The 288,358-nt window shown below is 37.4% G+C and overlaps 10 protein-coding genes across 33 annotated transcripts; 7 read left to right on the plus strand and 3 right to left on the minus strand.

Moving 5' to 3' along the window:
* The first annotated feature begins 7,290 nt into the window (after positions 1-7,290).
* Positions 7,291-14,536, plus strand: LOC115918037 (adenylate cyclase type 9-like). Its single transcript, XM_030980990.1, has 4 exons — positions 7,291-7,640; positions 8,594-8,814; positions 10,220-11,773; positions 12,129-14,536. Exons 1-3 carry the CDS (start codon positions 7,323-7,325, stop codon positions 11,769-11,771), a joined length of 2,091 nt encoding a protein of 696 aa, XP_030836850.1. The 5' UTR covers positions 7,291-7,322; the 3' UTR covers positions 11,772-11,773; positions 12,129-14,536.
* Positions 14,537-30,215: 15,679 nt separating this feature from the next.
* On the plus strand, positions 30,216-82,124 carry LOC577224 (CREB-binding protein). 20 transcript variants are annotated; one of them, XM_030981002.1, is made up of 28 exons: positions 30,216-30,751; positions 34,921-35,765; positions 36,892-37,431; positions 37,817-38,099; positions 38,368-38,481; positions 39,503-39,613; positions 39,823-40,501; positions 40,733-40,871; positions 41,203-41,458; positions 43,481-43,881; positions 44,195-44,305; positions 44,742-45,168; positions 45,630-45,748; positions 46,281-46,559; positions 48,825-48,913; positions 49,652-49,756; positions 50,459-50,542; positions 51,340-51,485; positions 52,110-52,263; positions 53,049-53,189; positions 53,646-53,759; positions 54,108-54,273; positions 54,853-55,050; positions 55,621-55,788; positions 56,445-56,714; positions 57,079-58,087; positions 68,913-69,211; positions 81,997-82,124. In XM_030981002.1, exons 1-28 carry the CDS (start codon positions 30,664-30,666, stop codon positions 82,048-82,050), a joined length of 7,389 nt encoding a protein of 2,462 aa, XP_030836862.1. In that variant the 5' UTR covers positions 30,216-30,663; the 3' UTR covers positions 82,051-82,124. The 20 variants fall into 20 exon arrangements, with proteins under 20 accessions (XP_030836862.1, XP_030836861.1, XP_030836851.1 ...); XM_030981001.1 differs by lacking the exon at positions 81,997-82,124 and adding an exon at positions 69,624-70,545; XM_030980991.1 differs by lacking the exons at positions 68,913-69,211; positions 81,997-82,124 and adding an exon at positions 59,205-61,609 and having other exon boundaries at positions 30,217-30,751; positions 57,079-58,386.
* A 5,535-nt stretch (positions 82,125-87,659) lies between these two features.
* Positions 87,660-128,315, minus strand: LOC577477 (serine/threonine-protein kinase Nek1). 5 transcript variants are annotated; one of them, XM_030981008.1, is made up of 38 exons: positions 128,192-128,315; positions 126,516-126,665; positions 125,763-125,859; positions 124,910-125,091; positions 123,595-123,662; positions 123,096-123,182; positions 122,655-122,709; positions 122,048-122,172; positions 121,127-121,202; positions 120,369-120,483; positions 119,782-119,878; positions 118,967-119,003; positions 118,398-118,454; positions 116,690-116,737; positions 116,283-116,405; positions 114,571-114,839; positions 113,888-114,002; positions 112,564-112,650; positions 111,992-112,069; positions 111,261-111,314; positions 110,584-110,679; positions 106,395-106,461; positions 105,006-105,064; positions 104,565-104,593; positions 103,961-104,091; positions 103,141-103,311; positions 100,655-100,819; positions 99,364-99,486; positions 98,523-98,816; positions 98,203-98,260; positions 97,534-97,594; positions 95,883-96,184; positions 95,265-95,341; positions 94,579-94,767; positions 93,705-93,844; positions 90,925-91,057; positions 89,464-89,515; positions 87,660-87,950 (listed from the first exon to the last, which is right to left on the minus strand). In XM_030981008.1, the coding sequence occupies exons 2-37, from the start codon at positions 126,630-126,632 to the stop codon at positions 89,505-89,507; spliced, it is 3,993 nt and encodes a 1,330-aa protein (XP_030836868.1). In that variant the 5' UTR covers positions 126,633-126,665; positions 128,192-128,315; the 3' UTR covers positions 87,660-87,950; positions 89,464-89,504. The 5 variants fall into 5 exon arrangements, with proteins under 5 accessions (XP_030836868.1, XP_030836867.1, XP_030836866.1 ...); XM_030981007.1 differs by lacking the exon at positions 89,464-89,515; XM_030981006.1 differs by lacking the exons at positions 87,660-87,950; positions 89,464-89,515 and adding an exon at positions 89,223-89,333 and having other exon boundaries at positions 119,782-119,875.
* A 182-nt stretch (positions 128,316-128,497) lies between these two features.
* On the plus strand, positions 128,498-132,906 carry LOC115922311 (NADH dehydrogenase [ubiquinone] 1 alpha subcomplex subunit 2-like). The gene is made up of 3 exons (XM_030981009.1): positions 128,498-128,661; positions 131,292-131,398; positions 132,069-132,906. The coding sequence occupies exons 1-3, from the start codon at positions 128,573-128,575 to the stop codon at positions 132,161-132,163; spliced, it is 291 nt and encodes a 96-aa protein (XP_030836869.1). The 5' UTR covers positions 128,498-128,572; the 3' UTR covers positions 132,164-132,906.
* Positions 132,907-139,374: 6,468 nt separating this feature from the next.
* LOC100887974 (tumor necrosis factor receptor superfamily member 16) lies at positions 139,375-158,254 on the plus strand. Its single transcript, XM_011679521.2, has 5 exons — positions 139,375-139,723; positions 153,605-153,758; positions 154,347-154,472; positions 155,815-156,012; positions 156,419-158,254. The coding sequence occupies exons 1-5, from the start codon at positions 139,655-139,657 to the stop codon at positions 156,928-156,930; spliced, it is 1,059 nt and encodes a 352-aa protein (XP_011677823.2). The 5' UTR covers positions 139,375-139,654; the 3' UTR covers positions 156,931-158,254.
* Positions 158,255-161,118: 2,864 nt separating this feature from the next.
* On the minus strand, positions 161,119-168,184 carry LOC582931 (cholecystokinin receptor type A). Its single transcript, XM_003723912.3, has one exon. It carries the CDS (start codon positions 165,772-165,774, stop codon positions 164,488-164,490), a length of 1,287 nt encoding a protein of 428 aa, XP_003723960.1. The 5' UTR covers positions 165,775-168,184; the 3' UTR covers positions 161,119-164,487.
* Positions 168,185-179,392: 11,208 nt separating this feature from the next.
* On the plus strand, positions 179,393-199,911 carry LOC105444816 (kynurenine/alpha-aminoadipate aminotransferase, mitochondrial-like). The gene is made up of 12 exons (XM_030981010.1): positions 179,393-179,790; positions 184,420-184,519; positions 186,271-186,339; positions 187,092-187,221; positions 188,022-188,096; positions 193,223-193,338; positions 195,141-195,300; positions 195,989-196,071; positions 196,637-196,733; positions 197,407-197,533; positions 198,522-198,730; positions 199,341-199,911. Exons 1-12 carry the CDS (start codon positions 179,514-179,516, stop codon positions 199,410-199,412), a joined length of 1,515 nt encoding a protein of 504 aa, XP_030836870.1. The 5' UTR covers positions 179,393-179,513; the 3' UTR covers positions 199,413-199,911.
* A 4,465-nt stretch (positions 199,912-204,376) lies between these two features.
* On the minus strand, positions 204,377-215,555 carry LOC589589 (caltractin). The gene is made up of 5 exons (XM_030981011.1): positions 215,423-215,555; positions 209,686-209,841; positions 209,132-209,260; positions 207,089-207,226; positions 204,377-206,276 (listed from the first exon to the last, which is right to left on the minus strand). The coding sequence occupies exons 1-5, from the start codon at positions 215,423-215,425 to the stop codon at positions 206,187-206,189; spliced, it is 516 nt and encodes a 171-aa protein (XP_030836871.1). The 5' UTR covers positions 215,426-215,555; the 3' UTR covers positions 204,377-206,186.
* Positions 215,556-233,575: 18,020 nt separating this feature from the next.
* LOC753416 (ubiquitin-like protein 3) lies at positions 233,576-248,537 on the plus strand. Its single transcript, XM_001177227.3, has 5 exons — positions 233,576-234,194; positions 241,221-241,332; positions 242,696-242,782; positions 244,442-244,519; positions 247,812-248,537. The coding sequence occupies exons 1-5, from the start codon at positions 234,168-234,170 to the stop codon at positions 247,862-247,864; spliced, it is 357 nt and encodes a 118-aa protein (XP_001177227.1). The 5' UTR covers positions 233,576-234,167; the 3' UTR covers positions 247,865-248,537.
* Positions 248,538-263,186: 14,649 nt separating this feature from the next.
* On the plus strand, positions 263,187-265,621 carry LOC115918171. The gene is made up of 4 exons (XM_030981341.1): positions 263,187-263,486; positions 263,738-263,862; positions 264,436-264,706; positions 265,413-265,621. Exons 1-3 carry the CDS (start codon positions 263,365-263,367, stop codon positions 264,693-264,695), a joined length of 507 nt encoding a protein of 168 aa, XP_030837201.1. The 5' UTR covers positions 263,187-263,364; the 3' UTR covers positions 264,696-264,706; positions 265,413-265,621.
* Positions 265,622-288,358: the final 22,737 nt, after the last annotated feature.

The raw sequence follows: 288,358 nt of genomic DNA on the forward strand, positions 1-288,358 counted from the left end.
AAGATTTATGTAAGGAGACTCTTCAGGCATCAAGGTTTGGCCTGCAAGTGGTCTGAGCCGGGCTGCATGCGCTGAAATGTCGGGCATTGCCAGACGTGTCGAATGACAGAGACCCTGGAAATTATGATGACATTTCCATCCTCTCGCCCACTCCCATCTTCTCCTGCTTGCACAACACCCATCAACTTTGTGATGATGAATACAACGCCTATCTGGCTCTCTTCCCTGGTCAGAAAACAATTGTTTCTGAGTAGAATCGTTAGGTCACAGAGATATGGCCTATGCAGCTCAGACTGAATTAGTTTTTTTTGTTGTGGGAAAAGCGAGCTTCAATTTCTGCAGAGCTTGAAGAAGGTACATAGCCACGCCTTCAGTGCTTACCTTGATCAAAAACGTAGTGCAGATTGTTATGGTATGAGAATGCAGATACAGACTTTAATAAAGGATCTGTTCAGAGCTATTATGAGGGCAAAAAAAATCTTTATTCTTCAAATTGTCTGCTAAAAGCCAGAAGGAAATAACTTCTATAACTGCATGTCCATAAGGTTAACGCCCTTCTGGCTTCCAGGAGATGAAATTCTCCATTTCTCTAATTGACACCAAAAGAGATGCATCCTCCTGCTTCCCCTTTTACCATCAACCAAGTTACTTCTTGCATCAACCAAACAGAGGATGAATTGTATTCAGCATTCACAAAAGTCGACATGTTACAGACTTAAAGGAACTATGTCCCATTTTCAAGCCAAAAAAATGAAAAGGTTAAATTCCAATGGCATTTGAAAGATAATACTAATTTAGAACTTCCCTAACAAAAAGGGGGCTTGAAAATGTCTTTAAGTGGGAAAATAACGACTATTAGTTGTAGAATCGACTTAAGAGCTATAGAGCTAGTAAGTAATAGTCAGACCATTGTACCACATGGTTGTACGTTTTATGCTGCACAAAGATTCAATCAGTTTAACTTTGGCCATTACAAAGAAGTGAGTTATTGATGTAGACAAATGCTCATGTACCCTTTACAGCTCATTTTATGTATGTTAAATTACCACGGAAGAAAAAAAGCCAGTCAGTCACTCAATAGTGTCTGACAGTGAAGTCTAGCAAGTAAACGGGTTTCCTTGCATAATTTGAATATTAGGACACTGCTAATGTTTAAATTCACAGATAGGACATGCATGACATATTCATAATTCCTGCAAAGTTCTACAGAATTTGATGTTGGCTGCAAAAGGGACATAGTATCTTTAAGTGATTTAACTCTTTACGATTGGTCTAATGTGACATCTCTGATCGCCCCTTTCCTCGCAGATGTACAGCAGCAGGGAAAGTGTTACAGTATTATGCATGGTGCACACAATGCAGATGGTCATTACGCACATTTTACCGGAGCTCATGGTTCATGAATTAAGATCCCGTTACAGGATTCACGTTTCAGCCAGAACAGGCAACTCTCGCTCTCGAAAGCAAACCAAAACTAGGTGAAACGTGATGTGCAGAGGAAGTGGCACATTGTGACAGGGACGGCCAGCTGTGTTAGCCACATTCTCATTATTTAAAGAAAAACAGAAGAATATTTTGCACGGTGATAGATGGATTTGCATCTTTGTGTATCTTTGTATCTAGGCAGGAAGATGTGGATGGTTTTGTAGGACATTCTCCAAAGGCATAAGCTCCGCCATCTCCCAGTCAAAATAATTTGCCTGATATTTTCACAGTCAGATGAGCATTATTTAGAGGACGAGGTTGAGTTCTGGTAAATAGATGTATTTCAATTTGGAAGAATATTGTGGCAGGAAATGGCTTCTGAAAAGGATTACCCTTCATATGCCTTCATACTCATATGACAAGAAAAATTATGGTCCAAACTTGTCATGCACTATGTTTACATAGTCCAATATGCTCATTTCTGTGTGCATTATTTTTTTTAAAGGATAGAGTCAAGTTATAATTATTTTGATTATTTTAAGACCTTATTGCATGTACATAATAGTTCTTATGTAGTACATTATCAACCTTTTAAAATTGCTTTTAGACTCTTTTTTTCTTCTTCAAATTAACCACTTGACAAGAACTCCACCCTCTCTTTAAAGATGAAGTTGAGTTCTGGCCATGCGGTTGCATTGTGAAAGAAACGGTGTGGAATTGACCAGAAAAGGTTGATCATCTAGCATATAAGAATTTGTGTGTATTGCAAGGTTCTGTAATCTTCAAAATGATAAGAAATTTGGCCAAGTCTTGGTAAAGTTACAAACACTGTACACAGAAAGATGTATATGGGACTACACGAACACATGGCGTAAAAATCCTACCCTGGATTTTTACGATTCTACATGACATATTTAGAATATCAAGGCATTTGAAGAGCCATGCTTTTCAGGGAACATTTACTATCTGATGTTCTTCCACACTTGCATAATAAGAATGATAAAACTCATAAATTATTTTTCACCTCTTCCCAGAACTCAAACTTCTCTTTAAGAAAGACAGGATCAGTCGATCCGTTGCTCAGTGGTACAGGTAGAGCACTAGGATGCTGTTCACCTTAATTCCTGTTGGCCGCTGTGAAGCACGTCCTCGGCCCAGGTTCATTTTTGCTACATTAGGTTTTCAGAAAGGAATGCTAATGACATTGACATTCATGTGGCTGAAATAACCCTCTCCATTATCTCGTGCTTTAAAGATACAATGTCCCTTTTGCAGCCAACCTCAAATTCTGTAGAACTTTGCAGGAATTATGAATATGTCATGTATGCCCTATCTGTGAAATTTAAACGTTAGCAGTGTCCTAATATTTAAATTATGCAAGGAAACCCGTTTACTTGCTAGACTTCACTGTCAGACACTATTGAGTGACTAACTGGCTTTTTTTCTTCTTTGGTAATAACATACATGAAAAGAGTTGTAAAGGGTACATGAGCATTTGTCTACATCAATAACCCACTTCTTGTGATGGCCAAGATTAAACTGATTGAATCTTTGCCCAGCATAAAACGTATGACCATTCGGTACAATTGACTGAAAATCAAGACTATTACTTTTGGGCTCTATAGCCCTAAACTTCGATTTGACAACTAATAGCCATTATTTTCCCACTTGAAGACATTTTCAAGCCCCACCTTTTTTAGGGAAGTTCTAAATAAGTATTATCTTTCAAATGCAGTTGGAATTTAACTTTTTCATTTTTTTGGACTGCAAATGGGACATAGTATCTTTAAAGGATGATACTGCCTCAAGATGAATTGCTTTCAAGAAGCTGAATAATTCAAAAAATGATCGTTCAATGTTTGATAAGAACCCTGCACACTATTCATAGGGGCTAAGTTATAAATGATTTAATATTAATAGATTTGTATTGTATTCTTTAGAGATTTTTGGCATTTGAGACATCATCCTTCTTCTGTATGTGATCCAAGACCCTTGTTGGACTGGCCTATTTAGTACATGTATGTGTATACATGAGCACAGTTTGCCTACCGTGTGAGCTTCAGGCGTGTGTTTTACAGGCCAGGGTTCATGGCTTCATATCAGCCTTGCACACCGATTTACTTCTAAATTACCCAAATCGTTATTACTATTATTTACCCAAAACTAGGAGTGTCATGGTCAAGTGGATATGTCATCGGACTGTCGATCACAAGGTCGGCGGTTCGAGTCCTGCCGCAGCACTAATGTCCTTTGGCAAGACATTGATCTACATTTGCCACACTCAACCCAGGTGATTTTAATGGGCACCTGGCAGGAATTAATTCCTTGAAATGCTAGAGCGCCGTAATGGCAGCCATGCTAAAACCAGGGTAATAATCGGGAGCGCCAGGAGTGTTAAGTCTGACAGACATGAGTGAGAGCCTAGTATTATTATTATTATTAAAACCGTTACCAGGATCACATCTGACCTGTACCCTATATTATGTAAAATGCATCGCATCGAATTGCATTGCATTGCATGTGCAATCGTCACAAATACATACACTGTATGATACCAGCGGTTATCAGTTCTAAATGTCACATTACCATAAATTCTACTTAGAAGATTATTCAAACTACCAAATTATGAATGCCACAAGCATTTTTGGAAAGAGCTCAGCAATATGATTTTTACGCTTGTGTCTCTACTGATGTCTCCCTTTCCTCATTTTATCGGTTTTCAGAATTCAGGACATGACTTGTTTTGCATTATTTAGCCTGTTCTAAATTATAAGCAGCCATGTTTTATTCTCATTGATATAAAAACGTGAGCATTCAATAAATATTGCGCTCAATCAGGGCATTATTAGCCTGCTTTTTCTCATCTAATTTTTGCTCCTTGCTCTTTGAAACTGGGAAAACAAATGGGAGGCCTGAAGGGGAGTGACATAAAAATGGCAGCTTTGCCTGAAAGATGCTTTAGAAATCTAATAAATTGTCTTTCATAAACAAAGATAAATTAGAATTCTAATATTATTAGCTCCACATCCCTGGTAGCGACTCTGGTATAATAGGGAATGAAAAGGTCACCGGGAAGAGCTGGGGTCTGAGAGAGAGAGAGAGAGAGAGAGAGAGAGAGAGCAAATTGGAAAGAAAATTAAAAATTGACTAAGAGAGAAAGAGAGGGGGAGGATGAGAGAGAGAGAGAGAGAGAGAGAGAGAGAGAAGGAAAAAATGAGTGAGTACAAGAGAACACCCAATACCAGAGGGAGAGCTGGTTGAGTAAGAGAAGAGAGAAAGGTGGAGATAAAAAAGACTGTTGGCGATAAATGTTGAGAAATAGAAAATAAGACATAAATGAAAGAACATTATTAAGGGATTGAGATAGGGGAAAGGAACAGTGTGTAGTAGGAAATCTACATAATTGCAATTAATGAGGAAAAGGAGAGATAATTGACCAGTTGCATAAGAAAATGTAAAGGGAATGAAGAAAAATATTGGATATAAAAAGGAGGGAAACAGAGGGAGAGAGGGAGAGACTCTGATTTGAAGGGGGAAGTGAGATGCAATTTGAAAGACAGAGAAATAAAGAGAAGATGATTGAGACTCAGAGAGACAGAGAGAGAGAGAGAGAGAGAAGATTAATGAATGATGCTGGAGAGGGGCAGGAGAGACAATGAATAAAAGGAGAAAGAGAGAGACAGCTCTGGAGAAAGAGAGAGACCACTCTAGAGAGAGGGAGAGAGGTTGAGATGATGCTGGGGGAGAGGGAGAAAGAGACAATAAGAGGAAGGTGCAAGGAAGTGACAATATCTCTGCCTCAAATTAAGTTACGTTCACCTCTGCAGCCATATAGAAGGCTCCCCTCAAGTCATTGCCCGCCAATAAAGGTGCTGCCTTTAATTTAGAAAAGCATTATTATTTTCCCTGTCGCACATCCTTGGGTGTCAGATTTTAAAATAGCTTTTGAGAGAAGTGTTTATTGAGATATGGAATAAGCGAAGGCTGAACGGAGCTGGCTAAATGTTCTCCCAAATATGCCTGTGTTACCGGAGGTTCCGTCTTCAGACCTAAAGATGATATTTATTTTCAACATATGCATTGATGAAACTTAAATGTGCCTTTCTTTCTCAATTTCAAGAAATCATCTCTTTTTTTTCTACTTATGGGATTGTCTGCTAAAATTTCAAACAAGATTTGCTCAAAATTTCACTGACCTGCTCTTATTCTGCTTCTATTAAAACCAAGTTAATATCGGGATGGACTTCCCCTTTAAAGAGTACCAAGTTTGTTTATACCAAACTCTGAGTGAGAATGGGGTCTTAGACACATATTGAAGTCTTACATTGCAACTGAACCATTAAGTCATTGACCTATGAAGGGATTTCAAATTTAAGAGCTGGCAGCAATTCAACAGGATTTCTTGATTTACAACTTCTCTGAAGTTTACAAGTGCAGGGTTTTCCCCTGACTCAACATTGATCTGCCTCTCCCTCGCTTCCCCTCCCCTCTCTCTCTCTCTCTCTCTCTCTCTCTCTCTCTCTCTCTCTCTCTCTGGCATAGGTCCATACCATAATTAACACAGGCAATGACACAAGAGAAATTAACAGGTCTCCTCAACTGAGTATTATGGTTTTGATTTCTGATGACACATTTCTCATATATATACAAACTTCTGTGAAAATCTCAGGGGTTTATTTTTATTCTGTCAGGCTGAAGCTCTGTATTTGATTCAAAAAATTGGTTAGTTTGGATTTGAAGTGTGGCTCGTCAATCTTCACCAGATATTACTTTTTATTAGCATTGAGGATTTTTTTTTCCTGGTAGGATTCTCTGCTTTTGCATCACAAGTCGACTATGATTGAGGGTCATTGCCTTCAGTCACTTTCTTTCATTTTGTTGGATGTAATATTATCAAGACAGCTTTTTGTTTGCGTCTGTTTTGATAATAAATTGTTGTTTTTTCCCATTTAATTTTGAAAGTATAGATATTTATTGTGTACTTCTCTTGAAAGCTGTAGGTTAGTAAGAAAGATTTTGAAAAATTAATTCTGTTACCAAATGAACCAGTCATAACTTGAAGTTTCATGAGGTATCTTCAGCAGTTTAATTATCAATCATGTAAAAGTAACAAAATATAGACAAATTTGTAAAAATTACAAAGCTCTTAGTTTAGTTGTAGAAGTTCCATGATTGTTATTAAAACACAAATCCCTTTGTTCAAAACTTATAGCTAAATTGTTTTTATAAAAACATTGTTAGCTCTGATTACACAAACATGTCAAAATCCATGTGACATTGATAAAGAGATAGGGAGAGAGACAGATAGAGAGAGAGAGAGAGAGAGAGAGAGAGAGAGAGAGAGAGAGAGATGTGTGTCAGTGACTCAGTACATACATTGAAGACCATAGACCCAAAGTTTACCGTACAATAATCATATTCAGTCAATGTAGTGGAGACAGACATCTCTTTCAGTCGATGTTGACTGAGGGTCAATTGAGCTGTAGAGGGCAGTAGACCTGATTGACATTGGATACTAGTTAGCTGTGTTATTGGATGCAGATCATGCAGAGTTCATTATATTCCGTGATAACTTGAATATACACTTAAGCCAAGTGTTGTTGTTTTTTTTAATGCAAACAGCCATTTGCAGCATGAAGAAATCTAAGAAAATCAGTTATTGGAAAGATCGTCATGTACAAAGAGTTCCAATTTTTTTTAAAATTATGTATAATTGTGTAAATTAATCCATCTGTTGCCTTAGTATTTTTTAAATATATTTTTGGTTGATATTGTAAATTTCTTCATATTTCATTCTCTTTTTTACAGGATTTTACCAACTTGAATTTCCTTCTCCTATTAATATAAATTATGAATCAATCATTCTATTACATTATTTTGTCTACTCTTTTACAGGTATGAAGACATATTTCATCGCTGGTCGCAACGCATCCGCCAGCCCTGCAACCAAATATCATGGCAACATGTCGTCTGTAGCATCACTGGATGGGGCTTCAGGGAGCGCGGCCAATGCGATGGAAGACACTGACAGCGAGCGGGGCGAAGGGAGCGAGGCAGCAAAGCAGGACTTACAGAGCAGGAAACCATTGCTCGCCTCCAACACCACCAATGGCGCTAGTGGCAGCGGGGGTAGTCCAGAGAAGTCTGTTGAGGAGGTCCCAGAGGCAGCTGAGGAAGGCAAGGATGCTGTCCTCAACCATGCTGAAAACCAAGCGGTAAGGGCTCTACCATCCATGACGAATCTTTATTGATTGATGGTTTAAAGACCGTATCCGAACTGAAAATGAAATGGACGAATTATATATCAACGGAAAGCTTAGAAGCCATAGATTACAATAATATCAATTATATGCCATTTTAGTGCCTGTCAGAGGAGTGTCAGCTCTCTGAAATCTCAAAATCCAAAGCTTTGAAAATCGGAAGTTGTCGAACTAAAAACTTGCTATTGACTTGATGACATAATCTTATGTGCAGTACGCATATTTGCAATTACTTTGGATTAATTAAGCATGGCTCATGGCCTCAGCTATATAGGTGAACCAATGAGGTCTACATGTTATGTCGTCACTGTAACTTCGGCAGAATTGACCCCTGTTGAACCGTAATTTGGAGGGGTGCATAAAATGAGGTTTTAATTTGCTTTTTTGCAATAATGAAAGGGTTAAATACTTTTTATTCCTTTATATTTGTATTCTACATTCATTCAGTTTTCCATTTATATTGAGTGGTTTTTTCATCCGATAGGGTGTCATTTAACACACTAATTTCAATTTGTAGAACAACAGTATAGATTTTCACATTGAATAACAGTTGCAATAAAGGTTGCGATGGTGTACATGACAATGTTAGAAACAAAAAAAGTCACAAATTCAATACTTTGAAAGCAGATTGGATATTTAGACACAGGAGTCGATCAACATAATTTTTTTAAAAGGATATTAAGATCTTTATTGGAGAATGGATTATAGCATGAAATTTCACCCAATGTAAAAAATTCTAGCCATCTTTTTCCGACCTGCACAGGCTAGGTTTTATGTACATACCAAACACTGCTTTCCCACAGATTTATTGGGGCATCGGACTACGATCAGTTCAAGACCATTGGGCTCTGGATTTTAAAAACTGTTTTATGATTTGAGTCTACTTTGTATTTGTTTATCTTTGATAGGGAGGAGACGCCAAGCCTGAGAATGGAGGGGTCGTAGGTCAGCCAAGTCCAAAAGCCGAAACCCCGCAGGATGGTCAAGCGAGCCCCCTCACTCTCAACGCATCCATCATCATGCACCACAACGAAGAACCAAACACCGAGAACCAGCTCACTAAATTCCTGAAGGAGGATGGCGAGATGGACTACTTTGAGAAGCCACCCATCAGTCAGTTATCACTTAGGTAAGTCTTAAAGGCATCATTTAACAATGTTAAATCTGAGATGCACGGCCCTACGTGTTATCAGTGTCTGTGATATGGTGTAATATTGAAGCCCTAAAGAAATCACGCTTCAAAATGATCATGAAATGCCTCAAAAAGTAAAAATCTTTGAGTGACCTGTTTTACCATACTCGTTTTCCCCAATAGACTGTAGTGTTATGAAAACCTGTAGAAAAACGCAAAATTTGGTTTTGCTTTCCAATCATAAATATCTTCATAATCAGACAGGCGATCTGCTTGTAAAAGTCATGGGGTTCCTGACTGACCTAAAGGTTTATAATTATCATTGCAGCATTAGCTAAATCCAGGATTTTGTTTCAGAATCTGAGACAAAGTTACGGGATCTCTTTAAGATAGTGTCAACCTCAATGCCCAAATGCAAACCATGATTTCAAGAGAAACGATCAAGTTCCATTGATACCATCCCCCTGCAGGCAGCACGCACACCAGGGAATGCCTGTATTTTTAGTCATAAATTTGCTCTAATGACATGAGCTCTTGGCATTATTTTGTTAAAGATGCAAGGGTTTAGGGCTTGGGTTACAATTGGGTTTTAGGTTAGGATTAGGGTAAGGGTTATGAATAGTATGTAAGTCCTGGGCACCGTCTTACAAAGAGTTCATATCAATCGCAACTATGTACATTAGAGATAGGAGACTGCAAACTTGCAACTGATTGGAGGCCTTGCGATTGATTTGGACCAATCGTAACTCTTTGTAAGATGGGACCCAGGGTTTAAGTGTGGAAATGTGAAAGCCTAATTTTTCTAAATTTAGTCAGCCATATCTGGGCTAATCGCATAAAAAGTGACTTGCTTCCATTCCATTTAGAAAATAGTCCTTGGTGGCTGCAGGCCCCTGAATCATATCATGTAGACTGCAGCCCCCTATGGATATGGTTATCTGTAGCCCCCCATGGGATATGGTAATCTGTAGGTTCTGCAGGCTGATTTCATACCTTATGGTTCCTTGACAATGCTTGTAGGGCAAGCGATGTCAGTGGTTTAGTATTCACTAATTCCTTCATGCAAAGCCCAGCTTAACTGTGGTCGCTAAAAGTTTGTTGATTGCTCCTCAGTTACCCAGCTTTATTTTTTCAAATCCAAAGAAAAAGATGACATTAATAAGGGACTGGTGCACATGAGCCTCCAAATTTTATCTCTAGACCCCCAAAATGTGAAATTTTAGTAGAAGCCCCAGGCAAACTGACCCTAACAATCTAAATCCAAGTACCTTATGAAGAAAAAATGTGTGGAGCCTAGCATAGTAAATTGTTTAGTAGAGTGGTCTATATGGAAAATATCTGTTATTTTGCTGTTGTATTGACTGAAATATTGATTTTTCTCCTTTTTTGTGTATTTTCTCAGGTTCAATAACAGTGAGGTTGAGGACAAGTACCACTCCCAGTTCACTCCGGACTACATGCAACCTGACCGACAACAAGATGCAAACGATGATAAGCGCAACGAACGGCGTCATTCTTCAGAAACCATCTCCACCACTCGCTACAATACCCTCCTTGATGTATGCATCGCTTTTGCCACTTTCATCTTGGTTGGCATCTCTTGTTTCCTGGTGCTCGACATCTCTATCCCCTGGGCTGTCTTATTCCCTGTCATCTCCATCCTGCAGGTGATCATCCTCCTGGCCATGATCCGGGAAGCATTCTGCAGGAATCTAGGCATCATCCTGGCTGAGTACATTGCTGCATTGTTCCACAACTGGTACCGTCGTCACATCCTGGGGGCGCTCCTCCTTTGCTGTCCCGTCATCGCCGTCTTTACCAACTACACGTGCAACGACGATGGCTGCTTTGGTGAGAACCGGCTCTTCTTCTGTTTCCTGATCGTGGTGTCCCTCCTGCACTTCTGTAACTTTGTCCAGCTCAACATGTGGATGAAGCTTCTCCTGGCATTGGTGAGCGGTACCATTCTGATGGTCCTGCTCTTTATATGCAGGAGTTGTCCTGTGATGGTGGACACCGAGTTCTTTGATGGTACTGCACCCACACCTTATGACCTGGTTGATGCTACACCCACCATGATGAGTGACCTGTGTGAAATGAATTCCCATCATTACGTCAACCCGGAGGAAGTCATCCTGGTCATCCTCCTCCTGCTCATCCTCATCTTCGTCTTAAATCGGGAATACGAGATCGGATTCCGTCTCAACTACTACTCCAACTACCAGGCTCTGGTCGATCACGAGAAGATGAAGAGTCTCCAGGAGGAAGCAGAGAAACTGCTGCACCACATTGTGCCACAGTTTGTCACCGAGCAGCTCCGAACCACCTCCAAGTTCTCCCAGAACCACGACAATGTCGCCGTCATCTTCTGCAGCATCGTCAACTTCAATGACTTCTACGAGGAGGCGTACGAGGGTGGCAAGGAATGCATTCGTGTTTTACATGAACTTATCAGTGACTTTGACAATCTGCTCAACGATCCTAAATACAAGGAGGTGGAGAAGATCAAGACGATAGGTTCTACCTACATGGCTGCCTGCGGTCTTCGTCCCAGCGAGAAACCAAACAATGTACAGACATTAATCACTCTCATGGACTTTTCTGATGAGATGATGATGCAATTACAGAAATTTAATGATGATGTTCTCAGCATGACGATTGGTGCGTTCAACTTCATCTTGAGGATAGGGTACAATCACGGGAAGTTAACCTCTGGTGTGATCGGCACCACCAAGCTCCTCTACGACATCTGGGGTGATACTGTCAATGTAGCCAGCCGTATGGACTCTACGGGTATGCCCGGGCATGTCCAGGTTACAGAACACTCTATGACAGTGCTAGAACCGTATTATGAATTTGAGAAGCGAGGGGAAGTGAAAGTCAGGGGCAAAGGGGATATGACAACCTATCTATTAGTGAAGAAGAGACCTGTTCCTCTGACGGAGACTCAATAAAGGTACAAATAGCTGCAAGGGATTCTATATTTCAAGTCGTTATATTGTGTGGCTTAATGTGAATGGGGATAGCAGGTCTATGATGTTGGGAAAAGGGTTTTGGAGCTGATTGGCTTCTAAGGTTTCAGCAATCCGAAATCGGTTTAATGAATAGTAAAACTTGAATGTAAATGAAAGAAAGAAAAAATTTAATGTAATTTTCATAATATTATCAAGAGGAACTTTTATATGAGAACACCATTTTACACTGAGATGACAAATTATGAATTTATATCATTTTATATCATTTTATATCTTTTTTTTTCCAATCGTTTTTACTGCATTTTCATACATTGTTTCTTTTCTTTCTCCTTTCAGTTTTGGTGTTTCAGAAAAATCAGTCATGTGAGTCTCAACCTGTGATGAACTCCAGCTCCATCCCAACCGCAACGAAACGTACAGAGCGACGATTGAATTCCTGCACTGCTGAACAGAGCATCTCACTTACACATCAACAGTGTAGCACATGAATGCTGAGTTCACACACCTTCAGAATCATGATGGAATCATTTAAACAGGGTTTAGCTGTATTCATATTGCCATGTGTCCTCTCTATTTTGTTTTTACCTGATAAATACATTTGTATAATTACTGAAAGCACAGGTGGGAGGAGATTTAAATTTCCATTTTGCTTTCATGCAGTGATGAAAGGAAAATGGTTGACAGAGCCGAAGACGAGTGCAGAATTAGAGCTGAGTGATATTTGTCCACTTCTGCTGGATACAAGATGGTGGTTTTGTTTCGACTGGAATACCGCAGTCACACACTAGACCGACAACAGACTGAACTCAAAATACATTACCTTGAATGGAACAGGGGCCCGTTTCATAAAACCTGTTATCTGTAACAACTGCTAAATTTCTATGACAAATTTGCTCTCAGCCAATCAGATGCCATGATTTCAGTAGCTTATAACAGTAGCTTGTAACTTGTTATTGATAACAAGTTTTATGAAACGGCCCAGATTTGGTTGGTTTGGAGACCGTGTAGAGTCGGTTTTTGACATTGTGACTGAGGTAGGAAAGAAGTATGTCCTTTGTACAATACTCATGGCTATGCACGCTCATTTTCTTGATAACGTGACATTATAAATACTAGGTACAGTTTGCAATAGCAAAGTAAAGAGAGTAGTGGTCTCTAAAAGGGATATGGTAGGTGCACTGTTTTTGCACCAAACCTCTCCACACAAACGCATGGTGGACACTGTATCGTCTGTTTGAAACCAAAAGGGCATTAACGCTGTGTTTAGGTATGTGAGTTAACGCCGTCTGATTCTTAAGTGCTGATATTGTCATGCAAGATGATGATACATCACCAGTCAACAAATATATTGATCATAGTTTGGAAATGGTAGTGGGAGATAGAAAACATGTATTTGTTTCAAACTGTTTTCTGAAATATTTGTCCATGCACAAAGCAAAAAAAAACATCGAATTATCTAAATGTAGATGAATTGTACATGTTTTATTTTTAATCAAAATTCTCTTGTTTTATACAAATCTTAGTTTTCAAGTGCTTTTGCTTTCATGTAATAGTATAGCTTTTATTAAAGACCCTCTCCAATGAAAATACAACTTTATATATTAATGGAAAGCTGAATGAACGTAGAATACGAGTGTAAAGGAAAACAAAGTATTTCTTCTTTCGGTATTGTACAAGAGCAAATTAAAACCTCATTTTCCACACCCTTTCAAATTACGCATGAACAGGGGTCAAACTTGCAGTACCATAGTGAAGGTGAGGACATACGGTAATATTTTGACCCGATCGGCTTGCCTATATAGCTGAGGTGAAGAGCCCCCATGGTCCCCTCTTTCTTATGTTAATTGACAACTGATTTGATGAGATAACCACCTGCCAGTGGCCACGCAGGGAGGTCTAATCCCTCCTGGCCAAACTAGTGCAGCTAGGCTTTAAGAGCACTCTTCTTTGAGTGTAGTAACACAACTGCATAATACAGCATTCTAGCACCAGACTTGTAATTTAATATATTGTCCTGTTTGTGCTTATCTATGATGCTGTCTATCATCGTTTGTGATCTCCAGTAAATGTGCAACAATTGGGCCTACCTCCTTCTGATCTAAACAAAAACTCAAACTCAAATGTGTGTGTTTACCACATACCTATGACATTTGTCTCAACATATAGTTTATTTCTTGTAGTTTTGAATAATCTTTGATAACTTTCCACATTTCATTTAACTCTACTGAACTATTGGAAATAGATGGTAAATTGGACAAGTATGCAGCAAAATTCACAGATGTTTATTTTTGTATATGATTTTGAAAAATTGAAATAGCATAATGAATTATGGAATAGTTTTCATTCATCAGGAAATATTTGTGTTTAAGCAATGCACAATGAAACTGAAATTACAACAGTGTTATCAATTTGTGTGATGCATGTAGTTATAAGATTATCTTTTATAAGTAATAGTATACTTTTATATGAACTGTTAACCAATGCCATATTATGTGACATTTTTAATAATCATAGGCCTGTATCATAATATTAAAGTGAAAAAATGAATTGACTTTTTCCATTGAATTAGAAGAAAAGATGATGAAACGGAATAAAATGATGGCAGCAGAAAGTCTATATCTAATCTTTGATTGTAGGAGTTAAATGAAGGGGCTGAGTAAGATCATGAATCAAAATTTATTCCTGGAATTTGCTAGGATTTGGAATATAGATTTATCATAAAAATATGCAGGCTGTTTAAAAAAGGAAGAAATCATCTGTTTTGATTCAGAAGGGCATTAACTCCTGTACTTTAACACACAAGTTAGAGCCCTTCTGGCACTGAACAGACAATATAAAAGAAATCGGGCTCATTACTAGTTGGAAGTGAAATCTGGAAGATCTAGAGGCAGCATCGCTAATGCATATAATAATAATAATAATAGTGTAAACTTATAGAGCGCACACACCGTCCAGGGACGCTCATGGCGCTAGCTCAGCAACAGTTCTCTTTGATACAAGTAAAGTAAATATCCCCTGCAAATCTTTTAGGCTGTCTGTGTGGATGTGTTTTACATGTTCAAAGCGACTAAGAAGCTCTTTCCAGTTTATACAAGTGTTAAGTCCAAGGTGATATGGTGCCTCGTACACTATACGTATTGTGGCGTTACAAAGATGAAATGACATCAAATTGATTATTTTTACTTAATATTTGATATTAAATGCACCTGCGTTTGGACGGAGCCAAGATTTAGTGTGGCTGGCTATCATCTTTACATAATCACCAGACATTCTACAATCTTAGAGGTGGTTTGTAAAATAAAGATCATATACCTTGGACTTGCCCCCCTCCCCCCCCCCCCCCCCTAGAGATATATTATGTTTGCTAATTGCCCCCCCCCCCCCCCCCCCCCCCACTCGGTGTTATTTAGGGTACGCATATGCATGTTCCCTCCTTTTGAAAACAGTCCGGTGTGTAAAGTCAATACGAACCAGATTTGTGTTTACTACGAGCCAGACTTTGGTGCGTGAAAAGTACCCCTTTACCGGACATTTTGGGAACACGCATGGTATCCCTCCGTTCACGGAGTGGGGGGCTGGTGCTAATTGTACTCATGCTGTAATACAGAGGTACAAGATGCCATCTAGTCCAATGGTTTGATCATGGCATGTGAGAGAGGGCCGCTAGGGTAGGATGCACTCTCCAGTATGAACAAAGAGAGTGACATGTGATGAGGATGGTTCATGTGCTAACCTATATGAAATCGTTATTGCAGAGGGGTGTTTCACAAAGATCTTAAGTTGAACTTATCTCTAATTCGGACTTAACAATTATGGAAAGCCGTTAGCATCTTTGAAAATATTTTGTAAAAGTTATTTTAAAAGGCATTAAATGTTGATTCAAATCATTCATATTTTCTATTATCAAGGATATTTCATGTTCTTGATGTAAAATTTATGAAAAGTCTAAAATACTTGAATTTTTGCTTTTGAATAAATTTAATTGTAAGCCTACAAATGGCTCTCCATAAAACTTAAGTTCAACTAAGAGTTAAGTTCGACTTAGAATCTTTGTGAAACACCCCCCAGGTCATGCAACGAGTGTACATAAAAGGTCATATTTTAAGGGGAAATGTGGTTTGAACCCTTACCTCAAATTTCCTGAGATTTCTCTCTCGTTGAGGCAATTTTTGAAAGGGTTAGTGTTGAGGACTTAGTTCACGATGCTGCCCCAGTTGAACACGCAGGGCGCGACAAACCCGCTTGCCCGACGTCCCGGGGCAACCAAATTGAGCCGTCGGGCAAGTAAATCAAATTATCACTTGCCCGATTCGGGCAAGTGATACTTTTACAGTAATTTCCTAGTGTCCAAGAACTCTACCATTCACCCGTCAACTTCTTACCCGTCGTCAAAATCCAGAAGCAAAAAAGCGATCGTTCCGATTTCGAAAAAACTTCACAGACAGCTAGCCAGCTCAGCTAGCTCAGCGCGCATGCAACAGTGACACTTCAAGCCATGAATGCCGCTCCGCCTCCACGCACGGCCGGTGTCATAGGCGATTTGTTCCGTGCAGGCGATCGGTTCCTCCGGAACCGATCGCCTGGATATGTACCCGCCGATTTGTTCCGGATTCGTAGATTCGTTCCGCTAGTCACAGGCGATCGGTTCCGGCCAGGCGATCCGTTCCGAATCTCATCGGAGAGCGTGCGTGCTCACGTATTATTGAATACACGCCATGGTACACCCCTAAAGCAAAATGAACTATTCTGGTCGGCCTTTGCAACCAATCAAACTTCTCCAAATTAGCTACACCAACGATTGCCAATTTGAGAACTTTGTATAGAAATGCAGATTCCCGTTGTTCAAATATGTTGATAATTGCGGCCAATGATTGACCACAAACAGCGCCGTCGCGAAGCGACGGGGACTGGGTGGTCTAGCAAAAAGGGCAGTTGTTGCCATAGGCTTAGTTTGCCTGTAAAAGCAGATGTCGGGGTGTTTTCTAATCAGGCCTTCTAATTTGGTTTGAATGCTGCTTTATATGATATCGTGTTACGTCAACCACCTATTACCGGGCATCGATCATCACAGAATCTAATTATGCATGTGGGCTGCATGCATGATGTACATGTAGACTCTAGTTTAAATGAAAGAGATGCGGGGTGGGGTGGGGGGGGGGGGGGGGGCCGGGGTCAACACAAAAATATTTCAAAAAAAATAATATTGGTTTTCATTGCAACAATAAATACAAAAGTATCAAGATAAAGCTAAAATTTATTTTTACCATGTTTATTCGACACAAGTAATAAAAATATACGCGATTATATAAGCAGAAACGTTCGGCCAATGTCGGATAAGAACGGCGGCTTTCGAACGTATCTGCGAACGAGTCGATCCAGTAGATTCGTTCCGAGGAACAAATCGGCGCGCCGATTTGTTCCGCGGAACCCGGAACAAATCGCCTACCACACCGGCCGTGAGCTAGCTAGAGACAGCTAGCGCGATCGTACCAGCTGCGAGCTTATTCGCGCTCTCTCTCTCTAGCTCTGCAGGCCGCACCGACAGGCCTTTGCTATTCTCTGATTGCCGATTGGTTGAATCACGCCAAATATGACGTCATTATTCTAGGGAAATGAACACGTGCGAATCGGAATGGAATAAACAACAGGGATTTTCTAGTAAGTACAAAAAGTCAAATGTTTGATATTTATTCATAATGACTGTTAATGATTGTGAACATATTATTTAAAACTCGCTGCTCATATAAATCAGATGAATGTGAATCTGATTATTTATGGAGAATCAATAAAATGCGTTTTTTAAACCTTCAACCATCCTTTGTTGACCATTTTCTTTGACATATTAGGTTATTATTCAGTACAGTTACACTGTACATGTATGTGCATTAATTTGCTATCTAAAACACTAACTTATCATTACGAGATAATAAATGCTTTAACCTCGAGTCCTTTTTCGCTTTAAAGTTTTGGGCAAGTGGAAATATTGTTTGGGCAAGTAAATTGAAAACCCACTTGCCCGACAGGGCAAGTGGTGAAAAAAATTCTTGTAGCACCCTGACACGGTTGTAATTCTTGTTATAATTCTTGTTAATGATGCTATGATTTGTGGTAGTCTCGTTTTTTATACACGTATTAAAATTGAAATGGAATTGTGTAAATGTTATATCGAAATATTTCCATTTAACCATCACATGTTCCCTGTAATATTTGTACACTGCAGATCCCTATCTTATATATCTATACGTAAATTATGTAGACATTTTTTCTCTTGTATATGTTGAAAAGTTTTTAACAAGGGATGGCCTGATCCTGAATTTGGCCTAGGATGGTAGAAAAATGTGATGCTTTTCTTAGTAGTATAAATATAGTCATTTTGAAAGCATAAACTATGCTTCAATTATCAAGCCATGTTTGTGAAAAGGAGTGAGAGAGAGAGAGAGAGAGGTGGAAGATGGAGGAGGGAGTGCACATGTGTGTGTGTTGTGTACAGCTATGATTTGTTATATGATAGGCTCATGTAAGTGAGGAATAGTGATATGTTTTTCTGTCTGAAAAATGAAGAAAAAGACTGAATTTTGTCATTGTTTTGTAACGTAGAGTATCATGTAAATGGTGCCTACAGTCAAATGGAAAATATAATTATCTCTTGCTAATGATCGATTCCTACTACAATTAGCATGAAGTCATAGTGTTTGGCTTAGTTCGGAGTCCAGTGTGTTTGGCTTAGTACAGAGTCCCGTGTGTTTGGCTTAGTATGGTGTCCAGTGCTGGCATGCATAGGCACATTCACTTGGAATGTGTGCACTTACAGGAGACTTTCAGTTACATTATTTGGTAGATGTAAAAAATGAAAATAAAAATCTAGCCATCGTGACATGTATCAGGCCAGAAGACAGTGTCATGAAGTGTGTTTAAAGTACATGTAAACAGTACATATATAATACTTTATGCTATCGATATAATGTTGTACGAAAAGTGCAGTTTGTAATATAGATATAAATACTACTAAATGGCAGATCATATTGCATATGTGCTTTTAATTGGAATGTAAATGTAGATCATGGGTGTATAAACTTTTTTTATTATTTTGGTTTGAAGTTTGCTGATCTTGACTGATTTTTTGTTTGTCATTGCTGTGAAATATGAATTTTTATTTGCCGAGTATCCATACTAACCAATGGTAGATCGATATTGACTATTACATGATAAGATACAAATAAAGAATGCAATATAATTGCAGCTCTGTTTTCTAGTCTCTTTTGTTTGTGCGTTTAGGTTAACCTGTGGGAAATGTGGCTCATTGTACATGAATATACAAGTTCAAATATGTATTTAAACTTATGGATGCTTCTCTTAAAGGTAATACAAAGTTTTGGGAAATTTTGAAAATTGGGTGGATAGTGATTCTTTATAATTTTGATATATTTGTATGCCCATGTGGATGTATTATAAGCACTGGAAAATTTAGCCCCTAAAACACTTCTGCTTTGGAGAAAAATTGGATGTAAAAATTTACCGGTGCTCCAGGTAAATTTTGATGAATTTCAAATAGCGCCTACGGCCGTACAATGGTAGAATGGTACCATGAAAATCTCAGAATATGTAGTTGTGATATATAATTTCCAAACGGGAATAGCTAATCTGTTGATTTTAGTCAAGAAGCATTGCTTTAATTATAGCTTTAATTAATATCTTGACCTTGACTTTGAGAGGTAGCTATACAACATAAAGGGTTTATTATTTACAATTTTATAACTTAAGACTTGATTTTAACCGCGACAACGATCACTGAATATTGTAGGATTGCATATGCTTCCAATATGTGCAATTGATCCAAATTCATGACCCCATACCAAAACTTTGTGTCACCTTTAAAGGTACTATGTCCCATTTGCAGGCCAAGAAAAATGAAAAGTTTACTTCCAACGGCGTTTGAAAGATAATTCTGATTTAGAACTTGAAAATGTCTTTAATTGGGAAAATAACGACTATTAGTTGTTGGATCGACTTAAGAGCTATAGAGCCAGTAAGGAATAGTCTGATTTTCAGACCATTGTACCAATTGGTCGTTTGTTTATGCTGCGCAACGATTCAATCAGTTTAATTCTGGCCATTACAAGAAGTAGGTATTGGGTGTAGACAAATGCTCATGTACCCTTTACAGTTCATTTTATGTATGGTATTACCAAAGAAAAAAAAATCCAGTCAGTCACTCATCATATTCATAATTCCTGCAAAGTTCTACAGAATTTGATGTTGGCTGCAAAAGGAACATAGTATCTTTAAAGCCCTGATAGACTACAACTTCCTCCTCCCTTCTCCTTCTCCTTCTCCCTTCTTCTCCTCCTCCTTCTTCTCCTCCTTCTCCTCCTCCTCCTCCTCCTCGTTATTATTATCACCGCTACTATCATCATTATCATTAAATCATTATTTTTATTATTTTTATTATTTTTATTATTTTTCAAAATTTCGATTATTGTCATCGCCACCACCAACATCAGAAGTCAGTGGCAGGTCGAGGTGGGGGCCGCAGCTCCACCCCTCCCCCTTTGGATGCTTTAAGCAAACATGAAAAGAGAGAGAGAGAGATCAACAGAAGAAAAAGGAGAAATATATGAAATTGGGTATAAGAGAAGAATAGGGGGCAATAGAGAGAAGAAAATGCTACCGTAATATAATAGGGGCTGTGTAGATATCAAGGAGAAAATTAAAATTTCTAACGCTCGAGACGGCTATCCTGAAGGTTCTACATTGCTTTTTAAAAACTCTAGTACTTCCGGGGCTCCGCCAACTAGACCCCCGGCAAAGGCTCTGCCTCTGCACCCCGCAAGAGGTCCCCTGCATGGAACCCAATCGTAAAGAAGTCGTTCAGAAGACAACCGTTTTTTCTATTAATTAAATTATCTTTAGGAGAGAGCGTGTGAGAAAGAGCCAGAGAATTGATTTCCAACGAAATAAACCGATACAGGCAGTACAAATTTCAAGGAATATAATTATTAGAGTTTCTATCGCTCAAGACGGTTCTCTTGAAGGTTCTGAATTGCTAAATCTCGAGAGTGTTCTGAGGCTGGACCTCCAGCAGGGGCTCTACACCAGCCTTCATCTCGTCAGGGGCCCTAAGGCAAGCCCCTTTACCCCAATCGGAAAGGGTTCTCACTGCGCTTAACGCACAAATCCTGGATCCACCGTTGGTAGTAGTATTAATTCAACTCAATTCAATGTATTTCCACTTTAAAAACAATTTACAAATCAATAACATATGCATATGAATACTAGTGGCGGGATCATGAAAAGCACTTAATGGCTCATTGCAAATGACCCCTTACAAGTATACACATTATACATTGTAAGAAAATATCAACAATTATAACGGGAAAAACAGGATAGTAATAGTACTGGTGTAGTTATTATTATTTTTATCATTCTGGACTACACACCTTAATAAAGAATAAATGATAAAATGCGGGGATTATCTGTCACTAAGAAAAATTCTCTATGATAAAGTGTACACCTGAATTCCATGTTTTGTCTTAAGCAAAATTATGAATAATATAGTCAATAGAGTTTTCAAAATTATTGAAACATGGAAGTGGGTCAAACTTACAAATTCACCCTTTTCACAACCAGGAATCCTTTGGTGTTCTTTCATGGATTACATACAACATAATCTTCATCTGTGGAAAAAAAAACATATATTTTTTCTTTTAACCTTAATGTATCACTCCAAAAAGATCGTACTTTTTCACAATTAAGACATAAATGAACTTACGTCTGTTCATGATTTTCACAAAAAGTACACATTGTAGAAGTACTTGCACTTATTTTATAAAGAAAACGTTTCCTCATTGTATTATCTACTGATGACCTTTATAGTAACGTAAAACGGGATATATCCAAATTAGTGAATCGTTTATATTGTATTATTTTGTAAATCACTTTGCCATTTATCCTGGTGATTTATTTCTGAGATTTTTACTAACAAAAATGTCCACTTTCTTTTTCAAAATGTCCATGTTACAGAATATTTGTCCAACTAGTAAGAACTGAATAGAATAACAAAAATTAATGTCACAGAAAGTTAAATCGACTTTTGATTTAATCAAAAGACACAATTGAACCATCAATGTGGAAAAAATTCTTAACATATACCCGGGGGCGGCGGAGCGACTGCCATAACTGAGGGGGGGGGGTCACTAACAGAAAGGGCACTTTCTGGAGAGAGAAAAGGGTCACCTACAAAGGGAAATCTAAAAGCGAAAATACACAATTTTGTAGACATTGGTTTATACCCCTACATTGTGATTACATTATCTAGGATGCTTTTAATATTTGTTTCTCTTTATACATCATACAAGATTATGCATCATACTTTGCAGTTGGGTGTGATGATCAGAATTTTCATTAGCGAGTGAGCGAGGAAAAATTCAAAGATTTGTGAGGTCGTAGTGCGAAAAATTACATCTTATAAAGAGGGGAAAACCCAATCCTGATGGGATTATAAGCAAATTCTCATAACGGAAGATTGAAAAGACCTTTGATATAAGTAACATAATGATATCATCTACACATGCGAGTGAGTGTAGCGAGCGAGCTTCGGGGGGGGGGGGGGTCGCTTTAAATTAGGCCCGGTACGTTTAATGATGAGAGGAAAAGGGGACACTTATCGAAAGGGATAAGATGATGATGATGATTCACAACATTTGTATGGCGCCATATCTGTTTCAAAACACATTCATAACACACATATTAGAAAAGAAAAAGAGCACATGTCAAAGTACAAAGGGTAATTATCAGACGTGAAAATGGGGCACTTTTTATACCGGCTGAAAAGAGGCACTCACCACGGATGAAAAAAGGCACTTTCAAGAATGGTAAATAGTCATTTGTCGACGGAAATGGGGCACCCATTATATTTTGATAGGAGCATTTATAAGAGGTGAAAAGGGGGCATTTATGAAAAGGGGGCATTTATGAAAAGGGGATAGGTCCCTTATTAGAAAGGAAAAGGGGCACTTCTTACAAAAGTAAAAGGGGCACTTGTCAAAGTGAAAGGGGCACCTCTCAAATTTTAATAGGGTAATTATCAGAGGTGAAGGGGCACTTATCAAAAGTGAAAAGGGGCACTTCTCGTACCTGAAAAGGGGCACTTATACTAGAGATTAAAAAGAGCACTTATGAGAATGGGAAATGGACATTTATTGCAAAGGAAAATGAAAACTTGTCTAAGGGAAAGGGGCACTTATCATAGGTGAAAAGTAATAGGGGCACTTCTCAAACTAAAAGGGGCACTTTTGAAATACTGTGTCATATGCCCCCCCCCCCCCACCCCGGAGCGCCGCCTCTGCAGATATCATATCAGAATTAAAATGTCTTATATTGAGCGGTTTTTCGTCTACCAGTATATGATAATTCAGGCAAAGTGGTTCTTAAATTTAATTGGGTTGTATAGTATTTAGTAACTCCATGCAATCAATATAACATTCCAGAAAGATCTGCATATTCATTGAACATTAAATGATCAGAGCGGAGATTGCCGCTGAAGAAAAAAAAATCACCTCCCATATGTCTCAGAGAATGTGCAAAAATGTTTTTTCCATTTATTTTTGTTTCCTTCAACAAAGTACATGTATCTCTTTATCCAAGTAACTTTCATTGCACGGTTAAAAAATAATAGATGGACATTTTAAGTCCTCCTTCTTTACATTCATTGGTATTTGACATTTAATGCACCTTTGTTTGGACGGATCCAAGATTACGTAATGAATATAAAGGAGGATTACTTCTTGCTCACGATTCAACATGAGTAATTCAAATTAAAAAAATAAAAATAACGTCAAGCTACATGAAAGCGAATGGTTAAGTTATATCATGTAATAATTAGGTAGATTCTTTTATCATTATCCATTAATTCGATATTTTTATAATCCCCCGCTCTCTCTCTCTCTCTCTCTCTCTCTCTCTCTCTCTTTCTATTTTTCTCTCCCTCTCTCTCTCTCTCTCTCTCTAGTGATGTAACGTGGGTACAGAAATAATGGGGGTGTTACCAAGGGAGGGGGCATCAATCTTCATAAATTAATAAAATACGAACTTAAAGGTATTACAAAGTTTTGGTATGGGGTCATGAATTTGATTCAAATAAGCATATTGGAAGCATATGCATTCCTACAATATACATTAATCGTTGTCCCGGTTGAAATCGAGTCTAAAGTTATGAAATTATAAATAATAAACTCTTTATGTTGTATAGCTCCCTCTCAAGGTCAAGATATTAATTTAGCTATGAAACAATGTTTCTTGACTAAAATCGACCGATTAGCTATTCCCGTTTGGAAATTATATATCCCAACTACGTCATATTCTGAGATTTTCATGGTCGCAGCTACCATTGTACGGCCATAGGCGCTATTTGAAATTTATCAGAATTTACCGGGAGCACCGGTAAATTTTTATATTCAATTTTTCTCGAAAACACAAATGATTCAGGGGCTATTTTTTTAGTGCTTATAATACATCCACAGGGGCATCCAAATATATCAAATTGTAAAGATTCACTATCCACCCAATTTTCAAAATTTCCCAAAACTTTGTATTACCTTTAACGGGCCCCTGAATAGAGGATATTTTAGAGGGTCCTATATCATATTTTTTATATTCCATCTCTCTCTCTCTCACTATATTTCCCCCGTGTTTTTTCGTTTTTTAATTATTATTTCGCCATGCGATCGGCGGCACGTGCCCCACCCCGCATCGAACCACCTATTTTTGCACCTCATGCAGAGAAATCCAAAACAAGTAAAATATTGTTCTTAACCATTAAAAATGACTGTGCAATCACAGAACGCAATCTTTAAATTTTGTGCAAGGTCAAGTTTACAATGATTCTACAATCATTGTCAACTGAGTAAATCACTAATAATATATAGGCCTACTTGTTAGTAACGATTATTTTGAATATTTGAAGCAGAGTTTTATTTTTTGGGTGGAGTATTTTGTTTGCAACTACATGTAGTATTTTCACGGCATGAAACACTCACGGCGGTGATTTACATTCACATTATTTTGCTATTGGCTTATTCTACGTTTACGTGCAACTATTATGAGAGCAGAATGTTACCCTAGCCCTCTGAAAAGCATGGGCGGATCTAGCCGGCGGCACTGAGGAGGGGGCCAAAGACGGGGGCCCAATTCGTGAGAAAATATTTAGTGGCGAAACAGCCAGCCGGTGAATAAGCGGGAGGGGGTGGTAAGGAGCACTATTTTTTCTTTTTTGGGGCCCTCGAAAATTTGAAAATTCGCACCCCCCCCCCCCCTTTGAGCGCCAGGAGAGGGGCCCATCTATTTAAAAAAAATAACGTGTTTTTACCTGTTTTTTCCCCCGGGATCACCCACTGCTGAAAAGTACCCCTTATTTCCTCCTCCAGATAATTGTTTAGTCAAACCAAAAAAGAGACCAAACATAAAACAAACGGGAAGTTTGTAATGGCTTTTTCTGAAAAGAAACAAAATCAGATATTGAACTTGTTTAGTTTGCAACTACTTATCTTACACGATCGAGATATAATGTTGGTCCTTTTCTTCTAGAAGTACATAATCCACTCAGACTATATTACCAGTGAGAACATTTACGAAATTCCCCCTCCCCTTTTTGAAATTCTCAATAGCACTTAGCAGGTGAAGGCGGTCGCTTTCGGCCCCTGGATCCCGCCCTGGATTCGACATTGTTGACACCACATAGCACTTAATTTCTGCTGATTTCAGTGACATCATGTCCATGGATTTTAATGTCACAAGAATAATGTTAATCCTTAACATAGCCGAATAATCATGGTAATATATGCAGGAGTATCGAGCCACTAAACGAATGAGGAAATTCAAAATAATAACCCCGTGTGCTCTTTTATGCATTATCACCCTGGCATGCATTGCCCCGGAAAGGGGTGTGGCCAATTGTGTCCATGCGCAATGAAACGGGGGAACCCCGGCGCAATGTAGACCCGAAATACGATAGGCTCCGCCCACTCTCATGGATCTCGTGCAGCTATCTCGTTGAGACAGCGTCAACAAGGAAATGTGAGAGGGCTATGGCGAGACAAAATTATGTGGGACGGATCCACTGAGCGATACACTGCGTAAAGTTCCGCGGACGGATCTGAGCGATAAGAAGAGAGGACACGGGCTGCATTGGATGATCATGTCAGGCAATGAAATATATATTTTATAATTCATTGCATGACGGACCTGACATCATTATTCAATTCGAGTCAATTTCATTTTTTCAGAAATTCTATAAAAATCACAATAAAAACACACAAAAAGAAGCTATCAGAGTCATGATAATTATATTCAAGTTATTAGCTAACAACAATCAGATAAAATATTCGCTGCCATTATAACGATCAGTTCCACTTTCAAGTTTTTGTTTGTTAGTTGTTTCTTGTTTTTGCTAGAATATTATTTTTCTATTATTTTTCATTTTTGTTTATCAGAGTGGGTCCTACATGTACCACCACTGTTGTCACTTTACCATTCATCCGCATTTTCTTCACTGGAGCTAACAAGTTTCTGTAAGTACTGTAAAAAACAAATTCCTGTAATGTAAAAAAACAAATTCCTGTACTGTAAAAAAGTACACGGATGTTTTATTTCATAGAAGTTTCTGTACTGTAAAAAACACATTCCTGTAATGTAAAAAACAAGTTCCTGTACTGTAATAAAGTACACGGATGTTTTTATTTCATATAAAAACACGTTTTTGTACTGTAAAAAACAAGTTCCTGTACTGTAAAAAAAAATACACGGATGTTTTATTTCATAAAAAAACAAGTTTCTGTACTGTAAAAAAAAATCCTGTAATGTATAAAACAAGTTCCTGCACTGTAAAAAAGTACACGGATGTATTATTTCATATTTTTGTTTATTCGCAACTTTTTACGCACCTCCCCCGGCTCCCCTATATTTTCCTTGTCCGCAGGTGTCACCCATATTGAGACCGCCACCACTATTACCAACCAACACAGAGTGAGTCTTACATGAACCACCACCGTCAGTATACTGTTAATTTTATCATTCATCCGCTTTTTCTTCGCTGGAGCTAACCGAAGTACACGGATGTTTTGTTTCATATAAAAACAAGTTCATGTACTGCAAAAAAAAAAATTCCTGTTCACTCTATATTCACTACATTTTCACTCTCCAGAGGAGTGACGTCCGTGATCACTCGATTTTTTTTAGAGAGTAACACAAAGGTTCCTGTACTGTTAAAAAAAGGTACACGGATGTTTTATTTCATGTTTTATTTTATCAGCAACTTTTCACACCCCCCCCCCCCCCGATATTTTCCTTGCCAACAGGTAGTCTGCAGCATATTGAGACCACCACCACTGTTACCAACCAATACCACCACCATCACTATACTGTTGTCATTGTTATATACGCACTTTCGTCACTCGAGCTAACACGCCCACAGCTCAGTGGGGTCATTAATTTTCTGCCGGGTATATCAACATCACCCGTATCACCATCAACATCTTCATTGTCAACCACATTAAACAAAAACAAAAAATCCTCGTCCTCATCCTCCGTCCGTTTTTGTCTCCTCCTCGTTCCCCTTTGCTATTTCCTGCCTCCTCCTTCCCCGTCCTTACAGCGGCGTCGCCAGGGAGCCGCTGGGAAACACGGGGCACATGCATTCCCAATGCCTAACACCAGGCACGTAGCCACGGGGGGGGGGGGGGGGGGGGGGGGGGGGGGGCACGTGCCCCCCCCCCCCAAAAAAAAAAAAATCGGTTGAACTTTTTTAGACCCCTTTTTTTATTTTTACCTCGATCGATTACATACTAAACATCAAACTCTGACTACGTGCCTGCCTAACACACCACGCTTAAACAAAAACCAAAGAGTATAGTAACGAGCTCTCAATATACTACTATCCACTCGCTTCAAAATGCATAAACCCACTCAATCCATATGCTCTATCGCCATGAATTAAGACTATTTAGTGTCTCTTTTGACTCGGGCTCCACCGCAAATATTTCGTCGCCCCCTCCCCTACTTAAACTAGAGAAAGCAGAGAAAAGGATGCTTGGTCCATGAGGGGGGGGGGGGGGGGGGTGTACGCAGATAATAAACGTTACATTTTCGAAGCTATACATTTGTCAAAAAAAAATCTTTTCAAGAGCTTCTATGGAGGCCTATTCTATATCGCGCTGTTGATTTTTTTACAACTGTATACAAACTTCCTGTGTGCATAAATACGCACACACCAGTGTTGCATAAATAGATAAATGAATACAGATATAAATTATGGGGATATAACGTGTGTGCTGCATATTGTTACCCCTTCCACCACATTGGGGACCTGTCCACTCCTTCCACCACCTCCTCCTCTCCTACTTTTCTCTCGAACACCACTCGATTACAGTTTAGGGAGCCGCTCAAAATAGTGAAATGTAAATTATGTTACTGTGAACTTTTCTGAAGGTTAATATCAATGTCAAATTAAAATTATTATAAAACCTGAGCAAGGCCTGTTCGAGATAAGTGCATTGATAAGCAAGACATATACGATGTGAGCATACATTCTAGGCGTGATCTTTTTATTATCATACCACATATTTTCAGATAAACTGGATCTAACCCCTCCCACCCCCGTCCACCAGACCCATCTCAACCTTGCTCAAACAATAAACTCTTCACAAAAGATACTCCAGACCATTGACGTGCCTGATCAGGCAGCAACGATGGCGCGCATGTGCACGTGCGCTAAACATTTTGAATCGGATTTCGGGGAGTCCCCCACCTCCCAGCTTGGTTTACCCTCTCGGCGCAGGCTTCGCGAAAGTTGTTTTCTTTTTTGTTGCCAGTCACTTCTTTTATAGGATATATCGAAGTGCAGTGAATGAGTCTTGGTGACTTTCATAGTGTGATGCTATTCATTGACAGGAACAGCGAATAAATAGGTTGGAAATCCTATATAGGCCCAAAGGTTTTGACATTGTCGGATATCTTTGTAATTTTCCTCAAATAACGTTCACTTTAGGCCTTTCCGTGGTTTCGACTTGGATCCTTGATAATAATATTTGTACTGTGCATTGTTGTTTTATTTTAGGTATTATTTTACAATAACGCTAGGCAGAGCGTGGGCCCCTCACATTGAGGAAAGTATAATCTACTATCGTTTTTTTAATTCACACATTGTTTTCACAATTATTTTACATTCTTTAAAAGAAAAAAGAAGAAAAACTATAAGAAAGAGTTGAGGGAGGGAGGGAGAGAGAGAGAGAGAGATAGAGAGAGGGAGAGAGAGAAGAGAGACAGAGCCGACAGAGAGACAGCGAGACAGAGAGAGAGAGGGGGGGGGGGGCGGTCGGACTGGGAGGCACGTTTGCTATTGCATGTTCCCGGGGTGGGGGCTTGAGGTCAAACGACTATACAAAGAAAGAGAAAAAAGTGGGGAGGGGGGGGGGGGAAGAGAGAATGGGGATGTGAGAGAGGGCGGCGGCGGCGGCGGAGGAGGACCCTGATCAGTTCTATCGAACTAATTATAGGCCTATACTTGGTCTTATTATACTGAACGCAACACTAATTACAAAAATATAGGACAAACTTAGACTTTGTTATAAAGTAAAACAAACATTCTCTCTTGCCATTTTTGACTTCACATGCATCACCGAGTATCTTTTTTTCATGCCATTGAAGAGCCCCAAAAAGGCATTTGGACGATTATGCATAAACTAATCTAAATCATAATTATATTGGTCCTGCATTACAAGTCCCCAGAAGAGTTTGGTGATAATGATAATAATAATAATACTATGAGTATTTTACTCAGGGTAGCTAGCCTCTTTAGTATTAATACTGTTCTCCCCGAGGGTCCTACACTGTTCATATCACATCATTACTTGATATTGCATGCAAGTATATGTTTAAACAAATAATATATAATTATATATAGGCCCTATACGTGTATATAAACTATATCTCACTCTCTTTGATACACTTAAAAATTGCATTGATGGTTGGATCTAACCACTAAAACAAACATTTAAAAAACGTTATTTTATTGCTATCTTTCAATAAAAAGTTCGAACCGGTTTGTGTTTGTGCCGTCAACGTTTTTTTTTTTCTCTTACCGAAGATCATACACACACACACTGATATGATCGCGACAAGCGCGCTAAGACTACTGGGTATTTAAAGAATCTTACACTCCGTCCACTGAATTCGTCACCTGAATTACGAAACCGTCCGAAATATCCCGTTACTTACCGATTCATTTGCACATGTCAATCATAACGACGTCAGCTGAAGATCGACCAATCGCAAGCTAGATTCGACGCACTCTTCTGATATGCTAACGAGAAGAACGTGACTAAATTATCTTTCGGATTCGGATTTTTCCGGAAGCTTCCCTTGTTCGGTTTTCTGACAAGCGTAAAAAGGTTTTCATCAACAGCCGCCATTTTGTGAATGTCCTACCGGGCGAAAACAGCATTTTTTCTCGGATTTTTACGCCTCATATCGGAAACCTTTTTCCACTAGGTGATCTAAGGAGTTTAGCTAGGATTTTGATTTTCCATAGAAGTTGGTTAGACTGTCTGAAATTGTGGCATAATGTGACTGTGGGACTCGCAATTTGACGGAGTTTTGTCGGAGATCAAGCTTTGTACGCCCGCATCATACTGTGCAAAGATGTGCGCTGTAAAGATTCATCAGCAGAGACATGTCGATGCCCTGGTTGAACTCTGCGTCCAAGATGCGATTGTTATTAGCGAGTAGATGGGCCCATAGGAACATATTTTTAGAAGATTTGTTATAATTGAGCATCTAAATATAGGATTCGAACATCGAATTTCTACATTAATATTTCAGTATGGCGGACCAAATTGTCGACGGGCCGCCATCGAAAAGGCAAAAATTAGCGTCACCAGCGAACGCTTCCAACGAACGTGGTGAATCAGGTAAAATCAAAATTACAACATCCTGACCCCTCTCAGCAATTTCTTTGTTTTCGTTTGCCGTGTAGCATTAACAAAAAATCTTATTGCATTTTGATCGAGGGAGATATGTTATAGTAATCTGTTCATGAAATTCTGATGGTCAGATTTTTGCTATATTATCCATCTTCAGGAAAAAAAAAGATTGAGATTGTGTTGGAGTGAATACAAATTCAGAAGTTATGCAGTGAGTGGTGTTACAATGTAACGATCATGGCTTTCATGTTACACATTTCACTCTAGGCTGCATACCTTTTGATTGTGTATGTTGTTCAGGGCTGGGGACAGTTTTCTGAGCACAGTTTTATCTCTAAAATATTGTATTTTATCATTTTAGAATTCTGAGACCACTTTTCATCTCAGATTTTATCTTTCAGTTTTATTTTATCTCAATCTTTTTTTACTTTTCACATGCTCATTACATTTACAATCATGTCACATGTGCATGTTATACGCGGCTTTTAATTAAATATAGGTGATGTAAACTAAACCTAAAATGCGTTCATAATCACTCATTCCCCAAACCTTGGCTTTGTGGTTTGCTTGTGGACTCTTCTTTCTTCTCGAGGAAAGCACTTTGAAATCAGTCAAAAATTTAACAACAAATGTGTATTCGTTTCCTGAGTCAGGCTGAGTGTGAGTGCTTTGCTTACCGGTACCTTCCATGTGTTCCTTACGGTAAAGAGCTAACAAGCCTAACATGCCATTTACACTACAAAAGCGCTTGAGAGTTTGCAATATTGGTTCTGTCGCAAACACAAATTCATGTGGTGTACGCGAAAATGCGCAATGCCTGATTTCGCATTGCCAATTTTGATGTTACCTTGCAATAATAGTACTGATTAGTTTAGTGATCCAAGGGGCATGCACGTGGTTTGCTGAATTTAGTGAACTCCTTGCATGCGCTTTTTTACACTACTAACACCAAGCCCTGAGGCTAGTGTTTTCCAGTGAAGCCTCGGTCACAAATGCCACTACGAATTGCTACGAACGCCGTACGAACGATTTTCAGACAATGGAAATTCGGGAAGACTATGGAAAAACAAGGAGATTCGTACAAAATTATCGTTCGTACGAACCTTTGTGACCGTAGCTTGAATGGAAAACTCATGTTGAAGAGAGTTAACAATTTGCATTGAGTTTTACATGTAGGCCTACATGTAGGCTCTAATGAAGATTTTTACATCTGTTTTATAGGAGTTTGTTCCCAAAATCTTTGTTATCAAATGTGTTGATGTGCAGCCCTAGACTTTCTTGTCTCTGAATTTAATGACTAGTATTTCCTTAGTATTTTAGATGTAAATGTAATATATATGTGTTATTAAGTTAGCGGGCAGAGATCTATTGGACATGCATTGACTCTACACAGTTACTTGTCTATTAATGAATGGACACAATTGGACAGGTCCGAAAACTGAATCCCTCTGCATTTTTCATTTTTTAACTATTGATTTATTGCAGTTAAATATACATGTATTGTCAGAAAGAGACAGACTAAAATTGTTTCATACATGTACATGTAGCTAAGTCCACAAAGTACATGTACTTACCAGTGGAAATGGGAAAGATTTTAAATTTTACTGCAAAGGTTTTTTGTGGGTCTTTGGGCAGTGGATTTTATAGAAGCAGAAAAAAGTAAAAGTTTGAGCAAAAACCAATTAAAAATAGGAGATGTGAACATTTGAAGGTCTGCATAATCAAACACAACACAACTCTGTTATTAATGTATCTTGGGAGCAAGCCTTTCCTTAAGTCAAAACATCCCGGTCCTTAAATTTTTAGAGAACCTGGAGCCGTTTTTTCAGGACCAGGAGCCATTTCCAAAATTAATGAACAGACTGTTTCTTTTAAATTATCTGTTAACCATTACTTTTTATTTATTCATTAGTCTCTCAGTACACTATAAAGTACACACTGCACAGCAGTGGTAGCAGATTGAGATGTAAACAAACCACAGACAGAGACATAAACATTATAGGCAAATTCATACCAAAAACGTATTCACTAAATTGACTTCAAAACACATCAGACATCAGTCTGAACCACGTCAGGAGCAAATTTGAAGAAATTTTCTTTTTAGGTGCTGTAAAACCAAAGAAATAAGAGCAAAACTGACAAGATATTTGTACAAAAAATTATACATGTAAAATTGTCCACATTGTCAATTTTCATTCGACAGCTGATAGGTGACAAGCACGGGTGCGTAATGAGCATTCTCGAAACCAATATGTACCTCGCAAACACATCTTTCGCCGCACTCTCTGCGGAACACGGATGGTCTCAGTTGGGAAGCAGGTCGGCTGGCTGTTTGCCAAAGAGGCGATACTGCACCAGCGGCAGATCCGCAGTGCCCAAAATTACCGGGACTCTACAGGTTCATGGTGGGAAGCTGGCCGGCCAGCTTTTTGCCAAAACAATGCTACATGTAGATCAGCTGCTTGCAAAATGAAAGTAATAACAATACTTGTCAGTGTGAGAATTCCGAATTCTATTCAAGATTATATAAGAAATTAGACCAACAAATTGCAACAAACGAACCTCGGTAGATCTCTAATGACTAATACAAATGCTTGTTTATATCTCCATTTGACATTTTGTTTTCTCGATCCTTCGAGCCATTTGTTCATGTGGGAGTTAATGCAATCTACATGTTCATGTACTGCATGTATGACCTGACTTTCAACATGCAAGAAATTGGGAGCGCTCGCGGACCTCGTATTGAATTCGCTGCAAAAAAAATTGCAAAGATGATTTTAAAGCAATGAAGAATTTGCAGCTTATCATGAAAAGATTTTAGGATTCTAAGGTTTTTTTGTCAGACTTGTGAACATTTAGTGCCGGCCATGTGAAAGTTTCCGAAACAGAAAATGTTAATTCTTCCAGACCAGGCGCCAAGAATAAAAAAAGAGCGGCACCTGGTACTCATTTTTTCTGTCTTACCGGGAGCCAAAAGTAAGGGACCGTTGTGTAAAAAATTGCTCGGCGCAATCTTACGGAAAGGCTTGCTTGCGAGGTCCCCTCCCATTTGCCTTGTACTAAATTGCAAATATGCTTTTATACAACCCTGTATGAAACAAGTCTTTTCCGTCATCAAGAACTAAGAAAGTTCAAGTTTATGAAATTTTCTGTACAGAGCAAATCAGAGTCATAATGAGCTGCTTTGTATTACGTACTTACTGTTTGTACATTAATTAGCAGTTTTTTACCCTCTGTGTGTTTCTATTTTTTTTAAATGTACATGTACCAAATACATGTTCCATGTTTTAAAAATCTGTACAGTATGTTTATATTATAAACAAAAAAGCCAAAAATGGAACAATAATGTACACAAGTTCCTTTACAACCAAGCAAAATAGCCCCCCCCCCCCCCCCTCTCCACCTAAGATAAACCTGCGCCCTGTTTCATAAAACTTTTTATCAATAACAAATGTTAAATTCCTATGACAAATTTGCTCTCAGCCAATCAAATGCCATGATTTCAGTAGCTTATAACAGTTATCGTAACTTGTTATTGATGACAAATTTTATGAAACAGGGCCCAGATCTTTGTTTCCTGAGCTTCCCCTGTTGAGTTTGGAGATGATTTTTTGCTGTACAGTTTCTATAAACTTGTAAGAATCCATCTCCTCCAAGGGATTCTTTGCCCTAAGATTGGTAACAATTATTATGGTCCTTAACATATTTATTGGGTGTTAAGAAGAAATTACTTGGAATTATGTTGAATTAGCAAGATGATCGCTTCCATTGAGGGAGAATCTAAATGCTCATGCAGCTAGAAAATTGTTCAAACATTTGGGAGTACTACTGAAGTGTTTTTACAAGTACATGTACAGTACATGTGCATGTACCGGTATGCTTCATAAAGCGTGAAAGTGGGAAAAATGTAGCTAGAGATATTTCGTAAATGTACAATGGATGCAGTCATTTGTGCCTCTTCAGACATTTCTTCAGTCTGTTCAAGGTTTGTCTTGTCTGTAGAAAGTTGCTTTTTATTTTGGCTTCCGTTTAATACCAAAATGCATTGGGAAAAGTTATAAATGTTCAGTTTTTGTTGATTTCAGGCATGGGTGTTAGACATTTCCTTTTTTGTGTGCAAAATGACATTTCTCTATTTCTCTTTTCTTCTTTGACAGAATTGACCAAGCTTCTTGATATTGATGTTCCACCTCTGTCCGATGACCTTCATGTGATAAGCCACAGTACCAATGAGACTCCAGTGTCATTCTCATCAGCCAGTGTCAGTCTGTCCAGTATCGGAGGAGCGAGCGGTGGCAGTGCTTCAGTTACCGTTGCATCATCAATGCCAGTTGCAACTGACACACATAATGACCCCCTTAAAAAGAACACACAGCTAACCAAGTTGCTGCAGTCTCCTCCCCGCACGGGAGTGAGTGCACAAGTCAGTCAGCCTGGGAGCGTGATGGGAAAAGCTGTTGCAGTGTCATCGGGAATGCAGCAGAATCAACTGCAGGGTGGAGTCACCAACTCAAGCCTTGCCAACATCTCCCGTTCTTTTACCAATAGCCCTGTGCCAAATAGCATTGCAAAGCAGGCTGGAGGGCAAGGTTTAGCCCCTTCCCCAACTATGAACCAGACTGTTGGTGTAACTTCGGGAATCGCCAATGCACGGACAAATAACACTAGTGGAGCTAACACTATGGGTCAATTCAATCCCAGTACTGGGGCAATGCCCATAAACAGTATGGGTAATGCAAATGTTGCCTCAAACATGGGACCTGGTCATGGGATGATAGGCAATAGGCCGAATATGATGAACGGACCTTTTCAAGGTGGAGATGGAATGGCCATGGGCATGACCAATTCCATGGTTAGGAATAACAATCCTGTGGCCAATTCGATAGCACTGCAGCAAATGGCCAACAACAATGCAATGGGCAATAGTGCTGTGGTCAATGTAGGACAACCCAATATGATAAGCGGAATGGATCCAGCGATGGCGAAAGCAAGGGCTGCAAAGGTTAGTATTCAAAAAATAAAAATCAATTCAATGAGATGAATGTTTCAAGGAATTCTTTATTTCTGAGATCTTGAAATTTATTTCACCAGCTGTGAATGATCTAAATTGATAATGAAGTAGAATTGATTCTTCATTACATGCAGATGGCATGTAATTTATTATAATTGTATGAGTTATGGCACTTTTAATATGTAATCTCCATTTAACTGATATTGCTGATGTTTGGTGAAGGGTTTTATGTACACAGTGTGGCTTTTATCATCTTTGTAACCCTCTTCCCTTTCAATTATTTTATACTCGGGTCTAGCTGGATGTACATTGTACATGTGTAGGTGCATGTTGTTGTGTTTGAACATATGTCATTAGCCATATTTATTTCTGGGGTTGGCACAATTTTATGATGGGAATTTCAAATCGTTTCAATCTGTTTTCTGCAGGAATTGATCACAGGGCTCCTTCTTTTTCTTCATTATTATTACTAGTCATGTCCACACTATCTTTGTACTTCTTTGTTTGCCTAATATAAATTAATTTTTAAAGTTTGTTTACTGGGGATCGGACTTGAAAAACACATGTCTTGTGTGTTTGTGTGTGGCCTATCTCACCCGCTTCTATCTAGTCCTTGTAAGATTAGTGGTAAACATCACAGTCAGTGACTTTGCCCCTTTCATTCTTTGAAATGTGTCTTCATATACACTAACAATTTTTACAGTTGCTCTGGGTCCTTGGATAGTGGTTTCAAGCGCTGTGATAATTTTACTTTGTATCTGATAATATACAATTTGACTGAATCTCAACCACTTTTATTTGTTAGTGCAGTGATTTCTTGCTGTATGAGGAAATAAGAAATTGTTTTCTTGGAATTAGCTTCTTCTTTTTTTTATTCATACTTTCCATTTGGAAATTTTATTTTATCATCAACTTGTAACTTTTTAGGGGAATGTTGCATGATTTAATGGTTTTCAAGATTCTTTCAAAGCATAACCTTTGCTGAACAGAATTGTGTATTCTCTTATTAATCTTTGTAGTTTATTGCCATTGTCTTTAATCTTCTGTAAACTCCTTTACATCTTATTCTTGGTGGAAGTTGTAACTCTTGATTTAATGCTTGCTTGCTTGCCTGCAGGTGGGTGGTATGGCAAATGTACAGCACATGACCCAGTCAAACACCAACAACCCTTTCCATGGATTCTCCTCTTCCATGAACACTATGCCTACACCCACATCCAACATGAATGCATTATCCTCCTTCGTGCCCACCACGACCAGCACTTATGCATTAGGGAACATGGTGGATGGACTCAATATGCCTGGCAATATGAACATCAATCCCAACAACATGGGCTCACCTGCCGCAAATATGAACCCTAATATCGCTGGAGGTGCTCCAAACATGGTCAGGAATGTGATCACTAACTTGCCTGGAAATATGGGTGGGAACACGAACATGATGCACCCGAACATGATTGCTGGTGGCAATTTTAGGGGAAGTATGAATGTGCAAGGAACGTTACAGCGGGCCATATCATCAGGAAATGTGAACATTGCAGCAAACAATGCTGGGGCTAGTATTCAAGATGCAAATAGAAGTGACAATATTGCTGGGAATCATGGTGTTGGTGCTGTAAGCAATGTTAACATGAATGCTCAAGCTGGAGTGAATGTGGTAAGCTGCTTTGTTGCAATTGTAGCCTTCCTAACCTTCTCATAGTCTATACTTCGTCATATGCACTATCCTGCATGTTATACATTTTATACTTTGAATAGTATTTACACAATTAGAATTTCTTCTGTATACGACTCTCTTAGTACCTCAATTTTGGAATTTTTTTTCTCGCTCTACCTCTCTTTTTCAAAGTTGCATTTAATGATCAAATGGTGGTGGTAAACGTTTAATAAATATATTCACATGGGCTTTGTCTTGTTTTGAAATGTTTGACTTTTAGGTTTTAGGAAGAGTAAATTCTCAGATAAGAATGATCTGGGTTTTTTATTGGTCTGTGTTTGTTTTTGGTGGTTGTTGACATTTTATGTGTATTCCACATTTCTAGCAGCAACAGCAACAGCAGCAGCAACCAATCAGTGCTCAACAGTCACTTGCAGGAGTTGGCGTAGGTACAGCAGGAGCGGGTGGGTCCCAGGCTTCGGCAGCAGATCCGGGCAAGCGTAAACTCATTCAAAGGCAACTGGTACTACTCTTACATGCGCACAAGTGCCAAAGACGAGAAACTGCAGCAAATGGAGAGGTGAAGCCCTGCGCTCTCCCACACTGCCGAACCATGAAGAATGTTCTCAATCACATTACCAACTGCCAAGCTGGGAAGTCTTGCCAAGGTATGCAGAGCCTTGTCACTATTCTTTTATTGTAAAATTTCCATTGCATTTGATAAGAACAATTCAGGTTATGCAAAGTGTTCCATCTGCTTACAATCTGCTTTACTTAAACAGTGTATTTGTTGAATTTGTTTTTTGTTAGCATGTATAATATACTTTTCATCAAGTTTGAAAGTGAAGCATAATTGAAAAAGATTTTGGAATGTTATGAAACCATTCATCTACGCACATTTTTTGACACCGTTGTTGAATTGTTTGTCTTTTTCAGTGGCCCACTGTGCTTCATCAAGGCAGATTATTTCCCATTGGAAAAACTGCACAAGGAACGACTGTCCTGTGTGTCTCCCACTGAAGAATGCTTCAGATCGTAAACAGCAAAATTGTAAGTATACTTTCCAGGGAGGAGAGATGTTATCTTACAAAAGGAAAATCAATAGCATTTGTTGAGGGCTAGAAGGGCATCAACTCCCTGTTTTTGTACAATTAGTTCACATCCTTCTGGCTCTCAGCCGACAATATTGAGGGGTCAGTGACACTAAGACGTAACTCCATTTTGGCTATTTTGAGAAAAAGGGGTTTATGTGTCACTGAGCACTTGGGCCTTGAGGTGTTAAGTCTATGTTTCACTAGCCATTGACTTCAATAGGGTGTTGGGTGGAGTTAAGTCTTTCTGTTTCTTGGAAAGCCCACATTTTTCTGAACATTTTGATGTCAAATACTCATTTTAGCAAAATGTGGATTTACGTTTTTGTGTCACTGAATCTTTGATATGTAATATAGAACTTAAAGATTACTACCATTTTTCTGATGGCCTTTGGATTGATCAAAAGAACTAGAGTATGAGCCATGTAAAAGTATTTTGTGCTTAACCATATTGCAGTTTTCTATTGACAAAAGCAAAAGGTATCCAATATTAGATTAAACAACAAAAGAGAACTTATACAGTATGCTTGTGGTTGCACCAAGTGAGAGAGAGGGAGGATTGAGGAGTCCTGAAAAGAACTCTCAGTAATCTTTCTTGAGGGTGTGTAGTCTCAAAAGAGAACTTGTGGCTCGAGTCAAAATTAATTTTTACATACTCCTGTAAATTATTTAAAAGAATAGTGATGATAGAGTTTGTTTCAAAGTTCATGTTCCAATCTTGTCATTCAAGCTCTGTTATTTTTAAGCGGATCCTGGCAATAGTATTTTTATGTGCTCAAATATACTGTTAATGGCAGTTCATTTAATCTCCCCAATTACTTTGATTTAAAATGATTCATCATGAACCCCTTTTTTAGTCCATTGCATCATCACCAAGAGACCACATAAACTCTTCTGATACTGCAGTTGCAAGGTGATAGAGCTCTACAAGTAATAATATTTTCCTTTCATTTCTCACATTGTTACTTTTACTCCCACAGCTACAGCAAGTCAATTTCTGCAGAATCTTGCACCGGTCTCTGTTGATCACAACTCTATGGCACGTGCATTTGAAAGTCTTGGTATCCCCATCAAAACTCCAAGAATGTCAGGTAATTTATGTTTATGCTAATAGCCTGTGCAACAGTGTATGGTGGTTAAATGAAAGACTAGGACTTCGTGATGAAAAGAGGACATGTAGTTTTCTCAGTTTTGCAAACACTTAAATGGTCAGTTTGGATATATGGTCTTCAATGTGGATTATATTTGGTGTTTGATTAAACATTGAAATATCACTACACATCTTTTCTTTGATTTTTAGGGGAATCTGGAGGTAATCTGCTGAACCAGCAGACTATTCCGCAAGCATCAGGCACGCCAGGAAATCTTCCACGTCCTGTCTTGAATCAGCCTCTTACTAGTGCAGGATTAGAACAACAGCAACAACAACAACAACAACAGCAGCAACAACAACAGCAGCAACAGCAACAGCAGTTGCCAACACAGCAGCAGCAGCAGCAGCAACAAGGACAGCAGCAGGTACCCCCACAGGTAGCACAGCAGGTTGTACAGCAGCAGCAGCAAGGGCAAGCTCAGCAGCCTCAACCAACCACACAGCCTGGTCAGGCACAGCAGCAGCGGCCACCGCAGCAGCAGTCATCACAACAGACTGCACTCTCTACAAACAGCAATGTGCCGCCAGCCAGCAGTTTCCAAGGCATGAACTCGCTGAGCAACACCCTGACCAATGCAGGACCTGCCAACACAATGTGTGTGCCAAGCAGCATTGCTGCAGCAGCTGTATCAACCTTAGCAGCCATGGATTCCAATGCAACCTTCTCTTCAAGTTTGAACACCTCCAACATCATCAAGAGCATCAGGAGTCAGGAGATCAACGTGTCTTCTGCGTCTGGGCTCCCAGCTGCAATACAATCCCAAGCCAACCAGCCATGGCATGCATTCGTCACTCAGGATCTCAGGGCCCACCTTGTCCATAAATTGTAAGCATACTTTTTAGGGATTGTAGGTTTTTGTCACTGAATTTCATCGTCATTTGAGGCTTAATATTCTCTTGTTCTATTAAATGTATGATTATCATGAAACAACTTATATTTATCATTTCAAATTGTTATGTCCTTTTTTTTTTAATCTATCAATTTTCCTTGTTTCTATCATGATGTGGATAAAGTTGTAAAGAAGAATTTCCCAAGAAATGATGCTTAGAATAGTAGTTCTCGTTTCCTGTTTTTCAGGGTGCAAGCAATATTTCCCTCCCCTGATCAAGCAGCCTTGCGGGACAAGCGCATGGGAAACCTGGTTGCTTATGCCCGCAAAGTGGAGAAAGACATGTACGAACAAGCAGGCAGTCGGGTAAGTTGACTTGAAGCTTTCTTCTTCTGAGATATAGTGAGGTTGTTGTTTGAAAAGGTAGCAGCATTCCTTTCAAATGTGAAATATTATTCAAGATTTTATTTATGTTTTCCCAAAATTTCACAATGACTTTGTTTGTTTTCTAGGACACATTACTGAGAAATGAATTACTTGTATATCAGAATATTGAAAAGTACTTAAAAGCTGATTTAAATTGAAGAATGATGAAATTTCTGTTAAAGTTCTAATTTTGTCATCGGTGTGGAGCGATTGAACCTTTAATAAACTACTTCCTCTATTTTCATCCTCCTTCCATTTTGAAATGCAACAGGAGGAGTATTACCATCTCCTGGCTGAGAAGATCTACAAGATCCAGAAGGAACTGGAGGAGAAGCGGCAGAAGAGGGTAGCTGAGCAGCACGGCAATCGCTTACCTGGCACCGTGGGTCCAGGAGGCCAGTTGATACCGGGTCAGCTTCCGGGTCAGGGAGCCAGCCGGGGTGGCCTCACTGGTCTTTCACAGAGTGAGTACATCTCTACTGTGCTGCAAGATTTGAGTGGAGTGACTCCAAATGGCCCCAAACGTGGTGAGAATATTACTTGTCCCTTTGGGGAACATTTTCTTTCTGTATTTTGCATGTGGATAGTTCTATTCGTTTTCTGGCATGTCCTAACCTAAAAATACCAGATAGGTTGACTAAATTGTTTTGCATGGGGATGCAAACAACTTCATTGTTTTGTTGGAAATTGTGCTTTATTCGTAGTTATTTAAATTTCAGTTTTTCTCCCCATTTGCGTATTCCTAACATGTAATTTTATGAATGCAACTCCTACACCACCCACTCTCATCAAGTTTTTTTATCTTCCTCATTAGTGCCTACACCTTTACGGTTACAGTAATTAAATTTGCTATTTATCCCTGGCCGCCATCTTTTGCACTCAGAATATTGCTACAAAAATTTGTATTTGCTCATTTTTTGTCATTCCAATTTTGTATTTACCATGTTTATATTGTTTCATTGTTATATTTTTTGAAAGTGCCGAATAAATAATACAATACAATACAATACTCATTAATTGTACTTTATTAATTTACTCATTGGAAAAAAAATAATTGCATACTAAAAGTGTATTGGATTAACAAACTGCTTTCAGTACAAACTCAAACAAGGGAATATTAAAATTGCAAAGATCATTTAACTTTGCAAGAATGTGAAAGTGGTTGGATGGTGCAGGGAGTAATAGGAATGAATTCATAGGAATAAATTATAATGAAGCAGTTCCTAACTAATTGGAGAGCAATATCAGAGTTGTGTATAGAATTCCTGTTAATGAACATATTTCATTACAATCCATCTCTAGTGCAATGAAATAGTCTTTATGTTTATTGTTTTATAATCCTGCATGTTTTTTTTTGTTCATTTGGTAAATTACCTTTCAATCATATGCTTCTATTAGTTTTTTTTCAGTGTTCTGTTTCTGGTATTTGTTTCCAAGTGCCCTGCTTTGTTTCTGGCTTTCTTGTACAGAGCATATACGGTTCCACTGTCTCTTTGACTTTATTTCAAGCTTTTAAAGTAAAACTAATTGGATTGAAAGCTAAAGAAAAAGCCAATTAAAAGATGATATGTGATATCTGGTTTGAAGAATCATTCCAGCATTTTTTTTTTATTTATTTTTTTTTTTTAGGGGGGGGGGCAGAGGTGAAATGCACATGTATGTTCAATACAAGAAAGGCATGAAAACTGTTTTAGTATATAATGTGACAAAATTTAGTACATATTTCTAACCCTGCTTCTTATTACTAACGCTGTAGTTTATTTTGAGATGCTCCATAATGGAATTTAGTGAGTAAGTTTGAATATATTGACTAATTTTGTTTGACAAAACAGAATGAAATCTTGATTCTTAAAATATTTTATAACCTGAATTCTAATCCAGGTAAGTATATGATTATTATGGTATATATTCACTTGAAGTAGTGCACAGATATGTATATTGGATAAATATGTGACAAACCACTCATTACTTCCATTTCAATTTAATTTGATGTCTTTTAATGAATATGACTTTTAGGATGATTATGTCTGTGCATCAGAGCACCCCAGTCAAAATGTAATTTGTGTATGTGTGTGTAGCTATGGGCACTGCTGTGTGTTCATACAATTCAAATCTGATCAATAACCTCATCAGATACTTAAAGATTAAAGGCCATTCTCTTTTTCTTAATCTTAATAGTTTTTACATATTTTTTCTGTGTTTAGATTAGTATGTTTGAAAAGGAATTCCTGATGATAGATGTACACCTGTAAATTGTTTTAGAATACCTGTTATGATTTTTGTGTGACCTTTCGTTGCTTCCATTCTCTTGTGTGTCATATCTGGATTTGAAATGACATTGTTTTAATATACGGTAGCAATTCCAATGTTGGTTATCTGATTTTCTTCCTTGGGATGGAATGGGGGATGTGGGAAGGGTAAATTGTTCTATTTCTTGAATGTTGAGAGACCTTAATTGAGATATTGAAAATGAGAATGTTTTATATTCCTTTGAAAAGGTAATAAAAAATTAATATAATCAAATGAAATCTTTTTATTGTCATATCTAGATCTTACAATGAATTCCACTGTACCTGAGCAGTTTGTAAATATGGCGAATAGTATTGTACAAGTGCCAACTACTGTCAACACTCAGCAAAAACCTGGCCAACAATCAACGATGCAGGTACCACTGCACCCTGGCCAGCAGCCACAGCAACCACCACAACAACAACAGCAGCAGCAACTTGCCAACCAACAACAACAGCAGCAGCCACAACCCAACCAGAATCCGTTCCGGAACTTCCCTCCCATCCCGGTTACATCGCAGTCCATGGCAAACGCTGTAGGCAAGGCCCCTGCCAGTGTGGGCATGGCAAAGCCGCAAAGTGTTGGTGCCATATCGTCCCAGGCACAGCAACCCACCCAGCAGCAACAAATTGCAACTCAGAACAACACGTCACCTCTTGCTGTAAGTCCCTTTCTTTGCAACCGATCTATCTGATTAGATTTAAGGTCCTAGGAACATTTAATTTGAGATATGTCAATTGGGTTTTCTAAAAAAAAATTGCACAGAAAAATCACTACCTAATTGTGTAAAAGAGGTACCTGTATGCACACAAAGGTTGCTTGTGGCTTGGGATATTAGTTGGTCAAAAGATCTTGTTAACTAAATTTTAGTTGTTCTTTTATGTGCATCTCATATTTGTAGTTGTAGATAACCCCCCTTTTATGGTGACATTTATCTTCCATTTACGTTTTTTGTTTGTTTTTGTTTCTCACAGTCTTCATTGCCATCAGTTAGTTCTGTGTCTTCAAGTCAGCCAACTCCGCAGGCAAGCCTATCTGGTCCACTCTCAAACCATACTGATCATGGTGAAGACGTGAAGCCTCAGGTACAGTCAGCATCTTAAATTTTGTGTTGATAAATTATAAAAAAATTATTAAAAATAAAAAATAGTATTTGTGCTCTCTTTGTCCAAAGACACATAAATAAAACTCTTAAATTGGCATGCATACATGTATATGCGCTTTATTATTTGCTTTCAGAAAAATAACATCTGAATTGTAAAAAATCACATGTCGATATGCACTGATATGCATACAAATTCATGAAAGGCAGGCATGTCTAATACAATTTCATCCATTTTTTGATGTATTCTTTGTATTTTCTTGTTCAAATAGTCATTGCTTGTTAATTTCAGGAAAATCTTTGATGGCTTCAGAGTTAGACGTAGATTTCAATATATATATATTCAAACTATATACAGGCTTACATTTATCAATGTATGTGTTTCACTGATGATTAATTTTTTTTAATTGTTCTTTTAGATGGGAGGAAAACAACTTCCCAGCAATAACCCAGCATCGGTGGCAGAGAAGATCATCAAGCAAGAGCCCCCGGAGACACCCGGATTAAAGAGTAAACCGTCCATGGGTAAGGGTTATATCAAGCAAGAATCATCATCCACATCAGCCCCTGGGAAACCCTGTAGCTACGGTGACAAACCCAGCAATGCTAGTATCAAGTCTGAGCCATTCATCAAGTCAGAGCCGATGGAACACGATGGCAACGGCAAGCACGAGGTCTCTGCAACCAAGATGACCTTCTCCAAAACACCCAAAGCAAGCAACAGTACAACCACAAGTAATGGTTCATCACTTAACAGTACAAGGGCCACCACGTCCGGCAACAAGGATGGTGCTATGTCAACGCAAATGGTTAAGAATGAATCCAAGAAACCAAAGGCAATGAAGAGTAAGTCATCTTACTGTCTTTTCCTGTGATTGGCATTATATGTTTTAATATACTGCACTTACAGGAGTGATTTATGTATAATTGTTGGCAGCGATAAAACAAAATTAAAATTCTCCTTCGGACTTCTAAAGAAGTTTATGTAGAAAAGTTTTTTTTTCTATTTTACCATTTTACGAGAGCTCTTTTGGAGTTTACCAGAGTTGTATCGTTCTTTCCATTCTCTTGGTATTTGTATTATGAAATGAAGGATTTTAGAAATCTATTTTATTTCATTGTCCATCGACCCTTTTAATGCAATAGCCATTGCTTTCTAATGTGTTTTGATCACAATGATATCATTTTAATGAGAGATCAGTAAGTTCAACCAGAGCTCATAATACAGTGTATGGCCGATGTTCTACAGTTGCCTCTATTCTAAGTTATGTGTTTGTAACAAATATGAATAAATTCTCTCTTTACAGCATTTAAACCTGATGAATTGAGGCAGGCCCTCATGCCAACTCTTGAGAAGTTATATCGCCAAAACCCAGAATCGTTACCCTTCCAACAGCCAGTAGATCCTCACAAGCTGCAGATTCCGGTAAGTATTGGCCCCTTTTCATGACACTCTATTCTCCAATGGTGTCCACATATCAATGGTTGTAATTCACTAGTAATACACACAGATGAAGGAAGGGGTGGTATGTCTTACCGTACAAGAATATGAGATGAGTTGATACGTAATTTCTGTTGAAAAGATAACAATTTATGGTATTCAAACCATTCAGAAAGCTGAACATGGAAGCGTCAGGTGCCATTACTGGGGTCATCGAGAATGCTAAATAAACGGCAAATATTCTCACTTTGGTTGATTGATGGCCAAACACCTGTCGTGATTACATAAGACAGTGAATCACCTCTTGTTATGCTCTTGGCTGCCCGCCCCCCCCCCCCAGCTATAGTAGATAAAAAATGGGAGTCCAATTGGTCCATATAGAAATGAAGGCTGTATGACACATGATCCTGCAACAATTGCTCAAACTCAAGACTATGAAATAAGCTAGCATTGATAATATTACCAAACAGCTTCTTTTTATCGGAAATCTATATGTATGTGTGTGCATATTTTTAAGTTGGGTAATTGCATGCGGCAAAACAAATCCCACTTACAGGATTACTTCGACATCGTGAAGACGCCAATGGACCTGCAGACCATCAAGAACAAGCTGGACACAGGCCAGTACATTGACCCGTGGCAGTTTGTAGATGATGTGTGGCTCATGTTTGACAATGCGTGGCTCTACAACCGCAAGACTTCAAGGGTCTACAAGTACTGTACCAAACTGGCCGAAGTCTTTGAGCAGGAGATTGATCCAGTCATGCAGGAGCTGGGCTACTGCTGTGGTAGAAAGGTAATGTTGTCTGCCAGTCCAAATCACTTTTGGACTTTTACATAAAAGCCTCCTTTTTTTAGTAGAAGATCGCTTGTTTGTAAAGACAATTTTTTGTGTCCCACTAGCAATGTTTTATGCCTCCACAACGAAGAAGTTGGAGGCATTATGTTTTTATGGTTGTCCGTCCATACTTTCCGTTCTCGTGATCACGTTATCTCAAGAACCGATTGATGGATTCTCTCCAAACTTGGGTCATATATGTATCTTGCAGAGATTTTTGGGGTCGAAGGTCATGGGGCTCATTATGAATGCAAAAATAGCTTGCGATGGCATTATCATTAGAACCGATGGACGGATTACCATCAACCTCAGGACATGTAGGTATCTTGCAGAGCCAATGAACGGATTAGATTTTAGGGTCATGCAGAGCTGCCAACCATTCCGTTTTTGCCAGAATTACTCCATTTTTTTCATCCAAATTACGGTATTACGTTTTTTCTTCATAAAATACTTTTCTTTTTTTTTTTTACATAACACATTTCAAACAACTGCTCTAAAATGGTGATTTGATCACAAATTCAATAGAAACTAATTTTAAAACATACTTGAAGAGAAAAATATTTTCAAAAAGAATGAAATGCCGATAATACCAAAATAACCAAAACAAAAAAAACTGCTTGTATGGAAAAAAACAGCACGAGGAATGAACATTTCTGCATTGGAAGTGTGTCGCGCGTGGTTGTAAGTCTCGTTTTTATGAATTCCTTTTTTTGCCATCATGATTCCCTTTTTTGGTCGCACAAGGTTGGCAGCTCTGGTCATGAGGTCAAAGATTAAAAGGTCATACATGGAAATTATAAGGAATAGCTTGTAATCACGATATTCTGAGAACCTGATAATGGATTTTAAAAACTTGAATTTTAAAATTGCTTCTGTTCTGGTTTTATTATTATTATTATTATTCATTATAGTACAATCAGTTGCGAAGCTTGGCATTATGGGGCCCTGGTTTGATACTACTTGATAGACTTCATTCTGTCAGTGCTATCCCATCTACAGTTGATTATTTTATTTCCTTGGTCACATGATATGGCTTTTTTTATGCCTCCGTTACGAAGTAGCCGGAGGCATTATGTTTTCGGGTTGTCCGTCCGTCCGTCCGTCCGTCCGTCCGTCCGTACGTCTGTACGTACGTCTGTACGTACGTCCCGTTCTCGTGATCACGTTATCTGAAGAACGGATCGATGGATTCCTACCAAACTTTGGTCATATATGTATCTAGCAAAGTCGATGAACTGATTAGATTTTGGGGTCACGAGGTCAAAGGTCAAAGGTCACAGGGCTCATTATGTATGCAAAAACAGCTCGTGATCGCGTTATCTGAAGAACCGATTGATAGATTCCTGCCAAACTTTGGTCATGTATGTATCTTGTAGAGTCGATGAACTGATTAGATTTTGGGGTCACGAGGTCAAAGGTCAAAGGTCACAGGGCTCATTATGTATGCAAAACGGCTCGTGATCGCGTTATCTGAAGAACCGATAGATGGATTCCTGCCAAACTTTGGTCATGTATGTATCTTGCAGAGCCAATGAACTGATTAGATTTTGGGGTCACGAGGTCAAAGGTCACAGGGCTCATTATGTATGCAAAAACAGCTTGTGATCGCATTATCTCAAGAACCGATTGATGGATTCCTGCCAAACTTAGGTCATGTATGTTACTTGCAGAGCCGATGAACTTATTAGATTTTGGGTAACGAGGTCAAAGGTCAAAGGTCACAGCGCCCATTATGTATGCAAAAACAGCTTGTGATCGCGTTATCATTAGAACAGATTGATGGATTCCTGCCAAACTTAGATCATTTATGTATCTTGCAGAGCCAATGAACTGTGTAGATTCTTGGTTCATAAGGTCCAAGGTCATGGGCTCATTATGTATGCAAAAATAGCTTGTGAACGCATTCTCATTAGAACTGACAGATGGATTACTATTTAACTCTGGATATCTTGCAGAGCCAATGAGCTGAGTAGATATTAGGATCATGTCAAAGTTCAAAGGGTCACATATGTATATGAGAAATTGTTTGTAATCACGATATTCTGAGAACCTCTTAATAGATTACAATTGAACTTGAATTTGAAAAATTTCTTCTGTTTTGGTTTGTAAAATTGCTCTATGACGGAGGCATCATTTTCGACTGCGCGCAGTCGAATTCCATCTAGTTTTCTCTTTGCTCACCTATATCATGCTGACTTCATTATGTTTTGGGTTTTTCCACAGCATGTGTTCCATCCTCAAGTGTTATGTTGTTATGGAAAACAGCTATGTACTATTCCAAGAGATGCCCATTACTGGACATACCAGAACAGGTAAGGATAATATCAAGTTAGAATGTTGTTTTTTTGAGCTGTGTCGTCTTGGAATTTAGGTCCGAGAGGGTGGGCTGTAAATGAAACAATTCCATTTAGATTTTATATGATTTGACTAAATGGCTAAACATTGTGAGTTGTGTTAATTAATATTAGCAATTACATGTTTACATTTACTGGTGTTTCTCAAATGATTTGTGCTTGTAGATATAATCACCAATATAATTTCAAGGGAAGGGTTTGGTGTCTGAAAAAAAATGCAAGGAAAACTTATTCTGTAATTTACTATGTGTAATGAAATAGTTCTTTACACCGCATATTTTATGGGCTGTATAATGCTGTAAAAGCATCTGATGATATTAAACATATGTACATGTAGTTAGACTATTAGAATACATAAAATTGTAATATAACCGGTTCTGTCATCTCTACCTAGTCATCTCACTCTCTCTTTTCTCTCTTTCTACTGTTCATTTTCCTTGTCTTTTTAAAAAGTCAAGCTTAGTTGTGATATTTCATGATAGGTTTGTTTCAATATTCCTTCAGTTTATCAAATTCCTTTCACTCTAGCTGTTTTTCTCTCTCTAATACTGCAATCCAAGCACATATTGCTAACATTCATCTCATACATCACTAACATCTCACACATCTTACTCCATCCATCTTTCATGTCCTACTGCTATCCCTATTGTGTCTTTGTGTCGGTGTACTCGGTCTAACATAACTTCAATTTGACAGAAGTGTTGGCCTTGTTTCCAACAGGTATCATTTCTGTGAGAAGTGCTTCAATGACATCCAGGGTGAGACAGTCGTCCTGGGAGAGGACCCTACCCAGTCACAAACGTAAGCATCTTTGGAAAAACTTTCTCATAAACGTACTATCAATGTAAAGAGAGATTTTAATGTTGAAAATAGAAGTATTGCCCTCTAATAGAATGCTGCAAACCGTAACAATTTCAACATTTCAAGTTTGACTTATTTATATATTATGTATTGTATTGTTTTTAATCAATTATTATTATTACTATTGTGAATTTTAATAGATTTTAAAAATGTAAATGATACATAGTGAACGATTTTAAATAGCTAGACAGTAATGTTAAGTATTACCAATGCTGTTTGAATGATTGTAACAAATGAAATATGATTTTTATGTAATGGAGCTAATTTATATGTAAACTGCACAATTCAGCATTTTGGCTTTAAATTTTTTTTATAATAATTGAATTGAACTCCCTCCTTCAGCAGTCACTACTACTGCAGAGTGTATTATCTATGTAGTGAAAAGTATGGTCTCGTGACATTTCGATATATATTATAATAAGATAATTTAACTCTGTATTATTTGTATTTGTATCAGAATTACGATGTACACAATCAGCAGATAGTTCATAGTAGAGTCTTATTATATAGAAATGTTGTTACTGGAATTCAGTATTATTGAAATTTTGCTTGCAACAATATTTATGTTAGCTATTCATGTCATTTCATGTTTTATGATATATGCATCAATATAAATCAACTATTTGTTTACCTTTACAAAAGGCCTTATTTTCCTTCTCAACAATCCAGGACGATAGAAAAGAAGACATTTTGCAGGAAGAAGAATGATATTCTTGAACCTGAACCGTAAGTATTTACCTTTCTTTATTTTAAAGCAAGGTGTACTTGGAGTGAGTGTCATAGCAAAGATCCAGCACACATTTGTACATGAATGAAGTTTTAATCCTAAAAAAGCCTTGAATGTCTTTTACATGGAATTACAGTCTAAATATCTGACATAGATTGTGAGAGTAATGGAGTGCAAAAATAGAATATTATGGTAGCCTATCATCTCAGCCATCATTATCATTGTTGGTTTTAGCTCTTGGGGAGAAAGAAATTTTACAGCCATTTGGAATCATGAATGTGATGACAGTTAGCTACTAAAATCAAAACCTACTATTTCGAAAGCTTGTAGAACATGTTACCCCGCCATCCAAATTAATATTTTCCAAACCAGATGTGAGGTTGTCTTTTGAACTGTAAACAGAAGTAGAGTATGAAGACCAACTTGTTTATTTAGCTCAATCTAAGTATTAAGGGAATACATCTTAACAATTTCAAGACCACACCTCTAATACTAAATACTTATCTTTTTTATTCCCTTTTTTCCTCTTCCAAGTATATCTTATTATTACTTATGCTCTGCGCCTGGTGCAATGAACTGTCAAGCCTTATTGGCTTTTATAGATGCACCATTTTCCGTTTGTACTATGGTTTATACTTTCATATTTCTTTATATTTTGAATGCTGTTATGTCAACTTATATTTAATTTTGATATTGTTATCTGTTATGAAATTCCATATTTTTATCTTTGTATATATTGTCATGATGATGATGATGGAAATAAATGTCAATTCAAATTCAAATTCAAAATTTTCAGGATGTACAACTGCCTTGAGTGTGGTCGTAAGTTACATCAAATCTGCGTTCTTCATGTGGATGTGATCTGGACCGACGGCTTCATCTGTGATGGATGTCGGAAACAGAAGAATATCAAGAAGAAAGAGAACAAGTTCACGGCGAAGAGTAAGTGGCCAACAATTAACCAGTTCGTATCTATATTCTCAACATGAACAAATGAGTTTAGTTGGACTTCATTTGTTTTTTTTTTAAAGAGTTCAAATTGGATATGTTTTGTGTAAGATATGAAATCATTATTTATATACTTGTTAGTGTTCCTTTTATATTTATAGACTGAAGTAGTCTTTTTCAAAAAGTATTAATGTCAAAGATCCATCTCGTTGAGAGCAGTTATCCCAAAACATCCAGTATAACCCATCCATGCTTCCAAAATCATTTGAGAAGTATTGTGAAGTAACAGAATTGCAAACTGATTGATTCATCTTATTTTATCTCATAAAAGAGGTTTCTGTACTGCAGTATAATAATAGGAAATGAAAAAACTTGTTGATACAGTTCACTCATCACAGGGCATACTTGCCCCAGGGACGTTTGTGAGATATCAGAGACACCATACCTGATGAAATGAATTGAAACTGGAATAGTAGAAACTTCTGATTACGGAAGTTCTTTCTAAATTGTCTTTAGTAAATGTGAGTCCTATTGTGACAATTCTTAGATATGTTTGTAACCAGAGCTGAAGTAACCATTGCTCCTTTAACTCCTGATGATAAATTTGTCTTCTTGCAGAACTGCAACCTTCCAAGCTAGGAACTCACCTTGAGAACAGGGTCAACAAGTTTCTCAGAGACCGCAACGCCGGTGCTGGTGAAGTGGTCATCAGGGTCATGTCCTGTACAGAGAAGATCGTCGAGATCAAGTCAGGCATGAAGTCGAGATATTTGTACGTATAATTCAGATTTTTTTTTTCTCAAAAAAAAGACAGATAGGTACTGACTTGAACAAATTTAGTCACTATCTATATCTTTAACAATTTTTTTTAGTGTGTGTACATCAAATCCAAACTTTGTCATGATGTATATTTGCTAGAGAGCTGCAAAAAGTAGGTGTATTGATGAAAAGTATCATATGGCAGGGATCCTATTAAAAGCCAGGTGCTAGGTAATTTACCCATCTACGCATCTGATTGTTGGTTTATTGTTAGTAGAGTGTAGATGCTATTTTAAACATTAATTAGGTTTTGTCCCTTTGATGTACTGTGTAGTCAGAATAATATCATTGATAGTGACGTCATGATTTGGGGAAGTACCTGTAACCGCTTATAATAGGTATAAAATTGTCCATATACCGATCTTGAAATTGACATATCAGTGGAGTTTATCACTTTGTATGGGATTGTAATAAAGAACTTTTATAAGCCATGTATTTTTCTCCTTATTTCCTTCTTGTTGATAAACTTTAAAAATAGATAACCTGAAGACTGTTGTATATTTCCCCCAGAGCTTGCATTTTCTGACAAATACTTCAAACCCAATAGTTTAAAATTGTAATCCCAAGAATACATTAAAACACCCAGAATTTAAAATATGCTACCATTAATGAACTTTTCCTTCCCCAAATCATTATGAACACGGCAACGGTAAAGTCTAGGTTTTGAAATCCTTTTTTTTTTCCTTCTTCATTTGAATATGAATTAACCTGTGTTTTCATCTGTTCTTTTCCCCCTAGATACGGAGATGATCTTCCTGATACCTTTCCATACAGGTCGAAAGCACTCTTTGCCTTTGAGGAGATTGATGGGGTAGAGGTGTGCTTCTTTGGGATGCATGTGCAAGAATACGGCTCAGATAGCCCCAAGCCAAACCAGGGGTAGGTCTTCCTAACCATTTTGGCTTTCATGTTTTATCATGTCAGAACTGCCATGGTCATGCAGTTACAGTCATTTCTAGTGTCTTGCTTTAGCTTTAACTATGTGATAATCTCATGCATTATACTGCTCATTGTGGCTTTTTCTTAAAAAGCCAATTCAAGATTTTACCCCCCCCCCCCCCCCCCCCATCACTTGGGGTTTTGGTGATACAAGTCAAACCTGTGTAGTAAGGTCACCCAAGGGAAACAAAAAAAGTGGCCATTGTAGACGGTTGGCCTTTCTAGAGAGGTGGTCTTTATGACAGGTTTGACTGGAAATGACTGGTTGCCCACAGTTCTGATATTTATCCAAAATGAATATGATTACACTACCTTTCTTCCTCATTGTGAGGCTTGACATTTCTGTTTGTTCGCATTAACTAACATTTTGTTCTGTTATCCTTTTTTCCCTTCCAGGCGAGTGTATATATCCTACCTGGACAGTGTCCATTTCTTCCAACCTAGGGCTTTCAGGACCGCTGTCTATCATGAAATACTTATTGGTTACCTTGAATACACCGGATGTCTTGGGTAAGACAAGTTCCAATCATCTTCATTAAAATGAGCTAATATTACAAGTTGAGTTAATTATACATGGATCCTGGTTTTTCTGTGGGGAGCAAAATAGATGACTTCTAGAATATCATAAAATGTTCAGATCGCCAAGGATAACAAATCCAAGATTATTTTTGGTATGCAGGTATTTCAGGTGATTTCCTGATTTTAATTCCTGACACCTCCTGGTTTCACACTTAAAATGTACACAATGTAGTGGGCTCCAAAATAGGGGGCCCTTTTTCTTTTTAGTGGCCATTTGGATCAAACCAGCTGGTTTCATGCACTAATTCTATTGCCCTTGTGCAACTCTTGACTCTCCAGGTACGAGTTTGCCCACATCTGGGCTTGTCCACCGAGTGAAGGGGACGACTACATCTTCCACTGTCATCCTGTCGAGCAGAAGATCCCCAAGCCAAAGAGACTGCAGGACTGGTACAGGAGGATGCTGGACAAGGCCCTGGGGGATGGTGTCATTAATATCTACAATGTAAGTCTTGGGACCGGGTCCCCTTCCCATTCCTATCCCCAAGTATCTGGTTACAAAATAGATGGTAAAGAGTTGTCACGTTTTTGGGGGTATTTACAGGGTCAGAAACAAAAGCTATTTGTTTCTATGACGCTTGTGACAATTGTCTTGAGAATCAAAAATTCAAATTGAAATAAATTACAGGTGTTTGTGATATTTGTGTAGTTTTTACAAAAATTAAGTAATGATGATAATGGTTGACTTCATTTTACACATCGAGCCAAACAATAGGCTTGGTTTTTGGCAATTTACGTATTGGCAAGGATTTCTGAGCATTATGCCTACAATGGGTTAGTATTAAATTCAATGTTGTTTTGTTGTGAGTTTGAATGTCTTCTGTATTTTGTGTGTTGTATATTCACTGAATGGAAACACTATCATTACCAAAGGCAGATGCACTATGAATGACATCTTCAAGTGCTTTGTCTTAAGATAAAAAAACAATTTAATTCAGTTATGAGGAATGCTGTCCTTTTGTGCCACAAATGAGAGTGATGATATCGGTAGTGATCGCGAGTTTGAACTTGGTTCTTTATTCAGGACATCATGAATGCAGCTCTCGAGGATGGGTTGACCTGTGCCACTGAGCTTCCCTACTTTGAGGGTGACTTCTGGCCCAACGTCCTAGAGGAGAGCATCAAGGAGCTGGACCAGGAGGAAGAGGAAAGGCTCAAGGCTGCTGAGAAGGCTGCTGCTGCCCAGAGTGCAACTGAAGAGGTAAATGCTTCATTCAAAAAGGTAGATTCCCAACCTTCTTGACTATGCTTCACCTTAACTTTCTATATGGAGAGACTATGTCAATATGTCTGTAAAGGCTGCATTCTTTTGTTTCCTTCTAGTTTCTCACTTGAACCTCTGCATAAGAACCTATACTTACATTACCATGACCTGTACTTGTACATTGTATTTTTATTTATTTATTATTTTGTTCTTTTTTCTTTTTTCTTTCAAGATGTTAAGTTCTCCTTTTGTGTTGTTGCTCAGTATTTTAAGTAAGCCTATCCTCAACTAACATAAGAAAAAGAGGACCGTCAACACTACTGGGCCAGAGGGGATCAGGACACCCAGCGAGGTCACTGACAGGTGGCTATCTCATTAACTCAGCTCTCAACTAAGATAAGAAAAAGAGGATCATGGGGGACCAACAGGCATCGATTGGGGAAGTTTTCTATATAGAAGGAGCAAGTAGCTACAATTAGGACAGTGGGGCTTTAATACAATACGATAAAAATACCAACATTTTACGATGTGCACAGTCTCAATAGGCGAGTACTTACTGACAGCTTTACCTTCTTGTCTATTTCATAGCAACCACAGGGTGGTCCAAATGGTAGCAAGAAGACGCAGAAAAAGTGCAAAAAGACGAACAAGAGCAAAAGCAGCAGTACCCGCAAGAACAACAAGAAGACCAACTTTCCACAGCAGGGCAACGATCTTACTCAAAAGTTGTATGCCACCATGGAGAAACACAGAGAGGTAGGTGGAACTCTCGATCTTTCCCTTTGAACAGTTTTCAAAAGAAGGAAGGAAGAAAAAAAGGATTGGAAATTGCATTGAGATAGTACTTGTATTGTATTGAATACATTCGTATTCCATCTATTGCTACATGTAATTTATGACAAACAGACCTTGTGAAGAAATTTGTTGCATTAATAGACAGGTATCTCATGAAATGGAACAAGGTGTTATTTGTAAAGCAAGCTTACTTTTTAAACTGGAGTAAGTCTTTTTATAGAAGCTCGTGCTTTAAAAAGACTTTAATAAATAAAATCAGTCTATTGTGATGCTTATCACATGGTCATTACTCATTCACGCTACTAGAAAGACAATGATGAATATTTTGATTATTTTCATGGCATGGGGAGGGGGCTCCCCCATGGAGTGGAGGGTGCTTCCCTTGATCAAGCTGTGGTCCTTGAACTGAAAACCAAAATGAAACGCTGGTACTTGTCAGCAATCATAAATTTGCATGTGTCTTGGATTTGGAATCGAAATGGAGATCCCTTGGTAGCTTATCAATAAGCACAAATATTTTATCAGTCATGTTAAAATGAACAATGAAAGAGTATGCCAGAGTTAAGAAGAATAAATTTTAATGCTTGATTGTCCTCTTGTGATCTATCCCTCTACAGGTCTTCTTTGTCATCAAGCTCAAGCGAGCACACAACGAGAAGATCCACGATCCTGACCCACTGATCACCTGTGACCTGATGGACGGACGTGATGCCTTCCTCACCATGGCCAGGGAGAGGCATTATGAGTTCTCCTCCCTGCGTAGGGCCAAGTTCTCTTCTCTCTGCATGCTGTGTGAGCTTCACAACCAGGGTCAGGATAGGTTTGTCTATACCTGTAACGAGTGCAAGCATCATGTGGAGACCAGATATCATTGTACTGTGTGTGAGGTATGTTACAAGACTTGGCTTTTTTTTCTAAAACATATTTTAAATTTTTTTTTAGTATCAGCACAGGCAAAGATTACAAAAATAAAGCATTTATAAACTGTGCATGTTTTATTATTATTTTCTCTGTGTGAGGAACCTCATATTTATTTTATTTAGTGATAACAAATACTTGATATTCATCCACTTTAAAAAAAGGCTCTGCTATTGTGAATGAAATCTAATGAATAGAATTTATTAACATTTGGGAACTTGTGTGAATTAATTGGTGCCCTCTTTATATTTGGAATTTAACAGATAAATACATGTTGTTTCAGCCTCAACCCCTGTTCTAATGTTGTTGTTCTTGTTTGATCCATTCATGCAGGATTACGACTTATGTGCTGTTTGCTATGAGAAGATCAAGCACGAGCACAAAATGGAGAAATGGGGACTAGAACTGGATGTGGAGCCTGGCTCCAATGCAGTGAGGAACCCACAAGAGGCTCGTCATCTCTCCATCCAGCGTTGCATTCAGTCACTGGTCCATGCCAACCAGTGCAGAGATGCCAACTGCTGCTTGCCCAGCTGCCAGAAGATGAAGAGGGTCATCCAGCATACGAGAGGCTGCAAGAAAAAGACCAATGGAGAATGTCCCATCTGCAAGCAGCTCATCACTCTGTGTTGTTTGCATGCCAAGCACTGTCAGGAACAGAAGTGTACTGTGCCGTTCTGCATCAACATCAAGCACAAGCTACGACAGCAGCAGCTTCAGCAAAGGCTACAGCAGGCCCAGCTCCTGCGGCGTAGGATATCGGCTATGACACGGGGAGCACCGGCTCCGTCTCAGCCTGCCGTGCAAGTGCAAGCAAAACAAACAGCGGCGATACAACAACAGCAACAACAAGCGGCCTTACCACCTGGGCAGCAGCAGGCGGCAATAGCTGCTCCTCCACAACAACCCAACATTCCTGCAGTGCCACCACCTCCTCAAGGTGCTCTTGATGCTGTGAAAATAGTGCAACAACAAGTGGATGCCACTAGGAATCCAATCAATCAAATTGCACAACCAATCAGGACTATTTCACCAACGCCAACCGCTGCGCAGCGAGGCAACCCTAATATGAAAACTGTCATTAGTCAGCCAATGATGCAACAACAACAACAACAACAACAGCAGCCGCAGCAACAGCATGGTGGAAAGTTACAGAAATCTGTTTCAATGCCTCCTGGTGGTGTAGCATCAATGAACCAACTTGGTCAGTGGAGAGGGCCTATGGATCAGACAGGACACATTCAGGGCCAAGTGCCTGTCATGCAGCAACATGCACAAGGCATGGTCATTCACAATACAGCTCAACCGCAGCAAAACCACATGACTCAGGTACCTCAACCAGGTCAGCAGCAGATACCTCCGCAGCGGAACAACGCGCCACAACAGGCGCTGCAGCAGTTGTTGCAGACGCTGAAGTCGCCACACTCGCCTCAGCAACAGAAGCAGGTGCTGACCATTCTGAAGTCCAACCCCCAACTGATGGCTGCCTTCATCAAGCAAAGGTCGGAGCATCAGCAGCGGATGCAACAGCAGCAGCAGCAACACGGGCAGCTGCAGCAAGGCAACATGCAGGCTGCTGGTCAGCCTGTACCACAGCAGCAGATGGCTCAGCCAAACATGCAGCAGCAACCTGCACAGCAGGTAGGCCTAATCAAAACATTATTCTCTAATCAATAAATGGTCTTTTTCACAGCATAAGGGCAATATTGAAGAAAAAAATTGTGTCATATAACGTGAAGTCCACTATCCATTTATTTGATTAAAAGATGAAAAATATACAATTGACCAATGGTTAAATGGTCCGTCTTGTACATGAATGTGCACTTTGACTTTCACAGTATAAAGCAATAATATTGTAATAAATAAAACATACAAATATTATTATGGTATATGCATACTAAAAGCCCATGATACAACTTACCAGATCCAGTGAAGTGTTCTATAAATCTTTGTATACTTTTGTTGCAAAGGAAATCAATGTATTAAACTGTAGTTTTTAGTACAAATTGAAGTATAACACATTTTTTTCTTTTGCAGCAGAAGTATAACATAGATTCATAGAAAACTACACTGGATCTAGTACATTGTATAATGGTCTATGGTCTCATTGTATGCATACGCCACAAATATAATGTATTATATTGTGTTATTCTATTATGCCATGAAGTTTTCCTCTTCTCAAATAGTTTCATGAATCTTTCACAGTAGATTAATTACTTTCTTTATTATCTTTGTAAAGCGCATAGAAACATCCATGTATGTTTAATGCTCTATATAGGCACAATTTATTATTATTTTGTGAAAAACATTAACAAACAACCACTTCTTCATTTTGACTTTCCACTTTATTGTACATATTTAATGAATGCCCCTCCAGTCTAGTATCGTAAATGATTTGATTATGCAACTTTGAAGGGAATCAAATGATGACCTGTTTTCTTTCACTTTGATATCTTCAGATAATGAATCAAACATGGATGCAGCCACAGCAGCAACGACAAAGACCAAGGTTTCAGCAGGGTTACATTCAACAGCAGATACAGCCTCAGAACCCTGGCAAGCCCTTCCAACAAATGGCCACTGGCCACCCAGCACAGTACAGTCAACACCCTTCAGCCATGCAGCAACGTCGTAACATGATGCCGCAGGCCATGCAGCAACTCCAGCAGCAGCAACAACAGCAGCAGCAGCAACAACAACAACAGCAGCAACAGCAGCAGCAGCAACAACAAGGCATGACACAGGGTGACCCTGCCATGCAGTACATGCTTCAAGGACAGGTTCAACAGCAAGGTATCATGTCCAACCGCTCGCCGCAGCAGGTTCTGTCGCAGGTCCGATCACCCCAGACCACCAACAACCCCCTTGCCCAGGTCCGGTCCCCACAGACCAATGCCAATAATCCCTTAGCCCAGGTCAGGTCTCCACAGACCAATTCCAACGCCCTGGTACAGGTCCGGTCGCCCAATCCCAACCAATCGCCAAGACCTCAGTCGCAACCCGCCCCCTCACCAAGAACTCATTCAGCTCAGCCTTCTCCAAGGTCGGTAGGAGCAATAAACTCCCCTCACCCTGTGGGTGGAACGGACATTCAAATGGATCAGACCCCTGTGTTGTCACAAAACCCAACGCCCATGGGCCATAGCAATAAGAACTCGCTGCAGAGTCCCGCTACGGTGGGTGGAGCAGCACCAGGTCTACAGGAGGAAAACGATATGACACCGCTTGATCCTCAGGACCAACTCTCAAAGTTTGTAGAGATGTTGTGATTGTCATGGTGGTGTATTCGTTGTGTGTGTTACTATTTAAATCACAAGGCCAAATATGAAATGAACAATCTGTGTACAAAGGAGATGAATATAAAACGTAGCAAAGCAGAGACTTTTTTTTTTACAAAGATTGCCCATCTACGGTTTACAAGCAGTCGATGAATAGCTTCATCGGATGGGGGAATAAACTGTAGATTTGGTGCAGAATAAGTATTGTTTTCCAAAGTGTAAGTTTTATGATAATTTTATTTTATATTTCAATTTCATTCCTTGCAGTTTCTTATGAAATCTAAAGACAAGTCTTGTATCATTGCTATAAAGAAAGAGAAAATAAGGGAATTGCTATTTGTACAGCTCTATATTATTGTAAGAAAGAGAGGAATAATGCTACTCACTTGAATATGAAAACTGTCTTGTCTTATTTTTCATTGTTTCATAGTCATTTTGTATACAGTAAAATTTAATATAAACTGGTGCATTTCAGTACCAGTGACATGAATGACTATAGATGTATAAGAATTTCCTTGACTCGATCTATCCACTATGTCGGTGTCGTATCTATGTGCTGTACAATTTTAGTATAAATAGGTGTAGGTACTGTGAATGATGTTTATTTTTCCTCCCATTTTTAAAAGAAATGGTGTCCATTGAAAGCATTTACTGTGTCATAGTGGAATTTTCTGTCCTGTTTTTGTATAAAAATGTTTAAAAAAAGAAGAGAATCATGCTGAATGTTGTATTTGAAGGTTGTATCTAATTTGAAGAACCCCACGATATCAAATGTTTGTACAAAAGAATGACACCTAAAGTGTATTTCCTACTTATATATCATATGCGTAATATTCTAAATAAATGTCTGCACTTTTCAAATTTGAAAGGAAGCTCTTCTTTTGTCAGTGACGTCTTTCATTTGGGTTCATTATGTTTATGTTGTATTCATGGTCATGGTAATTCTAGGGCAATGTTTTGTTTCCCCCTTGGCTGGATTCCTCATGCATAGACTCCTTTTAGACATTTTCCATTGGTAATTCTGGACTTGATTTTGTACTATTAACCTTTGCTGTGGGAATCCTTCAATATCAGATTTCTTGTTTTATTGTCAAAGCTTTAGCACTTTCTTTTCATGAAAACTGAAATGTACTTCAAAAATAGGACTCTGAAAGAAATCTCACGTCTTTATATGTAAATGAGAAATTATGTGAGGTCTGTTTCATTCTGAAGTCCAGCTATGCAAGACCGTTTATTGACAAAGACCATTTCATGCTCTAACCATACATTTATTCTGAACACAAACTTGTGGCAGATTATGTGTCTGAGCCCTTGTATATACAAGTGCTTCAGACTTGAACTTCTGAAATGTTTTCTCCTTTTTATTACTAAAATGTCCTTGATTTTCACAAAATATACATTCAGATTTATATTCTGATGGTTATCAACTGCAGAGAATGGAAATGTATCTTCGCAAATGTGGAAGTAAATGTCAATAGTGATTTTAATTAAAGAAAGAAGGCAATTATAAGGCATTATTTTGATAGCAAGATGGTTGAATCTTCTTTAAAACAATGAATAAACATGTTTTTAAGACAGACAAACAAGTACCTGTGTGAAAAGGTGTGTATTATTCAGATAAATAATCTGCAGCAATGTTTTTCTTCCAGCAAACAAAAGTGTGTTATAAACTCAGTAACGGCAAACTAATTTTTGTCCTTCTTTTAATCAGCTTTTCTTCTAGTTTTCTAAGTCCACGTCCCTCTTCACCCCCATTCCATCCCATCCCCCAATCATGACCGTCCCTTGACAAGAAAATGGTTTCTTACAAATTCTATGGTTAAGATTTTACATTTTCCTTACTCTTACTTTTTGTAACAATCAAAATGTAAAATGATAGGTGGAAATGTTAAAAAGGGTTAAAATGTATTAAAAAACATGAAATACAAAAGAAAAAACACCACATAAGAAACAAAAAGAATGATTCAGAGTATTTGCAGACAAGTTAGGTATCAGCCTGTTAACTTGTGGATGTCATCCATGCAAGATAGCTTCAAGACTTTTCTGTGTGTTCTCTTCATTATTCCAACCTTACAGTAGACATTCTTTGAAAATCACAAGCATGGCCAATAATGTATCGCTAGAAACCAAAAAGCTTGCAGATGACAAAGTTATAGGTGAACTGCCGATCAGACGATACAAAATTGATGCAATAGAAGCACCTCTCAGGATCTAGGATATACGAGCACTTTACCAGAAAAAAACCCGTTTGATGGTTTGATAACGTCACATCAGGGCCCAATCATGTGTAAGCAGACAAAGTCCTTTAACTACGAAGGAACAGGCACTCAAAATGTGTGCATTGTTAGGGGACATTGTCTGCTTAGGCTAATTTGGTCCCTTGATTGACATCACAAATCTCGGCAGTGTTCGAAGAGCTCTTCAAGTTCAAGTGATAAACTTGTTTAATCTTGTCTTCCTGTACATGCAATGATAAAAGTTACATGTACATCAATATTCAAAATCAAGACACAAGAGAGTGACACAGAGACAGGGATAAATAGTAGAAGACAGCAAAAGATAAAAGGATAATATAATAATGATAATAATAATTAACCGTTCTTGTATAGCGCATAACACATAGTATTAAAACATGTCCCTAAGCGCTCTAGAGAAAAACATAAAAGAATACAAAGACAAGACGTACTAATATAAAGGACTAATGAAAAAGAAAAGGAAGGAAGAGAGAAAATTAGAAAGAGGGGGTAAGATTGAAATCGGTGATAGAGAGTGAAAGATAGAAGGGGGGGGGGGGGGTCAAAATTGATTAATAAGGTGATAAGTGGAGGTCATCTCACCGATTTCATTTTTTTTCTGAACTGATATCCCCCTTTACTTTCTTTTCTTCTTCCTCTTTTTTCCCCTTCCCTTTATCTCCTGGCGGCCGCCAGATAATTCTTTCATTCCTGATGTTATGTTGTAGATAAAAAGAGGAAATGAAAGAAGAATAATAACAAAGAATAGCCTCACAAAAGATAAATATCCATATTATTATTTTATTATTATTATTAAACAAAGAATAAGGAAATGAAGATAGAAAGAGGAAATGATAGAAGAATAGCAACAAAGAATAACAAAAGGAAAGATAGAATTTTCCGGCGGCCGCATAATTCACTGGTTCTTATTCAGTAATAATTTTCTTTTCCCTTTTATCTCTCTCCCTTCTTTTGGACCATTGATATAGAGAGGATGGGGGGGGGGGGGGCTGCTCAGTCGTTTCGGTCCTCCCCTCCCTCGTTATGTACCCTTTTTCGTTTTTGGAATCATGAACCCTATATCATTTTCGGAATTATGAACCCTTTTTCATTTTCGGAATTATGAACCTTCAGAAATACGAACCTTCTGAAAACGAGTGCCCCCCCCCCCCCCGTTCAAGTACGCCATCCAAATACATGCTATTTACACTACCTGTATATGAAATTTTGAAATGACAAGACAGACAAGTTCATCTATTGTAAAATTTATTGTTGAAGTACAACCACACCAAGTTCCAGATAAATCGACAAACTTGATTCACAGCTTCATTCACATTTTCCACGTTCCTATTGATAAGATAGTCTCGATGACCTTCCTCAAGGTTTGCCTGAAATAGCAACAATTAAAGCATGTACGGTGCAAAGTCCATGAAAAGGTAAAGCTGCTATTAACACATTCACAAAGTAAAAGTAAATGACGTGCCCCTCCCCAATTTCCAAGATCGGTAGAACTTTTTAGACCCCTCCCCAGGACGTCGATCAATTACATGTATGTGCCCCCCCCCCCCCCAAAAAAAAAACAAAAAAAACGGCTACGGCCCTGCAGGTGGTTAACATACTGTAAGAAAAAGGGATCACGGTGGACCAACAGGCACCGATTAGACATTGTTTGCAATAGCCTATAGAGGGCGCAAGTAGCTATAAGTCAGCTATAAGTAGTGCAGTGGGGCTTTAAGAACAAGTTCAACGGCATCCCATTTAAACGCATGTTAAAGGGATGTTGGTAAACTTGTACTTATGACGGTTTGGTGAAATGCTGCCTTGGTTCTCGTTGGTGTGACGGGGGCTTCTGATTCTGACTCACTCATTTACACGTACTAAATATTCCTACTTTCAGATACAAATGACAGAATGGGAGACTATTTCCACTAAAATGTATACAAATTTAATGAATACATAATTATGTTTGAATACAGGGTGAGGCCTTTCTCCTAATTTTTCTAAAACCATCTAGTATGATTTCTCTTAAGTACTGTTTATTACATACTTCATTAGGGTCATTACACAAGTACGGTTTCAATACTTTTACAAGAGTACAGGCAAACAACAACAACAACATTACTGGTTAAATTATCATATTTCTTTAGCTACATAATTATCATGAATACATACCCCCCCCCCCTTCCCCTCAAGACTTAACAAGTTAAGCCCTATATCTTGCACCAATAATCAATTTCATTTAGGCCATTTATGACGAATACATTTAAAATCCAAGATAAATATCTTAAAATATTAAAGAATGCAGTTAAAATAAAAAGTGATTTAGTGTCGTTCTGAAGAAGAGAGAGAAAGAAAAAAAAAATCAAATTTATTGTACAAGGCTAACTATCGGCAAAAGTTGGGAGTGTCAAACATGACAAATAAAATCTAAGATATAACACAAAATACTGTCAGTAGTACAATATCTTCACTAACAATAGAATGAACAAGTAACGAAAATCCATCTGTGGGGAACCTTATAGAATGGGGGTAGGGGTGGTGACAAATAAAGCTGTGATAAACATGAAAACACCATATCTTTAACCAGGGAATTAAGAGAGCGCTTGTATTTTCTCTATTTTGTTCTCTATAGAGGGCATATTTGTATGAAAGCAGAAAAATAACAGTAACCGAATGGCAAAAGTGTGAAATAAATCGGACCAATAGAAAGAAAATGTTGTGAATGTTTGAAATGTGAGATCACTAATGCCTACAGTCACATTTGCCGCGGCGGCCGTGCGTTCTAAAATATCTACAGCCAATAGCAATTGTAGGGCCAGACTTTTGCTGTAGGGGGGGGGGGGGGTGCTGAAAAAGGCTCGTATAACAAAAGAAAAAGGTCGACCCGCATTGACTTTACACACCGGACTTTTGCAGAAAAAAAGGGGGGTCGCTGGGAACACGCATATGCGTATACCTAAATAACATTGAGTGGGGGCCGGGGTAGGTCTACTGGGTAAGCTCCCGCGGCCCCCTCGTACATATATATATTTTATACTTTTTACAGAATTGTCGTAGTCGACCCCCCCCCCCCACCAGCAGAGAATGTTGGATCTACTTATCACTGAAATGATTTTGTTGTTGTTACTTCTTTTTTTCTTTCTGTGTTTGTTTGTTACTCGTTAGTATGTTCTTCTTTTTAGAACTCTTAAGTGTTGTGTGTTGTTTGTTATTATAACAAGAGGTATAATTACGATGATTATAATTTCCAAATGATCTTTGTGTAAGTTAACCTCTATACATTACTGACATTTTTTAAGATCATTTTGGGGTTGCCGGAAATGTTCGAAAATCTGTAAGAGGTGCAAATTGACCCACCCCCGCACATTTTGTAATTTTCCCGCCGCCTGGATTCTAGTGATTGCGCAATAATCATCGGGGCAGCGTCTCACGAAACATTCATAAATACAAGTTCACCGACATCCCATTGAAATGCGTGTATTAAGTTTAACACGCGTTTCAATGGGATGTCGGTGAACTTGTACGTTATGACGGTTTCATGAAACGCCCCCAGTGAGTGTCACTGTCATCCGTGTTCGACATCACATTGTACGTGTTTACGATGTACAATATGGTTGGGATTCCCCGGTCACCATAGTCTTACCTAGGAGACCTTAAATGATATGAGAAGGTTTCTTGTTGAACATTCTTTCAACAAATCTTACGCGTAAATTGAGGGTGAGGGGGGAAGTTTGACTGAAAAATGTTGTACTTCTTTTAATGAGTAAAGTGAAGATCAGGCGAATTGTTTTCGAAAAAGCCCAGCCATTTATTTGAAGCTGCATCTTTAGTAAACAAAAATAAAACAGGCATAGTTTGATAATTTGTTGCAGATATGTAAGTCAGGTTATCCAAATTATATTTTCAATATATTCACTGAACAGTTCAATGAAAACAACAATTAATAGGCCTTATATGATGATGATGATGATAATGATTATAAAATTAAGTTAATAATACAGTTAATAATAACGATAATGATAATAATAATAAAAATAAGGATTTGCATATTCATAATCATCATGATGTTAATCTGAAATGCATATCGCACACTCAACTGCACTTGACCAATACCCATAACACAACACAATCAGAAACAACATTAGAAATAACACATATATCCAGTCATCTAAGTCAAATGATAATACAATCTTCAATCCCAATTATGTGCTTAAATACATTGTGCATGGACATGATAACGAATGGATTCTCATATCCAGCATACAAAATATTCAAAGATTCTAGTAGGAGAGACTACAAGAACAACTAAATTTTATGGAGGGTGGAAATCCCCACTATACATAAAATATAGTGGGGATTTCCATCAACTCTGCCATCAATTTTGATTGGCGGTTGAGCCACTGATGGCAAAGCCACAACCAATAGTAAGTGCTAATATATTTCCTTGTTCGTCATTTTGTCCTGTGCTGAATCATTCTACGCTCATCCAGTTCGGTTGAAGCAGCAGAAAAACGGTGAAGCAGATTTCAAATTTTGGCAAACTTTTGACTAAGGAGGCACCACGGTAAGGCCATATTCTGTCCTGCTTTATTTTCATATTACATTCTTTATTATTAACTTTGTGAGTGTGAGGAAACAGAGATTGAGCATAATAGGATTTCACCTTCTACATGAATATAATACTCTTACATTGTTAGAATTATGTTTTTGTTACTCTGTATAAGCTATACAATGTCTTCTCTAAAAGGAGTATTTTATAAAATTACCCAAAAGTCATGAAATTATGATTTGATAAGGTTAAGTACCCCCCCCCCCCCCCGCAGAAATTGCCACACTATTCCTATAAAAGCCTCCCAAGGAGTTACCTTCATGAATGTGTAATAGCTAAGCTCGATAGTGAAAAGGTCTTTAATTTAAGTTTATCTAAATAGAGGGTTATACCTGGCAACCATACTGTGATTGATGTGTAATGTTGTATTCTGTTCTATCGTAGGTTCTAAATGAAACACAACTCAAAATAGAGACACAGAAAATAAGGGTATGGTTGCTGTGAAGGTAATTGTATATCAGTCTATTTTGTGTGTATAGCGCTTAGAGACTTCGGTGGTAAGCGCTTTATAAGTAACGTTTTATTATTATTATTTATTATTATAAGGTTTAAAGGGATAGTTGAGTTCTCGTTTAAGACCGCAAATCCCTTTAAAGTGCATGGTTATTGCTCTTATCCTTATTTATGGCATTCCTAGTTCTTTTTGTTCCTGTTCTGTAATCTGTATGGAGCTTTCCAAACTATTATTGCTTACAACCTTGTCTAAAATCCTTGAAAAGTTGGTCCACATACGGAAAAGCTTAACATCCTCTCTGATACTCAATTAGACTTCCGAGAAAAGAATAGTACTACCAACGCAACACTTTCTTTAGTTCAAACAGTTGTCAAAGCTATTGATCAGTCTTCTAATACGGTTGGTTTGTTTATAGATTTTTCTAAAGCGTTTGATACTGTTGACCATGATCAGGCACGTCCTCTTACCCCCCTCGTTCATATCAAGTCTGATCAATCACAACTTTAAGAGATGCCCCCCCCCATTAAACCATGTGGATTCTTTTCCATAGGGTACCGGTTATACCACCAGCAGAAGAAAACCAGGTCCCTGCTGCTGCAACTAACATGGAAGGTATGTAAACCTCTAAATATCAGGGTTTCTCAAACATTTTCCTTGATGGTCCATCCATGAAAGCTTAAAGGTTCGTAACTTGGGATGCAATTCACACATACAATTCTAATGAGGCAGAACAACGTATCATTAATTGCTGGAAAGTAGGGCGCAATTACTCAAACATTATCATGGTTGTTCAATTTTGTTTCAGACACGTACCATTTACAGGAATGAAAATTGTAATACTGTAGAAAACAAGTATTGTTTTTGGTCTATATCTAATCTAAGGGGAATTATTGTTACAATAAAAATTAAAAAAAATTGAAGCAGAGCCTCCCATGCAGTCGGTCCGGATTAACATGCCCTGCGGTCCAGACTTTGAGAAGTCGTGCTTTCATTACTATCCCTATAATGTCCAGAGACAATTATTAAGCGTACTATTCTCCCGAGGTCTGAAATTTATTGGATGAGAATCAGACAGTACGCAACTGAAGAATTCACTTCAAATTGCATGATATTCGTAAGGGACAATTTGAGATAGAACCTGATGACGTATGTCCTTTCTTTCCTTCTTCTCTTTAAAAATTGAGGGTGATTTGTGCTTGTTTGTGGATAAACTATTTCACGATGAGGCGGGATGGCTCAGTAGTAGAGCAGTGGTCTCATAAGCCAATTTGATGTGCTAGTGTCCTTTGGCATTCATCATCATTATCAAGTCCCTTGGAGAGGACTTAAAGCCGTCGGTCCCCTGGTCACTTACTTACAAGCATACTGTGTATGCTTTCTTAGCTGTCAGGTAAAATAATTAAACCAACCAACTGGAAACCAACCGATATTCATCAAACCAGTCTACTTAGAAAGAATAGAAAAGTTCTGGGGATCATGCAAGGAATCACAATCGGACTAAATTCATTCATTCAGCTGCTCTTGAAACCATTGAACAGATGCAGAGAGCAAGGAAGGTGTGGCCCAAACTGGGGCAAAACCACTTGAATCAGGTCAGCAGCAGATACCTCCGCAGCGGAACAACGCGCCACAGCAGGCGCTGCAGCAGTTGTTGCAGACACTGAAGTCGCCACACTCGCCTCAGCAACAAAAGCAGGTGCTTACCATTCTAAAGTCCAACCCATTACTGATGGCTGCCTTCATCAAGCAAAGGTCGGAGCATCAGCAGCGGATGCAACAGCAGCAGCAACACGGGCAGCTGCAGCAAGGCAACATGCAGGCTGCTGGTCAGCCTGTACCACTGCATCAGCAGATGGCTCAGCTAAACATGCAGCAGCAACCTGCACAGCAGGTAGGCCTAATCAGAACTTTATTCTCTAATTAATGAAGAGTCTTTTTCACAGCACAAGGGCAATTCTGAAGCATAAAATCGTGCAATATGACAAGTCCACTATCCATTTATTTGATTAAAAGATGAAAATATACTATTGACCGATGGTTGAATTGTCTGTCTTGTTCGTGATATGTGTACTTTGACTTTCACAGCATGAACTTATAATATAGTAATACATAACACATACTAAATATTATTTGTGGCATATGCATACAATAAACCCATGATACAATGTATTAGATCCAGTGTAGTCTTCTATGAACTTTGTTATACTTCTGCTGCAAAGGAAATCAATGTATACTTTAATTTGTACTACAATTAAAGTATAATACATTTTATAATAAGTATTACATGCAATACTTTAATACAGACGGTGGGTGGAGCAGCAGCAGGTCTACAGGAGGAAACCGACATGACATCGCTCGATCCTCAGAACTAACTCTCAAAGTTTGTAGAGATGCTGTGATTGTCATGGTGGTGTATTCGTTGTGTGTGTTACTATTTAAATCACAAGGCCAAACATTTTTTTTTTTACAAAGATTGCCCATCTACGGTTAACAAGCAGTCGATGAATAGCTTCATCAGATGGGGGAATAAACTGTAGATTTGGTGCAGAATAAGTATTGTTTTCCAAAGTGTAAGTTTTATGATAATTTTATTATATATTTTCAATTTCATTCCTTGCAGTTTCTTATGAAATCTAAAGAAAAGTCTTGTATCATTGCTATAAAGAAAGAGAAAATAAGGGAATTGCTATTTGTACAGCTCTATATTATTGTAAGAAAGAGAGGAATAATGCTACTCACTTGAATATGAAAACTATCTTGTCTTATTTTTCATTGTTTCATAGTTTTTTTGTATATAGTACAATTTAATATAAACTGGTGCATTTCAGTACCAGTGACATGAATGACTATAGATGTATAAGAATTTCCTTGACTCGATCTATCCACTATGTCGGTGTCGTATCTATGTGCTGTACAATTTTAGTATAAATAGGTGTAGGTACTGTGAATGATGTTTATTTTTCCTCCCATTTTTAAAAGAAATGGTGTCCATTGAAAGCATTTACTGTGTCATAGTGGAATTTTCTGTCCTGTTTTTGTATAAAAATGTTTAAAAAAAGAAGAGAATCATGCTGAATGTTGTATTTGAAGGTTGTATCTAATTTGAAGAACCCCACGATATCAAATGTTTGTACAAAAGAATGACACCTAAAGTGTATTTCCTACTTATATATCATATGCGTAATATTCTAAATAAATGTCTGCACTTTTCAAATTTGAAAGGAAGCTCTTCTTTTGTCAGTGACGTCTTTCATTTGGGTTCATTATGTTTATGTTGTATTCATGGTCATGGTAATTCTAGGGCAATGTTTTGTTTCCCCCTTGGCTGGATTCCTCATGCATAGACTCCTCTTAGACATTTTCCATTGGTAATTCTGGACTTGATTTTGTACTATTAATCTTTGCTGTGGGAATCCTTCAATATCAGATTTCTTGTTTTATTGTCAAAGCTTTAACTCTTTATGCGCCACTTAAAAAACCCCCCTGTGCCACATTCTTTTAGGGTCACACATTTCGAGGGAATCTTTATTGACTCTGCTGAATCAAGAGGCTATAACTCTTCACTGGATGATCATGATGAAAAATATTGTGCAGCAAAGTTGTAGACCGGAAAACGTGCTTTTCGATGAACCGTCATTTGTTATATTTTGAATTATCATTTTTATAATAATCATAATTATATAATGTTTAATTTTTCTTATTTACGGCAGTTTTTTTATCCCTCTAGAATTTCTTATTTAGCAATGATAAGACATCTTCAAATCGAATCTATTAGAAAGGTGGACTTCTTACCTTTCTTTACATACCTTGCTCAAGTATTCTAACAATTCAGAAGGTTAGTATTTAGGTTGTTGAAGAAAAGAAGTTCAATAGGGAGAGACTTGAAAGTACCCCGCTCAGCCACCCTTGACAATGGGCTAATCTGCCCATTGAAATCCCTATTACCCCAGGTTATTGTCAATGTCCGGTTTAGCGGGGCATAAAAAGGGACGTCGTGGGGATGTTTTTCTTTGTTGTGCCATGATAAGTCAATAAGAAATAAGAGAATGTTATTGATTTTGCCCACTGGTATGAGCATGTAAAAATGGTATAGGCATAATATATTATATGTGATATACATGACATAATCAGCATCTTATTGAAATGTCTCATTATGAATGTTCACCGCATCTGTTCTCTCACCTTCTTTACCCCTCAATAAAATTGATTTCAAGTACATTTATCACAGCCATAGATATACAAAGAAAGAATGAATCAATCTTAAAATATAAACTATATTGCATTGTTTTCCATTTACTTTATTGTGAGAGAGCTTATTATCAGAAATGATTGACGAGTGGAGTATGCAATGAATAAAATATGGAGAACGGACGTGAGAGACATTATGAGAGAGAAATAGTGATATGAAATGAAAGGACTTTACTGTGAATAAAGATTATAAGAGAAAGAGATAAAGATGACGGCAAGACAGGATACATATTGATACGAAAATAACAATAATAATGAGATAGAGATGACGGAAAGAAAGAGAGTAAACACTGATAGCATAAGAATGAATAAAGATAATAAGAGAAAGATATAGAGATGACGGCAAGACATAGGGTACATATAGATAGGAAAATGATAATAATAATAAGATAGAGATGACGGAAAGAAAGAGAGTAAACACTGATAGCATAAGAATGAATAAAGATAATAAGAGAAAGATATAGAGATGACGGCAAGACATAGGGTACATATAGATAGGAAAATGATAATAATAAAAAGATAGAGATGACGGAAAGAAAGAGAGTAAACACTGATAGCACAAGAATGAATAAAGATAATAAGAGAAATATATAGAGATGACGGCAAGACATAGGATACATATTGATAGGAAAATAATAATAATAATAAGATAGAGATGACGGCAAGAAAGAGAGTAAACACTGATAGCATAAGAATGAATAAAGATAATAAGAGAAAGATATACAGATGACGGCAAGACATAGGGTACATATAGATAGGAAAATGATAATAATAATAAGATAGAGATGACGGCAAGAAAGAGAGTAAACACTGATAGCATAAGAATGAATAAAGATAATAAGAGAAAGATATAGAGATGACGGCAAGACATAGGGTACATAATTATAGATAGGAAAATGATAATAATAATAAGATAGAGATGACGGAAAGAAAGAGAGTAAACACTGATAGCATAAGAATGAATAAAGATAATAAGAGAAAGATATAGAGATGACGGCAAGACATAGGGTACATATAGATAGGAAAATGATAATAATAATGAGATAGAGATGACGGCAAGAAAGAGAGTATTACACTCATAGCATAATAATGAATAAAGATAATAAGAAAAAGATATACAGATGACGGCAAGACATAGGGTACATATAGATAGGAAAATGATAATAATAATAAGATAGAGATGACGGAAAGAAAGAGAGTAAACACTGATAGCATAAGAATGAATAAAGATAATAAAAGAAAGATATAAAGATGACGGCAAGACAGGATACATCTTTCTTTCATTAGTTTTATTCATTCTTATTCTATCACTGTCTACTCTCTTTCTTGCTGTCATCTCTAGCTCTTTCATTAATTTTTATTCATTCTTATTCTATCAGTCTACTCTCTTTCTTGCTGTCATCTCTATCTCTTTCTTTCATTATTTTTATTCATTCTTATTCTATCACTGTCTACTCTCTTTCTTGCTGTCATCTCTATCTCCTTCTTTCATTTTTTTTTATTCATTCTTATTCTATCAGTCTACTCTCTTTCTTGCTGTCATCTCTAGCTCTTTCATTAATTTTTATTCATTCTTATTCTATCAGTCTACTCTCAGGGAACACTTTTATCACTAGAGTCTTCGTCACTGCTCGATTCGTCGGAATCAGAGTCCATGCTCCATGCTTCCATAGTAACAAGATCTCGAGCCTCCTCTACACTAAACACACGTTGACGTTTTCCAGCAGGTGCCATCGTAACATCAGTAAAAAAAATCCAAAGAAAACCGCTAAATACACGGTAATTTCGAATGTAACACTATGAAGAAAAACAGTTTACCGGAAAGTGTGCGATGTATACAATGTAAACAATAGTAAACGCAACGCGTGGCTACACACTGCGAGCGGTATTATGAATGTCTAATTGACTCGTATACATCTGTGCAAAAATGCGAAGTTGGCACGCCTACGTCCGTGCAAATCGGCGAACAAAGCAAACAAAGAGTTAATAATAATTACAGTGCTTATATAGCGCCTAACACTTACTTTGTCAGAAGTCTCTAAGCGCTCTACAATAATGCAGCATAATTACCCTTTAGCACTTTCTTTTCATGAAAACTGAAATCTACTTCAAAAATAGGACTCTGAAAGAAATCTCACGTCTTTATATGTAAATGAGAAATTATGTGAGGTCTGTTTCATTCTGAAGTCCAGCTATGCAAGACCATTTATTGACAAAGACCATTTCATGCTCTAACCATACATTTATTCTGAACACAAACTTGTGGCAGATTATGTGTCTGAGCCCTTGTATATACAAGTGCTTCAGACTTGAACTTCTGAAATGTTTTCTCCTTTTTATTACTAAAATGTCCTTGATTTTCACAAAATATACATTCAGATTTATATTCTGATGGTTATCAACTGCAGAGAAAGGAAATGTATCTTCGCAAATGTGGAAGTAAATGATGTCAATAGTGATTTTAATTAAAGAAAGAAGGCAATTATAAGGCATTATTTTGATAGCAAGATGGTTGAATCTTCTTTAAAACAATGAATAAACATGTTTTTAAGACAGACAAACAAGTACCTGTGTGAAAAGGTGTGTATTATTCAGATAAATAATCTGCAGCAATGTTTTTCTTCCAGCAAACAAAAGTGTGTTATAATCTCAGTAACGGCAAACTAATTTTTGTCCTTCTTTTAATCAGCTTTTCTTCTAGTTTTCTAAGTCCACGTCCCTCTTCACCCCCTTTCCATCCCATCCCCCAATCATTCCCGTCCCTTGACAAGAAAATGATTTCTTACACATTCAATCGTTAAGATTTTACATTTTCCTTACTTATTTTAACGATCAAAATGTAAAATGATAGGTGGAAGTATTGAGGCATCTACTTTGAATTAAGTATTAAAAAACATGAAGTACAAAAGAAGAAACACCACATAAGAAACAGAAAGAATGATTCAGAGTATTTGCAGAAAAGTTTGGTATCAGCCTGTTAGCTTGTGGATGTCATCCACGCAAGACAGCTTCAAGGCTTTTCTGTGTGCCAATAACGTATCGCTAGAAACCAGAAAGTTTGCAAATGACAATAGTACAAGTTTTAGGTGAACTGCCGATCAGATCTTTTTCAGACGATACAAAATTGATGCAAATTAAAGCACCTCTCAGGATCTGGGATATACAAGCACTTCACCAGAAAAAAACCCGGCGATGGATTGAAAACGTCACAACAGGGACCAATCGTGTGAAGGCAAACAAAACAGTGAGCACTACAAAAAAAAAAAAAAAATCGTTTTGCCCCCGACATTATTATTATTATTATTTTTTTATTATTTTTATTTATTTATTATTATTATTATTATTATTATTTTTTTTTTGGGGGGGGGGGGGTGGGGTCAGCCCAAGGGGGGGGGGGGAAGAGGGGTTAAACCCCCTACCCCCCTCTAGTTCCGCCCTGGGTGAGGTGTGACTTTAAATTGGTCCGCTAGCTCTCGGAGAAAAGGCCCCGAAAACGACTCCCGTTTTCCTTCCCCTTATGTATAATGCGTGAAGTATGGAAAGTTCCCGTCTTGAAGAGACTAGTCCGCAATGGTTGTGGCCATCTTACTTTTTATGAAATATCAGGTTTTCGATAGATTGGCCCTTACTCTTCAACCTTCAATTAGTCGTTTTTCGAGGGTATCTTCTCAGAGGTCTAGCGGACCGAGTCAAAGTCGCCCTGCCACACCCCCCCCCTTCCTCGGTCCCTTAGGGTGGTATTCTCGAAAGCGGACTAACTTTAGTCAGGAGTTTAATCCATGGATCAGTTAGTCCACCTTTCGAGAATTGAAATTGACTTAGTCCATGGACTAAAGTTAAGCCTGGCCTAAGAAATCCACGTACTAAGGCCAAATAAAAATAAAAACATGTTTTAGCGTCCTGTTTTTCGAAAAATAGGAAGGAGGAGGCCCGTTTTTTTAATTTTTTTTTCTATCAAAACGGCCGCTTAGAGTTTGATGTTTGGGGAGGGGGGGGGGGGCACATACATATAATTGATCAACGTCCTGGGGGAGGGGTCTAAAAATTTCAACCGATCTTGGAAATTGTGGGGGGGGGGCACGTGCCCCCTTGGTTATGGGCCCGTAAGTTAGGCCAGGTTTAACTTGGTCCGCTTTTGAGAATACCACCCTTAGCCTTGGGTTTTAGGCGTAAGAGTCGCAAAGTGACTGTCTGCAAGAAGACTAGTCCGCTATCGAGGAACCATCTAACTTATGATGAAATATTTTGTGTGTGGAAAGATTAGATCTTGTTCTTCAACCTCCACCTAGTTGTTTTCGAGGGTCTTTTCTTTAAACACTAGCGGACCCATTCAAAGTCACCCCTCCCCTCTCAAATATTCCCATATGTATAAAACGTAGAGCATGGAAAGACTAGTCCACTATAGTCGTAGCCATATTAATTTTATATGAAATATCAGTTTTTCGATAGATTTGACCTTGCTCTTCAACCTCGACCTACTTATCATCGAGGGTACTTTCTCCGCGGTAGCGGACAGATTAAAAGTACCCCTCCTCTCAAATAACCCATTATGTATCGCACTTACTAGAGTGTTGAAAGTTACCGTCTGCAAAGAGAAATTGTTCGCCATTTAGCTTTAAATGAACATGAACTTATTAAGCGAATCACATGACAACTTTTGTATTCAATGATTTTATTTCTCAAACTCCAATTCTTTTTCGTACCAAACTGCAACATAATTATAACAAAGCTTTTTTATCATATGATAAGCGAACATAAATACAACATAATTTATCGGTTATAATTTCACAATGTATAGGACTAAAATATATCACAATCGCATAATAGGAAAATATTACCGCAATACACAGTTATTTCATCAAAAAAATAGAAGCATTATTTTTTTCCTGAGAATAAGACTGAATAGTTTTTCTTTCATTAAAACATGATCTATCCTAAAACCCTCTCCCTTCTTTTCTTCCTCTTTAATCCCTTGGACATATCCCCTTCTTTTCCCCTCTCCCCTATCCATTCCCTTTCCCTCTCCTTCGGGGGTTAAATCCCCCCTTTAATTTTTAATGGGTGTATTAAGTGTGTAATTTTTAGCAACCCCCCCCCCCCTTTTGTGATTTTTTTTTTTTTTTTTTTATTAAAAAAGAAAAAGAAAAAAAAAATTATGCCAATGGCTGACCTTAAAAAAAGGGACCTTACCCCCCCCCCTTACGGAGCAAAATGTCAAATTTGCAAATTTCGAGACAAAAAAGAAAGAAAAAAGTGTCCTCTTACCCCGCCCCCCCCCCCCTCGCTTATTCAGCGGCTGGCTGCGTCTTGCGAAATTTTTTGCCCGATTTCAAAATGTTAAACCCCCCCCCCCCCCCCCTTGAAAAAATCCTGCGTACGCCACTGTGTTAAACCGTATCACTGTCTTCAGGGCTGTCAACTCTGGGAAACTGCTTGGAGGGAGAAACAAAATTTGGAGAAAATATTAAGTGCCAAATCCAGCCAGCCGCCGAATAAGCGGGAAAATTTCGCAACGGCTCAGCCAGCCGCTGAATAAGCGGGGGGGGGGGGGGGGGGGGGGGGGGGAGCACATTTTTTGTTGTTTTTGGTATACGGTACGGTTTGGCGGGAGGTTTTTTCATAAACCGGGAGATTCTACATCGTTGGCGGGAGAGCGGGAGGAAGGCGTGGTGGCGGGAGTCTCCCGCTACGAGCTTTTGGGGCGGCGGGAGAACTCGGAGCGTGGTGGCGTGAGACTCCCTCCAAATGCGGGAGGGTTGACAGCTCTGTCTTTTTTCATATTCATTACCAGCTAAGCGGAAGTGTTTCATAAATTACCTGTATTATTTTTAAGTCATTTATATTTAATCCCAGCTGTTGGAAATGTGCAAAAGATCCACTTTGGTCTATATTATTTTTTATTTTATATATATTTTCATCGAATAGGTTTTTGTAAAATATGCACTTCCTTTTTACTCGTATGAATTTGTTATTAAAAATCATCTCATTTCCTTTATGGTTCATATTTCATCTGAAAATCCCTCGTATCCATCCAAACTTCCAATAGATTAATATAAAATTGTGGCAAAGTTATCTTTAACAGTCCAAGGAAATTAATAGTAACATGAAAATATGAATTTCCCGCCAAAGTGTTTTGTCACATACTGCTTCCATTTCATTTCATTTTCTAAGTTTTTTAAAACCCAAATAGCCCTTTGTGCTTTAATCAACAGTTTCAGACCTCCAAACTGGTAATTTAAATAATAATAGTAATAATAATATGAATTTATAACGCGCACATATTCGAAACTTTTGATCAAGGCGCGACAAAAAATGAATATGCAGATTACACAAAACAGTTCAACAATTTTTTACATAAACATGCAGGAATTCAAATATTATATAAACAGATATTCAAATATGGGATAAACAGATACCGACGTAGACATAAAACAGTTCGACATATTATAGTTCTTTGGGTAATGAAACCTAAACATCAGATAAATATATACGCTTTCAACTGTGATTTAAATTGTTCTGTTGAGTCTAGTTGTCTAAGATGAGAAGGAAGAGTGTTCCAGAGAACGGGTGCAGCTTTGGCGAAGGACCTGTCTCCATACCAGTGGCGGATCCAGGGAGGGGGGGGGCCGCCCCTTGGGAAAAAAACGTATAAGAACACGTTAATATTACCTTTTTTTGGAGATGGGGGCGCGATTTTTCAAATTTTCGAGAGCCCCCTCAAACAAAATTGTGCTCACTACCCCCCCCCCCCACTGAGCCCGGCGCGATTTTCAAATTTTCGGGAGCAAAATAAAAAAATTAGTGCTCACTACCCACCCCCCCCCCCACACACACACACTGGCGTACTGGTGCCCCCCGGGCCCCCATTGAAATTGAACCATGACTTATTTTCAATTCCATACACGTGATTTATAAATGTTCTTGAATAGTGATATCACATGATTTTCAACAAAATCCGAGTTTCTCAATTTCTGTTGCAAACTGACACATTCCCAAATAGCGAAGGAAGAGCATATATTTTTTTTTTTATAGTCACTAATGGGCCTTAGTGCTGGCCACTAACAGTAACAATAGTAGAAAATTCCTTTCCAGAAGCCAATGCGACAAGCACTGCCGGGAGAAAACATGCTACCCACTACTCGGGCTGTGCATGCAAAGATTTGCAAACGAACGTTCCATACGTACATTTATTAATTAATTTATTTATTTCACAGGACCCATTTGTACAGGGTATCTCATTCAGATTAAAAAACTCATCAATAAAATGCAAATCATGTCACACTGCACGTGTACCGTTAAGGGGCCCTGTGGGGAAACTGAATTTAGACAAGGATTAAGAGTAGAGAACGGTACAACGAATCGTCTTCTTTCTTTAATACTTATATGAAACGGCAAAGCTTCCACGCTTCGCGGGGGGGGGGGGCAACTGAATTCAGACTAGGAATAAAGTCAAGAACGGTATCCAAAGAATTGTCTTCTTTCTATAATAATTTAATGAAATATGAAAGCTTCCGCGCTTCGCGCGGGATGGGCGAAAATGAATTCAGACAAGGATTAAGAGTAATAATTTATTGAAACGTCAAAAGCTTCCGCGCTTCGTGCGGGTGGGGGGGGGGGGGCGACTGAATTCAGACAAGGATTATGAGTGGAGAACGGTACAATGAATCGTCTTCTTTCTCTAATAAGTTAATGAAACGTCATAGCTTCTGCGCTTCGCGCGGGAGGGGCGAAACAAGAATTAAGAATCGGGAACGGTACAACGGATCGTCTTCTTTCTCTAATAATTTAATGAAATGTCAAAGCTCCCGCGCGTTGCGCGGAAGCAGGCGCGGATCTACGGGGGGGGGTTTAGGGGGTTCAAACCCCCCCCCCCCCTTGGGCGGCCCCCCCAAAAAAAAAAAAAAAAAAAAAAAAAAAAGAAAGAAAAAAAAAAGAAAAAAAAGAACGCACGCTGGAGAGAAACCCTTTCAAGTGCAAATATTGTGAGAAGATATTCAACTCATCTGGTAACTTAACCAAACACATGATAAAAAGGCTGGATATAACTGTGTATTAAGCTGTTACTTGATTTAAAAAGACGTTATCATGCACTGCTTTTTATGGTCTCCATTGTGTTAATAGATGCCAGGAAAACATCACTTACGGGGTTCAAATAAACACCCCCAAAAAAATCGGCTCGCCGCTACGCGGCTCGTGGACGATGCTCTGCATCGTCATTATTTTGGTCAAACCCCCCCCCCTTAGCAAAAAGCTAGATCCGCCCCTGGGAAGGGGAAAACTGAAACTTAGTTCCTGACCCCGGGTTTACATAGGGTTGAATTTGTAGACATTGGGGCATTGGCATTAATTTATTTGTCGGTAATTGGTGGCTAGTTTTGTCGTAATCAGTGGCCTCTACACCCCCCCCCCCTTCCCCGCTCCCCTCCCCCCACTGAAAAACTCTTGGAGGGGATAGGAGAAAGCAATTTTACGTCATATTACTCCAGGAAGTGCCTGAAAATGTGTCTAAAATGGATCTAAAATTGCAAATGCTTCCTACTCTGGGAAGAGGTCAGAAACCCCTCCCAGACCCACCCTCGCTTGGTCGCTCCGTGCCCTCGCCGCTAAAGCCTCACTCTGTCGTAAGAAATTCCTGGATCAACCACCGATGTCCCATCCCCTGAATCATTCAAAACCCTTCTCGAAACCCTACTTTGTGTCCGCTTACCCCCCCCCCCCCCGCGCGATTTTCAAATTTTCGGGAGCAAAATATTTTAAAACCCCCCCCCTCCCCCCTTGAAAAAATCCTGCGTACGCCCCTGGGCGCACACAAGTAGTTAATTCCATTCAACTCAATTGTATTGTATTTTATTGTATTAGTAATAGTTTGTTTTATTTTGTTGCTTTTAAAGCTCTACTTGCTCCCTCTATATAGAAAACTTCCCCCATCATGATCATCTTTTTCTTATGTTAGTTCACTGCAAAAACCAGAGTGTTCAAATTAACACCAAGGGTGTTCAATTTAACACTTTCTTGGTATCTATATCGGACAACTCCTCTGGTGTTACTTGACACCATTTTCTGGAATTAGATACTTTCAATTCCACTTTTGGTGATTTGACAACTCCTACTGGTGTAGATTAACACCAATATCTGGAATCATTTCTCGAAAGGGATGCGTTGAAGTTTCAACGCACCACCGCGCCGCATCCTTTCGATATAGCGCCATAGCAGATCTAGTGCACTTCAATCTGGCCTTTCTCTCTCGATCTCCTCAGCGGACATCGGGATCCCACTCTCTTCTCCTTCACTTCCTTCACCTCCTTCACCTAGCTAGATCAATATCTGATATAGCTTTGGATCAGAAACCAAGAAAATATTAAACCCGTAAGTAAGCTCCGTTAAGACACAACATAGCTAATTAGCTATAGACTTTTCTAGGTCTAGGTCTAGCTAGATCTAGTAATCAACTAAAAAAAAATCCACAGAAAAATATAACCATTTTACATGAACTTTAAACAAGAGGAAAGTGGGCGTGAAAAAAGTAGCTCTCCGCAAGCATGGCAAGAAGGCCTAGATCTAGATTCACATAGATATGTGTGTGTATATAGACCCAGCCTACTTTAAAATATTGGCATCCAAACTTGGATGCTGGTGTAAATAAATAAGATTCTTAGGGAGAAAGTAGGACATTTATATTATCAATATAAAGAAAATAATTTCTAGGTCTAATGGATAGAGTCTAGTGAGACAAAGACGTCACAGACTCATGAGTGAGTTGCTAATATGTCTTGTGATTTTCAAAGTTGTTCATGTCATCAAAAATTCATAACTTTCTTACTAGTTATCCGATTTTACTCTAACTTTTTTTTGATTGGTTTGTCTGATTTTCTGCTTCTATTGAAAGTAGAGGCCTATGTTATTATTGGAGTGGACTTGCCATTTAAGATACCTTATTTGTGACACTGGCAGGTCAATAATTAGTGTGGGGTCCACAGGGCCGAGCCCCATATGAAGCTCAGGGGTTTTAGGCGTTTAAAAACTGTCAGCATCCAGGGGCCGCCTTAGGGCCCTTGGTGGGGTCCAGAGGGCAGGGCCATTGGAAGCTCAGGGGTTTTAGGTATTATATGGTCAAATGAGCATCAAACCCTCAAGCCCTGCTGTTCTGCAGGCCTTGACATGAAGGATTAAATAAGCAATATTTTTTGCCTGACCGTACATTTGGGAATTTGTAATTTCCCAATGAAGGCATAGAAAATATAATTTATAGAAAAAATAGAGAAAAAAATCCGGAAAATCATGTTATTTCAGCAACATTTGTAAATTACTGGTATCGAATTAGAGGAAAAAAAACATGTTTGAATTTTATGTGGGAGAGACTTTCGTAGACAACACATATAGCTGTACATGTAATCATCTACCTTTTTCCAAATTGCACAACCAATGCAGGACTGTTTCAGCTACACCTGCCGCCAACCGCTCAGCGAGGAAACCCTAATCTGAAAAACTGTCACTGGCACCAAATTAAGATGCAGCAACAACAGCAACAGCATGGTGGACAGTTGCAGGAATCCATTTCAATGCCTCCTGGAGTTTGTGTAACATCTATGAACCAACTGGGTCAGTGCAGAGGACCTATGCATCGGGAGCTTCAGGACCAAGTGCCTGTCATGCAGCAACATGTACAAGGCATGATCATTCACAATGCGGCCCAACCGCAGCAAAACCACATAAATCAGGTGCCTCAACTTACATCCATAAACCAACTGGGTCAGTGCAGAGGGCCTATGCATCAGGATCAAGTGCCTGTCATGCAGCAAGGCTTGGTCATTCACAATGCGGCCCAACCGCAGCCAAACCACATGACTCAGGTGCCTCAACCAGGTCAGCAGCAGATACCTCCGCAGCGGAACACCGTGCCACAGCAGGCGCTGCAGCAGTTGTTGCAGACGCTGAAGTCTCCACACTCGCCTCAGCAACAGACGCAGGTGCTGACCATTCTGAACTCCAACCCACAACTGATGGCTGCCTTCGACAGGCAAAGGTTAGCGCATCAGCAGCAGATGCAACAGCAGCAGCAACACTGGCAGCTGCAGCAAGGCAACATGCAGGTTGCTGGTCAGTCTGTACCACAGCAGCAGATGGCCGGGCATCAGCAGCCATAGGCGGAGATCCAGGGAAGGGGGGGGGGGGGGGGATTGACCAAGGGGGATGGTCTATGTAAACATCCCCCCAATGTTTATAGGCTTTCATAGTGCATAAATCCCAGCTATATAAGTCTATACTCTTATTAGGCACATTCCCAAATGTTATTATAATCAATAAACAGAAATCGATAAAAGACGACCCCTCCCCCAAAATTGTACATTCTCAAAGTTTGATCTTGCCTGACAGGTTGTCACTTGACCTCATCTTATTTGCCCTATAGATGCATACTTAAAATGGATGCCTAATTGGCGAAGGCTCAGTTTTATAAATGATTGCTCGATTTGGGCTGTACATATTTCTTGTGTATTTATCTGCACCATTAACTTTTCTTAAAATCGTGCCGTTACTTAGATTAAGATGCTTCGGTGTGTTGTACTTATTGTTTTACACCTTGTTTTTAATGAAGTCATACCTCTCTTAGTTATGCTGTCATTGAGATTTGAGACCTTTTTTTAACTCGCGATAGCAGTGCAAGGGGTGTACGTGCCAGAAAGAAGAGGCGGGATATCCATAATACTACTACAAAACGGGTAAAATTGCATTATACCTTGGTTTAGTAGTTTATTTCTAAGGACTTTTGCACTTTACAAAGCTATTTAAAGCAATACAAAATACTAATAAATGTTGTAGTAGATAACTGTTTTAAAATGTTGAAGCAAACATAATTGTTTTGAAAACTGTGTTTCAGTAATCATTAATTTTAATTAAAGAAAGAAGGTAATTATAAGACATTATTTTGTTTGCAAGACGGTTGAATCTTCTTTGAAACAACGAATAAACATGTTTTTAAGACAAACAACTACATTGTATACCTGTATGAAAAGATGTGTAATCTGCAGCAGTGTTTCTCTTCAAGCAAATGAAAGTGTGTTATAATCTCCGTAACGGCAAACTATTTTCTTCTTTCTTTTAATCAGCTTTCATTCTTGTTTTCCAGTCCATGTCCCTCCTGTCCCATTTAAAAAACACCCCCACTTTAAAAACATTTTTTAAAGTTTTGGAATACGTGACATGTACCTTTTTTATTGCCAGGCTGAAGAAAAAAAGGGAAAAAATAAATAAATACACCAATGGCATACACACTGACTGAATTAAAGCATGCTTCAACAAATATTTTGCTTTTATGGATACATGTATTCATTTATTGAAGAATGTCTAATTAACAGATGCATAGAAAGAGATGGGGAACATTGAACATGCTGAAGATTGTAAGTACACTTTCCAATGGAACACTTCATCACCCTTCAACATAGACACAGATGACTGGAATAATCAGTCCCACGGCTCAGTCAAAATGACATTAGGAACTTTTAGATTTGCACAACGACAACGTGGATTGCTACCATCGACGTCCTTCTAATGCACTGCCTTGAATGGACGTCACACGTATTGGTCCACGCAAATCTTAAAGTCCCTATTACTGAGGAAAAATGTCTATCAACTTAAGTTCACAATTATCACAATACTGGGCAGTTATAATATCTACATGTACAGTCAGACCTGCTTTAGTGACCACCTGTCTACAAAGACCACATTTCTTGTTTCCCTTGAAAATGGTTTCTCATTGAAACATGTACTAAAGGAACCTATCTATAAAGACCACTTTTCGATGTTTCCCTTGGGCGGTCTCTATAGACGGGTTTGACTGTATTAGTTATAGTTCACAATTATCACAATTAACAATTAACACTGGGCCTCGAGAGATATATCTTTGGCTATAAAAATGGACAATTTTCAATGGACTAGGAGGTTGATGCAGTACGTAGGGCTTGAGGACTACACAGTACAGACTAAGTACATCTAATGAAATGAAATATAATCTCTCTATGGAATGATTTATGTAACATAATGAACATACAACTTTGTATCTGGTAATGCACAGATAGGTATACCTGTGGTTAGGGGTACCGGTATTTTGTGGCAATCGACCCCTTCAAGACGATCATTGCAGATTTTGAGGTTTGGCTCAATAACTTGATTAAGAGCCCTAAAAAATATACCACATGCAAGGGAAGAAAGGGCAGACATTTCTGCACACACACAGCATACATTCTTGGTCCATGACTACCGTGTTTAATACTAGGACTTTCAAAAAGAACATTAAGCTTTATAATCCTTAAATTGCTTAAAACGTTGAGATATTCAAAGTCATTGTTTTTCTATCAAAATTGATAATTTTTTTCTTCCAACTTCTCGACATATTCTCGTCCATGTTATTTGTTCTTGGAGATATCAAATGTAGCAATAAAACACAAATATCAGTGTTGCCCATTTGAAGAAAAATATGCGATCAATTTAGCCTTAAATATAAATCCTGTCCTGAAAGCGTTTTAACCTTGATCATGTATGAACAAGGCTCATTACATGACCGGTCAACAATGCTCAATGTGAAAGCAATCAAGGGTGATTGTTGACGCTAACAAAACGTTAGAATCTGTATACCGTACATATACCTTCATGAAGCTGCCATATTTATCAGCACATTCCCAAGGAGTGGGAGAGTTCTGCATTGGTCAATTTTTGTTTGTACATGTATACAGTTGACCAGCATGTTATACCCTACATGAATCCTAACCTACAAAGTTTGACAGTGTTATCTAGAATACAATTCTATCTGAATACAAGTATGCAATGTAGGAATACATTTACTGAACTATAAACTTTACAGCAGCATTATCCAAACAGTATATTCAAGTATGCTATCCAAATACATGCTATACGTATTTACACTATATGAAGTTACGAATACCTTAAAAAACTATACAGATGAGTTCATCCAAATAATTAAATCAAATTCACCACTTTATTCATATTTTACATTTACCTATTGATACGATAGTCTTGATGGCCTTCCCCAAGGCTTGCCTGACACAGCAACAATTAATGCATGCAGGGTGTAAGGTCCATGAAAGAGTAAAGCTGCTATTTAAAATTAACAAAGTAAAGCAAATTAAATTGTCAAGGGAATACTCCTTACACTTTCAGATACAAATGACAGAATGGGAGACTATTTCCACTAAAATGAATAAAATTCTAATGAATACATATATATTTGAATACAGGGTGAGGCTTCTCTCCTAATCTTTTTAAAACCATCTAGTGTGTTACAGGTTTGACGTCTTTTAAGTACTGTTTATTACCTAGGTCATTACAAGTACTGTTTTACTCTACATTCACATCAGTACAGCAAGAAAAAAACAATTGGTGCACTACTGGTTTAATAAACGATCATATAACTTTAGCTACATATCATATGTACTATTTTTTTTTCTAGACATGACAGGTTAAATCCAAATCAAGCAAATCTTGTATGTATCACATTTAGTAGTACTTTGATTTACAAGCAACATTCTTCACTGGTCAAACCTTAATCAATATCATTACTTTATTGGAATGCAAAAGATACAAATACTATTGATAAATGTAAAGAGAGGACGGAGGAATTACATTTGCACAATATACACAAAAAAGATACTTTAAAAGAAATATTATGTAATGGACCAGCACACGTCCGAAATGTACATGCGAGATGACGATAATTGAGCACATTCTTCCTAGCTCCAGCATTATGCAAGCATACTAAATAAATTCACACACACATATATTACAACAATTTCTAAATAATCCATTCATAATCAATATAATGCTTTGCAAAATGAAGTTTGCAATAGATGCCATATCGTGAAGAGGAGAGAATTGCTATACTCTAAACAATATGGTGAGGTTTTGTGTCTAGTATTCTAGACTTTTGGAGAGCTTGATTATCGCAACACATGAGGGTTTCTAATAGTTTGAAAAGGACAAGTATATTTGACATTCATGTAATTCAGTGGTATACCCTAGTGCAAGAACTTTGAAACAGGACTATTAGTATTACCGCAAACTTACTATGTTCCTCAACCCAACTCTAGACTCAACATAGGATCACAATATTCAAGAGCAAAACCTATCTGCTCTGTACATCATTAACAATATTTTCATGTATACTGTTGATCCTATCGCAGGGCAAGATAAAATCCATCTACAAAATATGGGTATTGCTACTACTGTTGTGTTATTTGTTGCAGTAATTTTATGTTACAAATGCGACTGCTAATCCCGCCCCCCCCCCCTCTCAGTGTTATTTAGGGTACGCATATGCGTGTTCCCTCCTTGTGAAAACACCCTCTAAGTCCGGTGTGTAAAGTCAATTTTGTATATGTACGAGCCGGACTTTGATGCGTGAAAAGTACCCCTTTACCGGACATTTTGGTAACACGCATGCGGTGATTTCGACTCCAGAGCAGGGGGGGGGGGGGGGGCTGCTAATACTCACAAACTCCATTTCCAATCACCACCCAAGTAAACACTGGCAAATAAACCTAACATACATAAAGAAAGCCCTCTGAAATTATTAACTCTTCTATGTATGCACACATTCCACAACAATCGTTTTTTTTTACTACACCTGTACAAGGCAAACATATACAAATGATCCTAATTATTCATACATATGTACTATCCGCAAATTATGAATTGAATATTCTTCATCACTTGACTTGAGATAAAAACATTTCCACAAGATGCTATCATAATTACTCTCCTACCACAAAATCTCAATGAACATGTTCCAAGGGCGAGACGTACATTCTTTAAATAATAAAAATGCTGTATACCTTGAGATAAAAGGCTTTTCCTTGGTTTACCTGATATATCTCTCTTTCATCTTTGACTGTTTACGGTGCACAACATGTTCTTTTTCTATGCTAGTGACACCATAAGAACACAGGCATGAATATTTAACAGAGTTTCCAATTACTCTTTTAAAAATCTACAGAATGACATTTTTATAGGAAGGCTGACTACACTCTACAGCATATTGCGTAATATATATTTTTCATCAATCAATTTCTTTTCTTCCTTCGGCATGATCAAATGAACCAACTTCAATATGGAACCTTACATGTGCATCACCTGACAATTAGTACAAAGTCACCTGACACTCACTCCCTTTACATGGTAACTTGACATCGGCACAATGTCACCTGACATCCATTCCCTGTACATGGTCACCTGACAATGGTATCATGTCACCTGACAGTTTTGTCCATTAACAAGATTTACAAGGTCACCTGATAGTGGTTTCCTTTACAATTTCTTTCCAGGAGTCTTTTTCTCTGCTATTTTCTTGCTTTCTCATCTTCATTCATCATTATCTGTTGGGAAAGAGAGACGGGTGATACATTGATCATTGAGATGTGTTGACAAATGGTGATTTACATATGATTTGCGACCTAGCAAAAACTTTGATATCTGCATATATCTACAAGCGATTTTACAAAGCTCATTATATAACTTTTCAATATAATGTTACATAAAGGTTTCTACATGATCATAGACATACTATGCTGTAATTTGTATTACTACTCATATGACAATATAATAGGCATGATTAAACATTTTGAGAATATTTCATTAGATCAAATAAAACCATGATTTCACCTGTATATACACATACATGTCCAGAGTACAATTTACACTTTTTCTATTAGTGACACATAACAAGGTTAGTACCCAACGAACCAAAGTAAGCATTAGTATGTCGCTTGAACCATAAATGAATGCTCCATACTGACAAAATAAAACAAACATAATTATCTATTCTTAATCATTAACCACACACAACAAAATTGCCCCAGACATTTCCATTACCTGGTAAACAAGTGCTCCATGTGCAGCTACATGTACCTAGTGATCTCAAATATCACCATATAATATAATCCCAACAACATTTTAGGCATAGTAAACAAGCCGAGATGAGATGTGATTACCTATGAGCAAATTAGTCTTTTCCCATATAACCATTCTCTTTTAACATTTCCACAAGATGCTATTATAATACTCTCCTAATATACCACTACTTAATGAAACTGTTACCATGTGTGAGACGTGCATTCTTTAATACAACAATAATAATGCCTTACTAAAAGTATAGACTAAACTAGAATACAGACAACCTTGCTTAATTCGACCTTTACGGGACTGAGCGAAATGTGTAGACTTAGGCAAACTTCGACTTGTGCGTAAGTCGTAAATGAAATTTTCTGTACAGAGCAAATTGGAGAGGGGCTCGCATGGTACGTCACGGTGTTGCCAATTTGTAACTTTCCTGATTTTAAACGGATATTGCTCAAACTTTCATCCATTTGTTTCTCTTGCTTTTCTGATTTTGATAATACCAGCCAATTATCAGGATGGACTTTTCCTTTAATTGGATCTCTTTCCAAATTCATCTTAAAATAAGTGCTGTCTTACATCATCAATTTCATTGGCTGTCATGATTTCATAGTTTTGCATGCTGTAATCCAATTTTATGCAATATCAATATGTACATTTTAACAAGTCTCCAAAAGAGTCAGTTGAATGGATAATTCTTTTAAGTGAAGGATCGATGAGGTACATGTAGGATTTATTGGTATACAGATGAAAGGGTGCAGGATAGCGGGATGATGATGATGATGGTGTTGATGATCGTCGTGATGTTGATGATGATTACAGTCACATGCAGTGGATTGTTTAGTTTTTCTGGTTCTTTAACGCTATTTTTCATGCCGTACGAAAGAACAACAAAAAGAGCAAAATGGAGAATTATGTAATCATATCATGATTAGATGCCCCTAAAAAAAAAAAATATTGTATTATTAAAAAAAATGCAAATCAAATATTTACATGCACTTATTTTGGAGTAGTTGCATCTCAATCGTGAGGAGTTAATCATGATCTATAAACATAAACAAGAATAAATACAGGCAGTTAGTTCAACAGTGTCTTACAGTATTGTGTAAAATATGAGAAAAAGCTTCTTTTTCGGTCAATAAAATGAAATAAGGCAAAATATTTTCAAAAATTCTTTATAAGTTTATTTGGAAGATTACGTGAAGTAACTGTAAAAACAACTCTTGTATTAAATCATATTTTCTGCATGCATTCCAAAAGGGAAATAAAATATGTATTTTAATATCATAAGACAGCGACATCTTTTCACCCAAGAGTATAATAATGATTTTAACTGTGAATTTCCAAAGCTTTTTTTTTCTCAAACTATTAGTAACAGATTAACGCACACATCAACTCCTAACTGTTTTGGGAAATGTAAACTAGCCTTTTGAAAACACTTTTATAATGTTCAAAAAAAAAATTAATGCCATGCTAATGAAATAACTCTAAAAGAAATTTCATAATAACAGAGTGATTTATAAAAAACAGATGTAACTGTATAATCCAAACATTGCAGAATATCAGACATAATAATGTATAATTATTCTACATTACTATTGAAATTATGATCTTACATAAGCATTTCGAATTCAATAACATCATTGAATGCTGAACACCGACACAATGACACTGAAACTAAGTTACATCAAACTAATAATACTCAAATCACACTGGGGAACTCTTCATTTTATTCATTTTCAATAAATCCTCAAATTCACATTTTCCTAAAGAAATATAAGTTGAACATCTGGTAAAATATCAGTAACAAACAGAGGGTTTATTGTGGATAGAGGCTATGTTTGAAATCATTTTGATAATTATGTTAACTATCCTTTTTTAAACACTTTTATAATGTTCAACTAAGAATAACGCCATGCAAATGAGATCAGACCAAGAGATTAAATGTGACAGCAATTCGGGGGTCAGACGACAATGTGTTGTTTTGTTATCACAATGCAGGTGAACTTCTCACTGCACAAAACTAGCACAATACCAGGTGCTGGAAAATACAACGACAGGAACAACAAAATAAATGCCTGTATTACGTGCAGCAGATGTCTGAAAAAAAGAGAGATTCAGGAATAGAAAAATCTAGAACAAGGTGTACTAATCAGGAGTACAATAAATAAAGAGAGAGAGAGAGAGAGAGAGAGAGAGAGGGGGGGAGGAATGGAGTGAGGAAGGGAGAAAGTGAGGAATGGAGGAAGGGAGGGAGGAGGGATAGAGACACTAGGTATCAAATGCAAGAAGTCAAAGTATGGAAGGGGTGAATTTGAACAAGACAACAAAGAATTACAAGTTACAAAAAAGGGGGAACCCATATTAGGAAAACAACTCACTAAAACTGTATACCTATAATCTTTAAGTGTTAATCCTAACACCCAAAGTGAGCCCTCTATTGTTGGTTCTTACCTTCAGTGTATGCTCCGTCAGCCATGACAAGCTGGAGGATCTTGGTATATACTTGACCTTTGCCCTCTCCGAGGATGGTGCTCACACGCTTAGTTCCTTCCTCAATGTTCTCATCTTCATCTTCATGCATTGCCTAAACAGTAAAGGTAGACAAAGGAAGGAAACATTACAGTCAAACCTGCTTTTAACTCTTTATCATGCCACAGGGCTAATCCCCATTGTGCCAAGCCCCCCCCCCCCCCCCCCCCCCCCCCCCCCGTGCCAGTTTGTTTTGGAGATAATCTGATTAACGCGATGATTCTATGAATAGCAAGTGTGAAACACACAGCCCAGTCCAATAAGCATGAACAATAATTGCTATTACGAATGCGCCTTTGGAGGCACACGGCAGCATAGCAATGGTTTGCTCGCATGTACAAAGCACTTTAACGGTAGCATGCATGCAGCCTCATGGCATTCTATGGGTTAATAGAGACCATCTGTCTACAAAGACTACCTGTTTACAAGGACCACATTTTTTTTTTGTTTCCCTTGAAAATGGTTTCTCATTGAAACATGTACTAAAGGAATCTGTCTACAAAGACCACTTTTTGTGTTTCCCTTGGGCAGTCACTGTAGACAGGTTTTGATTGTATTACCATCACCTGTACCTGGGAAGGGAAAAGCGATATTAAAATGTTAAATGGGTAACTTTGCCTCAGATTCTAAAAAAAATCCTGGATTTAGCTCATGCTGCAATCATAACTATAAACCTTTAGGTCTGTCAGGAATCCCATGACTTTTACAAGCCGATCGCCTGTCTGATTATCAAGATATTTATGATTGGAAATCAAAATTTCAAAAAAAGTTTTCACAACGGTTTTTATAACACTACGGTCTATTGGGGAAAATGAGTATGGTAAAACCGGTCACTCAAAGATCATGATCAATTTGAAGCGCAATTTGTTTAGGGCTTCAATATTACACCATATCACAGACACTGATAACCCGTAGGGCCATGCATCTCAGATTTGTAAAACTGGAAAAATTGTTTAACGATGCCCTTAACCCTTGCTTCAAGGTACCGGGTTGCCCACGTGTTAAGCCTATGGCAATAAATGAATTCAGTAGTCAATGGGTTGATCACTATAACCCTGAGGTCTCTCCTGACATAACTCATACCTGCCAACCTGAGACAAGAGAAATTAGGAGTAAATTTTTCTGGATGGACTACGAGGTCGCGAACCACCGAAGGATTGGGGTACACAGGACTTTAGGGTCTATTTTTTTTCTCTCCATTTTAATGGTGCAAATGGGCCTTTTCCTTCAACCTTTTCGCCCCACATATAAACAATTTTTGAAATATCAAAATGTGAACACTCACAAAACTACATGTTTCACTACCCACCTCAGTTAGGAGCCCTATTTTGCAAAGGTATATAGTAGTGTTAATCCAAAATAAATCCGAGGAAGTCCGGTAAATAACAAGCTTCCACGATCGCAGTCATCGCACAAGCATTGAAGAAAACACGCCAATGTATACAGTGTTTATGCACGGTGTATTAACTGCACATGTAATATAAATACACGTGGGTTATACGCATGCAGTTACTATGCAACAACGCTGCATGTAGTGTACGTGTATGTATTAGTACAACGTCCGCACACACTTTATCGATATAGCTTGCACACGTGGATAGTGACTGCAGTACACGGAACTAACGATCACGTTCGGGCTGCGCTGTGTATATCTTATATGAGCGCGAGCGCGAGCGCGGATGTCGGCGTGATCTGGTTATCATGTGCTGTGTTATGCTTTAGTCTTATGCAACAGTCGTTGTTTTAAAAATATTTTAAAATTTAAAAAAATCGGAGTTTTGAGGCATGCACTCGGAATTCGGAGTTGGTATGAAAAATGCGGAGGAACTCCGCCTAAATCGGGGTGGTTGGCAGGTATGATAACTGATTGGAATGTCTAAAGCAGGGCTCCCACTTGGCAGAGTTGGAGCCACGAGTTGTGGCAAGCTGGCTAGATCTTATGGCAAGCAGACTTATCATTAAAACATATTTCTTGATATCACAAAATTGAATTCTTGTTATCACGAATTACCATTGCTTTACAACGTAAAATAGTTTTTTGATATCAAGAATTGATTTCTTGATGTCAAGAAATATGTTTTAATGATAAAACGGCTTGCCATAAGATCAAGCCAGCTTGCCACAACTCGAGGCTCCAACTCGGCTAAGTGGGAGCCCTGCTTAAGCGTAACAGGACACCAAAGTTACTCTTTCACATACAGTGCTGTGGGTTGAGAACATGCACAGGCAGTGCCTTTCCTACCTAATCCAAACCATTGTGTGGCCAATTTGACACAATCTCATAACTGATAGTGATCAGAATGTTTGCAAAATTAGCTCAACTTCTTTGCACATAGTCTGCAAGGTCCAATGTGTACTTTTAAGTATTGTCAACTTTCAACACGTGGCTAATGCTGAGATTTCCAAGACAGACATGAAATAGACCAAAAATAAATGTCTGACGACTTTGTCTTGTATAGTCTTGTAGATACTGCACTCAAATAATGGTGAAGTGACTATCAATGTGCAAAGCATCTGCAAAGAAAAATAGATCTTCAACCCCAAATTTCGAAACCAAGAATTGTACCAAAATATTTACAATTATTTTTCTTATATAGCCAGGCCTTGTCTTTTTTAAAACGAATACACATAAAAAAGAATGAGCAAGTTGTATAAACTAAGGAGAATAGTAAAAGACCATACACACAAGACTAGAGACTGACCTGTATTGACTTGTATGCTTTGAGGAATGTGTCGCATCCAAGCTCCTTCTCTAGCTGTAGTCTAGACTCTTCTAAACGACTGTAGACGCTTTCTCTCTCCTCAGCGGACATCCCGCTCTCTTCACCTTCACTTCCTTCACCTACGATCAGAAACCAAGAAAAGAATTGTTAAGTAAGCTCCGTTAAGACACAACATAGTTAACCAATTTTTTTTAAATGCCTCGGCAAAATATAACCATTTTACATTTAAAAAAGAGGAAAGTGAGGTAAAAAAAATAGCTCTCAACGAGGCCTATAAGAGTATTCATTCACATGGCTATGTGTGTGTATTTTAAAATACGGCTGTAGGACATAAATTATTGGACAGAATTGCATGTGAATATCAGAGTTTTAGGGATCCCAATATCCGTCGAATTTGCAAGTATCTAGACCAGAGGTTATTCATTATCCATGCCTTCATCACCAGCCGCTTAGATTACTGCAATGGTCTACTCTATGATGCCACTGCAACCCATCTTGAGAAATTATAGCTATTCAAAAAAAAAGGTTCACCCAAGTCAATTGAACTGGCTACCCATTGGGTTCTAAATTCATTACAAAACAATTCTTCTCAAATTCAATTGCATCAATGGTCTGGCTCCTCCCTACTGTACCTATCAGAACTCGTAATTATCAAGATGCTACTTACGATTGGTGACAGAGCATTCACAACTGCTGCTCCAAAACTGTGGAATAACCTACACATAATTCTTTGCAACCAGTAATCGCTCAATTCTTTTAAGAAATGTCTGAAAACTCACCTCTTCTGTTAATAACATAATTGTAAAACCTATTTGAACATATTTATGGAAAATAAATACATTATTATTATTACCTGAGTCCCAGTCCTCATTAATTGGCTTGCTCTGGCCAGAATTCTCCTTATCATCCTCATCCTCCTCCTCATCTTCATCGTCTTTGCTCCCTGATGGTGATGATGGGGAGGATCCATTAGATGCTCCTCCAGGACTCTTCTCTTCTTCTTCATCTTTCTTCCGTCTCATCTTAGGTGAGTCTGAAGCATCTGGGAAGAGAGAAGGAGAAAAAAAAAAAATACTGCATCACATCAACATGTATATGTATGTCTTACATAGATCTAGAACCATCAAAAATATTACATGTACATGTATGTACATACTTTCTCAAAATATTGTTTTGGAAGAGATTATTTATGACCACTTTAATATTTGTTTGAAGGTAATATTTAACATTTTAAAGGGAAGTTTCACAATTCAATTGATGTATCTATCCCTAAGTGTTTGCTCAATCATAGAAGACAATTTCAAGAAAAATCATCAATATGGATTGTAAATGGTAAATTTGTTTCTGTTTACTGGTACATGTTTTAAACTGTTATAAGACTTCTGTAAACAACAAAAAGCTGTTATCATCCACCTTTTTCCGCTCAAAGATTGTTGTCTTGATTTGTTTGATTTTTCCCTGCTTTGTTTGTTTGTCTGCTTATTATTTTCCCTTTTTGGATTGATTTTACTACAAGTAAAATGAAAGATGTCTTCTTACCTCTTGCTTCCAGTACACTTCTCATCGACTCAACAAGACTCTGGTATTCTTCCTCATCTTCATCTACATCTTCTTCCCTGTAAAGGAGAAATCATAAACCGAGTCTCATTCTGTTCTTCCTGTAACGCAGCGACAGCATCTCAATATCTATTTATCTATCCATTTTGTAACTTTCAAAATATTTAAGGGTGAACCTAACCTCGCTACAAAAGACCTTAGTCACCAAAAGCTGACAGATTCTTCCAAAATCAATGTCACAATTCGTAGAAATAATCTACCATTATCTATTTCACATATAATTTTAGTCCAGTTTGAAAATTGAGTCACTGCAATATAGGTCATAGATATCTATAAAAAGTACTTTTCAAATTATTTACAATACTATTTGAGCAATGAATGATAGCAAGCTACAATCAAATACAGTTTCTATGAACACAACTGGATAAATGCAATTCATATTAAAGCATATGAAGTTTTCTCAAATCAAATATCATTGTATTTTTAACAGGTTGAGAGCTGTGTAATGGAAATCAAACTTAGAAAAATCATTTGCTTTTTATATCAATTTAATTAATTTTTTTAAAACGTTAGTGTAATACTAAATTGTAAAGTACATACACTCCATCTTCTTCATTTTCGTCGTCCTCCTCCTTCTCTTCCTCCTCCTCTTCATCCTCCTCATTCTTAGCTGTCAGGTTCTGGAGTTGTCGAATAAGCTCATCACTCTCTTCATCATCATCATCATCCTCGTCATCATCGATCGCCAAATCATCGTCATCATCGTCGTCATCATGCTGGTCATTGAGGGCAGTGTCAACACTCTGAGCGACACGTTTCTGATCCGCCTCAAAGAATGGATTGAGGGCAAGGGTAGTACGGAACAGCTGTCTAAGGTCCGGATCAGAACACGTCCTCAACAGCTAACAATGACAATTCAAAGAGATATGATAGTGAAACCTGTATATAAAGACCACTCGAGGGAAACATGAATTGGCCTATATAGGCAGGTGGTTTTACGTACAGGTTCCTTTAATACAGGTTTCAATGAGAAACTCTAATCCAGGGAAATGAAACTAGATCGAAAATGATGCCTCCGCCGTAGAGCAATATTACAAACCAAAACAGAACCAATTTTAAAAATTCAAGTTTGATTGTAATTCATCCGTCGGTTTTAATGATAATGCATGCACAAGTTATTTATAGGCATACATAATGAGCCATGTGACCTTTGACCTTCGACCTGGTGACCCCAAAATTTAATCAGTTCATTGGCTCTGCAAGATACATACATGACTTGAGTTTGATAGTAATCGTCTATTGGTTCTCATGATAATGCGATCACACGCTATTTGTGGATACATAAAGAGCCCTGTGACCTTTGACCTGGTGACCCCAAAATCTAATTAGTTCATTGGCTCTGCAAGATACATACATGACCTGAGTTTGGCAGGAATCCATCGATCAGTTCTTGAGATAATGCGATCACAAGCTATTTTTGCATACATAATGAGCCCTGTGACCTTTGACCTCGTGACCCCAAAATATAATCAATTCATTGGCTGTATAAGATACATACATGACTTAAGTTTGGCAGGAATTCATTAATCGGTACTTGAGATACCGCGATCACAAGCCATTTTCGCATATATAATAAGCCCTGTGACCCCAAAATCTAATCAGTTCATTGGCTCTGCGAGATACATACATGACTTAAGTTTGGCGGGAATTAACCAATCGATTCTTGAGATAACGCAATCACGAGAATGGGACGTACGGACGGAAGGACAACCCGAAAACATAATGCCTCCGGCTACTTTGTAGCGGAGGCATAAAAATTTAGTCTTTACAATGTATATACAGGTGGTCTTTCTATAACAGTTGGTCGCAACAACTGTACATTCAAACCAGCAACCAACTGTATAGAAAGTGTACCTGCCTATAAAGACCTATTTTTGTCCATCGACCATGGTTGCTCTTTGAAGCATTGATTAAGGAGCCTGTACATGAAATCCATCTGAATATAAATCTAAAGAATTATTAAATATTATTGTTTTAAGGATCATAGACTGTTACATAGTCAAGCATTCTCTGCAAGGCATGGGAATCTCTTCAATTTTGATTAGTGTGACAAATATTTCAACAAGAGGTTATTTCCATGTTTGTCATGTTTCCCATACCAATTAAGGACTCATTTTGATCAACTACCTCTCATATCCCTTGCAAATGTCTGACTCTAATTTCAAAATGCATGTACCAGGAGATCACTTACCTTTGGTGCTGTATCAAAGAAACCCGTTGACAGGCCGGCAATCATTTTCTTCTTGGCAGACCTAGAAGATATCAATCAAACATACAGAATGATTCATATCTAAAGCTGCCCTCAAGTCAAGGGACAATATTCTGATAATGATATTATCTTTTATGTTGCAGAAAAGAGGGTTGATTATTGAAAGAGATCAAAACTGTGGGGTGGTTAGCTGGTTCTTTAACAGGATGAGGCATGAATGGCCTCTACCTTCCATAGCTCACTTTCCACCTTTTTATTCTTCTAATCTTCTGAAACATCCAGCTAGGGTCTAGCATGTACTGATTAGGAATACACTGATTAAAAGGTTCTATCTTCTTCTTTCTCTCCTCTCTTTCTTTTCTCCTCTTTTTCCAGGTGATTTAAATTCTATTTTAAGTTTGCATATGTATACACATAATATTGTACTATACTGTGTATTAGACGTACCCAACAGATGCACGTGCTTTCAGGAATCCTTTCCTATTTCTCTCTCTCTCTCTCTCAAAAAAAAGGCATCTGAGTTTTGTCATATTTTGTGGTGTGTGTCCGTTTTGAAGTATGAATCACATTTGCATTCTTGTGCTAAATTTAATTTTAAAAAATACTTGATGTAGAAGTACGCTACATTCTGCAGTAAAAATGCAAACTTACTTTTCTTTAATGTCTTGGTTATCCTCATCTTCTTCATCTAGTTGAACAGCATCAGCATCTAAAGATAAGATGACAAATTATATTCACTATTAATAAATAAAAGTATAACAATATTATACAATCATATTCCCAGGATTCACACATTAATCAAAGTTTTCAAAAGAGGACTTGTTTGTAAACAATTCCAGTCAAGGTTTTTTGTCCAAAAAAAAACTTGATAAGAAATGTTGCATTTCACTGAAATGAATATCAATGAATTAAAGACAGATTTCCATAATTTAATTTTCATATGATTTCACATGAGATATACATGTACCTACCTTTCTTTTCCTGGGAGATTTTCTCTTCTTCCTTCTCCTCATCAGTCTTTGCTGGGCTCTTTGCTAGCGGTGACGATGATGGTGAGTTGGCTGAAGGAGGGGAGGTTTTCACTGACGGGGGTGAGGTACTGGGCCTTGGACTCTTGGGAGGCGTGGCTTTGTCAGTTGTAGGAGGGGCCTCAGCATCAGGGGTGGGCCTTGGAGGGGTAGAGTTTGATTTAGGGCTGTCCTTTGTAGTTGAAGTAGGCAGTTGATCCTTCTGGTTAGGAGAGCCTTGCATTTTGGGTGCAGAGTCTGAATTGGACAAGTTTCAGCCAATTATCATGAGGAATGTACACCCCGTTTTCATTTCACGTGCATGATTTTGATTAAGAGAGGCAACCACGTCATTACATAAACAAAACTTTGTGCAATAACAAAATTTTGCACCAGCTTGAATTAATTTAAGTGATTAATTCTGGTTTTAAACCCATACATTTCTTATTATTAAGGCTAAATTCTTATCAATTTTTTCTCGAGAATACGACTGTGCATCAAATTTCGATTTGACACATTTTGTTCACTGGAATGTTGGTAAACCAAAAGTACATGATATGCTTTTGCAGCTGGGTAAAGCTCGTGATCGAGATGCTGAATATATCTTCACTGTAAGCTTCATAAGCATACATGCTGCGGTCTGGCCATTATGTTTTCTAAAGAAAATATAATACATGCAACATTTACCAAGACTATGGTCCCATTCTGGAATCATGGCAGGTCATATGGTCCTTACAGAACAATACAATGGACAAAACTTTTCATTTTTATTATATACTCTCAAGAGAAAAAGAGATTTGTTTACCTATTTGTGTTTGGTTGCTAGGTGATGATGATGATGCTGCTTTCCAAGCTGGTCTAGAGGGAGAGGGAGGAGTCTGTTTGGCGGCATCTTCCTTATTCTCGGCATCAATGGTTTCAAGATCAGCTGAATGGACAAAATTAGTTTGAGAGTTATTCCTTGCTCACCGGAACATTTCTGTTCTTTCTAAGTAAACTGGTTTGTGAATATTGGTTGGTTTTTGGTCGGCGGGTTTGTTTATTTTACCTGAATGCTAAGAAAGCATGTGTATGCTTAAACGAAAGCAACCAGGGGACCAACGGATTGGTTACAAAATTGAAAATGAAGTGAAACGTATTGAATATGGTATCGTGTAGTTCCCTGCGTATCACAAGATATAGGTGCGACATATAGCTTGATGCAACTATGATTTAAAGGTTATTACTTTTGAAAACATATCAGTACAGCTTCATTCCATAGACAAATTTCCCTTTCACTTCATTTTATGTTTGCAAAAGTGTCATTCTGGGTTGTCTTTGTGTGATGAATGGATGAATGAATGAATGGTGGTGGTTATTTTACCCGACTGCTAAGAAGCATAAATGTTTGTAAGTAAGCAACCAGACGGCCGACGGCTTTTAGTCCTCTCCGAGGGACTTGATAATGAGAATGAATGCCTTACCAAAGGGCACTATAGGACATCAAATTGGTTTAGAACCCAGCTCTCCCGGTTATGAGACCTCTGCTCTACCACTGAGCCATCACGCCTCACTGTGAAACAGTTTATCCACAAACAAGCAAAAATCAAAATATTTAAAGAGAAGTGTTGATGGTGCTCCTTCAGCTCATATTTGGTATTAGTTACAAAATTGAAATTAAAGTAAAAAGTGTTGAATATGGTATCGTGCTGTTCCCTGTGTATCACAAGGTATATGTGCGATAGCTCAGTCGGTAGAGCAGTGGTCTCGTAATCCGGTGACTCGTAATCCGGTGACCCGGGTTCGAAGCCAAGGCGATGTGCTAGTGCCCTTTGGTAAGGCATTAATCCTTATTACCAAGTCCCTCGGAGAGGAGCTAAAGCCGTTGGCCACCTGGTTGCTTACTTTACAAGCATTTATGCTTTCTTAGCAGTCAGGTAAAATAACAACCACCACATATAGCTCAATACCACTATGAATTTGTATTTTTAGGTCATCACCTTTTGAAAACATATCAGTACAGCATTATTCCACGGACAAATTTCCCTTTCACTTCACTTTGTATTTGCAAAAGTGTCAATCTGGGTTGTCTTTGTATGATCACATGACCTCCTTACCTGCTTCTTTGCTGTCACCTGACTGCTTCCCATCTACGACACACATGTTGTCCTTGACGATGGGGATCTTTTCCCTAGGGCTCATTGGTTGTTCCTTGATGACTGTCACGCCCATTGGGCTGCCTCTGTCGTACATTGCAGGCCCTTTCAATAGCTGGGTTTCTCCTGGATGAACAGGAAGCGGGAAGATTCAAGTGAAAAGAAAACTTAAAGATACTATGTCCCTTTTGCAGCCAACATCAAATTCTGTAGAACTTTGCAGGAATTATGAATATGTCATGTATGTAGAAGAAGAAGAAGAAGAAGAAGAAGAAGAAGAAAGAGTATTTAAATGTATATTCATCATGACCATGTATATTATATCAAATGTATACTAAAACAGGGCCCTATGAATGTCAATTATATGTTGTTCCTATGTTCATTTATATGTTGAAGCAAGATTGTTCATGTGCATATAAACAATTATCCTATATGGACTCAATAAAGAAATGAAATGAAATGAAATGAAATGTCCTATCTGTGAAATTTAAACGTTAGCAGTGTCCTAATATTCAAATTATGCAAGGAAACCCGTTTACTGACTAGACTTCACGTCAGACACTATTGAGTGACTGACTGGCTTTTTTTCATCTTTGGTAATAACATACAGAAAAAATGAGCTGTAAAGGCTACATGAGCATTTGTCTACATCAATAACCCACTTCTGGTAATGGCCAAAATTAAACTGATTGAATCTTTGCGCAGCATAAAACGTACCACCATTCGGTACTATGGTTTGAAAAATCAGACTATTACTTACTGGCTCTATAGCTCCTAAGTCGATTCGACAACTAATAGTCATTATTTTTCCACTTAAAGACATTTTCAAGTGCCCTTTTTTAGGGAAGTTCTAAATTAGTATTTTCTTTCAAATGCCGTTGGTATTTAACCTTTTCATTTTTTTGCCTGCAAATGGGACAAGGTACCTTTAAATCTTAAAATTTGCTGAATTTCCCTCTTCCCCATAGTACTGAATGATTAATGGTCCATCGTAAAGGGGCCCAACCAAAAAAAAAAAAAAAAAAAAAAAAAAAAAAAATTTACACGACATTTATCATCCAAACCAAACAGACATTAAAAAAAGCTAAGGATTAAAAAGCATAAGTGGGAGGGGTAAGCCTGTATGGAAGTTAAGTTCTGAAGAATTGGTTCCTTACATTTCCTCAACATGAAACTTTCAGAATCAATCTGTACAAAATTCTCATAGAAAAATCTTGGGATGTTTACATCATCTTGGAAAGTAGGCTATCATAAATGACTTTCATATGCCCTTTACAGAGATAATTTCGAGAAAAGGTACGAAAGGAAAAAATTGAATTTACAAAGTGAGATTTGAGTCATTGCTCATGGCATGTTTTATAACCTTAAAGGGAGAGGGTCGTCAATTCCATGTGCAGAGGTCATAATTCGCTGACACTAGACTTGGTGGAAAAACAATTAAAGGGATCCGGTAACTTTGTCTCAGATTCTGAAACAAAATTCTGGATTTAGCTCATGATGCAATGATAATTATAAACCTTTAGGTCAGTCAGGAACCCCATGCCTTTTACAAGCCGATCGCCCGTCTGATTATCAAGATATTTATGATTGGAATTACAAATTTTGAAAACCGTTCGCCTGACGGTTTTCATAACACTACAGTTTATTGGGGAAAACGAGTATGGTAAAACCGGTCACTCAAAGATATTTACTTTTTTGAGGCACTTCTTGATCATTTTCAAGCGCAATTTTTTTAGGGCTTCAATATTACACCATATCACAGACACCGATAACACGTAGGGCCGTGTATCTCAGATTTAACATTGTTAAACGATCCCTTTAATGGATGTACAAGTCAGGACACAGCAAACCCGTAGTCCAATCAAGAAATATCCCCTTGTCTCTTGCAGAGTCTTCGGATGACGCAGATGTCAGATAATGACTTTACCATATGGGGAAAACGCAGAGCATTACCTAAGGCCTGTTCATCATACAACTGAAGCCCAATCCTGATGATTGACAACACCTGTTATTGGGTAAAAACCCAAATGGTGTCAAAATTCCCCATGAGAGCCGACTTCTATAGGCATGTTTTCATCAGCTCGAGATTGTCAAATAGCCCACTATTTCTGATTTGGGAAATAATCCCAAAGTTACAAATCATGTCTTCATCAGCTCGAAATTCGACCTTGAAACTTGAAACTCGACCTTGAGAAATTAGCTCAAGATATTTTGCTAAGCATTCGCGCATAGTGCGAGTCTTCGGGCTGGTGAAGACACACCGGACAAATAGCGGGATATTTTGCAAACTATCCCAAGATATCTTGGGATGATTATCCTGACCAAATATCCCACTAATTGCAACTTCGGGCTGATGAAGACGTATGAAATAGCTGGATATTTGGCAATCTCGAGCTGATGAAGATCGGCGTTATGTGTCCTTAATTGTGGCCTCTGCCTCTTCCTACCTTTAGCATCCACTGCACCTGCTGCTATGGTCATGGTTCCTGCTTTGATCTCTGCCATCTGCAGAGCGTTGACTACGGTATTACCCGGAGCACCCCACTTCTTTCTGTTGGCTTCTACACTCGGTGCGGCAACGGATGACTTGGGCATTAACATGTCACCTGCATTGGTGGCTATCGTGTAGAAAAGTGAAGGAAGGAAAGAAGAGATTTAAAAAAAAAAAGAAGATAAATGAGATCTATCTCCAATTGTCCCTTATGGATGCCATGCAATTTGAAGTGAAATTCTTGAGTTGCATGCTGTCTGATCTCATACAATGAATTTCGACCTTTTCCGAAAAGTATACTTGTCTCAGGACATAGAGATAGTAGCATTTTAGAGCAGGGCGATGTCAATCTGGACTGCCGGGGAACCTCAATTTGTTTTCATTTACTAAATATTGTAACAATAATTCCCCTTTAGATTTATAGATATATAGACCAACATAAGACTTTTTTTTCAGTATTACAAGAGTCATTACTGTAAAATTACTGTAAATTTACTGTCATTACTGTAAATTGTATGCGTCTGAAACGTCCAAATTGTATGCGTAATCGTCCAACCTCCACCACCTCCAGTCAAAACTCTTCTTCGGAGTATTTAGGAGGAAAAGAATCCAAGATCCAAGAAACAAAAATTGAATAATCGTGATAATGTTTGAGTTGCGTCCTGCTTTCCAGCAATTAATAATACGTTGTTCTGCTTCACTAGGCATATACAAAAGACTAAGAATTTGTCTTGCAAATGGCATCCCATGTTTGAGATATAGAGGTTACTACATACCTTCCATGTTGGATGCTGTGACTTCTAGAGGCATGTTAGCCAAGACTGCTGCCTTGGTAGCTCCACCTCCCCAATGCTTACGGGGGGCAGCAGGGCCCTGGTTTTCTTCTGCTGGCGGTATAACCGGTACCCTGTGGAAAAGAACCCACATTGTTTCATTGGGGGCGGCCATGTCTTCGAGTTGAGATTGATCAGACTTATTATCAAAATTCTCTTATTTACAGAGATGCCATTACCAATCTAAAGTTAAATTGGAAAAAAAGAGACAGGGTCTTGATAAAAAAGAATGCTCTTAACCCATTGATTAGTGAATATTCAAATTCCCTATGGTTTGATACAGAAAGCGAACAGGTTAATTGATTAAAGAAAAAGAAATGGAGAAGAGGGAATTTAGAGATACTTTCACCCGTTAGAAAGCAATCACCTATGCACTTGTGAGCAAAATTAGGATTCAGTGCCAAAGTCGAAACAGCAATATTTATCTGTTCATACAAGAAATCATTTTGGTAGATGCATAGGAAATATGGAAGAAAAACTCTAGTCTCTTTCTCTCTCTCTCCCTCTCTCTCTGTAATATGGTCATCATGAAATAAATAAAACTCACCTGTTTTCTCCCTTTTTAAGAGGCATTTCCTGTAAATACATACATAAAGATAAATCCATCAAAATCTAACTATCAATAAGTAATCACATTGATTACAATGCCACTGCCAAATTGCCAAAATTCTGATGCATGAAGCTCATGAACAATCTGTAAATGTTGATGTATCAGTAGCACAATATTCAGCCCTAAGCTTCATATTATCAGTGGTTCTAAAAAAACATTTTGTCATATAACAAAAAAAAAACTAAATTGTTTTTATTTTATTTTTTTAATTGCATATACTGAAGTACAAATATCAGATATACATGTACAAATGTATAATAGTTTGAAAAGCTCCACAAAGAACAGGAACAAAAAGAACTACCTTTGAAATCTCAAGTACTTTAAGAACACACATCACATATAGAGACACATTAATACTAGAAGTGGAGCAATACATACCTGCTCTGGTTGTGTGATGTCCACGCCTACATCTCTTAGCACTGCGGTAAGGGGCATAACTGCACATCAACAAAAAAAGGTTTTGTATTTAAACCCCAGCACATGATTCAATTGACCCGCATAATATACAGCCCATTCGCCTGCTAACAGCTGAAAATGTGTCAACTGATATCCTTTCTATCGTATTCAACACTCTTCTACCTCTCAACATACATTTCGATGTCAAAGAGTCGTGCAACATCAAACAGGAGAAACAATGTTGATGAACGGCCCTTTCCCGCATGCCTCATTACCCTCGAGACCCAGACATGTTCTATTATGGATGAGAAGAGGCGTCACAGTCTGTTGGCTTGATATTTGGGACTCGATACCTGGCAGAGAAATGTGCTTTTCACACTCTTTTTTTTTTGCCAGTGTGAAGAGCATCAAACAGGGGCCCAGTAGGATGCTGAAAAAGGTGCTGTGAGTTGATTTGTGATAACGTCTCATGCTAACCATAATGGTATGCATAAACCAGAGTAAGTAGAGAAATGGAGGGCATGAATCTGATGCTGTGTAAAGAGTACTGTTTTGTTAACATTTAGTCAATACTGACAAGGCCCACTTTATTTGCCCCATGTTCTGATAACAAACTGTACATCAGAAGATAGTATTCTTTCTGTAGTGATATATGTTTCCATTTTAAAGTAAAGGAAACTGCATCATTCACAAGCTTTGCTTCTGTTAATTTCCTTTTCCATTATCAATTATAACATATGATTATACATGTATATTTTAACTTGTATCTTGGATCTTACAGCAAAAATAATAATTATACTATTAGGTTCTTGTATAGTGCTTGTTGTCTGCCAAACTTGACACTCCTGCTGCATAATTATACCTTCCCTGGCTTTAGCATGGCTGCTATTATGACGTTCTAGCATTTCAAGGAATACACCAGTTTACGGTTGTGTGCGCCATTTTAAACAAAGCCAATGACCTAGAGGTCATGTATTTATGCGTAAATTAAGATTGCGCCCATGCAAATTATGATGATATCACTGCCTACGCGCTGAATTGTGCGCGCACATCATCATTTGCATGGGCGCAATCTTAATTTACGCATAAATACCACTGACCTCAGGTCATTGGCTTTGTTTCAGGGCCAATGACCCGAGGTCAACTGTCTGCGCATGCGCACTGATACAACCGTAAACTGGTGTATTCATTCCTGCCAGGTGATCATTTACTTCACCTGGATGGAGTTTGGCAAAAATATTGATTATGGCCTTGCCAAAGGACTTAGGCGCTGCAGGAACTCACATCTTGTGATTCATAGTTTGGTGACTAAGATATGTTACAAGAGAGAGAGAGAGAGAGAGAGAGAGAGAGGGAGAGAGGAAATCCTACCTGGTGCTGCAGGTCCTTGGATAGGTCTGCTGGGAGCAGGTTTATCTGTGACTCGCTTCTTGGAAAGCTAGGAATGAAATTACAATTATCATTAGTTAGGCTGGGAATTTGGGGCATCTCTTTAATTTGTTTACCTGCCTAATTTTCGGGCGGGTACCGGTACCCGAAAATGATAAAACAGAAAACATGTTTAAATTTAACCATTTATAGCAGACAAATACTTTGAAATATACATGCATCCCTTGATTAATATCAGGATCTCTTAAGAAGTTATTTTCATCCATTTTTGGCGATTTTAAGTAAATTAACTCATGCTTCTTTTAAATGCTGATATTTACTTAGTAATCCCAACAAGCTTGATTTTCGTTCCAAGGCATGTGGGTTTATCTTAACCCTATTTAGCCTGGGGGGGGGGGGGGGGCTTTAGAAGCCCCCCCTCATCATTTTTCGCGATAATTTTTTAACGCAAGAAAATCTTGCACTGAAATTTTGTGACTTTTTTCTTTCGAGTCTTGCGCATCTTTTGAAAGAAATTTTTCGAAAATCGGACCTACCATTACAAAGTCACGTGTCCTTTTGTCTTTGCATGTCAGCCCGAAAATCGCTCATTTTTGTGATTTGTGTACAAAACATATGGAAATCTCATTTTTTAAATAAAGAGATAAAACAGGTAACCCGACACATGCTCCGCCGACGATTGCTCCGCCGACATTTACTCCGCAAAACGCGACAATTGCTCCGCGACATTTGCTCCGCGACATTTGCTCCGACGTCAAATGCTCCGCCGACAGTTGCTCCGCCGACAGTTGCTCCGCCGACAGTTGCTCCGCCGACAATTGCTCCGCCGACAGATGCTCCGCCCGACAATTGCTCCGCCGACAATTGCTCCGCCGACAATTGCTCCGCCGTCAATTGCTCCGCAAAACGCGACAATTGCTCCGCCGACATTTGCTCCGCCGACATTTGCTCCGCCTGAAGCGACACTTGCTCCGCCGACATTTGCTCCGCCGACAATTGCTCCGCCGACAATTGCTCCGCCTGAAGCGACAATTGCTCCGCCGACATTTGCTCCGCCGACATTTGCTCCACCGACATTTGCTCCGCCGACAATTGCTCCGCCGACAATTGCTCCGCCTGAAGCGACAATTGCTCCGCCGACATTTGCTCCGACGACATTTGCTCCGCCCAAAAAGTGTCCCATAAACTACAAATGCTACTAGTACGACAAATGCTTCGCCGACAATATTTTCTTTACACCTATTTTTTTCGTTTCTTTTTTTCTTCTTCATTTTCTGAATGCATTTCTTGAAATAATGTAGATGAAATGAAATGAATGAATGTTGATGAAGTGGGAGGAAAAAGGAGTTACCTAAAAGTCATTTCGAATATACTGAAATAACTTTCCATCTATCACTGTACGTCCCATATAATGTATACTAAACACTCATTACATGTCGTGGGAAGTTTTAAAAAAAAGTAGAGCAGCAAGCCACATTCCCCAATACGCGCATACCTCCTAGTTAATTTCAAGTAGCTCATCAATATGTAATACCTGAAATTACCTCGATCAATGCATCTTACTAGGTAAAGCATTATACAATGTAATAGGTCATCATGGAAGTTTAGAAAATAAGTAAGGGGGATTTACCAAGTGTTGATCTTTTTAAGAGTTTTATAAAGAAACAAAAAGATATTGAATATTTCTCAGCGAAAAAAAGGAACAAGCTTGTTTCGCATTTTAAGAAATGGCGATTTGACTTATGATACTCATGTTGATTTAACTTTTATTCCTGTGCCCCCTCACTCCCCTTTATGCACTGGAGTTCAAACTATGATTTATATGTGTACAGTGTATTTTTTTTTACTATAATGTTTTTTTTTATAACTTTCTTGTCCTTTCATTATTGTTAGTTGTTCTTATACATATTGGTTTTTTTGTTTGTCTAATTATTACCAATGACTTGTAAATATGTAATTTTTATATGATTGAAAATTTAATAAACACACAAATATAAAAAAAAAAAGTTTAGAAAATAAGGGCACTTATATACGTAAGGAAGAGAACCCATTCAGACGGGAAAATGAGATGGCAGCCTTTCTGCTTATTCACATTTATACAAATCATTTTGTTGCAGTTTGATGTTAGTTCTTCATGATAAGCCAATTGCTCTTCTTCCGGTGGCTTCGTGAGTCCCTTAAATTATTTAGTGAAAACAAAGTACTCGAATGAAACGGAGTGTTTTGCACACTAACATATATATATTAAAGCTACATACACTTAACTAAAGGAAAGAAACCTTTCGAAAATGGACTGGATATTATTGAAAATATTATTCTAAACAAGAATGTACTACATGATTGTATTACTTTACGTTTCAATTTCACGAGAGAAATAGAACTCGAGAGGGGGAGCAGAGAAGAAGTGATGGAAATGAAAGAAGACTAATAGCATGAGAGGAAAGAAAAGAGCAAAGAAGACAAGAAAACGGTGTAAACAGGAAAAGGAGGAGCATGGGAGAGAGAGAAAGAGAGAGAGAGAGAGAGAGATAGCCTTGAGCTTTGGATCAGCTAATGAGTAATACATGAAACAGATTTTGAGCGGAGTAATTATCTTTCGCCGGAGAACTTGCGTAAGGAGCTATAATTTTATTTTTTATTTTTTTAAATCAAACATTATGGGGAATAGCAAAAAACGGTTGTCTTTTTTGCTCTTTTCTTTCCTCTCATGTTATTAGTCTTCTTTCATTGAGGTAATTTCAGGTCTTACATATTGATGAGCTGTTTGAAATTAACTAGGAGGTATGCACGTATTGGGGAATGTGGCTTGCTGCTCTACTTTAAAAAAAAAAAAAACTTCCCATGACATGTAATGAGTGTTTAGTGTACATTATGTGGGACGTACAGTGATAGATGGAAAGTTATTTCAGTATATTCGAAATGACTTTTAGGCAACTGCTTTTTCCTCCCACATTATCAACATTCATTCATTTCATTTCATTTACATAATGTCATGAAATGCATTCAAAAAATGAAGAAAAAAAGAAAGAAACAAAAACAACCCGTGAAAAAAAAATATTGTCGGCGAAGCATTTGTCGTAGTACTAGTAGCATTTGTATTTAATGGGACACTTTTTGGGCGGAGCAAATGTCGTCGGAGCAAATGTCACCGGAGCAAGTGTCGCTTCATGCGGAGCAAATGTCGTCGGAGCAATTGTCGGCGGAGCAAATGTCACCGGAGCAATTGTCGCTTCAGGCGGAGCAATTGTCGGCGGAGCAATTGACGGCAGAGCAAATGTCGGCGGAGCAAATGTCGGCGGAGCAAGTGTCGCTTCAGGCGGAGCAAATGTCGGCGGAGCAATTGTCGCGTTTTGCGGAGCAATTGACGGCGGAGCAATTGTCGGCGGAGCAATTGTCGGAGGAGCAATTGTCGGCGGAGCATCTGTCGGCGGAGCAATTGTCGGCGGAGCAACTGTCGGCGGAGCAACTGTCGGCGGAGCACCTGTCGGCGGAGCATTTGACGTCGGAGCAAATGTCGCGGAGCAAATGTCGCGGAGCAATTGTCGCGTTTTGCGGAGTAAATGTCGGCGGAGCAATCGTCGGCGGAGCATGTGTCATGGAACCGATAAAACATTGGTTATTTGGTCTTGTTTATAGTTCAGGTGTTTATTTTTGGATCAAAATAGTTGAATTATAGTTGGAAATGAAATAAAACAACAAAAACAATAAAATACATAAGTTAAAAAAACAAAGAAATACATAAGAAATTATCAAAACAAATTATCAAAACAATAGATAACATAAGGAATAACCCTGGTTTTTCAATTGTTTGTGTTGTATTATTATTCCAAATGGTCTAACAAATATATGTAGTGAAAAAGAATGCTTAAATATGAAGAATGTCTGATTTATGGGCAAAAATGTGAATTTTATGACCTTATTTGCATAAATTACCATAAATATGCAAATGAGTGAATTTTTCAAAAAATTGAAATTACCATAGTATTCTATACGCTTCACTTGACATGTATGCAAATTTTCGCGGCGATCGGGCGTTTCAAGGCCGAGATCATAGGGGGGGGGGGCCTTGGAAGCCCCCCCCCCCCCCCCCCTGGGCTATGCAGTTTCAATATAGCCCAGGCTAAATAGGGTTAAGAGTAAAATTGCTTGATAAGGGCTAGAAAAGACTTACATGATCATCCCAAGCCCTCTTCTCTTTCTCATAAGCGTCTCTTCTCTGCTTTTCTAGCTGTTCTTTCAGCTTTGCTGCTCGCTGGTTGGCTTGGGCCTGTCATGGACACAAAACAATGATGGAATTATCACTATTTGTAGCAAAGAGCAGAAAAAGGTTCTATAATGTACTGATTAGTGTAAAGATTGTATGAATGGTATTGGGATGAAACATAAAATTGCATGTAAATGTAACGTTTGCAGTTGAACCCAATCCCTTTTTAAAATATTTTACAACAAACATTTTTTTAATTTGTTAATTTCACATAAAACAAACATTCAATACCTCAAAGTCTTTCCAATATAATTTTAACCAAATGCATTTTACACGATCTCCAATTCTAGCAGAGAAAAAATTGACATGAAATTCCAAGTTGGTGACACGCCTTGTTTGGGGATATAGAGACTTATATCCCATGTAATGGAAAAGAGGGAACTTCACGATTGCAGTGATTTAGTTTGCCTGCCCCATTCCTGGCAACTTGTAAATGTTCATGGGAATCACAATGTTTTTAAAATGATTTTCATCTTTTGTTTTGTATGATTTTTTTCTTCTATGTAATTCTTTTGTATACACTTTGTTTTGCCGAATAAAATAATAATAATAATCTTTTTTAAGGGTTCATTAACATGTCTTACCTTTAGTGCTTCAATCTTTTTTCTTCTTTCTTCTGCAGAGATCTGTGGATCATCCTGTGGATAAAGTAAATACAAATGAATAAAGCTACTCTAAAGAAAGGAGAAAATAAAAAAACCTAAAACAGCAGAAAAGAGTAAAAATTAATTAGGAATTTACAAATATCAACAGTTCAAATTTGGAGAAGGCGCACATTGACTGTGCATTTTCAAAAGGTGTTTCCTGAATAATTTTTGTTTGCCATCTGGAAAAGAATACTTCCACCTTTGTATCACGAATTGTACCATCGTTGCATAAATGAATGATTTATACATAACTTTTGTGAACATGTATCCATTATTACTTGTCCTGATGGGTTCTTTAGTTTTGTAAAAACTGACCTTTATCTGCCTATGCGCAGACAGTATCTCTGAAGTAGCTCATTCTCTACAATAATTTGTTTGAACCCCTGCAATCTGTTTTACATGTTAACAATTGGGTCATTCGCATGTAGGCATGTTAACAATGACATTTATTGCTTCCCTTTAAAATGGTTTCTCATTGAAATAAGTATTACAGTAACCTGTACATAAAGATCAACTGCCTATACAGACCACTTTTCTTCTCTCCCTTGAGTGGTTTTTATGTACAGGATCCTTTAATACAGGTTTCAATGAGAAACCACATTCAAGGGAAATGACTAATGTGGTCTTTCTATACAAGTGGTTGCTAAAGCAGGTTGGACTGTACTTACATCTTTGAGCTTATTCCTGACATTCAATCTCTCCTGGTAGTTCTGCATTCTGATGGCCTTCAGCTGGTCTAAATATGCCTGAGAAAAGAAAAAGATATTCAAATCAAATCAAGGATTATATAGAATACATTTTAATCAAAATACCCCCACCCCTAGAACAGCTCCAGTTATGATATTGCATTGCACATTTCTTACTCAGAAATACAAAGTATACTACAAGGGTACAGCCATGTCCCACTACTTTAACACACAACCCATGTATTCTTAAACAAAATATTATCATCATTTATTTCATCATAAATAATAGTAGTAGTCATCATCATTCTTTTTTTAGTAGCAGTAGTAGAAGTAGATGTAGTGGCAGCAGCAGCAGTAGTAGTACAGTCAAACCTGTTTGTAGCAAAAACCCAAGGGAAACACAAAAAGTGGTCTTTGTAGACAGGTTCCTTCAGTGCATGTTTCAAGGAGAAACCATTTTCAATGAAAACAAAAAATGTGGTCTTTGTAGACAGGTGGTCACTAAAGCAGGTTTGACTGTAGAAGAATTAGAAGTATGATCCTTGCAGACAGACCTGTTCATCCTTGTCCGCTCCCTTCTTCTGGCCACCATACGGTAGCAGAGGTTCATTACGAGCATCTCCAGCTCCTGCTACCGGCTGCTTTCAAAAACAAAGAAAGAAAGACAGAAAAATTACTCTATAAGCCAATGTTTCAGAGAGTAACATGCCAAAAAAAAGTAGTTTTGCAAGTCTCTGCTTTCACAAATGGCCTGCTGGTTTCTCGTACTTATTTCCATACACTTTAAGTCATGCTAAGATATACAAACTGGTTTTGCTCAATGCATGCATGCTTGGTCGCACTGCATATGCAGAGATGCCAACCTCTTGACACAAAAAAACAGACGGAGTATCCTAAAAAATCAGATTTTCACGAAAACTCGACACTACCAATGGCCGCTTGGCCCCGGGCCAGTAAAATTTCAGAAAAATGTGATACTGGTACGTACAGTCAAGTAAAATGTTTGCTCTTTCAATAAAATTTTAAAAGAAAATTGTAAAGCAAAGTTTTTGTTGGGGCTGCGGGGGTTTACTTTGCGATTCCGTGGTTTTTATGGGTATTATTTTTTTTTAAAATTATCATACTAAATACGATTAAATCGTACTGGTTGGCACCTCTGCATATGCAAATGTGCTACACATATACATACACAGTACCAATATAGGGGAAAAGTGGAGGAACAGTGTACGCATGCACACCCCTAAACTTCAATAGGGAAACCCCACTATTTGGAAACCTCTAGAAGTGGAGGCATTATTCTGTGTGTTTTTAAATTCGTGATTGGTATTCAAGAAATTAACAAGAATAAAACCCTGTAAAAATAAGAGCATATCCAGTAATATTTCACTCAAGTCAGCACACATCTCCTGAATTTTTGATTGTTTTCAGTATAAGGAGCAGGCCACATTGCCCATTTAGGGTTGCATGAAAGCTTTGAACAGTGTTTCAATATAAAAATTGTACAAAAGTGACCTGTACATAAAGACCATCTACATACACACATAAATACGGCTATAAGGACACAAAATGGCAGTCACTAAAGAAAGGTGGTCTTCAAGTACAGGTACAAGCAAACACAGAGACAACCTCTATATCAAGACCACTCAAGGGAGACAGGTGGTATTTATGTAAGGTAAGCCTAATATATAAATGTCTTTTTAACACATTCAATAATAATCTCTCGGCCCAAAACCTTTTGCAAGCATTATAACTACAGTTGTGCATGATTCAATTGTTTTAATATTATAAAATGTTTGATTGATTAGTATCGCTGATCATCCAGACAAACTATTCTTTTTAAAATTGAATTCTTTTCAGAATGAGCGATTGTATGCTTACGGCTCCCCAGCCTAGTTGAACGGCTGCCCTGGCTTTGTAAGCTGCTGCTTCTCTCTTTCTGAGCAAGAAATCATTGACCATCTTGGCTCTCTCAGCTGCTTCTACACCAGCATGCCTGAAAGAAAGAAGAAAAGCACTCCTCTTTAGCATTATCATCTCAGTCATAACCGAGCAGCCACCACCTGGGTGCAGAGTGGCAAATTAATTAATGTCCAAGTGCCAAGGACATTTGTGTCAGGCCGGGATTCAAACCCTCAACCCTTTTGTTGAGAGTCAAGTGAATGAACCACTCTACCATGATACCTCCATTCTATTTGTGCCATGGCTTGAAAGATTTACTCACATTTTATGAACTAAAGAAATTGTATTTACTTTAATCTTTGATTATAAACATACATGTTGAGACATATAGTATATAGTAATATATTGAAATATAAATATTGCATAAATAAAAGTGGTGTGAAAGAGGTTTTTAGCCAACAAGAAATATAAAGATTCTTTGAAAAATTTGGGTGACCGAGCAAAACAATTTCAATATCTCACATCTGAAAAATGTATGATAAAAGTAACCAAATAAATTAGGAAACAGTCTAGAACTTTCTGCCGATGTCCATTGAGAAAATGTTGTCATACATTAAAAATTATCTTATTTTTCACTAATGTCTTTTTTGTTAGACCCATACCTTGCATTCTCTGCCCTCTTTGCAGCGTTGGCAGCACTAGCAGACACTGGCCTCTCCCTTATCTGCCTCCTGAGGGCAGCCTCCTCCTGCTGCCTCTTAGACCTATCCTCCTTGAACATGGCGGCCCCTCCCTGGCCCGCCTCGGCTCCGTTGGCCTGTTGGCGGAGGTTGCTGAGGTACTGGTGATAGTGGTCATAGTTACCACGCTCTGGTTTGGCCCCTTGGTGTAGGCTATCGTACTTTGCTTCTTTCTTGGGAGGCTCTTCATACTGTGGGAGGTGAAGGATCAATATGACTGGCATCATGTTCTAAAGACTAAATTTCAAGATAACCTTTAACCCTATTTTAACTGGGCTATTTCAGACCAGGTTTTTACTGGGGGGGGGGGGGTCAATTTGACCCCCCTTAAGATCTCGGCCGTTTCACCGCCGATCGCCGCGAAAATTTGCATGCATGTCAAGTGAAGTGTATAGAATACTATGATAATTTCAAATTTTTGAAAAATTCACTCATTTGCATATTTGTGGTAATTTATGCAAATAAGGTCATCAAATTCACATTTCTGCCCATAAATCATAGATTATTCATGTTTACGTATTCTTTTTCAATACATATATTTATTAGACCATTTGGTATAATAATACAACACAAAAATTTGGAAGAGCCAGGTTATTCCTTATGTTATCTATTGTTTTTATAATTTCTTATGTATTTCAATGTTTTTTTAACTTATGTATTTTATTGTTTTTGTTGTTTTATTTCATTCATAACTACAATTCAACTATTTTGACCCCAAAACAAACATCTAAACTTTAAACAAGACTGAATAACTTATGTTTTATCTATTTTTTAGGAAAAATGACTTTTACATATGTTTTGTACACAAATCCCGAAAATGAGCTATTTTCGGGCTGACATGCAAAGACGAAAGGTCACGTGACCTTGTGACCGTAGGTCCGATTTTCGAAAAAATCGTTTTAAAAGATGCGTAAGACTCGAAAGTAAAAAGTTGTGAAAGGAAAATTTTATATCTGCCGCGGTTTCGGAGTAGTCGCGAAATTTCAACAGGGGGGGGGGGGTCAAATTGACCCCCCCCCAGTTAACATAGGGTTAAAGGCATCATTTAACAATGTTAAATCTGATATGCATGGCTCTACATGTTATCAGTGTCTGTGATATGGTGTAACATTGAAGTCCTAAAAAAATTGCCCTTTAAAACGATTATGAAGTGCCTCAAAAAAGTAAAAATCTTCAAGTGACCGTTTATACCATACTCATTCAATAGACTGTAGTGTTATCAAAACCATTAGAAAAACGCAAAATGACATTTTGATTTTCAATCATAAATATCTTGATAATCAGACAGGCGATCGGCTTGTAAAAGTCATGGGGTTCCTGACTGACCTAAAGGTTTATAATTATCATTGTAGCATGAGCTAAATCCAGGATTTTGTTTCAGAATCTGAGACAAAGTTACATGATCTCTTTAAAAATGACTAAATTCACTGCTAATATTTCTCTCTCCAACGCCCCTCACTTTCAAAAAGGTTCTATATCCTAATAACACACACAAAAACAAAAATAATCTGCACAGATCAGCAAAACAACATCACAATTATTATTAACTTTCAATGCAACATCTGTGTATCACTAGAAATAGGTATTTCCTATTGAATGGGTACAAAATGAGTATAAAGGGTGTGCCAGCATACCTCACTTTCAGCAGCCCCTCCTCCGCCGCCTCCATACCCCCCTCCTCCATTGCTGCTACCACTGCTGCTGCTGAGAAGGGTGTTCTTCCACCCTGCTTCACGAGCCTTCTTCATATTGGCCATCTGAAAAAAATGATCAATATAGAGGAAATATATTCACTTCTTGACGTGCACATTTGTGCTGCATGAAATATGCTATTCAGATGTTATATCAGTAATCTACCTTCAATCAAACATATAAACATTTATTGTATTTTATTGTATTTATTAAAATTCATTGATGTTCATCAATATTCTCTTTATAAACATATAAATCAAGTTACAATGCAATGTAACAAATCAATATTCTGTTTGTAAACATATAAAATCATATATATGTTTATATTTCATTCATGTTTTCTACTTACTCTTTGTTTGTCATTCAGCTCTTCCCGCTGTTGTCTTACTTGTCTTTCCTAAAAATAAAAATAAATCAGATAAGTATTGTACTGCTTTCTGCTTTTTGATGTTTGTTTCAAAGGAGAATTGTCTTGTGTCATTCTAGCTATCTACAAGTGATCATGTCAGTCACTTCAGTTCGATGTATGCAGCTGTAGATTCCTACAAATTTTGGTTAGAATACAGCCATGGGTTTTCAAGAAGAAAAAAATGTGCAATTGCTGGCCAGGTCCCACTTGGGGGAACATACCCATTTGAACAAATTTAGATCTCCTTTGTCTAGGGATGATTTCTACCAAGTTTGGTTAAAATCTGGCCTTCTTTTTATGAGAAGAATTTGAAATGTGAATACTTTATGGAAGAACGATGATGGACAAAAAGCTCCAGAGCTTTTGGCTCAGGTGAGCTAAAACGGCACATTCAATATGGTTTGAATTTTGTATTACTTGACAATAGTAGGATGAGTCTGTGAATTCAATATAAATCTGGGAGAAATATATTAACTGACAAAATCTGTCCACCTATCATATCAATTAACTAGATGGAATTTTGACTGCGCGCAGTCGAAAATGATGCCTCCGCCATAGAGCAATTTAAACAAGTTTGGAGTTTAAATCTCCAGTGGTTCTTGAGATATCATGATAACAATCTCAATGTATGGAATTTCATAAGTTGACCTCTGTGACCCTTGACCTTTGACCTACGTGCTCCAAAATCTAATCAGATTGTCTTCCTATGGTGATACACACTATCATTAAGTTTGAAGTTTAAATCTCCAGTGGTTCTTGAGATATTATGATATGGTGATACATACTATCATTAAGTTTGAAGTGAAAATTCTCCAGTGGTTCTTGAGATATCGCGATAACGATCTCAATGTATGGAATTTCATAAGTTGACCTCTGTGACCCTTGACCTTTGACCTACGTGCTCCAAAATCTAATCAGATTGTCTTCCTATGGTGATACACACTATCATTAAGTTTGAAGTTTAAATCTCCAGTGGTTCTTGAGATATTATGATAACAATCTCAATGTATGGAATTTCATAAGTTGACCTCTGTGACCCTTGACCTTTGACATACGTGCTCCAAAATCTAATCAGATTGTTTTCCTATAGTGATACACACTATCACTAAGTTTGAAGTTTAAATCTCCAGTGGTTCTTGAGATATCATGATAACAATCTCAATGTATGGAATTTCATAAGTTGACCTCTGTGACCCTTGACCTTTGACATACGTGCTCCAAAATCTAATCAGATTGTTTTCCTATAGTGATACACACTATCACTAAGTTTGAAGTTTAAATCTCCAGTGGTTCTTGAGATATCATGATAACAATCTCAATGTATGGAATTTCATAAGTTGACCTCTGTGACCCTTGACCTTTGACATACGTGCTCCAAAATCTAATCAGATCGTCTTCCTATGGTGATACATACTATCCTTAAGTTTTAAGTTTAAATCTTAAATGGTTCTTGAGATATTGTGATAACGGTCAAACGGGACGGACGTACGGACGGACGGACGGACGGACGGACGGACGGACGGACGGACGGACGTACGGACGGACGGACGTACGGACGGACAACCCGAAAACATGATGCCTCCGGCACCACCTTCGGTGGCGGAGGCATAAAAATGGGATATATATGTATGCTATTGAACAAACAAACCTTGTGTCGCCTCTCATTTTCCCTCTCTTTCAATTCTCTTTTCCTCTGTTCCAATTCCTTGAAGTGAGTAAAAAAAATTATTAAAAAATTGTGGAGAAATGATGCAATCATGAACGAATAACATAAAATAACAAGCCACACAAGATTATTGTAGTGAAAAACAGAGGAGGGAGACAGTTTAAATAGAATTGACGGGGGGGGGGGGGGCGATTCTCCACTGAATACCTGTCTCAAATTTGTATGAGGAACAAGTAGTCTAGTAAAATGTATTAAAAGAACAATTTTCAAATTTGAAGTGAATGGCAATGTCACATAATGTACCATACGCCATAATTGTATACACTCTAATTTACCAACACAAAAAGCATTCTGCGTTCATCTAATTAATCTTTAATTCAAGATATTGACAGCCAGATATTATCAGGTTTATCACTCACAGAACATTTCCTTTGACTGCACAAAGCGCAATGTTACCGGTACATTAATCATGATTTTGAAGAAGAAAAAAAGTATTGTCATGGATTAATGAATGAGTTCTATTTGAGTGCAAAATAATTTTATCTATTTACCTTTGCTACACTATCTTTCTTGTCCTCTACAGATTTCCTTTAAAAAAAAACACAATAAAAAGACATTAATCTCATTACATACATAACTAAGAAGAGTACATTTCTGTGAAATTATCTTTTTTCTGCCCAAGATATTGTGAAATTAATAGAACTTTAATACAACCCCCTTGCCTTCTATATCAACAAATCACATATAACTTGCAACATTCAAGAGATCAGATAAGTGATGTGCAAACTATTATTGTATTCTCATTGGGTATCATACAGTAATGGTCAGCCAGTATTATTACCATTGTATTTAAATGTGGATGGTGGAAGGGGGTCACGGACATAGTCGTCTAAATCATTAAGATTACTTGATAGACGTGAAACTGCTCTAAATGACCTTCCAACTTCATTTCACAATTAACAATACAAAATACTGATTTTGTACAAATAAAACATTCAAAGCAAATTTTAAACAATTTGGACATATCTCTTGAAAATTTGTTTCATATTTCTCTTTTTGTTCTATCATTCTATCTTGATTCTACTGTTATAGAGTAAAGAAGCTGTGATATCATAAAAATCTTTTTTTTTAGGAATTTCTCAATTTTTCTTCATTTTCCAAAAGAGCATCAAAAATAATGTCCAAATGTAGAAAACCAAATGAATATGTTAAGTATTGGCTGAGTTATGACCATCTGTATAAACAGATGTCTTATAGGAACTCAGTGTTATATTACTCTGGCTCGTAATGTTATGAACTAGAGCAATATAACACTTACCATCATCTTTGTATCCTCAGTTTGATCATTGTATTATACAGTACTCACCTGATCCCAGCACTTGGGGGCCTCTTAACAGCCATCGAGGGTCCATATTTGGCTGCAGGATTACTAATGGCTTTAGGTATAGGTGGCTTCTTGGCTGCTAAGGGGGAAAACAATCAAAATGATGGATATAGCAAACTTAAAACTTATCAATCAGCATTCTATTTGCAATGGATTGAAACCGGAGACTGCCACATTTTTATGAGTATATGCGACAAAGGTCCATGGTAGCAGCAGGGTTCTAGTTCCATTAGTTGAACAAAGTCCGGAAAGGGTTAAATAACATAATGGTTATAACTATGCTTTTGTATCATATGCTGTTAAGGAAATAGAGCAACCTACCCCCAAAACTAAACAAATCAAGAACATTCTTTGCTAATTTCCACCTTTTCTGTGACTCATTACAGAGTAATTAATACATGACAATGTCAGTGATTTCTGTACATCTACAGAAGCAAATGACAAGTGGACCACATGACTATGAGACCATGTGGATAGCAGACGGGCTGGGTGTAGACCATATGGGAATAGACTAATTGGGTAGTAGACAAACTGGTTGAAGACCAAACGGCAAATGTACTACTTCTTACCAGCTGCACTGATTGGTCTTGGGATAGGCTTCTGGAATACTGGAGCTCCTACACCTCTAGCAGCTGGGCGAGCATTGCGATGCAGGATAGTGTGACTGAACTCATCACTCACTTGCTGTAGGTGGTACAAACAGGAGAAAAGAGAGATGGAAGAGAGACAGAGATAAAAAGAGAGTAAGAAAATAAAAAGGGGAGGCAGGTTGGTAGTAGAAGACAGAGAGAGAGAGAAAGAACGAGACAGGGGGAGAACGAGAGAATGAGACGGGGTAGAAAGAGAGAACGAGACAGGGGGAGAAAGAGAGAAAAAGATAGAGGGAGAGAAAGAGAGAAAAAGATAGAGGGAGAGAAAGAGAGAACGAGACAGAGAGAGAAAGAGACAGGGAGAGAAAGAGACAGGGAGAGAAAGAGAGAACGAGACAGGGGAGAAAGAGAGAAGGGTAGGAAGAAAAAACCCAAGGACAATCACAATTTAAGATGAATTTAAGAAGATTGAATTACTTCATTTTGCTAAAGGAACACACATAAAAAAGTTGTACATACTACAAATTGGCAGATAATGGCTCTGTGTCATTTCACATAATATCTACTACATTATCAATCTCACTACAAATAGCAGTACTGTGGAGTTACCCTAAACATGGAAGAGATAAATAAAAAGACTTCAGAGAGACCACAGAGAAATGACCAATCATATAACACACCTACTACAAAGTACATACATACAAATATATGAACTTATATAAATAACTTCTACTTACTGCATCAGTTAAGAACTTCTCTATCCTCTTTTGTACAAAGGGCTTCTTCAAAACTGAGTTGATTGAAGGTCTGTCCCTGCATGGTAGGAAAAATATAATCATAGAAGCAGAAGTGTAAACAGTGTTCGTTAATGCAAGAATTGTGTAAAAAAAAAGAAAATCATGCTGACGACAACCCTAAAATACTGTTACTATTCATCAAAGGCTTCAATAGAAAACCGTCGAATAAATGACATGTCTTCCTTCAGACCATTACATTACATAGAGGTGTCGTGGCCAAGTGGATACGTCACCATGTGCGGATCACATGGTTCACGGTTCAAGTCTTGCTATGGTACTTATGTCCTTAGGCAAAGACATCAGTCTACATTTATTCCTTTCCTCCTTCCATTTTATCTCATTTTTGGTTTACATAACACCGAAAACAAACACCACAAATAGTCTTGAGTATTAAAGTGTTTAATAAAACTCCATTCCATTAGCATCTCTCCCTTTCTTTCCCTTATAGTTCTTCCTCAATTCCTCTAAATTCCCCTTAAGCGGGTTATATTGACGGAAGAATACCAGAATGCCTTTACAGTACTGCTCCCATATGGTGTTACCAAAAGCCTCAATTTGTGAATACTTTGTAGGTTCCATGAGCATCCCCCTAGGATACGTGCGCAATACAAATAAATGTATAATTATTACTAATAGTACAGTCAAACCTGTCTATAGCGACCGCCCAAGGGAAACACAAAAAGTGGTCTTTGAAGACAGGATTCTTTAGTACATGTTTCAATGAGAAACCATTTTCTAGGGGGAAAAAAGTGGTCTTTGTAGACAGGTGGTCACTTAAGCAGGTTTGGGTGTAGTAGTGCTTTTCTAGTGTTGTCATTCAGTCAGTCAGTCACTCTTTGCAAACCATTTTGGCGTGCTTACCTAGCGCTTCTCTTGAATAGTTGAGCCACCAGATTCCTGACCTCATAGCTGTAGCGCGGTGACACAGGAGGGTAGGACCCACGTATAATCTTCAGTACTAGGTTCTTCATGTTCCCTGCTTCAAACTGAATGGTGAAAAAACAATACAATCATCATCATCACCACCATTTATTCAAGTCAGCATTTTCCCTCTAAAAAAGGTTTACTGACTTTCGCGCCAAGATGACACTCCCTCCCTCCACTTCTTCTTGTCTCAAGCATCATCATTTAGATGAACCTTACAGTTTTTTGCTCAATACAAAACATACACAACACTCAAAAAGTAAACTGCATTCCATTAGTAATCATTTTCAAAAGTAAAAATGTTAAATGTTATATAAATTTCAAATTTTACAAGTATGCTTTAATCTTACAAATGTACTTTGTTTTTAAAGACACCATTACATTTGGCCTTGAGCTTTTTGTAAAGAAAAGCAATTTGGGTTTTGATTCTGTACATTCAATGTGACTAGAATTTTTTTTGTTTTACTTCGTTTAAACAAATTCAAATTTAAAGGTTTAGACTAGATCATTTTTGCATAACAAAATTAAATGTGAGATGACTTACAGCATGCTTCAGAGTAAGAGTCTCGTACAGCACACAGCCAAGGGCCCATATGTCACTGAAAAAATGGAAACAAATCAATAAATTCAAGGATTAAATATAAACTAATGATTTTTGTTTGGACTTCCAAGCAAAATCATTCAAATGTGATTTGGGAAGCAATACAAAGAAGAAAAAAATAGCCAGAAAGAAACATTTCTTTTAAAAATTGAACAAAATATAGAAATATTTAGATAATCATGGCCACATTTGCCACAATTAATGTATACAACAGAGAATAACAAACAGTCAGCAACCTTCTCTTTGAGTACACTAAACCATGGACATAATTTAAAGGACAATTCAAAATGACAACAAACATCAAAATTATTTTATTCACAGAACTGTAGGTTAAAACACTGCCTTAACTAACGCTATGGTTTCAAAGACAATTATTTCACTTACCTCTTGTTATTGTATGGTTTGTTTTCACACATCTCAGGAGAGAGATAATATGGCGTGCCTATACATGTCCTAGCCAACTCCATTGTGCTGTAGAGAGAGAGACACACACACACACAGACATACAGACAGACAGAGAGGAAAAGGGAGCAGTCAGAGTGTTAAAGAGAAACAGAGACAAAAAGAGAGAAAATAATATTTAAAAGAATTAACAAGAGAAAAAATAATCATTATTCATTAAGCAATCACTAATACAACCTGCTCAAAAACTTGACAGCAAATAACTAGTTTGTGATTATTTACTTTAAAAAATCTAAACAGATATACATGTACTCTATTTAGACAACATTAACAACTGTCATATTTCAGAAACATACTTTATAGCTAACAACCAATAAAAGACAAATAATTTTTTTCCAATCATACAGCATTGTTAATGTATGGATAATTTTCATTGTGAATTTCCCCATTGAGGAACAGATAAATAACTGCAAGTACTTACTTATTTAGAACTCTTGCAATGCCAAAGTCACCCATTTTAACGATGCCTTTCCTTGTCAGAAAAATATTCTGCATTTGATGAGAAATTAAAACAAATAAAAATAGAAGACCTCCAACAAACGTTCCCTATGGAAATTGCACACATTATTATTAAAATCAAAAGTATACATGTATGTATTACAAATATCCATTGAATGCGAATATCTTTATATAAGCCATATGTGACCAAGCATCATGAAACTACCAAAGATGTTGCCCGAAATGACTTTAAAGATTAGCTCTGATTCTGAAAGAGCATATTCTCAGCTCTAAAATGACATATAACTCATCATGATTGGATGTTCCTAAAAAAAAGGAGGAGAATGCTCTGTCATAAAGAACGTTCTGACTCTCCAAGGTATTAAGGTGACAAAAGGTCTAGGAATAAATAAGACTTCCCATTTTGAGCTTGTGAACCTAAACAGTACTCAGTGCAGTGGTTAAGCCAAAGGTGGTCTCTAAAATATCTGTTGGGAAATTACTGTCCAATTTGCAAGCAACTCTTTTCAACTCTATAGTAATTCTTTTTTTAAAGGTACTATGTCCCATTTGCAGGCCAAAAAAATGAAAAGGTTAAATTCCCAACGGCATTAGAAAGATAATACTAATTTAGAACTTCCTTAAAAAAAGGTGGGGCTTGAAAATGTCTTCAAGTGGGAAAAATAATGACTATTAGTTGTCAAATCAATTTAGGAGCTATAGAGCCAATAAGTAATAGTCTTGATTTTCAGACCATTGTACCGAATGTCATACGTTTTATGCTGTGCAAAGATTCAATCAGTTTAATTTTGGCCATCACAAGACGTGGGTTATTGATGTAGACAAATGCTCATGTACCCTTTACAGCTCATTTTATGTATGTTATTACAAAAAAGAAAAAAAGCCCGTCAGTCACTCAATAGTGTCTGACAGTGAAGTCTAGCAAGTAAACGGGTTTCATATTAGGACACTGCTAACGTTTAAATTTCACAGATGGGACATACATGACATATTCATAATTCCTGCAAAGTTCTACAGAATTTGAAGTTGGCTGCAAAAGGGACATAGTACCTTTAAATCTACAACAGTCATGGTGTTCATAATTTATTCATTTTAATATGAACCCTTCCACATAAACCATAACAAGTGAGAGTAATAGCCCAAATCATATAAAATGTGCATATTACATTGAATCAAGGTTGCATTTTGGGTCCCGGTTAAAAGTTGTTTGGGTGCCTATGTATTCTGGACGCCTGTAAGTGTCAAGTATTGCCTTTAATAATGGATTAAGTTTTCACCTGTGACTTGATATCTCTATGAAGGATCTTCCTGTCATGAACATGCTTGAGAGCAAGACAGATCTGAACAAACCAATCCATGATTTCATCTTCAGGAAACAAGACACCTTTTCGTCTATTGATGGCCTGGTAGAGATCCCCTCCATCGCAGTAGTCCATCACAATGTACAGGTTTCCTCTCTCTGTAGGGGCAGGGTCAACACAAATGCTTGTGAGATGAGTTTCAACACTCTTGTAGGTCAATTGAATTAAACTGCAGAAATTTCTGTCTTTCACGCCAAACAAGAATCATATTATCATCATCTATTGAGTGAGTGTAATGCGAAGTGTAGACATGTATCCATGAAGTACATAAAATGCCCCGGGTATATTACAAAAACAGAAAACAAACAAAATTGATTTTTAAATCTCTTTTCAAATACATAACCATAAAAGTTATAACTATACAAGTTATTTTGGACCAGTATTTTCTTGTAATGATCTGCTGGTGTTGTTAATATTTAGGGCACTGCTGGTGAGCTTAATAAAAACATCTCTAATAATTTCAGGCTGCCATGCTGTGAATGAACTTCTATTTAGACTATCAAAACAGGGGGGGGGGAATTAAATAAAATATATAATACTCCCTTATGATTATAAGAGTCAATGTTCTTCCCCTAAGATTTCTTAAATATCTGGCATTTTCAAAGCTATCAAAAAGTTTCAAAACAAATTCAAAGTTCTTAAATCATTGCAGAAAAACGAGACAAAAATTGCAATACAATACTAGAGTACAGCTAGCAACTGCCATACATCTGAATTCTAGGAAAGAATCAAGTTCATGACCTCGATCCTAACTGTTGATACTACTCACCTTCAAATGACTCTGCATAAGATACAATGTTGGGATGCTTCATTTTCCTCAAAACAGCAACTTCTTTCTTGGATTCCTCTTTTTCTTTCCTTTTCATCTGGACAAAAAATAGAGAGTAGGCCGATAAAAATTTATTTTTTGTAATAGGTTACAAAAGAAGATTAATTATTTACAATCTGCTTCTTAACTTTTTATTACATTTATTTAACTCTCAATGTTAATGATAATAATAATAATAGTGCACATTTATAATGCGCCATGTCCGTCAAAAATGACACTCCTGGCGCAATTGTGTGGAAATTGTATAATTGTGGGCATACGACCATAAAGTAATTTAAGAAAGAAAGTAAAATACACATAAGTTAAAGTTTAACATACTTCAGGACATAATTTGCAATAATAGAATAATACAATACAAAGCATACTACAAAAGTTATATAAGGGTAGTACAATGTAAAACATAATTAAACAAACTAATATGTTGCGAACAGAAACGTTTTTAACAAAGACTTGAACTGCGAGTAGAAGTTCTCATTTCGGAGGTGAGGAGGGAGTGAGTTCCACAAAGTTTATGATGTCCTAAAGTTTATATCTGAAGGAGAAGAAAGGTCACACATACAGACAGAGTCAGATGGCCAAAGAGGGAGGAAGGGAAGAAAGAGAGAAAAGAAGAAGAAGAAAGAAGAGAGCCAGAGAAAGAGAAGGAGAGAGACATAATGATGACTCTTAATGGGTTATTATCAAAATACTTGCCTTGGAAATGTTGATTTCTTTGATAACATACTCCTTGCCATCTGCTTTGCTCTTCACCAGCAAAGCTTTGCCGAAGGATCCCTCACCGATCTGTTTCTTCTTTATGTAATTATCCATCTTGTTTTAGTTGTTCATATTATGAAGGAGATACTGTAAATAGCAGAAAATAAAATGACACAGTGAATTAATCCACATGACAAAATAAAGGCCTCAAACTTCTTCATCCATGCACAGGACAAAAGTACAAATCCTGAATCCAAAACAAATATTTATTCATTGATAGATCTCTAGATCTATATATTTTTTTAAATCATGGTAAAACTTACATCAGCCTAACAAGACTACTTTTGAGCAATTCTGTGTTACAAACATAGAACAGATCATATTACATGATATAGACATCAAATTGAAAATAAATACACAGGAAATACAAATTAAAGATGACATAGTAAAACAAACCTATAGTAAACAGACCTATAGTAAAACAAAGAGAAGAGAGAAAGCCAATGGACAAAAAAGAATTACAAACATAAAGATATATGATAAAAAGTGTCATATGAATGAAAAAGGAACAAGAAAATTAAATTAAAAAAAGCTTACATGTACATATCAAATGAAAATAAAAAGTTTCATTTGAATAGGGATAGAGCCATTTTGGGGGAAGGGTAAAATGGAGTAGGGTGAGAAAAGAAAAGGGAAGGAAAGAAGGTGAAAAAAGGGAGAGAATCTAAATAATGAAAGAGAGAAAGGGAAGCTAGAAAAAGGAGAGTAAAAGGTTGAAAGGAGAGAGAAAGAGGGAGAGTGATATAGAGAATAAAAAAAGCGGGATAGACAGTTCCAGATCCGCGAGTTGGCAATGCGAAAAACAGAACTCCGCGTGATAAAATACCCCCAGTTCACCGTCTGCTTTTTGGGGTAGTCCATCTTCCCGAGGATTTATCGCTCATAATGTGAAAGTCTCTGTACAAAGTCAATGTGAAATGCATCAAGAAAATCATTGTGGAATCCGTTTTTTGCATCGCCAAAGCGTGGACCGGAATTCAGAATCCATTGCGGACGATACTTTAATCTCGGACCAGCGTCCGTACTGCTTAAGTGAACCTTTGATTAGAATTTCTGTGCCTGTAAGTGTATTCAGCATTATCGTGATCCAAGTCCCCTCTCATTTTACACAGCTCACAGCTAGCTTCATTGCGTCTGAGTGCGAGGGACTTTGCACGCAAACAAACGTGTGTATACACTGTGAATGAGAGGGGACTTTGATGACGATAAGGCCGTGTATTCTTTTAGGAATTACACAATTAAGCAATGAGAGATTCATAATGTGAGAATTTCCAATTTGCCATGCATTGGCATTGGCATTGGCATTGGCATTGGCATTGGCATTGGCAGTGGCAGTGCGATTTGCCCGCGCCCGTCAACATGCAGAACGAAGCTCGCAGCGGGAGCGGGTAAGTTTTTACCGGGCACACTCAGGCGCACTAAGCACAACAACACCGCTACAAATCAATGAGCTGCGAAAAAATGAATGGGGAAAAATAAATGATGACCCACAAATTGAAGTTTAATAAAAACAAATTAAAACGTGTCTATTTAAAAATTGACTAAAACAAATTGGAGATTTCAGATAACTAATACCAAAGGTGTCAATAGCATTATTAACAAGTGATACATACCCTACAAAAAAGGTCGACTCCGAGCTCCCGTATCGACGAAATTGACTTGAAAATATTTAACCGTTGTCAGCCATAACTGCCACTGCACGAATTGTATGATGGGAATGAAATTCACAACTACACACCCTGTAGCCTGACATTGATGCAAAGAAATATGTCGTTCTGAAATAAAATTGATCGAATGTACTATTTATGTTTAAAAATTCAATATTTTTCAGTAAAAAAATACTCATGATTCTTATTTTCCTGTTCTAATAGGATTTGAGTACTATTAAAGCATGCCAAAATAATTTAAAGCGCTCACTAATAATGTGTTCAGCATTGAATTGATTTTAAGAGTTAGTCTAGATAGAATTTTGTCGATAAAAAGACAGTAAAATCATGGCTTCTGTCGCTCGGAGATTCCCTCAACATCTGAAAGAGCTGAGAATTCACCTTTGCCAACGTTCTCCTGCAAGTGAAGGTGCAAGGTATGCTAAACTTTTATCATATATGATCAATGAGAAGGCCCAATCAATTTTTGGCCAACACTTTTCTCGTACGTGGGCCCACTCGTTGCGATCCATGCACCTTTTTCTTCTTGATCTCCCTCCGCTTTTGCCAGAGATCAGCAATCCCGGCCCCGTGATTTTGATGATGTTTCAGGTTTTCAATTTTGAAAGACTGTTTTATATACCACTCGTATAAAGGTTTAAGTCTAACCATACACAGTATCAACCTCATACACTCCGATCGTACTCATTGCTAAAAAAAGTACAAACAAACTTCGCACACATCCTGCACATGTATGATCATGTACAAAACAAATGAAAATTGAAATGCGATGGGAGGGAAATAATTGTTGTTGTTGAAATACTTACTTTTAAATATGATGCTCCAAAATGATACAGTTAAAACGTAAATGGCCATAATAGAACAGACCTGTAATAAGTTATTACCAGCCGTTTCACAGCTCAAAATCATGTAGAAAAAGTGAAGAAACTGCAGTTGATTTCCCTTCGTTGAATCCTGTTCGCTAAGCAAATTTTCTAGTTTCAGCTTATGTTATGATCAATCTAAACAACCTGTTGATATATAGCATAGCCATAGTAGAAGTAGTCATTTTTTGTGTGTGGATTGCATCATCCCCTAGTGTGATATGCTCTGTATCTAGATCTAAACTAAAAAGTATAGAGTAAAGTACCCGGTTTTCGGCCACTTAAGACAAAATCCTATTTATTGGACTCTTTACTTCCTATTTATTATCATTTCTTGTTCAAATCATGAAGCAAATATTATTATTATTTAAACAAAAAAAGAATCCCAAAAAAAAATCACGAATTGCCATGACAATATTCATTTCAATTTTCACTGTTTTGGAGCCGGTTATCGGCCGAGCGTTTCAGTTTACGGCCGCATGTACAAAGTCAATAGGAAGCGCTCGCGCGCGCCGTGCGTTTCTGCGCTGATGTATAGCACAAGCGGGCGGAGCAGGTATCCCACGCCGGAGCTCCCGGGTGCTCGCCTGGCCGAATACAGGCACAGCGGTGATCGGAAGTTGGAATCTGAATTAGACAGACATATCGTGTGTGCGTCGCGGTGTGCGGCTGCATTGATTTAATACATGCGATGAGATACTTTTGAGCTTGCGACCAGCACAAAATCCGGCTCTATATCTGAAAAATACTTGAAATTAAGCTCATTTTATGGTACCCATATTTCTTACATACACGCGTAAGAAACTCGATTTTTCAGATTTGGGTAGCGGGACCGCCGATTACATCGCTAAAATGTGATATTTTAGGATATATTTTTCATTGCAAATGTGGTTCTTCAGTGACACTGGCATGGTATGGTATGTGTGGGATATGTGTTATGCTATTATGCGATGTATTTTAAAGTGATTTTACCATGTATCCAACCAATTGGCCGAAAACCGGAGCTGACCGATTACCGGGTACTTTACTCTACTAGACCTATTCCAATACAGGGTGTCCAGAAAATGGAATTGGATTTTATGCAAAAATTTTGAATCGTAATTAATAATTCCTTGATAAGATATATATAAAAAGGTCTGTTTCTCTTTTTTCATTTAAAGGTAAAGACCAGTATTGGAAACGCCGCAATTTCAAAAAATGAAATGGAAGCTTTTATTACCAATCATGTGAAAAAATATGTTTTGACTAATACATGATGATAAAAATTTTGCCGGGAAACTGCCTACTAATTGATATATTTGGTAAATTAGTTTATCTACATGGTCTGTGAGAGATAAACACATGTGCGTATAGTCTTATATACATCTTTCTGTGTACAATGCTTGTAACTTTACGAAGACTGGGCCGAATTTCTTATCATTTTGATGATTCCAGAACCTTGCAGTACACACCAATACGTATATGCTAGATGATCAACCTTTTCTGATCGATTCCACAACGTTTCTTTCACAATGCAAAAGCATGACCATAACTGGTGTTTACCTTTAATGTACAACTTATCATTCATAATTCATGCATGATTGATTTAAAATAATGGAAAGTGGTGCTACCAAAATTTCATTTGCATGCACAAATTGTAATATCCAACATTCAAATTTACATTTAACAGGCTTATTATTTCAAACTCATAATCAAAACTATAATGATTGAAAGGTCTTCATCAGATAAAACATTCAGGCAACAACAACAAAAATCATGATTTTTGACATGCTTTCAAATTTTGATCCCCAAATGACATTTTTACTATGGATTGGGCATGACATTTACCCCTATCATACTCCTTGGTATTTTTTAAAGGGTTTTAGCACAGATGCCATGCCTTACCCAAAATGCCAAGGCATTTTTCCTAGAGTCTTTTTTTCATGTTTGGCTGGTATACTAATATGAAGGCTTTAAAAAAGCTTTAAAAATGATACTGATAATGCATGTAACAACAAACACAACAACAGCAAAAATGATGATGATGTTGATAATGATAAGAACCAAATCATATTAAAAAGAACTGGGAATGGCAAAGTAATCTTGTATGTTGATTTTGTTGTTGTTGAGAGGGGGGGGGGGGGTAAGAAACTGTGTCCTTTGTAGCAACGTTCCACTTTGTTTGATTGCTTATTCTCCGTCAGAGATTGGGTGAAGACACAGTATGTAGACATCAAGAAAGCCAACCCTCGCTTCCCAATCCTCATCAGAGAATGCAGTGGAGTTCAGCCCAAGGTCTATGCAAGATATGGTAAATCAGCTTTCATCTAGGGTGGATCCAGGTTTTTTCAAAGGAGAGGGGGGGGGGGGGGGTTGGCTCAACTGAAAATCTTCTGGCAAGGCAAAAGAAATGAAGAAAGAAAGAATGCAAGCTATCACATTTTTTTAAGGTGGAAGGAGGGGGCTAAAATTTGAATGGGCACTTCAAATATTTAGTACAAGTTTTAAAGGGGGAGGGGGGGGGGGGGGGGGGGGGGGGGGGGGGGGAGGAGTACTCTCCAGATTTGGCTCCCAGATCTGGCAGCAGTTTTGTCTTCATGTCAGCTGCTGAGAGCGTGAAGAGCATGAAGTTACTCTTTATTGGAAAAGCATGATGCATTATCATGATGTTACGATAAGGCTGTAAGTCTATAATCATACCCAATACATGAAATTTAACATGACTTTGGGGATGAGAGGCAAGAATATTTAGTATACTCCTCTTTCATTTTCAACATTTTGAAATCTAAATACCCTATGTCTATTCAGATGTTTCAAATTTCACTAGACAACCCTGATTCATGTTACACTATTATGGATATTGGCTCAAATTGTACAAAAACTTATTGTTATGCCGCAACAAATTAATTGTTGAGTCGATAAGCTTGTGCTAATCAAGTGATTTACTGTCAATTTACCACCACCGTTTTTCCAATCAACAGAATTTGGACAAGAGGCCAGTGCTGATATGACGGGATTCACCACCAAGCAAGTCAGCGAGACCATTCAGTCTCTAGTTGCTCAGCAACCAAAATAACTATGAAAAACTCATATTAAATTTGGACATTTCAAGAAAACACAGTGATGGATATCATATAGCTGTGAAGTCTGCTATGTTTCAGGAAGGATGGAGGAGATTTTTGTTGGACTACTGGACTGAAAGAATTGCTGGTACACAAACCCTTTGGAATGGAACAGCCTGGTATCGGATCTTGGATGGAAAGAGATTGTGACTTTGTGTTTTATTTAGTCCGCAGTTATAAAACAACCCCTTGGGAGTTTCATTACCTTTGTTGTGCATTGATTCTGTGTGTCTGGTAGGCTTGGGGAAGGAGTTTTTCGTCATTTTCTAAAATGCCTCAAGTTTTCTAGTTTTGTGGAATTAGGAAAGAGTGACAACACTTTACAAAAGACTGTCCCAATCCCCCCTCCCCCCAGTTTTTCTCATGTAGGCTCTGACTGCACAAGTGATTATGCCACTCAGCCCCCCCCCCCTCTCTCTCTCTCATACTTCCAGTACATGCATTTTCTCACAATGTACCTAAAAAAAAATCACCCTTCTCCTTTTTCATTCTGATACCATTGGTCCTGTACTTATGACAACTTTACTGCACTTGCTTGTCTGCTATTTTCAGATTGAAGTTTTTGTATTGTCATGATACATGCCCTCATAAGGCTCCTCATCTCTTTTCACCCTAAGTTGGTTAACACTGTGTGATGTATTGAAGAAGCAAAATGTATACTTGAATGGTAATAAATCTATGAAATATAATATTTGAATTAAAGTTTTTGAGGTGTTATTATTTGAATTGAATTCAACAAAACTTGTATTGTTTGATGTTGCTGATAACAGTATGTCAATCTTGTTCTGACAGGGTTTTGAGGGGGGAAGAGGTTTTCAATTTGACCCCCCTTTAGATCTCGGTCGTAGAAGGTCTAATCGATGTGAAATTTTGCATAGTTATTTCTTATGTATTTCTTTATTTTTATGGGGTTTTTTAAGTTTCAGAAATGTATCTTGATAAATTTCAAGACATACAAGATCAAGAACAAGGTTTAAAAAGACACAATTTAGGAAAAGCAGTATTTTGTTCAGAAATGTGTGCAAAATGTCAATTTTCATTCGATTTTGGCCAGATATGTAACTTTGAAATGTTGCGTGACCTCGAAATGGATTTCCTGATTTTCGAAATTTGGTTTAAAAAGTTGCGAGACACTTGACCAGAAAAAGTAATAAAATGAGGTCACATGTCTTATGTAAAATAGTCACCATATTTATGTAGTAGTATACACAAAATTTTCATTATGTAATCAAATTTATGATTAAAAATGTTGTGATCTGCTCAAAATGTCATGTCGAAATGCTTATTTAATCTACATAGATGCCCAGGGGCCACATTAACTCCAACCTTTTTCAGCAGTTCTTTACTCAGTCGAATGTGCATGTTTAGTTGATGCTAGTTTTAGTATCTCCTATGTTTGTTCATTGGCCATTAGGGACCCTTTTGGTCTCTCTCTCTCCCCCCCCCCCCCCTCTCTCTCTCTCTCTCTCTCTCTCTCTCGCTCCCGCTCCCATTTACAATGTAAAAAAAACAAAGAAATGTGATCAACCTCCCAATGTTGGCTTGGTGGTATTCCCCACATGATCAATATTCTATTGTCTCAGAATTAGGCTACTGGTAGTGTATTTAATTTCATTCAACAAATGGATATAGCCATATGAACACAAAGGCGATGATACTGACGGTCATAGTCTTGTATCTCTCTCTGTCTTCATCTCTCTCTCTCTCGTTTCCTCCCTCTTTCTCTCTCTCTCTCTCTCTGTCCCTCTGTACCTCTCCTCTTTTCACTCACTACTCCCTCCCATTTAAGAACGTAACAAAACAAAGAAAAGTAATCACTTTCCCAATGTTGGCTTGGCGGTGTTACATGATCAATTTTCACAAAATTAGGCTATCACTAAATGTATGTAATTTCATTCGACAACTATAAAGATATAGTCATATGAACACAAAGGCAATTATGATAATGACGGTCATAGTCTCTTTTTCTTGACCTGTCTCCCCCCCCTCTCTCTCTCTCTCTCTTTCTCTCTCTCTCTCTCTCTCTCTGTCCCTCTCCCTCTCCTCTTTTCACTCACTACTCCCCTCCCTTTAACGGCTAACGTACAATCAAACGAATATGATTACCCTCACAATGTTGGCTTGGTGGTATTCCCCACAAGATTAATTGACTCAGAATAAGGCTTATAGTAGGCCTACATATATTTTTTAAGATTTTATTTAACAAATAGCCATATAAACACAAAGGCGATAGCGATGATGATGTTGATGATGACGATGATGATACTGACGGTCATAGTCTTGTAGCTTGATCTGTCTTCCCCCTCTCCTTCCTCATTTCTCTCTCATTCTATATCTCTCTCTCTTTCTCTGTTCACTCACTACCTCCTCCCATCGAACGTTAAAAACAAAGAAAAGTAATCACTTTCCCACATGTTGGCTTGGCGGTATTACTCACAATGATCAATTTTGACAAAATTAGACTAACACTACATGTAGGCCTATGTTATTTCATTCAACAACTATATAGATATGATATAGTCATATGACCACAAAGGCAATGGTGATGATAATGACGGTCATAGTCTTTTTTCTTGATCTGTCTCCCCCCCTCTCTCTCTCTCTTTCTCTCTCTCTCTCTCTTATTCTCTCTCTCTCTCTTTCTCTCTCCTCTGTTCACTCACTGCCCTCTCCCATTTACAAACGTAAAAAAAAACAAAGAAATGTGACCACCCTCCAATGTTGGCTTGGTGGTATTCCCCCACATGATTGTTTCAGAATTTGGCTAATATGGTATGTGTATATAATTTTATTCAACAAAATATATAGATATATGAACACAAAGTCAATGATGATGATGATGATGACGATGGTGATGATACTGACGGTCATAGTCTTGTATCTTTCTCTGTCTTCCTCTCTCTCTTTCTCTCTCTCTCTCTCTCTCTCTCTCTCTCTCTCTCTCTCCCCCTCTCTCCCCTATCCCTCTCCCTTTCCTCTTTTCACTCACTACTCCCCTCCCATTAACACACTAACGTACAATCAAACAAATATGATTACCCTCCCAATGTTGGCTTTGTGGTATTCCCCACAAAATCAATTGACTCAGAAAAAGGCTTATAGTAGGCCTACATATATTTTAAAGATTTAATTCAACAAATATAATATAGCCATATGAACACAAAGGCGATGATAATGATGATGTTAATGTTGACAATGGTGATGATACTGACGGTCATAGTCTGGAAGCTCGATCTCGATCTCTCTTTCTCTTTCTCTCTCTCTCTCTCTCTGTTCACTCACTACCCCCTCCCATTTACGAACTTTAAAAATTAGAAAAAAAACACTTTCCCAATGTTGGCTTGACGGTATTACTTACATGATCAACTTTCACAAAATTAGGCTATCACTAAATGAATGTAATTTCATTCGACAACTATATAGATATAGTCATATTATGAACACAAAGGCAATTATGATGATAATGACGGTCATAGTCTCTTTTTCTTGATCTGTCTCCCCCCTCTCTCTCTCTCTCTTTCTCTCTCTCTCTCTCTATCTCTCTCTTGTTCTCTCTTTTTCTCTCTCTCTCTCTCTTTCTCTCTCCTCTGTTCACTCACTGCCCTCCCATTTACAAACGTAAAAAAAGAAAGAAATGTGATCCTCCTCCTACGTTGGCTTGGTGGTATTCCCCACATGATTGTTTCAGAATTAGGCTAATATGGTATGTGTTTATAATTTCATTCAACAAAATATATAGATTTGAACACAAAGTCGATGATGATGATGATGGAGATGATGATGTTACTGACGGTCATAGTCTTGTATCTTTCTCTGTCTTCCTCTATTTCTCTCTCTCTCTCCCCCTCTCTCTCTCTCTCTCTCTCTCTGTGTCCCTCTCCCTCTCCTCTTTTCACTCACTACTCCCCTCCCATTAACAAACTAACGTACAATCAAACAAATATGATCACCCTCCCAATGTTGGCTTGGTGGTATTCCCCACAAATTTAATTGTCTCAGAATAAGTGTTATAGTAAATGTATTTTTTACATTGTATTCAACAAATATATAGCTCGACCTGTTCCCCCCCCCCCTCTCTCTCTCTCTCTCTCTCTCTCTCTTTTTTCTTCTCTCTCTCTCTCTCTCTAGCCTTCCCCTCTCCTACTGCCCTCCCATTTACAAACTAACTAACGTACAATAGAAGAATATGCATGAGTGAGCAGGAATTGCATTTTTTATTGTAGCATTGTAACTTTCAATAATTATAAGATTAATTGAACATTTCATTGATTTACTTAATACCCAGGTAGGGATTATGTAAATTGAATATTCAAATACGGTTCGTTGAAAAAAAAGACATAAATGTTTGGTTTAATAAACCATAAAATTCACTCAGCAAATCATGAATGTATCATATCACCCGCAATTTTGTAAGCTCCCAAGGATTTACCTCTCACAAATTGGAAGGCTAATTCATGCGCAAACTAATTTTCATACCCTTTACAAAGGTGAGCAATGCTCACCCAAGCATGAATTATTTTCGGACTTTTTGCTGTCATATGAATGTTGAGTTTATGAGCTTTCCATACATATAAAACTTCTCTCCCAGAATCATATATTTTTTATTCGGCAGCCATTTCAAAAGTGTATAGTTTTTTTGGGGGACGCACGGTAGTGATAACCCTCTCAATGGTAGCATGGTGGTATTCCCAGGCACGTGCCCCCCCCCCAAATTTTTTTTCCAGGATCGGTTGAACTTTTTTAGACCTTTTTTTTTTTTACCTCGATCGATTACATGTATGTGCCCCCCCCCCCCCAAAAAAAAAAAATCAAACTCTGGCTACGTGCCTGGGTATTCCCCACAAGATCAATTGACACAGAATAAGGCTCACGGTACACGTATGTATTTAATTGTATTCAACAAAAATATATAGTCATATGACCACAAAGAAGATGATGACGATGGTGATGATACTGACGGTGATACTCTTGTAGCTCGATCTGTCTTCCTCTCCTCTCTCTACTAACTCACTTCCCCCATCCCATTTACACACGTCAAAAAAAAAAAAAAAAAGCTATCACCCTCCCAATGTTGGCTTGGTGGGATTCCACACGAGATTTATTGTCTCTGAATAAGGCTTATGGGACATGTATTTTTAAAATTTTATTCAACAAATGATATAAAGCCATATTTACACAAATACGATGATAATGTATTCCCCCCCCCCCTCTCTCTCTCTCTCTCTCTCTCTCTCTCTCTCTCCCCCCCTCTCTCTCTCTCTCTCTCTCTCTCCCTCTCTCTCTCTCTCTATCACTCACACACACGCACACACGTACACACCCAAACACTCCTTCTCCTCTGTTCACTCACTACCCCCTTCAACGTACAAAAAAGAAATGCGATTACCCTTCCAATGTTGGCTTGGTGGTATTCCCCACATGATCAATAATTTGTCTCAGAATTAGGCAAATGGTACGTATTTAATTTTTTATTCAACAAATATAAAGTGCACTATTTTAAACAGCCTACTAAATCCTTTTCTCATGATATCTAAGTTCTCTCTGCTCACTTGTCCACTGCGCAATTTCACACGCGTAAGGAGCATAAGATGATTTTTAATAGCGAATGAAAATTCAAAGGTTACCAAATCAAAATGAAAGAACACATTTAATGATAAATATCAACGAATTTGACAGCAGACTTTCATAAAAAAAGATAGCATCCCAAATAAACTTTATCCATTTTGTATCACTTAATGAGAATGTTACCTTAATCAAAGGATGCGAATGAAGTAAAGATTGTAATCATCATAACGAAGATAATATTGTTTAAATTTTGCTTGTAATAAGCATTTCCTTGTGTTTTGATATTAACACCTTTTTTTTCCAACTGCCTGATAGTCAATAATAATAATAATAATTATTATTATTATAGTGGCTACTTGTATAGCGCACAGGTCCACCTTTCGGTGCTCATGGCGCTTAGAGAAAAGGACAAGTAACAGACATAAGAAAGAAAAACAACAATAAACCGAAAAACAAAATTCGAAATTCTCCTAGACATGGTAAATTAAAATATTCAAAACGAAAGAAACAAATAAGCTTTCAGTTGTAATTTGAATGTTTCTGTTGACTACTTGGTACAGGAGGATTTTGACAATACTTTTTGAAATAATAATAATAATAATAATAAATTACATTTATATAGCGCTTAATACAAAGTTTCTAAGCGCTTAACAAAACAAAAAAAAAAGCCTACTGGTCAGGCACCTTGGCAATAACATTATGAAAATGGTACTGCTTTAAAATTAATTATGATTCAACACATAGGTTATTAATTTTTAATTAGAAGCTAATAAAGTTGGGTACACTTTTTTATACGAACTGTAAATATATTTAGCTATATTATGAACACAGATGCGATGATCGATGATGATGATTGATGATGATGATGATGATACTGATTGTCTCGTATCTCGATCTGTATTCCCCCTCTCTCTCTCTCTCTCTCTCTCTCTCTCTCCCTCTCTCTCTCTCTATCTTTTCTCTTCTCTCCTCCCCTTCTCTCCCTCACCCTCTCCGACCCAGATACACACGCGCACGCAACATTCACACACATTCCTACACACCCACCCATCCACCGTGAAACAGATTCCCTTGCATGCAATTTATTGTATACCCCTAGATGGCAGCAAATATATTGTCACCAAATTCTTCCTTTTTTGTGGCGAATTATGGAATAACTATGTACTTCATAGGTAAGAAACCAGGTTGGCAGAACACTTGAGCGAGAGAGCGCGAGAAAGAGAGAGAGAGAGAGAGAGAGAGAGAGAGAGAGAGAGAGAGATAGAGAGAGAGAGGGGGGGGGGAGACTGATGTCTCTCCATTTTGAAAAGTCTTATGTCACTATAAACGATCACGTAATTTTTTCCATTTTTTTTTTTTGCGGATTATTCCGTATTCATGAAACCTTTTTATTAAATAGACAGACCTAAACACACGACATTGCATTACCAATTGCAGTTATATACTTAATTGAGATTTGAAGGTGGATATTCCCCAGACATAATACTTATGCAAATCAAATGCGAATGCAAATATCGCTGGGAAAACCCGTGTATCTAAAAATAGCGCGGAGATGGTCATGGCATTATAATGTATGCGCAGTAGTGCACACATTCTCACCCTAGATAACTGTTGTAAACAGAACCCTCACATCTTTTAGTATTTAACAAAAAGTGGGTTTTTCCAGTCCAATAAAGCAATCATCAGATTTCGGAAGTGCCTCGCCAGAAGATCGGACATCACCATTTTCAAACTTTTCAGCCCAGCTTTAGGTTGTCATTTTGACTTACGCAAGTTGGTTGTTGTGTATTTCGCTACCATAAATTATTATCTGAACATCAGTTCTTGGACAACCTTATACAAGCTAGGTCTCCTTTTTCCAATTGTGTCGTCATCAAATAATGCTGTTTCTAGTTTTCATTTTGATGATGGTTCTCTTAAATTGTGATTGGACGTCGGCGCAGATGAGGGTAAGAAAGATAATTTGAAAATTCATTTTTAAATCGTTTGGGCATACCCTTTTGTTATCTGACCCCACCGTGCAATGCCAATGGGCACCCCTTGTAACTTTTGTTTCCCTTTTAGTTGTTAAATTGTTATTCATATTCATCTACATTTATGTGGTTTCACATAGATTCATGTAGATATTTGTTTATGTGAATTTATGAAAGACTAATGAGTAATTTCACCGGTATTCAATAATCTTGTTGGGCTCTTTGTACGACGTGTGGTCTTGTAAATTCCCTCACACTTTCTTTCTAACTCATGTATATGTCACTTTGTATAATTTACCCCCCCCCCCCCCCCACATTTCATAGGAATCCAAACTCACGTTAGTAAACTCGTATGTCTCCACAGGGCTCAATTTTATTTGGTCATATCTGACTAAATTTCAAAGTCCAATATAGGCCAGGTCCACTTCAGATATAAGCATATAGATCTATATCTTTGGATTAGATTTACTTGTGTAGAATATTGAAACAAAATTCCACTAGGATTTGCAAGATTAGAATAATATAGAATACTAGAATAAAATAGAATAAGATTTTAAAAATAAATCTCTTATTTGTTGACTCGGTAAATTGTAATTATGGTTTACAAAATAGTTGGCTTTGATCAAAATAATTATTTTTCTTGCAGGCTTGTCGTCATGACTCATTTAATTCAAATCAATTCATTTCAATGGTTTTAGTTATATTTCCATTGTGGCATGTTTCCGAATCGTGAAAATATTTACATAAACATATCTAAAAAATAAAAATACCAAAATACTTTATTTTATTTAAAAAAGAAATCATTGTATTACATGATAACGTTGATTTTTGTGACAGCAGATGAAAGGTTGAGGGGGGGGGGGTTCAATGTAAACAATAACGTTTTGAGACAAATCGAATTAAAGAAGAAGAAATGTATTGAAATGTTAAAGTTAGGATCACGATGTGGAGAGCTCCCGTGCAATTCAAATCATGGTATGTCATGCCGTATACTACTTCTCGATTGTTTTAAACAGAAAAATGGTTTGCGTGATATTTTTATCTTCAATTTTGTTCCTCCATGGAAATTGATACCAGGTCGTATATGATTTATGGGCGTGTTTAATTGTATCCCTGATGAAAGTGAAAGAGGATGGAATCTAAACGATCTATTTATTTATAAACCACGTTATCTCCACCGGAGAAGATGGTAAAGTTACCCATTTATCGGATAGGCAGTGGAGGATGTAAGGGGCATAAGGGGCCACGTCCCCTTTTAAAAGCCAAGTGCAGGCATATAATTTAAGTATAAATGTCCTTTGTAATACCCTTTATAATGTTTGCTTTCCAAATGCAACCAATGCCCCTAAGACATGATTGGTATAAAAGTCATTTAAAAGGAGCAGCTGTCATTAACATGAATATGATATTTTGTTGCAACATTCATGATTGGAAAAAAGATACTAACATTTTTACACTTTACCGCAATATGGTTTCCTAATAATAACTGACGGGGAATTTCGCAAGAAATTACCCCACACCCGCACAATGCCAGTTGACACCGCAATAAGCGAATTGTCTTTGTTACATTTTGTATGTTGCATTGGCAATCGTGCAGTCTGACGTGTAAATGGTTTGAAACTCGATCTATTGGTCCGTATTTGTGTAATATTACCTTGCGTAAGTAATAAGTGCGGTTAAAGCAATATTTAAAGGCACTAATTAAAATCATGTTTGTACGATGTGAAATATTAAATTGGTATATTGAATTGGTATTATCATGTATGAAAGGGTTAATTTCTTAAGCATATCTCTTTAAAAAATGGGACATAAATCTAAAGTTGGTTCGATTATCAATCTTGAATAATTCACTATTAGACATATACCATCATTGAAAAATATCAAATATCAACGTCATCTCTCTCTTCTTCAACACCAATAATTATATTTTCTCTTGTAAATTTAATCTGTAAACGTGTACGTTATATATTGTGCTTCCTCATTCCAAATCTTTTTAAAATAAATTCACATTCACAAAAAGTGCACGATATTTTTTTAACTCTCTTTAACAAAACGAACATTATTCGTCATATTACCAGTTTCATCTTGTACAGTTAATTGTTTGAAAATAAAATCTAAATTTTAATAATTTATTGGAAATATCTTAATCCAATATCAGGGATAATACGGAATATCATAATGGTGTTTTTTTGCATTTTTGAATCTTCAGGAGTGTCATCTAAATGTCGTTCCAATTTTTAACAAATTTGTTTTTCTTAGAAGTGTATTGTATAATGTGTTTTCAAGTATTAATTACAGTAGAATAACATTACAAAAATATATTTAAAAAAAACCCCATTATATTCGTATAATAAAAAAAAATAGTTTTCAGCAAACTTTCCAGCAAGTCTTTTCAAGTAGCTTAACAAGGAAGCAACAATATCACGTTTTCATAAATATATTTGTTTGTTTCTAGTTTGCAGAAAGCAAATGATTTGCGTTGTAATTGAGATGATGTATCCGCGACCGTTGCAATTATATTAATTTTTACTATGTAAAAAAAAAAGATTATTCTTACAAATCTTGTTAGTGTTGCTTTTTAACTTTACGGAACATTGTTTCTTTTGGGTCATCTTTATGTTCTAAAATCGTTTCGCAAATGCACTTGCCATAGTGACAATGCTACCGTTACAAATATCACGTTTTAGATAAAGATATCATTCACTAGATATTTCTATTTATGACAACGAGACGTAGGCCTACATGCATATATTATGTTTCTGTAATCTAAACAAAAGAAGACTTTTATACATTTCGGTTTTTAAAAAAAATGCTAGCAAACGCATTCGACAAAATATGTATAGGCATATTGTATACAAACGCATTTGTCTTTGAGTTTAATACACAAAGTGCAATAATCACATAACAGAACTTGAAGAAAAGTGTTTTCCAGATATCGGCAAGAATGGTGATAGTCATAAAAATAAAATGCATATATGATGATGATGATAATAATATTAATACTAGTAATAATTATGATAAAAATAATATCATCATCATCATTACTATTATTGTTATTATCATAATTTATATTCTCATTGCATGATTATACTTTTTATTTGAAGCTTTAGCACCGTAAAGTCAGGCGCCCTGATGTCGTTCCGGCCAGATGCCCGAATAATTTATCTCAATGTCACAAGGGTGCACCGGAGATGTTCGAGCTAAGAATACAGTGTGGAATTCCCCGCGTTTTATTTCTCTCTTGTCTCTTCGACCTTCCTCCCCATTCTCTCTCTCTCTCTCTCTCTGTGACATGTACCTAGCCACGTGATGTTTTTTATTATACGTACATATACACTCGCGATTGAAAGCCAGCTCGTTCCAGCCACCCCCCCCCCTCCAATATTTTATTTTACTTATTTCAATAAAACGTGGGATTCCCCGGGTCGATTAAGATTCATCCAAGCATACCATTGTATTCTTTTCAATAACCTGTCTTGTATTCTCCGTTCCATCGTGTATTTTAAATTTTCTTCGTCATCCTCTTTTCTCTCTCATATAATTCCGTTTTTCCTAATAATTTCTCTCTTTATTATCAATCCTCCTTTTCATACCGACCCCTCTCCACTCGACTTTGCTACCTGTACGTTGTCAGGTGAGAGGGTGTGACATAGGTTAAACGGGCTCCCTCAACGTTCGACACCGGAATTAAGACGACATTTGCTGTATGATGTGAGGTACCGGTATCCAATAAAGAACTATAGCTTCAGACTTCACGCAACGAAATGTGATTAAAATTAAACCCGATTCAAATTAAGTTCTGGAGACTGATATAAAACACAAACTTAAATCTTGAGAGACAGAGGTGGTGGGGGGGGGGGGGGGGGGGTGGTGGATTGATTTCTGTTTAGAGCCTAGTTTAGAGACGACTGTGGTTAGGTCATTGGATCATCAGCGGAGGAGAAGGCAGGGTCATGATTGTTTAGACATTACACTCGTTTGTTGCCATAAACATGTCTTTAGCAACCTTTTTATGAGCTTTCTTGTCTCGTGGGAACTTGTGCCATTATTTAAAGCATAATTATGATCTCTCTCAAAGTGTGTAATCTAATCGATAGTGCGGGTTTTGGAATTCAAATTAACTAAGAATGAAATCAAAAGGTTCGGAGACAGATAAAGAGAGAGAGAGAGAGAGGGAGAGAGAGAGATTTTTTTTAATGGATACATTTTGAGAGAATTTGGTTTGTTTAGTATATAATTTTTAATTGCAATTCCCGAACCATTCTCTTTAAAATATGTACAATATTGATAACGATGCTGATATGCATAATTATGGTATCTACAATAACATCGTTGATATGTTATTGATATGAAATTTATACAATATTATATTCATACAATATTATACCATATAATATGATGTAATATGTATTAATACAATTATGATATAATATCATATTATATCATATAATATAATACAACATAATATGATATTGTATAATATAATATAATGTAGTATAATATAACATAATATAATAAATATAACACAATGTAACATAATACAGCATAATGTAATATATAATACAAAATGATATAATATAATGTATGATATAATATAATATAACATATTATCTTCATATATCAAATTAAAATCCAACTACATTGTACCACATAAATCTGTGAATTTTGATGTACACTCCGTCTTTCTTTTTTCTTCTTTTCTCTCTCTCTCTTTCCCCTTTTACCAATATTTTGTTCCACCATATTCGTATTATATTATGTATCCATTGAGGGTAGTCATGCTATCAAGCTTTGCTTACTTTGTCAACCCTCCTGTTTGATGTTTTCGATAAGTTACTTTATTCGACATTATATTCTTTTGAAATGTGTAAAATTCGCAAAATTTTGTTTGTTATATATTTGTAAAAATGCAAAAGAAAAAGAAAATCAAGAAGAAATGAATAAATCAAATCAAATCAAAATACACTATAAAATGAAATCATATACATTTTAACATCATTTAACATATAATATTTGATATGATATATTGTAATATTATAATAAATGATAATATAAAGACAAATGCTTATCATGCTCTCAACAGACATTACACTGTACCATCACAACTCGGTTCCGTATCTATGTAATGTTTCTGACTTGTGTTTTTTGTATCAATTATTACTATCAATTTTATAATGAGCCACTAAAATTGTAGACTCGCTGCCCAACCTGCTTTATCTGATGTTAAACACAATCATTATGCAATATATTATAGTCATGAGCTTACATCAATTTTGTTTGTAAATGTGAAATATTTTGGTTGTGGCAACCACATTGTTATTCATATAAAATTGTAGTTTTGTATCAGATTCTTCAATTTCACTGTGTACATTATTAATTTTATACATTTGCCACACTCCACCCAGGTGAAGTAAATGGGTACCTGGTAGGAATTTATTCCTTGAAACGCAGCACGCGTAACAGCTGCACTGCTAAAGCCAGGGTAATTATGCTGCATTATTGTAGATCGCTTAGAGACTTCTGATAAAGTAAGTGTTAGGCGCTATATAAGCAAGGATAATTATTATTAATTATATAGGAAATATCTAAGATTGCTACAAAGTCTATATTGGAATCAGTTTGTATGCATCAGGGTAGAAGGAGAGTGCAGTGAATATATTAACATCGGACGGGAGTCAGACAGGGTTGTGTTATGTCGCCGGACATATTCAATATGTATAGTGAAATCATTGTAAGAGAATTGGAGAATGAAAATGGGGGTACGAGTGGGTGGCCATTCAATCACAAATATTAGATATGCTGATGACACAGTTTTATTATCTGAATCAGAGAAAGATCTCCAGAGACTCCTGGATGTAGTTGTACAAGAAAGTGAAAGAATAGGACTAGAGATCAACTATACCAAGACAAAGTGCCTGGTAGTCTCCAAGAAGAGCAGTCCAAAATGTAACTTGAAACTGAAAGAACAGGTTATTAAATGAGACAGTCTCCTCTTCTGACTTCCTCGACAGCATGAACACCGAGGATGCGAGAGGATGTCAGATATGAGACAGAGATCAAGAGAAGGATAGCTCTCACTAAATTTGCATTTTCAAAGTTAGCAAAATTCTGAAAAATGGCACAAGTGTATGAGGACAAGAATAAGAGATCTGACTTGTTACATCTACCCAGTATTGTATGATAGTGAAACACTTTAGCCTCTGATACTAAAAAGCGTTTAGAAAGTTGCGAAATGTGGTTTTTAAGAAGAACTCTAAAAATCCCTTGTACTAACAAAGTTAATAATGAGGAAGTTCTTAGAAGAGCTGGAATGCAAAGGAAAATGATAAGTGAAATGGTGATTAGGCAGTTGAAGTTCATGGGTCACATTACACGAAATGAAGGCCTAGAGAATCTTGCTTTGACAGGGAAAATTGTGGGAAGGAGAAGTAGGGGAAGAAGGAGGATACTTTGGATGGACAGTCTGCAGAAATTGTTAAAAGAGAGAGGAGTGAAAGAACTGGGAGTGGTGCTAATAGAGAAGGCTAGGAGCCGAGGGTTGTGGAACAGCATGATCACCAAAGTCAATCGATATGGCACTTAGAGAGAGAAAGAGAGAGAGAGAGAGAGAGAGAGAGTTGTATATTTGCTTGTATTATTTTTATATTTCTTTTAAATACAACTTTCGGTTGCAATACAGTAATAATAATAAGATTATATCTCAATTTAAAAAAATGCATGAGAGACAAAAAAATTCAATGTATTGTACGATGGCAGAACAAGTTCCATGATGTCAACACATATATTTTATACACGCTTGATTCTATGCTCAAAACTGCAATCAAATTGTAATAGAGCAATTAAAAAAATTAATTCAACTTATTTGCCTCTTTGAAATCAATACTGTATCATTTGCCCATTCGATATTCTACGCTTGCATTAACTTTGGTATAGCATAGGTTTTGTATACATAACTGGTAGATGAATATACAACATTTTGCCTGTATATGGTACAAAGCAAAATGTTAACCAAAAATATCGATCGCTTCCTGTTGAATGGAAAGGTTGGCGGGGGAAACCAGGAGGGGGATTCCCTTCTTGACGTACACCAATGACGTAAGCGGTCATTCATAATCATGATTATGAAAGAGAAGGTTGAGTTCTTGGAAAGGAGAATAATAATTGGTGAGCTGTTTCATTCGTTTTACGCTAGTGTGAAGATTATAACAAATATATAATTTTCCCTGTAAAGGATAGCTCTTCAAATGCCCTAATATTCGATAGAATCATGACAAGTATAAGGATATGGGCTACCCTTTCATGACACATGTTTTGTACAGTGTACAACGCATATGACTGTTAGGAAGACTGTGCCAATTTCTGGTCATTCTGAATTGTGACGATTCCAAAACTTCACAGTGTTCGCCAATGCTTTTGCGCTACATGATCAACCCTTCCCGATCGCTTCCACACTGTTTTTGTTCATCATGCAAGCGCATGACCCGTTTCACAAAGCCTTTTTTCAATGACAAAAATCAGTGACACATCTGCTCATAACCAATCAGAAGCAAGGATTTCACTAGCTCATAACAAAAACTGTCTTTTGTCACTGATGACAAGTTTTGTGAAATGGGGCCCAGAATTTAAGTTCCAGTCGTGCAATACAATTACAGAAACGGTCGGGAAGTTGATGAAAAATTGATGATGCAGTACATAGGAATTGGTGTATAGAAATAAGGAAAGCCCCATCACTAGATGATTTTAAATCAAAACTGAAAACTCACTTGTTCATATAGTATGTAAAGCACAGCATTTACGAGCTCTTGCAGCGCAGTAGAATATATGCACATAGTTATTGCGCTTTACAAATGAATATTATTATTAATATTATTATAGTGTGAGGTTTCGGAATTATGGAATTGATAAGATATTAATTCAGTCTTCATTAAAACAGCACATGCACTGCACATATTAATGGGTATGTGGTTCAAACACCATTATTTGAATATGACCGAGAGAAACTCACAAATTATTTTACAACTTTAATAGAAAACCAACCTTTTCTTTAAAAAAAGATGACTCCGGGATATCCTGTACCGGGGGCGAGATTCCATCAACAGTGACCAAATCTGAAAGAAATAACTTTACATTAAACCTACTCGACTTAGTGGTAACTAAAAAAAAAATCTTCTTCTCCCCCCCCCCCCCCCCTCTTTCTCTCTCTCTCGTATTGATGATAATAATAATATTAGTGCCGTGTCGGGATTCAAACTAGGAGGAACCAAACATACAATTAAACATAGGACATGAGAGGATGAACAACGGGAAAAACCAAAGGACTAAAGTTTCCTTATTATACGTCAAAATTTATTGTATTTTTCTGATAACGTCAAATATTTTCGGGGTATTTCCGAAATCGAATGTTTTAGGTCCATTTCCTTACTAACTATATGATAGAAGGATCAATTAGATTACCGTATGGCATACACTTTATATAAAGAAGAGTACAATTAGCTCCGTTTTTAATTAAAAACGACATTGGATCGTGATTATAAAAATTGTTTAATTTATAGATGGACAACAATAAACGCTACTTAGCGAATCGGGGGATTTTGGTATGATAGTTAACAAGGTAAACAGGATGGCATAGAAAGCAATTAGAAGCGACGGAGCTTACTTTCTCATTGACATTACACTTCAAATGACAAATAAGGGTGTGATTAATTTCAAACTTATATTATTTCACGATCAATTACTACCAGTGGCGGATCCACTGTGCTCTGTACCCCCACCCCCCCCCCCCCACTGAGCGACTTTTCGGCCGGCGCGATTTTCAAATTTTCGGGAGCAAAAAAAAAAAAAAGTTGGGCCCCCTCCCCTAAGAAATCCTGGATCCGCGCCTGATTACTACTGTTGTGAAATGAAACAAAGAATCAAATGATTTGATTGAAGGTAATTAATTACAGATAAATCTTTACTTTAAAAAGTTTCATATTAATAAGACTAATTTCCTCTCCCCTCATTTCCCCGCAACTTCATTTCTTGGAATATGTAACCAAAATCATAATGTATGTTTCTGTTTCAGTCCGAAATCATTGATGAAGACCTATAATTCTCTAAATACGTATTGAAATGAAACTTTTCCATTGATCAATCATCGAAACGTAATCTTTGACAAGAATAAGGGAGTTATAGGCTCTAATGTGGAGTTTCAGTGGAATCTGTAGTTGTGCTTTAAAAAGGAAGTGACCGGTCGTTACAAGACTGCGGAAAAGTCAATTACAATGATATTTAGGTTGATATAATTCGTTGCTGGTATGCGGGGTTCAACACGATGAATGTTATTATCTAGTGACTATTTACGAATGGTTACATATAGCTAGCTCTTCACTTAAGTAGGTCCATGCTTAAATCCCTGGTCTCACATACCTTTCAAGTTTTGACCTCGTGCACCTTTTGTCTTTGACTAGTATTTCTTTTCTGCCATTTTTTATTAGCCGTCTTTCCAGCATGATGTGATTTTTGGCAATTTGTCAAACAAAGCTGTTATCGACCTCGTGACAAAGATAACATGTCGTAAGACTATCGGCGCATATTTTCATGTCAATGCTAATTCTGTTATTTCGTGTTGTTATTGTTTTATTTTTACTTTTCCATACTTATACTTCACTTCAGTAGCAGTATTGTATCAAGAAACAGCAGGGAGACTCCTGCATAAGGGCAGACCCGCGTGGAGTAGATTAATACGAAGATGGGGGTAACACCGGCTCTCTCTCACCTTCTTTATTCCTTCTCTGGATACTCCCCCCTCCAACACCTCCCTTTAAAAGCAACCCCTATCTCAGGACTGCCAATATTTCTGACCCTCCCTTTCGAGGGCTTTTCGCGGGCTTTTCGCGGGCTTTTCCTGCCTTGGAGACCCCCTCTAAATCCGGATTACTGCTCAATGTACCCCCCCCCCCCCATTTTAAATTTCTCAGGACTCCATGCAAAGAGAGAGAGAGAAAAAAGAGGGGGGAAAAAGCTAAATACACCCCTTTTTTTGCGATGCTCGGGCCGGACTTCGTCGCGCGAAGAGTACTCCTTAACCGAAGATTTGGGGAGGGGGGGGGGGGGGGGGGGGTCTCATTAACATTTGTGTGAATGACCCTGGTCATTTGTGTACTCCTAATGCAGGCGCGGATCCAGGGGGGCCGAGCGTGCCTTGGCCCCCCCCCTCCCCCCCGCAAAAAAAAGGAAAAAAAAGAAAAAAGGAAAAGAAGGGAAAGAGGAGAGAAAGGGAAAGAACGAAGAGGAAGAAGAAAAGAAACGGGGGAATAAGGAGATCGGGGGGGGGCCGAAAGGGCCTTGCTTGCCTCCCAGGCTGTTGCCCCCCCCCCCCCCAATAAAAAAAAATAAGAGAGAAGGAAGGAAAGGGAAAGAAAAAGGGAAAAGAGGAGATACTGGCGTACTGATAGGGGGGGGGGAGAATCAAACTCAAACGTGGTTTCATTCTAATTCCATAACGGTGGATTACAAATAATGCTGGAATGACATAATGTGTTTGTTGGAAAATGACAAATGCCTAAATTTACAGCCAGGCAAGAATATATGATTCTTGAGATTTCTACATGTCAGGGCCCGAGGTACGGAGTGGATCGGGAGCCTCGAGCCCCCCCCCCCCCACTTTTTTGGAAAAGTATAAAATTAAAGAGAAATTAAAAAGAAAGAGAGCAAGAGAGAAAGAATAGTTATCTGCCAGTGTCATAACATAATGAGGCATCAAAATATGCTCATTTGACCGTGATTAAATGCCTAAAACCCCCTCTGCCGCCTGGATTCCACCTAAGGCCCTAAGGCGGGCCCTTAGGTGCTCATCTGACGCTAATTTAATGCCTAAAACCCCTGATTTGAGGGGGCTCCACCCCTGGACCCCACGCCAAATAGTGTCCTGCCAGTGTCACAAAATAATAAGGTATCAACAAAAAAATGCTCATCTGACTGTAATTAAACGCCTAAAACCCCTAAGCTTCCGGGGGCTCCACCGCCTCGACCCCACCAGGGGCCCTAAGGCGGGCCCCTGAATGCTTATCTGACCGTAATTTATTGCCTTAAACCCCTGAGCTTCCGGGGTCGGAAAAAGTATCAAAATGTGTTTATCTGACCGCAGGCGCCTAGCCAGGGGGGGGGGGGGGGGGAGGGGCGATGGGGCGGTCCCCCAAAATTGCCGGCCAAAAAAACAAACAAAAAAACAAAGACAGGAGAGAAAAGGAAGAGGACGTAGGAAGAAAAAGGAGCAGACAGGAACATCTTTGAAATTCAGATAAGGATTAAGAGTCCGGTAAAAACGCATCGTCTTTTTTCTCTAATAATTTAATGAAACGTCAAAGCTTCCGCGCTTCGCGCGGGAGGGGTAAAACTGAATTCGGACGAGGATTAAGAGTCGAGAACTGTACAACGAATTGTCTTGTTTCTCTAATGATTTAATGAACAGTAAAAGCTTCCGCGCTTCGCGCTGGAGGGGGAAAACTAAATTCAGACGAGGTTTATTTTCGAAGAGGTACAACGAATCATCTTCTTTCTCTAATAATTTTATGAATTGTAAAAACTTCCGTGCTTCGCGCGGGAGGGAAAAAACTGAATCCAGACGAGGATTATTTTCGAAAACGGTACAACGAATCGTCTTCTTTCTCTAATCATTTAATGAAACTAAAAAGCTTTCGCGCGGGAGTGGGGGAGGGGGGGGGAAACTAAATTCAGTCGAGGAATATTTTCGAGAACGGTACAACGAATCGTCTTCTTTCTCTCATAATCTTATGAAACATAAAAGCTTCCGCGCTTTGCGCGGGAGGGGGTAACCTAAATTCAGACGAGGATTAAGAGTCGAGAACTGTACAACGAATCGTCTTATATCTCAAATGATTTAATGAATCGTAAAAGCTTCCGCGCTTCGCGCGGGAGGTGGGGGGGGGAAACTAAATTCAGTCGAGGAATATTTTCGAGAACGGTACAACGAATCGTCTTCTTTCTCTAATGATTTAAATGAAACTAAAAAGCTTCCGCGCTTCGCGCGGGAGGGGGGGGGGGGGGGGGAAATGATTTGATGAAACGTAAAAGCTTCCGGGAGGGGGTGGGGAACTGAATTCAGACGAGGATTAGGAGTCGAGAACTGTACAACGAATCGTCTTATATCTCAAATGATTTAATGAATCGTAAAAGCTTCCGCGCTTCGCGCGGGAGGTGGGGGGGGGGAAACTAAATTCAGTAGAGGAATATTTTCGAGAACGGTACAACGAATCGTCTTCTTTCTCTAATGATTTAAATGAAACTAAAAAGGGGGGGGGGAAATGATTTGATGAAACGTAAAAGCTTCCGGGAGGGGTGGGGAACTGAATTTAGACGAGGATTAAGAGTAGAGAACGGTACAACGAATCGTCTTCTTTCTCAAATGATTAAATGAATCGTAAAAGCTTCCGCGCTTTGCGCGGGAGGTAGGGGGAAAACTAAATTCAGTAGAGGATTATTTTCGAGAACGGTACAACGAATCGTCTTCTTTCTCTAATGATTTTAATGAAACTAAAAAGCCTCCGCGCTTTGCGCAGGAGGGGGGAACCTTAATTCAGACGAGGATTAAGAGTCGAGAACTGTACAACGAATCGTCTTTTTTCTCTAATAATTTAATGAATTGCAAAAACTTCCGCGCTTCGCGCGGGAGGGGAAAAACTGAATTTAGACGAGGATTATTTTCGGGAACGGCGCAACGAATCGTCTTCTTTCTCTAATAATTGTATGAAACGTCAAAGCTTCCGCGTTTCGCGGAGGAGGGAGGGGGAAACTCGCCCCTCCTTGCACCGACCCCCCCCGCATTACGTCACTGTTGGTCACCATTACGTACCAATATTTGGCTCGCATAATTTCAAATTTGGGCCCCCCCCCCTAAGAAATCCTGGATCCGCGCCTGTCCTAATGTGCTCGTAGCCGACTATAATAAACATGTTTGTACCATAAAGTAATACTGCAGCTAAAATACTAAACAAAACACTACGATCGATTTTCACCCAGTGTTTGTTTCCTTTTGACTAATCATAATTATTGCCAGTTTAGAGCCCAGCAAAAATAATGCCACTCTTAATTATCTGTTGGTAGACGATACAGACGATATTAGAAATTTAAAGGTGGGGGGGGGGGGGGTATCGTGGTCTAGTGGATAAGTCGCCGGAGGGTGGATCATACGTTTTGCGGTTCGAGTCTTTAAGATATTAACCTACAATTTCCACACAGTTTAAGTATACCCGGTAGGTAGATATTGATTGAATACTTTTATAGCACCTGATAATCGTAGCTCGGTTCATATCAGAGCCATCTTCATACAGAATTTGGCCAACTTGGTTGCACTGGGTCACAACATGGCGTATTTTCTTTTGTTTTGTGCTTGCCCAACAAAGTAGTGGTCGCCATATTGTGTCCAACTCGAACCGGGTTGACCCAAACTCTGTGTATATATAGATGGCTCTGAGAAATATCAGGCACTGAGTAATATTAGTGTCCCTTTATATTCTATTAAGGGACACTAAGTAATATGATTGCAGGGCGCCCTCAGGGAGAGCAGTAGAAATAGTGATGAGGCTATACCCTGGGTAAAAAAGTCATCGTGTACTTTTTCTTGTACTTCTCCTTTTCCTTCTTCTTCTTCTTCTTCTTCTTATTCTTCTTCTTCTTCTTCTTTTTCTTGTTATTCTCGTTATTCTTCTTCTTCTTCTTCTTATCAATATTGTTATTGTTATTATCATTATCATTATCATTATTATAATTATTATTATCCTTATCTTATTTGTTATATTATTATTGTTGTTGTTGTTACTATCATTAACCTTTTTATATTGTAATTATAATTTTTAGGATGTAGCCATGTGCGACCCAGGATACTACGCCGAAGCACTGATGACAAACAGTGTGTATCCCTGCATGCCTTGCTCAAGATGTCCACCGGGTCATTACCAGGTCAAGAGCTGCAATGCTACCCAGGATGCAATGTGTGCTACATGCCCTACCAGTAAGCATACAGCTTGGCGTAACTTGCCCCCCCCCCCACACCCACCCATTCATTCAATGATTAGCCGAAGTATGGGCAATGCGACGACCCCCCCCCCTCCCCCACCCTCATGGATAATTTAAGGATCTTTGTTCACATTTTGATTTATTGTGGGCCTATGATAGACGCATTTGCTTTTGATACCCCATGAAAATAAAACATGATCGCAAAGATTTTCTAAAAGTCAATCCATTGGCATTTTAAATACCCTATTGCATATCTCATAAAAAATGTATTGTGATTACGTCAAAAGGCATCATTATATTGCATTTCAGTATTATAGGAGGTGGAACAAAGCTTTTGAAAGTGCCTTAGGTTGATTTTTAGAACTTATATGCGCCTAATCGTAATGCCCCCCCCCCCCCAAGAAGAAAAAAAAAGGGGGGGGGGTCATCACAAATGAGCATCATTGAGAATGCAGAAAATAGGTGATAAAACAATTTACGTATATTGTTTTGGGGTCGTGTTAAAAATGAGGTTATAATTTGTATTATTATCATCATTATTATTGTTATTATCATCATCATTTTTTCCATTTTAACTATGCAGACACCTATTCCGATAGATGGACCACACTTTCGGCTTGTAAGCCCTGTACAGTCTGTAACAGATATCAGCTCCATAATGCTTGTACTTCCAAGAAAGACACTTTGTGTAGGACCAAATGCCTTGCAGGTAAGAAGATTCCCTTCCTGCCGACGACATTTCACTTCTCTTACCCTTACACTGTTATTTAAACTGAAAAGCAATGTTATTATAATGTTTGCATCCAAGATTTCACGTTATTTTACTTTCAAATCACTATTGATATTACAAGAAACTTCACCCAAAGAATAAGTGTAGGTATGCTGAAAATGAGATGTATTCCTGCCTTTTGATGTACACGAGATAATAGATTCTTGGCATGATATAATGCCTTTTAGCAGGACATGGGGGCAGCCATTTTCTTGATAATGTGACATACCAGGCGAACCTGTATATGCATCATGCTCCAACTTACTTTAGTTGGGATTTCGTTTAATTCAGTAGCAAAACCTTTCCTTTACAAGGAGGGAAAGTCATAGCTGAGAAGGTAACAATTATATCTGGTGAAAAATATTTAACAGGGGAAAACTTATAACTCATTCATTTAAAAATACTAAAATATACATTTGACAAATCTATTCCATTTATGCAAAACCTTCATCCCAGAAGAGCACCAACTTCTTTACGCAATTTGCATTCTAGCAATTGTAGTACAAAGGATTATTGCAGGTGGATGAAATACTTCATCACCACACAAACACCTGCGATAGAACTAGAAGCATCCATCTATATGCATTGTACGTCTCTCATATACTTTGGTGGGGAATCTTGTGGATTAATGGGCAAGAATACTGTAAATCTATCAGGATAACTAAAGTTATTTCTTAGGGTGAGATTTCCTTTAACCTATTATAAAATCTCAATTCATATATAAGTAAATCTCAATATATATCTATAAAAACTAATGTTTGAATTTGAATACCTGGCTGTAGTTCCAATGTTAATCCTCATCCATGTACAATAATGTTCTACGTAAATGTATTCATCTTACTCTATTTCTCATTCCTTTTATATAGCTACTTTATTTAGTCTATCCGTTTCATTTCCTTGTTTAATTTCTTGTTTATTTCCCTGTTTATGTTATTATTCAAAGATATTTCTATTTGTAATATTTTGTAATTTACTGAACAGGTTATAGGTTAGGTATAACGTGTTCGGTAAATAATATATATATGTATTTTGAAATGGAATAATAAAGTCCCTCTGAAGAGGTAAAGAGAAAACAAATAACGTGTTCGGTCCTGGGTTGCAAAAGGAATTCGTTTAAAAGTGCATAGGAATTTGACATCGGATGATTTAGTGTTGCCTGAGCATGTATCAACTTTCATAGAAATAACTCAATAATCATTTTGAATGGCTGCGTCTTATGCTAATATATGAACTAATCTCAATTTATGAATTTATTCCTTTATTTGTCGCTTCCCATATTTAGGCTACTACTTTGACCCGGCATCGCACCGATGCAGGCGCTGCTCCCTGTGCCCCGAACTGGACGGTGACAGGGTGTATGAATGTACACAGCAAGAGGGAAGCGGCAAATACCAATGCCGAGAAGGCTCGGTCTTGAGAGCCAGGAGGGTCGATACCAACCCGTTACTAAACAACAACCACACTGAAAATGAGATGACAGGTATTAAAGATGACTAATTCCATATGAATCATTTGAGATAAATAATGAAATATCACATTCTAAATAATCATCGTTCTTACATATCTGTCTTTCAATCTGGGTAACTAAAAATGGTCAGTGCCCTCCCAATCCTGTAGTGTTTAGATGATTCAGAGTCTGCTTTTTAAAATGGCCTAAGAGTCTGCTGTTACAGCGTTGTATTGGAAAATATGAGCTAATCATTTATGTTGAAATTATCAGCACGTCCGTTTCGCCCCCATTAAGAAATTGATACAATGGTTCATTTAAAGTGATAGGAAACACCCTTTAACTTTGCCTTTAACATTTATTATTCTTTTGAATCATGACATATTTATCTCAAATCATCGAAATATCTTTAATTTGTTATATCGCTCCAATTTATTAGAATTACTTCTACCGAATTTGGCAAAGCCGGGCGAATTATCGACGGATCGCATGGCGACTGATTTATCGAATTCTGAAGAACGTCATTCACCCGAGGGGGTCGATAGCATGAGGAAGGAAAACTTCCTCATGTCAACACTACCAGTTCTGCAGACGACAGGAGCGATTTCCCGCTCGGCTGTGATATCATCGTCTGCGCCGACATCAACCATGCCTTGGGCTACGACCGGGCTTCGTCAACCCTCATCATCGACATCGAAACGGCGCTCAGTGACCGCGAACGAAGTCCTGATGGTCATTGGCATCATAGCAGCCAGCTGTTTGGTGTCCTTCGTGACAACGTACGTCACGTGTCATTTTCTCATGAAAAGAGGGATCGTCAAAAGTGGCGATGCGACGGTCGGGTTTGCGAGAGGGCGCGAACCTGTCAAGGGTTGGTTCGCCGTGCCGAGGGGAGACGTAGTGATGGACTTAGACGCGACACTCAGGAGGACGAGTATTGATATGATCTAACCAGGGAGTTGGGCAATCCCAACTCCCTGGTCTAACTATCGGGTTTGGTAAGGTATTTCAATGGCCAGGTTCATGGATCCATTCTTGAAAGATGAACGTATCCTGGACACTGTCCGTATCTACCCAATAATCAACCAACTTGCAGATTTCGGAGTTTGCGTCAAACCAGGGCGTATCATCTTTCAAAAATGGACGCAAAGAACATGGCCTCCCTAAGTGACATTATCCAAAGAGGCTGAAGCTGAAAACTCAGGTCCATTTTAAACGATGGTGCATAAAACTTGCCTATTATAATAGGGACATTCAGAGTTGCATGCCGCGCAAGATACACCGCGAGCGCAAAAGAGGCTAGCTCTTGGTACACCGGTCCGTCCGCAATATAGGAACAACATCCCTATTGTGCTTGTGGTGGACAACCCTTTTGACAATAGCAAGTTCACGCAGATGTGCGGCTAGGGATATTCACGCAGCTCCTTTGCACACGTCCAATAAAAGCAATCTAGTGTGCACTTTGGCCAAATGATCATGAGACACACCTAAAACATTAATAATTATAACAATATTAATAACAATTTGGGGATGGGTCGGCAGATGTATACAAAATTAATAAAAGAAGATAAAGCATTTTATTATAATTATAGTTATTATTATTATTATGATTATTATTGTTATAATCATTATTATCAGAAAGGTTCCATTGCAGTAGTAATCGATTTATATTTGAAACATCAGCGGTCAGATTGGGCGAGGCATTACTCAGTACGAATTCACACGAAATACTGTTACCAAATGTAAACAAATAACATAGGAATTAAGCACCCACGTTGTTCTGTAACATATAATTACTCAACAATAGACAAAATATGTATACAAGTCCTTCGTGAGCTCATGCTGTATAGCATCAAAACCTTAAATAATGCAGCATTTATAGGGTGGGTTCATTAATAACTCTTAAGAGTGATTACTTTATGAGATTAGTGGTCAGCAAAAGTTAAGTGCTACATCAACCTGCTCTTACATGATAATAATTTACACATAATATACATGATTAGGACAATTAGATTCAATAATTTAGCTGATATTGATTTAATGGAGGCATGATCTATAATTATAATGTTATCTGACGCCATAGTGTTGATCAGCTTCAAACGTAAGTGGCGTGGTTACACTTTGCTTTCGTCTCAACTTGACTGGGTTTACTCAAAAGTTTCCTGTCTCTTTGATTTGATCATCTCATTATGAAGCCAGATAGGGGACGTAACTTACAAATGCAGTGCATTGTAGTTTGCCCCCCCCCCCCCTCCCCGGAAAAATAAAATAAGGAGACTTCCTCTGTTCTGAAGTCAAAACGCGATACGGACCTTTACAATCTAATGCTTCATTCGAGTTATTTTTCGCTGTCCATGCAATGTGAGATCCTAATTTTCTATGCATGCGTATGGACAGCGTAATGTTATGTCGATGCGCTTTCAATTCATACACATCGTGAAGTGTGATTGAGATGAAACTTAAAGGAGTCAATAATTTTTAGAGGCGTCGCTAATGGTGAAGGAATGGGGTATACATGTAACCCTAATGTCCTTCCTTATATTTTCTATTGGCACATTTGTAATTTTTCGGCAAACGTCACAGATTCATTAATGACATTTTTGTTAATAAAAAAGAAGAAAAAGAAGAAGAAAAAGTGGGAACAAATCTCTTGCAGCAGAACTGAACAAAAATTTATGGGGATCCTTTTTTATTGGAAATTCTTAAGCAAACTTGTCAGCAAATAATGACCTGACACCCACCCTCTCTGTCTGTCTGTCTCTCCATTCAAAATAGTCCAATGACGCCCCTGGAGCCATTTTGCGAAATAGCGTCAAAGCAGTCCGTCATGATATAGTCGCTCTGTTGTGTATCTTGCGCGGTGGCTTCGCGTTTCTACTGAAACGAAATGAATGTTCATTAATGTACATACGAAATGACTAATATATTTACTTATCCTCTTATTCTGCCGTCTTATAGGCCAAACTGCTTCAATCTTGTAATTTCCTTTCAAATCAATGGCAAAGCGTTGGTCTTTCATTAGTTGTATTTTAGTCTTTGAAATTGAACTAAAGTAATGCCAACGCCACGAGGGCCAATTCCTTTGCCCCCAAGCCGGTATAAAACGACTCTACTTTTAATTTGTCACTCCTCCCCCTCCCTCTCTCTCTCTCTCTCGCTCTCTCTCTCGCTCTCTCTCTCTCTCTCACATTCCCTCACCCTTCTCTCTCTCTCTCTCTCTCTCTATGTCTTTCTCCCCCTCTCTCTCTCCCGCTCCTTGTCATTTCTTTCTTTACTTATATTATTTCTCTCTGTATATATATTATGTATATGCTATGATATCTGTGTGGTTAATTTGAACGATTTACATCTTTTCTTACAAGTTATATTAACTTATCATGATAACATAATGATGCTAGAAGAACTTATCCTGAGAAACAATACTTTTTATTGTTGTATATAACTTCGATTAAAAACTGACCTTTGATCTGATATCAGGCCTATACATTCCTTTCAAGATACACACATGCATGTATTACTAACTGGATAGTAAATTGATTATTTTAAAAGAATCCCCTTTTAAAATGAGATTTAAAAGAGTGTTTTGTAGGTAGAATTGCCAATGATGAGAATGTAGAATGGAAAAATATGATCTTTCTTTTGTTAATACATTGCTGAAAAGTCTGTGGACCAGCCTTTGATTTAAGTTAACATGTTTTAATATTGTTTCTATCCCTTACTATAAAAATGAGTACTGCTATTCATTCTATCTTCAAGGTGAATATTTGTTTTTTTTAATCACAAAGTAAATATTGCAATTCGAAGTCACACATTCATTTGTGATTGTAAGTTGCTATGATGTAATATGTATGCATGTACGCATGTACGTCTGTAGTTCATGTATCAGTTTATATCAATCTAATTTGATTTACCATCAACTTAAAATGCATGTATACAGGGTTCGAAATTGCCTAAAATATTTGGTTGCACCATTCTGATTTTGATGTTTTGAATATGTCCGTTACATCAATTTAGTTGCCCCAAATCAAACTTTGTTTGTAGACTTTGAGACTGTAATGCCCATTGACCACGATGCGTCATTAATTTGCCTGACAAGCTCCTGCGTCAATAACTCCGCGGTAATTTCTTGCTGAGCTAACCGAATTTAACTTCAATATCACTAACCCTGAACCTAACCTAAAACCCAATTGCGACCCTAACCCTAAAGCCCGGGACAATATTGTTACCGGAGTAAATGTCGGATCACTGCCAGGCTCAATTAGCGCAAAATAATTACTTTATTCAAAATGGCGCCTCGTGTGCAACGGGTATTAGAAACAGAGTGTGGTCAGATATCAGATATAGCAATGAAGAAAAAGAAGAAATGTAGTAAGGGACTCACTAATGTAATCGAAATAAACCCATGTGATATAATATAAGTCAGTAGTCTGGTGGTTAAGTTAATTTATTTAGTATTTGCGATTGTGTTGACAATGTAACTTCTTTTCAGTGTAAGTGTTTTGAACTGATTTTTTCTATTATGAATGTTATCCTTTTTTCTTTAACCAAATTGCATGATATACCATGACTTGAATAACTCTGATACCTCAGTCACACCAGCGAGATCGACAGCGTACAAACAATAGACCGTTCAGGGAATTACATTACTCCCTCCCCCCTTGAATTGCTGAGAATCGATCAGTTTGGGATTGGTGTGCACGGAGTCGTTTTGACGGTGTGACTGAGGTAGGGGTTAATTTCTACAAGCATGCTTATCCAATACCAGAACCCAAAATTACTTCTAGAATTAATAATAATTTCTTTCAAATGTAACCGTTTGTGCTGTATATCTTTCCTGAAAAAATACCATTTATACATGAGTAGCCACTAAAAACAGGTTGGGTAAAATTGTAGCCATGCTAGGTAAAAGTTTACACAACATTGGGGGAATTTTACCATAATAGTGGAAATATTTTAGCCAGTATTTAGCCTATAGCCAACATCCATGCGTGTTCGTGTTTTTATTTTTCCCAACATGGCAACATTTCACCCGAATCTTTTAGAGTGATTATGATATGCTGTACAAATTGAACATTTATACATCTAAATTTGCTCTTCGAATCGTTCGCAACATTTAAATTCACAATCTATTCAGTCAGCTTTCATTTGAGTCCAATCCAGTGTATTTATTGTAACTTGCAGACAATAAAAGACCATGCACATAAATGGTATGGTATACAGCATTGCAACACAGTCTAATCATTATATATATGCCATATTATCTAAAAACTGATTTACATGTATTTTTCTCAATGTCTAAGTGGGTAAATTACACGATTAACATAGTACCATCACAAACATCTACTAAATGTATAATGATAGCAAATTAATGAAAAAACCGTGGGCTGTCTAATTTCGGCTAGAAAAGATGACGAAACAAAGATTAAAGGAGTGCGAGAGAGAAAAGAATAGAGAGGAAGAGAGAGAGAGGGAGAGAGATTTCTGCTCGGTGTTCGAGAAAATACACACACAAAAAAAAAAAATAATGAAGCTCCGTACACGAAGAAATTGTCTTCAAATATTCGCCTTTAGGGCTTTGTCAAGTAATGATTTTGATATTCATTAGAAACCAACATTTTATGATATCCTTCTAAATATGATCAAAGCCAAGAAGCTAAAGAGCACTATTATATAGCGAAGAGTGTCTGACATCTACGATTATTATTGAAACGTGCTTTTACATTTTAAAATAATACAAATAACTCTGCATGACATTGTATTATACACAGTCATGGAATTATGCAATACCGAGAGTCCTATTGACTAAAGCATAGTAAGCTCGGGCAAAATGAACGAGACACAACGACTTTGATATACATACTTCAAAGAAATATTTACAGAAATCATTGATGCACTTTACAACTAGACGGTAATCAAAATCTTAAGAAAATGGCATAATATCATGTATATAAATAAAACAAAGATAGACTGAAACGGATGTTAGATAGTACTTTCACGTCTTAAATGAATTTCAAGGCATTACCACTTCCTTAGTCGCTGGGGTCATTCGAAATAACACCTATCTTTTTTCCGCAGCCCGCCAATTTCTTTCTTTCTGCGAATAAAAACCGGAAAACTGAATTTTGTGCACCGCCCATTGCAAGTTAATACATCTATGTTTTGGGGTGTTTAGCTATAGTGGAAATGGGGTGATATCCTCATTTATTGCTATCACGCAATTTCCTTATGCAGCTGTGTAAGTATCGACACTTTTTTATTGGGGGAGGGGGTGGGCGTACAATACCAAAGCAAGAGTATCAATTTAAGACCCCCTTGGAAAGAAGCTAATTGCCAACTGTCATGAATTGAGGTACATGTTTAAACAAAAAAGTAAGCAATCCTTTCTTTTCTCTGTTATAAATGTCATGTCTGAATGGATTTATTCTTTGCGGATAAAATCAAACCAAGAATACTAAGAAATTAATTATTTAGAATAAAACTTCTTGCACTGTAAACAAATTCTCAAATTTACCTAATATTGAGTAGAAAAGGAACTTATTGGGCAAATCTTTACTAAACTCAATGTTGGTTCGGTTTTACCCTATTTCGTGGGTATATTTCATTCAATATCATTAAATTTTAACCAACAAACATACATATTTTATTATAATCCAACATATTTGGTAAAATTGAACCCAATTTATTTTGGAGTGTGTGAATTATTTATCATGAGGTCATTCCCGCCATTCTATGTACTAATTCATCCCTCGAGAGGGCGTGTGGAAAAGAAATACCATTTTAATTCAGTACATCAATAAAAAACCAGTACAAGGAAGTGATTCTCATCAAGTGCTCGCTGTTCGCTATAATTAAAATATGCCTTGGAATAAGGAAGAAACACAATCTCCGAGACAAAAGAAGCATAAAGAATATCAAATTGTTTCTATTCCTAAAAATAGAAATGAATGAAAAGAAAAGTAATATGAGTTATTTAAGTCGATTCCAAGAATCAAGTAAAAAAAAAAAAAACGTGTGTATCCTCAAGCTAAACATAGTAATTTGAGACATGATATCGCCCATCCAATATGAAATGTGAGTAGGTTTACATTGGCAAGCAAAATTGTATTATAATCATGTTAAATGTACTATTTAATGTTTTGTTGATTTATAATACGAGTTCACCCCAACTCTTCTTTACAGCAAAAGGAAACGGGGAACGAAGTAAATTGTATATCTCTCATAATTTTTTTGTGTGTTTAGTTTATATTTTGTATCGCAAAATTCCCATAAACACTGCGTACATCAAATGTTTTTGGTTTAAACTTAAAGTTGCATTTTATGTTCAGATAAACATATTCAATTTAACCATTTTCATATCTATTTTGACCGACTGAACAATCTCAAACCTCAAAACAGACTGTCAAGTTTGTCTAAGCTTCAAATTTGATGATCATTGCAATTTCATTTGCTTTAAACTAGAATCAGTGACAAATGTATAAAAAATATCGCTTCAATAATTGTTTTAACATTAATTTCTCAACCGTCAATCTGTCGCGACAAGTGCTGTATATTAACTCAAACAGTTTTCAATCGCTCAAGTACTTTACTTCCTTTTGCATTATGACATTGTACTTCCTCTACCCCCAAATCTAATACGAAGCAATCAAACCAAGATCACATAGCATAACAAAAGTAAATGTTCTTGTTCTCAGTTATTGCACTGCTCCATATAATTAAAAAATCTAAGAACTTCAAAGTAAAATCAAAGAACAAATGATTGTTTTCTTGGTGGGGAGGCTTTTCCCCTTTTTTCTGTTCTCCAAAATCACCTAAAGATTTTTTGCAGATATGAGATTTACTAAACACTATTAAAGTAGAAATGTTTTCTCACCGACTTAATGCAGTAGTATTTGCAATTTTCTTTTGGTTTCTTTTTATGTGCAGACCCCGGTGTAGACAATGTCACATTATACTTGACCCTTCTCGTCAGTGGCCCTCCCCACTCATCACGTCTGCCTGTCACCATGTCATTCATTTCTATCAACATTATTCAACATGATACCGAGATATCAAAATATATACAAATAAATGAATGAAACGTAAATTAGACATATCATATCGAAACAGAACGCATAACAATACATACAAGCAACAAGAAAAAGGGAATAAATCGTTTTTGTGCTGAAAATGGGATTTTTCGAAATGCTCAATGGTGTATACCTATCCACAAATCAGTATGCAGGGAGCGGAGTACTCATTGTCCGGCGGATGGAATAGGAAAGATGTGTCTCGCGGCAGCCCACCGTATTGTCAATTAATTGTAAGTTGTCAAGTTTGCCAAATTGCAAGTTAGTTTAAAAACAGAAGGAGGCACATCAGCTCAACCCAACGATTGACATGTTCTTGTATTATACAAAGATACGTTTTCATGTTATTCTAAATATGTTACATAAGGACACATATCATATCAAAGTTTGTTATGTTCACTAAGTTCTACAAAAGTCTTCGATGTCTCCAACATACTTTTATTCAAATGGCAACATCGTTTGCCACAACCGATGCACTGAAAATCTGGGACACCTGAGAATCGGTTGTCGCAGTTGACTCTTTGCGGGTCTCTGATCGCTTCATGGTTGCAGACTGGTCCATGCTGATATTACTCGTCCCATTCTCATCCATCTTTGCCTTCTTCACCAGGTGTCGTTTGATCGACGGACAGAGGGCGAATGCTTCGAAGAACGCGTGTCGGTACCTGGGGTTGACGAAGGTATAGACGAATGGGTTGATGGCCGAGTTGATGTAAGAGAGGATCCGACCGGTCCACATGACCTTTTCCACCTGATCGCCGGAGAGAAGGTAGTTCTCAGTGGCTGCCGTGATCATCATGGCAAACGAAGAGCACTGGTATGGAGCTAGACAAATGAAGAAGATGACACCATTTATGATGAGCATGCGCACCACTTGGTTACGCATCTGGATACTACGCACAGCGGACGACGCAAGTTGATTTTCGCGTACCGCTACGCGCGTGTTGACAGCGCGTATGATGAGCCCATACATAAGGAAGTTGAGAATCATGACGACAAAAAACGGGATCGTCTGGAGGCCGTTGCCTATTGACAGAAAAACGTCAGAGTGTGGAAGGCAGTAGCCGACCAGATTTGGTAAGGAGTCGAACTTTTCAAAATCTGGCCACAAGAAACAAAACGGGGTCCAATTGGCCCATCCTGGGATAAGGCTTGCCGCGAAGGCAGTAGCTAGCAACCATGCCGCAGCTACGGTCCGGATTGTTCGTTTGCGTCCGCTCATTAACCGGTGCTGAACAGGTCGACACACTGCGTAGTACTTCTCAAGGGTTACCAGCGTCACCAAGAAGATGGATCCATAGTAAGAGAGCTGCACAAAGTAGTTCAGAAGTACGCATCCAGCCGTCTTCAAGCCGTATTGGTCGTTGTAAACCGGGGACGCGATATAACGACCGACCTTATCTCCCACTGCAAAACAGAGAAACATGATATCGGCGACGGCAAGATTGAGGAGGTAGTAATTGGTGACGGTACGCATCCGACGAATACGGGCGACGACGAAAATGAAGGCGCTGTTGGAGATGACGCCGATGGCCCATATTATTGGCATGACGATTGTGATGAGGACTGTCTCACCAGGCTGATAAAGAAACGTGCTTGCATCTTCGCTTGAAAGATTTCTAACGTCAAAGAAACTCACCCCCGGCGGACAAATATCCCCGTCAGACATTGTTAAAACGGTGTGCGAAAGGCCCTCTTTTCTGAAAACTAAGGGATCTTCGATCGACATATAGATTTCGTGTATCAATAGATCAATATACGCTTAGGTTCGTCGTACTCCTTCCAGGAAATGTAACTTTAACGGTTAATTAACACCACAGAGAAAATAGGACAGGCCCCCTGTCTTCGTAGCGACTTACACTTAAACAAAAATTGAAATATAATCTCGCTAGTTCCTGATGCGTTCTTGAATGTCATGATATGATAGTTTCTTTTATTTCAAACTGCCTTCTCCAGAGTTCCACAGTAGAGACAAAACACAGCAATTAGTGAAGATATCCAACCGGTATGTTAACGTTTTAATCGCTTTATCAGCACCGACGAATCGCAAGGAGATGATAAGGCTATAGCTTGCTTGTATTTATACCTTGCACTGGCTTGCAGATTACAAAATTTGCTCAAGCTTGTTGTATCACCTCATTATACTAATAGTCCACCGCGAAGATCATTAATCACTCGTCCAATCTATGATGAACTCCTAAATAAGACAAACTTTCTTTGGCATACGAAGGTTGATGATATACATCTGACTAATGGTTGTGAAATATCCATAAACGTGTAGATTTATGACCTCAGGTTTGGAATTTATTAAATTTCAAATCACCGTTGCTATAAATTCTTTCCTCGCTGTCATTAATAGAAATCTATTTAGCAGCAGTAACTATGGATATTTTGATATAATAGCTTCTTCGTGAGCAAAACAGCGAGGTTCAGATACTTCAGAATCACTCTCGTTAGTCGCTCCGTGAATATGATGATGATTGTATCCTTGAGAGTTTCTTCAAGATCTTGCTTATTTTCGAGTAAGCCGCTCGATAGTTGCCGCGGAATCAAAAGCGTTGCTATGACCAAGGATGTAACAACTCCTTGCTATACTAGAAACCTCTCGATAAAGTGTCACCTCGAGAAAAACCCTCCAAGGTTTATTATTGTGAAGAAGAATTAGACACGCACACGCTACGAAAGTATGTGATATGTCTCAAATCACTTTAAACTCACAAACTGTTCAGGGGAGAGGAAGTGTTATATTGAAGACGACATTGCACGATTATCACAATTTCGATACCGATATCACCTCTGCAAGAAAATTCCCGCCATATGTCCAGCTATAACAACATCTTTTTAATTAGTCACTGTCCGGTTAGACGTTATAACATATGCGTATCATTTAGGTAATACAGCTTGCCAGGATATGGCCAATACGTTCTATTAATCTCATGCGATGACAAAATTGTAATGTTTTCCGACAAACTTTCTTTTACAAAGATTCACGCGTACGAAGCTAGAAAATATCAACAACTAGCATCAGAGCTGGAATCCTATAGTTTATAAATCGTTTGCGAACAGAGCATGACAACACCGATGCACATCAGCAAATACAATATATCACCATATCCTGCAAAATTTCTTACGTTGTAAAATGACAGCGTTTGTTTTCCTTTCCTGACAAGAAATGAAGAGTTGATGATCTGAAGTTAAGCTGGTAACATCTCTCGCTCATCGATGAACATCCACTGATGAACTCAGTAGGATCTCATCATGTCTGATAAAAATGTGATGTGACGTCACTTATCTGGGCGTAGTTAAAAAGAAGGCACGCTCACTTATGATAATCATATTTCTCTCCCTGGATTCGTGAGATCATTGAGTGAGTTCTATCCAATCACATGTGGTCTCGGGTCAATGGGCTATAAGGATGTCCTTAGCTATAGCTGGTCGAGGATTGGTGGTGGTCTTGAAAAACAAAGACTTCCCTGGGAATTTGGAAGAACTCTCTCTGTCCAAAGAAATTCGTTTAGATAAGCGCACTCATTTCCTGCATGGTATTGGACGAGAGTACGTTTTTTAAACGCACAGGAAATTCGACTTAGGATGAAGGGGAAAAGACCAGGAAGGATTTGGCTTGTTTGGCAAAATAATCTCTCCTGTTCTTCCTTTTTGATATAGCAAAAGATAATTAGATGTTTTCGTGTATACAAAGAGAGAAGCGCCAACAGTGCTTTCTTGGTTTTCGAGTGATCTCCCTTTCTATAATATGATGTTCTCCGTGCATGTCGATAATTCAATCAAAATAATTAAAACAATCCATTTATTGATAGTCCACAAAGGAAATGAATATTGTCACCTTGATATAGAAATAAGGTATTAAACCGATCGCAAGTTTGTGGTGATCAAGACCGCTTGAAAAGATAAATCCCAATTCGTGTTGATTTCTTCATGAAAAAAGCAGAACTGGATTTAAAATACTAATTGTTCCTCTCCGGGGAATCTTAGTTTTATCACACTTTCACAGATATCATTATTGCATTGTCCATCAGGGTCCCTTTAGGATACAGCCTATTATGTCTAATTATGATGGAAGTAATGCTCGTTAATTCGTGCTGGTCACCGCGTGAATGTCTTGGTATCTCCTCGGCTTATATTTTTTATTCGCTGCAGAATTCACGAGTTTAATTTGTTGAAAATCAAGTTAATCACGATCTGAGTTAAACGTTCACTCCTTCTACAAGGAAAATCGCTCCGCTTTATAATTCTTTCAGACACAAGTTATCCCCTCCCGATACATGGCCGTATCGTGCTGTTAGTTTTACTCTTATAGTCTGCCAGGCATTCATATTTTCAAAAGCTAAGAACAACAAATCCTCGTCTTCCCGTTGTGAACTCCATTCATAATACCTAATACATCACAATTGGAGCGAATTTACCCTTAAGTGGGATAGATGGAACCAGACATTGAGGAGTCCTATCCCAGAAAAAATTCTCCTCATATTCATTCCTCCGTCGGTTGAGCTTTTTGCTAAATTAGAATTGTATCGTCGTTATGTTATCATTTACTTCATCTTTATTCAAGCATTTACAGAGCATTTAAGTTTTACCTTTATCCGTCTCTGTTTGATTATGATTCTGTATCCATTAGTGGATCTACTTCACGTGAGGCAGTTGCCATGACTACCAGAATGATGATATGTACGACATTACCCCCACTATGTTTGAGAAAAGGATTTAGAAAATGAACTTTGAACATGCCCCAAAAGAAGCTGTGTTGTGCCTCTTTACTAATAGCTTAACAAGAACACGGCTATACCAATAATGGTTCTTTTCTGATACTTTTAAGAGTTAATCTAATCTTAGAATTATGCTAATCTAAAGTAGATAAAATGTTTATGTTGAAGATACCAAATTACACAGTAAAGACAAGATTATTGATGTTATGTTCAAGATCACGTTTCGTTTTCTGTTGCGGAGGTGACCTCTATTGTGAAAGACGCGTGGCAATCAGACCTACATTCCCTTTGCAGCATTCACAATGGTAACCGCCCAAAATAATTTTGGAACTCTTAATAGTCTGAAAAGAAGATCCCTGGGGGCTTGTGGTTCCAATTTGACATCCGTCCGCTTGTGCGCTGGCACGAAGATCATAGAGCCATTTTTTCCTATTAAATCGCTATTATCCAAACGGAAGATAATCACAACCCTCTTACGTTCAATCAATATAGATACGCATTTTTCTCTGCAGACGATCGTCGCTCGTATTTTGGCGCGCATTACTTTTCGTTAGTCCTGCCTTCGTTCAATCATGACTGCCATCATTTCCATAGAAATCTTCTCAATACGAGACAAACCTTTGGATGTCAATTCAAATGGTTCATCGTTATTACGATTAAATTGAGCTTGTAGAGATTTGATCGAAATCCTGAATGGGCTGATTTTTGTCCGAATTAGATATGCCCGATCTAATTTGGCCTTCTCATGTTGCCGTGCCATCTAGCACGGCCATTTTCCTCGCGATGGAATTTGGCAGTGGAGTTGATTGGGTTGGAAAAAGACGTAAGAACGCATGGGGATAACATGAAATAAAAATAAAATTTCGGGAACCAACCCTTCCCGAATCAAGATGAATTTTCCCCGGCAAATCCACTATTTCGGCAAATCATAATTGTTGTCGGTATTATGTTTTGTTCTCTTTTGAAGCTGGCAATATTTTGTTTGGAATTAAAGACCCTTCTCCTTCTTTTCTTGTCGGCAAATTAAAAAAGACAGTCGTTGCCATATCATCAGTCTCATTATTTCAATAATATATTTTTGGGGTTATTGCCCATTTTCTTTCCTATCGGCAAATTTTTGGCCTATCACTTTTTCGATTTTCGAAGAGTTACCTCATTATATAGGAGATTGTTAGTATTAACAAAGAAAATGATTTGAGCACCGTTTCTAAAAGGGGCACTAGTGTAGGGCTGAGATTGTCCTAAGGGGTTAGTTAGCTAATGACATTTTTTCCCTCTGGGGTAACCGTTCTAATTCAGAGTACGTTAGGACGGCAGTGTTGGGTTCAAATTCATGGCATACGAGATCGAAAATGTTCGAATTTACGAACAAGATCAAGACCGCACTTCTTTAGACCAATCTCGAGAACAATCGATCTCGGCAGAGATGGCGCTCCCCGGGGCCACTTTTATTAATGTTGCCCCTTTTTCTTTCCAAAAGGTGCCTCTTATCACCTCTGATAAATACCCCTATACATCCTTAGTCAAATATCGTAAGTTCCCCCATTTCCTTCTCATAAGTACCCCTTTCCCCTTTTCATAAGTGCTCTTTCACTTTCACATAAATGCTCCTTTTCACCTGTGATAAATGCCCTTTTATTTTGACACGTGTCTGTTATCCTTTCTCCATAACATGTGTCCCTAATTTTAAGCGACTAATTAGAGCAACTTTTTCTTTAATTTCCTCCAAAAGCTTGTTAGCTACGCTCACATGTCAGTTTTATTAAAGAAATGACCCATATCAGATGGTTATTTCTGTCTACGCTCGTTGTTATTTATGATTGATATCATTATTATATCAAAGGACAGTTATTCTCTCATGATAACATTGTGCTTAGAACCCCATCAACACTTGAGGATTTTTTTCGCGCCGCGACCTCAAAAAAATCTTAATTTTTGAGCTCGCTGGCTTGCAAATGAATATTTAGACCATTACACACAGCTTGACGGATACATAAGAGCATAGCGTATTGAGAGAGATAGTTGCAACATGCGCACACGGACGCGATCAAAGGTCATGGAGCTCCCATATAATTATGGGAGGGCGTATCCGGACACCTACCCCCTGGACATTCACCCCGGATAACCACCCCAGTCAACTACCCCCTAAGACAACTACCCCCTAGGACAACCCTCTAGGGCAACCACCCTCTAGGATGACTACCCTCAGGACAACTATACCCCCGGACAACTTCACCCCAGACAATACCCCCAAGGACAACTACCCCTCGAACAACTACCCCTGAGATAACTTCCCCAAGGATGGTTGTCGTAGGGGGTAGTTGTCTGGGGTAATCGTCCAGGGTAGTTATCTGGGGGTAGTTGTCCCGGGGGTAGTCGCCTTAGAGGGTGGTTGCCCTAGGGGTAGTTGTCCTACGGGGTAGTTATCCTAGGGGGTAGTTGACTGGGGATGGTTACCTGGGGGTGGATGTCCAGGGAGTAGGTGTCCTAGAACCCTACTCTGTGTTTTTTCTTCTTCTTCTCAATCCAATTTCCGTTATTCCGAAAGATTGCGTGTGTGTTTTTCCATTTCAGAAACAAATTTCCTTTTCTCCCCTACATGCGAGTATACAGTATAGGTCACACTCTAATTAATGATAACACTCCACATACATTTTGTGATTAAGTAGTCGCTTGAGCATGGTGGTTACTAAATGTTTTATCCTTTATTATGGAAACAAAAACCAATGAGCGTAATTGCAATAATGTATAAACTATCATCCCTATATTTATCCAGAATTAAGATTAAGATGCCCGGTCTCTACCAATTTCAAATTGGCCCAGTTTTGCTCGCATGTTCTTTTACGAATATTGGCATACTTTACCTGGCTATATACGTTTGTTCTTATTTATATTATCTTTCAACCAAAATGACAGATGCATTACTTCGGTTTGCCTATTCTTCGATGAGAAAGGCGCATATACACTGTACTTTAATTAAAAGTCAACAGTCTTTACTTACTCAATGGAAAGCATTGAAGATAACGTTTCATAACAATGAGTTCTGTTTTTTTCTCGCCATGTCTTGTCATCTGATTTGCATTTTCTTTAAATAGTTTGGTTGAGAAAGTATGCCTTGTGTTGTCATCAATTTAATACTTTAGATTACATTTCCTTCATATTCAGCTAAAGAGAGATAAACTAAATAATATGATACAGATGAAAATAGAAAAAAATAATGGAATCCGCTCTTAAAAGAATAATCCAACCACGATGGAGTGCATCCCACAGTAGTAGATGTAGAATCAACTCCAAACATGTCAAAGAAAGACTGATCACTAATAGTAATACCACTCCTAAAAATGGATTTCCACTCACAGAGGATGTCAAAAGGGAGATAACAAATTAAATTAACTTAAATTCTTCCATCGATCTCATAAACATTATTGTGGATTTTAGGAAATATTGTTTGTATGTCATGCTGTGGGCCTATTCTTAGGTGTTTGTATCCGATGGGTGGAAGGGCGGCGTCGCAGGGTCCAACCCTTGGCGTCCACTCGTACCGTGAGCCTTCCGGTCACCCGCAGGAAAGTATTATCATGAAAGGCCAGCTTTTATTATTTCTGCTTTGGGCTGATATGATCTTTCCTCGTTCAAAAGTAATTATAAACGCACATTTTTCTGAAATAACAAATTCAGTTTTACATGTTCTGGCCCACCGTACCTAATAATCATGATATCGTTGAATGAAATTGCATTTTTGTTTTGTTTTTGTAGATACCATTTTATGTGATATTTTTATATATTTTTATTTATTGCATATTGTATTGTAGATGATTTTTATGTATAATATTTATATGGATGTATTATAGGCCTATTCGTATTCGCACTCGTATCTAATTCTAACCATGAGGATACCTAACCGTTTTTATCGTTGCTACTATATTTTTTGCACTCAACGAATATGATTGGTTATTCATTAACTTCTTTCTAACGAATTTTTCCTAATTTTTTTCTCCAATAAAAGCCTTATTTATTTTTTGATTGATGTTATGAAAAGAATCCCATTGGTTAGAATTGGAAATTTCTAACCATGTTAACAGGAAATCGATGAAAAACAGCTTTGCTGATTTGATTGTTTTTTTTTAAATCTTGTATAAATATGTCAAATAAATAAATACATGTAAATGAATATTTGATATCATGAGAAGAGCACTGTGTCAGACACTCATTTCGAGAACATAAGAGATGAATGATTATATTAAAAGTGTAATAGTTTCAATGATGATGATAATAATAATAATAATGACCAAAGACCAATTCTCATATCGCAATGCAAGGAAAATAGGTCATCAAGCTGGGGTCATTAATGGTCCTGTTCCTTCTGAGCCACGCGATCAACTCCATATCTTACCATAATCTTGTTTTTGGTCTTTTCTGATTTTCGAGCATGTTTCCTGTTTACGTCCCTACATAGCGTTGTCCATCTGCCACCCTTTGTTTTGAGCCAGATGTGCCACACACATTTTCATTCATATATTTATTCTTATCATTTTGTTATTGTCGAAAATATGAGGTGCATCGCACTTTTTATTGTTTTCTTTCAAATGGGCAAGTTTGTCTATCCTGTTAGTGTTTTCTGACCGCCTCTTTCATTGTGACGTTCGATAGTTCTTTGTGATACGTGTTTGTCTTTGTGTGGATTTTCGTTTCCAATTTGAAAGTATTTAGATTCGGAGACCGTATTCTGCTTTACTAAAGGTTATTTGCTGCCATGACACTCTTCACAAGTTTTATTTAGTAGAAAACATTTTTTTCTCATGCAAACAAAATGTATTAACGCACTTATTGTCCTCAGTAAAGTTGATACAAAAATATAAAAATCCTCATCAGAAAACAAACCTTGATGAGAAATATTTCAATCGAGCGATATGAAAGAGATTTTCTACCCTTAAAACAATGTATATTATTTATTGCATCTTGGATGTTAAAAGATTGAAAAATCAAATTAAATCCTGAAACTCAATATCATAGTAATATTTTTCTACTACTACAACTCCTAATAATGATAATAATATAACAATAATAATAATAATAACAATGATAAATATAATAATAATGATGACAATAATAAACCAATAAATCAAATCAAATCAAATCAAATCAAATAATGAATAATGATGATAATAATAAAGTTATATAGATTTTTTTTCTTTTAAGCCCCTTCGCTCTAGTTTGGCCAGGAGGGACTAGACCTCCCTGCATTGTCACTGACAGGTCACTATCTCAATAAAAAAGCTCTCAATTAACCATGGGGGACCAATGGTCACCGATTAGGCATTGTTTGCTGTATAGAGGACGCAAGTAGCTATCAGTAGCGCAGTGGGGCTTAAACAAAAACAAGAATAACGGAAACATGCAAAGGTAAGGGTATTGAGTCCGGGAGGGTCTGAAATACGCTGAGCGCATATTCCATTTGGTCCATCGGTCTGTGTACTTCCCCCTGTAAATATTGCTGGTCCAAGCAAACATAGAATACACAAGGATTTTCGCTTTTCACTGTGTGATGAAGGGTTCACATTGATATCGATATAACTAGCGGTTCTAGAGGGGTTTGGGTAGGACTCAAGCCCTCCATTCGTCACGAGGCACAAAAAGAAAATGAATGCAAAAATAACATCCATGGCTATTAGTATTCTGATCTCGTACATAATTCATGTAGGCCTATAATAGTCATGCTTGTGTTGTTAATATACGAATATGCATTTGAAATAGTAACAATGTCCCTCTGAAGAGGTAAAGATAAAGAGAGAGAGAGAGAGAGAGAGAGAGGGGGGGGGAGAGAGAGAAAGAGAGAGAGAGAGAGAGAGAGAGAGGGGTGTACTGCTTTGCTAGATGGAATGCACGAATATATATTATCATTTCTTATATTCCTTTTTTTCCCTGTCCATTTTTGTGTGAAATAGATATATCAAGAGTGGCTAATGCATTTTGTTCAACATTGCATATAAGGTAGACCTTAAATCGAGGATTGGACTGGACATACAGAACTTGTCAAGGGCATATGCATAATGTGACGTCATCTAGGCGCAATTTTGTGAATATCGCCATGACACGTCAACTTATTACGCAGCATATACCGACATATAAAAATCGCGCGTAAAAAAATTTAAAAACTCAAAATCATCTCAAATAAATTGTGCATATTATGTTTCAGGCCATTTTGAACATTTGTGAAAGTTTCAACTAGTGAACATTTCAACGAGTCTATGGACAAGGCTATTGAAAATGCATTATGTTTTTTTTACAAAATTCTTTGTGATTGTGTTGAAAGGGGCAACTCTGATTATATAACACTGAAAATAATAATAGATAGAAATAGGCATACTGCCACGGATAGATTGAGATTGAATTCGGTTGGGGAATTTTGATGTAAACGGCCTACTCAACCTCTACGTCTTCTAGTCTCTGGAATATATACCTGATGGGTTGAGCTGCATGGTAACATACTTAGAACATCCGGTACAAGTTAAAAAGGAATAAATTGAATGAAAAAGTAATACATATATTGAAACAAAATTATGTTAGTACCCCCTGCAATACTTCACACCCTAATCATTTGCCCTAACTAACTCGAACTGTTTATTCTATTTCATGACCATGCAGTGAATGCCTTAATTGTGTCCCCTGAATAATGCCCAATTATTATGATGCAAGAAGCAATGATGTCATTCTCAGCCTTTGAGCGTAGTAGTCAGCTAGGGCTGACTGGCCATGCACTTGGGAATTCGCGCCTTTAGGTTTTTTTCCTCACATTATGATCAGTTATTCAGTTATGATATTCCTGAAATAATTATTTGTAGCTATATGGTTGTATTGATACCCCCTAAAAATTGATGTTTAGTCACAACAAAGGAATCAACTATCCACAATCAGTACTGTGTTATAGTTTTTGTTAACCGCTGGCTGGACCGAGCCTTTGCATGTGTTTCCGGTGTAATTCTATAAGCATACCCTGTTCTTTTCGCTTGATATTGCCATTTTTAACAGCTCAGTTACAGTAATCATGTAATATCTTGCATTAAGTTTCCTCTTATTTTAAATACCTTTTCCTTCATTTCTCCTTTTTTCCCTTTCTTCGTTTATTCTAGTCTAGTTCCGTTTTTATTTGAGACTTTGAAATTCTCCCATTTTTTCTTTTGTTTCCACTTTTCTTTTTCCCCGGGGCACATTCCCCTGGAGACAGCTCAGGTCTACTGATTGTATATGCTTTGATAAATCATAATTATATAATAGACCTACATAATTATTACTCATAGTAAAGGATTTTTTTCCTTCTAAATATGACTAAAGACTGTTTATAGAAAATCATATCAAACTATATGTTTGTAACAAATAAAATTAATATCATTATAGGCTACATAAAATAAATATTGTATACATGTACTTGTACATGTACAAATTTTCTTCTTTTCTTCTTTTTACTTTTTCTTGCAACAATTAAAATCGAGACTTGATTAGCCAACAAAAACAACTGATAGGAGCAGAATTACATAATTTCAATCTCCAGTCGCTATCATAGACATAGTAAATCACTCAACACACAAGGTTAGTGTGTCTCTGGCTAAGCATAGAAGTAATCATGACGAAACAAAGACCACTTCCTCAGATGACCCCCCTTTTTTAAATAGATTTAAACAAAAATTGTTTATAGCTAGACTTATCACATATTAAATTCGCTGTTTACTTTTTACTAAAGCTAAAACATTTCAAAATCCAAAGTAGATCCTTAAAATTTGCATATAGATAAGTGAAGGAGTAAAAAAAAAAGAAGATATGCATAAACCATATTCAAGATTTCTGTCTACTCCAAACAGCATTTTATATAGAATAAATGAAGTTGTTTTTCTTTTATTATCTATAATTATTCAAATAAATAGCATCCCAGTGTATTACCTCATCATCAAGGGAAATAAGATCTTTCCATTTACCAATCTTTTTCTCTCATGAACATTCGTGTGTCCATCATGCCTAAGAATTTCATTTTTTTTTCTCTCAAGCTCATTACATATATTTTTTTAATATCTTGGTTGACAAAAAGGAAAAATATGAAATTGATTAAAAAAAAACATGGGATATGTTATGCCATTCACAATCATGTGCCATTACATTGTATACGTAGCTTCTTCACTTTTGTGTTGTACTCTATACAATAAAGCAGAGTACTCATGATTACCATTATTTGTGGGTGCAGGACTTTGCTATCCTAACTCAAATGTATTCAAATGTATTATCTCATAAGAAACTATGTTGCACATACCTTCAACGGGTTTCTTCCTTTGTAAATTTCAATAGGCTTCTCGTGATAGGCCTAAGCCCGACAGTTCTTCATTGTTACAACTACTAACCTTTTGTTGAAATGTACTTGCTTGAAGGATGCTGCACCTCTCTCTCTCTCTCTCTCTCTCTCTCTCTCTCTCTCTCTCTCTCTCTCTCAATCTTCCCTCTCTGTCTTTCTCTTCCCCTAGCTCCTTCTTCCTGTTCTTTCCCTTTTCCTCCTTCTTCAAGCTTTATTGTAAATCCGATTCTCTCCCTTTCCCCGTCTAGCTCGCTCTCTCAATCTCTCTTCCCCCTCGTCCTTCCTGTTGTTTCACCTTTTCTACTTCTCCTTCTTCAATGTCTACCCTATTCTCTTCACTTTTCCCTCCATGTCCTTGCACTAAATTCGTTATTTCCCCCTTCTTTCATTCTTGGATACAAGTTTGATTTTTTCCTAAAAGGGGACCTTTAGCTTCACAAGCTCTGCTTCTTTTATAGGTTCCTCCATTTTTTTTTTCTCAAACTAAGATGTAATAAGATTAAAGTGACTCGGTAACATCGTTGAAAGTTGATGAAAAAATTGCATAATGTTTGTATGAAATGTTACTTATTATATTCCTTCTACTGTACTAACCCTCTAACATGCAAAAAAATCCAGAAAAAATCCTCAAACCACTAAGATATCTATGGTTTTCTTTGAAGGTGTCACTGTGCAACAACCTCTAACAGTGATTAACAGTAAATTCTTCCAACCATTTTTGAATTTTCCAAACCGTTTTTTCAAAAAAAGACATAAGACAGGCTTTTAAAAATCTATCAACACTTAAAATTAATGTCTGGAATGGTATATAGAGCCAATTCATTGTTTTGTGATGATTTACATTCACCTAAGATGTAATTAAATTGTAATAATATAGTTGGGAGAATTAAGGAATCGATCAGATCAGTTTTTCCCAATTTATATCATTAATGGTCCGTTTTCACTCAAACTTTCAAATTATCTTTTAATTGTACATCTAGCATATGATTGAAGTCACTACCTTAGCACCACTTTCTCTCATCTGAACAATGTTACCTAGATTAGGCCTACATTATTTTTACACAATTCTTTGATAATGATGCAATGTATGTGTTCACTAAAGAAGTATGTAGGCCTACACCATTCAATCATGGGGGAGGGGGGGGGGGAATACTCAGATTTTATTTGGACAGGGGTGTGTCGCTCAAGCCTCGAAACCCCTACCTATTATACTAGGGGTCATTTGGGGGAATTTTTCTCGAAAAAGACCAATTTTTCACAATTTTCGAAATAAAAAAAAAACGAACCCATTTTTAATGGTAAAAGTGGGACCCATGTTTAGGGATTTGTGTGTGAAAAAGTGACCCATTTAGAGCGGCACGCTCCCGTATGTCCTAATATGTGAGTACCCCCCCCCCCCCCCCCGTAAGTTGCAATATGCATGTATTGTACCGATGCGCTGCTTTGTTTTGTTTATGTAGTGTGTATTATGAGAAAGTGGAATAAATTTAAACTGAACTGAATAGTACTTCCCACTCCACCTCGCTGATCCTTGGCCTCTTCTTCCTCTGGACATGTCAATCAGGCATGTGCTGATCCCGGGGCAGTACAGGGGCGGATCAGTAGGGGGAGTGGGGATTGATCGGCGGTTTAACCCCCGGTCCCCCTCCCCCTTGGCCCGGCCCCCCCACTCAGTGTTATTTAGGGTACGCATATGCGTGTTCCAACCGACCCCCCCTTTTCAGCAAAAGTCCGGTGTGTAAAGTCAATACGGCTCGACCTTTTTCTTTTGTATACGAGCCTTTTTCAGCATCCCCCCTTTTCAGCAAAAGTCCGGTGTGTAAAGTCAATACGGCTCGACCTTTTTCTTTTGTTACGAAAAGGACATTTTGGCAACACGCATGCGGTCATTTTGAAACCTGAGTGGGGGGGCCGGGCCCCTTGGACGGCCAAGTGAAAGAAGAAGAACAAAATTAAAACATTAAAACGGCGCGATTTTTGGAATTTTTTTGGGTCACCCCCCCCACCCCCCCCCCCCCCCCCCCCCCTCCCCCTGGCAAAAAGCTAGATCCTCCCCTGTGATATTATGATCAAATCAGACCAAAGAGAGGTGCTGGTATCTCGTTGATCAGACGTACACAAGCATCAATCAGTAGCTTAATTTCAAGACATTTTTTTCTTCATTTTTGCATATTATCTTTTACAAAAGAAGACGTATTTTGTTAATATTTTTTACATTTGTCTAATATATTAACATTTTAGAAATGAATTAACCAAGTCAAACCATCAAACCAAACTAAACCACATTCATTAATATATGAAAACACCCTCTTTATAAATACACACCATTCTGTCTGCATTAAGACTACTAATATATCAACAGTGCAGTGGGAAACAACTCTCAAAATCTTTGCGAAAAATAGTTTGATGATCCGGAAAGTCCTAAAAAGTTGCATTTTACCTGCCATTAGTTGTATGCATTTGTTCACCAGCATGAAGTCCAAATACTTAACTTTTATACCCTGGTTTACCGGCAGAGCTATGTCGCTTGTTTGTCAGCCACACGCACCACACGCCATGAGTATACGGGCGGGACTACACTGTCGCTACGCGTCGACAGCAAATACAATCATGGATATGGACTATCAACGATATTTCAATGAGGTCTCTAATTCCCGCAAACCGTCTCCAATTCGTAAACTTGGTAAGTAATCCTTTAAAAAAAATTGAATACGCATCTAGACAGGGGTGGCGATTTCTTTTCATAACCGGGAAAAGGGGGGGGGGGGGAGGGGCTAGTCTACATTATTTAGATCTACGATCAGGTAGAGCAATGCAAGCGAAGCAAGTGGAGCGTAATTTGGCGTGGGGTCCAGGGACCAAGCCTCGGCCTTTTTAGCTCGGTGGGGGTCAAGAGGAGCCCCATGAAGCTCAGGGGTTTTAAGCATTTATTGACGGTCAAATCACTCAGATGAGTTTTTTTCCTCAAGGGTTTTAATTAGGCCCGGGTTTTGGGCATTTAATTACGGTGAGCATATTTTGATACCTCATTTATGACACTGGCATGCAGGTCACTAACTGGAGTGGGGTCTAGGGGGCAGAGCCCTCGAAAGCTCAGGTTTATTTTAAGCATTCAATTACGGTCAGATGAGCAGCCAGGGGCAGTATAGTCAGTATTTGTTATACATTTTTTGGGGGCACTTTTTCAAATCCCCCCCCCCAAAAAAAATTGAGGGGAGGACGTGTCGCCCCCGCCCCCTTGATCGCCGCCCCTGTATATATAACCCTGATTTTAAATTAGTGTTGATAAAAAGTTATGAACTTTTTAAGTTGTCATCAGTGAAACTGAAATTGGTAACACTTTGACATATATTGCAAGCTCCCCTCTATTTTGCTCTGTACAGAAAATGTCATAAACTTTCATTTTCTTAGGCATAGATGATGGAATACATTTGTTTCACAGAGGTTTTTTAGTATAGAGCAAATGGGAGGGGAGCTTGTAAGATATGTCACAGAGTTGTCAATTTGTGTTTGATTGATCACACCTTCAACAATTCATCCATATAATAATACGCTAAGGCGTCGAGGGGGGTATCCGGGGTCCATTTTACGGCGCCCAAATCTCCCCTCCCGCCCGCCCCCGGGCGCCGCCGGGCGGTCCCGTGGACGGACGGGGTTTCAATCTACGGAATTGGCCACGTCCCGGCCCGGTGCGACGTCCCGGTCGTCGTCGACATCGTCGATGCGTCCGCACGTCCCACTTATCCGTCACGAATTTCATGCTTTAGCATGAAACGGAAGTGGACGAGCGGTCTGAGGCGCCGGTTGCGTTCGATTCGACGGCAGCTCTTGCACTTTTTGCACGCACGGGTTCGATCCCGCCTCCGTCTCAATTTTTTTTTTTCTTCCCCGTGTTTGTTTTGTATATTTTAGATGTTGTAATCTTTACCATTTTTTTAATTTTAATTAAAATGTAGACCTCATATTTAAAATTTAAACGAGTTGAGTCTTTATTTGATATTTATTAGCTTATTTCATGATATCTAGGCCTAAAATCAGCGCAACAGATGTCTTCCCATATCCACGTCCAAACTTAGAGACCTATTTCCATCATTATTGCCGGGATTTTTATATAGTTTTCGTGAGTGGAGGTATGAAATCAAAGCTTATTTTGTGATTATTCTGGCCATGTTTACTCAGTTTTGATTATCATTTATTAAAGGAAAGTTTTCACAAGAAAATCAGAGAAAAACATCGTTCAGTTTCAAGAGCTCTGCCGTACGCATACAGTGTGTAGTGCAGTGCAGCTGCGCTGGCTGCTCGACTGAGCTGAGTGAGTGAGTGAGCTAGCTATTCAGAGTCGAAGAGACTATGAAGGGCCAAACATGCCAATATTCGACAACTATACGCTATATTATGTATCCATCCATGCGACTATTTATGTCTATCCATTCATTGAAGTAGGCCTACACGTGAATACAACAGCGGGCAGGCCGAAGTGCCATAAGATCGTTGGGGGGGGGGGGGCAAAATATTTTTTTTTGCATCTTACATGTTACAAAAAAAATCTGCATCTTACATGTTACATGCAGACCCCACAAAACATTTTTCAAAGTGTGGGGGGGGGGGGGGGTCAGGTAGATCGAAGCGAGTTGAGTGTAGGCGTGGGGTCCACGGGTTGTGGGGGGGGGCGAGGGGGATCAGGTAGATCGAAGCGAGTTGAGTGTAGGCGTGGGGTCCACGGGTTTCAAGGGGCCATAAACCCTCGAAAGCTCGGGGGGTTTAGGCGTTTAATTAGGGTCAGATGAGCATATTTTTAATACTTTATTTGGCGTGGGGTCAATACGTAGAGTTGCGTAGTGTTGCGTACCAACTACGCTGGCCTACGTTACTATATGCTGGGGGACGGAAAGGGGTACGCAAGATGAACGAAAACAATTCAACATGTTTAATTTTTTTCGCGTACTTTCGGCGTAGAAACTTGACGCAGAAAGTACGCCTTTTTACGCAACACTACGCTACATGACTACGCAACAGTACGCTACCCTACACCAGATTGACAAAGCAGTAAAAGCTTTCCACACAGTAAGCAACCATAAGCAAACCTGTATGCCAGCCTACGCATAACCTACGCAGGGACTATTTTCCCATTAATACGCAGCCTAATTTCTGCGTAGTCGGTACGCAACACTACGGAACTCTACGCAGTTCCAGTGGCTTAAAGAATAACTACCGGTATAGTTGGATCGTTTTTGTTTTTTTATATAAGGCCAAATTAAAAAAAAAACATGTTTAGCGTCCTGTTTTTTCGAAAAATGGGAAGGAGGCCCTTTTTTCTTTTTTTTTTCTTTCAAAATGGCCGCTCCGTACATTTTCCCTGACATTCAGCCTATTTTTCAAGATGGCGGCCGACAATTTTAGCAGTGCTTTTTATGTTTTTTTTCTTTCAAAAAAAATAAATAAATAAAAAAAAAAAAAAAAATAAATTTTAAAAAAAATAGGAGGCGGCCCCCAAAAAGGAAGCAGGCGGGAACGCTGTTTTTTTTTCTTTCAAAAATAAAAAAAAAAAAAAATAAAATATTTTTAAAAAAGCGGGCGGGGACGCTAAACATGTATATTTTTTTAATGGCCTGAATGGCAAATAAAGTTCTTGGTGGTTTTAATTTAGACAGTCTCTATATATCTATTTACACCCCCGCCCCCCTCTAGAATCCCGCGGATTTCCGCGGGTCCTGCTAGTAACTTTCTTATTTTTGATCCATTTTTGCTCAAACTTTCTCTAACCTGGTTCTCTCTCATTTTCAGCTTCTATGAAAACCAACTTAATATCAGGATAGAATTACCCCTGTAAAAAACAGAAGCATTCATGGAAGTGTGAAATAAAATGTCTTTTTATAGTCAGTTATAACCAACACCTTGGTTGAAATCACTTTCATTTGAATGTGGTGTTGACAGATTTTTTTTTGGATATATATGTGAATCAGAAAAAAATTAAAACTGATCATGGATGTACATTGTTGTTGCCCATAATTGTACAGTAAGCTTCCTATATAGACTTTTGAAATGTATGATTTTGTCTCTCTTATTTGTGGATATAAAGCTCACAGTACTGCAACCTGATTTTGGAAGATGTCTTTAGATGAGGAAGAAAGTATAATTGATTAATTGATGTTTTCTATCAGCCATTAAGAAGAAGTGGGAGTATTAAAGTGTGCCATTTGTACAGGGGCGTACGCAGGATTTTTTCAAAGGGGGGGGGGGGGTTTAAAATCTGGCCCAAAATATTTTGCTCCCGAAAATTTGAAAATCGCGCGCAGGCCGAAAAGTCGCTCAGTGGGGGGGGGGGGGGGTAAGCGGACACTTTTTATTTTTTTTTTGGCAGTCCAAAAAAAAAATCGCAACGACTCAGCCAACCGAAAAGTCGCTCAGTGGGGGGGGGGGTAAGAGGACACTTTTTTTTTTTTTTTTTTTGGTATCGGAATTTGAAAATTTGCCATTTTGCTCCGTTGGGGGGGGGGGGGGTAAGGTCATCTTTTTGAGGTCGGCCATGGGAATAATTTTTTTTTTTTTTTTTTTTTTTTTTAATTAAAAAAAAAACGACCAAAAGGGGGGGGGGTTTTAGGGAAATTTAGGGGGGGTTTACACACAAAAATTTACCAAAGGGGGGGGGTTTAACCCCCTAAACCCCCCCCCCCCCCTGTGTACGCGCCTGCATTTGTATATATTTCTGAATATATGTTTAATTGTTTGCTAATTGCTATACTAATTGATGTGTTCTATCAGCCATTAAGAAGAAGTGGGAGTATTAAAGTCTGCCATTTTTCATATATTCCTGGATATTTTGTTTGTTTGCTATACTACAAGTACATGTAACTCAAGTGGTTCACGGAACTATTTCAGTAGTAATACTCATTTTTTGTTTGTAGTTTTTTTTGCCCCGCCCACTTTTTTTCAGCTAGCCTTTAACAAAATTTGTTTTAAAAATATTTTGTACTTGATATAAAATAGAGGTGGGGGAAATCTAGAATTTAAAACAACAGAAATCATTAGTTTCTACATATTTTCACCTACAGGTGCATCAGTGTATGGACCAGTAGACTTTTATTATTGATAAAGCTTGTGTTAAAAAAGGCCCCATATAATTTGTATGTTCATGAAAAATATCAAACGTTATGGCAGATTGGTATGAAATGTATAGTAATTCTCTCTGATTTCCTCAAAGGTACATGTATAAAAGCAAGAATGAACTAGATTTCAGTTAAAGTACAGAAGGTATTGATGACAAACATCTCATTAATGATACCTATTATTATACATTTTTGTTTCCTTGTAGCTGAATTGCTGATGACAGGGCCGCCCACACTGATCTCGCTTGCAGCAGGTACACCTAACGTGGACATGTTTCCCTTTGAGAAGTCAAGCATTACACTCAAGTTAGTTTTCATTTTCATAATTTGAGTTAATGTGATGTGATGTGATTGGATTGGATATAATTTGATTTTGATTGGATGTGGTTTTGGATTTGATTTGATTTGATCTGAATGATTTGATCTCAATCACCAAACTTAGTGTTAATATTGAATTCAGGTTTAGCATGATTTAAATGGAAATTCAAATAGTGATATAAAGCACCCCAATTTTAAAAAAATTCAGTGATTTCAATCACTTCCAAAAGCTTGTGTTAAAGAATTTTTAGTTTGTTTGAAATAGTCCTTACTTTAGCGCAGTTTTGTGCTACTAAACCATTTATTTTGTTGTAAATTCAAGATTTTTGTATTTAACCAGCTTAAACTAGGCCCATCACTGTCAGTGATGCAAACACATTCAAAGCTCATATTCAATTTTATCCATTAAAGGGATCCGGTAACTTTGTCTCAGATTCTGAAAAAATATTCTGGATTTAGCTCATGATGCAATGATAATTATAAACCTTTAGGTCAGTCAGGAACCCCGTGACTTTTACAAGCCGATCGCCTGTCTGATTATCAAGATATTTATGATTGGAATTACAAATTTTGAAAACCGTTCCCCTGACGATTTTCATAACACTACAGTCTATTGGGGAAAACGAGAATGGTAAAACCAGTCACTCAAAGATTTTTACTTTTTGAGGCACTTCTTGATCATTTTGAAGTGCATTTTTTTAGGGCTTCAATATTACATCATATCACAGACACTGATAACATGTAGGGCCGTGTATCTCAGATTTAACATTGTTAAACGATCCCTTTAAACTATCTTGTCCTTGATTTCTAAAAAAATATTGATTTAAATATAATAATAGTGATTTGAATTGAATTTTTTTCCAACCCTGTTATTGATACTTTTCGGAAGGCCTGAAATATCACACATCTGGCTGACATCCTTGTAAAATTGTAATAAAAAAAAATGATGATGCTGATGATGATGATGCAAGAAAGTTTGAGAACTGTATGTAAACAGGTTTTAATGAAAATGAAATAATTTGTACTTTTAAAACAGATGTGGAGTAAATTTGTTTCAATGATATAAGGATAAGGGATGTTGTGTGGGTTGTTTTGTTCTTGTATGCAGGCTACTTTACATTTTATATTTGATGTAGCCTGCCATTGCTGATGTTCAATACAATGAAAATGACTTCATGAATCTTTGGTTAAAAATGAAAGAAAAAGCTATTCAAAATCTATTGAAGTAATGTACTGAAAACCAACCTTTCTTTGTAACTCATGAACTCTTACTATTCTCTGGTAGGTTGATATTGACAATTTTTATTTTTTTAAATATTTTTTTTTACACTCCGTGAAATTGTACAAACTGGATTGGAAGGTAAAAATAAAGAAATAATGCTTACAGTAGGAAGAGAGTACCAATAATTAATTTCATTTCATTTGATTTTCAATTTATTGTCCAATATTGGAAATTTGTTGTCCAATATTGGAAATTTGTTTTGCTCACAGTTTACAAACTGACAAAAAATAAAAAACAAGTTTACATACATATTATATATTATATGCTTTGACATAGAAATCCTTCAGAATATTGCTATACAGAAGCTTTCTTACGTATTATAAACAAAATAAGTGAATTATTTTAAGTGTTTGAGTGAATGGGATGGCATGGAAAGGTTACAAAAATAACATTACAGAAATAAATGTTAGCTCATTGTTTAACTGCCTAATGGTGGATTTTCTTTTATATGTTTCAGAAATGGAACTGAACTCATAATGACACCAGAGGAGATGAAGAAAGCACAACAGTATGGTGTCACATCAGGGTATTGTTCAAATCTTTTCATGATTTAATCAGAAATGATTTCCTGTGATGTTTTCTAGTATCTCAGTAGTTGGCTTAGTATTATTGTTGTTATTTTCCTTTGCATTTACCTTGTGATTTGTATATATTTGTCTATATTTACCTTGTCATTTTAATATATTTACCTTGTCATTTGTACCATAATACCTTGTCATAAGTCATTTGTTACTGTATGATTGCTCTACTATCATTACTGGCTTACAACAGGATAGTAATAGAATCCAGCATTTGGATCATTAAGGAAATTATTATTTATACAGTAGGCTTGCGGGTGCACCATGTGAGAGAGGGAGAGAGGATTGAGGAGTCCTGAAAAGGACTCTCGGTAATCTTTCTTGGGGGTGTGTAGTCCTGAAAAGGACTGTTTGTGTAGTCTTGAAAAAGACTGTGGTTATCTTTCTTAGCTTATAGTTCTAAGGAGAACTATAGCGCTTGGAGAGGATGAGTGGCGGGAGTGGCTCAACGTTTCGAACAGGTTGACTATCCGTCATCAGGAGTGAAATTATTATTGTTGCTGTTGATATCATCATTATTATTATAATTATTATTATTAGTAGTAGTAGTAGTCGTAGTAGTAGAAGTATTTAAGTGATATTCACATCTCTATTGCTATCATTTGTTTTCATTAATCTTCATGCAGATGATATTAAAGATATGAAACAAAGTACTAATCCCAAGTTAACTGATATTCTTATGTCAATTAAAACCATGCAGGTTCAGTGATTTACGTGACTGGCTGATGGCCCTACAGGTCTCAATGCACAACCCTCCCACGCAGAGTAGAACAGATGGGAGTAAACTTGAAATGGTTATTACAGCAGGGAGTCAACATGGGCTATGTATGGTATGTACTATCAAACCAACACAATATTATATGGTTCTAACGATTTGGGTTTTTTTACTGATGTTTTTCCAGATTTTTCCTGTTTTTCAAATTTTCCCACAATTTTTTCCTGGTATTCCGGCTTAAAATTGCATGCAATGGGAAAGTGTGGGGGGGGGGGGGGGGTTGGCCATTTTCCCAATTTTTTAAATTTTCAATTTTTTTTACTCAAGATGATTGGCTGAGAAAAAGAAGAAAAAAATTATTTTAGTGTGCACTATCATCCCGGTATTGGTCCTTCATTCCATTGGCCCAGCCTATGTACCTTTGGTCCTGTGTCCCATTCATCCTTATATGATTGGTCTTTCGGAGTTCTTTCCTTTAGTGCAATGTTCCCATCTGCCAATGCCCCCCCCTTCCTAATGGTAACTGTTTGGAAACTGTTTTGGCCTCCCTGAATACACCCATGGTCAATTCGATACTTGGTAGTCTCTATATATTTCATATACTTCTGGCTCGTAAAACAAATTGATTAAGTACCCCCTGAACTGGTCAAACATAAAGACTGCTAGCTGTGCGAGAGCCTTGCAGACTGATTTATACATAGATGATGGATACATGGATATGTAAGAAGACATTTTTGTTTAGTTCATTTCTACTTTAAATTAACATGTAAACATTATATCAAGCTTGCAAATGCAATTAATGCATATCATCATTGACTAGATGTTTATTTACAAGAGAAATGTAGTTTTATAGGATAATCAGTATTCAGTAGGCCCAAATCATTGATGTATTTTCCTTGTTATTTTTTCTTTCAGGCATGTGAAGCTCTTATATCAAGAGGTGATAAGGTTCTAGCTGGCGTACCATTGTATTCTGGTGCTATTGCAATGGTAAGCAAGCCTTTTATTAACCGGGCGCCGGGCGATTTTTACCCTACGGTCCCTGACTTTTGGCGGCCGGTAAGACGGGGAAAATGAGTACCGGGCGCCGGTCATTTTTTATTTCTGGCGCCCGGTCTGGGAGAATTAACATTTTCTGTTTCATAAACTTCCACATGTCTAGCACTAAATGTTCACAAATGTGACAAAAACTTACTTGATACAAGTTAAACGTGGACTGAATGAACCCTAACAAATCATTATAATGAGAATCCTAATTAAAATCGCCCAGAAACAATTGCAGCACGAATACGAGCGGCCGCTATTTCCTACTCCTAGCGGAGAACGGAGCACACAATACAGGGGATGTACACCACTCAAAGACGAGCGCATTTCCCCAGCCCAGGCCATGCATACACACACAAATGACATCAGTGCTGTACTGCAGTACACACACAGTGTCAGTACAAGAAAGTCTCGATGTAACTTCCAAAAATCCATCCCAAAAGCCAAATTTTGCTGTCAAAAATGCGGAATCGGAGCCATATTTCCAAAGCTCACGGGGATTAAGCCCAGTTTTAAGAAACAGTTTCATCAAAATAGCGCTAAAAATCAAGAAATCAGCGATTTTATTACCAGTTTTTTTGCCTATCGCATGCCCCTCGAATGTAATGGTATCTTCAAAAAGGCAAATGAAAATCAAAACACCGGATCTGCTGATGCATTGACTTTATGTACAAAGTTGATTGCAACTCCAGACTTGCCTTGATTCAGCGGCCCTCGTACTCATTGACTAAAATAATAAAATAATGGACTTTTCTGATAAAATAGGTAAATATATTTAACAAATCTTTTTTTTAAATTTTCGAATTATTGTTATTATTATTATTTTTTTTTTTTTTTTTTTTTTTTTTTTTTTTTTTTTTTTTTAAGTGACAGGTCGGCCGTTCTCAATGATTGAATGCGTTTTTATCCAAAGAAACATGAATGCAATAGCATTTTATAGGGAAAATAACAAAAACGTAAAACAGGCATAATCTTTTTTTTCACCTAAAATATGTTTTTTCAAGCTGAATAATATGTTTTTTTGAAAGCGACAGGTTGGAAGCTCTGCATTGTCATTATAGATCTGGTTTTTCTTAAATATTTTTGTATAGAAATAATTTAATTCCCCCCTTCCCAACATTTTTAAATTTTTGACATTTAACGGCATGAAAATAGTATTAAACATGAACTACAACAACTACAAATGACAGATTTATCTAAGGTATGAGTGATTTAATATTAGAGTGCTCAAAATTTAAACTAGAAATTCAACTACCGTATGTATAAATAAAAGGTAACGTTTAACAAATAATTTAAAAGAATACGGTACATATTTTCATCAATTTTGGAAACGGCTCCTGGTCCTGGAAAACGGCTCCCGGTTCCCAAAAAAAAATAAGGACCGGGAGCCGCTTTTTCAGATATTTGGCTCCCGGTCTGCTTTGACTTAATAAAAGGCTTGATGGTAAGTGTAAAATCTTATGTTTTTTGAGTATATTTTTGTTTTTTTCCTGCAAGTTTTCTATAATTTTGACCGGCAGGTGTTGCTCTTTGAAAAATGACGCTGTGCTAGTCGAAAACGGACATTTAATACACATTACAAAATCATGAATTTACAATCGTGTTAATAATTAATAGGGTTAGGTTTAGCTATAATTCCAAAACTGTGCGAGGTAAAGATATAAAACTTCATTAGCTTGTTAATTAGAAGATGTCCTATGTATGTGCCAAGTTTCAGTATTTTAGGTCACTCCATGGCTTGGGCTGGGGCGGGGGAGGTGTAATCCAACCCCTCCCGCTGAGAGAGAGTACTGAAAAACCTGGCCTCTGTGTGCATAAATAATGAATCTACACCTCTATCTATTTTGTCCCAAATTTTATTTGTTGAGTAGACTGGTTCCTTTACCCTGCTTGAGGAACTTAGAATTTTATCTGAAAGCCTTGGTCCTAGGCTATGTACAATGTATACATACATTCTTTATTTAAAAAGTGTTTATTTAAAAAGTGTAAAATGTTTTTATGATAAATTGAAACAATAAATTGTCTTTGAGAAGGAAAATATTCTGCAGAACAACAACTAATCAATTCATGGTGTTTTGTTCCATAATATTTGTTCAGTGTTATACACAAGGAAATTGTTCTCATATTTCATTTTATTCCTCAAGTTAACGCCACTCAGGGCAAGCTTCATCTTGTCAAGTCAAGTGACTTTGATGGTTTTGTAGGTTATTGAGGCTTTGATGGTTTTCTAGGTTATTGAGGCTTGTGGTATTCAAACTTGAGATTGAAGTACAATGCGGGTATTACTTATGATAGAGAAGAGGTTTTATATATATAACAGGGAAGATAATTGTTCTTTGAGCATCATTGAACTTTCACTTTATGTAATTTGAACTGGGGGGCGTTTCACAAAGCTTTTTTTCAATTACAAATGACATAAATCAGTGACAAATCTGCTGTCAACCAATCAGAAGCAAGGATTTCAGTAGCTTATAACAAAACTTGTCATTTGTCACTGATGACAAGTTTTGTGAAACGCCCCTATGGTGTGGTATCAGCTGCAGCATTGTTCTCATTATAAGTAAATACAAGTCAGTTTTATCATTATTTGAATGGACCTATTTCTTCAGACAGAGTCTTTGCCTTTCAGTTTTCAATCATCTTATCATTTTCTCTCTTTTTAAACATTAACTATCATTGCCATTTCCCATCATTGCACATTTAATTTTGTTTTATCACCGTACATTCAAAACTCTCTGAGTAAAGTGAATATGGCAATTTGCATATGAACTGGGTTATACTGTAATATTTCAGCATTCCATTATTGCCTTGCTATAAATATGAACAACGGACAAGGAAAGTCACCTACTGATGTATTTGAGCAATATTATAGTAGTTGCAGATATGAACTGAGCTCATACCCTGGACAAGGAAGTGATGAGAAGACATCTTGTCTCTTTATTAAAGTACTGTTCAACCCACATACATGTATTGATGTTGAGCATATATTATCCTGAAGTATTAATTATTAATAAGGATCAATATCCAGGTGTCTGTGCACACATCATCACGTGGGTGGAGGCGCGCCTTAAGATTAAAAAATGTACTAAAAATCACCTCCTAATCAATTTTAGAGTATTTTTCAGTCTATTTTTCACATTTGAATACTTTACATCAGGCCTTCTCAACTGGCGGCGCGCGCGCCACTTGTGGCGCTTGCGGTCAGTCGGAGTGGCGCGCGACTGTTGCAACAACAAAACAAAAAACAGAAAGAAAGAAAATATTTATTTTAGAATTAAATACTCAGCTAAATCAAGAAGTTGCAGTCGAATTTGAGCCCAAAATTTTACCATTTTATACAAATCTAAACCTAAGGTCTGAACAACAATTAGCTTACGATGGGATACCAATTTTAACATTGCCAATCTTTGGAAACAACTTGTTTTTGTTTGTTTGATTTTCACTTTATTTTGACATTTCCCGTGTTTATTGCACACAAAAAATGCATATAAATATACCTCCGGTGTAATTGTACCCAGGAATTGTACTTATTTTTTTTTTCAATAAGAAATTATGATTGATTATATATTGTGGAATGAAATGGTGTTGAAAATGCCTCATTGGGCCTTTAAAAAGCCCTAGATCCACCAGCTTCAGGGGGCCCCACCCCCTGCAACCCCCGTTAGGGCTTCGCCCCCTGACCCCACCCATTTTCGGCTCGGTCGCTACGCTCCCTCGCAGCACAGTCAACTATATAAGGTGGCGCTTCAATTACAAATTCTTTTCGTTTTGGCACTTCTAATAAACTAGTTGGGAAGGCCTGCTTTACATGCATGCGCATCTGTGTGCGCTATTGCGTCCAGATTGTGTATGGAATGTAGAAATGCAGGTGTGTGTTAAAGTAGACATTGATTAAAAGAGACATTGCATGTCAAATGAAAGCTCATCATGATGTAAAGAAAGTGAAACGTATCATTATCTTTTCCCTAAAAATACATGTGTGACCACAATCAGACAATTAAAATTGGATCTTGATATCCCACGATAAACAAAACCGAAATCATACAAATCGAGCAACTTGGATGATAATTATGTAGGCAATTAAAGCAATGCCACTTCCGGATTCCAACAATCTTGTATCTATTACACACACTAGACGATCAAGGCAGCCATATTTTAATTAATTTTAATGATTTATTATCCATAAAATGAGTGATAAGGCCAGACAGTAACTTAGATCTGCAGTATCTATCGTCTGAATCCAGTGACGATGATATTGATGGTATCGATGGGCCAGTTTTCAAGTTATTGTAATTTCTGAATTGAAAAAATATGTTTACAACCCATGTCGACTATGTTTGATCGTGAGTTGGTTCCACCGACATAATGTACAGTACCATCTCGAATTACGAACTTGCTCACCAGACTTGACGGCAGAGATGGTAGTCGGAAGCCAGTGGAGAAGACGAGTATTAAAAGTAATTTCCATCAAATAAAAGGCTAAAATTGGTTATATTTACATTTAAATATTAGGATTGATTCAATGACATAATAAAAACAGTAACATCATCATACAGTAAATATTAAAAAAATACTATTGCTCAATGGGGGGGGGGGGGGGGGGCGCTAGTGAGCAAATCGTTTTTTTTAAATTTTTTTTTATTCAACTCAACCCCCCCCCCCCCATTGAGCAAAAAAAAGAACAAATTGTGGTCACCATGATTGGTGAGAGGTTTTTTTATAAACCAAAGCTTCTACATCGAAGCGGAAGAAAGGGCATGTTAAGTTAAATAAAAAAAATGTTTTTATTTTTAGTGCTCACTATCCCTTGAGGGATGTCACATACATGTATCTTGCCAGTGTTCAGAGAGCTCTTCAAGTGCACAGGATGGGCGGCATTTAATCATTTTAAAATTGATAATAATGGTTACTTTAATTGTTTCCTAGCAAGGAATTTTGATTACTTTGTTCGTTCTTACCTTCTCTTCAATATGCAATGATACAAATTAAATGAATATTTAAAATCAATGAACCTCTAATATAAAGCAGAAGAAAGCTATCAATTTATTCACATGTGTTCTGTTTGAATACAGATGGAGCCACTTGGGGCAGACATTATCCCTGTTAACGTAGATGGTGATGGTTTGAATCCAGACCACCTAGAACAGATCCTCTCCAGATGGGATCCAGAGGATGCCAAGAAAGAAGGGTAAGAGAGAGAGAGAGAGAGAGAGAGAGGGAGAAAGAGAGAGAGACAGAGAATGAGAGAAAGAGAGAGAGAGACAAACAGTTAGAGAGAGGGATAGAGAGAAAAAGAAAGGGAAAAAAGGGGGAAGAGAGAGAGAGAGTGAGAGAGGAAGGGGTGGGGGGGGGGCAAAGAATGGGGAAGAGAGAGAAAAGGGAGATCTTAAGTTGTTTAAATGGGATATATGCTGACCCCACCGGGGTTGGGGGCAGCATCCCCCAAATGCCCATATAATAATAATTAGATATTTTTGATTTTCTTCGTTACAATTCATGTATATATTTTGACTTAACTTGATAGGAAGCATTCCTCAGGCAGGGGGATATGAAATTGTTCTGAAGGGCTACTGACTCCTCCAAGGGAAGGGGGTTTGAGAGTAGCACCCCCTCCCTCTCCCCAAAAGCCCTCTGGGCAGGTTTAATTCATACCAGGTCCAACCCATTTGCATTTAGTATAAACACAAATGAGACCTTGGTTTAATTTGCTTTTGTTAAATTTTACCTGAACAATAGAACTTAGAGTGGGGACTGAGGGTTAGTTTGAGAGCCCAGTCTAAGTCTGTAATTGTTATCAATCACAATAGACTTTATTTCCTCATAATGAAGTACATGTAATTACATTTTGAGGTTACTATGTTAAATGTATCATCAAGCTCTCTAAGAGAAACGGAAGATCTAAAGAAAACAGGCTGTGGTAAGAAAATGAGGAAAGTATTTTCACGATAAGTGATATGAGTGTGAGATTATCATATTTCAGAGCATCGTATTTTTAATGATGAAATGGCACTTCAAAGAAAGAAATTGGGTTATGATTTCAAGGTTATTTTGTTAAAGGTTATAGTTTATTCATAAGAGAAATTTCAGTATGAAATGATAACGTAGATCTTTATCAAGTAATTGGTTAAAAAGGGACCTGTGACCAGCCAGCTATTTATTTTTCCTAACACATGACTGATTATTGGGAAACATAAGATGATGACGTGGATCCTTATCAAATGATTGGTTGAGAGCGTACATGTGACCAGCCATTTATTTTGCCTAACACATAATTTTGATAATGACCGGTCATTATCAAATGGTAATGACCGGTCATTAGTAAGATCATGTTATAAGATATCATTTTATAAAAAAAATAAAACATAAATCGTATAAAACAAATAATACACATCATTTTGGTCGGGCATTAGTAAAATTACCCACACTCGGTACCTGCAAAACAGTTGAAACACCCTCGGCTATTGCGTGTTGGACTGTTCCAACGGTACCTTGTGTGGGTAATTCTTCCTAATGCCCTCACTGCTGTGTATTATTTGTATACTAAATGACTAGACAGTAGCATTTTCTAATGACCAACCAGTTGGGAGATAGCTCTATAAGATTTGGCAAATGACTAATGAATGAATTGTCACCATAATATTAAACAAAACATACTTGTCATATATTTAGGAAGTAGTAAAATCTGCCATCCTTGATACCTTCCAAACAGTCCAAAAACCCTTGACAATTGCCTCAGGTCTAGACTGTTCTGTAGATAGTTTTTACTAAACTTACTAACACCCTTAGTGATGTATATTATATTCATAGTAATGTGCACATCATAACCCAGACCAAAGCCGATTTTATTTTAAAAATTGTCATACTCAATCCAAAGGTTCCTTGTGTGGATGATTATTACCAATGCCTTCAGTTATTTTATATGTGTAATGATGTGCACATCATGATTCTGGTTGAATACAAATCTTTTATATCTTCACTATTGTCACTTAGATCAGATAAACCGAGGGTGCTGTATGTTGTTCCTAATGGGGATAATCCAACAGGTAGCTGTGTTACTCTTGATCGGAGAAAGAGAATCTATGAACTAGCCAGAAAATATGATCTGCTGATTATGGAAGATGATGCCTACTACTTCTTGCAATTTGGAAAGGTGAGACGGCTTATTGTTAACCCATTGGTCACTACTTTACACCAGGGAGTTTGGGGAGCAGGGGATGATGACGATGATGATGGGATAGGGGGGAGGAGGAGGAGGAGGAGGGAGGAGGAGGAGGAGGAGGAGGAGGAGGAGGAGGAGGAGGAGGAGGAGGAGGAGGAGGAGGAGGAGGAGGAGGAGGAGGAGGAGGAGGAGGAGGAGGAGGAGGAGGAGGAGGAGGAGGAGGAGGAGGAGGAGGAGGAGGAGGAGGAGGAGGAGGAGGAGGAGGAGGAGGAGGAGGAGGAGGAGGAGGAGGAGGAGGAGGAGGAGGAGGAGGAGGAGGGAGGAGGAGGAGGAGGAATAATAATTAGTCCAAGGATAGTGTTGATTGTGATAATGAGTGAAAGTATTGGTGCATTTTTTCACTAAACTTGACGCTAGAGATTTTACCTTCATTTGGAGTGCGATATAGTTTGCGATATTCATGCATCTTTCCAGAAGTAATGTTTGAAGCAATGTTATATATCAGTGAATCAATTGAAAAAACTAACAAAGCAAAGTGTTTTTTGTTTTTAGGTCCCCTTTAATTAGACAATTTTAATTGAAAATTGTAACTGAAAAAGTTACATGGTATGATATTGAATATCATTTTGATTTCTAATCTGCAGTTCTCATAGTATTATCTTATTCTCGTCTCATACAGGAGAAGAGTCCAAGTTTTCTTTCCATGGATGAGGATGGAAGGGTCCTCAGGTTTGATTCTTTTGCCAAAATAATATCTGCAGGGTAAGCTGAAAGAATTGTATATGAGGATTATTTTTTATGCTAAATCATGAAAAAGTATTGTAGACAGCCAGATAATCGAGAAATACAATCACTGTGAATTATTTTACAGGAAAATTGATATTTATGTGCAATTTTAGCACATTTTTCTTTCTGCTAGTGCATCACATACTGTCATATGAAGAAAACAAAGAGTACTCAAAGGTCAAATTTTGCTTTCTAGTTTCAACAGTCCCCATAAAGAGAGTCCAATACTTTTGGAACTACTTCGTCCCAAACAACTCTGATGATTTCAAATATCTTTTTCTTTAAATTTTAAAACAAATGTATTTATTGCATGAAACTAAGAATAAATTGGTGGTACCCATAAATGCACCTGCGCAATATTGAAGAAGAGACAGTAAGAATCAAATATTTGCATCCATAGCATCCTTATGTTTAAAGTAGTAAGCAAAATTGTTCTTTTTATTAATATTGTCTAATAAACAGTATCTTGTGATGATAAATTTAATCTGTCGTAGGATGTTGATGTTTAATAATGAAAGTTTTTTTCCTTTTGGTACGACAGCCTTCGTGTTGGTGTATGTACCGGTCCCCAGGCAGTGGTAACACGCATCATCATGCATATGCAGGCTTCTGTCCTTCACACAAGTGTACTCTCTCAAGTAAGGCAGAAACAAGAGTGTTCTTAGATTATTATCATTTTTTACTCATGATGGTTTATTATGAATGTACTAAATATTTATCATTTATTATATAGATCAATCAGTGCTGCTTTAAATATACATTTTATTTTTGCCTTCATGAAGATTTTGAAACTAGATACATGTGATGGCTGAAAGATAGCGTCAAGAATAAAGTACATTCTTATGAGCATGGATCATTACAGTTTATTGTACACAGTACGAGTGGCATTCATGCAATTGTCAGGAGGTTATTAACTGCAAGATCATAGATGTTCAAGTAACTTTGGGAAATTTGGGGAGGTATTGATATCAGAAACATTGGAAAAGCAATCAGTTGTACTTTTGATAATTTGAAATACTAATAGTATATTAAAATTCAAGTTATTCTTATTGTTGAGTGCTATGAGATTCAGATGGCATTGTACTGTCCACTTAAGGATAAATTATGAAAACGCTCAGTGCCTCAGTCATATGTTCTTATCAACGATTGTCTTGTTGATACTGTGCATGAAATCCCAAACATGCACAGCAAAAATGAAATGTTCAAGGAAACGAATCGCTCAAAACCTTTTTGGTGATTGGTTTATTGAAACTGTTTTATCAAACTCTATTATTCTGAAGATGCATTCTCTCTCTTCTGTCGGTACACTAGCTCACCTTGTACAAATTGCTCAACCACTGGGGTATTGATGGACTCTTGAACCATGCGGAGAAGGTAGCTGCCTTCTACCAACAGAAAAGAGATGTCCTACTTGCTGCTATGGACAAACACTTAACAGGTCTGTCAAGTATGACATCACAATAGAGCATCTCAAATGACAAAGTCAGTGATTTTGAAAGGCCAAGGAAAACAAGAGAACCCATGTTGTATTTAATGCTTCGATCATTTTTAATCAGTGTGAAATATTCAACTTGTAATGGAAAGATCTCTGTATGTTGCGAATTCATCCCAATAGTTTAAACATATTTGTGGCTTACACCCAGTAAATTAGATCGATTGATCGATCTGTAATTGAAAAACAAGTCAGAAAACAAAATATTGGAACCAGCGGGATTTGTAAGTAAGCCACAAATATGTTTTAACTATTGAAATTTCTCCCAGGAAGCATTACATTTTATATGAATTCATGTCTGTTGCAATACTGGTACTTAATGTCATCTGTTGAATAGAATATTTCCTAAACATGCATATTAATTTGATATAAGTTGGTAAGATGCACTCAAATGCATAGCCAATATTCATTTTAATAAAAATTGACACTCTTTTGCTGCTGCATTATGTACATTTTAAGTTTCATTTTAGTGACATTAAATTGTTGCAGGTGAACCTGATTCATTCAGACCATTTAAAGAGAAGGTTAAGTTCTGGGAAGAGGTGAAAAATAATTTGTGAGTGTTATCATTGTTATTATGCAAGTGTGGAAGAACATCAGATAAAACATGTTCCCTGAAAAGCATGGCTCTTCAAATGCCTACATATTCTAAATATGGCATGTAACATCGTAAAAATCGGGACAGATTTTTACGCCACATGCTTGTGTAGTCCCATATACATCTTTCTTTGTACAGTGCTTGTAACTTTACCAAGACTTGGCCAGATTCCAGAACCTTGCAATACTTACAAATACTTATATTCTAGATGATCAACCTTTTTTGATCGATTCCACACCATTTCTTTCACAATGCAATCGCATGACCAGAACTCAACTTCATCTTTAAAATTTCTCAAGAATGGGTTCAAAAATGATTTGTAATGATTGCTTATAGGTCTTGCCAAGTGGAATGTTCCTAATGGTGGTATGTTTATATGGATTGAACTGACTGGTGTTGAGGATTCCTATGAACTCATCACCAAGAAGGCCATGGAGAAAGAAGTCCTGTTTGTACCTGGTATAGCGTTCTACCCGGACAAGACCAAACCGTCACCATTCATCAGAGCCTGTTACTCTGTCTGCTCCGACGAAAATTTGGAAGAGGTATTTAATAGGAACCATTTGCTCCCATGCCATTGTAGTCCCTCTCTTAGATGTGTTTCACAAAACTTGTCATCAGTGACAAATGACAGCTTTTTTTATAAGCTACTGAAATCTTTGCTTCTGATCGGTTATGATTAGATTTGTCACTGATTTTTGTCATTTGTCATTGAAAAGAGGCTTTGTGAAACACCATCCAGGACTATAGATGTTAAGGTACAGGGCTGAATCCCAGCCACAGCACTAATAAGCTCCTTTGGCAAGCCATTAATCCGTTTTTGCCACCCTTGATCCAGGAGAGGTGAATCGGTACTGGTATTAAGAAGAATCCTCTGAATGCTTCAGCACCTTATCAGGGCAGTTAGGTTAGAGCCAGGTAACAATCCAAAGCTTTTTGGAAGCTCAGTATGTGATATGTTACTCTGTGGTTAAGTTCGGCCTTTGTTGATAGGGAGGAAACATAAAGCTAAATTAAACTAATTCTGCACTCAAGAGTACCTTTAGGGATATTTCTGGGCTATAACAATTTTTTATTTATTTTATCTACCATAATTGATCGTTCTACTTTCCTTTATCATATATTTCTTTGTCTTTTTTACCCCCTTCCTCCTAGGGTATACAAAGACTAGCTGAGCTGCTGAAAGAGGAGCAGAAGAACAAGCAGAACATTGGGATTTCAATTTGATTTACTTGTCTCTCTTGTGTTGAAACTTAAAGAGTATCCATACAGTCTGATGAGAGCCTGAAGGGCATTGCTTTGTGACAATGTGAGATTGCTTTTGTGACAAAATCAAATATTTAGAGTGATTTTTTTTTTTTTAAAGAATCAGACATGTGCTACATAGCGCCCCATAGAATTGAGATACCTCAGGTTTTATTGCCATTCTATTTAAAACATGGAACCAAAGAGATGATTGGTACTACAACATAGGAAAAATGAAAGTTATAAGTAAGCATTTTTTCACAAGGAGATGTGTCTATTTTTGTTGATTATTATTGTCTATTTGTATATTAATAACAACAAAGGTGTGTGTATTTCGTTGTCATAGAAGTATAACATGTTAGAAATATCCATCGTGGAAAAAGAGATATTTATCAAAAAATAGATTGGGGTCGGGTCAAATTTATCATGTACCATAGCAATAACCATCTACCTACATGTATAAATAACTAATTCCTTAAAGATGAAGTTGAGTTCTGGTCATGCGATTGCATTTTAAAAGGAACGGTGTGAAATCGACCAGAAAAGGTTGATCATCTAGCATATAAGAATTTGTGTGTATTGCAAGGTTCTGGAATCATCAAAATGATAAGAAATTTGGCCAAGTTTGGTAAAGTGACAAACATTGTACACAGAAAGATGTATATGGGACTACACGAACACGTGGCGTAAAAATCCTACCCCCCCCCCCCCCCCGAGTTTTACGATGTTACATGACATATTTAGAATATGAAGGCTTTTGAAGAGCCATACTTTTCAGCGAACATGTCTTATCTGATGTTCTTCCACACTGGTATAATAAGAATGATTACGCTCACAAATTTTTTTTCACCTCTTCCCAGAACTCAACCTTCTCTTTAAAGGTAAAGACCAGTATTGGAAACGCCCCAATTTCAAAAAATGAAATGGAAGCTCTTATTACCAATCATGTGAAAGAATATGTTTTGAATATTACATGACGATAACAATTTTGACGGGAAACCACCTACTAATTGATATATTTGGTAAATTAGTATATCTATATACTGTGGAGAGATACAAATGCACGTGTCGTGCAAGTGTGTGTAGTCCCATATACATCTTTCTGTGTACAGTGCTTCTTACTTTATGAAGACTTGGCCAAATTTCTTATAATTTTGATGATTCCAGAACCTTGCAGTACATCTATGCTAGATGATCAACCTTTTCTGATCGATTTCACAACGTTTCTTTCACTATGCAATTGCAGGACCATAACTGGTCTTTAGCTTTAAAGGTAATGCAAAGTTTCGGGAAATTTTGAAAATTGGATTGTTAGTGATTTTTTTAAATGTTGATATATTTGGATGCCCTGTGGATGTATTATAAGCACTGGAAAATCTAGCCCCTAAAACACTTCTGCTTTCAAAAAATTGAATAATCAAAAATTTACCAGTGCTCCCGGTTCATTACTTTGGACTCGATTTCAACTGCGACAACGATCATTGAATATTGTAGGATCGCAGAGGCTTCTAATATGTTCATTTGAACCAAATTCATGACCCCTTACCAAAACTTTGTAATACCTTTAACAATGTCTACATTTAAATATGTGTACATTAGAAGAACAATTCTGAGCCCCATCATATTAAAGAGTTATAATTGACATCAATTGTAACTATGCACATAAGAGAGAGGACTTGTGATTGATTTGGATCAATCACAACTCTTTATAAGATGGGGCTCTGAAGTTTACTTTGTATAAAGTACTATATATATCTAAAGCTAGTTTTAACATTTACTTCTGTATACCATATTCAGCTACATTTATCAAATTCAACTAGATTAAAATTCATGCAGCTAACTTTTATCAGGCAACAAGAATTTCAATGAAATAGTATTCATGTTTATTCATCATGTTTTATAAAATGTTTATTTAATATTCTTTATTGAATGCATTATTTTACATATATTAAAATGGCTTCTTATGTGGTTGATTTATACAGAAATCTTTGTGTGTGTTTAAAAAAACATGGACTGGAAAGTTACAAGCAGAAATATTGTTTGAAATATATATATTGCTTTGAAGTTTCTGTGAAATAGTAATATCAGTATGTATATCAAACCTTCAAAAAGTTTACCAGTGATGGTAAAGGCTAGCAACTAGAAAACATTGTTAGTATTTCTAGAGGAATGCACATTCATATCATGTTTACTGAATCTGCCATTTTATACAAATTGATGTGATGAAAAAAGGTTTGCTAAATTTGTGCAAAAGAAAAAAAAATCCCTATGCAATTGTGAGTAGATATTTTATATTATAAGCAATGAGACAAGTATTGAATAGATAAGAATTGCAAAAGTTTAAAGAGCAATGTTTTTATAGGAATGTCCTCTACTATATGAATAGGGTTTTTTTTTATATAGAGGATTGTCAGAAATTAACAGAGGGGTGAAGGGAGTGTGGATGGCAAGCTTTTAAAGTTGGGAGAAGTCTATGATCAATGTGAAGTTAATAGCTTGATTGCCATGAGGGAGAGGGAAGGGGTTACCACTTTGTCTCTCATGTGCACTAGTGTGAAAATGCTGTAATACGTGGTTTAAAAGGAATTTTGATGGCTCACAGTACAGTTTAAATGGCTCAAGCATCATTATATACAGGTACATGCATGGCCGTTGAATGTGCTTAAATAGTAATTTTACTCTGAGTGTGTTTTTATATCATTTTAAATGATTTTGGAACTGTACACTACATTGGTTTGTGCATGTCATTGTGCACATGCATACTTTATTACTACATCTCATTTCTTTACCGTTTCAGCCTACCTGTTCAGTTGCTCTTGTTCAACTCTAATTATAATTCTTCTTTTTTCTGTTTAAGTCTTTGTTTTATGACTAATATCACTTTTTGTGTTTGCCAACTAATGTGATAACTGTGTCAAGTGCTGTGCTGTGACACCACATGTTATTATTTTGTAAGTTTTCCCCTTAAAGATACATTGTCCTTTTTGCAGCCAAAATCAAATTCTGTAGAACTTTGCAGGAATTATGAATATGTCATGTATGTCCTATTTGTGAAATTTAAACATAAGCAGTGTCCTAATATTCAAATTATGCAAGGATACTTGCTAGACTTCACTGTCAGACACTATTGAGTGACTGACTGGCATATTTTCTTCATTGGTAATAACATACATAAAATGAGCTGTAAAGGGTACATGAATTATCTTTCAAATGCCGTTGGAATTTAACCTTTCCATTTTGGGGGCCTGCAAATGGGACATAGTACCTTTAAATGAATTGTGTTGTATTTTGTGAATGAAATGCCTATCTTGTATAAAGAATTTTCTTTTGATCTTACTGTGTGAGCTCAATATATTAAAGAGGAAGTTGATCCTGACACCGAGTTGGATTAAATATAATCTTTAAAAATGTTAGTGAAAGATGAGAAATTTTTGAAGGTGCAATCTCTTAATCAAACACAAGTTGGCAACAAATTGGGTTTGAACCTGTGTAACAAATATGTATAGGGTTTATGTATAGGTAAATATTATTTCTTGAGAGAACTGAAATGGAACTTTATATGTATAGGGTTTATCTATAGGTAAATATTTTTTCTTGAGAGAACTGGAATGGAACTTTATATGTATAGGGTTTATGTATAGGTAAATATTTTTTCTTGAGAGAACTGAAATGGAACTTTATATGTATAGGGTTTATGTATAGGTAAATATTTTTTCTTGAGAGAACTGAAATGGAACTTTATGGAATTTTGGTTAGGGCAAATCGGAGAGCTTCTCAAAAGGTACACCATGGAATTGCCTATTGGCTTTTGTTCAAACTTTTAAACATTTTTTATCATATTTTCCCTCAAACTTTCGCCAGCCAGTTTCTCATTTTTCTGTTATGAATAAAAAAAACAGTTTAATATATATCAGGATTGACTTCCCCTTTAGTAATGTAAATTGCTTTGAATTGAATCATTCATTACATAGAGAATATATATATTATAATGAAATAATATGCTGAATACATGTACTAACTTTCTGAAATAAAAGCAGTTAGGTACTGTATGTCTTTCTAGAGGTTTAATTATAACAGGGAAAAAAGGAATAAGTTTATTCTGTGAATATATTAAGATACCATATGTATGCTGTTTTATGTTGGTGTTTACCTAGACATTAATACATATAATTTACAAATATCCTCCTCTGTTTCTATTTGTTGTCTCTTCATGGTTTTGATTTGAAGCACCACAGACTTTATGTGGAAATGGAGCAATTCACATGCTGGTAGTCCTGTATGTGTATTATTAGTCCATGTGATTTACTGCTCGTGTCATATCGTTCAGGGTATGTTTGTATGGATGGCATTGGGTACAAACTAAATGTCTACTCATAAGTTGCATGATACACTCTGTTTTCCTTGAACCCTAATTGCATTTTTATCACTATACCGGTAAGTCAAGGTTATCTTTAGTATGAGATCATTTATGTTATATTGTCATGTACCTGGCACATGTTTTGCTTGTATGACCTAGGTCATTTCCACCTCACATATGACAGAACAAGTATTCATTCTCCCCTTGAATATAATTGGATTCTAAAGGGCAACACAATTTGATTTAGGAGCAAGAATACCAAACGCAATGAGGTAATTAAAAAGGAGATGGCTTTTCATCATTATAAGAGGAAATTTTCAAAGACAGACGGTGAAAAGCATTAAATTGAAATGCAATATCCATGGGGGCTGGTTTAAAATATGAAACGGGCAAGGAAGAGTGTTTTCTTATTCTTTCCTTTGCTCGATATATCGTACATTCTTCCTATGACCACAGCTAACTGTTTTTTAAAAACTTTTTTACTTTGCAATCTTAATTTGATAACTTAGTCTAAATTTATATAATCATATCATGTGGGATATTTTAGAACTATCTTATGGAAAAAAGAAATAGACGTTTACTCGTGGAATTACATTTCAAAACACACTAATATTATTTATTACATGTACACATTCAATCCTAACATATGTAGTAATTACACTGATCACTCATGAATACAAATGAGAGCCAATAAATATTTGGAATGCTTATAGACAAATTATTCCTGTACATTTAGTAAACCAATTATATTATTTATTTTTTTATCATTTAAAGAAAACTTGCCTGAAGGTGTTTCCAAACAGATGTTTTATGTGTTTCATGAAAGTCTCCAGTATCCTAATAATATCAAAGAGAATATAGCCTTTCTGACAAGTTGTCACCTACTGTCGGGAATTATGTAAGGCGACAGTGCTGAAATGTGGAAGAGTTTGAGAAATCTATTTGCTGTGTCCTATGTCACTTCAACTAACAACACAGTTGAAACAATGTTGTCATATCCCAGGGCTCAATGCTAACAGGCACCTGAGACACATTGACACCAAAAATCTAAGTCGGACCCCTCAAAAGTTCAGGATGTCTACAACATAGAGCTCATGCATATATGCCCCCAAGACTCAAGTCCGGTACCCAATAAAAACAGCTGGTGTAGATATATAATAACCTATCAAATACATTTAAGAAAATCACATTCTGAATAACTACTGTGAAGTTGATCACATTGAGAAGTTCACTTGGTGTACAGTTTGAAGAGAAAAGAGGTGCAAAGTAGTAATACAGTAGCATAATGGTTAAGAAACTATAGACAGTACTTAGCCTTACCTGAAATGTTCATTCTAATTTAAAGAGATAATGAATTATGAATCTCAATATGACAACAGACTAGCTCAACCAGATCAGAAGTTGCTACATTGTACAAGTTTATTACTTTATCCTAACAAATACTGAAATAACAGGATTCATACCATAGTGCTAGTTCGCTCAGTTATTGACATACCATTAATAATAAGAATAATAATAATAGTAATAATAATATTAATAATAATAATAATAATAATAATATTTAATTTTTATATAATAATGCTGTATCAACTATTGATTACCTCAGTAAACATTGAGGTTATCTTAATTGATTATTAACAATTTCAGTAAGAGAAAATAAATACCTAATATCACAGCCTTATGTAGAAATGTGTATTCTGAATGTTCAATTATCAAAGAAGAAAATTAAATCACCAAATCCAAACAAGTGTATTCATGTATACTCTGGAATACAGCATATTTCTTTTGAAATCCATTTACCTATATGCTGAAAATATAACTTTATGTTCAATGTAAAAAAATACATTGTTACACACTATTCTGTTTTTATGTATATAGTAACCAAGTTGTAACATGGTGCATGTGGGACGCTCAATGAATCTATGATGCACATGAATATACTTATATACATGTTCAATAATTCACAAGTACAGTTATACATTAGTATAATTTACATCCAATCTCAGTACTTCAATACATTATACAGGGCTCAACATTAACTTAGGGAAACTCCCCAAAACAAGAAGAGTGGTGCTCTATCTCTCATGGAACATTCTTGAAAATTTAACCCATTGGCAATGAGAACTGGTCGGTTCCTGAATTAAACTTACATAAATGAGAGAATTCAGTATTCAACAGGTTAATAAAGAATGATCATGAATTTGTATACTAAGACCAAATAACTCAAGCCATGGTCTATGGTAAACACATATCATACCACAATCAACTCGTATTGAGTGGGCTAAAAGAGTTCCACTGCCCTTGGACTTGGACCTGTTTATAGTGTTGAGCCCTGCATAAAAGACAACCTTCCATTGAGTATTTACAATATTTACAGGGTTTGTAGAATCATCACTTCATCAATATAAACTTGTTTTCTTCATTATCCTGAGGAATTCCTGCTCGTTGATTTCACCATCACCGTCTCGGTCAGCCTCATCAATCATTTCCTGTAGAATTTGAAGAAAAAGAAGAATATTTGCTTGTACATTGATATAAATATGACACATTTGATCTATAATTTTACACCATTTATCCTATGAATAAAATGGTTACAAATTCAGTAATATATCTTTCCATTATCAACAGTGCCTAATAATTTGATTGCTACACTAAAAATTTCTTATCGCATTAAATTTTGTGACTACATCATTCATAAATATGCACCAACCAATTTTATTGTACTAAATGTTGGCATAATAGTGCATTATTCCCTGAATAATAAAAACAAATTATGCATAAATATAGAGGAAAAGCTGCCTATAAAAGCTTTTTGAAGTTTCCCCTGCACAGTGGTTTCTCATGGAAATGTGTACTTAAAGAGAAAGTCGAGTTCTGGGAAGAGGTGAAAAATAAAGATAAAACATGCTCCCTGAAAAGCATGGCTCTTCAAATGCCTTAATATTCTAAATATGGCATGTAACATCATAAAATTCGGGAATGGATTTTGATGCCACATGTTCGTGTAGCCCCTTATACATTTTTCTGTGTACAGTGCTTGTAACTTTACCAAGACTGGGTCAAATTTCTTATCATTTTGATGATTCCAAAACCTGGCAGTACACTTCAATACCTATTTGCTAGATGATTAACCCTTTTCTGATCGATTCCACACCGTTTCTTTCACAATGCAATTGTATGACCAGAACTCAACTTTATCTTGTTTGAGGAACTTTGGCGAAAAGACCACCTCTCTACAAGATTGCTCCCCCCTTTAATGGTTTTGAGATAGGAATACAGCCTAATAGGCAAGATGGATTACCTGCAATTCTTCATCGGTTAGGTTTTCACCTAGTTCTTTGGCCACCCTCTTGAGATTCTTGAAGGAGATTCTGCCCGTCTCATCATCATCAAAAAGCTTGAATGCTTTTAGGATCTCCTCCTTTGAATCCTTCTCACTCTGAAATTTGAAGAAGAAAGGAAGACGGGAACATGAAAAAATAAAATAAATCTAGACTTATCCATAAATGACACTGAAAAGAGGGAAACACACTTTCATGAAGAGATTGTATGTCAAAGTTTGTGCAATATATTGAAATCAGAGAAACCTTGTTACAAACTCCTTGTGACTACAGAAAATGTCTATGCTTACTTAACTCACCATATTTAGATCATATGGACCAACAACAGAGTTGGTTCTTCCTTCTCCTATTGTAGCATTGAAGTCTCCTTTTGATAAACAACTTTCATGTCTTGTGAGCCTAACTGCTTCATTGCCTTTTCAATCTCTTCTACATTAGCATCATCATGAGCTGATGTTGGTGCATAAACCTCACAATGCCAATATCTAAAGGCTTTCCACTGAGTTGAACCTTTGACAGTACCTGCTGTCTCTTTTTTCTAAAATAACTCCTACTCCTCTTTTATGTTGTGCACCACCTGAATTCAGTATCTAAAAAGTAGATGGAACTTTGACTGCGCACAGTCAAAAATGATGCCTCCGCCATAGAGCGTTTCACACACCAAAACAGAAATAATTTTTTGAATTCAAGTTTGATTGTAATCCATTAACAGGTTCTCAGAAAAGCGTGATTACAAGCTATTTTTCATATACATGTATGACCCTTTTATCTTTGACCTCATGACCCTAACATCTAATCAGTTCATTGGCTTTGCAAGATGGTAATTCGTCCATCGGTTCTAATAATAATGCAATAACAAGCTATTTTTGCATACATAATGAGCACTGTGACCTTTAGCCTCGTGACCCCAAAATCTAATCAATTCATCGGCTCTGCAAGATACATACATGATCTAAGTTTGGCAGGAATTCATCAATCGGTTTTGAGATTAGGCCTAAAAAAAAAAATTGATGACTTGGCGTAACCCGCCCGACCCTATTTTTATCGCCGACCCTACGCTTTTTTATTCTTTTTGATCCGATTGCGATTGCGTAAATATCGATATCGCAGTGGGGAAAACCCGGATGTTTGTTGCTTTCGTTCTGGGCTTTGCCGCGCCGTGTTTGGGCCAGCTCGCGCGCCGAGTGCAGCGGGCAGGTACGCCATAGTACCGCTAGGCGATTGTATCCCCAACATGGCGTCCTATGGCGTTCAGTTCACGGGTAAATTTGGTGCTCACGTTTTATTCAGCACAGTGTGTGTGTCCATATATGTGTGTGTGTGTGCGTGGAGTTATTTGAACATATTGTGGTCTACCCCTCTCATCAGATCATCCCCAAGGTCTGAGGACCTATCTACGCCACTGTATGTATGTATGTGTATGAATAGCTAATTTCATGTATGCAAATATAAGCAACAACAACAAAAAAAAAAAAAAAAAAAAAAAAAAAAAAAAAAAAAAAAAATCGCCCTACCTACCCTAATTTTCAGTGACCCGTTACGCCAAGTCATCAATTTTTTTTTTTAGGCCTAACGCGATCACGAGTATGGGACATCGGTATGTACGTAAATTTACATACGGACAACCTGAAAACATTATGCCTCCGGCTACTACGCAACGGAGGCATAAAAATCATGCTTAGAGCCAATCCATCTGATTTCTGAGAGGCCTAACATGCTGAAGTCCATACATTTCATTTCTTGCTTGATATTTTCTAGTTTACCTTTTTGAAACAATGTCCTTACATTCCATGTGGCCATTCTTTTTGCCTTTTCTGTTAAACTTGACAAATCTGTAGAAAACTTTAACTTGCAGTAATCAACATTTGTATACTTGAAACTGAATCATACATGTAAATACAACCTGCCTATAACAATAATTTTATTCTTTCCTATGAGTGGTCTTTATACATGTAGCAAAACTTTTGATTTAACTATATATTTCTATATATTTGAGGACATACCATCTTTGCAGTCATCAGTTGTAGGAAATCATTGAAGTCAATGGTTCCTGAACCCTCCTTATCAATGTCTTGAATCATCTTCTTAATCTCTTCCTTCTTGGGTTCGAAACCAAGAGCTCTCATGGCAACCTGTTTCAATACAATGGGCGGAAACATGACAAGGTAATGAATGGATCAATCAATCAGTCATCAAAAGTTTGATTACAATAATTTCAAAGCATCGCATAAATTAAGTGAATAGAGATTTAGTTGACTGATGTAAAATATCCTCATGTTTACAGACATGAACATGCTAATCCAATCACAATGATATTTGCATCCTACCAGGTAACCATTAATAATTCATCTAATGACTATTATATTGTATTTCAAATATCTACCGTAATCTAAATCAATTCATGATTATGTTGAGTATTCATCATTGCTATATTTATGATTTTTCAAATCAATATTTCATGTAAATTCAATATAATTCAATTCAATTTAAAATCTGGGTGGAGAGAAACAATGTAGATAAAATGCCTTCCTCAAGAAGATGAGAATGGCTTTCTTACCTTGAGTTCCTTAGCATCGATGGTTCCTGTTCCCTCAGTATCAAAGAGATCAAATGCCTCTTGAATCTCTTGCTTCTGTTCCTCTGTAAGCTCTGGTTTGGGACCAGTCTTCTTCCTCTGACCCCCAGCCAGGGTGGTCTTGGTGTAACGACTTGTCTGTGGATTGAGAAGCATTCAAAATTAATTTTTAAGGAGATGATGTAAAATGAAGCAAAATTAAAAAAAGTATTTCTGTTTGGAATTCATTTTTCCAAAATCATTGAATGCATAACCGTCCATGTGTCATTTTTTCTGTTTCAGTTCCATAAATATGCCTTTCTGCCTTAATTCCTATCTCAAGTTTGCGGGATGCTACAGACTTCTAAAAAAAAAATTCTCTAGATAGTCCAAGAGATGCTCTTTAATCTGTGACAAACTTACATGTAGGGCATTGATGCATGTATATTGTTCTGATACAATTGCAGTTGCCATTTCAATGAACTGGTGTCAGACATGGGCATAAAGGATAGGGAGGGGGGTTTCCGGACACTTAACATAATTTAGCTGCCTCTTTTGCCAATGGATTTTATGAAAAATATGCATCAAACAAATTAATAACAGTGAACCTGATTTCAAATAATCTTGTACATTCATAAGAGAATATAAATTTTTCTTAAATATTCAACCAATCTACATGTACATGTAACAACTCTGGAATTCCTGTGCTCAAAGCTGAGGGAAGACCCATCTCAGACCCTACAGCAAAGACCAGAATCCTAAATGGGCCATTCCATGGGAAGGTGGACATGACACTAAAATTTCAAGTTCATCAAATTGCTAAGAAATTATTCATTATGATTTACACACATGTTGAAGTTACAGAAACAAAAAGAATTACATCAATTGATCAAATATTTTCTGAGATACAGCAACAAACATGAGAAAGATTTTTAGTCATCCAAACTGCTAAAATGTACATACTTAACTAAAATTATATTTTTTTTAATGGAAAAATATTGTTAAGACTTCTTTTAATTTGATTTATACTAAGGCATATTAGGTCTACTTCAGTCCCTCGGAGGAAATTTCTACACCACCACCCAAAAATGTTTCACCATCACACACAAAATATGCACTTGAGCCAAGTAACGCGAGTTACCAAAAATATGATTATTTTTCATTCTGAAAAAAATCAGTAGAGCTAATTTGTTGGCAATCATAATTTTCTAAATTCATTAACCCCTAATCCTGTAAGCAAGATGTTTGCTCAAATAAACATTGTTATTATCTTTTAAAATGCCAACGAAAAGTGTAACGCGAGTTACCGTGTAACGCGAGTTACCACAATGTAACGCGAGTTACCAGCTAAAAACCTAAGTTCCCACCAGCATGAGCAGCTCTTGACCTGTACTTGGGCTAAGGTGTGGTGAACATAATGAGATGTAGTGTTATGCAGACCATGATGCACTGTTTAAGCATAAGAGGGCAGCCTAAATGAGATCAATTAATAGCATACTCAAGGTCATACACAAGGTCAAAGAGCACAAGGCAGATGAGGACGGGCGAATGATGAAAGCCAAGGAGAATGGTACAACTGAGGAGCTCCTAGATCACATCAAGAAAATTCTGCCCCACTTTCTGGAGCACTGCTTCTTCAAAAGAGAACAGGCAGCATCATGTAATGCCCAAAAAGTGAAGGCCATGTCTGAAGATCAAGATAATGAAGTTGCTCTCCTGCAGGTAGACTTTTCAGAGAACTACACGTGTGTTCACCAAGATGAAATTCAGTCAGCCCATTGGCGTCAACGGCAGGTGAGCCTTTTCACTGCAGCCATCTGGAACAAAGGTTTGATGCAGTCTCACATTGTCGCCTCAGACAATCTGACCCACTCCAAAGAAACAATCATGGCATACATGGACAGTTGGACACCCTGCTTGATCCCTTGCCTCATGGAGTCAAACTTGTGTATGTCTGGTCTGATGGTTCGGCATCACAATTCAAGAACAGATTCATATCAGCAGCCATTGATGCCTTACAGAAGAAGCACAACGTACAAGTTCAATGGAATTTCTTCTGTACGTCACATGGGAAAGGGCCAGTGGATGGCATTGGGGGCTCAGTGAAGCGCCATGTGTGGAAAAAGGTGTCCACACATATGTCTGGTGTGGCCGTCCGCGAGTTAACAGATGATGAGATACAGGAGCGAAACCAGATGCTCGACTTAAAATCTGTGTTCGACAGTGCAAGTCCAATAAATGGAATCAGCCACATGCACTTCATGAAGCATGTTAACAATGAAGTTGTCTGCTATCTTCTCTCAACTGATAACCAGTCTTCCAATGATGAGATATCTACAAATGGTGAGCGGCCATACACGTAGGAGATTGGTATGCTGTTGACTATGATGGCATTCTATACCCTGGTGAGGTGGTAGGTGTTGGTGCCAAGGATGATTACAGGGTATCTGTAATGAAGCCAGCTGGGCAAAACTGGAAGTGGCCGACACCCAGGGATATGATCTACTACCCTAAGAAGAACATGGTTCTAAAGATAGAAAAACCAGAAATAGCAAATAACAGGAGCCACTACAGATTCAAAGCAAAGTTTTAGGACATTTCATTTCATTTAATTTCATTGATTTTTTTTATTATGTCCATAAAGGACAATTGTTTATATTATTTACATTCATAATCTTACTTTACAATAATATTCCAAATACAAAACATAATAGACATTACTACAAAACAGTCAATTGTATGTTAGAATAAGGATTCAAATTTCTCCAGAGTGTGTGATTGTTTTAAAAATTGTATTCAATCTCTTCACTGTCATTTTAAAGAACAAATTACCAAAAAAAAGTTGTTTATGAATGTTACAATGCTTTACAAAAGTTGTTGTTTTTTACATTTGTATTTGAATAATTAATGTGTGAAATACAATTTCTATACAAAAAAAAGTTAATTTGAAAAGGAGGATTACTTGTTTGCACTCTTTACCATATACATGTACATGAACTTTAATTTGTGTTTTGCAAACTTGTTAACAGTGTTCACTTTTAATTGAATAACCAAAGAGTTGAAAATTGCATACCTGTACATTGTACATCTTCTGTAAGAGTTGTTGGATACTATACTGTCCTTACTTTATATCGTTTTTGATAACAACATAAGGCAAATCTTAACTATCAAGTACAGTGTGATTCTGGACTTTGTTCATTATGTTATAAAAATTTATATTTGTTCAAATTTAAACATCTTTCAATGAAAATTACAATGTAAATCATCAGGGTTTTTTAAAGTTATGTACGTTTCAATGACACTTGGATTTGTGGGAGTGAAGCTTGCAATTTAAACGTTAGAGGTTTATGAATAAAATTATTGTTCTTGATGTCTTTATTTTACTACATACAATAGTGTGCATCTGTAAAAACACTTAAATCAAGATGCAGTGGCAACAGAATAGTTGTATCCCATCAATATGTGTCAGGCCATTTGAATGGACATAATGTAACGCGAGTTACCAATATATATGATTCCTACACTTTACCTGTTCATTGTTTCTTAATGTTTATATTGTAAAGTTATGAGTCATAACCTACTATCAAGTCAAGGTAGGAAAGGTTTTACAAAGATTGGCTAGTATGAGGAGACTTTGCCAAAAGATGCTCTTACAGGATTGACCATGTCCTTTTTTTGTAACGCGAGTTACCGAAATTCAACGATTCAAGAATCTCAATATATTTGTCCTTTGTTTTTCTTATTTGGTTCATTTAGTTCTTCTATGTCTACCCTACCCATGTTGAAAAAAGCAACTTGTAAATCCTAGCAATTACAATATTATCCTGTTAATGTACCCATTATGTGTAACGCGAGTTACCATGGAATGGCCCAAATGGTTAGTTCAAGAAAGTCTTTACCAACGAAACACCCATTTCTAATCGTTTGCCAGATTCTTCACTGTATGAAGATATGCCTGACTTTGTTTGAAATAAAAGCATTAAGGATAGAGAAGATGCTAAAATAAATCCCTTAAAGCTCAGAAGACTCCCGGTCCAGATGGCATTACAGCACGGGTCTTGAAGACACTGGCTAGTACCATGGCCCCATCCTATGCATGATATTCAGACAATCATACAAGACAGGTGAGGTGCCTGTAGACTCACTGGAGACATGCAAACATGGTACCAATCCACGAGAAAGCCCGTAAGACGGATCCAGGGAATCATTCTGTCAGCTTCTGTCAGATTTGACCAAACAAATTCAACTGCCCAAAACTGGGTGCCTACTTTCTGTTTCATGCCCTAAGAAATATACTGGTTTTTACGTATTCACAAGATGGTAAGGTATGGTCTAGATCAAGAATTTTTATGACCAAATTTATGTACATTGAGTGGAGTATAAAGTTTTCACCAAGTCACAGGAACATTCCTTTCCTAACCAAGCCATAATCATGTTCCGTAAGTAAATTGATATACTGTATAGTACATGTATTTAAAACTTTTTACACAGTCATAGGCACTCTTCACCAAGTCACTGTTATGTACATTTTCTATGTAAAAAGTGGGATTTATTCATGTTTGACTCTACACTGTCCTGTATATTTTTTAATGGAGAATTTTTTTTCTTCTTCCAGTTATTTAAACAGGGATGTCTCTTCATTTAATTGACTGCTGTCTTTGGTCCTTATGGACCACAAAAATATCATGAACAAAATTAATATACAAAATTAACACAACAACAAAATCATAGTGTACAACACAATGAACAAGTACCAAACGGTACAGACTATAGAAAACGGTGTAAGAGCAAAAAGTATTTAATCAATTAACCATTCATGCTTGCTTGGATATCAGAAAAACATTCTTTTCCCTGGCCATCTTATATTTACAAGGTCAAGGGGTGCAAAAACAAACATATGGGTTGGCATTAGCACCCTCCCCTCCAAAATGTGTATACACTGTTACATGCCTTCCACTGTCTTCTAACCTCCTTCGATATCTCTTTCACCCCCCCCCCCCTTCTTCTCTCTCTCTAGATCTCCCTCCCGTTTTCTTCAAATCGTCTAATTTAATCTAGAGCTCTCACACACTCACTTACCCATCACTCTCACACACACACATGCACAAATATATATCCTTGTATCTTATTTATTTTACGATTCTTCCTCGTCTTTCATTCATGTAGTTCATTCCCTTGCCACTTCAGTGATTAAATTTACACAACATTATTTGCTACGAGTATGATTTTACATGTTAAAAACTAAAGATGCAAATCATTGCACATACCAAGTCTAAAAAAGAATTATTGTCTTTTTAATTTTATATCAATCCTGGAGGGGCAAACAGGTTCATCTGTATGCTTCAACATCAAAGTAAGTAAACATCAATCAATCAATGCAACTTTGCAAGAATCTTCACGAGTGACTGAAGTGAAGAGTCTGAAGAAGAAGGCAAAATAATTGCTAGAGCCCACTTTAGAAATTAAGTACTGTGCTTAGTCGACTGCGCCTGCATGTTTCATCACAGCTGAGGAGTTTATGCAGTAGCCCACCAGAAGTCAGAGTCAATTAAACAAGGAGAAGGAATTTAATTTGAGCAAACGACCTAGCTTCCTTTAGATTAGTAACATGTATCTGAACGAATGGGACTGACCTTATAAACATTGCTCTCAAATAAGCTCTTATTCCCGCTATTCCGATAGTAATAACATAATCTGACACACTTTAGGGATTCAAATACTAAAATATATCAATACATACCATATCTAGTGTTAATTTTAAATGAAAGTCGTGTTTTTCTTCAGGACACCTGTCCCACTCAATTCAATATGTTTCCAAACAGAGCTCGTCACCTTCGAAACGCAATCGCGATATCATCGGGCGGCGAATTCCAATCCAGCGAAACGATTGGCTGATTAAACACAGCTAGCTCAACACAGCGAGGGCGCCAGTTCTGTGCCAGAAATTACATTATGCTAAACTTTGCCAAAGTAGAAGGAAAAACAACTTAAAATTTCTCTATATATTATTTTTTAAATGTCAACGAGTTGGTGTGCATTATTCCCCGTCCTCCAATAAACACCTTTTGCTTGAGAAAAAAATAAATGTTTGTGTGTATAATTATGTACAGTAACATAATAATCCTTATCTCTCTTATTGTTCATTCCTCCCTTATGTTTACTGAGGAAAAATATAACAATTCGTCCTTGTTTTCACGAAGTGACGGTAGTGAGAATAATCGTAACGCAAAGTGAATGCAATTTTTTTTCACTACCGTCACTTCGTGAAAACAGCGACGATATTTATCCAAAGTTGTGTGGGGGTGAGACGGGGCTGGAGCAAAGGACAAGTCTGTGGGCTGGAGCAACTTGAACACCACGGAGCAACTTGTCATATATTTCCTCCTTCAAAAAATTTAATGTTCTCCATCATTTAGTAGAGGCAAACCGATAAATGCCTGGAAGTACATCAAATCTATATCTTTACAGTACTTATTTGTTAAAGTCACAATTCTCCCCTGAGCCATTTGAGTCTAAAACTGTATGTGTAACAAAAGTAATCATTCTCGTTCCTTCTTCGGCTTAGTCTCTAACAATTATTATTTCTAGTTCCACTTTGTGCACCTTTCAGAATCCATTCATAGATTTCTATTTCTTCAATCTTTTTCTGACAATCTGGGGAACGAGCACATAATTAAATGGATTATTTGAGAAATAAACATAGTAATCTTGATTATCCTTTGAGCGTCAATCTCATTATCCAAATATTCACTGACTTTTTTTTTATCACTTCTCTATATAATTTCGAGTCCCAATGTTATTTCACTACCAGGTCTAAATTGCTAATTTTTTTCTTATAATGTTATCCTTTGTCTTTTCTCTCACTATTTATTTTGATCTACACTAGAGTCCTCTTGGGCCCTTTTCTCTCTCCATCTCACTCTCTGTTTCTCCCATGTGCTTATTCGACCCACTTATACCTTTTCAACTCTCCCCCTTTTCCCCTCTCTCCTCCCTTAAATACTCATTCAACCCGCTTTCCCTCTATAAACTTTCAATTTTTTCTTTTTCTCGTTATGTTAATGCTCAAATCTTAAGTGTGTTCTTCTTTTTGTTTACCATCATCTAATTTCTTACATGGTCTACCTCGCCAAAAGGCATGTAGGGCATTTTAGATGTGCTTAATAATTTCTATTGTAGAACACAATTTCATATACGCCCAATATTTTTGTTATGTATTCATTGTTTTATGCTATTTGGAATTTCTGTACCACCAGATTGATATATATCTATTATATTTTTTAACCATGTTTTACAAATACAAATACAAATTTAAATGAAATCAATTAACTCGGCAAAGCTACATTTCCCCCTTTCACAGGGTTCTTTATTTTCAAAACAAATTCCATCAATGACAGTATATCCATACATTTCTACAAATAACTAAAGAAATAATTTTCATACATAATGGTTTAAAAACAGATAACAATCATCACGACCGAAAACTTTGTGGCAGATAAAAAACAAACATATTTTATGACAAAATTAGTTGTTTAAATATATGAGAATTTTTTTTTTCTAAAGTGAAAGGCCATTTCTTTTTCAATTTATTCTCTTTAAAATTTGTTTGGTATATATTTCTCCATTTCATAATAACGTTTGACAGCTCTATCTTCAACTGGCCCAAGCAATTCTAATATTATTTTGCTTTTTTTTATCACCGGACCAGCTATAGCAATCTTACCGAATTGCTCCAATTCCTCCACAAATTGCTAAGAACTTTCATCTCTAAAATCCACAGTGCACTGCAAATTCGTTGTGTAACGACTTTACACCACATTTTGTGGTTCACTCCTTACACAGGGGTTGTGTTAAGTTGTGTACAAAAAAAAATTGACACAACTTTACACTGCAAATTCGTTGTGTAAAGTTGTGTAATTTTTTTTTACCCAACTTAACACAACCCCTGTGTAAGGAGTAAACCACCGGATGTTGTGTAAAGTCGTTACACAACGAATTTGCAGTGTTTTATGGTATCATAATTATCTTTGTATAAAATATACAGGCAACATTCATACTTCAAGTTCAATTCCCTTTACTTTTATTTTCTCAAAATATAGCCCCTTTGATTTTGTTAGTATTCCCTTACCGGTCTGCTATAATTTATACAGCTAAAATGAATAACATTGCTGATAGATCTAATCTCTGACGGATTCTTTACTGCCTAAAATTAATATTTGAAAATTTGGTTACGAACAGAATACTAGTGCGATTTGTCAAAATTCTAGAAGTATCACTATGTAGGGTATAGCCAGATCGAAGAGGGGGAAGGGTTAGCCCAAACTTTGCATAAATTATGCTGATGCTTCGACAGATTGATCAGGAATAGGCTTAGTTTTTCTACAGATGCTTATTTTAACAACAAAAATATATTAACATCACCCCCCCCCCCCTCTTTGGGTCACTCAATGCCCCGGTGTACAGAGCCCCACCCCCGCTCTGTACCGTGATGGACTACCTTCGGTTAATCGATTATTCCATCTCCGTTTATTATGTTTAGGAATTTCCATAGAAACCTATCAATATTCATGAAAGATTAATAAATTAATCATAATTTAATTATTTCAATAAGTAAACAGTGCATGTGATTTGATTTTGTTTTCAATAATTTGCAAATGCGTTTCGTTTTAATTTTGCTCCATAGTTTGTTGTAATATTGTTTTTGAGTGCAATAAACATTTACATTTAGTGGCATATTGAGCATAGAATGTAGCCGGCGTAAGCCTCCCCCTTTTCTCTTTTGAAGCCACCCTTCGAAATGAAATTGAATGTGCACTCTTAACTCTTTCATGCTTTTATTACAATATTCATCAATATTCTCATCAGTCACTGTGTCTCCCGATCCTTAATGAGATATATTATTTACAAAAATAGTATGATTATTTACAAATACTTACCTAGATACTGTGGACTAATTTGAAAAAGATGTCAAACTATTTAATTTTCTTATTAATATTCAAATGGATGAAATTGCAGCAGTTCGATTTCAAATCATATCCTTCTAATCACAGCCTACATACAATTTTGATTTTGACGTAGGCGTGAAAGTGGTCTAATTGCTAATCAAAATGTCTAGAATCTCAGAAAAACCCATCGCTGAAAATTTTGAGGAAAAGTTATAAACATTGAGTATAGGTAATATTAATTACGTTCGTTATTCGATGGCATTGATGGTATGGATTCCTATTTATATCGCACGGGAAAAATAATTCCAACTCTTCATCACTATATTATTCATGATATGGCTCGAGTTCCCATAACGCCTTTTTCTAGTACTTAATGAAATAAACCATTTTGCCTGTTTTGCTTGTTTGTTCATTGATTTTGCTTTCAACAGTTTGATCTAGTTATTATTGTTGAAGTATAGACCTATAGCTAGATCATCTAGAAAGTTATCTTTGAATAGAACTGACACATTTTCAGCAATAAAAGCTAATTTTGTGTCGATAATGAAATAGAAAAATAGAGTTTGACATATTTTTGAAAACAGTATCTGTCTACATTACCCTCTCCAGCTCGTCAACGACATCTTCGACGCTAGGACGATTGATGAAAGAGTTTTGACGACACAGATTACCGATGGCTGTGAGGTCGGCATTGTTAGATGCTACTCCCATCATCGTCAACAATCGTCCAAGCTGGAAGACGTCACTCGAGATCGAGGTGTTCTGATCATCGAGTGCGCACTCGGGGGCGATGTGGACATAGAGCGCCTGTCGATTTAAAAAAGATTTGAAGAGTCGACCTCTGTTAATCTAAGATAAATAATTGATTGTCAACGTATTTCGCTATAAATTACAGATGTCAAGTTTGGGGCAGAGAAGAAAACTGACAAAATAATGTCCAATATATTTTTTATTTATTTGTTTGCACGCTTGTTTGTTAGCTGTTTTAACGTTTATTTGTTTGTTTGTTCGTTTGTTAGTGTCTTTATTTCGACTTTAAGAGATTAGAAAAAATAGCAACAACAAAAAAGACTTTTCGTCAGATTTTCGTGCCCCAAATCGAAGAGCACAATTTCAATAACGTAAATAACGAGAAATCCATCGCACATACCCCATTGCGGTATTTCTCCTTGTCTTCGTCTGAGAAGCTGAAGGAAAAAGGGGAGGCCCGAGGACAGACGAGACCGAAGTCTACGATGACTGCCTGCCATTCACCAGTCTCGGTCTTTCGCATCAGGCAGTTGTCCTCTTTCAAGTCATTCATGAGATAGCCCATCTCATGAAGGCGACCAAGAGCCTTGGCAGTGTCCAGAGACAGTCGCATACTGAAATTATTCAAGAGAAAGAAAAGAAAGGCGTTCGAAAAGGAACTTGATTATAGACTTGTTTTATTAGCGTTATTTCTATCTTGACTAAGACTATATCATGAAGATGAATGCGTAAATATTCATAATTGAATGACACACGCCCTTAAGACTAAAACAACAACAACAACATGCTTACAAATCATGCTGACTGAGATTTAACTCTCTGATGTCTCGGCTCAGTGTAAAGGACTCCCCCGTGGTTGGATCACCAATAAACTCCATAGCAAGACCGATGGTACTTGAGTTGATCTCCAGACAACCAAGGAATCCTGGAAAGCATTCATCTCTGCCAAAAATGTCAAGGCAATTAGCTTCCGCCTGGATGTCTTTAACCTGATAAATAAAGTTATTTAAGACCCGATATGATTATGTTGTAAACATTCAAATCAAAATTATGACTAATATTCTAGTTATGCTAAATCTTTCAATGCTATAAGATATTATAAACCTGCAGGAACTATATTTCACTCTCCTGTTTTTGATGATAACTGTTGTTTTTGCTTAGAAAAGAAAACAAATCGACCTACCTTCTTTGTCATTTCTTGAAAGTTATCTGGAAGATCAATGGTCTTGACTGCTATGGGCATATCGGTGACCCGATGACGGTACAGATAGACCGTTCCGTTCACCCCACTACCCAAGATGATGTCTCCACCTCCTGGATGGAATGACTTGAGGTCTGTCATCCCACCCCAGAGGTAGGAAGAAGCTAAGGCAGCAGCTCTGCTCGAAGTCCTTGTGGCTTCACCAATGGTACCGCTCACTGATGGAGATCTAAACAGAATGGCAACAAACAAAACAGTGTTTATTTTCTTTATTTACAGTGTAATATTTCAAAATGTTAAGATGATATGCATGGAATTGATTCGAGAGTCTTACCGTGAGGGTTGGTGTGTTGTATCAACAGAAGCTTGAGCAGATATAGGAACTATCGATGGAGTTCCGTTGACTGCTGCTCCTAAACCACTAACTCTTGGGGTTCTGAAGGAAAAAATTAAAATCATTCTTTGTAACTCGATGATATTTGAAAACTTAGTATTATGATTTATTGATTGACCTCTATAGCAAACATGAATACAAACAGCTTTAAAATCATTTCTATTTCGCAGACATTCTTCTTCTTTTTATCGTAAAAAAAGAAGACAAATTTGTCCTTGTTTGTTTATTTTGTGATTTGGTTTACAAATTCTTTTGTTCGGGGTTGACTTATTTTCTTTTTTATTTCTAATTTTCAAAAGCATTGTTATGAAGGCATATATGGGGATTCATTGTATATCAGTATCTCGTTTTGTTAAAGTAATATTGTTATTTGGGTTTTTCTTACACAGGGAGAGAGTCGATGGGTGCAGTGTCAGGTGTAGTTGGAGGGAAGGGGACTGTTCCTGGTGTTGATGGAACGTATGGTGCTGTCTCTGGTGTAGCAGGGGAGTTAGGTGCTACTCTATTATCTATTGGTGCTGTCTCGGGTGTTTGGGGGTAACCCTCGAAGCAACTGGTACGATACAAAAAGGGTTCTCAATCTAATCATCCTTTCTAAGGTTTAACGGGAGATTCTATTTTTTATACGACAGAAAATGTAATTTACTAGAGATGATGTTCCCCGCAAAGTAAGGATATACTAATGTTATCAGTTCTTACAACTTCTTTATCTTTTTTTCGGTCTTCCTTTATAATTCGTTTCTTTATTTATTCATTAATTCATTCATTTTTATTTATTTATTCTATGTGTTTATCTAATTATTTATTCATTCATTCATTAATTTTGTATTTATTTATTTATTTATTTATTTTTTTTTTTGGGGGGGGGGGGCATGAAGTCATAATACCAATGTTTTTGTTTTACATAATAAGCAAGTCAACATCTTATTTTTAAAGGCCTAAGCCTACATTTCACTCTAATCTTACCAAGATATACGAGTAGTCTGGTCAGAGGCAGGTGTACAGATGGAGGGCTGCCATGTCAGATCCTGAAAAGACACGAAAAGTAGTTTAATCTTTAAACACTTTGATTTAAAGTTGATCATCAATGACTTTTCTTTAGGTAAGCAAGCCATCATTTTCGCTCTCATATTTCATCATTAAAATGGGAAGAATAATGTACCTGGAGATTCTCGCGAGCAGTGTCTCTCTGACGTCTGGTTTCAGCCAGCTCTAACTCCAGGACCTGGATCTTCATGGTGGAGTCCAGATATTTGTCCTCTATCACCTTGGCCCTTTTCTCTGCTACCTTCCTTCTCTCCTCCGATCGACTCTGTTACCAGACAGCTGACGTTCTTCATGATATCCCCACAGTCTCCACTAGCCCCAACACCAAGCTGGGATGCCATGCTCTGCCAATGATAAAGGAAAAACATAACATAAACAAATTTTGAACAAATTATTCTATTTTACGTTTACAATTAATTACAATTAATTGATTAATTACAATTAATTACAATTAATTGATTAATTACAATTAATGATAATGATCTTCCGTTGAATTAAATGAATTTTTAACGATTAATTTGCTTACAACTTTTTTTATGAGGTCTATTATCATTCGATAAAATCGATTTCTATGTTGTGTCAATGCCTTTATGTTAAAAGATGCTGGCTTACGACAAGCTTTTGATGGAGTTGTTCTTTCTCCAATGAGTTCTGCATGGATTGCAGAAGCAGCTTGCCAATGAGATGATGGACAGCTGATGGAGGTGAAGGAAAAGATGGAGAGAATATCGTGTCTTGGGAAGACCAGCACAGCTTCTGTTTACAAGAAGAAACAAAGTCAACAGCTTTGCTTCATTTCAAATGACGACTTAAAACAAAGAAAATAAATCTTTGTCTTAACGTTGAATATATAGCTCTGTAGCCTTATAGACTTATGTGCCTTTTCTTCAGTTTATACTATTCTTCTTCCTCAAAAATGTCTTATTAAGCTTTAGCTTATTTATCATGCTGTAGAACTTTTCCCCCTTCATATCTCTTTTGTAGTATAACTATATACATCGGCTTAAAACATTTGATTTTCATCAGTTTTGTAATTTTAATTGCTTAATAATAATTATTTGAGTAATGTTTGTTATGTTCTTGCTTACATCCAGGGTGTTAGTCATCGGTGGTTTGATAGCAACAGGAGAAGCTGAGGCGATACAGGGTAAAGGTCTTCCCAGGACGTAGGGGTGTGGAGAACGAATACGTCCAATACAATACATATTCAGAGCTAGAATCTAGATACTATGATCTAGCAGAAAGAAAGAGGGGAAAAAGAATGATAAAAAGGAAATGATATAAAATGTTGAAGCTGTGGAAGAAAGATACCATTACCATGCATTACAGTACCCATACAAATACTTGTAATGTATGTGTATGTGAAAGACCAAAAAACGGCATAAAACACCCTCCATCCAGCAGGCGGAGGGCGAAGAGCCATCCAGCAGGCGGAGGGCGAAGAGTTGTCCACAAAAAAAGAATATAATATAATACTAATATAATACTAACCTGGATGTTCAAAAAGAAGGCAATATAGAGTCGCAAAATAGTCGAAAATCGCCAAAAATTTGACTGAGATAACTCAAAATCGCAAGGTGTAAGAGAATATGGTTTGTTTACATTATTATTCTACTAGGGCGTGGTCACTAAGGTGGAGACGCGCTTCTTATTACGCAAGCGCGCCTGGGTGAGCTCATCCTCTCATGAAGTAAAATCGTTAGCAGAGGAAAAGCTGCTTTTAATTGATTGATTGATTTTTATTCGACAAGCTTCCAACATACAACAATATACAATAATAACAGATCAAAAATAAGTCAGCTTGAACAGGATAACCCACGAAAGCTCGAGAGCTTATTTCCAGTGGGGTCCCTTACAGACATGTATAAAATTAATAAGTTAAAATAGTAATATTTACAGACAGATAAGAAAATTAAAAGAACTACTTATTAAAGATAATAATAATAATAACAACATTAAACTGATGATAGAAATAATATTAAGTACAAGAAGAAAAAGAAGAAGGAGAAGAAGAAAAAGAGGAGAAGGAAGGAGAGGAAAATAATGATGAATTTGTAGAATTTCTATAACGTACGAAAACATAAGTATATACAACATGAAAAAGTATGAGCCGACAGAAGAATAAAAATTTCAATCATATAACATGTCATTCACTTCTCTTCTCTGACTGTCAAGTATTAGGTATTCCTTTAATTTCCTCTTAAAATGATCATAGTTTCCTATTTCTTTTACACCATTGGGAAGGGAATTCCAATGTTTTATGGCATTGTAATAAAACGAATTTCCAATACTACCTACTCTTTCAGGTAAGTTAAAGTTGAATCGTCTGTTTCTTGTATTATAATCATGTACGTCAGTAACAAGATCGAAGTTGGATCGAATATAATGATTCGACCTAGTATGATATATTTTATGCACATGATGCAATACGAGTTGTTTTGATCTTTGGTCGACTTCAAGAAAACCAGCTTTAGAAAGTTCGCTGTAGCCAACATGAGTTCTTGGACCAGAACAGTTGATAAATCTCACCATTTTGTTCTGTATAATCTTCAACTTCTTTTGATCTGACTTGTTTATGTTACTATACCATGCAGGGTTAGCATAGTCAAATAAACATTGAATAAGAGCAAAACAGAGTGTACGTCTTGCTTTTAAATCCATACAACTTTGATATCTGTACAAAAATTTCAGACGAAATTTCAATTTCAAAATTTTATGTCTTTTCGTACTTTAAAAAAAATGAAGTGCGGCAAATGCAATGCTTTTTTTTTCTTAGATAATTTTATACTACCATTAAACAGGTGGTCATAAAGTTCAAAGTTTCTTGCGACTTTTTACGCTCCATAGTTTATTACAGATTCTTTACCCTCATCCCACTGTTTTTTCAGTGATCCACGCCCGAAAATTGCGCAGAGATGGACGCGCACAGCTAGCCTTGAATGTATCCAGGGCATGACATCATTAAAATGTTACTTCATCTGACCAATCATGAAGCTTGTTTCATGTGATATCCGTTACCTTTTTGTATACCAAATGTTGTTGCATGTCTTCTATCCCATTTTAAGTTACTTTTCCCTCTTAAATTCATCTGAAATTAAACTTGCAGACAATATGGCAAAAAGTTGATGGCCCGGCCTCTCACAACGAACCGGTAATAAACATTGTCCAATCACAGTGTGGCTCTCATGCATCGCAGGTAGTTGCTATGTAACTTTAAACCAATTACGTTTCGTTTCTTTTATGACGTATGTCGTCTGAAAATGCCTCGTTCGTTCGTTCTAGTCTCCTTAGATGAAGATTAATGTGTCTTGAGATTTTCGGAGTACTTGCTACAACCGGCCGTGTCAGACACGTTGCCCCGGGGTGCGAGATAGGACTCTTGTAGCGTACCCCCATTTAGCCCCCTATTTAGCCTGATGCTTATAATTAAGACAATGGAAGTGTTTAACATTACTACTGCAGAATATACCTTATCATCTGTTTATACAAACCATGGGTGTCGATCCATGGGGATGGGGGGGGGGGATATATCCCCCCAACATTTCAGGTGGGGGGGGGGTGGCCTGTACAATCATCCCCCCAATAATTCACCCTCAAAACAAAAAATTAAGAGAAAAATTTATGATGAGAGCCCGATGAGAGTAGTTAATGGTTATTACTCACAAGATGACCGTCAATATACACATTTTGTATCTCGTTTCATAATACATACTTAATATACGAGGTAATTGAGACAACCGTATATGAGACAAGAATAAATTGAATTCTCGCTCATACGGCTTCATCAGGAATTGATGAATTCATTCAATTTGTTCAATCAACAGCATCATAGAAATGCAGTGCGCCAAATGCAAAGACACATGCAGCGTTAAAAAGCAACGAGCTTAATGTAAAGCGCGAAGCGCAAAAGTAGCAATCTGCAACATCAGATAATCCTGGATAATGTACACATAGATGAACTCTGTGACAAATTCGTGATGAGATCGGAGACAAGGAGAAATATTTTCGGACATTAGTATGACGTATAAGATAGTTCACAAGTTGTTATGTTGTTTCCGTTCACCCTTTTAAAAATTCACGTTATTGTATCTTTATTTTGATTTTTTTTACTCATTTTATTTCCTGATATTTCCTAATTTTTTTTTCATTTTTGGAGAACGAATATTATGTCACAACTTATTTTTGTTTTATTGAAAAGCTGATGAAGGCCTACAGTATGTAACTGGCGTATTTCATACAAGTGATTTATAAATGTTCGTGATATCACATGATTTTCAACAAATTCGCGTTTCTCCATTTCTGTTGCAAACTGACCATTCCCAAATAGCCAGGAAGAGCATTATGTCTGTATAGTCACTAATGGGCCCAATTAGTGGCCGTTAACACTAACAGTAGTATACAATTCCTTTCCAGAAGCTATTGCGACAAGCACTGCCGGGAGATAACATGCTATCCACCATTCAGGCTGTGCATGCAAAGATTTGCAAACGAACGTTCCATACGTACATCATGTGGGGAAACTGAATTCAGACAAGGATTAATATAGAGAACAGTACAACGAATCGTCTTCTTTCTCTAATAATTTAGTGAAACGGAAAAGCTTCCGCGCTTTGCGCGGAAGGGGGCAACTGAATTCAGACTAGGATTAAGAGTTATAAATGAACGTCATAGTACACGATACAACAAATCATCTTCTTTTTCTTATAATTTAATGAAACTTGAAAGCTTCCGTGCTACGCGCGGGATGGGCGAAAATGATTTTAGACGTGGATTAAGAGTAATAATCGAATGAAACGTCAAAGCTTCCACGCTTCGCGCGGGAGGGCGGGGCGAATTGCACTCAGACAAGGACACGGTACAACGAATCGTCAACCTTCTCTAATAATTTAATGAAACGGTAAAGCTTCCGCGCTTAGCGCTGGATGGGCGAAAATGAATACAGACAAGAATTAAGAGTAATAATTTACTGAAACGTCAAAGCTTCCGCGCTTCGCGCGGGTGGGCGGGGGCGAATTGCACTCAGTCAAGGACACGATACAACGAATCATCTTCTTTCTCTACTTTCTTTTAAAAAAAGAGTGAATTTTCACTCTATTTTCACTTTCTTGGGAGTGACGTCCGTGATCACTTGTTTAGGAGTGAAAATCGATTGATTTTAGAGTGCTCTCTAAGAAGAAAAGAGTGAATGTTCACTCTATTTTCACTACATTTTCACTCTCCAGAGGAGTGACGTCCGTGATCACTCGATTTTTTTTAGAGAGTAATAATTTAATTCAAAGCTTCCGCGTTTCGCGCGGGAGGGGGGAAACTGAATTCAGACAAGGATTAAGAGTCGAGAATGGTACATCGAATCGTCTTCTTTCTTTAATAATCTAATGAAACTTTAGAGCTTCCGCGCTACGCGCGGAGGAAGGGGAGCTTGATTCAAATAAGGATTACGGGTCGAGAATGGTCCAACGAATCGTCTCCTTTCTCTAATAAGTTAATGAAACGTCAAAGCTTCCGCGCTTCGCGGGGGGAGGGGGGAAGCTCCCCCTTCCCTGCACCCAACCACCCAACCCCCTAGCTTTGCGTGCTCACTACCGCCCCCCTAAAATGAAATCCTGGCTACGCCCTTGGGGAGGGGTGCAACCTGCCACACGCTTCTACCTCTTGGTTGCTTTGTTCCATTGCCGAAAATATTTTGGCACCTATCATCCCCCCAACCACGGATACAAATCGACACCCTTGATACAAACCAATCAAAGGTTTGTAGCAGTCATTCAAAAGTGTTGAATTATACATTTTCATCTTCAATAATAAAGGATTAATGAACTTAACAGAGGCACGTTAAATGTCTTTCATGCTTCTCGCTCTATTTCTTTAATAGTCATTCTCCATCCATAATGTCATTATGATTAATATATTTTCCAGTCCATATACGGGATCAAGTTTTGATTTGAGGTTATCTTCACTTTTTAAGTATATTTCTGAAGCGCATTATTTTGCAACGAGTGAAAGAGTAGCAAGTGGCATGAACAATTTTTATACAGTAACATAATGAAGTAATCAAATGAATTTAAAATTATAATGTTTAAGAAGAAATAGATAAATGGCGGTGAAACCAGAAAGAAAAATGATAAACATTAAGTGAAGAAGAACGGTGATGAATAAAACGAGGAAGGTATAGAATAATAATAATAATAATAATATTGGATTCTTATATAGCGCACGTATTATATCGACCTTACAAGGCCCTCAAGGCCCCCCATTATCCGGCTATGCTAGGCTGCCGATTTCGACGCTCACAGCATTTTAAGGAATTCCTTCCTACCGGTACCCTGGGTGGAGAGTGGCAAATGTAGATCAATTTCTTGCCAAAGGACATTAGTGCCGCGGCGGGACTCGAACCGCAGACCTTGTGATCGACAGTCCGGCGACGTATCCACTCATGCACGACACCTCTATATTATTGACTATACTAATTAAAATAAGGCTCTATAACATTCATACGATATACCAGATAATCCGAATAGAAAAAAGGAAGAGAACGCCGAGAAGGAGAAGAATACAAAGAAGAAGAAATAAGAAGAAAAAAAGGAGAAGAAAAAAAAAGGAGAAAATAAGATGAGGAAAAAGGAGAAGAGGAGAAAGGAGAAGAAAAGAAGAAGAAAAAGAAGGATAGGAAGAAGGAAAAAAGGAGAAGAATAAGAAGAGAAAGAAGCCGGATATAACAACATTTAGAAGAAATGCATGTTTAGAAGTATTAAGAGTACGAATATCAGGAATTATATAGAAGAAAAAAATCGTCAGAAGAAAAGAAAAGGAAAATGAATTAACACAAGAGGCGAATCCAAAAAAATGAAGATTACTTCAAGTAAGGAAGAAAGAAAGACTACATTATAAAAAGAGAGAAGAGAGATAGCTCTCACATAGATGAAAAAGTGATTTAGATATCGGATATCATCCCATCCCATATAACCCTTTAATACCCGGACATCACCATGTTAATAAACGCAAAGTCAACCCCTCAATCTTGTCTATCCCATCCCAAACTTGCTTTTATTAGGATTCTTAGTTAGAATCCTTAGCAAAACACGTTTGGGATGAGATGGACGTAATGCGGGGGGGGGGGGGGGTGGAGGTGGGCGTGGAATTTGATTTAATAAAATGACGATGTTGGGATGGGTTAATATTTTGTATGGCTGGGGTATACTGTAGTCCTTTATCGGATGAAATCTCTTCATCAAGGTCAAGAGATACAGCGCACCTTAAGACGCACTGTATCTCTTGACCTGGTTGAAAATATTGAAGCCGAGAAAAGACTACAGTACCACCCCCTTCAATCAAATCTAATCCACCCCAACATCATCATGTTGATAAAGCGAAATCCATCCCATTAATCTTGTCCATCCAAAATTGCTTTTATTATTAGGATTCTTTACAATTACGAAGGGCGCACTGTAAATATTTCATGAGTGTCCTGGTTGAATATGAAACAGCCAAGAACCCCCTCTAAAAAAAAGGGGGGGGGGGAAAATTGAGTTTAAAAGGCTCCATACCGCCCCCGCCCGTTGAGGCCGAAACAAATTAGTGCTCATCCCCCTACCTACCCCCCCCCCCACCCCCCACCCGCTTATTCGGCCGATCGCCCTCCCTCGCCGCTGGTTGGATCCGTCCCTGGTATACCTTGTGTGGGTAATTCTTACTAATGCCCTCACTGCTGTGTATTATTTGTATGCTATAGGCTGATGCCCAGGGGCGTAAATCCGTACCGAGGAGTAGGGGGGGGGGGGATGATCGGAGATAGCCATCACATACTAGCACGAGCACACGCCCACACTAATTTACGCAAGCGCGCGCGATCGCGCACGCACAAACACACAACACACACGCACACACGCACACACACACACACACACACACACACACACACACACACACACCACACCACGCAAACGCACACACGCACACACACAAACGAACAAACAACAAACAATATTAGAGAAAGAAGACGATTCGTTGTACCGTTCTCGAAAATAATCCTTGTCTGAATTCAGTTCCCCCTTCCCTCCCGCGCGAAGCGCGGAAGCTTGTACGTTTCATTAAATCATTAGGGAAAGAAGACGATTCGTTGTACCGTTCTCGACTTTTAATCCTCATCTGAATTCAGTTTTTTCCCTTCCCCCCTCCTGCGCGAAGCGCGGAAGCTTTTACGTTTCATAAAATAATTGGAGAAAGAAGACGATTCGTTGTACCGTTCTCGACTTTTAATCCTCGTCTGAATTCAGTCCCCCCCCCCCCTCCCGCGCGAAGCGCGGAAGCTTTTACGTTTTATTAAATCATTAGGGAAAGAAGACGATTCGTTGACCCGTTCTCGACTTTTAATCCTCATCTGAATTCAGTTTTTCCCTTTCCCCCCTCCTGCGCGAAGCGCGGAAGCTTTTACGTTTCATAAAATCATTGGAGAAAGAAAACGATTCCTTGTACCGTTCTCGACTTTTAATCCTCATCTGAATTCAGTTTTTCCCTTCCCCCCCCCCCTCCTGCGCGAAGCGCGGAAGCTTTTACGTTTCATAAAATCATTGGAGAAAGAAGACGATTCGTTGTACCGTTCTCGACTCTTAATCCTCGTCCGAATTCAGTCCCCCCCCCCTTCCCTCCCGCGCAAAGCGCGGAAGCTTTTACGTTTTATTAAATCATTAGGAAAAGAAGACGATTCGTTGACCCGTTCTCGACTTTTAATCCTCATCTGAATTCAGTTTTTCCCTTTTCCCCCTCCTGCGCGAAGCGCGGAAGCTTTTACGTTTCATAAAATCATTGGAGAAAGAAGACGATTCGTTGTACCGTTCTCGACTTTTAATCCTCATCTGAATTCAGATTTCCCCTCCCCCTCCCGCGTGAAGCGCGAAAGATTTTACGTTTCATTAAATCATTAGAGAAAGAAGATGATTCGTTGTACCGTTCTCGACTTTTAATACTCATCTGAATTCAGTTTTCCCCCCCCCCTCCCGCGCGAAGCGCGGAAGCTTATACGGTTCATTAAATCATTAGAGAAAGAAGATGATTCGTTGTACCGTTCTCGACTTTTAATACTCATCTGAATTCAGTTTTTCCCTCCCCCCCCCCCTCCCGCGCGAAGCGCGGAAGCTTTTACGTTTCATTAAATCATTAGAGAAAGAAGACGATTCGTTGTACCATTCTCGACTCTTAATTTCTTTAAAAAGGGGGTGGGTTTTTTTTCTCTCTCTCTTTGGACTCCTGAGAAATGTAAAAAGGAGGTTATAAAATATCTTGAATATCATAGAAAAATTGATTAAATCCCGGGATCGAATTCCTGAAATTCCTGCTAACTTTGAAAGCTCATTCAGGATTATTTCATTTTGAAAAGTAAAAGCATTGGCCCCCAGTCCCCCTCGATCGACTAGAGCTCACCTGAAATGGGGGGGGGGGGGGGGGTTGTACATTTAGCAGTGTTCCGGATTTTTTTTTTTTTTTTTTTTTTTTGGGGGGGGGGGGGGGGGTCTCCAAGGTAGGAAAAGCCAGCGAAAAGCCGGCGAAAGGGGGGTTCAGAAATGTTGGCAGTCCTGAGATAGGGGGGGGGGGGGGGGTGCTTTTAAAGGGCGGGAACGAGCGTACGCGTAACCTAAATAATACTAAGTGGGGGGAGCCGGGCATCTACTGTACATGATTGCACCTTTTAAGCGCTCGCGCGCTGGCGCACTTTACGTCTGGGCTATAATAATACCTTGCAAAATAACGAAAAATTATTCTAAAGTTTGATGAAGTGCGTGTTCGCGCACGTCGCGCAACTACTCTTAATGATCGTGACATACTATATCCGTGTAGGCCATACATTTATACTTACATTAAAAAAAAAACTCATTTCTAATGTTTTATGCTAAAATTGAAACAATCACATTTTTTTTCTTCTTCTTCTTCTTCTTCTTCTTCTTCTTCTTCTTTTTTTTTTCTCTCTCTTTTTTTTGCAATATCAGGGGGGGGGGATGATTGTACAGGCCACCCCCCCTACTTCAAGCCAGGGGGGATGCAGCCCCCCCCCCCCCATCCCCCGGGGATTTACGCCCCTGATACAGCCCTCCAATGACTGAGCCAACGCTACGCCAGTGGTCATGAACATTTTCTATGGACAATATTATTATTGACCAAGTCACGGAAACTCTTCACTTTAAGTGACGGTCCTATTCATTTTCTATATGGGTCTTATTCTTCCCTAAGATACGGTTACTCTTCACCAAGTCGCTGTCATCTCCATTTGCTCTTGTAAAAGTGGTGTATTTATCATTCACCAAGTCACCCTTTAAAAACGATATGAAAACTGTAATATTATTATTGTTCAGCATGCATGCCACATGAACTCTTCACCAAGTCAGCGTACATTATCTATGAAGAAACTGGAATATTAATTCTTCATCAACACTAGTCACTGTTATGTAATGTTTTTAATATACCGATGCTTTTCTACTGCGTCACTGGTATCTCTATGAATTAAGATGGCTCTAGATTTGCACAAGGTTGGAGGGGTTCTACCACTCACTCAAGGTGGATGCATAAAGGCGTATTGATAAGTTAAATGGCTCTCGGGTCAAGCACCCAATTTGCGCTCAATTATTGAGCAGAGCCATTAAACCAATGGCTCCGAATAGACTTATTTTAAGTAACTATCACTATTTGTTATTTGTTCTTACAAATTATGTATAATATATGTTTTTTGACGGAAAATAAAACCAAACCAAACCAAAGGCTCCAATCTTAAATTCGGCTTTGAAAACTTACGGTAGGCCCTAATAATTACGCTCCGGAAACGTGAGGACAGAGGGCAGATGCCTCCTCCAATGTTTTTAGTTAGCAAAATCGACCCCAAAAGACTCCCTCGCTAGAAGAAAAAAAAAATCGATGTAAGCTTTCTGGTGCTCATGCAAACTTTGCATATACCTTAATTCAAAGTCAAAGTTTCATGCTCGTTCGCTACGCTCTCTTGGATACAAATAGACACAATAGTCTTTAAGGCTTTAAAAAACCAGGAGGAACCGAGAGCATTGAAATGATTGAATTATGACGAAAGTTGGAACGTTTTTTTACCGTACCACTTTTTATGAAAATATTTATTAATTACAGACTGCCAAACTACACCGTTGCCCATACAGTAAGAATTAGGCCTTTCTTTCTTACCACTTTTCATGAAAATAATTATGTTCATATCTTATTATAACTTTACTGATCATTCTGTATTCGTCAAAAAAGTTATAAGAAGATAAAAACTTTATCTATCAAGAATTTACCACATCATCAGCAGAAGAGGTAAGAAAATTATATTACAAATTTATGGGCAACAGAGGTCAGTGCTGAAAACCGAAAAAGAATGACTGAGTGACGTCATTTCTCTGCCCACAATGCATTGTTCATGAGGGCGTTCGCCATTCTTCTAAACGTACGGACGCATACCTTTACACTAAAAATGTATATCACTTTCACAACTATGTCAATCTGCGCTATGGTTATCACACATACAACTTCTGCCTTCCGTATACGCACGCAAATTTAGTAGCGCATCCACGATCTTAAAAACAAAAGGTAGTAGCACGTACGTACGTGACCTAAAATAAAACTCGTTGGAAAAGCTATACCATATACCGACCGCGATCGCTCAGCTGTTTGTTTACTATGACGATTGGCGACAAAAATATATCAATACATTTGACATTACCAATGTTTATTTCAGTTAGATCGTCATTAGTCATTAACTGGAATACTGGAAGAACTCTTTATGTTCGGATGGAGTTGTAGTTACGAAAGTAGGAGCGGTTATTTTGGTGTCTTCTTCGACTTCGTTTACTTGCACAGTGACAGTGCAGAGACAGTTGAATGTTGGTTGACTTGACGTTGTTCGAGCTGAGATTTGAGTGTGATTAATCACCAACTTGATCAAGAAAATATTAATAAAACTATACGTGCAACAGTTCAAAACCCCAAAATGGAATGATCGTTGGACGGGAATTTTCGGGCAGTTGTCCTGTTGAAAGCTAGACTACTGACTAGAGTCTAGGTCTCTCTTCTTCTTCTTTTTTTAGACACAAGTGGCTAAAAATCAGTTGCACAAGAAGAAGTGACTCTCACTTTGAAGACAAAACTTACTTCAAAAGTCAAGATGGGGAGCATGAATAAGAGTGACAGGGTAAGTTGCGACACCTACAGTGACTGACATACCAGTTGTTGTTGTTGTTGTTTGGTATTAGACCTAGATATCTAGACTATCAGCGTTTCTTCTATTTTAGAATATTTACGCCAGTGCAGACGGTCTATCTAATTAAAGGGGAAATCCCCCTGTTTAGTTTCTTGGTTTTGATAAAAACAAAAAAAGCAGAAAATTGAGAGAAACAATAATCTATCTAGTGACTAGACTCTAAGCAAGATCTGAGTGAAAATACAAAAAGTTGTACATTTTTTAAAGTTGTCATCAGTGAACAGGTGGTGCGGATAGGGTGGATTAATTTGTAAATTGGGGGGGGGGGGGGCCATTTTGAATTTGACAGTGTTCGAATGTGAGCGATAGTCTCGGATTTAAGATGATTCCAATCACGCACTGTTCCCATGAAGTAGGAGTTTGTGAATGTGTCTGTTCGTGAGTGGGTTAGTTGAAATTGCCTATTATGCCCTCTTCTACATTGTATCTCTGGTCGTTTTAGGTTGGGTGAAGTCTTGATAGTCTACGTCCAGCTGCAGCTGCCTGTACATCATTTTGTAAGGACAGGAGAGACGGGGTTGTTTGCACCTTTCTTGCAAAGATGGCCAGTCTAGCGAGGAGAGGATGTTAGTGATGCTAGTGTCTCTACCGTAGTTGTTTGTCATGAATCTTGCAGCTTGTTTCTGTACTCTTTCAATGGACTTTATGTTCTTACTTGTGGGGGATCCCAGGCTGCCGGGGCGTAGTCTAGGTGGGGTCTGACTAACATTTTATATAATTTCTCTTTCACATCTGGCTTATTGTGATAGAAATTCCTCCGTTTAAAGGTCAGCTTGAGTACTCTAGAAGCTTTACCAGTTGCAAACTCTGTTTGTTCCAGCGCACAAGAAACAACTTAAGACCTAACACTATTGCCATTAGGGGCACCGTTGAGCTGAGAACAGGCTACCAATCCGATGTCTTGCCATTCACTACCACCCTCTGGAATTGATTTGTCAGGAATGAACGAATCCATCTTTTAGTTTTGTTTCTGACGCCATACAGTAGTTTTCCAACTTGAGGAGTAGACTGGTGAGGCATAACAAGTACTGCCATATCTGTGTTAAGTTAGTTGTATAAGTTCTTGGTGAGACTCATGAGCAGTCAGTATAAGCTGTGTCTTGCATGATCTAGCTTTTCAGAATGCATGCTGGTTTTCAGCGATGATCCTATTTTAGTGAAGTGACGCATTATCTGGCTGTCAATAATATGCTCAAGTAGCTTGCAACAAGTCCCAGTTTCTGAGTGGTGAGTTTGACAGTGCTTGAGTTGGGAAACTTTTTTTTTTTTTTTTTTTTTTTTTGCGGCCGAATATTCAGGTACGAGAAATCGTACCCGAGTAGCTGTCAACCGTGCGGGTACTCGAGCATTCGACTACCCTTCACAGCCTTAATACAGGTCTATAATTTGCTGGGTGTGTGGTGCTACCCTTCTTGTAGATGGGGGTGATGCTCTCCTCCAATCCAATGGGAGGTCACCAGTGTCATGAGACTGTTGGAAGATAAATTGGAGGACAGGAGCAATTTCAATATTTCATTGGCGGCTATCTTTAAAATCTGGTTTGGTATCCGGTCCGTACCGATTGCTTTGGATGTGTTGATTTTTAACAGAAGCTTCTCGATACCTTCAGTGGTGATGTTAAAGTCAGGCATGCTTGGAACTTCACTTGGTGGCAAAGTTGGCATTGTCATACAGTGTAGCCATTTTGTTCACTGATGACAACTTCAAAAATGTATAACTTTTTGGTAAAATATCTTGCAAGCTTCTCTCCAATTTGTTCTGAAACTTCTGATTTTCTTATTTATTGATGATGGAATAGACTTGTTTCATACAATTATAAATTTATATTAGGCCTAAGCTAAGTAAATGTACATAAATCTAGGCCTAGACTTACATGTAGGTCAGTAAAGTACTACAGGTATGAACTACAGCTGTACATGTATGATCGAAAAATTCTTATGGGAAAATTTAAATTTTTGACGATTTTTTTTTGTACAGGGCAAATCAATGCAAATGGGAGGAGACCTTGCAAGATACATATACCATACTTCAAATCGACAGAGTTGCCAATTTGTGTTTAATAGATCCCACCTTCTAAAATTAATAACTTTCTTATCTTTAATCGGTTTTCACTTTTTGCTCAAACCTTCACTGACATGTTTCTCACATTTTTAAGCAACTTGAAGTTGGTCAAGAATTTAAATTTTGAAATATGAGATTTTGATACTGAGCGATAGCAATTTGCATAACAAAATTTTGTTGTTGTTTAGTTTCGATTTTTGGCACTATGCCTGGCAATGTCTCCCAGCTCAGTAATCGGTGTGTTGACTCACCACTCGGAAACTAGCACAACACTCAAATTTGTCTGTCATCTTGGTTTGAAAGTATTTTTCTAATAGATCTCAATATGTAGTTTAAACCAATAATTCCTCCAACTTTGCTTCGGCGTACCACAAGGTTTTATCTTAGGTACTCTACTGTTTTTAATTTACATCAATTACACATTCTTCTAAAAACGACATTGTTACTTTTGTGACAAGTTCACGAGCACAAATCGGCGCCTTCAACTGCACCTCGATGTTAAATGAAAGTCCTTCCCCGCGTGTGTTTTCGTTTCGGCAACAACAACAACAACAATTTTTTTGTTTGTTAGTGTCTTCAAAATAGGGGTGCGCCTTATACATAGGTGCGCCTTATACACAGAGATTTACGGTACACATGTAATGTACGTGCTGATGATATTGATAATGAGCTTCACACTGTAACATGCGATTAACATTACAGAAACGCTGAACTCTTACGAAAGTTCATGATGTTGGTTCTAAAATGCAAATGCATGCAGTGTACACAAAAAACTATTTTCAAGACTTTTTGGTACGCTTGGAATTTAGCAAACTACCTGTGCATGCGCTTTTTTACACAAATCATTGTTGATATAACTTTCTTATTTTTAATTGTTTTTTGCTCAAATTTTTGCTGACATGTTTCTTTTATTTTTCTGCTTCTATTACAACCAATATTATGTCAGGGTGGACTTGCCCTTTAAGATTACCTGTAGACCACCTGTCTATAAAGACTCCCTTCCCTTGAGTGGTCTTTATCATACAGGCTTGTATCATTTATAAGCCATCCGTTTTTACCATTTTACAGTTTGACATTTTAGTTTGTCGGGTGTTGTACAAATTTGTAGAGTTAATAACAAAACTCTTCCTCCCAGCTCAGAGTGCCAATTTAATGGGATTTTTTAAACGTGGAAGACGGCCTGTAAATCAAAATTATGTTGTGTATAGTGTACACAAGATACATTAAATACATGTACAGTAAGATCCCCTACCCCTGGTGATACATGTAGGACATTGTGCCACTGATCTTACATGTACATTTTGTAACTAACGACTCTATTTGGTAAAATTTACAAGTTTGATACACCAGATTTCTTTGATTTTGTTCAATGATAATATGATATGATCAGGTATGGGAACAATTCTACGCTGCCATAAGTTTTTTTAGTCCTTGTGTACAAAATACAGGCTCATGAATTTCCTCATGAACTGTACACAGTACATGTGTACACACGTACGTGTAACTGTAGGCACGAATACTTGTTTACACTAATTTAGGTGGGGATTACATTCATAGTTGTCATTGGGAGTCTGGGACTGTGAGATTTCCTAATAACTTCTTAAATGAGAAATTTTTATTTTGATGAAGGCTTACTGTAAAACTGCAAACTGTCACATGCATTTTAATAATTGTGATGATTTCAAGAGTGGTCCGGCCAGGCTAGAGTGACACTTTCATGCTGTGAAATATTTGAATCACATCTGACTTAGCAGTCAGCACTTAATTTTTACTTTTGCAAATTGCAAATTTGTCTTGCTGTGAAACTGAAAACAGCTTTTAACAACTGATGAAAGTTTTGTGTTGTGAAATTTTGTGGTTTTACAGTATTAGAAAAAAACCTGCACAAAATGGTCAACCTTAACTCTTGATACATGTACATGTACATGTACAATATGAACATTTTCCAATAAATTTAAATGTACAATTACACTGTAGGAACAACAATTTCGAACTATTCTCTACTGCTTCCTGAGTATACAATGTACACTGTAGCTTACTTCTTGAACAATTTTTGTGCGTAATACCGTTATGATCGGTATCTGTGTTTATGCCAGTGAGGATAGCATGACTCATTGATGTTTTTGAAAATTATGAATAGGCCTACTTGTACAAGCCCAAGCCAAAATAGCCATCTTGTCCCGTGTGTTTCAGAAGTGGGTTGTAAAAGTAGCATGTCCTTGAGCTATTCTCAAATCTGATTGTTTCATTTGTTTGCTTTCTTTGGAGCGATACTGTCTCACAAGAGTGAGGATGTGTCTGCAAAATTGTGCGTTCAGATACAATGTACATGTAGATCTATTTGTACACAGAAGTGAAGGCCTTGTAAACCTCCCAATACAACACACATAAGGTACATAACATGTACAATGTAAATGTACAATTGTACATAGCATTTACATCTACTGTACATGTAATGATATCCACTTGCTGGAGTAATTTTGTGAAACTTTTTTTCTCAAATTTCTTTTGATTATACAGTGTAGACGCTCAATAGTTAATACAGTATACACAATCACATGTACGTGTACACTGTGTAAAGCTAACATGTACATGTACATTGTATGTGTTTTTGGAAAGTTTATATTATATTCAAAACCATATTTCCCAATTCTTTTAATATTGATTTTTCATTTCATATTTTTAAAATATAATTAAGTATTTCTTTTGTACATGTATGTACAATGTACAGTGTACAAATAGGATTACTAGAAATACATGAACATGTTCTCTGAAGCAAATCTCTTACAATGTACGTGATTAGACGATAAGGGAATTAAACAAGAAGGATACATGTATGTATCAAGTACATGTACATGTGGATTTGACCATGCCCAAGTGAGTCTAGCAGGTGATTGTTACCATGCCAACAAGCCTTCTTCTTTTGCTCTCAGCTATCCTGACCTCAGAGCGAAGCTGCTTCCCTTCCCCTCTAATTGTTGTGTTGCATAATCCAAATGTACAGCATTAATGTTTGAAAATATCAAATCAGTTGTTAGAATGTCGCACAAGGACACTTTTAATCTCCAATTACCTCGTACTTGGAGAGGGAGATGAATTTTGAGGTTTTCTTTTAAATCTCATCTGAACAGGCGCAGGGCTAGGGTACAATGAACTGCACAAAAGCTTTTGTCATTGAAGCCTGATTTGCATACATATACATGTACATGTACATGTACATGTTAAGTATAAAAACTTCCTTACGCTGAACCGCTACTAAAGAGTCTCGGCTATTAAACTGTCAAATACTGTATTGCACTGAAACCACCAAATGAAATAATTAAAATGTCAAATCAACAAAGAAGAGTTATTCTAACTCATAAATATTGCAGTTAGTTGTCAAATCATGTGGTTTGATATACACACTGAGTGATTTCAAGTTTGGTGTTAGTGTTAGTGTTTAGAGCAGTCAAGAGCTCTTAAATCGAGCGGAGAATTTGCTGATGAAATTAAGAGCCTGATACCGATATCAAAATCGATAGTTTAACACCAGCCGTGACGTCACCACATACTTGATTTTACGACGATGATTTAAAAATAGTACATCAAAACTAAAGATATCAAGAAAAGTACAGAATAAATTTACACCTATTTCTCTGGTCTTAGAAAATAACTAATTTTACACAAAAGAATATAGGAATTACGTGTTTCACATATTTTTATTTGATCGTCAGACAATAAATTGGCGTCGTTCGTGCGTTGAATGTGTGCGGGTACAACACTAACACCGAACTGAAAATCAACATTTGCTTAATCCCTAGGGGCTAGTGTTAGTGAATAGGACATTTGTACATAAAATATTAACACCAGCCACAAAGGTCGATTCAGCAGACGACAATTTTGCAAAATCGATTACACTAGCACCGGAAGTTGACGATATTCAGAGGTCAAAGCCTTAACACCAGCTGATTTACATTTCGGTGTTTAGGCTGGTGTTAGTGTTTATTAAACACCAGCCTTAAACACCCAACTTGAAATCACTCACTGTACATGTTCATGTACACTGTATGTGAAATCTGCATGAAAATGAAGTGCCATTGTTTGTGTTCTTTTATTAATCTGAAAGTATTACAATATTTTCATATTTTCCCTCATTGCGCAAGACCGAGTCCGATACTTTCATACATGATAAATGAAAGTATATAAAAACTTTCTTCCATAATTATGTATCTTTTCAAAATTTTATGTCCCACGGTTATATCGGGAAAAAAATTGAAATGCCCCTCGTGTACTTCTGGCTCTGAACAGACTGTATGATCATACTGAAAATATTAATTATATGTTGAATGTACATCTATGCATTTTTTCTTCTTTTCTATTTGTCCCCCCCCCCCCCACCACCCTTCTCATTTCTCTATGTACATGTATCTCATTCTAATTCTATCCCTCTGCGCCTCAGAATAGTTTACTAGATCAATGGTGCATAATAAATGCTGTATTATTATTATTATTATCTTTCTACTTTAGAAATACACATGTAGCAATGACTGCTCCTACAGTACATGTACATGTACATGTATACTGTACATATATTTACTTTGGTCGATTCTCTGACTAAAGATCTGAAGACCTAAAGACCTCATATTTGTTATTTTACAATTCAAATCACTTGAGAAAATGAAAACAAGATTTTAGCTGCTTTGACTTTCACATGTTTAGTAATGATATTGCAGTGTATTCCAAATCATATACATGTACATGTACAGTAGTTGTCAGATTGTGCATTATGCTTTAGGTTGTAGTCATTTTCCCCCCTGACTGCAGGCCATTGTTTTAATCTAAGATGAAGTGCTTTCTTGGTTTTCTTTTTCTTTTAATCTTTTTTTTTCTTCTCTCCCTCTGTTTCTCCACATGCAGGTAACCCTTCGGATTATACATCCCATGAATGGGAATAACAAAGAATTCAATTTTGTGCCTGAAGACACTGCATCAGATGTATCACAGTATGTCTTTGATAACTGGCCAGAAGGTAATACTCTTCTTCTACTGGTCATCTTTCACATAACTAGAGGCCAGGTTTAATCCTTTACCAATAAAGAGGGTAAAATTAGTCCACTTGTTATAGACTAAGTTCATCCTGAAGCTGAAGCTGAAGCTGTTTATACCAAGTTTTTCTCAAGAAAAGAATACCTAAATGAAAAATATACAAAATTTATGTAATCTTGCAAGTACAGGTTGTACCAGTAGTTGTAAGTTGTATTTCTCCCCACATTTAACTTTTTATGCTTTAGAGTGAAAAATATGAAAGTCATTGAAATGATTTTTTGATTTAAAACTGCTTACCGGTATTAGAAAGCACACTAAAAGATTTTCTTTATTTTCATTTGAGATTTTGTTTGTTAAGGATATATTTTCTCATTGCCCCTGAAATGCTGTAATGATAGATGTGTATTCAGTATTTTGCTGGTTACGTATTTTGCTGGTTACGGACTCTGACCTAACATGTACTGGTACTGACTTGCACTGAAACTCTTCGGACAGACTTGACAGATTTAGCAGCGATTATGAATCTGATACAGATACTGTACATACAGTGTATGTACATGTAGCCACCCTATTAAAGCAGTATGATGAACACATTATATGGATAACATAAATTGTTCTACTAGTTATGCAGGTACATGTATGGCTGCCTTTGTTATCATTGTAATTTTTATAGTGTAATCAATCTTGCTGTTGTTAGCTCATGGAATAAGGGCAATTGTCTTTTAGGAGAAGTATGATACATGTAAAAGTTAATACCTTTTTGACTCTCAGCAGACAATTTGCTTGAAATCTTAAAGCCTAAAGAAAAATTGTTTTAAAAATCCTGACATACAGTAACATGTATAATAAATGTGTGGTAGGCTTGTTAGCATACATGTACAATGTACTTGTACAGGGGGATTTTAAATTGAAATAATGATTATAACTGTTCGTGGATGTTATTTTTAGAAATAATTTAACATTTTTAGTGTTTTATGGATTTTGTGTATGAATCAACAAATATTGTTTAAGATTGTTTAAGTTGAACTTCAGAGGGTATACAATGTACATGTACACTGTTTGCCAGCAGACCTTTTCTTGTTTTTCATTCAAATCTTCCTTTTATATGTACTGTACTCTATGTACATGTACATGTGTAGGTGCAAATGAATGGTAACTGCAAATAATCTGATACCAGTGAAAATATTAAAAAACACTATGATTACATTGTTTCGATAATGTAAAAAATGTAACTTCAGTGTACCAGTGAGTAATATTAATGTTGTATTATGCACAAAAATTTTTTTTTTAATAAAATGGAGGCTACATTCAGAATAGAAATACAATTCTTTTCATTCTCTTTACAGATTGGGAGAATAACAGAGTAAGGTCTGCCCATATACTTCGATTGATATATCAAGGAAGATTTATTCATGGAAATGTTTCATTAGGAGGTGAGTGATTAACGTTGATCAGATGAAATTTTATTTTCACTTTCAGGGTGAATTCTGTATTATTTGATCAAAAAAATATAGATTATCCAACCCCAAAACTATTTTTTTTTCAAACAGACAAAGAAAGTAACGATACCAACAAAAAAAAAGACCAGAGAAGAAGTACTTGTTTGTCTGAAGAAGAAAAGAAATGTACTTGTATATCACATATTGATATATTTTATGTATTCTTCCTTCTTTTAACTTAATAGTCAGTACTCATGTTGAAGAATGAGAATAATTTTAACTACATGATAATAGCATTTGAAGTTGAACTATAGAATGATGACATGGGAGGATTCTGAGCCCTCTTTGACTGAGCCGTTGTAAAACCGCACATGTGTGCTAAATTGAAAATAGATAGGCTGGTGTCAGGTGAGGTGAGCATCCCATAAAATGATTGGTGTAAAGGCTCATTAGGCCTGTCCTCATCAGCTCGAGATTGCCAATTAACCCGCTATTTTAACTATTCCGACTGCAAATTATCCAGCTAATTTGCGTCTTCATCAGCCCGCAGTTGCAATTAGCAGGATATTTAGTCGAGGTAATCATCCCAAGATATCTTGGGCTAGTTTGCAAAATATCCCGCTATTTTTCTGGTGCATCCTCACCAGCCCGAATAGTTGCACCATGCGTGAGCGCTGAGCAAAATATCTCGAACTCAAGTTTTGAGGTCGAGTCTCGAGCTGATGAAGATGCGATTTGTAACTTCGGGCTTATTTCCCAAATCAGAAATAGCGGGCTATTTGGCAATCTCGAGCTGATGTAGACAGGCCTAGAGTGTCTACTCCTATTAGGTGGTTGCCATGTTTTAATGGGTCATCACACTGTTATTATCTTAGCCATCGTTGACTCTCTATGGCTTGTGAAGCAATCCCTCTCCATACCTGAAAACACACACAGTTGCATTATTGATTGAAGCACTAGCTGTTAAGCAGTCTCTAATCTCAGGCCCTTAGGATTAATCAGAGCCCTGTTTTATGAACAAGTTACAATAAATGGTCATAAGTTACTGAAATGACTGCATTTAATTGGCTGCGATTACATCTATCATTGAACTGTAACACTTTATACTGATAACAAGTTTTATTAAAAGTGCCCTCATGTCTACACTTACTGTACATAGTGTGTTTTGAATTTGTGTTTCTATACATGTACATGTACATACAAATAGTTACTGATTGATTTACTAAATCTAATTCCATTTCTATTTTCCCAATGCTACATGTACAGGTATCTCTTTCTTTCTAGTATCAATACATACACAGTGTACATGTTCATGTGTAGCTTAATCTGGAAATTACTGATTTAGATTCAATGAAAATAGAAGAAATGATAGTGACAAATAATATACAACTACCCGGTAATCACATTTACTGATTAGAAGATTGATAATATAGGACATGTTCCTGAAAAATATTATTATTATTATGTTTATTATAAATAAAATACTTTCCTGGACTTCCCTAGCCTTCTGATTTTTTAGAGGATATTACAAAAAAAGAAACTTAAAGGTTTTATGTATAGAGTATTGTTGTAATTTTTCCCTTTTCTCAATTTTTAATTTCTTAATTTGTTTTTTAATTCATCCATTCCTTTTTTTCCTTCTTCTTCCTGTAGCTTTACAGTTACCTCTTGGTAAGACAACAGCAATGCATATAATGGCAAGAGAAACTCTACCAGAACCCAACTCACAAGGTTTGTAAACTTCTTGTGCTTCTATGCACTTTTCAAACCTGATCATGCTAAGGCCATTTTAAAAAATAGACATGTTTAGCGTCCCCGCCCGCTTCCTTTTGGGGGCTGCCTCCTATTTATTTATTTTTGTTGTTGAAATTTTTGATTTTTTTTTTTTAAAGGCACACTGTCCTACTTGAAGCTATATGCTCCCTCTATATAGAAAACTTCCCCAATCGGTGCCTGTTGGTCCTCTATGATCCTCTTTTACATATGTTAAATGAGAGTTGAGTTAATGAGATAGCCACCTGTCACAGTGACCTCGCTGGCTTGCTGGGTGGTCTAATCCCTTCTGGCTGAAGTAGTATAGCCTGCCTTGAAATGCAAAAAAAACATGAAAAACACTGCTAAAATGGATCTATTTCTGATTTTAACAAATAAGAAATAAAAAGAGTCAACGGCCATCTTGAAAAATAGCTTGACTGTCGGGGAATATGTATCGAGCGGCCATTTCGGGTGGCCATTTTGAAAGGAAAAAAAAGGGCCTCCTTCCTATTTTTCAAAAAAAATGGACGCTAAACATGTATTTTTTTAATTTGGCCCTAATAGGAAGATAACATTATCAGTTTTGATAGCACAAGTAGTGTGTTGTGGCACTTTATCTCTGAATAGACCTGTGTACATCTTGTTCTAGTGGTTATAAACCACTTATCATATGCAAGATACTAAATACAATGAAAGATTGGTTCACGTCTATTTTAGGCATTTCAGCTGGGAAGGTACTGCTATGTATTGTCATATCAAGCATAGAGTATTTTGTACAAAATAATAGTTTATGGAATTATGGGTGTTTATGTGTGTGCTCCACACAGGTTCTCAGGACTTATTTTCAATGTTTGAAGCTGTAGTTAATTAATTAATGTACCATGTACCAAAACTTGCCAAATATACATATGCGTACTTTGTATTCGTAATTACCGGTACTACATGTAGTTTACTAAATGTACATGTACATTGGCAATTATTGGAGCTTGCAGGATGCTAAGGGCTGACATTTTTATTGAGTCAATAATTTTCTCAATATCATTTTCAAAGCCAGTTAGGCACAAATAGTAGAGAGTTATCAAGTTTATAATTCTCTAAAGTATAACTTTGATCTACACCTGTACATGTAGTATGCTTTCATAGGAAAACAGGTTGGTATAAAGGTACATTGATGTCAAGAAACCTAATTCTTACAATGTAGCCTGTCAAACAAGTCTCACCTTTGAAATCAGTCTAGACTTGTTTCTATGCTTGAATATTCGTTACTATAGCACTCACACCTTATGTATACCGGTAGTGCATAATTGATATCCTGTTTATACCGATTTGCCAGAACATTTAAGGTGCCATTTTTCCTTCAAATGTCACGCGAGTCAAGCTGGAATGGCTGATTATATATACATTTACTTCAATCACCACCTGCCTAAATCGTCAGCTTGGCTCTAGAAGAGACGTGTAGTGGTGCATTGATGAATACGTACATGTACACTGGTGTGTTAAGAATGTGTGCTTTCATAAAGTACACAGAGCTGTTTGTGGAATTCCTTGGTTTGGTTCATTAATTTTTTTGTTAAAATAATAATAATGATAATAAATATTCAAATATACAATGCACATACATGTAACATACATGTAGCAACCTAAGGAGAATCATCAAGGTGCATACAAATTCCTATTCACACTAGCATTTATTTTGCTAAAAATACACATATACAGTGTACATGTACTGTACATGTAATTTAGATCTAAAAATAGAAATATTTAGCATGTCACTATTTTTCTTGATACATGTACACCTATATGGAACCAAATAGAGTGCTTTCATCAAGTCTCATTTCAAATTTTCAATCATTAGCTATTTGTATCACCAGCTTTCACCTTCACCTTTAAAATGATAGAAATTCATAAATTGGCACCCACAGCCATGTATAAGTGTTCCAAAGTCTAGTCTGCGCATATACTGCTATACCAAAACATGAGGGTGGTGCACGTGCAAACATTGATGTTGTGTAACACCGTCATTTTAGACATTGTACCGAAATACAGCAGATAATTTTAGATATGACTGCTTATAGGCAAAATCCAGTTGTTCCAGACATGGACTTTCAAGTAATTGCATGTGGATTTGTTTGCATTGCTGGACAAAATATCACAGTACTGCTGAGACTGATGCCTCCCTGAGTTCCATGACATAATGAGAAAGATATTAATTTTTGCAGATTTTTGCTATCCAATAAATGTGTGGTACTCCTAATGCTTAAAATCTCACTTAATAACATGATCACAAACACCATCAAAAAATGACTTCCAGGATTCTCAGTGTCATAGATCTGTTATATATGTACACTGTACATGTACATGTATATTTTATTTTATTGTGTTTATTATCCAAACTTGCGAAACATCAACAATCTCTAATGCTAATAAGTAGGTTTTGAGGTTGTGCAATGGTGGTGATCCATGTACAGCTCCTATTTATCTTGGTGCAACATGGATGGCATGCACTACACCACACATTGTGTTTGTGATAAAAGTAACTGGATGTCAATGTGAACATTCTTAGAGGAAACAAACTTGAATGATAATCCCTTTACAGTGTATGTGGAGAAAGTACTGAATACCAGTTGAAAATAAAGAGGTAATTTAAACCTCAGTCATATCCCAGAGGTGCATTTTCACCGTCTACTGACTCAAATAAACCCATTTCCAATTGCTCCTCATCGCTGAAGACGGAACTCTTATACCTTTGATGCTAATGTATAAGGGGCTTGTAGAATGCAAATTTTCAAGCTGTACATGTACATGTACATGTGTGGAAGTTCATGTAGTTTATTCATTTCACAGTACATTTACAGTGTAGGTATAATTTAACAATAGTTTTAATAACAAATCTAAGGATGCAAATACATTTACATTTATGCTGACTGAAAACAAAATCTCTGAACATATAAATCTGACTCCCCCCCCCTCCCCCTTTTTCCAGATCTCTTTGTTTTTGTCCTTAATGTTTCTTAATGCAAGTTGAACCCTACCGAGATATAAAATCTTAAGTTTTGTAATCTCAATCTCTTTGGTTTGATCATTCTGTAGGGTGTTGCTACTAACCGAAAGTAACATGGTTGAATGCAAAACGTAATATTTGATATTTTGTATATACATGTATATGTTTATACAAGTGTATCTTTGGTTCTGTAAAATGCAAACTCATCCATGCATACAAGGTACCTAACTTTGACTCTCTCTATCTCTTTGTTTCAATTCTCCACAGGACAAAGGAACCGAGGGAAGACAGAGGAGAGTAATTGTTGTGTGATTCTCTGAGAGAAGCTACGTTCTTTATGCGCAAACCGTGATATAGAGCTCACACAAACTGAAACTTTTTATGAAGAGCCCGATACCATCCATTTATAGCAGGACCTTGTTCTCATGCTCGATTCAAGTCGATTTCGAAACGTTGAACATCATTCCTACATGCCCAACAGGAAACGTCATTCATGTATCTCTCTCTACGTGGTGTCTTGTGCTTGGCCGGTTCACTTACGTGTAGTTTTATATTTCGATTCGTATGCAAGGGTTGTTACCCTCTGGAAATTTCTCAAGTCGTATTCAGACATTGATTCGGTAGACAGACATGCTTTGTGAACTCTTAATGTGTTATGATTGAATATTTATTCATGCTGTCTTTTTGGAGCCTGAAGAGCATTAACTCATGTACTTTAACACAGAATTGATGCCCTTTTGTCTCCAAACGGATGACGTGTATACATGTACATGTAATGTTTTGTTCCATGATTTGAGTTCTATAATTCTGTAAATTTTGCTGTACAACCTCAGAATTACCAGATTTGTTTGTATTTTTAGTGATTGCACTAACCTATCCTTGTAAACAAACAAAAAAAATGAAAATGATGCATATGAGGAAGGGTCGAGGGAATACTACATTATGTTACTGTAGCCTACAATCCATGTATATATATTTCAACTTGTAATCATTTAATTTCTCTGTAGCTTCATCAAAACTAATTTCTAACCCTTTGCATGTAAAATCGAGTATCCTGTATATAACGTAATGTAATGTTAGGAAGTTTGGCTCACAATAGAAATATGGAATATCTCACAGGCAATTAATTTACATCCAAGAAAGTAGAGGAAATGCACTGCTAATCAGACACAGAAAATTAAACTACAAATTCCTACTGGAATTGTACAATTCCCCCTGTGCATTGACAAACTTACTGGTACTAGAAAGTTACTTCCTGCTATTTCGTTCTACATGAATGTTTGAAGGAATTGTGATATTTTGTCAAAAGGAGATTTTGTAATGAATTTGTTACACTTTGCTTGACATTTCTATTTTGGGATTTTTTTTCTTCAAATTCATTTTTTTATCAAACATCAAATCTTAATTTGGATCTTCAGTTTTTACTGACCTTGCTGCCTGCTAAGTACTGATTGTTATTTTCTCATTTTCTATATTGAGGACCGGTAGTACTTTTAAAACAAACCCACTATTATGACACTATCTCATAGCAAAGGTTTAAAGAAAACTAATCAGATTGTTGCTCATAATAACAGTTTGTGGTCCTGGATATTACCAGAGAAAATTGCAGTGTCCATGAAAACTACATCCTCTGGCACATTAGCAATACAAGTCATGTATTTCCATTTCAGAGGTGATAGTCACACAAGAAAATTACAATTTCCATGAGAGTTGTTTGTATCCTGTAGTGTGGGAGGAGTTTGTCCATTTTGTATGCTCAGAGCAAATGCAAAGAATACATCTTTTAAATGTTCTGGTCATCATATTTTAAATGATTTAAAGTAAAATTGGTTCAAATTGGTGTGGGCAGCAAGTCCTTCTTAGACAATTTTCATTATTACGAGGTCCAAGTTTTACGTCCCTTTTTTCTTTGAAAATATAAGTAGAAAAGTGATTCAAAATGATGACACAGGCAGTAAGGTAACAAAGAAACAGACACTGTTAAAAACACCCCTCCCCAAGTGAAATTTGTTGATAATAATTGCAAGTTTTACACTTCAATTTTCTCACATTTCCTAAAGGGACACAGAAAGCAAAGTATAGCATAAATGTAAATGTAATGTATATTTCTTCTTGAACAAGCTTAAAGGTAATACAAAGTTTTGGGAATTTTGAAAATTGGGTGGATAGTGATTATTTACAATTTTTATACATTTGGATGTCCCTGTGGATGTATTATATTTCAGATAGCGCCTACGGCCGTATACAATGGTAGCTGCGACCATGAAAATCTCAGAATATGTAGTTATGATGTATAATTTCTAAACGGGAATAGCTAATCGGTCGATTTTAGTCAAGAAACATTGTTTTATAGCTTAATAATATTTTGACCTTAAGAGGGAGCTATACAACATAAAGAGTTTATCATAAATAGTTTCATAACTTACAGACTCGATTTCAACCGCGACAACGATCACCGAATATTGTAGGATCGCATGCTTTCAATTTGTTCATTTGAACCAAATTCATGACCCCATACCAAAACTTTGTAATACCTTTAAGGATGAAAACCCCTTTTAAACTTGTTGCTTCCCTCCAATACATGTACTTTAGAATATATGACATGCACAGTCTTGACCATTGAAGCGTGACTTTCAAAAATGCATAAGAATCCCTTTAAATGTCAGTTGCTATTGCTCATATGATGCATCATTCATTTCAGCAGGAAATCAATGATATTTGTTGACTGGAATTGGATCAAAGCCATTATTCTAGTCTGATAACTATCAATATGAGTTAATTGGATGAATGAAGGAGATTGGCAAGTCTGGAACACTCACACTACAATGTAACTGCAGTAAAAATCAACTTTTCAATTTGTGTTGGCACATTCACTCATCCTAAACACACAATGGTTAAAATATGCTCAGTCGTTAAACAATAAACAAAATACTTCAGGGATATGAAGCTCAAATTGCTTAAATTATCAACATAATGTAATTACGAAATAATAGTTGCTTTGTTCCAACCATTTATAATTCCCCAAAGTTAATTATTTGTTAACATTAATTTGATTTAAATAAGCATTTTGAATATTGATGATCTAAATTTGTATGCATACAATGGTACAATTTATTTCTACCTTAATACTACAATTATATCCTATTTTAAAAGACATTTTAAAAATTATTTTGCCTGTAATCACTCTGTGTAGGATGTAATGTGACCTGTGCAGAATTACAAGACTGTTCTTGTGAAGACGTTTCCATGGCTACGTAACATTTTGCAACATTTAATTGTTAATAACATACCATTGAAATTTCCCCTCTGCTTATGAATTTTATGAAACGTGTAATTACCTTATGTAACAGTAACTGTGATTATTTTATATAATTTCTCCTTTTTTAAATATTCATTTGGCCAATCAAGAAAACAGTGAATACAAAACAAGAGAAACATTCAAAGTGAGCCACATGGATGCTGGGAAAAGAAAAAGATGAACTAATTAACTATAAAAACACTTCTCTTGCAATCTATATGACTTGACATAATTGACTAGCACAAAAATTTAATGAAATAATATTTGTTATTACTTTTGATTGATGTGAGTCCTTATGTGGTAATTTACTGGAAATGTTTCATTTTGATTACGTTTTTAATAATCTTTAACAGGATAGTCAGGGTACAAAAGTGATGTGTCTTTGGAAGCGAATGATTTTACATTACAATTACATGTATCTTGTCTTGTGAAATGAACTTGGTCGTGAAATGATGATGTTAAAATAGATGCAACTTGTTATACCAAATGGGTACAGATGATGGACAGCTTTTATTATCTTGAATTCTCTTTCCTTGTGGAAAAGAGCACACGGCCTTACAGACTCCATAAAGAACAAAGGTCTTATTCTATCCTGTCTGCACGTGATGTGTCAAGCATTATGATACTATTCACAAGTAAATATGATGTACACTGCCAAGTGCTAACAACCTCTAGTGAATGAAGGAGTATTTCTTTTTGAAAATGAGTGATTCAAAAATGTGTTACCTAGTATAATGGAAACAATGATTTTATTTTGTAATTTTTGTTTGTACATTTGGCAAACTTGAGACGGTGTGTGTAAATTAAAAATGACTAGACTTTGTATAAAACATGTACATGATTTTAGATAACAATTGATAAAAAATGATTTTAATAAATGCAATTTATATATGTGAGCGTGAAGTTGTCTATATAAAATGTATACTAAACACAGATAGATATATTTAATTAGAACTAGATAGAACACAGTACAGTATGTATATTCAATGTATACTACACATACAGTTTATACAGATCATTTAGAAATATTTCTAAATATTTCAGGTATTTTGAATAATGCGTATATATATATATATATATAGTTTGAGAGATAAAAACAAGAAACTCAACATCTTCTTTTTCCCCCCTCCCTATCATTTGTTGTTTTCCTGAAACTGTTATATGAGATTTCTCATAAAATTATATATATATATGTGTGTAATAAACCAGATTGCATGAATAAGATTGCAAAATAACATCCATACTATGTTTATAATGAATGATTTGAAAATTATATCATTTTTCATAGATGTTGTCTGGATACAGTAGGCATCTATACTCATGTAAAAATTTATTTCTTATTTGCTTAAATACCAAGTTTTGTCTTATTTGCTATATTCCTTTATTTTTGATTGGATGATGCATATTAAACCATCTCATAGAAGTGATCATTTTTTTATTAGAAAAAGAGAGACAACATTGTACATTTACCACATGACATAGCACAACGTACTATGTCTTTGTTATACAGTGTGTTTGTAAAAATCACTCGATGTACAACATACATAATACATAGATGTACATAACACACCTTTTTTTTCTCCATTCAGTTGTTCAATGTGGAAAAAAAGAAATCTCACACTTGTGCCTATTCCCCTCAGACTAACATACACACTGAAAAAGTAGCATTTATTATTGTAAACTGGTGATAGGGTAGATTGAACAAAATCATTATTGGGAGAAAGCCATAAGGTCGTTATCTTGACGCAGAGATAATGTCTTTCTAGCTTTCAATGGAAAAACTGTTGCTTTTCTTGACTGTCCCATATAAAAAATTGTATAAAAAAACAAGTGTTTTTACCATGTATTTTTGTTTTGTTTTGGCAGGAGCAACAGCACAGTCTATGCTTATGCAAAATGATCATAAATGTTCACTGCTGGTCTATGTGATAGAGCATACGGCCTTCACTGTTTAAAGGTTGTAGACATTTATTATGGTCTTCAGCTTACTATCAACATTGAAGAGGAAATTAAGATGATTCAGACAATTCTACTCATTAGTATTTTTCTTTAGATGCCATGCCATGAAAGAATAGCCCCCCTCCCCCCTCATAAAAAAAAAAGAAAATAAGCAAAAATCTTTATTGTATAAAAGTGTAAAGTATTCAGAACTGATATTTTAGTAAAAGCCAGTGTATTTATAGATCTTGATTTAACTGTGGGAAAACACTATATGAACTAACAATATATATTAGTTAATTGTCCCAGTAATAACTAAATTATATCTGATATATTTTAGTGACTTGATACTAAAATAGTCATAAATATATGTAGGTATATGCAGGCTAGATGTGTAAATCTAATTATAGAAATACAATTTAAGAAAAAGCAGTTGGTGCAAGTTGATGACCACTGCCTACCACTTTTTAAAAATCTTAGTACATATCCATTTCAGTAGAATACGTTTACCCCTGTACCATATTTAAAAAATGTAGTAATATATTTTTTTTGTCAGTATAAATAAAAAAAGGAGAAAAAGGCAGAAATTATTTTCCCCTAAAGTGACGATTTCAAGAACACTCAAATGAAAATATTGTTGAAGTCTGATTTTCATATGAAATTTAGAACGGGTGATAATAAGAATAATCAGATAATGATTATAGAAAAAAATTGTAATATGCTGTAAATACCACAAGTAATAAAGTATTGGTGGTTTCGGAAGTAAATTTGAAGAGAAAAAGCACCAGAGTGTATGATTAATACAACATGTGACTCAGTCATGAAAATTTTAATTTAATTAAAAAACTAACTGGTATTGTAAGTATGGAAAATATGCATTGCTGTGATAATGAAAGTTATACACAGATGACATGCACTTCTCTTACATTCTTTATAAGATAAAGGTGAAAAGTAGTAACAGGCTTTTTATCATGACTCTATTGTTGTCACTTCTTATTGGATGTAAAAACAATCGAAAACAGGTGAAAAGTAGTAAAATTCTTTTATCATGATTCCATTATTAATGGACGTAGAAACAAAAACAAAAAGAAAAGTACAAACCAGTCTATGGTATACATGCATGTGCTTGTGCATGCAGTGTGCAAAAAGACACTTTTGCCTTTACTATTTCTTTATCACACAAATCTATGTTTTCTATAAATTCAGAAAATGGAGAAGAAAAGCTGAGTCACAAACAAATACATTCCTCATCGTCCACAAGTATGCATTTTCTTCCTTGTCTTTTTTCACACATCTCACTTGTAAAGCCTGTTTAATATTGCCTTAAAGAAATAACTCGATTGTAAAATTCATTATTTTACTTGAAGAAGAGTTAAATGGGAATTGGAAAAAAGGTAGCTGTGCAAAACAAAGGGACCTAGTAAACCATACACTGTTATATCTGTTTAGCGCTTTGAGAGGGCCTGTGGTCCTGAAAAGTGCTATATGAGAACAAACTATTGTAATTATTATCTCTCTTTAAAGATAGATACAGAATTATGAAGCAAATGTCTATAAAAAAAATTGCCACAGCATTTTTTTGTATTTAGGCAGATTATATTGCATTAGGTGTGAATCAGGTTTAATTCTACTTGGTAAACATGAGAACACCCACGACATTTCAAAAAGTAATTTACTGGAGGTTTTCACTACAATTTGTATGCACTTGAAGCTGTCAGAACATTAATTTGTCCTTGATTTTAACATGCATGATATAATGACTTGTAAATGTATGCTGTGGAAAATGCAGTAGGGCTTAACATGTGATTTATAATGGAATTCTTATCCTGCACAGTGCATAAAACTCCAGAAATGTAGACAAAATCTTTTCATTTTTCATATGTGTCTAGAAGGAGTACATGTACTAAATATTATATGCATTATTTTATATTAAAGACATATCTTTTTTTGTTCATAAGAGTTGAAAGATAATTTGAATAGTCAAGTATTTAATTTAAAACGCAATTGAATTGAACAACATTATAGTGTGATAAATAAGGGTATCAGCTTTATATTGTACTCGCATACATTTGTAACCTATATGAAATTAAACTTGTGATGCAAGTGTTTGGAAATATAGAAGGCAGATATAGGGAATTAATAAATGATGTATATGAGACTAAGTATATTATATGCTTGAAATAAAGAATCGTTATTTACTTTGTTTATCTTCTCATTGTGTCTGAATGTCTCTTTCACTCTCTCTCTCTCTCTCTTACTTTGTCTTTCTCTATTTTGTTTTGTCCATGTCTGTCAATCTCAATTTTCCTTGATCTCCCTTTTACTTTATAACTTTCCTCAACTTAAACCACAAAAAAATGCTTTAAATCACAGAATAGGGCTAGACGCAGCATGTACTTTTAAAGAATCAAATAAATTTAAATGGATCGCATGGCTTCTCTATTGATATGATAAACATCAGTGCATGTAGATTGTTAAATTCAGTTGATACCAGTAGATGGGTGAAATATAGTCCAAGACTGAATATGAATATTTGAATTGAGTTGTACCTGATATTTTTTGTAATAGTTCATAATCATTTTGTTATTGAAGATTTTGTTTACAATGCAAATAGTACAAGGGTCTTTTTATTCTGCACCTTGGTTGTATATGATTATTATCAAGTACGGCAATAAAGACAGATGATTGCTGTATCAAACAGTACGTGTATATATAATCCTCTTGTGTGTCTTGGCTGTTGGATCCTTGCTGGATGTTGAATCATGGAAATTGTGAACATTGTGTGTGTGGAGTAGGGGCAATAAAACTAAGGAGGTATTGTGTGCAGTAATTATAAAGTTAGTCAAGAAAGAGAAATTGAAATAATTGCTTTATAATAATATTAAAAATGATATATAGTTGTGCCAGCTCCACATGACTTATGTGTTTGAGACACAATGGATAGGAAAACTACAAGTACACAAATGGAACAACAGTGAAAGTAAATCTAGTGGAAAGCCGCTTTGAAAAAATGTGTTTTGAGGGCATTTAAAAAATAATCTACACTTGAAATACATGTATAACAAATATCTTGTGGCAATTGGTTCCATATGTCAGGACCATGTCAGCAGGGGCGTCGCTAGACCTTTTTCAGTGGGGGGGGGGGGGGGGGGGAGGTGTAGAGGCCAACGATTACCGACAAAACTAGCCACCAATTACCGACAAAATGAAATGTCCCAAATATCTACAAATTTAACCATATAAATCCGGGACCGAATGCTAAATTGTTTTTCCAATGGACTATCTTTAGTACTTGCGTATGCGGAAATGGTCTTTTTTCACGACGACATAGTAAACGAATTATTTCATCAACTTAGTCAGCATCACAGCTATATATATTAATGCAGACGCGGAGCTAGGATCTTATTTTAGGGAGGGCGGTAGCAGACGCGGATCCAGGGGGGGGGGGGAAGAAGGAGATCGGGGGGGGGGCGAAAGGGCCTTGCCTCCCAGGCTGTTGCCCCCCCCCCAATCAAAAAAATAATAGAGAAGGAAGGAAAGGGAAAGAAAAAAGGAAAATAGGAGATACTGGCGTACTGATAGAGAGAGAGAGGGGGGGGGGGGGGCTTGGGGGAAATCAAATTCAAACGTGTTTTATTTCTAATTCCATAATTGTGGATTACAAATAATGCTGAAATGACATAATTTCCGAGATTTTTCCTCACTTTTTAGTAAATTATACTTTTTTATGCGTTTGTTGGAAAATGACAAAATGACAAATGATAAATTTACAGCCAGGCAAGAAATATGATTCTTGAGATTCCTACATGTCAGGGCCCGAGGAACGGCGGGAATCGGGAGCCTCGAGCCCCCCCCCCCCACACTTTAACAAAAAAAGTATATTAAAGAGAAATAAAAAAAAAAAAAGAAAGAGAGCAAGAAAGAAAGAATAGTTAACTGCCAGTGTTAACAAATAAAGAGGCATCAAAATATGATCATCTGACCGTGATTAAATGCCTAAAACCCCTAAGCTTCCGGGGATCTACCCCCTGGATTCCACCTAGGGCCCTAAGGTGGGCCCTTCGATGCTCATCTGACGGTTATTTAATGCCTAAAACCACTGATTTGGGGGGCTTTGTCCCCTTGACCCACGCCTAAGTGTCCTGCCAGTGTGACAAAATAATAAGGATTATAAAAAATGCTCATCTGACCGTAATTAAACGCCTAAAAACCCCAAACTTCCGGGGGCTCCACCGCCTCGACCCCACCAGGGGCCCTAAGGCGGGCCCCTGAATGCTTGTCTGACCGTAATTTATTGCCTTAAACGTCTGAGCTTCCAGGGTCGGACAAGGTATCAAAATGTGTTAATCTGACTGCAGGCGCGTAGCCAGGGGGGCGGTGGGGGCGGTGGGGGCGGTGGGGGCGGTACCCAAACAATAACCGCCCCCCCTAAAAAAGAGGAGGAGAGAAAAGAAAGAGGACGTAGAAAGAAAAAGGAGCAGACAAAGAACATCTTTAAAATTCAGACAAAGATTAGTGTAGAGAACGGTACAACGCATCGTCTTCTTTCTCTAATAATTTAATGAAACGTAAAAGCCCCCGCGCTTCGCGCGGGAGGGGGGAAACTGAACTCGGACGAGGATTAAGCATCGAGAACGGTACAACGAATCGTCTTGTTTCTCTAAAGATTTAAAGAAATGTAAAAGCTTCCGCGCTTCGCGCAGGAGGGGGGGTGGGACTGAATTAAGATAAGAATTAAGAGTCGAGAACGGTACAACGAATTGTCTTCTTTCTCTAATGATTTAATGAATCGTAAAAGCTTCCGCGCTACGCGCAGGAGGGGGGTAACTAAATTCAGACGAGGATTATTTTCGAGAACGGTACAACGAATCGTCTTCTTTCTCTAATAATTTAATGAAACGTCAAAGCTTCCGCGCTTTGCGCAGGAGGGGTTGGGGGGGTTGGGACTACATTTAGACAATAATTAAGAGTCGAGAACGGTACAACGAATCGTCTTCTTTCACTAATGATTAATGAATCGTAAAAGATTTCGCGCTTCGCGCGGGAGGGGGAAAACTGAATTCAGACGAGGATTAAGAGTCGAGAAATGTACAACGAATCGTCTTGTTTCTCTAATGATTTAATGAAACGTAAAAGCTTCCGCGCTTCGCGCGGGAGGGGGTAACATGTATTCAGACGAGGATTAAGAGTCGAGAACTGTACAACGAATCGTCTTCTTTCTCTAATGATTTAATGAATCGTAAAAGCTTCCGCGCTTCGCGCAGGAGGGGCCGGGGGGGGGGCGGTGAATATGAATTCAGATGAGGATTATTTTCGAGAACGGTACAACGAATAGTCTTCTTTCTCTAATGATTTAATGAATCGTAAAAGCTTCCGCGCTTCGCGCGGGAGGGGGACAACTGAATTCAGACGAGGATTAAGAGTCGAGAAATGTACAACGAATCGTCTTGTTTCTCTAATGATTTAATTAATCGTAAAACCTTCCGCGCTTCGCGCGGGAGGGAGGGGGAAAACTGAATTCAGACGAGGATTAAGAGTCGAGAAATGTACAACGAATCGTCTTGTTTCTCTAATGATTTAATGAAACGTAAAAGCTTCCGCGCTTCGCGCGGGAGAGGGGAACCTGTATTCAGACGAGGATTAAGAGTCGAGAACTGTACAACGAATCGTCTTGTTTCTCTAATTATTTAATGAAACGTAAAAGTTTCCGCGCTTCGCGCGGGAGGGGTGAACCTGGATTCAGAAGAGGATTATTTACGAGAACGGTACTATGAATCGTCTTCTTTCTCTAATAATTTAATGAAACGTCAAAGCTATCGCGTTTCGAGGAGGAGGGAGGGGGAAACTCGCCCCTCCCTGCACCCACCCCCCCCCCCGCATTACGTCACTGCTGGTCACCATTACGTTCCAATTTTTGGCTCGCATAATTTCAAATTTGGGCCCCCCCCCTAAGAAATCCTGGATCCGCGCCTGGGCGGTAGTGAGCAAGCGAATCACTTAAAGAGCGCGCTCATTAGGGGGTGTGGGTGATATGCCTCCCGCGCAAAGCGCGGAAGCTTAGACGTTTCCTTAGATTATTAGAGAAAGAAGACGATTTATTGTAAAGTTCTCGACTGTTAATCCTTGTCTGAATAAAGTCCCCCCCCCCTCTCCCGCTCGAAGCGCGAAAGCTTTGAAGTTTCATTAAATTATGAGAAAAAGAAAAAGATTCATTGTACCGTTTTCGACTTTTAATCCCTTGTCTGAATTCAGTTTCCCCTTCCCGCGCGAAGCGCGAAAAAGCTAAGACGTTTGATTTAATCATCATAGAAAGAAGACAATTCGCTGCACCGCTTTGGACTCTTATTAAGCCCTATTTATCTGAATTCACTCCCCCCCCCCCACCCCCCCCCCCCCCCCCCCCCCCCCCCCCCCCCCCCCCCCCCCCCCCCCTCTCGCGCGAAGCGCGGAAGCTTTGTCGTTTCCTTATTATTTTTTGTTTTCAATTCATCTTATAATTTGTTAATTTTGTTAAAGGGGCACCAGTCCACAACATCTTGATCTTTTTTGGTTGCCCCTAACGATATGTTATTTTATACATGTATTTGATTATGTCAATATGTTTTATTGCATTGTACTATTTTCTTTTATATCGTTGAATAAATTAAGATGAATTGAATTGAAAAATTGAATTGAATTGATAATAAATATCTTCATTAATAAAAGTATGGATAGAAAAGGTATATTGCACACTAATTGAGACGTCATGCTTTTCATAAGAATATTCAGGCTTATGTGCATTCATCACTGATTCATCATCATGTTTATCAAATACGGCAACCTCCCCTTCATTTATTACATGCCCTTGTACAAACACTCACGTGTCCACAAGCATGCGGTGTCACTGACAATTCAGTGTGTGTAACCATTTAGTTTGAAAGATAATCTTTCGCGGATCTACATATAAACTCGCCTTGAAAGTACGTCTTTTGTTAAAATGTTTTAATAAGTCAAAAGCAGGTCGCTTCAGCCGCACGATATGTTCATTATCCCAAAGTAGATTCAACTTTAATCTCACTTATTCTCTCTTTCTACGTCTTTCTTGTCCAACCCTTCTGGGTTTTTTTTATTCCTGTTATTTTCAATTTTAATTGATGTGGCCCGTTACCCGGGGCAACGAGCATCTTTTTAAAAACAATTGACCGGTAGGCGGGCATGGCTAAAATCACGACACCGATTTCGACCAATCAGATGACTAGATTTATTCAACATAATAAAGAGAGGTATATTTTTCTATTGTTCCTTCGACGTAGAATGTTTCCACTAAGTGAACTTGTGTCATTCAATTGCGTATTGTTTATGTTTAAACTTCAGTATTTACCTCATGAATGTACGTTAAAAGATTTATTCCGTCAGAACTCACAAATTCATGATTATTATATACGTCACAGGGGTTTTATTTATCAGCCTTTTGCAAGAACAAATATCACTCTGACCTCCTTCCATATCTCTCGCATTAATGAATGGAACAGTTTGCCTGATGATATTTTCAAAAAATATTACAACCCTTTCTAGGTTTAGAAGGTTAACTAAAACGTACCTACTTGAAAGACTGATATAATTTTTCTTTGTATCTTAATAATTTTTCATTCTCAATTGGTTTTTGATCACTAAGGACCTACTCATAAGAGTGCAGTGGCGTACTGAGCATTTTTTTTTTTTTTTTTTTTTTTGGGGGGGGGGGGGGCGGGGGGCTGACAAAAAAAATCCGCATCACCCCACTCTTACATGAAGGCCCCGCTGAACGTTTTTCAATGTGGGGTCTAAGGGCAAAGCCCGAGCGGGGGTCATGAGGCAGAGCCCCCGATTAGACGCATTTTCAGGCACTTCCTGGAGTTATATGACGTAAAATTGCTTTCTCCTACCCTCTCCAAGAGTAGGGATCTTTTGCAATTTGAAAACCACATTTGGCGCATTAATGTCGAAAAAAAAACGAGGCTTTCTGATTGGTTAGAATTTACAGAAAAGTGATCTGTCACGTCGTGAGACATTGTATATGCTTCGTTGCTGCACAATGCCACAAAGACGGTGGTCCGGTACTTCACCAGGAACTAAGTTATTTTAAAGTCCCCCTCCCCCGCGAAGCGCGGAAGCTTTGACGTTTCAATAAATTACTACTCTTAATCCTTGTCTGAATTCATTTTTGCCCATCCCGCGCTAAGCGCGGAAGCTTTCACGTTCCATTCAATTATAAGAGAAAGAAGACGTTTTGTTGTATCGTGTTCTTGCCTGAATTCCGTATTCCCCTTCCCGCGCGGAAGCTTTGACATTTCATTAATTTCTTAGAGAAAGAAGACGATTCGTTGTATCGTGTCCTTCCGCGCGAAGCGCGGAAGCTTTGATGTTTCATTTAATTATTACTATTAATCCTTGTCTGAAATCGTTTTCGCCCAACTCGCGCGTAGCGTTTTTTACTCTTAATCCTTGCCTGAATTCAGTTTCCCCACTGGGCCCCTTAACGGTACACGTGCAGTGTTACATGATGTACATATATGGAACGTTCGTTCGCAAATCTGTGCATGCACAGCCTGAGTGGAGGGTAGCCCTAGCATGTTATTTCCTGACATTGCTTGTCGCATTAGCTTCTGGAAAGGATTTGTTACTAGTGTTACCGTTAGTGACCACTATTTTTTTTTTTTGAGGGGGGGGGGGGGCAAGCGCCCCCCACCAGTATGCCAGTTTTAGAGTGTATGGAGTGTGTGTGTGTGTGTGTGTGTGTGTGTTGTGTGTGTGTGTGCGTGTGTGTGTGTGTGTTTTCTACATTCTATAGCTTTATATTTTCATCCCTTGTATATACAGTTACGTTACATTCTATTTTTTTCACCTTATTGTTAATGTATGTACTTTGTTGACTATATAGGGCCCCGCTCATGCACAAGCTTAGCTTCTAAAGGGGTCCTAAAACCATTCATTTTATGATGTGATCAAGTTAATATATGATGATTAATGTACTATTACCAGTCTCTTTTTTAGGTAAAAGATCATATCATGTTTTGTGTGGTTTTGAATAAATTGAACTTGAACTTACCTGATCGTAAATACTTTAGCCCCCCCCCCCCACACTTTTTAAAACTTTTCGTGGGGCCTGTTTTGTATGTTTGTATGCAGTTATTTCGATGATAGCCTACGATCTACAACAGATAGAGGTCATGACAATTACGTATTCAAAAGTGAATTCCATGACATGCATGGTAACTACACAATTGAAAGTATTCTTTTCAAAAGGGGGAATCATAACGCACCGCTATCACATTAGCAGCGATTATTCTCAAATCTCAAAATCTGTTGGAAAATTGGGGTCATTTAAACTCGTACCATGTGTCAATTACAAATCGGTCTATTGGTAGAATCAGCACATGGTAGAATACACAAGTGATGTGATGTTTGGGGGATTATAGAAGGGTGAATCTGTGTTTGTCTCATGGCAAATCAATACAACATTCCAATTCAACAGATTGTGCACATTGACGAAATAAGGGAAATACATGTAAGTCTATTATGCGGTCTGATAGTTTGAAGAGTTTAATGATATCAAAAAAGAAATATTTATCACACTTTGCTCACGTTCTTCTTCTTCCTTTAACTGTCTCCTCTGACACCGATTTTGTTTGCAGGTTTATTGTTGCGTGTCCATCAAAATGAAAGAAAGACGTTCACGTCATACGGGGCACACTTTACTGATCACCCATGCAGGAGCACAATAGTATGTCCAGTACATGAATAACCTTATAATGCTCTATCAATCAACAGCTGAAGACGATAGCTTCAAGCAATTCCTTACAAATCAGACGATAGAAAGTACGAGGTTCGCTGGAATTCCAACATTATAAGCATGACAATAGATTTTTAGCACGGTGGGCTCAATGGCATGACAGTTATCACCAATATATTTTTGGAACCCGTTGCCATTATTAAATGCCTTTGTGGGTGAATGTGAATCTGCTCAAACCACGTGATGCATTCAAAGAAACCGCCCGCGCAAATCGAATTTTAGGTTTCGTGTAAGATGAGGAGCTAAAAATCTGCCTGTCTCTGCTAGATTCTGTCCTAGACAAGTCGCTTGGAGATTTTTACTTAGTTTTTGCTTCGTAATTGAATTCGTCGTCGTCGTATTGCTTAGTGTCATAATGATTGCTGACCGGTACAACGATTTTCTCACGAATTGGACCCCTCCCCTGCCGGGGGCTGCCTTGATCCGCCCCCGATTGACGGAGACAATCACAATGAGTTCGTTAAGAAAACGATGAATGTCCATCCGTAATAGGTCCATGCTTTGCATGAGTGAATGCACTGAAAATGTTAAATGTGATTCGTTCGTCTGCTCGAATCACGTGATGTATTTCAATTTAACACATGCATTCAAAGAGACCGCGCGCGCGATGACAATAGGTTTCGTGTTAGATGAGAAGCGAGAAATTTGCCATTCTCTGCTAGATTCTGTCCTAGACAAGTCGTTTTGAGATATTTACTTAGCTTTTGCTTCGTTCGTGAATTCGTCGTCTTCGATTAGCTTGCTTAAACCACTGTTATTTCACTTGTGTAATAATGGTCTTTTACGGCAACAAGTTCACTGGGAACTGTGTGATGAATACCCAGGAGGGTAGGCGTTGTAGGAGGAAGGCACCCCTGCCTGTTGATGAAGTCGAAGAATGCTGGCAGCACCGACAGTATCTACAGAGTTATTTTCTAAATTAAAAATGAATTTACCAACCATCAATTGCTTAATACACGCAGGATCGACCCTTCAGTGAGTTGAAAGTGATTTAATTTAGGGTCACTCTTTGTAATTACTCTATCGAATGTGTTTAAATTGCAACATAGGTCTATGCACTTAATATTCGCATCCTATTATTGACAATCAAGTTGTAGTCTAGTCTAGTAATAGTCTATGTCCTGTTTTATTTTTACTTTTTTACAGACAGCCAGCCGAGGTCCAGCTGTGCTCTGCACATATCGGGCTTCATGGGAATGGCAGACGTTGCAGCCGGCGTGGACGTCACTCGCTAGACGAAAACGCCGTTGAACTCTACTGCACGCAACACGGTATGCATTTATTCAAAGTAAATCTCTCACAATAACTTACATTTTAAAATGGCATCTTGTGGACCATAGACTATATGTATTTGCCCAGACCATTAGCAGATCCGGAATTTTCCAGGGGAGGGCCGCATTGCCATTGGTAAAAATAGTAAAAATGGAAGAGTAAATATTGATTCATGATGAAAATATTTTGAAACTAATTACACTGTCCCCCGCCTCCCCCTCCCCCACCCCTCCCCTTCCTCTCAGTGTTATTTAGGATAGGCGTATATATGCATGTTCCTAGCTCCCTTTGAAAGCACCACCTATCTCCAGGGTGTGTAAAGTCAATTTATACGGGCCGGATTTTTGTGTATGTACAGGCCTTACTTTGTTGCGTGAAAAGTAGCCTACCCCTTTACCAGAGATTTTGGGAACACAAACGTGGTCCGTCCAACCCTATAGCTGTATCATTGATTGTGTACGTTGGTGCATTTAATACTAAAGTATTAATGGAGAATCGTCTATTTGAATGTGATCTGTGAAATGCCATGCATGTAGCATGTCCCCATTTATGTTTTCGTTTGGTTTATACAGTCAACAAGTTGCATCGCGAGAACGGTCGTGCGGAGGTCGTTCCTGCTCATCGCCAACAGCAGGATGAACAGCGTAGGAGGGCGGAGGAGCGTGAGCAACTCCACCCAAGACGAAGGTCACCGCGTCTGGTAGAGCGAGAGATCGCAGCTGCCGCCGCTGTTCAACTCGCCGCTGAGAGAGAGCAACGTCGTGCCGCCAATCGGGCAAACCAGAACCTGCGGAGGTCGGCCCGGATTGCCGCGAGGCGAGGCAATGTGTGATAATAGCCTGGGTAAGTTAATTTATTTCTATGCTTTCCTATTTTTAGTATTCTAACAATTCCCACCCCCATAACAAAAATAACTAAACAGATGAGCAATCTAAATATATATGTACCAAACACAAATTTTAATTAGGGACTTGACAATGTGCCAAAACTTTACAACATAGCAGCAACTTTTAATGATCGGGCGAGTCAAAATGAACTGAGATCCTCCAAGGTTTCTGAATAGTCTGACCGTTATTTGTCACAATGATATAGGGGTTTTCAAAAATAATTTATCTGAAAACATAATTTTCAAAATCTATTTTTAAAAAGTTTGAAACAGAACCATCTTGCTCATATTGAAATTAAAGGGGAAGCCCACCATGATATTAAGTGATGAATTTTAAAGGTGCAATCAATTTATGTTTCAATCAATAACACCCTTAGTATTATCATTGCAAGTATGGTTTTAAGCAACCCCTGTATGATACGCATCTATTCCGTCATCAATATATAAGAAAATTAAAATTTATGAAATTGTCTGTAGCCTACAGAGCAAATTGGAGATGAGCTCACATGATGTCACATATATTTCACTGATGACAGGTTTAAAATTTGTAACTTTCATATTTTTATTTTCATGCTTTTATTACAGTCAACTTAATACAAGGGTGGACCTTCCCCTTTTAGTATGAATGATTTTTTAAACTCACTTCATTCTCCTTTCCTACAGACTGATTCGCAGAAGCAGCAGGGGGGAGACCGAGGGGGGATACTGGGTCGAACACTGCTGAGGTTCTCGGGACGTAAACGCCTTGCTATAGGAGTAGTAGGGAGGAAGCCGAGACGGGTAGTGCATGGTCACTCAAACCAGGCCCGCTGCACTATCGTGGTCAAGAAAGACTGGGTGTGGTCAGTCGGGGTAGACGCCGGAGGCCATTCTCTTTCTTGACCGCCTGTAAATTATTTCCAAGAAGGTATGTGTACTGTTTCATAGGTTTCATACAGTGTATGTTTGAAATAGTAATTAGTTCTTTATAACATTATAGCAGTACATGGTGAGTCTTCATGTTTGTTCTGTTTGCATATGTCCTCATCATTTCGGAGAGTATGCAACTGCTATGTTTCCTCTATTATATAATTAGTAAATGTAGGGCCGAAAGGTGAAATAAATCTATTTTGAAATGAATGTATAAACTTGCTATATACTATACCTAACAAAATGTCATAATTTGTCTTCGAGTTTTAAGATTGTATCTGCCCCATCATATTTACTTTGAGATGCCTAATACAGCATTCTGTTTACCTCTTTATTCCACAGATCAGGCCTCGCCGTGGGACGCGCACACACTTCGTAGGTATGCAGGTATTTCAATGTCTACCTTGTGACAATATGTTCCTATTCACCAGATCTGTTTACCCCCATACCTCCTAATGGGAGTCATGTATATATATATATATATATGAGTTTGACACGTTGGTTACTAAGTTGAGAACCTGTGAATATTTGGTCGAAAATCTTTTTGAAATATACATTATATTGTTTTAACAAAGGATTCAGAAGTTGTCTTATTTTGTAAGTCTTAGTTATTGGGTTTTGCAATCATCCCTCTCATAAAAGCAGTTGTACTGATATTTCAAATATCTTGTTGTAAGAGCTACACTTGGCAAGAGTTGTCCAATTACCCAGTTCGTAATTAGCACGAAATATCCACTGAATATCTTAACATGAAGAGACCCAACATGATGCTTAAAGTGTAGGGGTCGCGTGAACGTCTTTTATCTCCATTTAGAGACAACTTACCTGTGTATCATGAAATATCAATGGTGCATGAAATAAAAATGAATATTTGAACATGAGCATGTATCCAGTATTTTTGTCCACATTTTTTAAAACACAAAAACAAATTTAGACTGCAATTACAAACTGGCTTGTAGGATGTGTACCGGTACTTGTGGAAAGATTGTACTTTCATGTGGAATATCAGAAAATGCACAAAAGAATTAGAAAGAAGATTCCAACAACTAATGATCTTATACGAAAATGGTTTCAAACTAATAAAATGAAATACTATTAAAAAATATCAAATTAAAAAATATAAGTAAAATTAAGAATAAAAATATAAAATGAAAAAAATGATTCAATTGAATAGAATACATTCTTTTTATAAAAAGGGTTAGAAATGCGAAGTTTCAAACAGTAAAACCACTTTAATCATGAAGCATTATTGATCATAAAAGTTTTCCAGTCCATTGAAACAAAAAAGTTAAATCTCAGCTTCTAATTGCAATTACTTGATTCAAATTTCTTATACATTATATCCAATTTATGCATATATAGGTTCTACTCACTTATAACAAATCCCATTCTGTTTCTCTTTTGTCGCGGATTGTTCTCAATCCTATCTTTTAAAGGGGTGCATATTCCCGACATGGCTTACAATTTGAAGAAAAAAAGGAATCACTTAATCTAAGTCACCTCACACCTTTATGTGTGGCTGGGGTAAATAGTTGTCCATTTATAGTTGAGTATGAGACAGTATTTTAATTTGTTGATTTAAGTATATTATTCAAAGTTACCATAATACGTAGTAGCATGACATCGGACACAAAATATATCGTGTTCACTATTTCCAGGTATACGGCCCAGTAAATCCCATGTGTGGTCTCTAATGGGATTGGTTATACTCTCTGTGAAATGTAATATTTTTATCCTTTTTCCTTCTCCGCTAATCTTTACAGTTTGTCTCTTCAATCTTATACAATTGCTTTTATTGTGGGTTGTTTTTGTTGTTCGTCTAGTAGGATAGGACTCCTTTTACATGTCTTTAAATATATTATAAACTTTTTCTGATTTTCTTCTCAATTCTCCACTAAATAAATTAAATTATTTAAATACAGTAGGCCCTACTTCAGATTTGTGACAAAAATACCTTCAAACACACCCTATTCTTTTCAAAATGACCTATCAAATTTTCACTTGCATGACTAACTCCCTCCCATCTCCTATAGATACATCCCCCTCCCTCTATAACTCTTTTTTAAAAATAAAAATAGACAAATTAGTATTGCACTGTATATAACATCTACGAAAGTTGTGATTCCCTCTTTCAGTCTTTTGTTATTATCCAACAATTCTCAGTATTTTTTTAACAGCTGTTTATCTTGTCCAATGCTCTCTTTGATTTACCCTTCTCTCCATTGCAGCAGGGATGGTTCTCGATATTGTAGAATTTTCTAATAGCTCCTTACATCCTAACAATATTGAATCTTTAAGGGTCATTCCGTAAAATTGAGACAAAACAAAATCAAGATTGAGAAGGTTGTGAGGAGATCACGAAGGTTAAAGAGTGAAGAGTAAAGAGTGAAGAGTAAAATTCTGAAAAGACCTGTTCGGATACAGACAGTTCATGTTATTTATATCATTCTTTCCTCTTTCTGTATCATTTATCTTTCTATTTATTTTATTTGTTTATGTCTTGGTCTTTATTTTTCTTCTTTATGTATATCAGCTCTAAATCAAGACCCATCCACTCTCCCCTCTTTCTCCCTTTCTATCTCTCACAATTTCTCCCACTTTCTCGCTCACTATTTAAGATTATGACTTATCAAATCTACATTTGCTTGTTTGAATAGGATACATAAAATTCAAAGCAAGACTGCCTTCTCCCCTTCTCCCCTCCCCTCCTCCTCTGTCTGTACCTCTGTCTCTCTCTCTCTCTCTCTGTATATATATATATATATATATATTTAGGATTTAACATTCTTTGTTCATGGAATACTGTACATCTGATTTAAATTAAATATAGAATACCTAGTGGAATAATATTGCATATCGCATTAAAAGCAGGAAATGTGATTCTCCCTTATTTTTCTTTACATTAATTTATTTTTAAATGTAGATTTAGTTATTCGAATACTGTACCATGAAACAGAAGGGATGGGAACGCTTTGTAGGTGAACAGAACGCCTAGTCAGGTCCTATAGTTTTCTTTCATTTTAAGACATTAAATTGTATTTTTTAGTATTCATAGTGTTAGGTTAGGAAATTAATGGCTGGGAGAAGATGGTGACCTGTGAATGATGAGCCTCCGGTGCACTGTCCCTTAAGTTGTAGGTAAACGGCACGCCCAGTCAGTTGCTATTTTTCTTTCAATTTGAGACATTAAATTGAATCTCTTTTGGTTATTCATGTTGTTAGGTGTAGGTAATTACTGGGGCTGAGAGATGGTGACCTGTGAATGATGATCATACGGGGCACTGTCCCTTTAGTTGAAGGTGGAAGGCATCCCCGTTTAGGTGTTAGTTTTCTTTTATTTTAAGATATTATATTTTTTTGTGTGTGGGGGGGGGGGGGTATTCATGGTGCTAGATTAGGTCTTCACTGACTGGAAGATGGTGACCTGTGAATAATGAGCCTATGGGGGCACTGTCCGTTAAATTGTGGGCGAACGGCACGCCCAGTCATGCGCTAGTTTTCTTTCATTTTAAGTCATTACATTTTTTTTTTTTTTTTTTTTTTGGGGGGGGGGGGGAGGGTATTCATGGTGCTAGGTTAGGTCTTCACTAGCTGGGAGATGGTGACATGTTGAATTATGAGCCTACTTGGCGCTGTCCCTTAAATTGTGGGCGAATGGCACGCCCAGTCATGTGCTATTTTCTTTCATTTTTTGTCATTACATTTTTTTTTTTTTGGGGGGGGGAGGTATTTATGGTGTTAGGTTGGGTCTTCAATGCTGGGAGATGGTGACCTGTGAATTATGAGCCTACTGGGCACTGTCCTTAAATTGTGGGAGAACGGCACGCCCAGTTATGTGCTAATTTTATTTTATTTTAAGATTTTACTTTCTTCTTTTTTTTTTCCTTTTTTTTTTTTTTTTTTTTTTTGGGGGGGGGGGGGGGTATTCATGGTACTAGGTTAGGTCTTCACTCGCTGAGAGATGGTGACCTATGAATTATGAGCATACTGGGCACTGTCCCTTAAATTGTGGAGGAGGCACGCCACGCCCAGTCATGTGCTAATTTTCTTTCTTTAAGATTTTACTTTCTTCTTCTTTTTTTTCTTTTTTTTTTGAGGGGGGGGGGGGTATTCATGGTACTAGTTTGGGTCTTCACTGGTTTGGAGATGGTGACCTGTGAATGATGAGCCTACTGGGCACTGTCCCTTAAATTGTGGGAGAACGGCATGCCCAGTCATGTTCTAATTCTCTTTTATTTTAAGATTTTACTTCTTTCTTCTTTTTTTTTTTTCCTTTTTTTTTTGGGGGGGGGGGGATATTCATGTTACTAGGTTAGGTCTTCAATGGCTGGGAGATGGTGACCTGAATGATAAGCCTACTGGGCACTGTCCTTCAAATTGTGGGAGAACGGCACGCCCAGCCATGTGCTAATTTTCTTTCTTTAAGATTTTACTTTCTTCTTTTTTTTTGAGGGGGGGGGGGGTGTATTCATGTTACTAGGTTAGGGCTTCAATGGCTGGGAGATGGTGACCTGTGAATGATGAGCCCACTGGGCACTGTCCCTTAAATTGTGGGAGAACGGCGCGCCCAGTCATGTGCTAATTTTCTTTCATTTTAAGATTTTACTCCTTTCTTCTTCTTCTTTTTTTTTTTGGGGGGGGGGGGTATTCAAGGTACTATTTGGGTCTTCACTGGCTGGGAGATGGTGACATGTTGAATTATGAGCCTACTTGGCGCTGTCCCTTAAATTGTGGGAGAACGGCACGCCCAGTCATGTGTAATTTTCTCGCTTTAAGATTTTACTTTCTTTTTCTTTTTTTTTTTTTTTTTTTTTTGGGGGGGGGGGGTATTCATGGTACTAGGTTAGGTCTTCACAAGCTGGGAGATGGTGACCTGTGAATGATGAGCCTACTGGGCACTGTCCCTTAAATTGTGGGAAAACGGCACGCCCAGTCATGTGCTAATTTACTTTTATTTTAAGATTTTTCTTTCTCTTTTTTTTTTTTTTTTTTTTTTTTGAGGGGGGAGGGGGTATTCATGATACTAGGTTAGGTCTTCACTGGCTGGGAGATGGTGACCTGTGAATTATGAGCCTACTGGGCACTGTCCCTTAAATTGTGGGAGAACGGCACGCCCAGTCATGTGCTAATTTTCTTTCATTTTAAGATTTTACTTTTTTCTGATTTTTTTTTTTTTTTTTTTTTTTGGGGGGGGGGGGGGTTGATATTTATGGTACTAGGTTAGGTCTTCACTCGCTGAGAGATGGTGACCTGTGAATTGTGAGCCTACTGGGCACTGTCTTATAAATTGTGGGAGAACGGCACGCCCAGTCATGTGCTAATTTATTTTATTTTAAGATTTTACTTCTTTCTTCTTCTTTTTTTTCTCCTTTTTTCTTTTTCTTTTTTTGGGGGGGGAGGGGGGTATTCAAGGTACTTATTCTTCACTGGCTGGGAGATGGTGACCTGTGAATATGAGCCTACTGGGCACTGTCCCTTAAATTGTGGGAGAACGGCACGCCCAGTCATGTGCTAATTTTCTTTCTTTAAGACTTTACTTTCTTCTTTTTTCTTTCTTTTTTGTTGAGGGGGGGGGGGGGGTATTCATGATACTAGGTTAGGTCTTCACTGGCTGGAAGATGGTGACCTGTGAATGATGAGCCTACTGGGCACTGTCCCTTAAATTGTGGGAGAACGGCACGCCCAGTCATGTGCTAATTTTCTTTCATTTTAAGATTTTATTTGCTTCTTCTTTTTTTTTTCCTTTTTTTTTTGGGGGGGGGGGTTGATATTTATGGTACTAGGTTAGGTCTTCACTGGCTGGGAGATGGTGACCTGTGAATGATGAGCCTACTGGTCACTGTCCCTTAAATTGTGGGAGAACGGCACGCCCAGTCATGTGCTAATTTTATTTCATTTTAAGATTTACTTCTTTCTTCTTTTTTTTTTCCCCCTTTTTTTTTTGGGGGGGGGGGGGTATTCATGGTACTATATTCTTCACTGGCTGGGAGATGGTGACCTGTGAATGATGAGCCTACTGGGCACTGTCCCTTTAATTTTGGAAGAACGGCACGCCCAGTCATGTGCTAATTTTCTTTCTTTAAGACTTTACTTTCTTCTTTTTTCTTTCTTTTTTTTTTGGGGGGGGGGAGGGGGGGTATTCATGGTACTAGGTTAGGTCTTCACTGGCTGGGAGATGGTGACCTGTGAATGATGAGCCTACTGGGCACTGTCCCTTAAATTGTGGGAGAACGGCACGCCCAGTCATGTGCTAATTAACTTTCATTTTAAGATTTTTACTTTTCTTCTTATTTTTTCCCTTTTTTTTTGGGGGGGGGGGGTGATATTATGGTTTTAGGTTAGGTCTTCACTCGCTGAGAGATGGTGACCTGGGAATTGTGAGCCTACTGGGCACTGTCTTATAAATTGTGGGAGAACGGCACGCCCCAGTCATGTGCTAATTTTATTTTATTTTAAGATTTTACTTCTTTCTTCTTCTTTTTTTTCTCCTTTTTTCTTTTTTTTTTTTTTTTGGGGGGGAGGGGGGTATTCAAGGTACTATATCTTCACTGGCTGGGAGATGGTGACCTGTGAATTATGAGCCTACTGGGCACTGTCCCTTAAATTGTGGGAGAACGGCACGCCCAGTCATGTGCTAATTTTCTTTCTTTAAGACTTTACTTTCTTCTTTTTTCTTTCTTTTTTGTTGAGGGGGGGGGGGGGGGTATTCATGATACTAGGTTAGGTCTTCACTGGCTGGAGATGGTGACCTGTGAATGATGAGCCTACTGGGCAACTGCCCTTAAATTGTGGAGAACGGCACGCCCAGTCATGTGCTAATTTTCTTTCATTTTAAGATTTTATGCTTCTTCTTTTTTTTTTTTCCTTTTTTTTTTGGGGGGGGGGTTGATATTTATGGTACTAGGTTAGGTCTTCACTGGCTGGGAGATGGTGACCTGTGAATGATGAGCCTACTGGTCACTGTCCCTAAATTGTGGGAGAACGGCACGCCCAGTCATGTGCTAATTTTATTTCATTTTAAGATTTACTTCTTTCTTTCTTTTTTTTCCCCTTTTTTTTTTGGGGGGGGGGGGGGGTATTCATGGTACTATATCTTCACTGGCTGGGAGATGGTGACCTGTGAATGATGAGCCTACTGGGCACTGTCCCTTAATTTTGGAAGAACGGCACGCCCAGTCATGTGCTAATTTTCTTTCTTTAAGACTTACTTTCTTCTTTTTTCTTTCTTTTTTTTTGGGGGGGGGAGGGGGGGTATTCATGGTACTAGGTTAGGTCTTCACTGGCTGGGAGATGGTGACCTGTGAATGATGAGCCTACTGGGCACTGTCCCTTAAATTGTGGGAGAACGGCACGCCCAGTCATGTGCTAATTAACTTTCATTTTAAGATTTTACTCTTTTTCTTATTTTTTCCTTTTTTTTTGGGGGGGGGGGTTGATATTTATGGTTTTAGGTTAGGTCTTCACTCGCTGAGAGATGGTGACCTGGGAATTGTGAGCCTACTGGGCACTGTCTTATAAATTGTGGGAGAACGGCACGCCCAGTCATGTGCTAATTTTATTTTATTTTAAGATTTTACTTCTTTCTTCTTCTTTTTTTTCCTTTTTTGGGGGGGGGGGGTTGATATTTATGGTACTAGGTTAGGTCTTCACTCGCTGAGAGATGGTGACCTGTGAATTGTGAGCCTACTGGGCACTGTCTTATAATTGTGGGAGAACGGCACGCCCAGTCATGTGCTAATTTTATTTTATTTTAAGATTTTACTTCTTTCTTCTTCTTTTTTTTCTCCTTTTTTTCTTTTTTCTTTTTTTTTGGGGGGAGGGGGGTATTCAAGGTACTATATTCTTCACTGGCTGGGAGATGGTGACCTGTGAATTATGAGCCTACTGGGCACTGTCCCTTAAATTGTGGGAGAACGGCACGCCCAGTCATGTACTAATTTTCTTTCTTTAAGACTTTACTTTCTTCTTTTTTTTTCTTTTTGTTGAGGGGGGGGGGGGGGGGTATTCATGATACTAGGTTAGGTCTTCACTGGCTGGGAGATGGTGACCTGTGAATGATGAGCCTACTGGGCACTGTCCCTTAAATTGTGGGAGAACGGCACGCCCAGTCATGTGCTAATTTTCTTTTATTTTAAGATTTTATTTGCTTCTTTTTTTTTTTTCCTTTTTTTTTTGGGGGGGGGGGGGGTTGATATTTATGGTACTAGGTTAGGTCTTCACTGGCTGGGAGATGGTGACCTGTGAATGATGAGCCTACTGGGCACTGTCCCTTAAATTGTGGGGAGAACGGCACGCCCAGTCATGTGCTAATTTTATTTCATTTTAAGATTTTACTTCTTCTTCTTCTTTTTTTTCCCCTTTTTTTTTTGGGGGGGGGGGTGTATTCATGGTACTTTATTCTTCACTGGCTGGGAGATGGTGACCTGTGAATGATGAGCCTACTGGGCACTGTCCCTTTAATTGTGGAAGAACGGCACGCCCAGTCATGTGCTAATTTTCTCTTTAAGACTTTACTTTCTTCTTTTTTCTTTCTTTTTTTTTTGAGGGGGGGAGGGGGGGTATTCATGGTACTAGGTTAGGTCTTCACTGGCTGGGAGATGGTGACCTGTGAATGATGAGCCTACTGGGCACTGTCCCTTAAATTGTGGGAGAAACGGCACGCCCAGTCATGTGCTAATTAACTTTCATTTTAAGATTTTACTTCTTTCTTCTTATTTTTTTCCTTTTTTGGGGGGGGGGGGTGATATTTATGGTTTTAGGTTAGGTCTTCACTCGCTGAGAGATGGTGACCTGGGAATTGTGAGCCTACTGGGCACTGTCTTATAAATTGTGGGAGAACGGCACGCCCAGTCATGTGCTAATTTTATTTTATTTTAAGATTTACTTCTTTCTTCTTCTTTTTTTTCTTTTTTTTTTTTTTTTGGGGGGGGGGGGTTGATATTTATGGTACTAGGTTAGGTCTTCACTCGCTGAGAGATGGTGACCTGTGAATTGTGAGCCTACTGGGCACTGTCTTATAAATTGTGGGAGAACGGCACGCCCAGTCATGTGCTAATTTTATTTTATTTTAAGATTTTACTTCTTTCTTCTTCTTTTTTTTCTCCTTTTTCTTTTTTTCTTTTTTTTGGGGGGGGGAGGGGGGTATTCAAGGTACTATATTCTTCACTGGCTGGGAGATGGTGACCTGTGAATTATGAGCCTACTGGGCACTGTCCCTTAAATTGTGGGAGAACGGCACGCCCAGTCATGTACTAATTTTCTTTCTTTAAGACTTTACTTTCTTCTTTTTCTCTTTTTTTTTGAGGGGGGGGGGGGGGGGGGGGGTATTCATGATACTAGGTTAGGTCTTCACTGGCTGGGAGATGGTGACCTGTGAATGATGAGCCTACTGGGCACTGTCCCTTAAATTGTGGGAGAACGGCACGCCCAGTCATGTGCTAATTTTCTTTCATTTTAAGATTTTACTTTTTTCTGATTTTTTTTTTTTTTTTTTTTTTTTTGGGGGGGGGGGGGGTTGATATTTATGGTACTAGGTTAGGTCTTCACTCGCTGAGAGATGGTGACCTGTGAATTGTGAGCCTACTGGGCACTGTCTTATAAATTTGTGGAGAACGGCACGCCCAGTCATGTGCTAATTTTATTTTATTTTAAGATTTTACTTTTCTTCTTTTTTTTTCTCCTTTTTCTTTTTTCTTTTTTTTTTGGGGGGAGGGGGGTATTCAAGGTACTATATTCTTCACTGGCTGGGAGATGGGACCTGTGAATTATGAGCCTACTGGGCACTGTCCCTTAAATTGTGGGAGAACGGCACGCCCAGTCATGTGCTAATTTTCTTTCTTTAAGACTTACTTTCTTCTTTTTTCTTTTTTTTTTTTGTTGAGGGGGGGGGGTATTCATGATACTAGGTTAGGTCTTCACTGGCTGGGAGATGGTGACCTGTGAATGATGAGCCTACTGGGCACTGTCCCTTAAATTGTGGAGAACGGCACGCCCAGTCATGTGCTAATTTTCTTTCATTTTAAGATTTTTTTGCTTCTTCTTTTTTTTTCCTTTTTTTTTGGGGGGGGGGGGGGGGTTGATATTTATGGTACTAGGTTAGGTCTTCACTGGCTGGGAGATGGTGACCTGTGAATGATGAGCCTACTGGGCACTGTCCCTTAAATTGTGGGAGAACGGCACGCCCAGTCATGTGCTAATTTTATTTCATTTTAAGATTTTACTTCTTTCTTCTTCTTTTTTTTCCCTTTTTTTTGGGGGGGGGGGGTATTCATGGTACTATATTCTTCACTGGCTGGGAGATGGTGACCTGTGAATGATGAGCCTACTGGGCACTGTCCCTTTAATTTTGGAAGAACGGCACGCCCAGTCATGTGCTAATTTTCTTTCTTTAAGACTTTACTTTCTTCTTTTTTCTTCTTTTTTTTTGAGGGGGGGAGGGGGGGTATTCATGGTACTAGTTAGGTCTTCACTGGCTGGGAGATGGTGACCTGTGAATGATGAGCCTACTGGGCACTGTCCTTAAATTGTGGGAGAACGGCACGCCCAGTCATGTGCTAATTAACTTTCATTTAAGATTTTACTTCTTTCTTCTTATTTTTTTCCTTTTTTTGGGGGGGGGGTTGATATTTATGGTTTTAGGTTAGGTCTTCACTCGCTGAGAGATGGTGACCTGGGAATTGTGAGCCTACTGGGCACTGTCTTATAAATTGTGGGAGAACGGCACGCCCAGTCATGTGCTAATTTTATTTTATTTTAAGATTTACTTCTTCTTCTTCTTTTTTTCCTTTTTTTTTTGGGGGGGGGGGGGGGTTGATATTTATGGTACTAGGTTAGGTCTTCACTCGCTGAGAGATGGTGACCTGTGAATGTGAGCCTACTGGGCACTGTCTTATAAATTGTGGGAGAACGGCACGCCCAGTCATGTGCTAATTTTATTTATTTTAAGATTTTACTTCTTTCTTCTTCTTTTTTTTCTCCTTTTTCTTTTTTCTTTTTTTTTGGGGGGGGGGGGGGTATTCAAGGTACTATATTCTTCACTGGCTGGGAGATGGTGACCTGTGAATATGAGCCTACTGGGCACTGTCCCTTAAATTGTGGGAGAACGGCACGCCCAGTCATGTACTAATTTTCTTTCTTTAAGACTTTACTTTCTTCTTTTTTCTTTCTTTTTTGTTGAGGGGGGGGGGGGGGTATTCATGATACTAGGTTAGGTCTTCACTGGCTGGGAGATGGTGACCTGTGAATGATGAGCCTACTGGCCACTGTCCCTTAAATTGTGGGAGAACGGCACGCCCAGTCATGTGCTAATCTTTATTTTAAGATTTTATTTGCTTCTTCTTTTTTTTTTTCCTTTTTTTTTGGGGGGGGGGGGGGTTGATATTTATGTACTAGGTTAGGTCTTCACTGGCTGGGAGATGGTGACCTGTGAATGATGAGCCTACTGGGCACTGTCCCTTAAATTGTGGGAGAACGGCACGCCCAGTCATGTGCTAATTTTATTTCATTTTAAGATTTTACTTCTTTCTTCTTCTTTTTTTCCCCTTTTTTTTTTGGGGGGGGGGGGGTGTATTCATGGTACTTTATTCTTCACTGGCTGGGAGATGGTGACCTGTGAATGATGAGCCTACTGGGCACTGTCCCTTTAATTGTGGAAGAACGGCACGCCCAGTCATGTGCTAATTTTCTTTCTTTAAGACTTTACTTTCTTCTTTTTTCTTTTTTTTTTTTTGAGGGGGGGGTATTCATGGTACTAGGTTAGGTCTTCACTGGCTGGGAGATGGTGACCTGTGAATGATGAGCCTACTGGGCACTGTCCCTTAAATTGTGGGAGAACGGCACGCCCAGTCATGTGCTAATTAACTTCATTTTAAGATTTTTACTTCTTTTCTTATTTTTTTCCTTTTTTTTTTTGGGGGGGGGTTGATATTTATGGTTTTAGGTTAGGTCTTCACTCGCTGAGAGATGGTGACCTGGGAATTGTGAGCCTACTGGGCACTGTCTTATAAATTGTGGGAGAACGGCACGCCCAGTCATGTGCTAATTTTATTTATTTTAAGATTTTACTTCTTTCTTCTTCTTTTTTTTTCCTTTTTTTTTTTTTTTTTTTTTTTGGTGGGGGGGGGGGTTGATATTTATGGTACTAGGTTAGGTCTTCACTCGCTGAGAGATGGTGACCTGTGAATTGTGAGCCTACTGGGCACTGTCTTATAAATTGTGGGAGAACGGCACGCCCAGTCATGTGCTAATTTTATTTTATTTTAAGATTTTACTTCTTTCTTCTTTTTTTTTTCTCCTTTTTTCTTTTTTCTTTTTTTTTGGGGGGGAGGGGGGTATTCAAGGTACTATATTCTTCACTGGCTGGGAGATGGTGACCTGTGAATTATGAGCCTACTGGGCACTGTCCCTTAAATGGGGGAGAACGGCACGCCCAGTCATGTGCTAATTTTCTTTCTTTAAGACTTTACTTTCTTCTTTTTTCTTTTCTTTTTGTTGAGGGGGGGGGGGGGGGGTATTCATGATACTAGGTTAGGTCTTCACTGGCTGGGAGATGGTGACCTGTGAATTATGAGCCTACTGGGCACTGTCCCTTAAATTGTGGGAGAACGGCACGCCCAGTCATGTGCTAATTTCTTTTATTTTAAGATTTTTTCTTTCTTCTTTTTTTTTTTTTTTGAGGGGGGAGGGGTATTTATGATACTAGGTTAGGTCTTCACTGGCTGGGAGATGGTGACCTGTGAATTATGAGCCTACTGGGCACTGTCCCTTAAATTGTGGGAGAACGGCACGCCCAGTCGAGTGCTAATTTTCTTTCATTTTAAGATTTTACTTCTTTCTTCCTTTTTTTTTTTTCCTTTTTTTTTTTTGTTGAGGGGGGGGGGGTATTCATGGTACTAGGTTAGGTCTTCACTGGCTGGGAGATGGTGACCTGTGAATGATGAGCCTACTGGGCACTGTCCCTTAAATTGTGGGAGAACGGCACGCCCAGTCATGTGCTAATTAACTTTCATTTTAAGATTTTCTTTCTTTCTTATTTTTTTCCTTTTTTTGGGGGGGGGGGGTTGATATTTTGGTTTTAGGTTAGGTCTTCACTCGCTGAGAGATGGTGACCTGGGAATTGTGAGCCTACTGGGCACTGTCTTATAAATTGTGGGAGAACGGCACGCCCAGTCATGTGCTAATTTATTTTATTTTAAGATTTACTTCTTTCTTCTTCTTTTTTTTTTCCTTTTTTTTTTTTTTTTTTTTTTTTTGGTGGGGGGGGGGGGTTGATATTTATGGTACTAGGTTAGGTCTTCACTCGCTGAGAGATGGTGACCTGTGATTGTGAGCCTACTGGGCACTGTCTTTAAATTGTGGGAGAACGGCACGCCCAGTCATGTGCTAATTTTATTTATTTTAAGATTTACTTCTTTTCTTCTTTTTTTTTCTCCTTTTTTCTTTTTTCTTTTTTTTGGGGGGAGGGGGTATTCAAGGTACTATATTCTTCACTGGCTGGGAGATGGTGACCTGTGAATTATGAGCCTACTGGGCACTGTCCCTTAAATTGTGGGAGAACGGCACGCCCAGTCATGTGCTAATTTCTTTCATTTTAAGATTTTACTTCTTTCTTCTTTTTTTTTTTTTTTTTTTTTGAGGGGGGGGGGGGCGGGTATTCATGGTACTATATTCTTCACTGGCTGGGAGATGATGACCTGTGAATGATGAGCCTACTGGGCACTGTCCTTAAATTGTGGGAGAACGGCACGCCCAGTCATGTGCTAATTTTCTTTCATTTTAAGATTTTACTTCTTTCTTCTCTTTTTTTTTTTTTTTTTTTTTGGGGGGGGGGGGGGTATTCATGGTACTAGGTAAGGTCTTCACTGGCTGGGAGATGGTGACCTGAATTGTGAGCCTACTGGGCACTGTCCCTTAAATTGTGGGAGAACGGCACGCCCAGTCGAGTGCTAATTTTCTTTCATTTTAAGATTTTACTTCTTTCTTCCTTTTTTTTTTTTCTTTTTTTTTTGTTGTTGAGGGGGGGGGGGGGGTATTCATGGTACTAGGTTAGGTCTTCACTGGCTGGGAGATGGTGACCTGTGAATGATGAGCCTAATGGGCACTGTCCCTTAAATTGTGGGAGAACGGCACGCCCAGTCATGTGCTAATTTTCTTTCATTTTAAGATTTTACTTCTTTCTTCTTTTTTTTTTTTTTTTTTTTTGGAGGGGGGGGGGGGGGGGTTTTCATGGTACTATATTCTTCACTGGCTGGGAGATGGTGACCTGTGAATGATGAGCCTACTGGGCACTGTCCCTTAAATTGTGGGAGAACGGCGCGCCCAGTCATGTGCTAATTTCTTTCATTTTAAGATTTTACTTCTTTCTTCTTTTTTTTTTTGGGGGGGGGGTATTCATGGTACTAGGTAAGGTCTTCACTGGCTGGGAGAGGGTGACCTCTGAATTGTGAGCCTACTGGGCACTGTCCCTTAAATTGTGGGAGAACGGCACGCCCAGTCATGTGCTAATTTACTTTCATTTTAGATTTTACTTTTTTTCTGATTTTTTTTTTTTGGGGGGGGGGGGTTGAATTTATGGTACTAGGTTAGGTCTTCACTCGCTGAGAGATGGTGACCTGTGAATTGTGAGCCTACTGGGCACTGTCTTATAAATTGTGGGAGAACGGCACGCCCAGTCATGTGCTAATTTTCTTTCATTTTAAGATTTACTTCTTTCTTCTTTTTTTTTCCTTTTTTTTTTTTTTTTTTTGAGGGGGGGATATTCATGGTACTAGGTTAGGTCTTCACTGGCTGGGAGATGGTGACCTGTGAATGATGAGCCTACTGGGCACTGTCCTTAAATTGTGGGAGAACGGCATGCCCAGTCATGTCTAATTTCTCTTTCATTTTAAGATTTTACTTCTTTCTTCTTTTTTTTTCCTTTTTTTTTTTGGGGGGGGGGGGGGTGGGGGGTATTATGGTACTAGTTTAGGTCTTCACAGGCTGGGAGATGGTGACCTGTGAATGATAAGCCTACTGGGCACTGTCCTTTAAATTGTGGGAGAACGGCACGCCCAGTCATGTGCTAATTTTCTTTCATTCAAGATTTTACTTCTTTTTCTTTTTTTTTGAGGGGGGGGGGGGGTTTCATGATACTAGGTTAGGTTTTCACTGGCTGGGAGATGGTGACCTGTGAATGATGAGCCTACTGGGCACTGTCCCTTAAATTGTGGGAGAACGGCACGGCCCAGTCATGCGCTAATTTTTTTTCATTTTAAGATTTTACTTTTTTCTGATTTTTTTTTTTTTTTTTTTTTTTTGGGGGGGGGTTGATATTTATGGTACTAGGTTAGGTCTTCACTCGCTGAGAGATGGTGACCTGTGAATTATGAGCCTACTGGGCACTGTCCCTTAAATTGTGGGAGAACGGCACGCCCAGTCGTGTGCTAATTTTATTTTATTTTAAGATTTTACTTCTTTCTCCTTCTTTTTTTTTTTTCCTTTTTTTTTTGGGGGGGGGGGGGGGGTATTAATAGTACTAGGTTAGGTTTCACTCGCTGACAGATGGTGACCTGTGAATTATGAGCATACTGGGCACTGTCCCTTTAATTGTAGGTGTTAAGCACCCCCGTTTAGGTGCTAGTTTTCTTTCATTTAAAGATATTACATTGGGGGGGGACGGGGGGTATCATGGTGCTAGGTTAGGTTTTCACTTGCTGGTAGATGGTGACCTGTGAATGATGAGCCCACTGGGCACTGTCCCTTAAATTGTGGGAGAACGGCGCGCCCAGTCATGTGCTAATTTTCTTTCATTTTAAGATTTTACTCCTTTCTTCTTTTTTTTTTTTCTTTTTTTTTTTTTTTTGGGGGGGGGGGGGGTATTCAAGGTACTATTTTGGGTCTTCACTGGCTGGGAGATGGTGACCTGTGAATGATGACCCTATGGGGCACTGCCCTTTAGATTATAGGCGAACGGCAAGCCCATTCATGTGCTAGTTTTTCTGATTTTAGACATACTTTTTTCTTTCTTTTTTTTTTTTGGGGGGGGGTATTCAGGGTGCTAGGTTAGGTTTTCACTGGCTGGAAGATGGTGACCTGTGAATGATGAGCTTAAGGGGCACTGTCCCTTAACCCTTACTCTACTAGGGGGGCCTCGGGAAGCCCCCCCCCCCCCCCCCCCCTCTCGACTTTTTCGGAGATTGCGCCGCAACCGCTCGGAAATTTGAATTGTGTTTCATGACTTTTTTCCCTCAAGTCTTACGCACATTTTGATACCATTTGATATACTTGTAAGGTGATACATAACAATTAGTAAGCGCATGTCATAAAAAAAGTGCTATAATTGCATATATACATGTACAAGCAGAAATGTGAAGCTATGAATTGAAATCAAATTGCTTTTATATATTTCTAAAAGTAACTGTTGTATTCAGAACAAAAGAATACATTATAAATAAAACAATAGATATAATAAGAAATAAAAAACAATAAAATACATGAGAAAATAAATAGTTGAAAATCGCATCAAATTTGCGTAAATATCATTATTAATTACTTCAAATTACTTTTTGTGTTAGAAAAGAAGTTTCATATGGAAAATGAGTAACAACATTCAAAAAGTGGAGCCTGACAATTTTTGAAAGGATTCTAGTTCTCTATATATATTTCCAGATTTGATATTCATTGATGCGATATCATAATTTATGCAAATTAACCTATGCATTTTAAAATATCATAAAAATAATGAAACCTCATGAATTTGAGATGAAGGAAACATTTATTCAATACATTTTCATCATTCTTCACAAGTCTACGGACAAATATGTAGAGTTTTCTGTAAAATGCATAAAATTAGCATTTTGCATAATCAATTAGGCTATAACGAAAAAAATTTGCATATTAGCAAAAAACTAATTATAACATCTTGTTCCTTACGTAAATATCTACAAACATGCAAATTTTCGCGTTCATCGGACATTCGACGGCCGAGATCATAGGGGGGAGGCCCCAGAGCCACCCCCAGCCTCAGGCAGTCAGAGAGTGCCGAAATAGCCCAGTACAGTAAGGGAAATGGTGGCGAAACGGCACTCCCTGTCAGGTGCTAGTTTTCTTTCCGTTAAATTGTAACTGTTTTTGTATTCATGGTGTTAGTCATAGGTCATTACTGGCCGGGAGATGGTGACCTGTGAATGAATTATGATTTCCAATTTGATTCTGTTTGTAAGATTATACAAATTACCTCTAGGGTCTGACTGACCTGAGCGCTATACAGAATCTATTATTATTATTATTTTTATTATTATTATTATATATATATATTATTATATTATTATTATTATTATATTATTATTATTATTATTTTATTATTATTATTATATTATTTATTATTATTATTCTTATTATTATTATATTATTATTATTATTATTATTTATTATTATTATTATTATTATTATTATATATTATTATATTATTGTATTATCGTTATTATCGTATTATTATTATTATATTATTATATTATATTATTATATCATCTCATTATTAATGCCAGAATCAAATTAATTATGATCTGTTTCTATTATGTTATTGTTTAATATATAATTCAATACAGAACTGTAAAATGAAGCCAATAGGAATCTGTGTGAATGGAACCAAATTTGGAAAGCTTTTTACATGACTTTCACCCAGGAATGTTAGAGACCCATTCCATACCCCATCTTCATCTTAACAAAACTGAAAAGGGTCTGCATAAGTGTTGGGATCTTCGTTCTTCTCAAAAAATTGATTTCCGAATTTGTTCATTTACCAAAAGTTACTGTTTTAGCATGTTTTGCTATAGTATTTTCTCAGTTTCACAAGAAATCATTATATCCTTATCGTCATAGTTGTAAGTTTTTACTCTTAATTATTTGCTCTTTGAATTTTAATTTATGACTTTATCTAGATTTATTTGTTGTTTGAATAATTTATCATAAACTGTGGCATCACTATTCATATTTAATCCGGAAATGCACATCTTTGTATTTCTTGTATTCAATATTATTTATTTGAATGGATAGGGTCTTTATTATTCCTGTAAAATTTCTACCCTACTATCTTTTAATAGGTCCTAAGGAAGTCCTGGCTGTACAAAAACAGGCTATCGTACACCCACAAACCAATGTGATCTTACATGATATATAATATGGGGGCTCCGGGATGACTCCCCGTCCCACACCTTTATATTATTTTTGTACCGAGGGGTTCTAGGCTAATATTGTTTAGTAGGTCTTAAGGAAGCCCTGTACCAAAAATGGCGCTTTTATCCGCCGAGTAACGATAATTTCGCTAAGCCACCTGACTATATTGGGCATACTAAAGGGTATTGACATCTCCCTTGAGTTTATCTTTTTAGTGTAGTTGCAATCGAGTTTTCTGAATCTTTTGGCAATGGTACTTTTTAAAAAGTGATATGCATCACACGTTTACAGTAACCCATGTTCGAAGAGAAAAGGAATGATTCTGTTTATGCTACAGTCACAAAGGTTCGTACGAACGATAATTTCGTACGAATCTCCCTGTTTTTCCATTGTCTTCCTGAATTTCCATTGTCTGAAAATCATTCGTACGGCGTTCGTAACAGTTCGTAATGGCATTTGTGACCGAGGCTTTACTTCTTTAAGCCATACACCACATACTCGTGACTTTAACGATCTAATTTGCTCATTTCCATAAATTTAGAACACTCTTAGAAAAGTAAAATCTGAAGAGAATGGTATTTAAATCATAAACATAACATTTAAAATTAGAATCATTCTCCTCTCCCTCAGATTTATTTGTTATCTCCCTCCATTCCTCCTCCCTCTCTATATCTCTTCTTCTTTTTCTTCTGCTTTGTATATCAGGTTCAAATAACAATACACATGGCTTTCCTCTTCTCTTATATTTCATAATTATTACATTGATTTGCTTGTTTTAATACTCCAGTACAGTGGTTAGTTACCTCTCTCTTCTCTCTCTCTCTTTTGTTAATATTATTTCTCAAATTTCTTGAATTGCTTCTTTGAATACTGTTAATTAGACTCAAGACAAATAATCCTTGTTTTCTGTTTGACACTCTATTATTTGTTAGAGGTATAGATTTACGCGTTTAAAATATTGTTTATTAGATTCATTTCAGGAAGTAGTGTATTCCCATTGTCTCCCTCTATTAACTTGTGTAGTTCTTACTTGTAAAATTGATTTACTTTTGTGGATGTTCCATGTCCGGTTTATTTAAAAGCATTCCTATTATCCATTTAAGACATTGATAAGTAGACAAGACAAAATCTAATGTCTTAAATGTATTACATTAATCTTGATGATTTTGAATTTCGATTTACTCATTTGAATATTTTTCTTTATTAGTACATTCTAGCGGATTCACAGCAAGCTCTTTCTCATTTTCTACTGTTTTTGAACACTGTACAACATATTGAAAGGAACGACCATCTCTCTATTGTTTATAGTTAAGACTTTTAAATGTAAGATTTCCTTGTTTATTGCACATCATATTCAAATCAAAAGATGTGCCCCACCTCTCTCTCTCTCTCTCTCTCTTCTGTCCATTACACTATAATTATACTTATATAAATATATATACTTTAAACTGCTATTTAGGTTCAGATTAGGTAATAGCCCCCTCCCCTGTTTCCTCTCTTACTCTTTGTAATCTAGGACTTTTAAATCTAGATATTATATTTTAAAACTTTCCTATACATGTAGATTCCATCACAATTATGGCAAGATAGCTAGTATCCCACTGCATGGACTATTTTTTTACTCATTAACATCGATTTCCTGTTGAATATTTTATATTATATTTACAGTCCCAACCCCCTCCACTTTCCTTTTATTTCCTTGTAATTATAACTCAAATGTCTCGAATTTTTCTAATTTTTTATTCAGTTACTACATATTTTCTTTATATTTGGGACCATTATATCCAATATATCTGGAATTGTTTTAAAGCATAGCCTTTTCAGTTCCATACATACATACAAATGTATCTTACCAGTATATTATTGCCTAAAAGCGATTCAAGTAGTTAATGATGAACAGACAAAACAAATAAAGAAAGAAAATACTAAAAAAAATCAGTAATCAAATACAGATTTATGCTAGAGCAACCTGCATATTCCTATTGAAAAGAGTACCATTTTGTTCACAGTACATGTTGCATTATTAATGATAATAGGCAACAGTTCCTGCCACAATCACCATATCGTAAGATAATCTCTAGCTCTGACATTATTGTGCATTAAGCCAGTTCACGGTTGTAGTCTGAGAATGAGCAGATAAAGGTCATTGCAGAACAAATTGTGAAATACACGGAGACGAAATACTCGATAGTGCTCATGAAAGTTATGTAATCATTATTCATTCATGCACAAGCAGTGCACTCCGTGATACACAGGTGGAAGTATTCTTTGAAAAGGCGAAACAATTATGTAGCACCTCCATCGCTGTAGGATTGAATATTTCAAAATGTACAAAGTGGGACCTCTTCATGTTTTAAAGATCTTTGGATATTCGGGGTCATTTCAGATTAAATTATTGTACTAACCATGAACTGGTCTATTCGGTCACATGACTGTGGCATTTATTGTTTAAAAAACCGTTTTGAAATAATCAAGAAAGTGTTAACAAGGCATGAAATGATTAAACCAGATTGATGAGATTGTTTTGAATAATTATGTGATGTTATTTCATGATCACCTCGATAGTTATGGCTATATTTTCCATGTATTCTTTCATTCTATAGTGTAATATTTGTAATGTATGGTAACTAGTATCAGTGGCATTGTATAACTGAACAGTATTTCTTACTATTGTAGCAGTAATGCAAAATTCTAGAAATTGATTTTCATATGTATGCATTTTTAAGTTGTTTTGTTTGCTAAGGCTATGCAAAGTACATTGAAATGTATAATGTTCTATATGAATGTACGAATCTTCTCTGTACGAAATTTCTTCTTTGTCTTGGATCTATGCTTGATCAGTTGAATTTTTTTATTATTAAGCATCCTACTTGCAATGTTTAAGCAGAGAATTCCAGATGGAGGAATTTAAGGAAAATACAAAATCACTAATCTGAAATTAATTGAATCTCGGGAACGAAGATGGAATTTATTCTCAGTCACTTTTGCTTATGAGTCTCAGTACAACAATATGGAATTATACATGGAAGAACTGTTGGTTAAATTGCACACAAAAAAAAAACATTTCAAAATCTTTCTTTGTTTCAGCAGGTAATTTAATCCTGAATATGCAATGGGGTGTATGAACCCAGACGTGGGTGAATAAACTCTTTTGCATCAGCAACTTTTTTTCATTTCCAGACGTGGAAGTGTTAATTAAGTTGGGTAATAATACCATTAAAAAAATAATAAAAAATTGTGCATCATTGTGCTATGCTTTAATTCCTAGTATTGTGAGAGAACTCGAAAAAAAAAATTCGGGCATGAAAAGTTTTATTGTACCTTGCAAGTGGGAAATTTAGTATGTCTGTTACAACTCATAAATATAGAAATAAATACATTGTTTTTATCATCAGTTTGTATATCATATATTCAAGTATTTGCTCTTGTACAAAAACTGCTCAGATGTCTGATACGGTTAATAATTAATATCATGAACTAAGTTAGAGCACTACATACTTTATCATCTTAGTTGTTATCATACATTCTGTTCTCCACTGGTTGTCATACTAGTTATCATGCAATAATTGTTATCATAATGTAGATTTATATTTTAAAAAAGTGATTCCTTTGTTGTGAAAGAGCTATGTCATTGTTAATTTTTAATATGAAATGATTAAAAGGCAACGCAAGTTTCCTGTTTAAATGTACATGTATTATATCTTTAAAGGGATGATTGCCATACCTGATATTGTATTAACGACGCCATAGATGTTGGGAACTGTTATATCCAATATCATTCTATAATTGTTAGTAAAAAATCATACTGTAATATAATTTGATTGTAGGTCCCTACATTATCCTGTTAACAGATCCAGGAGCCCTCATTATGATGAGGATGGAGGCTGTAGTCCTCCTGAAGCCGGCCTAAGCTTGCTTGTTAGCTGGCTTGGTGTATGTACCATATTCATGGATGCATACGTGTGTACCACTGGTGAGTTAGGAACTGTCACAAGCGTAACTAATCGCAAATTGCATTCATTCTTTTAACCATGCCATACAATTTCACGTTCCCACTAAGCAGTCTCATCTGCTTCATCTTGCGGTTTATACCGGGAGATATAACAGGCAATGTGCCTGTTCATGTAACTGGCAAATTTTAGTGCTTCTTATTTTGTTCATCTCAAAACAGATGTTTGCACTATAATGGTGATCATCAGATGGTATAATACTATAGTGTCTGCACATCTGCGATGTTTCTAAACACTTTACAGAAATATGATATATGAGAAACTTGGTTACATAATGGCTGAAAGCTGTCATGAATAATATTGGTGGTATCCATGGTTAAAAGAATGTATGACTGGTATAGTGCCATCCACTGTATATTTATAGGAGAGAGTATAGTTTTTTTTGGTAGACAGTTTCTTACCATACAACAATGTTTGTCGTATCGGTAATGAATGTTCTACTATTACAACACATTTTTATGTTCAAGATGTGATGTAAAGATTTTAGCAGAATATGTGGGAGAGGGGAATAGGAGAAATGTATAGTGTTCCTCAAATTGG

Source organism: Strongylocentrotus purpuratus, unplaced genomic scaffold (assembly GCF_000002235.5).
Source record: "Strongylocentrotus purpuratus isolate Spur 01 unplaced genomic scaffold, Spur_5.0 spur5_scaffold_11, whole genome shotgun sequence".
In the NCBI taxonomy this organism is placed as follows: Eukaryota; Metazoa; Echinodermata; class Echinoidea; order Camarodonta; family Strongylocentrotidae; genus Strongylocentrotus; species Strongylocentrotus purpuratus.

Bases quoted from the DNA above. Each gene is read 5' to 3' on its own strand.
- LOC582931 (XM_003723912.3), bottom strand. From the start codon at position 165,774: ATGTCGATCGAAGATCCCTTAGTTTTCAGAAAAGAGGGCCTTTCGCAC.
- LOC589589 (XM_030981011.1), bottom strand. The intron at 207,227-209,131 runs GTATGTCCTCAA...TTCAAATTTCAG, and splicing joins AACTGATGACTGCAAAGATG to AGTGAGAAGGATTCAAAGGA. The intron at 206,277-207,088 runs GTAATCCATCTT...CAAATTCTACAG, and splicing joins TAACCGATGAAGAATTGCAG to GAAATGATTGATGAGGCTGA.
- LOC115922311 (XM_030981009.1), top strand. From the start codon at position 128,573: ATGGCTTCTGTCGCTCGGAGATTCCCTCAACATCTGAAAGAGCTGAGA. The intron at 128,662-131,291 runs GTATGCTAAACT...ATTCTCCGTCAG, and splicing joins CCTGCAAGTGAAGGTGCAAG to AGATTGGGTGAAGACACAGT. The intron at 131,399-132,068 runs GTAAATCAGCTT...TCCAATCAACAG, and splicing joins CAAGGTCTATGCAAGATATG to AATTTGGACAAGAGGCCAGT.
- LOC577477 (XM_030981004.1), bottom strand. From the start codon at position 126,632: ATGGATAATTACATAAAGAAGAAACAGATCGGTGAGGGATCCTTCGGC. The intron at 120,484-121,126 runs GTAAGTAGAAGT...TACCACCTACAG, and splicing joins AGAAGTTCTTAACTGATGCA to CAAGTGAGTGATGAGTTCAG. The intron at 95,342-95,882 runs GTATGTACTTTA...TCTCCTTTACAG, and splicing joins GAAAATGAAGAAGATGGAGT to GGAAGAAGATGTAGATGAAG.
- LOC577224 (XM_030980991.1), top strand. From the start codon at position 30,664: ATGGCGGACCAAATTGTCGACGGGCCGCCATCGAAAAGGCAAAAATTA. The intron at 43,882-44,194 runs GTAAGTCCCTTT...TGTTTCTCACAG, and splicing joins ACAACACGTCACCTCTTGCT to TCTTCATTGCCATCAGTTAG. The intron at 55,051-55,620 runs GTAGATTCCCAA...TCTATTTCATAG, and splicing joins TAAATGCTTCATTCAAAAAG to CAACCACAGGGTGGTCCAAA.
- LOC753416 (XM_001177227.3), top strand. From the start codon at position 234,168: ATGGGGAGCATGAATAAGAGTGACAGG. The intron at 241,333-242,695 runs GTAATACTCTTC...TTCTCTTTACAG, and splicing joins CTTTGATAACTGGCCAGAAG to ATTGGGAGAATAACAGAGTA. The intron at 244,520-247,811 runs GTTTGTAAACTT...AATTCTCCACAG, and splicing joins ACCAGAACCCAACTCACAAG to GACAAAGGAACCGAGGGAAG.
- LOC100887974 (XM_011679521.2), top strand. From the start codon at position 139,655: ATGCTGTTTCTAGTTTTCATTTTGATGATGGTTCTCTTAAATTGTGAT. The intron at 153,759-154,346 runs GTAAGCATACAG...TTAACTATGCAG, and splicing joins GTGTGCTACATGCCCTACCA to ACACCTATTCCGATAGATGG. The intron at 156,013-156,418 runs GTATTAAAGATG...CCAATTTATTAG, and splicing joins CACTGAAAATGAGATGACAG to AATTACTTCTACCGAATTTG.
- LOC105444816 (XM_030981010.1), top strand. From the start codon at position 179,514: ATGATCCGGAAAGTCCTAAAAAGTTGCATTTTACCTGCCATTAGTTGT. The intron at 186,340-187,091 runs GTATTGTTCAAA...AAAACCATGCAG, and splicing joins CAGTATGGTGTCACATCAGG to GTTCAGTGATTTACGTGACT. The intron at 187,222-188,021 runs GTATGTACTATC...TTTTTCTTTCAG, and splicing joins GTCAACATGGGCTATGTATG to GCATGTGAAGCTCTTATATC.
- LOC115918037 (XM_030980990.1), top strand. From the start codon at position 7,323: ATGAAGACATATTTCATCGCTGGTCGCAACGCATCCGCCAGCCCTGCA. The intron at 7,641-8,593 runs GTAAGGGCTCTA...TATCTTTGATAG, and splicing joins ACCATGCTGAAAACCAAGCG to GGAGGAGACGCCAAGCCTGA. The intron at 8,815-10,219 runs GTAAGTCTTAAA...GTATTTTCTCAG, and splicing joins ATCAGTCAGTTATCACTTAG to GTTCAATAACAGTGAGGTTG.
- LOC115918171 (XM_030981341.1), top strand. From the start codon at position 263,365: ATGGTCTTTTACGGCAACAAGTTCACTGGGAACTGTGTGATGAATACC. The intron at 263,487-263,737 runs GTATCTACAGAG...ACTTTTTTACAG, and splicing joins GAATGCTGGCAGCACCGACA to ACAGCCAGCCGAGGTCCAGC. The intron at 263,863-264,435 runs GTATGCATTTAT...TGGTTTATACAG, and splicing joins ACTCTACTGCACGCAACACG to TCAACAAGTTGCATCGCGAG.